This window comes from Apostichopus japonicus, chromosome 12 (genome assembly GCF_037975245.1).
Source record: "Apostichopus japonicus isolate 1M-3 chromosome 12, ASM3797524v1, whole genome shotgun sequence".
Classification (NCBI taxonomy): domain Eukaryota; kingdom Metazoa; phylum Echinodermata; class Holothuroidea; order Aspidochirotida; family Stichopodidae; genus Apostichopus; species Apostichopus japonicus.
Genome location: NC_092572.1, coordinates 21607570 through 21850354, shown reverse-complemented (window position 1 = coordinate 21850354; position 242785 = coordinate 21607570). Strand labels below are relative to the sequence as shown.

Sequence of the window (242785 nt, the reverse complement as noted above, 5' to 3'; positions counted from 1 at the left end):
CTAATATCAGAACGGAAACATTCTTAAACTTTGCACACAACAATACAATCATCTTGTTACGCAGATGTCTACAACATTCACAAATATGGTATCATATCATATCCGTAGATTCTATATGCTGAGGGAAAGCCATTTGCGGAATTTAGGTGTAAATTTAATTTTAGGTATGTGTTATCATTATTTGTTGTACATGTACCGTGTTGGAGCATGTGCATCAATATTATTAATTAAAATATTAGAGGCACTGATATTTGAGCTAATAATGTAACTGATATAGGACCTTCATATAGACGTAATAGATATATTTCTGAATCTTAGTTTCACATAAAACGTTACATCTTACGAGCACTCTACGTTAATTGTTATTTTAACAAACCTCGTTAAAACCAATCAAACACACGGTCATCGCATCCGCAATGGTGCATATATACGTGATGGGCGTTCAACGAAACCTTGTTCTTTTTGAACGCCAATCCAACGATACATGCCTAGAATATTGAAATTGCACACTAATGACTAATGAAACCAGAACAAATGAAATGAAAACTCCGCTAAAACTAACAGAAATAGCAAATCCTGCCCATGCGTTTACTTTACCGTATGCCTACTTTCATATAGGAAGTGGAAGCATAGGGGCAGTTGCCCCTGCCCCTGTCCCTGCCCCTCTCTCCTTCACCATGCAGACTACTGACATACCTCGCATGGGTAAACCTTTTATCACTAATAAAACATGTTGTGAATATTATTACATAACTACTAAACTAGAACTTAACGTATAATTAGTAACATGGTTACAACATCATGACAAGCAGTTTGGCCACCAGGCTTAGCACCATACATGTATCTGTCTCGAAACTTCTATGAAGAATATATAATTATCTCAAAAACACTTTAGACATATCATGAGCGGCATTGCTAACCAAACTGATTGAACAATATAATGTTCATGTAGTGTTAAATTGCTTGTACTAGAAATGCAACATATAACATATGAACAATAACAAACTGGAAAGAAGATTAGCGAATGCTGCTGGCTTGCATAATCTGTTGGCTTAGCAGATAGTCCTCAGCGGTGTATGGGCGCGGTTCCCCATTTTGTTTACGCTATAAATGAAATCAGTTATCCTTATTTCAACCCAGTTGAAAGTTCTATTTTTCATCAGGTTGGGCAGATTATTACAAGTCTACCTCAATTCACAGATATAACAGGTATTATTATTTTTTTTTTTTAAATTATTATTTATTGAATTTTATATAGCGCAAACCCTACAAAGTTTTCGGTTGCGCTTTAAAACCAAATACAAAGAAAGATTAAACCAATCATAAGAAAATAAGATATCAAATGGCGTAGAAAAATATACAAGATGAATGTACAAAAATATACAATTGTTATGAAAATCAAAGAGAAAAATAGAAAATGCAAAATGCAAAAGGTATGCCAATTACTTATTGAAATGTGTGGTTACAATTGTAAATGACGGCAAATGGTTGCAAATGTATAATTTGTACGGGACGTCAATCATGGGGGTGGACAGGGGGACACGTCCCCCACATTCTGAAGGGCGTTCTTCTTGGTTTATTGCCTGACTCATGCAGGCGCTTGGCCTATCTGGCTCGTGATAACTCGTGTATCTCATAAAAGGAGCATAAATATTGTGCTATGTGAGATTTGGTTTAGTCTCAGCTGCCCAACCTGATGAAAAATCGTTTAGCCCATTAGCATATCTCGACAGCAAGCTCCCGATGAACGCTTTGATTCGACTATCTTCCTTTCAAATTGTTTGACGTTTGAAACAGAGCCTATTAGGGCGCTGTATAATGGCATAGACACACATTAATTTATATTTTGTGAAGGCATCTGGCAACAGTAGATTGAATTATGTCATGAAGTCATATGAGATATTAATTGGTTTATATCTTATATGATATCACAGACCTACTTTTAGCCACTTCATGGAAAATGGAGAAATTTAGCCAACCAATATAGGTTTCATTCGACCTATACCACATCTCGATTTGAGGTGGGTTATCACTTACAGTGAGGGAATATATTTCTTTTTACATTGTTTGCCACCGGAATGTCGCTTTAAAGGAAAGTGAATCATGCTATTGAAGGCATATGAGCTGTTAACATGTTTTTCTCTTGTATAATATTTGAATAATTTATCAGCCGAAAAAATTCTAAATAAAAAAAATATTTGCATGAACTGTCTGCAATTAAGCAAGCATTTAAAATGTTTCAAAATGGACAAGAATATTATGGCAGGAAAGTAAATTGTTTGGAAGTAAAAATATTGTTAATTTAACCATTGACCGTTGACCCATGACATCATAAGTCACCTACGACACTTCTCACATACCCAGACACAAATCAACCAATTTTGACGTGCGCAAGGTGTGGTGGGGTGAAGGCCTGCCCGACCTACGGTAGTCAGTCGGGTGAAAACTGGTTCAGTCGGTGATCATTTGCATTCAGCCGGAGCAGAATTAGACCATAACTACGATAAGACACTCCATCCAACCCCCGCCCCCCCCCCCCGCCCACGCCTTATCAGCCTCTTACGTTCACAAAGTATTTATAAACTCAGCTTTGCGTTAAGAGCTGCTTAATGTAGACCTAATTTATTGTATAAATATGCCCAGAATGTAACAGTTTACGTCTGCAGTTTGTTTTGTTTTTCCTACATGAAAGTCGGCGTCGATGACCCCAGGGGAGCACCCCTCTACCTTTATAAAATCATTGACTCGCCTCTGTCCATCCCATGGAGCTTCAGGTCCATGTCTAGATCTTTCACTTAGAGTTATACTTATAGCCAAAATAACCATAATTTTATAGCCTAAATAAACCCCAGAATGCATGGCACCATTTGGCATCAACTTTGTTTTTCAGGTTAAAGTCCATTTACTAGGGGTATGATATTGTTATATTAAAAAGACATACACACAGCTTAAAAATCAGACAACCAGTCTGCGATCTTGCCAAACAACGCGGCAAAAAAAAAGTTTTCTTTATCGCTACTGATGTTACTGATGAAACTGATGTTACGTTCACAGGAACTTGGTAAATAATGCCTTGCAAGGGAAAAGGTCATCTATGGAACGCCAAAACGGACATTATTCAGTAACTTTTCATGCAACTTTTACTCCATCTACAGTACTAAATTGTGTGTCACATAATGAGAAAAGTCATTATGTGATGGACCTTTTACGGAGTATAATAACCAAGGCTTGAATTTTTATTAAACAGTCTGTCAGCTGTCACAGAAAGGTCTCCATTTCGGACATAAATCATATTGTCATTGTTATGCAGATTTTACTGCCATATAATGACTGAATTCACGAAAAATCGTAGTCATTATGCGGCAATATTTACAGTCACATAATGACCAAGAAAGAAGGGAAAACTAATTATGCGGCAATATTATTGATAAATAAGGTCTAACGTAAATCTTACTCATTATTCGGCAATCTTTCAGTACTACAGCAGAATGACTCCCGTTAACTTACTCGTTATTCGGCAACATTTACTGCAGTAGAATGACTAAAGTTCTTGTCAAAACGGACATAATTTTACGCTGCAGCGGCGCATAATAAAGACAGTGTGATTTTTGTCCGAATTGGCGACCTTTCTTTGACAGCTGACAAAAAAATGCACATATAATATTCAAGCCTTGGCCCTTTAATCTCCGTGAAAAGAACCTCACATAATGACTTGTAATTGTTTTTCTCATTATGTGACAAAAGACTTACTACAGTAGAGGGAGTTAAAGCTGCATAAAAAGTTACTGAATAATGACCGTTTTAGCGTTCCATAGTCATCAAAATAAAACAGGAGTATACACCACTGATCTGTACGTGGTATACAACCATAGAGATGAGATGACAAGACGTGCAAGGAGCGAGTAATCCCTTCATACAAAGCTGATGGCTCGGATTAGGTCTTTGGACCATTCTGGCAGTGTCCGAGTCATTGTACCATTGATAGTTTGGTAGTCTAAGTATTTTCCATCACATTCACTGCACACACACAAAAAAAAAGAAGGGAATAAAGTCGATGGATGTATTGTCAGACCACAGGCCAACAATGATTCCTTGGTAATTGCTGGATAGGTTTCTGATTTTTATGGTTACATCTCTATGTTCCGACGTCTCTATGTTCCGACGTCTCTATGTTCCGACGTCTCTATGTTCCGACGTCTCTATGTTCCGACGTCTCTATGTTCCGACAAATTGTTTGGACTCTTAATTTTTTTTGACCAAAATTTTTTTCGGACCCATTTTTTGTGACCCAATTTTTTTTGGACCCTAGTCTTTTTGGACCCAATTTTTTAGGACCCATTTTTTTTCGGGCCCATTTTTTTGTGACCCAATTTTTTTTGGACCCTAGTCTTTTTGGACCCAATTTTTTAGGACCCATTTTTTTCGGGCCCACTTTTTTGGACCCAATTTTTTTTCTGGCCCAATTTTTGTTCACCCAAATTTTTTTGTGGACCCAATTTTGTTTGGACCTAATTTATGTGGACCCAATTTGTGGGGACCCATTTTTCGAACTTAATTTTTTGGGACCCATTTTTTTGGGACCTAATTAGGGGTCAGGGAAAAATTGGTCAGAAATCATGTTGGTGCAAAAGTTGGGTCCCAAAATAATTTGGGTCCGAAAAATTTTGGTCCAAAATAATTGGGGTCCCAAAAAACATTGGTCAGAAAAAAATTTGGTCCGAAAACATGTTGGTAAAAATTTTGCACAAAAAAATATGGGTCCAAAAAAATTGTGTTCCAAATATTGTGGTCCAAAAAAATTGGGTCCAAAAAATGGGGTCCGAAAAAAAATTGGGTCACAAATGGGGTCCGACTAAAATTTGGCAAAAAAAAATAAAGTCCAAACAATTTGTCGGAACATAGAGACGTCGGAACATAGAGACGTCGGAACATAGAGACGTCGGAACATAGGGATGTCACCGATTTTTATAGTAGCCTATACAAAAGTTCTCCGCCAGTAGGGAGGAACGCTTTTGGTCTCATCGGTTATATATGGGTACAGGTTCACTTGCTTTTAGTTGAAACTTGCCTATCCAGTGCCTTGTTTTGGTGAGTCATTCTGTAATATTGTGTGACGTTTTTTTAGTTACTGAATGTTTAATATCAGTAAACAAACCTACTCTCAAAATCTAAACTGGGATGGACTGTACTTAAATGATATTAAATCGAAGCCCTCTTACGCAGAGGACTTGGAGTTGGAAAATAGGTGGTAAAAACATGTCAGTTGGAAATTTTGATCTATGCAAACATCTCTTAAAATAGTTTAAGCTGATCGTACTCTTGAAAGGAAAATTCTGATTTCTGAGTCAATAATCTTAGGCTATTTCTAATATTACTAATTTTAGGCTTACATTATACTACAATAATTGACGAAATTTGAACTTCCAATTGACCGCAATCCTCGCTACCAACTCGGCCATGTACAGCTGATAATAATGTTGAAAATACTACAAGCTAACTTTAAAATTGTCTGAATACGGCCAAATAGGTGTTCGATTTATTGCACCTTAGCGGTATAGCATATTTAAGGTACAAAGAATTGACAACCCATTCGTGTAGTATGCTGCTAAAAATGTTGATATTGGAATTTCAATTAGTGTTTTGGTAAGTGTTCACGGTTTTGCCAACTCGCTTGTTAAGCCTTCCTCTTGGTTTGGGGACAAAATATCATGTTCTGCATTGCTTCTTGCCTTACTACTGTTAGTGCTTAATGTAAATTCTTCGTGTTACTCTTATATGAGATATAATTATGCACATCACATGGTTGTTGTCATTGTATCAGGGGGTAGGAAGCTTTCAAAAAGTGTGGGGGGGGGGGCACAACACCAGAGGGGCAATTTCTCATTCCACAACCACCAATCACCAACACACCGGCCATATCACTTAAAATATATATGATGTGTTGGTAAGCTATCAGTACTATTTATTGAGATTGTTTATTGTTAATTCATGCTACAAAAACATATGGGATGCCATAGCAGGTTCAGACTAAAAATAAATAATTGAAATAAAATATTAAAATTAACAAAGGCTTAACATATCCAAATGACAGTTCTTCATCAAAGGGGCACATTTTATTTGCCAGTGGGGCGCCTTTGCTAGTTTCGAAAAAACGGTCCCACAGTCTCCCCCCCCCCCGGCTCCTACCACCCTGAATTGCATAACATAATTGTGGTCAGTTTGGTCACCAACAGTTCTATTAACCTGCGGTATGGCACCCCTCCTTACAAATCCTTGGCTACTAGGATGATTAGTTCCTTAAAGAGGGTTCCTTATTATAGGCGGTTACAACTGTCGAATCTCACCACACTGGAGCTTAGGAGGTTACGTGGGGACTTGATCCAGGTTTTCAAGATTGTGTATGGTTTCGACAATTTATCCTTTACCGACTTTTTCATGTTTGCAAACAGTAGTTGTACTAGAGGTCATCGTCTTAAACTTCAAAAGTCGCATAGTAGGATTATATATTCGGCATAACTTTTTTGTCTAATAGGGTTGTGAATGAGTGGAATGGTTTGCCTGAGAAAGTTGTACTTGCAGTTAGTGTCAATGGGTTTAAGAATGCTTTGGACAAGCACTTTAAGCATTGTAATCGGGTCTGAGTGTTTGTGTCTTCAGTTTTTTCCCTCTCTTTATAGGGTCCTTGATGGGGACTTGAGTGTCCCTCCTGATCCTTTTTTCTACTAAACTAAACTAAATCCGCCATGATTTGGAAAATTAAGATTCTAGTCGGAATATTATGATTTTACACCCCCAATCACAAGACCGTGGCAACGTCCCTGGTACATTGATGCAACTTACATCGGTATGTACGATATGATTGTGTGTTGCCCAGTCACCTACTGGACTACTAGGGCATTTACATGTAGCACTATGGGTAGCTCACTGTAGAACTTCCATGTACACACTAGGCACATATATACAACACTATGTACGCGAAGGCACTGTGTAGTTCCCGTGAGAAGTCGGCCACGCGTAACGTAAGGTCACTCTTCATCTCGTTTCACAGTGAGCATGCCAAGATCAATGGAGCTGATCCTAAGCAGGATATCAGATCCGGATCTAGAGTAAAAGCACTCTTCCTCTTCCTTCCACCTCCTCTGCCCCTCCCCTGGACTTCCCCCTCCAGTGGCGGAGCGTCCATACAGTCAGGGGGCAGATGCCCCCCCCCCCCCTGACGGACTCAAATGGACTGCTGGCGCCCTTTTCAGCTTTTTACTTATTCGCGACTATTGACTTTTTATTGCGCGCTCATTTACCTATTGACATTTGTCACATTTTGTTGGCGATGACATCTATTTTTTCTTCGTTTATCTACAAATTAGCAATGCCCGAGAAAGGGTCATTTTCGGCGATCTAGGGAGAATCTTTACTCAACAAATTTCTGTACGCTCCGGGCCAACCTGTGGTGGCGCTCCGCTTAGATAGTGTCGAAAGCGCCCCTACAGACCATTCTGGCCCCCCTGACCGATACCCTTAGCTCCGCCACTGCCCCCCCTCCTCTCACCTCCACCTCCCCTGGACTGCTAGGATGTAAACTTGCTTTTAAACGAGGAGTTAGGACGTTTGCAAAACCTTTTTAACAAAAACAAGAATATACGTGTGTAGTGTCTACATGTTCTTCCTCTAACGTGAGGAGGAGTAGCGTCTGTATCTGGGTTTTTGATAGAACATTTCATGCATGAATTGTCCAAAATATCTTGAAATTTAAACGAAAATGCGATATCATCGTAAAACGGGAAAATCGGTAACGTTCGGCGGTATTAATTATCGCTAATTATCCATATTTATCATTGACAGATCATCGAATACACGCTGGCCCGAGGATTAAGCTGACAAACAAACAAACACCCACTAGTGTCGCCTTTTTTACTACAATGGCAACTTTTTTTTCTAATCAGAGAAATTCGACCCGGTAACATATACAGCTCCCTTCGTATATACTAAAAGGATTGGTTCAGTTGTCATACATGTTTATGTTATATGAAAGAGCACAATAAAAGAAACACAATGGTGAAAAAAAATAACCTTTTCGGTTAAAGAGATATTCAAGTGTGAAGTTTTATCAGATTGTGTAGAAACTGCTGAAATCTGACTAGCTGTGGTGTCACATCCTCACATTCCTGAAAAGTCTTTGTTTTTTTCTCTAAATATTTTGTGAGATTTCATGACTTTCAACCAAAAGATATATCAGGAGATCTCATATTTGTCAAAGGAAGTATTTGAGATTAAACATCTGAAGAATTTTTGATGATATTATTTTCAAATGTGTTACAAAATGTAAACAATTTTTAAAGAAATATATTCACAAATGTTAAGGAAGTGAGGATGTGACATCACACCCTCACAGTAAGTCTTTCTACTCCAATTTTGATATCTTCAAAGTGTCATAACTCCTTAACAGAGCATGCTATCATGGTAGTTTCTTCACTGTTCTTTTTGTCTTTTTGTGCTCTTCCATACAAAATAGACATGTCAAACACCTGAACCAATCCTTTAAGTTATGTTCATAGCAATGAGTCGTTAGGTTCCTGGTAGTTGAATACCTTCTTCATAATACCCGTGTAGATTGTGTACTTTTACTGTTGCCTGTTGCTATCAAAATCGAAATTTTGACTGCTTTAATCTATATTTATAAGATTGGAACCTTGACTTACTTTCGTAGAGTTGGTATATTTACAAAGATGAGTTTGAATGTTCAAAAAGTTGTCTGAGTTTCAATGGGATATTACCACCTGACCCAGCAAAACTCGATATTGCAAGCAGTCTCATGCCACTGACACGACTTACAGTATACAACTAATGTATCCTAGGAGGACCTCCTAAGAGGAAATGATTACTTAATTACAACACCGTATTCCTTTGTCAAACTTCGTATATATACGCTATAGCGTTAGTAACTGCAAATGCACATACACTTAGGACACGGTCATGTAATTCACGGAAACGCTCATCATGAAGATGTTGCCGACCTTTGACCCATGGTCTTGTAACTCTACCAGCACTCAGGACATCTATGATGCATTCCATATCCATACAATCTGATAATCGGTATAAAAACTTCCGATTGAATCATTTTCTCCACAGGACTCATATAATGATGGGTGTATTCCGGAAATGTATACTTCTGGCAGTAGGTAGCATACTTTTCATATACCTTTTATACATTGGCCTGAATTCTCGAACAACTCAATTCTTTGGTAGACCAGCCGAACTGACAGTGAGGGACGAGCATTCGAGGTATGTAATGTGAGATCATGTATAACACGTTGACACACTCTAAACAATCAAAAATTCATTGTCAAATCGAAATTAAATGAAAGCCAATGAAGTGTCTATTCTTATCCTTATTCCGGCTGAAAAGGGGTACGTAGCACTCCTCTCCTTTACACACATAAACACCCGCTTTAATTATAAAACTTCAAAAGTACGAGACTCTTCCTAATGCATCAGAGGTGCTCCTGTTAATGCATCAGAGGTGCTCCTTTTTAATACATTAGAGGTGATCCTTTTAATACATTGGAGGTGCTACTCTTAATACATTAAAGGTGCTTCATTTGATACATTAGAGGTGCTCCTTTTAATGCTCTAAAGGTGCTCCTGTTAATGCATTGGAAGTGCTTCTTTTAATGCATTACAGGTGCTCATTTTAATACATTAGAGGTTCTCCTTTTAATGCATTAGAGGTGCTCCTTTTAATACATTAGAGGTTCTCCTGTTAATGTATTCCAGGTGCTCCTGCATGCATTTCAAGTGCTCCTTTTAATACATTAGAGGTGCTCCTTTTAATACATTAGAGGTGCTCCTTTTAATACAGAGGCTCCTTTTAATACAGAGGTGCTCCTTTTAATGCTCTAGAGGTGCTCCTGTTAATGCATTCTAGGTGTTCCTTTTAATGCATTACAGGTGCTCCTCTTAAATACATTAGAGGTTGTCCTTTTAATGCATTAGAGGTGCTCCTTTTAATACATTAGAGATGCTCCTTTTAATGCATTAGAGGTGCTTCTTTTAATACATTAGAGGTTCTCCTTTTAATGCATTAGAGGTGCTCCTTTTAATACATTCTAGGTGCTCCTTTTCATACATTGGAAGTGCTCCATTTAATACATTAGAGGTGCTCCTTTAATGCATTAGAGGTGCTCCTTTTAATACATTGGAGGTGCTCCTTTTAATCCATTAGAGGTGCTCCTTTAATGCATTAGAGGTGCTCCTTTTAATACATTGGAGGTGCTCCTTTTAATGCATTCTAGGTGCTCCTTTTCATACATTGGAAGTGCTCCTTTTGTCCATTTTGTGATGTTTGTGTCATTTAACCCTTTATTTTCCCTTCATTAATAAACACACACACATTTGTTTAATTTTGGTGTTTAAATGTGTGGTTTTATTCAAACAAACAAAAAAACAAGCCTAATGTACTGATAACGTTGCTGTCAAGTAAAGATCTAATTGGCGTGACCAATTATAAACAACAGTTTGTTCGTGCAAGGTTTTAAAAATATGGCGAAATACTGAAAGAAATACAAATACACTCAACGCCATGCGAATGCCAAAAGCCATCATGTCTTGTCAAAGTTCATATTTTGTTTTATCTTTTTAAGCAAGGAACAAAACTAACAATAAGATTGCCCTAACGTGTGTAACGTGAAAAGATTGTGATTTGTTTGATTGCCGCCACATAGTACATGGTAGCAGTGAAAAGGTTTGAAAAAGCACGTATGATGAACTATTGACCTTACTATATACCTCTCCCCTTGAATTTGTTCAGTGGCCATACAAATATTACTGATTTTGAACCTGCACACTGATTGGTATTCTCCATGAGTCTCTATACATAGCATTTCGTCTCTTAAAAACTCATTTATTCCAAAAATTTACAGTGATTTGACTTGCATATTTGTGTACTTGTTTAAGCGCTTTGAGGCCTTTGCATAAAGCGCTCTATAAATATTTGCTTATTATTATTTCTTCCTTAATTGCAGAAGTGATCGAAACTCGAAGTCCAGTAGTGAGTTAGTATATCCATCCATAGCCAGTTTCCATGATGCAACTCAGCAGCTATCCACAAACTCTTGTACGCAGCAACTCAACAGTGTTGCCTTCGTGAAAACATTTAAAACTGGTAGTTCCACACTTGCAAGCATCCTTGCGAGGTATGGGTATGAGAGAAACCTTTCTTTTGCTTTACCCAAGTCGGAAATGTTCTTGAGTACTACAACTTTCAATCCAAAGACGTCGAATTTGCTTTCCATGCCGAAACCACCAGGATTTCACATTCTGAACAACCACGCGATATTCAACAAAACAGGATTTCAGGAAGTAATGAGACCAGAAACGAAGTATATAACAATTCTGAGGGCTCCAATCAAGACGTTTTATTCTTTCATTGCTTACTTCCAAGCACTTAAATCTTTTAATTTCACTGGCGATATATTCTCACCCGATTTCCCAATGCAGAGTTTTCTTAATGTCGTCGGCACAAAGCGTACCTTTAGAAGTGGGTTGCTCCACAATGGGCAGATGTTTTCATTGGGTTTCGACACGTATACACAATCAAATGACGAAGATGCCGTGGCCAAGAAAATAAGTCAGCTGGACCTGGAATTGGATCTTGTTTTGATAAACGAATATTACGATGAATCTCTTATAATTTTGAAAAAGATGATGTGTTGGCAATTCGAAGATATTCTTTATATCTCCAATAAAATCAGTGGAACGAAGTATAACTTTCCAGAAGAACACGTCACCCATCTTAGAAAATGGACGGCCGCAGACAGCGCCCTCTAAACCACTTTAATCACACACTTTGGAAGAAAATTCAAGCTTACGGCTCAATGTTTACTGAGGATTTGGCATATTTCAGATCGCTAAATGGAAAAGTCAACAACATTTGTTCTCGTAATAAAATAACTTTGGATGATGAATACTCTTTTCCGGATCTGACGTTAGAGAAAGGTACTTGGACTCAATTTTGCAGTGATATTAAGAGGGAGTGTTACTCATATACAGAATTGTTGCGAAAAAAGTATTCTTAAACCATGATATTTCGGGGTGATCTGACTAAATTCTTACTTTACCGAACGATGTTAGTCAACATGTCAATGTAGAATATATATAGGGCCTTCTCTAACCGAGGGAGTTATAATCGTACATGATCAAACTTCGAGTTTGTTTATGAAATGAGCAAAATATTAGGTCAAGGTTCATTAAAGGACTGCCTTATTTCTAGTCTCATTCACACATTGTGTAAACGATCATTCAAAGATTTTCGCCTAGCAAAAGCTTACACTGGCAACAAGACCGAATGTCAGTAATATATACTTTATGCCAAAAGAGGGACGGAATTTCACCGTAGGACATTATATCAGGCCTTCAAACCAATGTAGGCCGTGTCTCCAATCATCTATATATTCGAAAGGAATAGAGCAAGTGTCAACGTTCAGTTAGCATTAATTGTGAAAATCTTCTAATGCCAACCATTCACTTAGGACTGTTGCTGACTACGCCTTGCACATACATTGTCCCTTAACGAACCAAAACGTGACAGTTGATCGATATTAAAGGCCAAAATATTTTGATACCTAATCACATGTATGTACCACTTAATTCACCTGATATCAGGATACACTACGTCACCAAATAAAAATTAATTTCATAAATCGCACCTTGACCCCATTGTAAACCAACATCATATATGAGATTCGGTTACATTCCATCGGAGTAGATTATTCGTCGTAATTATCAATTATTTGGTATCTGTGTCTTATAAAGCTAAGTAGCTAAGTAACAATGGAAACGAACTGTACGAAGAAATGCTAGATATTGACCTCATCGGGCTGGAAATGTGTAAACTCTTTGTAAAAATAACTATTCCTTTGAAACTATATAGCAAATCGATTATATAAGAGAGTATCGTCATATAACCCTTCATTAAAATGTTCATGAACCTCGATTTTTATTATCAGTGGTTCAGAAGTTTATTTCTTGCTGTAATGATACCATTAATAGCAATTTGAAACGATTACAAGTGTTTTCAATTGGTTATAAGAAAGAAATCTGTCACTGTTTTGCTATAATTGTAGACTCTTATATATATATATACACATCTAATGGTTAATTTATTTGCTGATAAAACGTCAGTATTTACTGAAAGCGGAGTATCACAACAAACGATACTTTGATTATGACAGCTATCGTCGGAACAGGGAAGGGGAATATCTAGCTGCCTCTCCCTAATAGCAAAGTGGGGTGGGGGTGGGGGCTAGTAAGATATAACTCACTCACAGTGACGGCGCTACTGGGACATAAAAAGAAATCTCATCTAGGTATTCCCCTCTCCCAGTTACCCCTAACCAGCCTCGGAGCTTCTCCAAAAAAAAAAAAAAAAAAATAGAGCTAGGCTAATCGTCTGAATTATTGTCTCAAAGCCGCCGACGATCAGTTTGTCAACTTCGAAAACAATTCTTGCTCGCCATATAATTGCAATATTTTAGGAAGGTAAGATATTTGGACCATTGTCAAAAGATAGCACCACGTTGCGTCTAACTCATTTTAATTGTAAAGGGACACCTTCCCCTCCCCTTAGACCCTTGTTCCATATCAATGTAATATTTATAGCCACTTAAAATAAATTCCTAGTTGCCCCACTAGGTTGCCTGAGCTAAAAACCCAACTGCTCACTCATTTTTCTAACAATTGATCCCCTCCACCTAGTTGGTGGATCACCCAAATGCGCCATTTGAGCTACACAAATACATGCTGAAATCGTTATAAAGAAGATTGCCTCCTTTAATTTCCTTGTACAAACCGTATATTCAAAGCAATGTTAGTTCCGTTCAAACAGGAATTCTATATACCTCCCCATGCATCATCACACTACACTACCGAATTGCCATGGGATTGTGTAATTGACCAGCTTCAGTGCACAGTTTGATCCAGAGAGGAAAAGTTGATGAAAGTTCCGATTTGCTAGGGTCGAGAGTAGACCAGTTAAGCCGTTTCATTTTCGTTACCAGGCTCATATTCCGTGACGTTTTTCTTAAAAAAAGGAACCATTCGGTACGAGGCAAGAATGCATTTAGGAGCGTCAATTGATAAGCCTCACTGCATGTCAATCGAATATAATCAAAGCGGGTGAGGCATATCCAACACAATGTGCAGAATTCCTGACCCTTAATACAAACTATAGTTCTCCTGCAAAACGATTCAACCGTAAAATTCTTCTTAGTACGGAAAATACATTAAGGGAAATACAACAATGCGCTCGTTTTCCTTCTGCAAACCGAGATTTATTCTTCCAAGGAAAGGCCCGTATCGGTGAAATTCATTCATTTTATGTCTTGTCGTCATTCCAGTTACTTTTGGTTCTTACGTAGTATTTCCTTGATAACCTAACATAGTATTTCCTTTATAAGCCTAACGTAGTATTTCTTTGATAAATCTTACGTAGTATTTCCTTGATAAGCCTTTAAAACAACAGTTAAGATATCAATTTCGTCCATTCAAATAACATTTTGTTAATGCTATTATTCAGTATATAGGCTGTACACTTCTCGCTCATTATGATACATTTGAAATTAAACTTGTGTATGCGATGGTGTCTCCTCTTCTTGGAAGTTCCATTACGACGTCATGGCAACATATTATGACACTTAATGTAATGCTGTCAAGTAGGTATGATCGGAGTCCACAGATCGGGATACCCTGACAGAGAAAACAAAAGAGTTAAATGGGTTGTTAAAAAAAACATTTAGCCTATACATGTAGCCTACATGTAGCCTACATGTAGCCTATACATATATCCTACATGTAGCCTATACATGTAGCCTATACATTTAGCCTACATGTAGCATATACATGTAGCCTACATGTAGCCTATACATGTAGCCTACATGTATAGCCTATATATGAAGCCTATACATGTAGCCTGTACATGTTGCCTACATGTAGCCTACAACTGTTAAGTGAGAGCATCATAGCAGAAACGTGAAAATACATTGAGTGTAAAATGCATTACATAGTACTTTTTACGTGAACTCCACTGATTCATATTCAATTACTTCATTATTGGAATTTGTCGTAATTCGAGTAAAATGTTTTGAAAATAGTAACTTCTTGTTTTTGTGTTTATCTGGAGTGCTTTGGTTTCCTCATACCTTATTTTAATTATGAATATACGTTCAAAGGCCTACATCCTGACATATTACTCACATATATGTATACCCAAACAATCGTTCTGTATATTTAGTGCTTGGTATAGAGTTCACCTGAGATTGCTTACACTGCTTCAATAGTTTTGTTCATACTTCCCTATCGACATTTTTTCGATGCATCAAATAATATGTATTATATAATACGATAAAGACGAGTGTATACTCACTGACTGTACCCACTACTGTTAACGGTGGGCTGACAAGAAGCTTGTAAAATAATATTAAAGAAAAAGTCAATGTTGTATCTACAAACAAATATTGTTTACCAAGAACTAGACACTTAATTAATTGTTCAGTACGTAAATCTATCTATAAGTCTACATATATTATTAAGTTTATGAATTTAATTGCTGATTTTGAATTGTAATCCTTTCAAGCTTTAGTTTCATTAAAGTTTACTGTTCATAACAATGGGCATTGTCTATTGCCTTTTGTCTTCCTGTCAATGTAAGCATCACAGATTAAAGTCAGCGGCAACAATTGTCACCCCCGTCAGAACCTTTAACACAATAGTTGCTACTAATTGTGTTAAAATAAAACAATCCGCTCCCCCAACCCTCTCTTCCTTTTCCATAAGAAAGATGGCTGTGGTACTATGTTTTGTTTTCATTCAAAACATTTGAACGTATTTAAAATTAAAATTAAAAAATCAATTCTTCTAAAATGATATTGCCTGACATAAACCGAATCTATTTTTAACTGATTTTTTCTTCAAGGACTAAAATATAATATTGAGCCAATCTCGACCCTTTAAAGCTCATCCTGTAAATGATTGTGTATCCTTCTGATCTACAACTTCAGATCCTACGTCATAGTTCGTTTTATCTGTCGTCACATAATAATAGACACTATTTCATAAAAATGCATAAATCTGTGGAAATGGAAAAAAAATGCCTAAGCGATGAACCCCGACTAACTATCCTTGCTCCGACTACTATGATTAGTAAAACACTTTCAACATACCTGTTTCGGCCATGTATTCCGAACTTTCATCAAAACTGCTGTCGTCAATGTCGTCGTCAATTACAGACCTAGAAGAATATTAAATGAAAATAGCAATACAAATTACAAGTAGTTATGAATTCCATAAATATCAAATGCATTTTAAATATCATAAAATGATACACATATAGTTGTGAGCTTATGAAAAGTAAAGACTTATCAAACATTTTTTTTTTCTGTAGACTACATGAAAGAAACTGAACAAATAAACAGTTGTGTAAATTAACTAAATTAATATGTAACTATCAAAATTAACTTTAGGACGATAACGTTTGAAGAGATTGCACCTGAACAAACCCGTGGACTTTGATTTGATACTGCGTAGCTGCCCTAGGAAGCTGTGTATTTTTCTTGGTTTGTTACTCCCGCCTAACCAGTTTAACGTCATATCTCATATATGTATCAACGTTATGGTTTGACAAGAGACAGTACACAGTGGTCATTGAGAGGAGTGGTTGGTTTTATCTACTTTGAACTAGGACTTGGGACTCAAGTGCTGTGTGACCTGATTTGTCTCCAACCTGAGTTGCTTTGAACACAGCATTGTCACCGACTTTTACTAACTGTGGACGCGGATTCAAACTTAAAAGTCGAATCTTTGAGTTGGACTACATATAAGATAATAATCAAATGATTGAATGTAACCTGCTTATCACTTGGAAGTGTTTAGTGAAAAATGAACTAAACAGAGAAACAGACCTCTCGTATGCAGTATTTGTTAATTGCGGATGAGTAAAGCCTGAAGAGCAATGACCATATAGCAGTTCAGAATTCACCCATTTGGAACGATGTTAGATCATTTTGACATGAACATTTATCTTTAGCAACAATAACTTTCATTGATGTAGTTCTAAGTCTGGAGTTTTATTTTACTTTCACTACCTTGTGTTTTGTTTCTTATTGATTTATGATTTCAATGATTATGCTGAAAGAATAGCAGTCTGTAATAAAAAATGTGATAACTGACAGTACGTTGGCCACACTTGTTTGAATGCCGTTGCAATAGTAATTGTTGTTGAAAGGGGAAGCCATGTCTATATCTTGAGGCTTTAATTGTAAGGGTAACATTGTTTCCTGTAGAGCGTTCGATTGTGTCCTTAGTTATGCAGAATAAATATCTTAATAGAGAAAACGCAATAAAATGCCAACTCGGGTGTTTTATAAATAGCTATGAAAAGACATACATTGGGTCATGCTGTGTTGAACCAGGAAACTGTAATTTGTCTGCGGTTGCTACAGATTGACAGAGAGAGAGAAACAGAGAAGAATGTAACTTCAAGTTCAAGCAAGATTCAAATTTTTAAACACTGTAGACTCGGAGTAGATCACAACGTTGGTGAATATAAGCGTGGGAGCCCAATATGATTTCGGGGGGGGGGGGGGGGGTGGGGGCTGTAACGACTCCCCCGAATAATATATCCACATTTTTTTTGCGTTCAACATGTTAATGTACATATCATACAGGCTTTTACAATAGTAATGGCGATTTAGTCGGGCAAGCTTAGAACTTTATTTTAATTACCAAGGAGAAAATTTTTCGAACTATTCATTTCCTTTAGCTACATCATTACAATTTATTTTCTTTTAGAAGGTGCCCGAAAAATTCTGAGAATATTGCCCGAATTTTCACCCAAAAATATATATTCCCGCCTCTTACGCCTGGTGGTATCACTTGATAACTAATATGTATGCTTTGGAATGGAAACTACGGAACCAAGAGTAAGTTCAAACTTGGTATAGTAGCAGAACACGGTCACCTGTCTGTTCAAAGTTCATATTATAAAATAGTACCATGGTAATCTTGTATAAAGCTTTGCTGTACCCTTATCGCAAATAGCAATATTATATATATGCTGTCCATTGTTAATGGATGTAAAAGTATTTCCAATTTCTGTCATTCCTGTTGCACTTATTTCATAAAATTGGCATTGATTGGACTAAAGTATATCTAAAGCATTATATTAATAACTCTGCCATTTCATGTTTTGTTATTAAATTCTACCCTTTTCTGTGGTTTTAACGAAATAAATACTATAAAAAACAGCTGCGATACTTACTGATATCTTGATACAATGTATCATTTGTATTCTGGAGTTTCATATTCTCTGGCTGACTGCCAACCATGACTGCTTTGAAGGAGGAACTGACTGTAGTGTCATTGTAGTTACGTGTGTTTCTCGTCGATCTATTAAATCCATACCTGACGACGCAATAACGTCAAGGATATAAATGATAATAATGATTAATAACGATAATAAAAGGATTTATAACGCAGAGGGTCCAATGCGCAGAGAAAAACGACCAACATACAGACACACACACGCATACAAGAACAATCAAGAAGTTAACAAATGTCATCAAAAGCATGAGCCATTAACTAAGTTTTCAGTTTTTCTTAAGCGTATTGATACTTGGGACCCAGCCTAACTTCAAAGGGTAATGTGTTCCAAATATGCCGTGAAGCCGCTGCAACCAAAGATCCCCCTCCCCGACCCGATTTGTTTTTGCTTCTTTCTGGCGTGACAAATTCCAGGATCTAAGATTCCAAGTAGGATAATGCTTGAGAAGCAGACCAGCCATGTAAGTACAGGCACAATTGTTTAGAAATATTTAAACAGACAACGTTATGGTTAAAGATGTTTCTGGACGTAACAGGCAGCCAGTGAAGATCTTTTAAAACTTGGGTGATATGATTAGAGTTTCTGTGTATAGTTAAAATACGGGCTGCTGTATTCTGTAATTTCTGGAAGCTGTGTGATGGTCTTCTTTGGTAGATAAATATCTTTTTCATTGTCGAGACGAGAAGTAACTGTTCAGTTGCATTGAACGGACAACATTACACATATTACATCAAGAATTTCCAGGCTTAAGAAGCTTGAGTGATCTCTGAATACGAATCTTACTGAAAGTTATCGTGACTTTAGATAACTGATGTATGTATTGTATGTATTGTATGTATGTATATATTGTATGTATTTTAGATCCTCCTGCAAGCAGGAAATAGCGAAGAAGCCATCATTGGTATATATCAAAGCCGCAAGCTGACCGAAGTCAGTCTCTAATATTCATATTTAACGTCCATGATTATGAATTGTCAATTGTCAACTGGACGACATACATTAATCTTGGAGTGACTCGAACTCGGGACCTTATGATTGAAAGGCACCGGCGTTAACCACTGACCTAACACTCCTAGTGATGTGATTTGTGTTGTGATTTAGCCAAAGTAATTTAGCCAAATGTGATTGAGCCTAAGAGGATAAATATATTTGCTATATATATATATATATATATATATTTGCTATATATATATATATTTGCTATATATACATATATATATATATATACATATATATATATATATATATATACATATATATATATATATACATACATATATATATATATATATACTCTTTGCATATTATTGAATAACACATTAATTACTCGTATACTAGAACTAATCTACTGTATGAATTCTTTAACTAAGGGAAACATGCTAATGTTTGATTAGTCATAACAATAATTTCTGTATCAGAAATGACATAATTCATCTACTATTGAACTATGTAACAGTCACAGTTCAATTACACATGAGCAAAGGGCGTATAATTACCTGTGGTATCTTATCGGATATGGCATGTCTGTAGCGGAATAACGTTTCTCTAAAGAAGAAGGAATCACAGAATAAATCATTGTCATCGTCGTCGTCGTCATCATCATCGTCATAATTATCGTCATCGTCGTCAATGTTATCGTCGTCGTTATAATAATATATATTTATATATAGCGCTTTACATGGAACTGTAGTTAAATCTTAAGACTGAAGTAAAGATCTAGGATTCATACAGAGTAAGAAAATAAATAAAATGGTCAAATCAAAGTCAGAAAATCAATCATATTTTATGCACAAATATGAAACGCCCTATCACCAATTAAATTAGGTTTTCTCAATGGTTGATGAAGGGTCGGGACTTTCTAGCTAAGAATAAGCAAATAAAAACAAGTCGTGCTTATTGTAATACAGTCGCTTCAATGTCGACGTCATCTGCATCACAGATTGATACCATCTTGAAAAAGGTATCAATATAATATTAAATTATAGTTAAAACCTAGACATATATGTAATTTCTACGTGAGAATGGCGATGTAATGGATTGCTCCACTAATCCCCCCCCCCCCCCCTATCTTTGCAGTCAATGATAACATGATATGAGGACAGGTAATGATATTAGTAATGAACTATTTTACTTACTCCAATATTTTAGCCCGCAGAGGATGCACACAATCAGCGTCACCATACACAATATAATAATGGAGAGTTTCCATTTGGAAAGATCTTTGCAGCAATTAAAAAGATAATTAAAAAGATAATTTTTAAGCATGGTAATATATTTCGAGTGCGATCCGACATATGTGATGACATAACATTAACTTTATCAGCAATTCACGTAAGCTACCGTAATAATGCTAAACGTCGATGTGTTATAGGTGACATACGATCATTAGAGTATAGTGTACAGCCATGAGAAAATAGTCTCAGATGCATCTACTAAAATGACTCTTTTTTGGCATGTTTTACTATTCATCATATTTTTATGCTTGGATGTTAAAGGATTGAAGGTTTTTGGTGTTTAGAAATTTTGGGGTAAAACAGGAAGAATTTTCCAGAGAAATAACTGGCAGATGGGTAGAGAAATATTATCATACCTTTTTCAATTCTAAAATCAAAATCTAAACAGTCTTCGTAGGTTTATTTGATTGTGCAAGGTGAGTCCATGGATAGGACATGTCAGTTTAATGCTCATATATATGCCCTAGGGGCCTTGGAATGTGACAACATTAATGTGTAAGTCAATGGAGCAATTCATTGTGACACATGTACGTTTTTGTGATTATATGAAACATAATATTCAGCCGTGAAACACAAAAGAGTCATACTATGAAATATTGAAATACTATTGAAATATTTTCATCCGATATATCATCTAAAGCTAAGAAGTCCGATATATCATGTAAATCTATAGGAAGTCCGATATATCATGTAAAGCTAGGAAGTCCGATATATCATGTAAAGCTAGGAAGTCCGATATATCATGTAAATCTATAGGAAGTCCGATATATCATGTAAAGCTAGGAAGTCCGATATATCATGTAAAGCTAGGAAGTCCGATATATCATGTAAAGCTATAGGAAGTCTGATATATCATGTAAAGCTAGGAAGTCCGATATATCATGTAAAGCTAGGAAGTCCGATATATCATGTAGAGCTATAGGAAGTCTGATATATCATGTAAAGCTAGGAAGTCCGATATATCATGTAAAGCTAGGAAGTCCGATATATCATGTAAAGCTAGGAAGTCCGATATATCATGTAGAGCTAGGAAGTCCGATATATCATGTAAAGCTAGGAAGTCCGATATATCATGTAAAGCTAGGAAGTCTGATATATCATGTAAAGCTAGGAAGTCCGATATATCATGTAAAGCTAGGAAGTCCGATATATCATGTAAAGCTAGGAAGTCCGATATATCATGTAAAGCTAGGAAGTCCGATATATCATGTAAAGCTAGGAAGTCCGATATATCATGTAGAGCTATAGGAAGTCTGATATATCATGTAAAGCTAGGAAGTCCGACATATCATGTAAAGCTAGGAAGTCCGATATATCATGTAAATCTATAGGAAGTCCGATATATCATGTAAAGCTAGGAAGTCCGATATATCATGTAAAGCTATAGGAAGTCCGATATATCATGTAAAGCTATAGGAAGTCTGATATATCATGTAAAGCTAGGAAGTCCGATATATCATGTAAAGCTAGGAAGTCCGATATATCATGTAGAGCTATAGGAAGTCTGATATATCATGTAAAGCTAGGAAGTCCGATATATCATGTAAAGCTAGGAAGTCCGATATATCATGTAAAGCTAGGAAGTCCGATATATCATGTAGAGCTATAGGAAGTCTGATATATCATGTAAAGCTAGGAAGTCCGATATATCATGTAAAGCTATAGGAAGTCTGATATATCATGTAAAGCTAGGAAGTCCGATATATCATGTAAAGCTAGGAAGTCCGATATATCATGTAGAGCTATAGGAAGTCTGATATATCATGTAAAGCTAGGAAGTCCGATTTATCATGTAAAGCTAGGAAGTCCGATATATCATGTAAAGCTATAGGAAGTCTGATATATCATGTAAAGCTAGGAAGTCCGATTTATCATGTAAAGCTAGGAAGTCCGATATATCATGTAAAGCTATAGGAAGTCTGATATATCATGTAAAGCTAGGAAGTCCGATATACCATGTAAAGCTATAGGAAGTCTGATATATCATGTAAAGCTAGGAAGTCCGACATATTATGTAAATCTAGGAAGTCCGACATATCATGTGAAGCTAGGAATATGCGGTTATTGCGACTCGTCTCTGAAAATCGTTTGTGTTGTCTTTCTTGATAAAGTACTAATTAAGGTTGAGAAAGTTCTCTCGTCACTAATACACTTGAAACTGTACTTTCGCTTATATCGTTCCAATGAAATGTTGAAACTTTTGTTACAATTTAATTAAATCTTCATCCTCATCTACCATTGTTTCATACCCATATACTAGTCTAAGAAGAGAAATATATAATAATATGTACACATACCCATATACTAGTCTAAGAAGAGAAATATATAATAATATGTACACATACATATACTAATCTAAGAAGAAGAACATATACTAACATGTACACATACACATACACTAGTCTAAGAAGAGAAACATATAATAATATGTACACATACACATAGTACTAATCTAAGAAGAAGAACATACTAACATGTACACATACACACATACTAGTCTAAGAAGAGAAACATATAATAATATGTACACATACACATAGTACTAATCTAAGAAGAAGAACATACTAACATGTACACATACACATATACTAGTCTAAGAAGAGAAACATATAATAATATGTACATATACATTTACGGTAATCTAAGAAGAAGAACATATACTAATATGTACACATACACAATTACTGATCTAAGAAGGAAAACATATACTATAATATGTACACATACACACATATACTAATCTAAGAAGAGAAACATATAATAATATGTACACATACACATAGTACTAATCTAAGAAGAAGAACCGATTTGATTTCACTCTTAGATTATCTCATTGATATTCAGCTAACAAGTTTATCAACAAATAATAATAATACTCCAATAACCTTTCTTCTTTTGTGTGATTCAACATTAGATGTTGAGTAACATGGCATTACTACATCTCATCTACCATTGTTTTACAGCGCATATACCAATCAATTTTTGCGTAACAAAAACGGTGTCAAATCGCGGTTGTAACTAAATTTGTGAGGTTGAAGAGCAGTTAAGTGCACATTTCTGGATAACAAGAAACTTTAGGAAGATTCGATAAACCATAACGGGACCACTTACGTTCAATTCTGAGAGTACTCGGAGAAGAAAACATTGGAACGCCAAAACCGTTGAATGCGGAACATTTATAAGTTCCCTCATAATCCTTGGTCACGTTAGTGAATTCAAACCTCCACGTCCAATTCGTTTGTGTACGCGCTATGGAAGCACTCGGTACAATCAGAAGAGAGGCCCAATGATCGACGTTAACAATTTTCTGAAGTGTAACTGTTGGTGTTGGATTTGAATCTGTGCAGCATTCAATAAAGAAATCTGTCCCTTCCTTCATATTAACCACCTCTGGTGATGTCATTTGTACAGTGACTGGGTCTAAGTGATGGCGAAATAGAGAAGTTATTCATTTCTTCCTGAAACTTACGTAAGTATGCCAAATAGAAATATTACAACTACAGTCCTAAATATCTCTGTATTTGTTTTCAAATATAAAGAACCTTCCTGTGTAGCATTTCAATGGTGTATGTAAATAATTTGTTTTGTTAACTGTTTTACGTGACTATCACACATATATGCGTTTGACTTATTTTCTTTAAGTTTACGTCAGTATATATGTATATTCGTTTACATTACATAGCTTCACATGAACTGGTTAGAGATCTAATCCTGGCGCTCTTTGAACTACTTTGGACATATACCAGGCAATTATCTTGATATGTTTTACATTCAACTGCAAATATCGGTCATATTTTTTTCCACGATTTGTGTATAAAATTAACCTATATAGTAATCCGATAAAAAGATCGCTATACAGAAAACTGAGAACGAGGAAAAGATTCGGTAAACTTTAATCTATTGCTACTTGGAATTAATTAACGTTATTGGCAGGTTGCTTTTGTTATGAGTGTGATTTATTCATTCAGTTTATTACTTTTACTTGCTTTCACTTGTAACTAGGAATTAATTAACGTTTATTGGCATGTGCAGGAGTTTGTCATGAATTTGATTTATTCCTTCTGTTGCAATTCCTTGTTTTTATCCAGGCAGTTTACTATTGCCCCCCCCCCCCCCCTGCAATTGTTCCTACGGTTTTTGTGTATTTAAGACACGCAAAAAGTTTGAAAACTTGGCATTCGCGTGACAAAATAAGTATCAGAACTATGGCGAATTCCCTTGCAAAATACGTTTCTGCACTGGTATTATGAACTAGATGTGTTTTGGTGTCATTCTTTCGAAATTGCACATGTCATTCAAATGCTTTGTGTCAATTCGTATGTAAATCACAAGGAAGTAACATTTGTACCTGACACTTCTGTGAAACCAGGTATTGGTCACCGAAATATGAAAAACTAGTTTTTCGACGTATATACCGGTAAACTTATATGAATTCGCTACCAATAAACACTACAGAAAAAAAAAACCATTTTATGGTAATTTAAGCCTCATATTAGGCCCTCATAAATGTGCTCAGCCCATTGTAATGAAACCCATATTTTTATGTTAAAGTAAATGTGGACGAAATGTGATACCATAAATAGGCTATCAAGTTACATGGTTTACACTTCAGTATTTACCTGCCAAAGAAATAGTCGAATATGCATCTTTCTAATCATTTCAAGGGGTATTATCTTAGTCAAAATAAACAAAGATATAGCTTGGAACTTGAAGATGTTAAAACTTACACATGACATCAATGTAGACCGAGTCACTGACACCTCTCGGACTAATCTCATTCATAGACGTACACCTGTATCTACCGGCATCATCACGATTAACGTTATTAATACGGAATAAACAAGTTATTTTCCAGCCATTTCTTGAAGCAATCGTAGGTTCGTGGTTGAGTATCTTCCAATCGTTGTTTAAATATCTTTCAATTGAGACATTTGGTTTGGGATTTCCGTCAGCCTCGCATGTTATGGTTAATGCTTCACCTTCTACACATGAATGAGTAGATGTTCCATTAGACCAATTGCTGTCGTATTGGACAGATGCAGAATCTACAGAAAAATAATTGCCATTTGATTCTTTCAAGGCATGAAATTTAGACAATGCTGAAAATACATTGACTTCTTCATATAATTATAAGCCATCCATATTTGAAGAAAGACATTAAATTATAATTCCTAATATCATTGTTTTGTGTGTCTTTCCAGACATAGATGATATGATAAACAATGGGAAGCTCGTTTCTCACCTCATACATATGTAACCTGTGTAGATTTATCGTTACCTTAATGAATAACAAATGAAACAAGAATGATATACAAATAAATGAAATGTATAAACTCACATACAACATTAAGGCTGCTCGACAAAGTTATGTTAAGCTCATTTCGGAGTAGGCAAGCTACACTTTTGTTATTTTGCCAACGCTCTGCATAAAAAGACGTTTCGCTACATAGTGATGTAACGTTCATATTGGTGCTCGTTTTACCGAGGGTCAGCGGTTCTTTGTCGATATACCATTCGAATGCTAATTGGTCGCCATTTGAACTTCCGAATTGTACACAGCATTTGAATTCAGCTGTTGATCCTTCCTCGTACATTCTGAACTCTTGCCGCATCTCTGGATACCCTGCCAAATAATAATTAATATTTATTAATTTATTTATGATGTCGGGTTAATTTTTTTCTCAATAGAGCAGCAATTTAGTTCCGTATGGTAACAACCATCCATATTTATATTTCAGTAATCCAGCAGTTTAGATCGGGAATTACAGTAGATTTAATTTAAGTAATTCGATAGAAAAAGTTAGTTACATCTATTTATTTAGTTTCAGCGGTGTAGTTCAATATGGTAACAACCCTCCATATTTATATTTCAGTAATCCAGCAGTTTAGATCGGGAATTTCAGTAGATTTAACTTAAGTATTTCTACAGTATAGGTTAGTTACATCTATTAATCTAGTTTCAGCGGTGTAGTTCAATATAGTAACAACCCTCCATATTTATATTTCAGTAATCCAGCAGTTAAGATCGGAAATTTCAGTAGAATTAATTTATAATTCTACAGTATAGGTTAGTTACATCTATTAATCTAGTTTCATTGGTTCAGCGGTGTAGTTCAGTATAGTAACAACCATCCATATTTATATTTCAGTAATCCAGCAGTTTAGATCGGGAATTTCAGTAGATTTAATTTAAGTAGTTCAATCCACAGGTTAGTTACACCATTACTCTAGTGTAGTTCAATATGGTAACAACCATCCATCAATTAAGTTTCATTATCTAGCAGTTTAGTTCGTCACCATCCATTTATTAATATAGTTTCATGATTTTGTTTTCATTACGGCAGCATCCCTTTATTCCTGCTAGTTAATTACTTCAGCAGTCAACTAATACGGTGAAACGATAAAATACAACTATTAGTTAGTTTCATTAGGTCAGTAAAGTAGTTCAGACTATATTAAGTAGTTTCAGTACGTCAACACTGTTACGTTCAGTAATTTAGAATCCCATCCATAATTTTTACTATCATTATGAGGAAAGCTTCACATATATGTTACACAAATACCACAATCATTAGGGCGTAAGTGAAAAGAGGATATTTTGTTAATTTGCATTTCACTTTATACTAGTTTATAATTCTCATTTATTGCAGAAAAGCAGTGTCGTAACATATTTCGATCTATTCTGAAGCTGCAACAATTACTCAATATTTTATCTTAATAATGTGTCGTTTTTATTGGATGAGGTGTGATTGGAGAGGAATTTAAAGAGTAGGATGTCACAACATGATTTAACTTTGCCATGGCAAGAGAATATTAGCAGCAAAGTATATCATTAAAAACCAATTTACTAACCTTGAACCTGTAACTGGAAGTTTTTATCCTTAGAAGTACCTCTTGATGAATAACAAGTACACGAATAAGTCCCACTATCTGAGAAGGTCACATTCGATATCGTTAGTTTTACATCAGATCCATCAATGTCGGCATCATATCTGTCCACTTGAGATGAAAACTGATTGCGAACGTCTAGACGCAGGATTACATTCTCATTTTTCATCCATATTACTGAACTAAGCGACTCGCGTGACTGGACGTCACACAAAAGGACCGCCCTCTGTCCTACTAAAGCTGTTCTTCTTATGATCTCATCGCACGAAACTGAGAAACATCAATTCATAAAGAAATATACACATATCAAATATAATTAAGAAGAACAACAACAAACTATTAGTTGTGAAAAGGATGTTTCATTTATTGGGTTGAGATATAATGCATTTAATGTCTGAAATATTTGGCAAGTCAGTAGATATGATACTTAAATTCAATTTAACACTTAAAGCAGTACTGTATGTTTACGAAATAAAGTTTTACCACCGTCAGTACAAATGTATGTATGTAGTTTAGATCCTCATGCAAGCAGGAACTCGCGAAGAAGCCTCATTGGCTTATCAAAGCCGCAAGCTGACCGAAGTCAGTCTCTTACATTCATATCTAACGTCCATGATTATAAATTGTCAATTGTCAACAACTCTGTAACTGGACGACATACATTAATCTTGGAGTGACTCGAACCGGGGACCTTATGATTGGAAGGCACCGGGCTAATGAATATTCATAATTAAAATAAATTATTGTAACAGAAGGTGTTTGGTACATGGCTCCTTTCATTTTCGAAAAAAAAAATGGTAAGGTACCGGTAGATTAGATCTAAATACCATTTAAAGCAGATGTACCTGTATAACTGCAACAATATATAATAAGAAACAGTGTGCAATGTCTTTATCACCAAGAATATAACCCGATTAGCAAGGTGGCTGCAATAAGGCCAGAACGAATGTTTCGTAATGTACGAATGTGATATTTTACTAAATATTACAGGAAAAACACCATGGATCTGATTGAGAGTACACCCACATGGTTACTTTGAAAATCTTTAAGAAGTGCTACCGATCTTTAAATGTGAAAGAAGGATTACTGGAGAACACACAGTAATAGTATAGAGTAACAGTCTGACAAAATATGAGTGAACACAAATACTTCTGTATCTCTGGTAGTGGACCTAGCATGAGGCGGTCATAGTTCAGGTGCATACCGGTTGCGTCTAATTTTAACATTAACGACACACGTAAAGGTTACATTTAAGAACAGTATTGAACATATCACGCATAATCTGCTAAAATGGGTACATAAATACACATTGTTATTAATACATTCATGAAATGCACGCATAAGATTAGATAGACGCATAGAAGATTAGATAGACGCATAAGATAAGACTAGGAGTGTTAGCTCAGTGGTTAACGCCGGTGCCTTTCAATCATTAGGTCCCCGGTTCGAATCACTCCCAGATTAATGTATGTCGTCCAGTTACAGAGTTGTTGACAATTAACAATTCATAATTATGGACGTTAAATATGAAAGTAAGAGACTGACTTTGGTCAGCTTGCGGCTTTGATAAGCCAATGATGGCTTCTTCGTGAGTTCCTGCTTACAGGAGGATCTAAAATACAAAATACATACATACAAGATAACTCTCTCCTTTCAGTTCCTGCAGTAATGTTGATAATACCTATCAACCGGTCAACTGCCCTTAATGTCACTTACCTTTATAAGTAATACAGGTCACTCCAAACACAAGGACAGACACTGTCCTGATAAACTCTGTCCACATGGTTTATTGGTCACTTGTGTGGTAGTGGTGAGTAGCATCCGATGTTCCATATGAAAATCATACAAGGTTCGACATAAAATCACAAGAAGAAATCAACCGGAATCTGCGCACCACGAGAAGTCAGTTTCAACACTCTTAAAACGTTCAGCCGAGCACCTAAGCCATAGAAAAGCAAAGAAAGACAATGTGTGAAATAACCCATAAAGCTCTCCAAACTAATAACTAACCTAATTGAACAATGCCCAACTTAGTTTACTGCTTGGGTATTCATATATGAAAGGGAAAGTTAAATGTAGTGAAACTACATCAGACTTTCAAATTCAGAAAGCACTTGACTGAATTTTAACCTCTGATATTGATGATATTAACTGCATTAACATGAACCCCTTGATATTTGTATTACCTTTACCCCATCGGAACATGGTCGGGTAGTTTTCTTCCGTAATATTCAATGGTAAAAAAATATATATAATTAAACAACTGGAGAATGTAATTCAAAAGAAGGAGAAAAGCAGTACATGTAAACAAATCTGCGCCAAATTGTTATATGAAGATTTAAGATTGGGTGAAAACCTATAAGTTTATATTGTGAGGTAGATATACTCTATAATCTAAAACGTTGTATCTAAACTGATGTACAGTTTAAGTACATTATTATTTAAAAAATACATTTTTAATTTTTAAGAAGAGAGATAAATAGTCTAAAGTCTGACCTTTTATTTCAAACTTTTGACTTAATTCTGACTAACAAGGTAAAAATAAGTCAAAATTATGACTTTAAAAGTGAAACTTTTGAGATAAAAAGACAAACTTGTGACTTTAGATGTCAATATTTGAAGATAAAAAGCCAAATTTTTGAGATTTGAAGACACTTTAATTCTTCCTTATGTCCCTATTAAGCCACCGTACAATTCCACTTTGTTTCAAAGATAAATTCCGATTACATGGACAAATAAAATCAGATTATTGTCATATTTTCTGCATTATAAAGACATAAATGAATGAATTGATCAAACTTAGCCCTAAAAGCATACATGCATCTAGTATTGCCTCGGTATTTCACAACACACATAAATGTGTGACGTCACCATATACATGAATTGTCGGTCTTACAGTCATATCATTCCGTAACTCGCCGTTATTAGTCGTGACGTCAGAGGCAAATCCAACTAAAGAAATTCTGATCAAAGGTATGTATATAAGACTAATCTATTCAAATCTGTTCAAAGAATTTCAGAAGACATAACTTCAATCGTTATGATACGAGATGAATAAAGCGTGCCGGAATATTCAGAATGGTACGGGAATGTTAGTTTGTGTATACTGCTCACAATCGCTTAGTGTAAATACAATATAACCAATATAAAACTAGATCATCTTGGGTTTTGGGGTTTTTTATTATTCTTTTGTCCTTTTTCTCCCTTGGCGGCGGAACTTGGGAATTCGTTCAGTCTGTTGCAAGTGATGCTTTCATCCAAACTGTTATAAAAGGCTTTTTTCTTTGTGTTTCTGTTTTTCAGTGGTCGGATTAATCGCATCAAGGCTAGATCAAGCAGGGTAAGTATACCTTCTTGATTCAGAAAATCACGAATGTCGTTACCAGCTTGTGCGTTAATCAGCTTTCATCAAAGTATGCAGGAATTTAACTGCTATATTGTTAATTAAATAAACAGCTATACTCCCATACAGGAAAGATAAAAGACTGGTATATCTGATCTGTCGATCCACTGTATAGGCCTACACGTGAAGGCCTGTCTGTGTACACTGTACGTGGGCTTTCAGTACATAACCTTCATAAGCAGACTTAACTTCACCACTATTCCTTCAATCGAACTGGGGTTGAGAGTGGAACAAGTTGTTTGTTACACAGGCTCTATTTTGGGTGACCTGTCTTAAATATTAACTTCATTTGCACACTTCGGAATGGATTATCTTCTCCACAGTTTTGGTACTGAATTATCTTTATGTTAGTACCAATAATATTCATGGACAACTGTTCCTTATTGCGGTTTCCAGTAGGACAATATGATATATCGTATCATGGACAGATAATATTACCGGAAAAAAATATCGTGTTTATTCCACACAAAGGCTGTTGGAGAATTTAGTCTGGTATAAGCCAATGCGAACAATTCCAACTCGTAATATGGAGCACATTTTACTAAAAATTCGACATACCGGAGATTTCGGCAATATTATGGATTCATATATACCAAATATGTTGACAACAATATATTCGTAATGAACTTTGTCATTGTAACATAACAATTATTCTCGAACTGAAAAACGAATCTATATATATTTTCGGAACCCACATTATCGTAATTCGGAATTAAATACAGGATTTTCTTGCGTTCTCAAAGGCTAATTGGATTCGTAAAGGAATTAAAACCAGGATTTTCGGATCCGAACTAAAAACAGGTTTAATGGAACTAAATTCAGGAAATTCATAACTATATACAGGATTTTCTGAACCAAATTCAGGAATTTCGGAACTATGTACAGGATTTTCGGAACTAAATACAGGATTTTCGGAACTAATTACAGGATTTTCGGAACTAAATCCAGGATTTTCGGAACTAAAGACAGGATTATTGGAACTAAATTCACGAAATTCAGAACTAAATACAGGATTTTCTGAACTAAATTTAGGATTTTCTGAACTAAATTCAGGAATTTCGGAACTATGTGTACAGGATTTTCGGAAATAAACAAAGGATTTTCGGAACTAAATACAGGGTTTTCGGAACTAAATCCAGGATTTTCGGAACTAAATTCAGGATTTTTTAAAACTTTATACGGGGTTTTCTTGCGTTCTCGGATCGAGTGATTGAATTAATGACTAAACTATCGTAGATCAACCCTTTCTCCAGATAGTGAGGCTCTCTGCCCATTTTGTAAGTAGATTTGTTTACAATTTAGATTAGGCCTAGTCTGTTTCGTATATGTATACAGATATTCAATGATAAATCTAGTTAGTAAGTGATGTAAGCCACAGATATTCATAATAAGTTAACTCCAAAAGTTTTCTAAGCCACACATATTCATAGGTATACATATTATGTAAGTGATGTAATGCACACATATATTCATAATAGATTAGCTATGTCAGTTGTTTCAGCCATAAATTTTCATAGATAGAGTAAACGTGTTTCGTATGTACTTTAAGCCATATATATTTAAGCAAATAATCATAGACTCGTCTATTATTGAAGGGATGTAAGCCACAGATATTCAGAGCTTTTCGTTTGTATTTGCAGGATTTTCGGAACGAAACACAGGATTTTCGTGGGTTCTCGGAGTGATTGGATTCAAAAAGGAACTTGCGTAGATCAATGAACTGCTTAATGGCAACCCTCTGCCCCGGATAAGGAGGTTCTCTGCCTATACGCCGTACCGAACAAAAACAATCAATCGGCGCCATTTTGAATTTCCTTGTCCTGGATATTTTCAAGGGATATCTTTATTTCCAATCTAAGTTGTGTCGGATTCTATTTGTCAATCGTGGTGATCGACTGATCTTTTACTTCGCCGGTCCGTGGTAAGTATCTAGGGACAGTAAGGGGACCGAGGGGGAGGGAGGGAACAGATGAAGAAGAAAAACCGTGAGTACACTTTTACTATACTAAATGTTACGGATCGTCGTAATAACACTGGCAGAAGTCGCACTCAAAACAATTTTATCGACGTACATTGAGACCCAATTTGAGAAATAATGTATTCAACGGATACGAAACAAAGCTTAATGAATTACAAATCCCAACGTAAATTAAAAATAATTATTTGTAATTTAAAACTAACTACGCATAGTCAAGATAAGCCATTTATAATATCGATAAAAGAAGTGTACTTAAAACTCGGACAATTTTTAAATATCTAATTACAAATGGGGAATTAAACAAATTTAATCGATAAAAAACGGGATTAATTACTTAATTCTATATCCATTACAAATCCCCATAACTTATCTCGCGGATAAGTGGATCAACTTTAACCAGCGATTATCAGAAATCTGACATTTCATTCTCCTTTAAGAGAGAACAATATTTAGCCCATGCCTCTACGTTCTCTTCACGTTCTTCAAATTTGAAGACCACGAAAGTATCCATTATCATTGATGCTTTTACTTTCATTGACCTCGTGAAGTTTGACAATGTTAAGTTATGCACGCTCCGTACAGGGGCATGTATTGTGGGATTGCTTCAGCTATAATTTGCACAATTCCATTGATTGATGAAAACAAAAAATCATATCAGTACAAACAGCTTGACTGTATTTGACAAGATTGTGGAAGAGTTTCAATAAATACTTTTAAATCAAAACAACTGATAGCATCGCAACGACCAATGCACATACTGTACCAGTTCAACCATAGCATTTCACTCAATAGGTACAAAGTGCAAGCAATCCTGTACAACGGTTTAATTTCAAAGTTACAAGTCACGGCTGATCTTGATCCATGTCTTACTAACAGTGGTATCATTATACTTCCATGGTATTTCACTACCAACCCCCTCTATTTCCCTTTCTCAACTTTTAAAGGTCTGAAGCTATGTAAACTGTACCTTTAGCAATCGGTAACAAGCGGCACCATTCCTCCAAAGTTAACTGTGAAACTTCCAAGTTAAATAGGTCTTAGTTATATCTACTCAGGTTACACAATAGAAGATACAGTTTAATAAACCTTCTCCAAATTGTTCCATACTACTCATACAATCAAATCATCCAGAGAATGGACTTTGAACCCACTAAACGAGTCCTGAATATGATCTATCAAAGTCCAAGGATAACCTGAGCAATCCTAAGTACAATACACAAAACTAAATGTGCCACCTGTGCTGCCACCAAACTCGAATGGCAAGGTATTTTGGAGGTGGTTATATATATGATAACTAGACTATTAATTTATACAGTTATTAAATTGCTGCTACACTTTGAGCACATTTACGGTGTTCGTTCTTATTAACGTTTTGCCAGCCACAGAGAAGTCAGAAGAATCCCAAACAGTTACTTCACTCCCCTCTTACTTGTTTTTCTACACTAACACACCTTCCTAAACATAATATTGCAAGGGAAGCTTGGACAGATCGCATATTTGGTATGTAATTGTACCACAATGAGCCCAAGTAGCGTAAGGTGGGCGGAGGTCAATGGTCGTTTGAGTTCAGCAGGGGTCAAATTGTGGAAACCATGTTTTACACAAAGTTTCAACAAGGACAGATGTTATATTTAGTATGCTGATGAATCACATTTAGTACAAGAAGCCTGTAGTTGTGGTCAATGGTCATTTCAGCCTGTGTCATTGTTGTTGATTGCATTGCGCAGGAAAACAATCGGTTTAGAGGGCGTCCTAGGGGCCAGTACACACTCGAAGCAGACACAGTGAAAGACCAGTAAGACGTTACCTGAGTATCTCACCATTGAGTGCTTTACAAAATACTGTCGCAATGTTGCTTATACTGAGCAGGACGAATTAATCTTATCCATAAATATACCGTATCAATCGAAAGTTAAATAACAAAACGTGCAACATACCATACTCATTGAAGATTCCAACACCGTAATTCACGAATATTAGATCGGAAAATGGTCGATATACAGCAAATTCATGCGATTTCACTGTCGAATGTAGGGCATAAATTTTACCATTTTCTCTCTGATTATTATCTTTTATTGTTGCCAACTAACGGCAGCGCTAAATTTCCGAACATCATCTTATTTAATCAAAATTAATGTAAAATCTTAAACTCCTTAGCTTTAACCGTGATCACGTCGAATTAAACGGTACTATATACATGGACACGTCAATTTAAAACAGTTATTTTACCCAAAAAATAAACAAAATAAAATAAAATAGTTAACTCAGTGCGGAGGCATTCGCAATGAGCTACGTCTAAAACCGCGGGCCGCTCAGCGATATCGAGAATGCGCAATTAGAAGATGATAAAGTTGTGTGTGAAAGCTTATCAAAGTGAGGGCGCTATAGCTTAAATAAAAAAATGTGAATGTATTGTTTGTCACATCACACTGCTTTTCACTGTATTACTAAGATCAAGTATGTTGTACACCCTCACTATACATAACGTCAGATTCATGAAGAAAACTGCTTATGTTACATCATCGAAACCACAATGCAGTTTTGCATTTTGGTTACATTCTGGTTGCATTCAGGTGCCTAGAAATTGTAGCGTTCTCCAAAATCGCAACGTCTGTCCGGTATGATTCGGAGTAATGATCATTAATACAGAGCAAGTCAAAATTAAGTGAATCAGTAACTTTTGAAAAATTAACTTATTTGATGTTTTAATAAAATAAATCCTCGCGAGTTCCCATAGTGTCAATTTAATCACCGGAAAGCGAATATCTTGCAAAGTGTTCATGATCACGGAATTAGCGTTCTGGTATGATTACCTGGTTGATAATACATCCTTACGCATCATATATAAATAGCGCCATCAGCCCTGAAGCGTATGATACAGCATAATAGATAACGAATGTATTAACCATTCCAGTTAACCTTTCTAAAAGCAGCATATCTTTAAATCTACCCTCATAATAGAAATAATACTCACACTTCATAATCGTACTAGGTTCTGAAATAGGAGAACTGGATACCGTGCTCAAGACAATAAAAGTAAAAATGAATTGGGCAAAGTAGAGAGAGGTGGAGACAGGTGGAGAGAGAGAAGGGTGAAGAGATGGGGGTGGGGGAAGTGGGTGGAGAGAGTGAAAAAGTGGAGAGAGAGAGATGAGCATTCTCTCTGCCCTCTCTTTGTTTGGCTCAGGGTGGTATCCAATTATGCGTGACAGAACTTAGTGTGATTGTGATGTGTGAATATTACTATTGAAATGGGGTAAAATGTCTGGATTTGCTGCTTAAAAGGTCAATCAGAATGGTGGTAAAAGTTCAATATTGTAGGAACGGATGAATGAAAAGAAGAAGAACAAGTACTAAGCTTTTTCGCTGCCATATTTGGTTATCATGCGGGATATTAATAGGGTCCTAAGAAGCAATTTTTTTTTTCAAATACTTTGTCACGGTAATGCAGAATGATATAAAATGAACTGAAAGTTTTATTCATATAATTATTCAGATTCCATCATAAATACCTCCCTTCAACGCACGTGTATATTTATTTATTCAACGCAACAGGAATCGGGCGAATGTTCAATCTCAACATAAGTTCCGAAGTAATAACGAGAATACAAAAATACAATTGAACACAAATTTATCATGTATTAGTTATTTTCTAGGGTTCAAGGAATACCCTTTGTACACATTTTTTGTGTAGCGAGTTTGAAGGCTCTGAGGTTTGTCTCTTATAAAATAATATGGTTCATTTGTTACAATGGTAATTGTATATTATCTTGCAAAGTCTTTCAAAAGTCCTGTACAATCCTGTATATTATCTTGCATAGTCTTTCAAAAGTCCTGTACAATCCTGTAAATTATCTTGCATAGTCTTTCAAAAGTCCTGTACAATCCTGTAAATTATCTTGCATAGTCTTTCAAAAGTCCTGTACAATCCTGTATATTATCCTGCATAGTCCTTTAAAAATCCAGCAAATTTCTTGTAGGATCTCTTCATAAATCCTGCAGGATGTGGCCAAATCCTGGCATAATTCCTGCATAAAATCCCGCAGGATCCTGCAGGATTTTATGCAGGATTTTGTGCAGGACTTTTTTGTATGGGTTTCCTGTAATGGAGAATGGGTTTTGCAAATGCTAACCAAAAATTCTAAAGTATTTGATCTAAACATATTATAAAGCTCTTAAAATGACCTAATGATGAATTATACCTTGAAAAAAAGGAACATAAAAGAAAGTAAAATGTTCAGATCCCAGTGGCACTATGATATCACGGATAAAATGGCAACCCCTAATCACTTTTTTTTTTCATGCTGCGTAATATTATTACATTCGCACTCGTTTCGGCGTTCCTTACTAGTTTCTACTGTTTACATCGAGTATTACTCACTACCTTCTGTGTGGTACGGTATTTACTACTACGTATGAAACATCTTCAATCGACTATCGAGCGTGCTGTGAAACGTGGGATACCGAAGAAAAAAGTGGGGTGATAATGACAATTGTCTGTTACTCCCAACTGCAACCGATAACATTGTCGACAAGTTGGACAGTTTTCAAACGAGCAGATGTGCTTTCGAGTTTGTCAGTCATTATCTGTCTTTTGTGCTGTCAAGATTGTTGAGAATCACAAGAGGTATATCATTCATAAGGAATGCTACATACTTAGCCTGGGGTCCAACTAGCCTAGGCCTATATTAGAGGTAGACAAAGGCTAGGATAGGGACAATGATAGTTCATACTTATAGTGTAAATTGAAGTTAGGCTTCCTTGGTACCAGCGGTACCAATTTTACGAATTGAACATCGCCATAAAAAGAATTGCATTGATGCCTGCAAATATTTCTGTGGTTGACTGGAAATGCAATCTGTTTTGTTAATCTGAAATAGATGTTTTTTATCTTACTGTCATTTGTTAAGGAAAGAATTAAGACAGGCCTAGCCTAATGCAAATGGTAATTTGGTACTGTAGGTGCTCAGTAATCAGTGAATATTAACTCAGTCAGAGTCAGACCCAACTGTGACTAGTGTAGGCCTAGGCATCGCTTGAAGTTAGTATGGATGGCATCCAATTTATCTATAATGCAAAGCGTTTAACAATGAATTGATTGCTGCCCTTAGTTTGGAGTCAATATGGATCCATATACTAAAGGTTGTTCCTCATGAAATCAGTTAAATTCTCATATTTTAGAAGAGGTAAAATTGTCAGCCATAGCAAAGTTACAAGTAGGCCTAAACTGGCTTACCTAACAGTAAAGTGTTAGCACTAATGTTACTTGTTAGGCCTAAGGCTGTGGGAACAGTTGTTCAAAATCGGAGCTGGGTAGTAATTTTGGAACTGGGTAACAACAATTTGCATCAAAGACTGTGTGTACTGGAAGCAGTAACTAGTCATTAGTATATTTATAAAGAAACTACTGAAATCCTTGCAATTGAATTGATAAATGATAGCCTTTTGTCAAAATACAGCATCTGATGATCAGTTCCACATCCTCTCCAAGGAAAAAAGAGGAAACAAATGTTCAGTTTGTAACAAAGTGATTATTCTTTGCTTTCATGACCACTGAACCAAGGTTAGAGCTGGATGAAAATAGTATGGCCATAGTTGAAACACAACCCAGGGAAATTACCCATAGCTTTATGATTTCCTTGCATACATTAAAAGTAAATTTTAATTTACAGAGACATTTTGGCCACAAAAATCCAAACTTGATATTACTACACCATTTGAACCCCCAAGGAAGCATTTCAATCTAATCACTGCAATTGTTTTGGTGTTAAATATTTGAAATCCCTAAATTCAGAGGGAATATCTATAATGATGAAAATGGTCCAAAATTTGTTCCTGGGGTACCCCCTTTGCTAATTTGGGTTGGTCCCCTGGGTATTCGTTCAGTACACATTCCAGCCAAAACCCAAGGACATGAGCCTCCCACAAAATTTGACACAGGGGTTTGTGTACTTACAGTTTGAGCCTCTCAAGAGTACATAAGTCATGTTTTAATGCATTAAAGGGGGCCAGTGCAGTACGCAATGGGAAGTGATATGCTAAGGCTATACAGTACAGTGTGCCCAAGTCAACGAATGTTGTTGATCCAATACTTTCTTGGTCTGGAATAGTAAGAAATTGTACAGTAAGAAATAATTATGCACCAAGATGATAAGTGAATATTGAACCAAGTTTTGAAATTCAATGGAAGAACACACATGCTTTTTTTACCTCCCATTCATTACTTTGTATAAAAATGTAACTGAAAATGGAGAATGATGTTTGACTGCTTTTTACAATTTCCTATCCGGTTAGTATTGGCTTTGGAACCGGGTAGTATTATCCAGTCGGTCCCCTGAGTTACTGTACCATCACTAAACTTGTACCATGACAAAAATCAGAAAACTTGTTGAAACTTCATACAACCACAGGAATATTATCATATTATGGCATTGGGCCGGGCTGTCAAATTTAATTTTGGCTATAGATGTTTACTGACATAAATAGATCTGTGTGTTTAGTGTGGCCTTACAGTACAGTATCTAATGTTAAGCACAAGGTTTGACATTTAAAAGAGGAAAAATCGATACTGTCATGTTGTTGCCATCATACAACAAGTGTAAGGAATTGAAGACAAATACACTTCTTCATATTTATTGCAATCAATGTATCAGTCTAATTATCCAGGCATAGCTTTGTTAAAGGTTATGCTGTAACATCAAGTTATTGTTTACGTTTTTCTACTCACTCCTACCCAGAACCAGGAAGTCATTCGATGAAGTCATGATGATTGTGTGTGTATATCTGTTGATGAGTCATTTGTGTGTGAGGTTGAGACACACATTATAGACATTTGTAGAAATTTATAGACATAAACCTGCTCATGAATACTTCACTTACAGAAGAGCTTGATCTGTGTTCTTCCTCAAAGAAAACCTGCATAACTTGAAGGAAGTGGTTTGGGCAGTTCAAAGTGAACGTTCCATGATATTTTTCCATCAAATGGTAAACGACATATATTGTTGTAAATTATTATAGTGCGTAAAGCTATGAATTTATGATGATATGAGATGGTGATTTAATTGTTTTGCCATTTCACTATCTGAGGTTAATACTGCAGACATATTAATTTTAATGAATGCAAGTACCCTTGAAACAAGGAACTATTGTATGGAATATATATGCTTTTCAGATTTTGCTAATTTTGTGGTAACCATTTTCAAAAATGGAAGTTTGTTACAAGCATTTTTGTATGTTAGTATCTGATCAATAGGAGAACTACAACTAGCAAATGATCAATTATCGATGACTTTGCTACAGTACTGGAGGTATGAAACACGGGCCTGATGATGATGATGTTTAGCGGAAAACTGAACCACTGTTTTAAACACAGTTGTACAAAAGTAGTTCTGAGCATACCCACATTAAAGGTACTACAGCCAGCATGACAACTAGTTTTGCATAAGTGTCATTTAATCGGAATCTTTTCTGTGCTGCAACACTACCTGTAAGTCATTGGTGTCTCACACCTCCAAAAGTTACGGGAAAGGGGATGATTTTATTTGATTATCACTAGGACAGATGAAAACGAAAGTTAATGACACATCAAAGAAGAGATTTATCATATTTTGATCATCATTTCCTTGTACATACAATGTCTAAGACAATGTTGAAAGGAAAATGCCAGTATGCCATTCTACTTTCCACTTTCTGGACCGTTTACTGTGTGACAGTATGCCGCGCAGAAGAGCCACCTTGTTTCAAGTTTCTGTCCTGCAACACTGAACGTCATCAGGATGAATACAGTATGTAATGACATGCGTAGAGTCCATGCCGTTAGGCTAGAATTATACTCCTTCCATATGATGTACAAGAAAGAACAATCTGGAATCCACAAGGGTTACATGGTGCTATCATTTTACCCTGCATCGATCAATCAAATGTTGTTTTTAGGCAACTATCTATCTGTAAGTAATTTTCAGAGTGCAATCTACAGTAACATACAGTAGAAAATTATTTTCAATATATATTGCAAGGACTCGTTCTTCATAAATTGTACAAGAACCCTAGTGTTTTGGGTGCAGGTCAAAGGTCATTTGGGGTCAACAGAGAATGAACATCAAAGAAGCTCATATACGCATGGTATCATCGCCTAATTATGTAGTGTGAAGTTTTCTGCCAAACAATATTTACCCTGTATGCATTTACATAGCAAAAATTTTGGTGCCTGCAAATCATCAAACAGCAGCCGAGTCCAAATTAAATAATCTGGGAACTGTTTTATTTTTGCTTAGTAGCACCCAGCCATGCAACCATTCTCCAACAGCAATACAGTAGAAATAGAACTGCCTGGCCATCATGAGTGGGGTGTAAATCCACATCTGTTACAGTACTTACTGTATGCACGGTCTCTAACATAAAACACATTTGTTTCAATGTGATGTAGATACATGTACACAATAAGATATACCTTGAAGCTATTCCCCCTACCCACAGTCCCATAAGGTGGTCCTGGTCCTTGAAACTTCAATTTCAACCCCAGGAACATGATGTAACTTTTATACAGTTTTGGCTTTCATCCATTGCAGTACCTGTTCGTCTTTGACCTTTACTCAATACTTTTGCACACAAACACATAGAAAAGACCACAATATATCCATACATGTACAGTACCTCCATCTTGTTAACCTTCTCCTCGGCCCATCTTTTGCCGTCACTTGCCTGACCAGGTCTGATATACAGTACTTTTCCTGTCCCTACCCTTAGACAGGTTCCATCTAGTTTAAAGTAGTGTGAAATTGAAAGGGGAAGTAGATAACAATAACTGTGTAAATTAATAGTCTAGTTACAGTATCATATATATAACCACCTCCAAATTACCTTGCCATTCGAGTTTGGTGGCAGCACAGGTGGCAAACCGTATGTTAGTAGTTTGTAAGTATTGTTGTGAAACAGTGATAGATACACCATTCTGTGTTATAGTAGTGGTGTTGAAATCCAGGGAGAGCCCCAGTATTGCGTAATCACACTGGTTTGGATCTTGCACTAGCTACGCGCAGCAGAACGGTCACATTTAGTTTTGTGTATTGTACTTATGTAGGATTGCTCAGGTTATCCTTGGACTTGATAGATCATATACAGGACTCGTTTAGTGGGTTCAAAGTCCATTCTCTGGATGATTTGATTGTATTAGTAGTATGGAACAATTTGGAGAAGGTTTATTAAACTGTATCTTCTAATGTGTAACCTGAGTAGATATAACTAAGACCTATTTAACTTGGAAGTTTCACAGTTAACTTTGGAGGAATGGTGCCGCTTGTTTCGGATTGCTAAAGGTACAGTTTACATAGCTTCAGACCTTTAAAAGTTGAGAAAGGGAAATAGAGGGAGTTGGTAGTGAAATACCATTGAAGTATAATGATACCACTGTTAGTAAGATATGGTGTCAAGATCAGCCGTGACTTGTAACTTTGAAATTAAACCGTTGTACAGGATTGCTTGCACTTTGTACCTATTGAGTGAAATGCAATGTTTGAACTGGTACAGTATGTGCATTGGTCGTTGTGATGCTATCAGTTGTTTTGATTTAAAAGTATTTATTGAAACTCTTCCACAATCTTGTCAATTACAGTAAGCTGTTTGTACTGATATGATTTTTGTTTCCGTCAATCGATGGAATTGTGAAAATTATTGTGGTAGTGAAGTATCTGTAATTGCACCATATCAATATAATTAGTTTAACCTTACAGTTACAGTACTACTGTACAGTATGTATTTGCTGCTGCAGAGATTTAACACTGTACAGTAGTTTAATAATCATAAAAATAATATAAAACAGTACTTATATATCGCGTTCATCAGCAACGCTGCTCGAAGCGCTTTACAGGAATTGAAACATTTAATATACAGTAAAACATTGAAAACCAAATAGTACAAAAATATCGCCTAAAGGGTATATACCATTAAACTTTTAATAGGATAGAAAAATACATTAAAGCTATGGTGATACAAAAATACTGTACAGTTCAAACATCAACTTAGGCAATTCTAAAATAATATGTTTTCAAACTGGCAAGGCTTGCGCAGGTACGTATATTCTTAGTTACTCTGCTTATCACTTTAGGCAGGGCAGTTTTCATGGTCTACAAATACTCCTTCTTTCAATCAATTTTACATTGCAAATGCTTTCTCTAGTACGTCACTTGAACAAGTGGCGAAAAATGAAGTTACTTTAGTTTCTGATCTGGAATATTGCCTATCAGTTGTACAGTGATTTGTGATTAACCTACACCACCTGTGCACCAGCATTAGATGTACTCTTCAAGAGATCCTGCTGGTGTAAAGGAAGTTACCTGGGTCCACATCAGCACCTCTGTGACCCCTTTTCTTGATAAATGTAGTGGCTTGTACAGTATTGGCTTGTTCTACTGGTGTTATGCTGCGAGTATTTATGAGGGCACAACTCTACGTGTACAGTAATCATAGTAATGTATAAATAAATGGCTGTTCCTTGAAAGACTCAGTGTCAGTGACATGGTAGTTTATCCCTAAGCTTAGTTTGTACAAGATATTATATTACAGCTTGCTCTAGGTTGTTTCAATGATCATGGCATTTCAAATGTCTTATTTCAATCTATTTTAAATTGAAAGGTTTTCTTTAATAGTATGTACAGTAATCTGATAATTTTTTTCAAATGGAAAAAAAGAATAAAGAAAGAAAAAAAAAAGGTTTCTGATCTGGAATCGGATTATTAAACAACTGAACAATGACGTTCAAACCCATAGCATCACAAGTACCAGAAAAGGAAATGTATTTCAAAGTTTCTTAGAATAGTAAAAAGAATTTAGATCTGAGGTGTTTTTTTTTCCCTATCTGAGTGACATTCAAGATATCCTGTTGGTGCAAGGTATTGTTAAAATTCTGTAATAAAGTTACTGTACAGTAAGATTGACTCATTGACCACAAGTTGTATCTTTGGTGTTGACAAAATGGGCAAGATTAGTTGTTGAATAAAAAATAAAGACAATTTCATGACCTATTCTATACCCTTTGGTGTCTGGAAATGTACATTGTTACCATGAAATGAAGAAAGATTAACAAGTCTTAAGTATTGAGTCAGTGGTTTTCAACTCAGTGTGATTGGCATTCTCCGCACAGGGGTGGGAGGGGGGAGAGGGGCACAGCGGGGGAGGGAGAAGGGACACAGCAGGTTTCTTTGGCCTAATATTAAAGTTGTGTACAGTACTGTATGTATATAGCCTGTGATCTTGTGAAGCTCTTAAAGTTGCAAATTAACAGCCAGGTTACAGATTGTTGGTTTGTCAGCGTTGCGGCTATTGAGTAAACAGAGTACAAAGGTTGAGTACGATTGGTAACATGTTAACAGTGAAATATTCATCAAAAACAAAACTGATATCAATGTAGGATCAGGATAAACAACTGATAATTCAGTGTATGTATATTATATACATATATTACTGCTATACTACAATAGAATAGAGGTGTGATCAATCAAGAACATTAAAAGCTTTATAGTACTTACATGGTATGTATATATGAGATTATTTTTCTGTAACATGGCACAAATAAATATTAAAACAAACAAACTGATTTTTAGAAGTTTAATGAATTCATAATGGTGGATGACGTTAGTCATTATCTTCATGTATGTATGCATTCATTGTTCTGATTGTGTAAGACTATTATAAGCGTACAAGTTCACAACTGATAGAGGAAAGTCAATGCTATTACTACGTATATACATGTATCCTGTAGTACTAGTCTACTGTACACTATCTCAATGGTATACAACACCCAACAACAGTCCTGTACAACACTGCAAGGGAAATAGGAATTATTATAAAATAACAGAGCCTATATGGATATATATTTCAGAAACTCTGAAGATGTCCAAAGATGGGGGTAGGTACGTAACCCTTGACCTGTCTAAGCCTAAATGGAAAACTTATGATATGTTTCAAAAACTTCCAGTGCTGCATTAACTACAACATGCTGATTTATGGGACACTCCCCACTAGTTCCGATCGATTCTGGACAACATTGATGATGTGTTTGCTCTAGAATAAACATATTTGTAAGTGAGTATAACGGTTGTACGCTCTTGTGACTAATGTTAATACTAAATACAATAACATATAAGTTTCAGTGTTTGGTTTCTTTAGGGCATGGTCATGCATGATTTACCATAGTGTATACAGTATATAGGTAATTCACCAGATGCTACCATTGTATTACTGTACAATGTAAGTACTGTATAAATATGAGTGGTTAGCAGAACTCTTTTATGTATCTTGATGACTATGCTGTAGTAGTCCTTGCACTATTGTTCTGATGTTTCTGACCCTGCAAGTCACTGTGGGTGTGTCAGTTAAATACAATGAAACTCTGTACACAGTAGTGCTGTGCCCATATCACCAATATCGTTTTTGGCCAACATGAGATATATATTCCACTTCGCTATCAGCCTGATAGCGATATTTTTAACAGCCAGAACAAAGTGTCTCGAAGCACTTAATGTCATGCATTAATACATAATACATGTGCATTAATACATGGATACATGCATTAATAACATAAAAGTATCAAAATTATAATCTGCTATCCTAAGTTATGGTTCGCTCACAAACAGTAACCACTTGTACCTGTATAACTCTCATTTGTGGAATCCTGTTAGTAAATTAGTAACAAAAGATAACACTAGCCCTTAACTCTTTTTAAATAAATATTTATATTCGCCAGCAAGTTGATACTGTATGCATGAAACTGTGGGCTTGCATTTTTTTTTTTTGTGGTAGAACACAAGCCTATCCTTCCTGTTACTTCTCTTGTTTGCTTCCTCTGTTTGACCAACTACTTTCAACACTTATGCTGCAAGTCTTGTACAAACTGTCGGCAAATGGAGCCACAAATTTCTTTGCAAAAATGTTATTTTTACAAGACGACATCTTGCACTGGATACAACTGATTTCACGTAGAGAAAAAATTAGCATGTCCTGGCTTAGACCCTTTTCCACCCCGTGTTTACCAGAACCATTTGCAAAAACATTTTATTCAAGTTTTAATTCCATAAAAAATTATATCCTACCATTAGCCGACTATCCAAACAATAAACCTTGTGTTTGCAATATTTCCAAAAGGGCTGTCAAAGCCAGAAGTATCGTTTTGTGACTGGACTGAGTTTGGTGTACTGTACTCTACCCTATGCAATTAATTTGATGTTTCATTAATTTACGAAGACTCTAATACAGTATTTCTATACAAACAAGTCACAAGTTGACTTTAAACCAGCACCAATAAAAAAATAAAAATTCATCATCTGGAGTGTTGCCATAGTGACACAAATTTATTGCAGTGACTTGACAGAATGATAGAAAGCATAAATTTTAGCAACACGAACATCTTTTTGGTTTTTATCGAAAGTAAAGTAAGTTCATTCTTTAAAACTTAAACTGTAACTTCTTTAATAACTATATGTAACAGGAAGCTACTTAGATTTGTGGTATTCTTTTCTTGGAATACTTTCATGAATAAAAAACTTTGATATTAATGTGACAGGACGGAAATGTGACAGGATGGAAATTGTTCACAATTGATTTACAGTATGTAATAACAGTGAACGTCAGTTTGATTAAAAACTGAAATAATTGCATTTAGACTTTGTCAAGCTCATTAATTTGAATGGTAAGATAATAGAACCTTACAAATAACCAGTGTTAGTTCCACATGGGTTATTACCAATATTGTTCCCCATTTACTATCACTGCCCACTTGCAGCGTTCCCCAGGCTAATCCGTGTTCCGTATTCAATGTCACGGATACCATTCAAAGTCTATGTATTTATGCACATGGTTAATGCAAGGGATTAGTAAATGCTGTACTGTATATACACCAACAGTATGACAGTAGAATACGGAAGAAACTAAATGAATGTAAATATCAATATTCAATAACTATAACTGATGTACAGTACCACATGGATGTGGGATTTTTCAGGCACCGTAGTTGTGTCATTACAAGAGGGGCAGGTGGAGTTAACCGGAGGACAAGATTCATGCAGCAGAGAGTCCTGTTGCTGTAATTTTGACAAGGGCGGATGAAAGAGGGGCAGGGCGGGCAAATGTAGGGGCAGGGTGGGACGCCCATGCAAAACAGGGAAGCTAGGCCACTGTCTTCATTTGAGCAAGTAGATCTTTTAAGCACTTGAATTTGTATTCAAGTGACCTCAAATTGTGAAACTCTAGGCCTGATTCAGTGTCTTTAGTTTGAGTACCGACTTTGATGTATTTTGTGAGAGTATACAGTACAGAAGTGTTATTACAACAGAAAGTTGAAAGTACTGTACTTACAGTACTAACACTTTAAGTGTAAAGAAGTCGGAGCATCCACACAATTTGCATGTGTTTAGCAATTTTACATACTTTGCATAATAGTTTCCTGTGCGATACTGGATAAATTATTTTCTGTGTCGTGACAAGATAGATATTATGGTGTACATGAAGCTTTCTAATTCAGGAATCAACTCTTACTGTACTGTAGGTACCGTACTATTTGATTCCATAGCCTGACTGTACGGTAGTAGCCTAGTGCTTGATACATACAGTACAGTATGTATGGGTTAGTGCTCCAAAGAACCACAGGATCGAATAAAAGATATGAAAATCAGAATTGTGGAAGGGTGGAAAATTTAAAAGACAGAAATGTGTCATACTGCACTCTTTGTATGTTTCTCCTAATTTACAATGTGCTCCTTTTAGTCAGAGATTTCAATAGGTTGGATCTCAAAGAGTCACTTGCAAATTTTAATTAATAATGTGAAATGAGGTGCATGTATGCTTGTCTTTGAAATTCATAAATGTATGTCTTACTTTGTCTTTCAGAAAAAATTGAGAAGCAATATGCAGGAAATACTCGCTGGCTTGGTTCCCGATGAAGAGAACTATGAAGAGGTGAAAGCAAAGTTTTAAAGTTTCTACCTATCTATGGCTTCTGCTTGATTGATGTGGCAGGAAGAAGAAGAAAGTGAAGATGTGCAAGTCTGTGTGGCAGTCTGTATGGTAGTCTGTGTGGCAGTCTGTGTGGCAGTCTATATGGCAGTCTGTGTGGCAGTCCGTGTGGCAGTCTGTGTGGCAGTCTGTATGGTAGTCTGTGTGGCAGTCTGTGTGGCAGTCTGTGTGATAGTCTGAGAGGCAGTCTGTACGGCAGTCTGTGTGGCAGTCTAAATGGCAGTCTGTGTGGCAGTCTGTGTGGCAGTCTGTGTGGCAGTCTGTGCACATGGCAGTCTGTGCACATGGCAGTCTGTGCACATGGCAGTCTGTGCACATGGCAGTCTGTGCACATGGCAGTCTTCACAGCAGTCCTACACACTTGATATTAAAGTATCAGCTTACCTGTCTACCCACAACCTTAGCACTCTTGTTAAACCGTGTCTAGAATGAACTGCTAACCTTTCAACCCTGTGCCCCCTCTATGGCCAGACCCCACCGGTCAATACCCTCCCTCTCATTCTACCACCCAAAGTGTCTACACTGTCTGGATTTAATTTCTACTAAATTCGATGGGAACAGTTTCCTAGAATCTTTGTTTGGTAATTGCTGGTAGGAGGAAAACTATTAACTCTTAGTGTAAAGGCCAGTAAGTATAAGATTTTGTCCAGGGAAGGATTTTGGGACTGTTTGTGGGGAGGGGTTCCCATCCTGTTTCTTCAGTTTGTGTGCTTGGGGTACAGATAGCAGTCCCGCGAACTACTAACACTAGTTTTCTGGCCCATTCCTCCATACATTGCATGTTATAGTACTATTGTGTTTATTGCATGTAGTTTTGTGTTCCCATGATTCATTTTCTATTAACCTGGTTCTACCTTAGTGTACTTTTAGCAAGTTGTTTTCTTTGATTCTCTCTTTCTCACTGGCCTTTTGTTGTTTCTTATTGTATTGTGCCAAGTTGTTGCTACTCTTGTATGCCAAGTTCTTCTAGCTTAGCCAAAGCATGTTGTTAAGGTGACTCTTCTTGTATTGTTGCAATTGTTACCTGTGTTGTTTGCAATTGTTATTTGCCTTAATTCTGGGTTCAGAAATGTCTTCCTGTAGTCAACTCAGTTTTGGAAGTTTTTGTTTTGTAGTTTTAAAAGTTTTGAAAAGTTTGGGAAGTTTTAACTGTAAGTATGTAGTTTTTCTAACCACTGGCACTTTTTTTATCAAATAGCTAAAACAGGGTTGCCAGCTTTTCTGAGACATAGCCGGCCAGTTGGCGGCCAATTCTGGGGTGAAAATACTCAAAATAAGAATTTGCTGTTATTTTATGACAATTGAACCTGTACACAGGTATGAGTAGGAATTGTATGGGTTCGTAATTTGTTGCAATTTGGAAGTCTCTTAGCTGAAGGTTATGGAGTGAAATGTGGTAAAAGCATTCCGATATTTTTACCGATGCATACTGTAGGCCTTTTAAAGCAACTGTGAGTTGGACTGAACAACTTGAATTGTTCGATATCAATGTTATTAGGGGACTTGAATAATTTTCAACTTGATAGGTTAAATCGGTAGGTCATTTAAACAAAACTGCTGTTTGGATGGACCTTTCATTTTCCTCTGGCCAATAAAATTTGAAAAATGGCCAAATCAGTATTCTTATGGCATTTAAATTGCTTAACTGGCAACCTTGGGCTAAAAGTGTGAAATTATACCCGGTACAGTAGGCCTGGAAGTTAACAATATTAAACCTATCAGTACAGATGTATGATAAAGATCTTTGTAAATGGTGACCTTTGAATGCACAGCAATCGGTTGTTGACAATGTAATTTGGTTGTAATTTGGTTGTAATTTGATGGCACAGGTCCAAAAACAAGCAGTGTGTTGAGAGTTCTCACTGACATTAAACACTATACTGTTGATTTGGTTGAGCATATTAAATTGTGTGATAAAGGTGTTTGTTCAAATACTGTATAAGAGTGTATTATGTGTTCAAATTTTGTGTGGCAGATTTTTTACTTTTGACAGCTCGCAATTTCATCTTGAATATGAAATACGATGGTTCCTGGGTAAAAAAAATGGACTGCTTACTGTGTTAAATGTGTCATCTAGTTTTGATCCAGTATGGTTTGTACAGTACAGTAATATATACGGGTGTTACACATAACGAATGACAATATGTTGTTCAAATAAAAAAATGCGTTGACTAAAACGAATGACAATAATGACAGCACAGACATTTGCTTCAACTGGATATCACAGTTCAGACTTCGTGGGTATCTTGATCAAGTAAAGTACGGACAAGATAAAAACGCACCTTATAGTAAGCGAAATTGTAAGTAATTTAAAAAGTAAATTTAACGTCATTTTTCCGATATTAATTGTTAGAAACTAACAATACTATAATCTTCAAACGGCTTCAGTTATCTTTCTATATAAATCTACAGAGGTAAAAAGCTCAGCATTCTCACACAAAATCTTTCCCTGTGGTTTTTTATCTGTAAATTACACCAAAATCCTACAACCACGTAACACGCGATTTTCCTCAAATCATTTTTGCGCAGAAAACTAATAACCGCATTTACTCCACTCCGTTAATCATTCTATCTCCACTCAATACTGTCTATCTCCACTCAACACTGTCTATCTCCACTCAACACTGTCCTTCGTTGTCATTCGTTGTCATTCGCTGTCATTCCCTGTCATTTGCTGTCATTCGCTGTCATTCTCAAATGACAATTTACCCTGTACAAAGTCAATTGTCATTCGGTCATTCGCTGTCATTCGTTTTAGTTTGTCCCATATATACTGTAGTAAGGCATGGACTGCTTACTGTGTTAAATGTGTGATCTAGTTGTGATCCAGTATAGCTTGTACAGTACAGTAATTTATACTGTAGTAAGGCATGGACTGCTTACTTGTGTTATATGTGTCATCCAGTTATGATCCAATGTAGTACAGTAGCTTGTACAGTACAGTAATTTATACTGTAGTAAGGCATGGACTGCTAACTGTGTTAAATGTGTGATCTAGTTGTGATCCAGTATAGTTTGTACAGCACAGTAATTTATACTGTAGTAAGTCATGGACTGCTTACTGTGTTAAATGTGTCATTTACTGTAGTTGTGATCCAGTATAGTTTGTACAATACAGTAATTTATACTGTAGTAAGGCATGGACTGCTAACATTGAAGCTGTTTTTTATTCTGGTTCCAATTCAGTTCATTTTATGGAATATATTTTTCTTTCACTTCCTACTATCCTATGCTAGTTCATTAACTAATGTATTCATTTGGGATTATTGGTGTGGAAACTGTCGCAGCGCCCTTACAAAGTACTTGAAAACTAAAACCCCCAAACTACGGTATATATGTTGAGGAAGTAGATGCCCAACCTGTGTTGCATCTGATGTGACAATAATAAGGAAAGAGATAGACTTAAGGATCCAAATGTTTTGTTCAATCTTCAGTTGCTTCTACCATCCGTCACCCAATGTAACAGTATATTGGGCCAGAAAATGCCTACATAACTCAAGAAATTCAAAGTAAAATGCTGGGTGCGGGGGTGGGTGGGGGGGGAAGGAGGTGATTGGCGCGATGTTGGTGTAGCACTTTTGGAAATTAAAGCAGCTTGCCACAGTGGTACTCTCATTCTTCAGACAGGTTCTTGCTGCAGACTAGGCCTACAGTACAACTACATATCTAACCTAATGTCCAGCAAACAGTTTGGTTTCGACCAGGTCATAGCACAGCAAATCTTCTCACCGTAATGTCTCAGACTTGGAACAACTTCCTGGCCATTGGCCAAGACGTATGTGTAGTATGTGTGTGGCACAACAGACTCCTAGCCAAATACAGCTCTAAAGGAGTTTCTGGTAAAATGCATAAATGGTTACAGAGTTATTTAAACTGCATACATGGCTGCAGAGTTATTTAATATCTAACAATTCCACTCAAGTAGTCCTGTCTGGTGAATCTTCAGCAGCATCTGGCATCAATCATGCTTCCGTACTACAAAGCAGCTCAATACTCTGGTCCACTGTTGTTCTATACTGTATCAATGACCTGTTTGATATCTGTGAGAATGACCTGTACTGATATGGCGATGATTATGACACTCCTACTGTATACACCCATTAGTTCTCCCAGCCAAAGGAAGGATGTGACATCTAGTTTAAGTCAGGATCTGGACAGGATGAATATCTGGGAAGATTAATGGGAGGTCACAGTTGAACCATCTATGATCTTAGGCAATGTTAAGGAAGAGGACTCCATTCGTGACAAAAAATTTAGTTGATACCTTTCCTGTTGGCAACAAAAGATGAGACAAAGCACATCCCTAAAATCTCTAGTGGGCTGGAAAGAAGATAGTAATAAAAATAAAAATTAATAAATTAAATTCTGAATGGAGAGCCACTGTCTTCAAGGGACAAGTCTGCAGTGTGATGGCTTGACTTCTTTGTGCTGGATGACTGCCTCCCCATGGATGACTCTTAGGCAACTTGTGTCCAGTGGCGGAGCGTCCATACAGTAAGGGGGCGCATGCCCCCCCCCCCTGACGGACTCAAATAAACTGCTGGCGCCCTTTTCAGCTTTTTGCCACTTTTAACTTAGTCTCGATTATTGACTTTTTTCTTGCGCCCTCATCTACCTGTTGACATTTGTCCCATTATCTGCAAATTACTGTAGCAAGGCTGCCCATCTCTAGCAGTGAACAACGTTAAACAGAATTTTCACTAGTCACAACAGTTACAGCATATATATGCAAGAGCATTGATCATGCAACAAAGTGAACATTGCTTTCAATGCTACAAAAAAATTGTTCAAGGGCAATTGACCATAACACATATAGATAGCACTGACTGACAGGCGTTATTTGGAAGGTCATTTAAACTGGGTTTTGTTGTATGGAAACAATACTGTTTTGTACTACTTAAAATATACAGGAGTAGTACCTTGTAAAGTGTGGAAAAGACATAGAATATAGTGGGTACAGTATGGTTTAATTTGATCTTATTGGAAATTTCATATGTCACAGTGTCCTTTTGTTTACTACACGTCCTGTTTGCATTGAGATTGTTGATTTGCTGTTCAAACCTACTTTTGAAGAAAAAAAATCAAGTTAGTGATTGGAAATTATGGTCAATAATTGTTTACACAGCTGTTCAACTTGTTAGGCATGCAACAGTGTAGTAGCCAGCACTACAGAATGGTCCAATATAGTGCTTGACCTCTATAATATAAACTGAGTAAAGAATTCATTGCTCTTTGGCCTTCTCGCTTATATAATTAGTACAGTGTCGGTTGTTTAAAGGCATTGAAGTCTCGCCCCAAACCTCGTGCTGTGCTCTGAAAAAGTTAACTTTCTTGCTTTCTTGCTCTAACTTGCTTGCAAGTGAAGTTTTTCTCTTGTCGCTACAAAATGCAGACAGTAATGACACGTGATACCTTGTTATCTTTAGCTGGACCTGAGATGTCCATCGCTGTATCGTTTGTACAATGTGCTGTGGGTATTGCCCGCAGCTGTATGTACTGACTGTACACTTGTGTCTAATTACTGACGGTGGCAAGCTGTGTGTATTTTTTGGGATCGATGGTGGTGTCTTACACTTCTGTTACACCTCATTCGAACCGAGTCAGATTACCCATTTCTTTTTGTGGGAGTCTTCACACCTTTTAAAATACACAGTACTCACACAGTAGACCCTTCATCCACCTTTAACCTTATCTTGTGTATGTAGTATTGTACAGTGCAGTGTCCATATTTTCTTTCGTAGGAATTTGTGATACCTCACGTGACATAACCACAGTTTATAATCACACTGGTCTCAGTCTTGATGTAAAGAGGTTGGGTTTGATAGTGGATCGAGTTGTTTGGTTTTTTGTATCTCGTTGTGTGACTTTCCTTAAAATGTACTAGATTTACTGAGTTGCAAGATCTGTAGTACTTATACTTATACTGTACTGTAAGCATGCTTTGGAAGCACATGTGACCATTCACACACAGTATACAGCACTGGACTACACAGTGGTGAATATGGTATTAAAGACTCGCCCCAAACCGCGTGCCGAGCTCTGAAAAAGTTAACTTTCCGTTGCTTGCAAGTGACATTTTGTTCGTGTTGCTACAAAATGTAGACAGTACAGTAATGAAACGAGATACCTTGTTATCTTTAGCTGGACCTGTATCGTATGTACCCTGCCTACTGTGGGTATTGACCGCAGCTTTATGTACTGACTGTACACTAGTGTCTAATTACCGATGGTAGCAAGGTGTGTGTGTGTATTTGCTGGGATCGATGGTGGTGTCTAACACTTCTTTTACACCTGTCATTCAAAACTAGGTCAGATTACCAGCATTCGACGTTTCTTTTTGAGCGAGTCTTCGCACCCTTTAAGGCAAAACTTACAGAGTTGTGGTACCCCAAGTTCATACTGTAGTTGTCGTAAATCTTGTACACATGTGTATCCACCCACCATGAACAGCATCACAAATGTGATAATTTGTAACTGTACATTTAAAATACTGTGCACATACTCATCATAAACACTTACTCATTGAAATTTCCTCTGTTCCTTTGTTTACAGATGTCAGGTCTGGTCAAGAAGCTTGGACTAAAAGCTATAGATGAAAATGAAAGGGACAGTTTATTCTACAAAATCAAAATCCAGTTTTACGGTCCTTTTCTCTTTAATCGAACATTCCTTGAGAAGTACTGGCATGATGCAACCAAGGCTAAACTGATCACCAGGTACAGTACTTACTCATGCTCTTTCTAGATTTATACTATATGTCAGTGCAGAACTTAGTGACCAGAGCCTACAGGCCCAACTGTGGTACAGTATGTGAATCATCATACATGTATGTGCAGCTGGTTGGATTTGAGTACACCAACATAGGTTATCATACACATTAGTAGATCTTGAGAGCGTTGTGGCCAATTGGCTAAGGCGTCGAACTCGTGATCCAAGGATTGCTGGTTCGATTCCTGCCTAGTTCATTACGTTGTGTCCTTGGGCAAGATGCTTTATCTCGCTTGCCTCTCTCCACCCAGGGGTTAAATGGGTACCTGTGAGCTGGAGGGATTGTCTCTGGGACAGGTTATCATAATTTACCCCGGGTAATATAACGTCTGTAAAGAGCTTTGAGACCTATCGCTGGTATAAAGCGCTACTGTATATAAAAAGCAAATATTATTATATTATTATTATCTTGCTTTGGTACGAGTACCCGTGGGAGCACAAGGTTCAAAGGACTTATACTGAGTACTCATAGTAATCTTGCGCTAATTTCGATACGCTACTACGAGATTTCTAAAACAGTGAATTATGAGTACAAATCCATCAGGGCAGATACGAGGGTGGCCAACTATGCTTAGATATGAGTACCAGGACAGAGTCACTTCTGTGCAGGGCTGTCACTTCTAAGAGACTGATACGTACCTGTAATTAAAAATAATAGAATTAATTAATTTATTAATTAATGTTATAGAATATTGTACTGAAGCTTTGTTGGTACTGTACTTTGCTGTACTCAATAGTGATCATGCAAACTGGTAGCCAGGTGTCCAGGAGGCTGACATTAAAAATGTACTGCCCAATGCCTTGTGGTTGTTTACTCGGTCTGGGGATTTGTAACAGAATGATTATGTACGCATTTCAAACACATCGTGTGCCATCTTTGGTTACATTTTATGCAAGGATATGAAAGAGAGAAATGATGCATACATGTCTATTTTTCCATCTGGGGTTAAATTAATTGGGATTTGATGATATTCTGTTCCTTCTTTGTGGCAGTCTTACCAGTTCGATTATTTTGATGCAAATATGTGGCCGCATTAATTCTGGTAAAGACTTGTACATTGTTTCAGTACAGCCAAAGATGACCTTTGTACTTTCAGCAGCGTGAACAAAAGAAAAGCAAATCTTAGTAAACAAAGAAGACCTCTCTTTGTTGGGTTGCAAATTCAAAGTCAAACAGTACATGAAATTTGTAGACGAAAATGTGTTGTTAGATTAAATATTTAACTCAGTTGAAATGAATCATAAATTTATGGTTTTAGCCGCATACTGTACGGTAGATACAGTACTGTATCTTGTGTTGTGTGTTTAAATGTTAAACTCAGTCTTAATAAATAATTTATGGTTTTAGCTGCATACTGTACGGTAGATATCTTTGTTAGACTGAGGTGTCAGGGTATAATTTAGAGAACAGTATTGAAAATTCTCTTTAGCAGTTTCAAGGCTCTGTATTTTTGACTGTGATAAAATATGGTGGTCCCTGTGTGCAAAACTTGCTACATACATCAAAGCACTTGCATAATATATTACAGTGCAATATCAGCTATATGACTTAAATGTCTACTGCCAGCAAAGTGCAAGGGCTTATTTTTCTATTTTCTAGCGGCAAACAGAGAATACCCTGGGCGTAGAGCCGTTTAATAGCCTGGGTTTCAATGCTTGTTATCTTCATCTTTGGCCTGAACTTCAGAGTGGAGTTGAATGTAAAGTTCACTACATGACATGTTGTCAGCCTATTAATGTACAGTATGCAGGGATGTAAGTCTTCCGTATTTTTACGGAAATCTGTTTTTTTTTTTGAATTCCAATAAAGTTCCGTACGAATATCAAAGACCCAACGCAGCAAAATGCCTGGCCCGTTGCAGCAAGCTAACTTCAAATTTTCACTCATCGATCAACCAAAGTACCATTCACACGTCGCATTGCACTGTACAACATTGTGCCATGTGAACATCGTTGCGTACGTGTGAACTTCAAGTAGCCATAGCTCATTTCTGTCATTGAAAAACCTTTCCTCATTCACGTTGATTGAACTGCTAGTTAATATCTTCGTAACTGCTGGTGCTGGATATAAGTTTCGGAATTAACGCTTGTGATATTTGTGAGCGGCGGAAATCTAAGGGATACGCATATGAAAGTCGATATTTGTGATCGCATTCGAATGTGAGACTGTTTTTTATTCCGGAGTTCGCTGCGACGTATTCGTAACTTTGAGCTAGCCTAACATAAAGATAGTGTGTTAGTAGTAAGAACTAGGAGTAGGATGTGTTAGCGCTAATACTTCTGAGCTAGCCTAACATAACGATAGTGTGTAAGTAGTCAGAGCTAGGAGTAGGATGTGTTAGGACGGCATTCACCCGAGGTCTCCGAATAGTTTTCCGGTTTTTTTTTTTGGCTACACTTACATCCCTGAGTATGTATTCTTCCAATATTGTGGTACAGTGATGGGATGAAATCATACATTTTAATTTTAACTGTACTCTTTGTATATATTTTAGAACCAGTTTTATCCACACAGTGTGCTTTCAAACACTTTCTTTTTTCCTTTTCTTCTGCACAGTACTGATCTAAAGCCATCTGTAAGTCGAAAATTTGTGACCCAGTTGGCATTATTAGAGAAAACCTTCAAAAAAGTTTGTGAAGCATTTCAAGAGGTACAGGTAAGTGAATCACATTCAGGCCAACTGGCATTAAAAATCTTCTCTGGTTAGGACAGGACACAGTATACTCTATAGTACTACCATCATTGTATCATATCATTGAACAAACCATACAGTTATCTGTGTATTATGTATATTACAATATAAAACTATAGTATGGGTGGATATCTCATCAAGTTTCTTACTGTATATCAGGTGATAACTATTGGTGGATTTCTCATCAAGTTTCTTACTGTTTATCCGGTGATAACTATTTGTGGATATCTCATCAAGTTTCTTACTGTTAGTCTGGTGATAACTATTGGTGAATATCTCATCAAGTTTCTTACTGTGTATCTAGTGAATGATTATGAGTGCAATAGTGCAAATATTTCCTGAGTTGAAAGATGGAATGTTCCATTCAACGTGGCGCAGCCGAGTTGAATGGAACAACTTTCCACTTTCAACGAATGAAATATTTGCACTATTGCACGAATGGAAACCATTCATTATTTGTTTTGTACAACACCTTCAAATTTGGATATAATTGGATGTAAAATGCACTCATGCAACCGATTGTTTTGAACAGACAGGTTTCTCTGCTCTCTTACCATTGAAAAAAGAGCTATCAAATAAGTATAACCCATGGTTCTATTTCATAGAGTGCAATAGAGTGGATTTTGCATGCAATCGACGAGCAATTGACCAATCAAATGGCCGGAATATAATTAGGTGTTGTATAATGGTGGATATCTCATCAAGTTTCTTACTGTAAGTCTGGTGATAACTATAAGTGGATATCTCATCAAGTTTCTTACTGTAAGTCCGGCAATAACTATTGGTGAATATCTCATCAAGTTTCTTCCTGTAAGTCCGGTGATAACTATTGGTGGATATCTCATTAAGTTTCTTACTGTTTATCCTGTGATAATGCTATAAAGTAGGATTTTGCAGTACTTACATGAGCACTATAACGTACACAACATTTGTTTTTCTGTTTTTCACAGTTTTATGAAAAGTGGACTTCTGATGTTACCGCTCTTCTTCATATTACAAGTGAGGTTTGTCAGGTGAGTCAGTTGACGTCATTGCTACTCTAAGTACTTTGTGCTCTTAAATAACTCCAGTAATTCTTACTTAATTGTCCTCATCATTACTATTGTTACAGTACCACTATCATGTCTTTGTCTTTGCTGTTATCATTACTCTTATTTTTCCACTTATGAAGTACTCGATACAAATCAAAGTATGTTTGCAAGCTCTTAACAGGAAAGGAATAAAGAGAAACAACATAGTGCATACAAGCATTAGAAGTAACAGATGCATACATTCTGTTCTGTGTGTCTTTTGACTGCTCAGTACAAACTTGAAAGGAAGTAATAGTGCAGATAGATTCATGTGAAAGATTCTTGCACATGTCATGTGCACCTTACTGTAAGATTTTTTTAATATGAGGATACTGAATCGATTGTAATGTTAAGTTTAAAACTGGCAGGGGCCTAATACAATCCTTGTTTCCATGTATTGTAAGCTTACCATTGAAATATTAGCTTATAAATAATTGCATTAATTTGTCTTTTTGTCTGTCTGTCTGTCAGTCAATCAGTTAGATCTGTAATTATCTGCATATTTGCTAATAGTTTGAAGGTGTTTTAGATGGTTTAATGTTCTCTTAAGTGTTGTTGTAGCAATCTTATTTACAGTGTATGGTGTGTTTATAGACAGACAAGAGACTACACTGTACTCAGGAAACACCAGTAAGAGTCTTAAATTTGTCTTTCTGTTTTAGTTTACAAGTGTGGACAATGCGGTCCTGGAGGCGAGTAAAATTGGCTTCTTTGAAGAACTGAGGTAAGATTCTCTCGGACAAGATATGGTTGCAATAGTGAATCATTATGCGTTGAAGAATGATTTTAAGTCCCGTAGCGAAGGGTTGTTAGCATTTGCCTCAGATCGGAGCTCTGCATTTTGAGTTGATTTCGTCACAGTCTTCTATCGTTGTATCCTTGTATCGTTGTATCGCACAGTTAAAGGACAGATAAGTTACAGTAGGGTAATCTGATGATATTACTCCCGTAGACAAGAATCCCATGGTCGTATAATATTCCTATAATTTGTATAACATAAAACTGTTTACAGAATGTAACCAGTCTTAGAGAATCGTATTAATTTGCATCAAATCGTAGCAAATCGATGACATTTGTTTCCTAGAAATTTCTAAGGAAGCTAAACCAAGATATCACTGTACCCTAAATATATGGTATGTTAATTCAGTCCATCAAGACTGCAGCTGGAATGATGAAAAAATGAAGGAGAAATTGGAGAGCTTTGCAAACAGAGTAAGGCTATTACAATAACTTGTTGATGCATCATCCACTTTATATTGTTTATATATTGTATTTTAAATGGACATGTTTCTCAGTTATCTCTTCAATAAGTTTACTTTATTACTTCAAATTCTGATGTGTCTTAAGAAATGAGACTCTTATTAAGTGCTCATGAATATTCATAGCTTACTCCTACAGTGCAGCCAGTTGAGACAATTTCTTAATGCTAATACCACTCTAAACTGTACTCCAATATTGTGCTTCAAAGCACTGTTGTTGACAGTACAAACAGTTCCTAACCTTGATCTGATAGAAACATGATATTCATACTGCTCGTACTGACAATACGAGTGCTCTGAGTACAATATTTTGTGATGTTTTGATTTCATTCTAATACCAAAACTTAGGAAAGACAATTTTGTATTTTGTATTTTTTTTTTCCAGAAACTCTTTGGACAATCATGAACACTGTTCTTTTATTCTCCTTTACTGTTTAAAACATTGTAAGTACACTGTACCTCGACAGCTTACAGTTTGTGTGTATACATGTACATTTACATAATATATACATAATACATAATATGATAAAAGGGTCTGATATCTAGTCACTTTCCTTGCACACTTCATTCAATGTAAATTTCTGCCTCTGTTGGACCTTGTTCAGGGTGTATCAAAGTCCAAGGAACACACAATATTGCAAAAAAACAGAATATGAGGCAATTTGTTATGATTCCCGTCAGGCTGCTTGATGTAAATTGAAGGCACTTAAATATATGCAAAGTACACTGTAGAGGTTGCCATCCCCTTGGTTTCTTTATGTAGGCTATATCATACCACTAGAATAATTAGTTTGAAAAAATTGTTGTTCACCACATATTGACTTTAAATATTAAAACACATATTCAGTAAAAATGGTTTAAAAGCATCGTTTAGGCTGCCGATATGCAGAGCAGTATTGATCATGGGCAGTAATACGTTGTGATGATGTTGAAAGTTTCAATCATGTTTGGTGTTCTTTCTTATTTCTTTTTCTTGATATAAACTGTCATTCTGCCAGATGTGATCATGTGAGTGGGTCTTTAAGTCTTCTTGCATTAAAGAACAAAGCTCATTTTTATTGATGAGTTTAACTGTCATATTAAAGTATTGATCATAAATGAGACTACACTTTGGGGCAAACTTTGACCGGCACAAATAATTGCTTTCATTGTGAGCTGGAGTATCCCAGATTTGCATAATAACCCAGTCCTTAAGTGCTAGACATAGCTATCACGGTGAATTGGAATTTCCCAGACCTACCAATCGTTTGAATCCCATCCTGGGCAAACGTTGGTATTTTCAATCGTTGATTTACATTAGAAAATATTACTCTTTCCAGTACAGAATGTACTAAAGCTTATTTGTTTATGTTTGAAATATGTCATTCTTAATTGAGAGTAGACAACAACATACTCAGCACTTACAGTAAGCAGTGTACCTTTTTCTCATATTTTCTGCAGGGAATGCTGCTTTAAACAAACTCAGTAGTAATGGTGTTGATCTCTCTTCTTATTCTTTGTTTACAGTCTTGCATCTCCTTAACCAGGTAGTTATGCAGTCAGACGAACTACTCAAGCCCTTGCAAAAGATTTCTAATGATGCTGAGAAGGTGAGTGACTACACCCTCCACCCTTTCCTTTATCAACCCTCAACTACAAAGTTTCTGCTACTAGTATTTTAAAGCTTCATTTATTGCTTTATTTTGCTAGTCTCATGTCAAATTGCCACTTGGAAGACTTGCCACTTAGAAGTAGAATCCACCTCTGGATGAATATGAGACTAGGAGTACTCTTAGTACTAGGAGTACTTACAAGTACTAGGAGTACTTACAAGTACTAGGAGTACTTACAAGTACTAGGAGTACTTACAAGTACTAGGAGTACTACAAGTATTATATAATTGGAAGAAAAAAGTGAGAGATGGATTAAGCAGCTGTTACTTCAATCCTAGTAGATTACTGTAACATTAACAGAAACAGGTGTGCGTGTAGGCTCCTAGTTTACATTTGAAACACATGTTAGTAAACCTTGCAAGTGTAAAGAGTCTACAGAAAAAAGCTCCACACAAGAAATCTTTCAAGTGAAGCTTATTACAGGGATGTAAGTCTTCCGTATTTTTACGGAAATCCGGTTTTTTTTAACAGGGATGTAAGTCTTCCGTATTTTTACGGAAATCCGTTTTTTTTTTAAATTCCAATAAAGTTCCACAAAATTGTTCGAATATCAAAGACACAACGCGGCAAAAATGCCTGGCCCGTTGCAGCAAGCTAACTTCAATTTTCACTCATCGATCAATCAAAATACCATTTCCTGTTTCGCATCATCGCATTGCACTGTACAACATTGTGCCATGTGAATATCGTTGCGTACGTGCGAACTTCAAATCGCCATAGCTCATTTCTGTCGTTGAAAAACCTTGCCTCATTCACGTTGATTGGACTGCTAATTAATATCTTCGTAACTGCTGGTGCTCGACATAAGTTTCGGAATTAACGCTTGTGATATTTGTGAGCGGCGGAAATCTACGGGATACGCATATGAAAGTCGATATTTGTGATCGCATTCGAATGTGAGACTGTTTTTTATTCCGTAGTTTGCTGCGACGTATTCGTAACTTTGAGCTAGCCTAACATAACGATAGTGTGTAAGTAGTAAGAACTAGGGGTAAGATGTGTTAGCGCTAATACTTCTGAGCTAGCCTAACATAACGATAGTGTGTAAGTAGTCAGAGCTAGGAGTAGGATGTGTTAGGACGGCATTCACCCGGGGTCTCCGAATAGTTTTCCGGGTTTTTTTGTGGCTGCACTTACATCCCTGTTATTAAAGCATTGCGGATCGTCTCTTACAGTTGTCACGTATAGATTTTTGTAATCCAGTTACGATTGGTTAATTTTGGAAACTTTCGGCGATTGAACTTACAATTGAATGTGCATAGGCCAAGGCCTATAGCCTACGCATACAGTAGCACACGTAAGTAGCCTATATTCTGCTTGAAAGTGCAAAGACACCCGGAAGAAAATTGATCCGTACGAAAACAGTTTAAAGGGAAAGCTTGTAAAATACTTTGTGGATTGTTTTGGTGATGGTCCGTTACAGTTGTCACATAGACCCAGGCCTAAATATGTTTGGCATTGTGAACCAACTATGATAATACAGTACCGCTTTTAAGTAAATTGGAAGAGATTAGCGCGATTCAGCGCAAAACGCAGCTTAACTGTACTTAACCGCGCTCCAAATAAAGGAACGCGATTTCCCCGCGTTCCAAACAAAGGAACGCGAATTCCCCTCGCTCGCTATTCACCACCGACACAATGGGAGTGAACCGATCGATACAACGCTATTCATAGCGTGGAGGTAGTGTAAACCTATCATAATTTGCATATTACACCAAAAGTTATAACTTGGCGTCCAGATGGCGGGAAAATGTACAATCATGTACAATTTGTTGTGTCGTTCCCATGGTGCAATGAACTTGGGCAAGTTGCCAAGTTCGAATGTCGATGACCTACTTATGTTCCGTGACCAATGTCAATGGGAATTCTGTGTGTAAAAACTCGGGTTTTCCACGTGCAATATATATAGAAGTTTTACGTAAGCGGAACGAATTCGGGGCGGCTCGTTGATTGTGAGGAAGCACTTATCTAATCATCAATTTTTGTGAAAAATATCGTACGTTTTTCAGAAAATGTACAATCATGTACAATTTGTTGTCGTTCCCATGGTGCAATGAACTTGGGCAAGTTGCCAAGTTCGAATGTCGATGACCTACTTATGTTCCGTGACCAATGTCAATGGGAATTATGTGTGCAAAAACTCGGGTTTTCCACGTGCAATATATACTGTATAGAAGTTTTACGTAAGCGGAGCGAACATTATACTGTACTGTTCTAGCCCCGAGAAATGATCAATTCGGTTTTCTCACTTAATCTGTGGTAGGAAAAATCATGATTCCTGAATAATTTTCAGAAATATTGTTATTTCCGAACGGACGTTGAGAACTGTTTGAATATTAAACGGCAATTTTTATTGTTCGCAGCAATCGCGGGAATTCTGTTTGCTAACGTTTCACTCATCAAACCAACTGTTTTGCTCCCACTTGCACATTTGTATTGTACGTTGAATTTAAACAGTATAAGATACGTGCTTATACACTATCCCTTCCCTTGACTGAGTATAAACCCTCGGTCTTCTTTCTACCGGCGACGATCGATATTCTTTTGTTACCGGATTGGAAGGAATTAAGTAGGATTACAGCCATTGACCGTCTGACGGTAACAATGAACTTCACACTTTTAGCTGGCATGAATAGAATTAGGGAAGCCTTCCGACGGAATCTGCGCTCTGATAAACAGTTCCCCGCAATTAACTGCATTTCAATGCGGGTTTTAACAAAAGATAGAGCGCGGTTTAAACGCACAGAGCGCGATTAAGAGCGCGGTTTTCCAATTTACTTAAAAGCGGTACTGTATATGGCAACACAATATGTCTAACAGTTAGGCCTGTCCTACTATTTACTAATTCTTGCTTATTGGCATACTACTGCCTCAAGACCAGGACATTTTCTTCTTTATCTAATATCATGATAATAAAGGGCATTGTTTAAGACCTTAGCCTTTAAGACATGTCTAACAAGCGCATCGAGATTCTGCACCATTGCTGCTAGATAGTTAACTTGAGCTTTCACTTAAAATTAAGTTGAATCACCCTGTTATAATAGTCAACTTGTTCTTGTGAATTAATTTTTGGTTAAATCAACCATGGACATTAATAAGTAGTAATTTAACTGATAGATTCAGAGTATTTCAGATGTTCCAGGTTGATCTACATAAACCCTGGACTCAGAATCTAGTTGGTTTGATTATTATATATGAAGGCTAATGGAGTCATTAAATGAGGTAAACCTTAACAATATGTATTCAAAACAAATATTAAAAAGGAGCTAGTGATTAAAAGGGCATTGAAGAGTTTGGAAAGTAAGAAGCAGGCTACTCTAAATAGTTAAGTAAACCTTTATCAAGTCGCTCGTAAGGTAACTGCACTCTTCTATATCGTACTTCACAAATAAATATATATATATATATTTTAATAATGAAACTAGGTAATCAAAGGAAATAACAAGACTTCCCTTGTTGACCTATTTTAATTTGATGTTTGCTTAAATACATCCTGTGGTTAATCAGTTTGTTATCAATCTACATTTTACTTTTCCCAAACTTTTCCAAATGTGATCCCTTCATTGGCATATCCCCTGTTTGTTATCTGGCACTTGTTGTTCTTGAACGACTTTTGTTAATATGTTCGAAACGTTTCATTTCGGAATACAACATAGTCTTTGTGTATTAACTAAATATTTCCTAACCATAGCTGATCATTTGTGACGTTCCATTGCCTGCGATGTTGCAATAAATGGAATTCCCCTAAATTGCAAAATTTTACCGGAAAAAAATCAATTTATTATCGATCTACAATTTACTTTTCCCAAACTTTACCAAATGTGATCCCTTCATTGGCATATCACCTTTTGTTATCTGGCGCTTGTTGTTCTTGAACGACTTTTTTTAAATGTTCCAAAAGTTTCATTTCAGAATACAAAGGCTTTGTGTATTAACTAAATATTTCCTAACCATAGCTGATCATTTGTGACGTTCCATTCCTTGCGATGTTGCAATAACTGGAATTCCCCTAAATTGCAAAATTTAACCCAACAAAAGTTTTGGAAGACAAGCCGGTCTGTTGGTTTGTCAGGTAATGGATCCATACAGGTTTGAAAGTGAAAATACATTGGAGGGTAATGGCATACTACTGGTACTTACAGGACACTTGGAGAATACTAGAATATTGGACTACCTAATTACCAGCTTTAAAGCTGCTGGAACTGCTGGTACTCTGACACACTTGACAATCAGCAATTATGTATTAAACTATGTAATGTGCTATTATGTGGCAGTGATATACAGGTAACTACTGTAGCCTGCAGGTTACTGAGAGATTCCTTACGTGGTAGTAAAGTGTGGATTAGAACATGGAGCTACAACAGTAAATGACAACATTAAATGAACATCGTTGCTAGAAAGTTGCATATATCCCACACAAACATATAATTGTGAGATCATAGCAGGTTTCAAAGTCCTCCTGTGATTGGGCAGGAATTGGTCTTTAAATTAGGTTCTGTTTGTTTGGATTGACTTTTAAGAAAACTACAGCTTTAACTTGATAAGTTTGTCCTTTTAAAGCAATTCTGTAAATATTTTTTAATCGCTTTTGTCAGATTGTTCTGTGCATGAAAACGTCTTCTAACAAAAATATCATGAACAACTTCCACCTACCATAACTAACAACATATAAGGTATATATCAGTAGATTCGGCAGAATGGCTGCTCTAGTATTCGTAAATGAAAAGATAAAATCAGTCTTACTAAGATTGGTAACAAGATAACTGAGATACTGTATATGCATGGTGTTACTTTGCCAGCTATGAAGAAATGCAACAAAGGGCTATAAATTATATTTCAATTGAATTCAAGTGCATTGTCTGTTTTCACAGCTGCTGCTTGCGTTCACACGTGAACTGTTTGTGTTGCCTTGATCTACCCATGTATTACACAATAAGGGAAAAACCCTGTATGTTGCAATTGGACTGCGCAAGCAGGAACAAGATAAAAGAAAATTAACTCTGTTTGAGCTATGTATTTTAAACTTGTGGTCTCTTTCAGGATACTTTCAAGTATCCGCAAGTCCTTTGATAGGATGTTCATAGCACTGTGATATGGTCGGACAGATACCATATATGTTTTCAAGTTTTATAGTTTCAATTTACTGTACGCTTTCTCCATTTTGTAGTTCAGATTCATTGAAAAGCTTGTGATTCACACATGTTTTTTTTTCATCATTTGCAGTCTTTGTTTAATTGCTTGGTGGGAAATGTGTGCTTTGATATTATTGTGCATATTTTGTTTCAAGTTGTATTTTATTCGAAGTTTAAGCTATCCTAAATTATATGTTAAATCAGTGCGTGCTTGCCAGGAAGTACCAGAAACTTGTCACCTCTGATCTGAGACTTCACATCTCTTACACATTACTACTCTTCTCTACTCTACTCAACTCTACGCTACTCTACTCTTCTCGACTCTGGGCTACTCTACTCCATTCTACGCTACTCTTTAATATGTACTCTACGCTACTGTAATCTACTCTATGCTACTCTACTTCACTCTGATCTAAGCTACTCTAATCTACTCTACGCTACTATAATCTACTCTACTTAACTCTAGTCTACTCTACCCGACTTCACTCTAATATACTCTACCCTATGCTACTCTAATCTACTCTACACATGCTACTCTAATCTCACGCTGCTCTACTCTACTTCACTCTAAGCTACACTACACTACGCTACTATATTCTACTCTACTTAACTCTAATCTACTCTACCCTACTTCACTCTAATATACTCTACCCTAGATGCTACTCTAATCTACTCTACGCATGCTACTCTAATCTATGCTACTCTACTCTACTTCACTCTAAGCTACACTACTCTACGCTACTATATTCTACTCTACGTCACTCTAATCTACTCTACCCTACTTCACTCTAATATACTCAACCCTATGCTACTCTAATCTACTCTACGCATGCTACTCTAATCTATGCTACTCTACTCTACTTCACTCTAAGCTACACTACTCTACGCTACTATATTCTACTCTACTTAACTCTAATCTACTCTACCCTACTTCACTCTAATATACTCTACCCTAGATGCTACTCTAATCTACTCTACGCATGCTACTCTAATCTATGCTACTCTACTCTACTTCACTCTAAGCTACACTACTCTACGCTACTATATTCTACTCTACTTAACTCTAATCTACTCTTACTCTAATCTACTCTACCCTCTAGGGCTACTCTACTTCACTCTAAACTACTCTACTCCTCTGGGATGGTTATTTTCCCTTGATCTAAGGAGTACAGTAACTAGTAATGACATACATGTGTTACCTGACTCGTCACACTTTCTCGAGGCTGATGGAAACTTTGGAACCTTGTAGAGATTTACCTTTGATTTGTTTTGGTGGTCTGTAGTAATGACTGATGGAAAAGAAATTGTCATTTTATTTAGTGATTCTATTTAAGTCAAGCCTTCCGGTAGTGATAGCTTCTGTTCTATGATGTCAGAGTGGAAGAGATGTGATATTACTGTACTTCCACTAGTCTCTTGATATCTTGATATGTTTGGAATTCAACTGTTTCCAGTTGTATTTTTACAAAAGCTTATATGTTTGTTTTTTCTTTGTTCCAACAGAGAGCAGGTTTTCTTAAAAGGAAAGGGAATCTGATGTTTCAGAGCAACAAGTATCAGAAGGCTACAAAGTACTATTCCTTAGCAATTAAAATAGAGTAAGTATGAATGTGATATTTACTGAACCCTGAATAGGTAGAGGATGGGAGGAGGAGGAGGAGGATTGGAGAGGAGGATGGGAGGAGGAGGATGGGGAGGATGAAGATGGGAACAACCTCCATGACTAAATGAGTCAACTCCGCAAGTAAATGAAATGAGTACATTATGCCAATGACTCCTGTTATCCAGCAGGAGCTTCCACAACTCAAAGTTTCTGTAACCTATTTTTTATCTTTTGCAGTGGTTATAATGCTGTGTTGTATTGTAATAGAGCCCAAGCTGAACTATTTACAGATCAGAATTGGGAAGCCTTACTGGATGCTAAACGAGCCATTGTTCTTGATCCTACATCGCCAAAGGTATTTAAATCACTTGTTTTGTTAGTAGCTCACCAGTAGTGTTCACATTACTTAACAACAGCTCCCTAGAGATTTGCACATCACTTGTTATACTAGTGGCTCACCGAATGTATAGAAATCATTTGATTTAAGTTTAGTTTACAATAACATGTTCCACAAAACAAAACAAAAAGTTGCTGACACAATTTTATGGCTTCATTAATTTACATTTGTAGTAGGGTACATTTAGGTGTTTAATTATACAATTAAGGCACCAGAAATGAACAAACAGAAGACACATTCTAATATTTACCATTATTATTTTTCTTTTGTCTTTTATTTCAGGCATACTATAGGTATTGTGAAGCCCTATATGAGCTTCAGTTCGTAGAGAAGGCCGTGACAGAGAACCAGTTCGGACAGATGCTTTGTCAAAAGAGTGGAAAAGACATCAAGGCATTGCAAACACAGATGAATAGGTTCAAGTCAGAGGTAGATAGAATCGAGTACATGGAAGGGCTATGTGATAACAGGCCAGAATCTCCTACACCATTAAGCTCTGATAATGGAGAAAGCTCTTCAGATGATGAGGTATGTCCGTTACATTATTGCTTTAAAGGCATTGAAGACTCGCCCCAAACCGCGTGCCGCGGTCTGAAAAAAGTTAACTTTCCGTTTGCTTGCAAGTGAAGTTTTTCTCTTGTCGCTACAAAATGCAGACAGTAATGAAACGTGGTACCTTGTTATATTTAGCTGGACCTGAGATGTCCATCGCTGTAGCGTTTGTACACTGTGCTGTGGGTATTGACCGCAGCTGTATGTACTGACTGTACACCAATGTCTAATTACCGACGGTAGCAAGCTGTGTGTGTGTATTTTCTGGGATCGATAGTGGTGTCTAACATTTCTGTCACACCGCATTCGAAACTAGGTCAGATTACCAGCATTAGACGTTTCTTTTTGCGCGAGTCTTCACACCCTTTAAGTGTGTTTTATATTTCCAGTTGTACTTGATTTAGTGTGATTTCTGATGTTAGGTTTGGTTGTCATTTAGTAAGCATTCTTCCAGCTTGTGCAGTTTGCTGTTTACGCTGTGTAATAGTTTTATTGTCATTTCATGTCTATAGATACTTTTCTAGTGTGTTACATATTTTTATGGCTCTTGATAAATGTTATTGTTATTATTATTAATAATTCTCTTATACATGTTATTCCTATAGCCTTTTATGTAGAAATTCCTGTTGCCTAGTAAGTGGCATTCCTGTAATCCAGTATGCAGAATTCCTGTTGCCTAGTATGTGGTGTTCCTGTAATCTAATATGTGGCATTCCTGTTGCCTAGTATGTGGTGTTGCTGTAATCTAATATGTGGTATTCCTGTTGCTTAGTATGCTGTATTCCTGTTGCCTTGTATGTGGCAATTCTTTTGCCTAGTATATGGTATTCCTGTTGCCTTGTATGTGGTATTCCTTTTGCCTAGTATGTGGTATTCCTTTTGCCTAGTATGCAGATCCCTGTTGTCCAGTATGTGGTATTCCTGTTGCCTGGTATGCAGTATTCCTGTTGCCTGGTATGCAGTGTCCATGTTGCATAGTATGCAGTGTTCCTGTTGCCTTGTATTTTGTTTTCCTGTTGCCCTAGTTTGTGGTATTCCTGTCACCCAGTATGCGGTATTCCCATTGCCTAATATGTGGCATTTATTTTGTATATTATGTAATTCACAGCGCATACTCCCTCACCTTATATAACCTTATAATGTATTACTGTACGTATTAACCTGGCATTTATTATGTATTTCATTCCTACTATGCTGTTTGTATTATTCCTGTATGTCATGTAGTTTTTTTATTTCTCCTCACTTAGTTTGTACTTTTGCTAGTTATCTTTGTGTGTATCTTTGCTGTATTCTACTGTGCATTTATTCATGCCAGTGTGTGTGCTATCATGAATGTCTGTTGAATTATAATGTTATCATCCTATATTGACCTGTCTGATCCAGTTATACATGTTTGTTTGATTGTTCCTTGTAATTTATCAGATTCCAGACTACACTCATATGCTAGAAGATCGGTTCTCACATCACTTTGATCAAGGACGTACTGTGAAAGTAGAGAAAATGTCAGAAGTGAAAGGATTGACTGTAGAGAATTTTATAAAAGCGGAAGAAAATAGGGAAAGAGAAAGACTCAAGAGATTAAAAGAAGAAAAGTTGGAAGAGGAGACTCGTAAAAGGAACGAAAGGGCGAAAGCAAAGAGAAAAGAAGAGAAGAAGAAAGAGGACCAGCAGAAAGAATTAGCTAGGAAAGAACAGGTAGAGGAACGCTTTGTATGTATTGGAATGCTTTGTATGTATCGGTATGCTTTGTATGAATCGGAATGCTATGTATGAATTGGGATGCTATGTTTGAATGGGAATGCTATGTATGAATGGGAATGCTTTGTATGAATTGGAATGTTTCTTGTATGAATGGGAATGCTATGTATGAATGGGAATGCTATGTATGAATTGTAATGCTTTGTATAAATTGGAACGCTTTGTATGAATGAGAATACTATCTATGAATCGGAATGCTATGTATGAATCGGGATGCTATGTATGAATGGGAATGCTATGTATGAATTGGAATGGTATGAATGAATTGGAATGCTATGTATCAATTGGAATGCTTTGTATGAATTGGAACGCTATGTATGAATTGGAATGCTTTGTATGAATTGGGATGCTATGATATATCAATGGAATGCTCTTAATGAATTGGGATGATATGTATCAAAGGAATGCTTTGTATGAATTGTAATGCTTTGTATGAATTGGAATGTTTCTTGTATGAATGGGAATGCTATGTATGAATGGGAATCCTATGTATGAATTGTAATGCTTTGTATAAATTGGAACGCTTTGTATGAATGAGAATACTATGTATGAATCAGAATGCTATGTATGAATGGGAATGCTTTCTATGAATGGGAATGCTCTGTATGAATCGGAATGCTCTGTATGAATTGGAATGCTATGAATGAATTGGAATGCTATGTATCAATTGGAATGCTTTGTATGAATTGGAATGCTATGTATCAATTGGAATGCTTTGTATGAATTGGGATGCTATGATATATCAATGGAATGCACTTTATGAATTTGTATGCTATGTATCAATGAATTGGAATGCTTTTTGTATGAATCGGAATGCTGCGTATGAATTGGAATGCTATGTATGAATGGTATACAAATTTCATTGCAATGCTTTGAATATGTTCCTTTTACATCAGTCAAATAAACTTTTACTTGGAAAGTCCTAAAAATGGATATGCTTGTGACAGACAATGTGGCAATTACATGTAAAGACCACACATCTTGTTACTAACTCTGGATACGGTTATTTGAATTTGGCCAGTTAAACCCACCCTCAGTTTAACCAGACAAAAGAAAACATCAGAAAAGGTGGGTGGTCTATGAAATCATGATTGACCCATGTGTTTCGAAAACCGAAGTTTTCCTACACTTATAATGTTTTGTCTATTTGCTTAGTTACCATGGCGATGTCACTCTCACTGTGCAGTGACCATAAATAGAAAGGTCATACTCTGGAGTTATCCATAACTATGATAAAACAGTATTTGCTAGATGTGGGCTTCCATGTCTAATTAGTGCAGAAAGCCTACTGACAAATTTTTAAATTTTGTTTTTTAGCACTGTAAATATGCTATATTTTGGGAGCTCATTATGCCAGTGGTGGATTTTTGAAGGGATTAAAGACTTTCATATTCAAACCCCGATGCCATTATTTGAAGGTTGATCATTTCTTCCCCTTTGTAGGCCGAGATGGACAGCAAGCAAGCAATGGCCAAGGAATCGAACACAGTGTTGGGAAATGCTTCGAAGGCCTACCTGGAGGGTAGGGGCCGTCAGGCCTACGAGGGCTACCAAAGAGCAGTCGAGCTAATGAGTCAAACAAAAAAGAAGGTACGAAGAAGTGACAAGTTTTTATGATTTAAGATTAATGCACAGAATTTGGATTAATTACACAAGGATATATAGCAGAATTCATAATAATAGTTTTCTGTTTAATTAGAAATGACAACTTTTACCATTCTAGATCCTAGAAATGGATTCTCATGTGAATTATGTCTTTGTTTTTATCTCGCAGTTTGGTGGTATAACAGAGGGCGATTATATCATCGTTCTGTATGCTCATGGTATGGCTGCCCTGGAGACCGGGAATCCACATGTAAGACATGAACAAAAAATCATCATTTTACAAGATCAGTTTGTATATCAATATTATGGCAGGTGTTGTCTTTGCAAAGCAGTTTGCTATTTGTTAAACCAGATTCATCATACTTGGACCGGATATGCATGCTTCTCATTGTATAAACTTGAAGCGAAATGCTTTGGAAAGAGTGTGAAAAGAAAATACAAGCGACAGTATTAAGTGAAGGTGAAGTCTTCAGACATGAGCTTTTTCCGTGATTTCTTTTCTACCTTGGGGACAAGAACTATTATCCTAACACACTGTAGCATATGCAAACTGGAGCCTATACCGCAATATTTGCAAAGTTCCGTGATTTTTTTTTTTTTTTACCCCAGGCTCATCACTGAGTCTTAGGCAACTGTAAAGAAGTAAGATTAAGTATTTTATGTTAAGAGAAAACAATATGTGTTTTCATAATGTTGACATTTTGAGGCTCAGGTAGTGAGCAAGGTAGTCTTGCAGTGAGTTCCAGTATATTCAACTAAGCAGGTTTGCTTATTACATTATTACATTGATTCAACCCCCATTGTATGATGACAATTAATCAACCTGTTGTTGATACAAATCAGTGACTTCGCATCTCTTCTGTCCACGCAGGACTGCTGGAATAAAAACAAAAAGAGAAAAAGAAAGAAAGGATAGGTAGTAAACAATTTGATTAAAATAAATGAATTAATATACTTTTTTTCATTTTTCATTTCAGCATTACTTGTCAGCTATGGAGAAATTTGACTTGATCTTGACAAATCACAAAACAACCCGTACTGCTTTACCTTACTATGGAAAAGCTTTAACCAATTATAAAATGAATCAGTGAGTAGCCTACATCATATGCTTTATTGAATCTTGAGATCTCGCTACAACAGGGATCACCCTATGCCCTCCCCCCCCCCCCCCAAAAAAAAAAAAGTGTAAGCCATCTAGTTTGAAATATATTAGGAGGCACAGCCAACTAAGAAAGTCAAGGAGCATTATTAAAAGCAACATTGCAGAGGAACGGGGAACCTCAAATCAAGAGGGAGTCTTGATTTATTAATACTGGTGCGTATTTACAGGTGACTGCCGTATGTAACAAACAGTGGTTAACTTCTACCAATCATCATTAACACCTATGAAGGACTCAAATAAGTTTTGATAGGAACAAAAAAAGTATTTGGTATTGATGTTTTTTTCTAATAAGTAGAAAAAAAATTAATTGACTGTAGCTTCTCCTCGGTCAGTTTAGTTATTAGTTGAGTCAATGAGGTATCGACTAAGTTTGCTTAAATATCAACTTGGTTTAAACTTGAGGTGTCAATTTTTGTTCACTAAAATATCACTTTGGTTAATACCTGAAATATCAATTTGGTTTACTGACACCTATGGTGTTGGTTCGCTAAAGTGTCAGTTTAGTTCACTGAAGTATTTATGTGGTTCATTAAAGTTTCTGTTTGTTTTATCTTTTTCTATCTTCCATTTCCACCCTCCCCCACCCCTCCCCTTCCACTCTCCCTCACCCTTCCTCCCCTTCCACTCTCCCTAGATTTAAGGAAGGCCTTGATAATATAGAGAAAGCCATGCGTATCAATGATAACTTTGAGACATCAATCGAGACCTGGCCTGGTACAGATGTTAACATTAAACAGACTGAATCTGGTTGTATGACTGTAAGTATTAACCGCATTGAACTCTGCTGCTTGCTGCTAAATTATTCAAGGCTGATGTTTAGACTTCAATATGCCAAAAGTCCAACAAATGGGAAACATTTAAATAGTAAGGTTATATTTCTGTTATATGTGTTCTTCTAGATATTTGACCTGAGATTTAGGTAATGTGTGTCTTAATCATGTAATAGAAAGTTTGATAAGGCAACAGAGGTGGTTAAAAGTTTGAAATGTATTGTGATTATGCATTTTATCAAACAAACTTGAAGACTTTGAATATGTCGTAATGGTTTCCCATGATCTATGCTTTGTAGGGAGCTATTTCTGATGGAATGTGCAATATGTATGTCATACGTCTTGAGAGCAGCATGCATGAGTTAGCTTAGTGTAGCTCAGTTGATATAATGTCATAATCGGAGACAGTTTAATAGAATTTTTAAAGCTCAAGTCATCCTTTAAGCCCATCAAATTCATAGTAATGGCTGATTTAAGAAAGAAGAATCATGAAATATTTATGATTTGTTTCTGGTCACATGTTAGATATGTTTCTCTTGTTTTTTTTCTTCATAAACAGCAAACTTTATCAGCCTTGAAAGACAACTGCTTGAACCCACCTCCTCCGGGGGCTTATTGTCGATACGAGGGATGCAATACTCGCCATGAGATATACTTTAATGATATGTACTTTAAAGGTTATGTGGAGGTACTCTGTACTGAACATTGTAAAGTAGATTATCATACCAACTGCTGGAAGAAACTTAAAGATATTAGACAGAGAAACACTTACAGGGTAAGAAAACATGCAATCAATCAATCAGAGGATATTTATATAGGGCCAAAATCAACAGAAATTGTTCAAAGGCGCAGCTACAAAGAGTGTACCATAGCGTGTACAACTTAGCCCTGGTCATTGGTAACTTGTCACACCTACACACCAAAGTGTACACAATTCAATCAATCATGACCATCACCAGTACAGCAAACAGTCTAGCATTCTAAAATATCTCCATGTATACTAGGATTCAGTGTTCAATATTAATTGGTTTTTATCCAAAAATATACTGTATTGTTTTGCAAAACAGAATAGCCTAAAGGGTATTGAGGTTAAGGGGCAAGATAGTCTCGGGGGGCGGGGGGTGGGAGAGGGGCGTGAAAACCATTAATGTTCTTACCCATTGCACCTTTGTAGTGCTGGTACTATCAAAAGTGTTGTGTGTCCATCCGTCTCTCTGTCTGTTGAATCAAAATCACTAATTCAGCTAGACAAGGATCAATTGTAATGAATTCTTGCATCTGTTAATTTGTGAGGGATAAACTTGGACTAAAGCTGTATACTGTTGAACACTGTCTAAATAGAAAAATGTAAATTTAACTCCCTACTAAAGACCAATTGCCAAACTGGATTATCATGAATGCTTTATCATACAGCTCTGGTTCTTTTAAAGCTGTGTATTGCATTGCAGATCTTTGAAAGTCTAGTGGGGGGGGGGGGGGGGGTATTACAGGAAAGATAATATCCTGCCTAAGAAAGATATGTTACCTTAGTCCATCACACACACAACAGACATGAATGTAAACAGTGGGTAAAATTCATAAAATAAATGTTGTAACTACAGAGGTCACTTTAGGTAAATGTCTAAGTATGTGTAAATATTATATAGTTTGGTCAGAATCATGCATAGGTTACACTTGACCCAAGGCAAGTACAGTTTTATCAGAGTGGACATAGCACTGTCAGATTTATGCTCAATATAAATTAGCAAAAAAATCTCAATGTGAACTGAGCCGTTGCCTTAACATAACTGAGAACAACGTAGCAAGCTTATGTCGTGACTGGTCTACAATACTGCATATATTCCTACGACTAAATAGAGTTTGAACTTTTGCGGTTCTATTAACAGGACATGCTGGGTGGGACATGTTTTACCCCGGATTGTTTTGGTGTCATCGATGACATCTCCATCTATGGAGAGGATGGCCTGGTCGTTTCAAAGCACCACAGCAAAGGTCAGCAGGAGAAAAGAAAAGTCAAACCATCTGGGTGAGTCTCTGCTCAGCGTTGAGAAAATAGCACTCTTTAGAAATCGAGGATGTGTCTCTCTACACTTTTATGATTTTGAGAAATGATCCTTTAAACATGTACGGCTCATCAACTAGAGTGGCTGGACAACTTAGTCTATTATTAGAGTAATAGCTGGGTCAGATCCCCAGTAGCCACATAAAACTGAAAGAGATAAACATATGAGTGAAAACCAGACTGGCTGTGGGAACATAACTAGCACTCCCAGTTTTCTTGAGGAGAACCACAAGTTTATTTGTTGTAATCATTAGCCAGCTCTGCATGCAACCGATTCATAATACTCACAGTTAAAGGTATACGGACACCTATGACAACATTGTCCTAAATCACTCTTATTGGCATTATCAATCACGAAAATAGCTGCAACTCCCATAAAATATCCATCAAAGATTGACCATTTTACAAGTCTTTACTTAATTCTAGTTATATTTATGAATAAAGATTAGCTAATTATGCACATTGATGTAAAGGGATTTTTTTATGTAAAGGGAGTGACTGCCTAATTTTCTGGTTATGTCATCACTTTGTTCTTACCACCTTCTTCATTTCAAGGACATTGAACACAGGTTTGTGGCCAATGGCAAGCTTTTGAAATATGTTATTGTCTTCTTTGAAAAGAGGAACATTGAGACAGCACTGTTTGCTAATCACAACGCTCTTAGTGAATTATGAAGATACGAAGGTATCGGAACACGGACCTTACATTGCTTTTGATGAATGGCTGTAAATTGTTTTGGATAACTGATGATTGGTTTCAGAAGTTTGAAACTGGAACTAAGTTTGTGAAATACATAATAAGATGAGACTATGTTGAAAGAGATTGTTTTTTTTTCCTCCATTGTTTGGCAGCAAACAGAATAAGAAAGAGAAGAAGAACAAGAAAGGTAAACACAAAGACAAAGGGCAAGGCGACCAGTCCCAACACGAACAAGATTTCTCAGGTTGGTAATTGGTAAAAAAATACCCAACCATTCCCCCTACATATGACGTCTGCCAATGCTTTCCAGGTTTCTACCCCCTCCACAGCCTCTTTCTACAGCCTCATTGTTACGCACAGTTAGCTCTACACAATAGATCCACCAGTAAATGGGATGGTAAATGTAAACAAAGGAAAACAGTCTGCACAATGGAGAGGAAATGACTATGGCCACAACAAGTGGTAATAGGCCCGCCCGTGTCTGGTACCCGGGAACCCGACTCAGGCATAGTTGGTTACCACCAAAAGAAAACCGCCTTTAGTTGTTACTGGTTTGTTGAGTTAACTCTGATTTTCATGCCAATCCTTTAGATGTAATGAAGTTTGTATATGAATGTTTTGTTAAACTCATTCCCAGTTATGTTGTAGTATTCTTTATATTCCTATTGGCATACCCTAATTGAGGAAAATCAGTTCTTTGAAGCTTTGATTTCCTCCTAACCAAGAACTTTTATGTATGGACTTTTCCATATTTCATATTGTTTCTTTTTTGCCCTTCACATTGTCCTCATTAAACTTCATGTTATTTTCATTGCCATGGTGCTGTCCCAATTTACATCATGTTGACCCCACTTGATTCATTATGGGTTCCTTACTGTCTTCATGTTGTCCCTGTTCTACAGTGGTATGAAAGAATGTTGTTACTGTTATCTTGCCCTTATCATGGTACAAATTGTCATTTTAAAGCAGTAGTCAGGGTTTGACTCAGTTTCAAGAATCCTGCTTCTGCAAAAACTCATACACAGCCATGGCAGCAGTAAACAAGGACAGAAACCCTTTAAACTAACTGAACAGGTGAAGAAAGTATAGTTCATACGTCACTACACAAACTACTTAAACTGGATTCGTTTTACTAATATATAAAAACTCTGAAAGTGAAATAGAATGATCTCAATATAGCTTGCACATTAGATCTTGTGAATATCGATGCCACTACAAATGAAAGGCAATAAGAATAAAAAGAAAAGCATGTTGTCATGTGAAATAAACATATTCTTAATCGTGCTTCAAGAAGAGTACCAACTATATGACTTTGCTGGATGAAACTCCAACAACTTCTTCCATGACACTGAGAAATATCAACCATAGTTGATATTGGTTCACCTTCTCTACCATACTGATATAAATTTCTGATATCTTGTTTCCAGACGTTGGTTCCCATACGAGTGTTCAGTCTCTAGAACATGTGGACATGGTTATTTCTGAACGGTCAGTCAGTGTTCCCGAAACAGTAACGATATCAGTGAGTGATACTCACTCTGAGGATTTCACTGAAGACTCCTCCCCAATGCTGCACCAGGAACCATCCTACATCTTGAAGAAAGAAGAACCAGAACCTGAAGAGGTTCGACCAGATTATTCCCTTATTTTTGACAGAATAGTGTCAGAGTTGTGTACAGTGTTATGCAATGTGTCTTTCATTATGCTAGTGTGTTGTAGAATAACATAGTACAATGGACCAGATTATTTCCTTATTTTTGACAGAATAGTGTCAGAGTTGTGTACAGTGTTATATGCAATGTGTCTTTCATTATGCTAGTGTGTTGTAGAATAACATAGTACAGTGGACCAGATTATTCCCTTATTTTTGACAGAATAGTGTCAGAGTTGTGTACAGTGTTATATGCAATGTGTCTTTCATTATGCTAGTGTGTTGTAGAATAACATAGTACAATGGACCAGATTATTTCCTTATTTTTGACAGAATAGTGTCAGAGTTGTGTACAGTGTTATGCAATGTGTCTTTCATTATGCTAGTGTGTAATGTAGAATAACATAGTACAATGGACCAGATTATTTCCTTATTTTTGACAGAATAGTGTCAGAGTTGTGTACAGTGTTATATGCAATGTGTCTTTTATTATGCTAGTGTGTTGTAGAATAACATAGTACAGTGGACCAGATTATTTCCTTATTTTTGACAGAATAGTGTCAGAGTTGTGTACAGTGTTATGCAATGTGTCTTTCATTATGCTAGTGTGTTGTAGAATAACATAGTACAATGGACCAGATTATTTCCTTATTTTTGACAGAATAGTGTCAGAGTTGTGTACAGTGTTATGCAATGTGTCTTTCATTATGCTAGTGTGTTGTAGAATAACATAGTACAGTGGACCAGATTATTTCCTTATTAATACAGAATAGTTCAAGAGTTGTGTACAGTGTTATATGCAATGTGTCTTTCATTATGCTAGTGTGTAATGTAGAATAACATAGTACAATGGACCAGATTATTTCCTTATTAATACAGAATAGTGTCAGAGTTGTGTACAGTGTTATATGCAATGTGTCTTTCATTATGCTAGTGTGTTGTAGAATAACATAGTACAGTGGACCAGATTATTTCCTTATTTTTACACTACCGAATTGCTCAGAGCTGTGCATTTCAAAATTTGTTTAAAAAAAGCATTGTACAAGTTTGTTCAGTGATTTATTAATTAAAGGTGGTGGCATAAGTAGCACATGTTCTTTTTAGCAGGTAGTGTAACATATTTCAGTCTGTAATAAGTAGCACAACAGAGTGTGATTGATAATTTTTTTTTTCTAAATGTCTAGTTTAGGATTGGGTAGTCTAGGGCACTATAATCATGTTGTTGTATATCAATATTGAGTATGTAACATTGCTTTCTCAGTTTGTTTCATTATTTTTATATTGATCCAAATATATATCAAAATTGATGAATATTAATATTCACTCATGAGCTTTGATTTGGTGGAATATCTGGTTGACTTCCCGGGGTGATAAACCTGCAGTGTTATTTTGAGTGGTTCTCCTTGGTCCTTAACACAGGGGTGGGCAACCTACGGCCGGCGGGCCACATGCAGCCCGCCAGTGATTTTGTTTCGGCGCGTGTCATGTCTCAAGGAAAAGAAAAAAAATCAATCTATTTTACATCATCACAAAAAAACAAGCTAGCTGCTTCGAATTTATCGACACTAATGATGCTGTCAGGTAGGCCTATTATCCCCATTACTTGTCAACTGTACTTGTACTGTATCGACATTGTATTTTGGTGAATACAGATTAATAAGCACACACCTATTGCTTGAAAGTCCTTGTATTCCTAGGTTTGAAATCAACAACAGGTCGTTGGTTAGGTGCGGCCCTGTCAATTTTTCACTCCTTATATCAGGCCCATTCATTCAAAAAGGTTGCCCACCCCTGCCTTAACAACTACCGTCCAAACCGACAGAGCTGCATCACGGAAGCAGTGGATAATGAGAAAAGTAAAATATTCTTGTTGCACAATGTACCTGAGGAGAACTCAGGTGTTATTTTACTGCAATATGAGTATGTAACTCTACTTTATATTATGATATGAATTATTTTCTAAAAAATAGATAACATTAAAGTTAGTTCTTTCTGTGATTTCTTTGCAACCTTCAGAAGAAGGCACCCAAGACTAAAAATAAGAAGAAGAAGAAGGAAGCGGTGAAGGTAGAGATCGGCTTTGCTGACCGAGATGACCGTCAGTTCTATTCAGACACCAACGTCGAGGAGTTCAACCAGGACTACAACGTGATGAGGTTAGTATTCATGGTCTATTCCAGGTGCTATGGTGAGAGCCTGGTGGCCAATTGGTTAAGGCGTCGGACTCGTGATCCAAGGATTGCTGGTTCGACTCCTGCCTAGCTCATTACATTGTGTCCTTGGGCAGGATGCTTTATCTCACTTGCCTCTCTCCACCCAGGGGTTTAATGGGTACCTGTGATGTAACTTGTCATTGGGCGCAGTATATAACTGCTGCCGACTGGAGGGATTGTCTCTGGGACAGGTTATCATTGACCAGGGGGTAATATAACGTCTGTAAAGTGTTTTGAGACCTATCGCTGGTATAAAGCGCTATATAAAAAGCAAATATTATTAATATAATTATTATTATATTAATGGTCACTTTGGATTTATCTTGAAAGCATGTGGGGAAAAAAAAAATTGTTAAATTCTCACCTGCATAATTTGAGCAATAATGTTCTTAGGAGAACAATGCAGAGACTAATTTGCTGGTACCATTCTTCAAAATGCTATACAAATAGCAAAATTTGGTATTTATACAAATAAAATCATACATCTCGCAATTTTTATACAGAGAACCATAGAAGTTCAACCTTTTAAACATTTTTTTTAAAACGCTGATTTAAACATGGTAAGCGATTGAAATCCTCTCAAGTGTTTGGCAAAATGTTTTGGTTTAACCTTGACAATAAATCTGTGAACCTTCTATGTGAATTAATGTTTAAAAGAAGCCTCTTTATCCCCTTTTTTTTGTCCTTATTAGTTCTTTACAAAGAAATGTCCGGCAAGATCCATGGCTTCATCAGGAACAACATCAAAAACCTATTGTTATATTATCAGAGGATGATAAAAATCAAGTGCTTGTGTTGCATCTGTGAGTATTCTCAACTGTTGATATTACATTTATATTTGTACTGGTAATTAGTTATTAGCTATTAATATTGGTTATTATAGAGATGTATGCGTAGTTAATACTATGGATAGTGGCTTACTATAGATACAGATTGATGTTGATTTTGAGTACAGGGTATTAAGCATTTTGTAGTTGGGTGTTTGTAGTTAATCCTGCAGATGTTGATTTTGAGCACAGGGTATTAAGCATTTAGTAGTTGGGTGTTTGTAGTTAATTCTGCAGATGTTGATTTTGAGCACAGGGTATTAAGCATTTTGTAGTTGGGTGTTTGTAGTTAATCCTGCAGATGTTGATTTTGAGCACAGGGTATTAAGCATTTTGTAGTTGGGTGTTTGTAGTTAATCCTGCAGATGTTGATTTTGAGTACAGGGTATTAAGCATTTTGTAGTTGGGTGTTTGTAGTTAATCCTGCAGATGTTGATTTTGAGTTCAGGGTATTAAGCATTTTGTAGTTGGGTGTTTGTAGTTAATCCTGCAGATGTTGATTTTGAGTTCAGGGTATTAAGCAGTTTGTAGTTGGGTGTTTGTAGTTAATCCTGCAGATGTTGATTTTGAGTTCAGGGTATTAAGCATTTTGTAGTCGGGTGTTTGTAGTTAATCCTGCAGATGTTGATTTTGAGTTCAGGGTATTAAGCATTTTGTAGTCGGGTGTTTGTAGTTAATCCTGCAGATGTTGATTTTGAGTTCAGGGTATTAAGCATTTTGTAGTCGGGTGTTTGTAGTTAATCCTGCAGATGTTGATTTTAAGGTCAGGGTATTAAGCATTTTGTAGTTGGGTGTTTGTAGTTAATCCTGCAGATGTTGATTTTGAGCACAGTGTATGAAGCATTTTGTAGTTGGGTGTTTGCAGTTAATCCTGCAGATGTTGATTCTCAGTACAGGGTATTAAGCATTTTGTAGTTGGGTGTTTGTAGTTATTTCTGCAGAGGTTGATTCTCAGTACAGGGTATTAAGCATTTTGTAGTTGGGTGTTTGTAGTTAATCCTGCAGAGGTTGATTTTGAGCACAGGGTATTAAGCATTTTGTAGTTGGGTGTTTGTAGTTAATCCTGCAGATGTTGATTTTGAGCACAGGGTATTAAGCATTTTGTAGTTGGGTGTTTGTAGTTAATCCTGCAGATGTTGATTTTGAGCACAGGGTATTAAGCATTTTGTAGTTGGGTGTTTGTAGTTAATCCTGCAGATGTTGATTCTGAGTACAGGGTATTAAGCATTTTTGTCAGTATGCAATGTATAACAATAGGACAAAAGCGCAAAATGTAAAGTTATTCAAGTTGTAAAAACTTGACTCTAATTGAAAGAAGTATTCATTTGCAGTGGAGTCTGAACTCGAGTTGTCATTTTCTCTCTATTTCTTTTTCCAGTCATTTTGCCGAAATTTTGGAAAACAATGGACCTTTGAAATGTAACAGTTCTATTCTGTTGGATGAAGTCTCGCGACTTTCTTCGGAACATCAGGAGTTAATTAACAAACACGGAGGACTCGATCTATTTCTCGTTACAGCTCCCGACATGTTTGCCGTGTTGGACGATTACGTGTGTTGCCAGCAGGATCGCTCTAAATGTTCCCAAATTATAGAACAGCAAAAAGTGGAGTGGGCTCCACTCCTACCAGCAGCTGGTACCATACAGGGGGGAAGTGTTATAAGACAACCAACATTGGGGAGGGGGGCTTCCTGGCATAATAACCAGGGTCATTCTGAAGGAGATAATAAAAATGTAAAGCAGTCTAACAAGACCTATAAAATGAATTCTTTAGATACATTTATCGAGAGTGATTTGAGTGATGTTAGAACTTATGCATTGAATGGTGATAGTGATCTTCCCGGTGCTAGTGTGAACTTAGACACCACTGAAACACTCGACGGAGAACTGGACAACATGCTGAAGGAGGAATCCCTAAAGGAGTATCATCCAGAGGCAATGCAGAATCTAGTTGATGAGTATGAACGCCAACAGGTGTTAGCTAGTGAGGACATACTCAAACCCAGTAACCAGTTTGTGGCTAATGGTGATGTACAGAAAAGTGTCGTTCATAAAGTAGGTAGAAATTTAACTCTCGCTAGGATTAGTAGTGCTATGTTGGACAGTACAAAAGAAGAATCGGATAAGCAAACGAGGGAAAGGACCTCATTTAATGGCGAGGTGGCCGGACCGTACGAGGATGTACTCGAAGCTGGTTCGAGTAGATCGGTTAACGGTCTTCCAGGGCGGCGAGATAAGACAGGCGCCGGTGATTACAGTATCGGAGGTAGAGCATACAGCGTATCGGAAGAAGAAAATGTGAACAAGGAAAACAAAGAGGATGAACTAGATGACACGGTGAAGAGATGCTCCTCGGGTGAGACCGTATCCTCTGACAGTATCAGTTCGGGCATCTCCGTGGATAAAGATGCCCTGATACCTTGGAAGAAATCTGCCCGTGCATTATTGAGTTTGTTCCCGGAAGTGAAAGCAGAAAGAGTCAATGAAGATGATGAGATTTTATTAAAAGTGTTTAGCGGTCCGGTCTTTAATCTAGTGGAAGGATTGAAAGAAAGGTCAAATATGCCCCAGAAAAAGAGAAGTTTATTGAGGTCAGTCGGAACTTTAACCCATCGGGTTTCATTCGTCTCTAAAGGAGTGAACACCGATGCATTCAAAACCTACCAGGCTGAATTCAGTGAGGCCGTCAGGAGGGTCAAGGTGAGATGATCTCTGATTCCAACTTGGTTTATATCAGTGCACAATGCAAACTGATATGTAAATTATGTTGAGGTAGTTGTAAAAAAGATGAATTTACAAATATATAGAGACTGTCTTCATTTTTGAAGATTCCTGAGGGGATGACTAAATATATAAAGCATTATTGGAAGTAGTTACTGCTTTCATAGTGCAACTGAGTATGAAAAAACTTCTGAATTCCTGAAGTTTAGTTGCACAAGGTGTTTCAGATTTATGTATTAATAAATGGTTAATAAGTAATTGGGATTGATGCATGGGCAGGCAAATTAATCAGCAGATCATTGTTGTCCTTCAAAGAAACCTGTATATATGAATCAACCTTATTCTGTAGACCTCAAAGAAACATGTATGGGATGAAGGTGGAGGAGATGTGGTGCTGGGAGGGGGTGAAGGAAATGGGGGCATAGGAAATGTGGGGGTGAAAGGAGATAGGCGTGAAGAAAGTGGTGGTGGTGTTAAAGGGGACAAGGTTAAAAGAGATCGAATGAATGATTTTTTTTTGGGGGGGGGGAGGGGTTGTATGAAAGATATGGGGGTGAAGAAAGTGGTGGTGGTGGTGAAGGAGTAATAGAGATGGGTGAATGAAGGATGTGTGGGTTGTGAATGAGATAGGGGTGTGGAGATGATGGGGTGGTGATGAAGGAGGTGGGGGATAAAGGCTGTACTCTCTCTTATAGAGACTTTGTATACTTTACCCATCTATGTATAATATATGCCACAATATTCTGTGTTCAATGACAGTCGTAGCAACACCGGAAGAGACATACTAGTGTTTGGGTGGACAAATATGTAGTATGTGATTATGTGAAGTGTACGTAAGGACCGTTACAGAACAGTAGCATACAAAGATCATAGCATACTTAGGAAGTTGGCTCACACACTCTGCATGATCTTGGAGGGTACTTTACCAAATCTTTTGGTAAAGCTGTAGGTAAAGTTGTCTGTAACTTAACATAAAATATGCGCATGTATTTTACAAATTTATTTAACAATTGATGGGATCATGTGGAAAATGCTGATTTTCTTTATAGTAAAGTTGATCTTGAATTATTTACTTAACAGAAAGTAGAAGACCAGCTCCGTGATGCCAACTCAAAGAACAAGGCGTTAGAAAGTGTTATGAGTACACAGCAGAACAATGCCAAAGCTAATCAACTGGAGCAGAAGAGTAAAATAGAAGTAAGTTACCATGCAGGTATATAGAATTATAGTAGGCTAGTCTGGACCAGGACAGTAAAATAGAAGTAAGTCACCATGCAGGTATTTAGAATTATAGTAGGCAGCTAGTCTGGACCAGGAGAGTAAAATTAGAAGTAAGTCACCATGCAGGTATAATAGAATTATAGTAGGCAGCTAGTCTGGACCAGGACAGTAAAATAGAAGTAAGTCACCATGCAGGTATATAGAATTATAGTAAGCTAGTCTGGACCAGGAGAGTAAAATAGAAGTAACCATGCAGGTATATAGAATTATAGTAGACTAGTCTGGACCAGGAGAGTAAAATAGAAGTAAATCACCATGCAGGTATATAGAATTATAGTAAGCTAGTCTGGACCAGGAGAGTAAAATAGAAGTAACCATGCAGGTATATAGAATTATAGTAGACTAGTCTGGACCAGGAGAGTAAAATAGAAGTAAGTCACCATGCAGGTATATAGAATTATATAGTAGGCTAGTCTGGACCAGGACAGTAAAATAGAAGTAAGTCACCATGCAGGTACATAGAATTATGACCAGGAGAGTAAAATAGAAGTAAGTCACCATGCAGGTATATAGAATTATGACCAGGAGAGTAAAATAGAAGTAAGTCACCATGCAGGTATATAGAATTATAGTAAGCTAGTCTGGACCAGGAGAGTAAAATAGAAGTAAGTCACCATGCAGGTATATAGAATTATAGTAGACTAGTCTGGACCAGGACAGTAAAATAGAAGTAAGTCACCATGCAGGTATATAGAATTATATAGTAGGCTAGTCTGGATCAGGACAGTAAAATAGAAGTCACCATGCAGGTACATAGAATTATAGTAGGCTAGTCTGGACCAGGACAGTAAAATAGAAGTAAGTCACCATGCAGGTATATAGAATTATAATAGACTAGTCTAGACCAGGAGAGTAAAATAGAAGTAAGTCACCATGCAGGTATATAGAATTATAGTAAGCTAGTCTGGACCAGGAGAGTAAAATAGAAGTAAGTCACCATGCAGGTATATAGAATTATAGTAGACTAGTCTGGACCAGGAGAGTAAAATAGAAGTAAGTCACCATGCAGGTATATAGAATTATATAGTAGGCAGCTAGTCTGGACCAGGACAGTAAAATAGAAGTAAGTCACCATGCAGGTATATAGAATTATAGTAGACTAGTCTGGACCAGGACAGTAAAATAGAAGTAAGTTACCATGCAGGTACATAGAATTATAGTAGACTAGTCTGGACCAGGAGAGTAAAATAGAAGTAAGTCACCATGCAGGTATATAGAATTATAGTAGACTAGTCTGGACCAGGACAGTGAAATAGAAGTAAGTCACCATGCAGGTACATATAGAATTATGACCAGGAGAGTAAAATAGAAGTAAGTCACCATGCAGGTATATAGAATTATAGTAAGCTAGTCTGGACCAGGAGAGTAAAATAGAAGTAAGTCACCATGCAGGTACATAGAATTATAGTAGGCTAGTCTGGACCAGGACAGTGAAATAGAAGTAAGTCACCATGCAGGTACATAGAATTATAGTAGGCAGCTAGTCTGGACCAGGAGAGTAAAATAGAAGTAAGTCACCATGCAGGTACATATAGAATTATGACCAGGAGAGTAAAATAGAAGTAAGTCACCATGCAGGTATATAGAATTATAGTAAGCTAGTCTGGACCAGGAGAGTAAAATAGAAGTAAGTCACCATGCAGGTACATAGAATTATAGTAGGCTAGTCTGGACCAGGAGAGTAAAATAGAAGTAAGTCACCATGCAGGTACATAGAATTATAGTAGGCTAGTCTGGACCAGGACAGTGAAATAGAAGTAAGTCACCATGCAGGTACATAGAATTATAGTAGGCTAGTCTGGACCAGGACAGTGAAATAGAAGTAAGTCACCATGCAGGTACATAGAATTATAGTAGGCTAGTCTGGACCAGGAGAGTAAAAGAGTAAAAGTTTTTTTCTTTAAACCAGTACATTTCCATTAAAATACCTTGTGGAGAGAGATAGACATTAAAGCTGGCAAAACAAACATATGAACTTGTGTATTATTATGATTATTATTATCTTCATCTTCTTGTAGAGTCTGGAGAGAATGGTTGTACAAAAGGAGGAGAAGTATCAGAGAGATTTTAATTCAGCCAACTTGGAGAAAACTAGGTTGCAGTCCATAGTCAGGCTACAAGAAGCACAAGCGAGGGAGACAAAGTCAAGACTAGATCAGTGAGCAATCATAGATTAATCAGATATCTGATGGAATCCTTTAATACTTAAGGCCAAGGTGTGGTGAAGTGGTTGGTTTGACCCCACAATAAGTAGGGTCCTGTTTCAAATCCTCACCAGGAAACAGATTTTTGTTAGCGCCCTATTTAAACTTGCTGCTTTTCAGTGCCTGATGAGCAGAAGCAGAGTATTCTGTGAATTTGGTATTGATGGATTGCAAATTGGGAACTGGGGTTGTCCTGTCTTGTCGATGGTTTTAAAGCCATTTTGCTTACCATAGCTGCAGTAAAGTCATGATAATAATCATAAAATAGTACTTATATAGCGCGTTCATCAGCAAAGCTGCTCGAAGCGCTTTACAGGAATTGAAACAATTAATATACAGGAAACATTTAAAATACAGGAAACATTCAATAGCAAATAGTACAAAAATATCGCCTAAAAGGTATACACCTTAAAACTTATAAAAGGATAGAAAAATACATTAACGCTATGGTGATACAAAAATACTGTACTGTTCAAACATCAACTTAGGCACTTCTAAAATAATATGTTTTCAGCGATGTTTTAAACTGGCAACGCTTGCGCAGGTACGTATTAAATTCGGCAAGGCATTCCACATAATGATGAATTGGTGCCTTCACCTCCCTCAGTATTAAAACGGGTCAGGTATCGAGGGTACACTCTTTTGTCCTTGGTATTGGGATGTGCAGTAGCAGGAGGGTGGGTGCGACAGCTACAAGCCCGCCAAGTCATTCTCTGAATCGAAAAAGGGAATGCTTGTTGTAAGCCGATGTTCCTCCAAGATCATCACATGGATCGGGTTTCAACCGAGTTTCAGTTGGCTTCCTAACCATTATTTTGGAATACTTTAAACTAAATTAAATTGTGGGGTGAGACAGCTAGGATGTTGCCTTAAGGACATCAGTTGAAATGTTTGGGCCAGTCGTTGGTGTATTTGATAAAAAAAAGTCTTTTAAACACAAATACTTATCAAGGTCAAATACTTTTAGAAAATAGATTATCAACGATTCACAAAAAGGCATCTCTTGACTCTTTCAGCTTGAGTAAATGACATATCCAAATAAATGTTTTCCCTCCTAGAATGGAAGGTTTACTCATTTGAAGGAATACATAGTTTAGTTTAGAGACCCAAGGGTAAGGAAGCCTTACAGTAGCTTATTTGAGACCCCTGATCCATGTTAGATCGGACATGCAGCTCTGTCAGTAGCAACTGTGTTTCTTGCATCATCTAAAAATACTCTGGAACACAAAACAAAAAGAACAAAAAGTATGTCTGCTACTTTGCATCGCAAAGATAAAAATGTGAAATTAATAATAATAATTAATAATAATTAACATTTCTTATATAGCGCAACTTACAATAAAGTCTCGCCGCGCTGTACTTAACCCTGGTCATTGGTAACTTGTCACACCTACACACCAAAGTGCACAATTCAAACAATCTCTCCTGGGGCACCACAATGCACCACAACGACGTGTCCCCGGGGGTCTTCCCATAGGGTGCAGCCACAAACTGGCGCATGCAACTATATTTACAAGTCACCTCGCAAGTCCCCATTTACACACCTGGGTGAAGAATGCCTTCAAAAGAAATGCATATAATGAGCCATGACCGTAGTAGCTAATTTCAGGACATCTGAAGAAGTGTGAGGTCTATCTTTTGAGATCAGGATAAGGATTGAATGGATTGTGCAGTAACTACACCAGATAGCTGTCTAATACTTATAATGTACAGGTATAATCATTATGAAACACTTTTTACTTCCGTTTCAGATTCAGTCAAGTCAAACAAGAAGCAGATAGGCTGACCACCCAGATGTAAGTTGCTAATTATAACATTCAGTTAATGACAAGGAGGAAAAAATTCTACAATTGATGTTTCCCATTGCAACACTTATCACAGTTTAGAGGGAGATTTTTCTGAAAAGATTAGCTACTTGGTAAAAAAACTTAACTGTCACATTAGTCCACAAAAATGCAGCATTGAAAAAGAGGCAATTGTTTTGTTATTGATATTGTTATAGATTTGTTATTGAAATATCATAATAAGACTTTAATAGAATTCCAGTTCTTAATGAATACATAAGTTCATGAACAACAGACAACATGACTGGGTAATCATGGGTTATCTTAACGAACCTTGAAAAGAGCTCAGAAAGTATTTTGTTCTCTGAAACATCTAAGACATACTTCCATTCACTTTCATGTAACGCAGAGATACTTTGTGCAGAGATAGGGATGAGATGCAGAAGAAGATGGACGATATGGACAAGGAATGTCAGATGCAGAGACAAAGAGCAATAAAGTCAGAGGTAAACTTACAGGCATGAGCCTTTTCCGCGAATTCGCGGAATATCCGTGATTTCTTTTCTATTTGGGGACAAAAACTAATATCCTAACACACTGTAGCATATGCAAACTGGAGCCTATACCGCAATTTTTGCAAAATTCTGTGATATTTTTTTTAGCCCAGGCTGATCCCTGAACTTAAGACCATAGGGAGTAAAAAGGAAAGCGTAATGAATGAAACACATTCTTTCAACGATTTGTGCTGAATAGTTTGAGAAAGGGAGGGGGGATGGGGAGGGAAGACTTTAGTAAAGTCTAAAAATGAAACGTTGCACCAGAGACTTTTAAGAGAAAGAATCTTCCTTAAAATACAAAAGGTAGTAACTATTCTGTGTGTTTAGTAGAGCTAGGATCGAGGAGAAGAGTAAAGTATATGTTTAAGGTTCCTAGGAAGTCCAAAATGCAGCCAGCACCATCGTTCTTGTTCTTGAATGTCAAATGCTTTGATAAATGACCCAAGTAGAACAAGGCCGTTCATTTGATGAATTAAAGTACCGTTAAGTGGCTTTGCTTTTCATATTCCTTCTTAATGATAGTCTTTATTCCTTTACTCAGGTCAGTGTTGTACAGATACATAAAGACCAGGCCCTGAGACCACTAGAAGAAGCCATTAGTGAATGTCAATACCATATGAACAATCTCAAGCGCATCCTACAAGGGTAAGGAGTAAAAATGTGAACGTGCTTCAAAAAGAGAAAAATTAAAAAATAAGCATTTGTCATATCTGGATTTTCTAGCATGGTTTCTTATTTTAATAGTAAATATGTGAAAATGCTTAAAAAATAGAGAAAAAATAAAGCATGTGTGATACTTTGATAAGATATGTAAGAGGTGCATACATATAAATGATGACCCTTCCTTGTAGCAACTCTCATCTCTTCTTTAACATTGTTGATATTTGGAAAACAATGTAAAAGTGAGGGCATTTCTCTCCTAACAATTTCATGTTATGCTTTTGTACTTAACACAAAGAGACAACTTTAGAAGGTATGACAAAAATCACCAAGGAAACATGGACAGGGCGAAATTTAGTCGGCTGCATAAATTAGCTGCATAAAATACAATTCTTGTTGGCTAATTTTTCTGTTCTGTTTCTGTTCTGTGCCAAAGTAGGCAGATGGATTATTATTCGGCGTGTTAATCTGTGAAGTATTCCAACTGCACTTTCAAGTGTTAAGAAAACTTTCTCTGTTTAATAAGCTGAGTATGATAGCGTGGATACAATAATGTTTATATTATCAGTGCACTTCCTAACCCTGCACCGTGCCTGTGGAACATGTAAAAATGTGCAATACTGTGAACGGTTTCAAATCAGCTCTCAAAACGTATCTTTTCACCAAAGCATATATGTTATAATTGTTATGATTATGTTAAGCGCTACAAGAATTATTTCGTAGTTGGTTTGGCGCTTTATAAAATTTATGTATTATTATGATTATTATTATCTCACAGAGAAGAGAATGCAAACTTGACTGTTATACTGAAGGACTGGGAGAGATGTCGGGAAGAAAATAAACAGAAGATGGAAACCATCAAGGTAAGTCTGACAGATTTTGAGCATGAGCATGGTGGCCAATTGGCTAAGGCGTCGGACTCGTGATCCAAGGATTGCCGGTTCGATTCCTGCCTAGTTCACTACGTTGTGTCCTTGGGCAAGATGCCTTATCTCACTTGCCACTCTCCACCCAGGGGTTAAATGGGGTACCTGTGAGGTACAGTAACTTGTCATTGGGCGCAGTATATAACTGCAGCCGACTGAAGGGATTGTCTCTGGGACAGGTTATCATTGACCAAGGGTAATATAACGTCTGTAAAGCCCTTTGAGACCTATCGCTGGTAAAGCGCTATATAAAAAGCAAATAAAATATATGTTGGGTAAAACAAAATTTGATCTCCCATCAAAAAAGTCCATGTCATTATTAAGTCACTTCTGTTATCCCTGGCAACCACTTTAAGACAATGATCAGTTACTTACCACAAGTAATTATGACGATGACCCTCACATTAGGATTAAAGGTGTTAGATGTGTGCAGCAGCAAGAGCAATTACCATGCTGTTACTTACCACAAGTAATTATTACCATGACCCTCACATTAGGATGAAAGGTGTTATTATGCCCTCATTTAATACAATGACTATTGTGCAAGCTGTAAGTGTACATATCCTAACACTTGTGAAATATTTACTTTATGGCTTTAATAGCTTAAAGTGAAATTAATGCTTTGTGTGAATCAAGTACTGCAAACAACAGTTCAATCCCAGATTCAGGATGAGCAACCTCCAGATTGAGTATGGGCGACCCCCAGATTCAGGATAGGCAACCCCCAAATTCAGTATTGGCAACCCCCATTTTCAGGATGGGCAACCCCCATTTTCAGGAAGGGCAACCCCAGATCCAGGTTGTGCAATGCCAGATAAAGTATGGGCAACCCCAAGATTGAGTATGGGCAACCCCCATATTCAGGATGTGCACCCCCAGATTCAGGATAGGCAACCCCAAGATTCAGGATGGTCAAGTCAATGGTATCCTCTCTACAGATTTGAAGCAGGGTAGATAAGCCTAGCCATGTTGAGTAACAATTAAGACACTCCATTTTGATACACAGATCGTAGGTTTGTGTAGGAGTTGGAGGTCATTTAGGACCTTATACTTACACAAACATTTCACAGTTGAGCCCTAATTATACTGTGCCAGATTCTGGTAAGAATACTTATGGAACAAGTCTATTAATGCTGTAAGTCCTGAAGGTAAGATGTGCCAGAGAAACAGTGATTGCTGGAGAAACAGTGATTTCTTAGCAATATAATAGTTTGAATATGACAAGGTTTATTCACTCCCTTAAATAAACCTGGTATTTTGACATATTTGTATTGTTCTCTTAACAGAGTCAGTTTGACAGCCAGATTCAAGAGCTCCAGTCAGGTCGTTTAATACTGACTGATTTACCTGTAATTCCGCGTCCAGAACCCTCAAGGTCAAAAACGGTAAGTAGAGGTACATCCTGCTGGACAAGACCCTCTCCGTCACATATGGAGGTCCCACGGCGATTCCGTTTTTGACACTCTTTTTCCACATGACATGTTGAAGTGAATAATATATCCCCCTACCATCTGCAAAGTTCTCTAAGCCTCTGGAGGTTTTGTTTACCATAAGTATCTCTGTAAAAAGAAGATGAATGGCCCCACCCCATCCCCCCTGTGTCTTTAATCCCAGACACACGCCCCATCTTCGTGTCTTTAATCCCAGACACCCCCCACCCTGTGTCTTTAATCCCAGACACCCCCACCTCCCTGTGTCTTTAATCCCAGACACCCCCCATCTTTGTGTCTTTAATCCCAGACACCCCAACCTCCCTGTGTCTTTAATCCCAGACACCCCCACCTCCCTGTGTCTTTAATCCCAGACACCCCTCCCCTCTCTGTATCTTTTATCCCAGACAACACAATGACTCTCTTGTCAGATTCAGTCTTCAATACAGTCAAGGACCGTCATTATCAAACATTAGGTTCTTGCTTAGCTCAACTTTTCATGCCTTGTTTACCGAGTGACCGAACTTGAAACAATTGTCATGATAATGGCTGCCTAAGGCTTCCATACAGGTGTTGGGCCTTGTATCATTTTGAAAGCATCATGTCACAAGGTTTGTAATAAAATTTTAATGATATGTTTATGCCGATCATGAACTGCACTTAACTTTTAAACTGTCGTATTTCCTTTTATAGCTGAAAGCCAAGCATGCGCCTCATAATTGGCCCACATTTGGAACACCCCCACCCCTTCCTGGTTCAACCATCGCTGCACCACCCTCTCACCTGCCGCCTCACGCTGGTGGGTCTCATCAAGCACCCCAGAAGCCTCTGGATAGTCCTCCTACAATACCCCCACCAACCACTCCTCCTCTCAATGCCTTTGGCCTTCCTCCAGCTAAAGGGATAGTCAGTGCTGTACCCCGGGGACCAGGCTCGACGATGCCCTTGGCACCTGGACCTGCCACAGGGCCCCCTCCTGGACTCTGGCACATGCCATCTCCAATTGGTACTCGGAGCAATGGTACTACTACACAGCACACTCCCGGTCAACCGACAACAACAGCAACGACGACAAAGATGGCGACATTTACTAATAAAGTCAACCATGGTTAGTATGAGCTGTGTATGATGTAGATCATCATTGCTGGTATCAAAGCTGTACATACTAATTATTGTTATTAATTATTGTAATTATTGTAGTGCAAATTCACACAACCCATAGTGTTGCAATATGAATCCTGGTTTTTAACTACTACCAGGATTTTCCTCAACATTTCATCTATGGTTCAAAGTACTTAAGTACTTAAATTTTAACATACACTTTCAAAAAGAAAAGCACAAACCTTGGTAAAAAGCATCCCGCACCATCCTTCATTCATCCTCGACGTACAATATTAGATTAATATGTTTGGACATGAATAAAACCTGTAATCCGTACACAAACAGAAATTGGGGATTCCCCACTATTCCATGATATTGCCATGATATGAGCTTGCAAGTCACTTACAGCTGGGTAGCTTACCTACTAGAGCAATGTACATGTGACCCAGTGGCAACTGGTTTGAATCCTGTTCTAGCCAAAACACTTACTCTGTTCTTTTCAGACCAAAGATTTTCATGTGGAATTTGATAACGTGGTAGAAATTGTGGACATATATAAACACCTCTTTTTTACAGCTACAAAGACTGAAGCTTAAACTTTCTCCTTTTTTTCCCATCTTGTATGATAAAGAGAATCACTTAATACTCTGTAATACATACGCATTTAAATAAAAGGAAGTGAAATTTTATCTACAGAATACTATCTAGATATCTGATACCTTTGTCCTTCAACTGTGAAAGTGAAGGCAAAACAATACATTAAAATAAATGCATACTCTCAGTTAATCGTATTGTGACCTGTGTGACCTTACTTGCTGACTGGTTTCCTGATGAGAACTCAACATGGTACAGATTAGGTTTCAGATTGTACCTTTGTTTGGTTTTTTCTATTTCCAGAAAAATTTACAAAGGAAATCCCAACATGTACATGTACAGTGTACTACAGTGTATGAGTTTTGTCAAGTTAGAATCAAGAATTAATATATGGTCTTTTGTAGCAAACTGTGGGGAAGTGGGTGGGGGAGTGGTGAGGAGGGGAGGAGGGGAGGGGGAAGGAGGGGAGGGGAAAGGATGGGAGGGGAATGCAATAACCTTTTTAAATTAGGTCAGATCTCAACAATAGGATATGGGATAAAAGTAGAGATTGATTCAATTGGTAGAATGTTCGATAAACTTATTGAACCTTGACAGAGAAATCTTTCATTGTCCGATCTGGACCTGAAGCTACTTTGACGAATGAGTTGAAGAACATCTGTATTGTCCAGTGACGATAAAACTAATTCTTTGACCAGATGTGGTCTTCCTAGCAAATGGCTAGTTCAGCTGTGAGTTTGGAACCAACTTCCAGACAGCTTTCAACTCAATGGTCTGAGTAGTCATTGTAGTGTGCACAAGGGATATCGTCTTAATATAGTTTGTCTCTTATCATATCTCTCTTTGTTTTTGCAGCTTCTAATCTCCATCCTGAAACCTCACTGATGAATCCTACAACTGCTAGGTTCCAACCACGCACTCAGGGCATGATTGGAGACAGGAGAACCACGGTTAAAAGTAGCTACCAACGGATAATGGAACGACTGGAAGAGAGATATCCTAATTATAACAAGTTAGTACCGGTTACTATGAAATATGTTTGGAAATATATGTTATTATGTTATATGTATTTTATGTTATTAATGTTGTTATATGTATTATTATGTTATATGTATTATATTATTATATATATTATTATATTTTATATGTATTATGTATTATTATGTTATATGTATAATATTTTATTATGTTATTAATGTTCACAAGTACATTAACCTTAAAAGGTTGACGGTTTAAATGTCTGGTTTGCCCGTTGTATGAGTTTTCATACCTGAAGTGCAAATATTTTTGCGCACCAAATCTTAATAACTGAATGGCATCCATTATCTAATGAGCTTTCTTTCAGTCAAAGAAAGCGTAGGAGGGTGCCTTTGTTTCATTAATTTTGTTATCTTATTTTGTGTTTTGTAAAATTGCCATGACCGGATGACTAGATGCTAAATGTTTGCAGATACAGAATATCATGCGAATTATGGTATATTTTGAAGTTAACTTAGGTTTCTAAGTCTTTTGCTCATTGCGATGGAACTTGACTTGTTACGGCAGTAAAGTATCATGGCGTATCGATAGAGAACGTTGCCAAAACCAAATAGCAAGGAAGGGCTGCTGAAAAGTAACAAATGTAATCTGTGACTGTCTCATTTTCCTGCCACTAGAGTACAACTCACCAACTTCTTGCGGGTAGTAAGAGTTAATAACGGCAACTCCCTGTCAGGATTGTCGATGGAGGGGATCATGGACAAAGTATCTGATCAGATCACAGAAGCTGAAGCCAAGGTACCGCAGGTAAGATCTTGTGTATCCAGCTTACAACCCAACGGGACAGATTAACGGTGGTAACTTGATCATTCTTTAAACAGGAGGGGGAGAGAAGGGGTCGTGGGTTGGAGATCAAGCTAAGGGCGTATAGACTTTGTCAAATAAAATATAATAAATACATATGTACACTCATTTATTTATTTTGCAATGTTAAATTTTCATCAATATCTTAAAGCTCTTTGTATTGGGAGACATAAGCATTGCTCTACACTGGGTACAGACCAAAGTGTGTACTTCTTGATTGGCTATACTTTACTCTATTATTTACATACCTTGAGCCATGTTACCTTTTCAGAATGGGTGACTTTGTCATAACCATGAGCCATGAAGTTACTCTATTATTTACATACCTTGATTAAGCCAAGTTATCCTACCAGAATGGGTGACTTTATCATAACCATGAGCCATGAAGTTACTCCATCATTTACATGCCTTATTTGAGCCATGTTACCCTTTCAGAATGTGTGACTTTATCATAACCATGAGTCATGAAGTAACTCTATTATAAACATACCTTATTTGAGCCATGTTACCCTTTCAGAATGGGTAACTGGTATTCGTGACTTTTCACTACATAGATTAACAGATCTCTGTGTGTGTTGTTTATAGCCTGATAGAGGTAACCAGAAGTTCTATGAACACCGGCTAGCTGATGAAATATATAATTGTGTAAAAGTAAGTTGGCCTGACGTTTCGATCCTAGCAGGTTCTTCTTCAGAGGCTTAATGACAAGTAACAGTAATAGAAGGGACAAAAACATGCACAGAATACAGACAGGTTAATGAGCATGGTGAACACAAAGAGATAGATGTAAGGGGATTAGTAGACAAGGGATGGAGAGAAGAATGAAATAAATATATTATTGGAAGAGAAATAGAAGTAACAACATTCTGTCTGTTTCCTTTTTTTTTTTTTTGAAGTCATTTCTAGAGAACAACAGGGAGACCTTTCATGTTCCACAGACCCCAGCAAGAGGCGCGCCTCTGTCTTTTATACCGGCAGCTCCACCCAGCTCGAACCCCTGGTCCACAGTGGATGACACCACCACCTCTTGGAAGAATGAGGTGTATGATGATGAGATAGATCCTTGCGCTATCTGTCATGAAGAGATGGCCCTCAAGGAGGTGCTTGATCTGGAGTGTGGGCATCGTTTCCATGCCGATGTACGTATTATGTGGTGTCATTTCTCATCAACACACAAATCGAGTTTCCATACTTCATTTATGCTCATCATTATTCAAATGGGTTAAAGAGTGGGTGCCACGTACATGAAGGCATGTACTACTACAAGAGGGTTGAGGGATGGGAAAGGGGAAAAAGTGATGGGATGGGGGTGGGGGATGGTGGGGGGTGGTGGGGGTATAGCTCAGTGGCCTGATGGGATGAGGGGATGGTGGGGGTATAGCTAAGTGACCTGTAAATGGCAGGGTGTCAGGTAGTTCTCTCAACTAGTTAAGTTATAGTGTAATAACAGTATGACTTGATAGAGCATGCAGGATTCACATGTAAGTATTCCACCAGGATGAAAGAATGTAATGGATTTATAGTGTGAATAGAATCGATAAACAGTGACAGTATTAAAAGCCATATCCATTCGTCAAAAGTAAACCAGCTTAACGATATGAGCATCCTTGCTGTGAAGCAGAATCGTCATGTGACATATTCCTTTCTGATTATAGTGATATATTTTTGTCATTTTATAATTGAGCTTTGATACTTGGTGGTTGCTTTATGCCTCCAGATAAGAATTTAGTGGGTTGGGGCAAGTGGGGTGAGGTGCAGGCAAGTGGGGGTGGGGTGCAATAGGGGGTATGATGGCTGCTTACCATCACATGCATCTCAATGTTGCGACTGATATCTTTGTTATAAATATTTGTATGTATATGTATTTCTTCTATTATTAATAATTTCTTTTATTATTAATAATTTCTTTCTTCTTTGGCAGTGTATTGTAGAATGGCTAGGCACCAAGAGCACCTGCCCGAACTGTCGCAAGTTCACCAAGTTGAAGCAGGACTTTCCACCACTTGCCATTTGAGTGAATATATTTTGCATCACCAACAAGAAGTAGTAGTAGTGTCCCTGTGTACCTCTGTCTCCCTCAAGTTACATTTAGGAGGCAGTGGTACCTTAGTTGAACATTAATGTATCTGCACTACTCAATTAGTTGTACCTTCTGTTTTTTGTCATTAATTAAAGACTGGATTCAAGGATTCTCGGTAATGACTGCTTTGAGATGGAGTTCAGATGACAAACTTTGGAAGAAGCACTTTCAGCAGTAAACTTATCCTGTTGAGTCTCTGTACTAAGTAACTTTTCCTGGATTATCATTTTTCCTGGATAGAGAAACCTCTAAACATTTGCAGGATCTCTAAAAATCATAAATATGGAAATAAATAGAGAAAATATTGCCAAGACTGAATTCATCTTGATGTCGTTTTGACAAAGCTGTGCACATCAGCCTTGTGCAAATACATCACTTAAGATTTATCAGCATTTAATATCATTTAACTTTCCCGACATTAGTTCGCTTTAGTTAGGATATATTCAGTAAACTTAGGTTGTTTTGTTTTTCTGTTTGTATGTTAATTGACCATTTTGTTTCATAACTGATGAACAGTAATAACTTCCACTAGTCATTACAAGTATTTTCTTTTTTTTAACAAGTAGCAAAACTGCCCATGTACTTGAGAATAATCTACATGAATATCAGTGCAGGTCTATTGGAACATATCAAAACTGCAGAGGTAGCAGAAATATCTGTATAAAGATTTTGCAACAGCAGGGTTTTTTTTGAGACGAAAATTGGCTTTGCCGTCATAAAGTTTGCTTTCATTTTCTGTTTTGTCTGTCTGTTTTCCAAACATCCCTTACCCCCCCCCCCCCAAAATATATATATATATATATATATATTTAAAAAAATATATATATAAATATATATATATATATACATTTATATATATATATATCTATATCTATATTTTATCTATATATATATATATAAATATATATATATATATATATTTATATATATAAATATATATATATATAAATATATAAATATATATATATATACATACATATATAAATATATTTATATATAAATATTTATATATATGTATATATATTTATATATATATATATAAATATTTATATATATTATGTATATATGTATGTATATATATATATATTTATATATGTATGTATATATATATATAAATAGCAAAACCATCTGATAGGCCAGCAAAAAGAGAAGAAAAACAAAAGGCGACCATAGCAGTTGCAAAAATTGAGGGGGAGGGAATTCAAGGAATAAAAACAAAATTCACAACAGTAAAAAAAAATATATATATATATAATGAAGCAGTGGGAAGACTAAACTCGTTGACTTTTGTGCTGAGTATCCCTAGTGTATGCTGACTATTACTGGAGTATTTGTAGACTTAATTCAGCCATTGACTTTAATTTTTAATATGATGGGAAATAATCATCTGTAGTATATTGATACAGTGGGTTGGTTTTCAGTGCTTGAATGACATGCTTATGGAAAGTAAGTATTATTACTTCCTGGTTAAAGGAGGTCATTATGTAGAAGTAATTTATAGCTTTATCAATCTGTATGAAGTATTGTTGTTGTCTCAATTCGATTGATCACAATTTGCAGCTACTCTCCAATAGATTCATAGTCATTTGTCAGACAGGATTCATATTCAAGTACTAAGTTAATATTTGGTAGTATAAAGTGAATTGATTAGTTTTGACAATTTTCAGCTCTTGAGATCTCAAGTGGAGAATGTCATTGTTTCATATGCAATATGTGATTACTAAACTGCTTATATGATATGATATGTTAATTTCAGAGTTAATTATTAAACCAGATCTTGAAGTTGTTACTTGTTGCAGAAAAATATGTCTGTCTTTGACATTTTCATGAATCGGCTTGGAAAATGGGGTGAATCAGCCTTGAGTATTAAAGTAAAATATTCATGGTAGTCATGGAAACATTAGTGATGTCAGAATCATTTGTAGGCATCTAGACAGTGTTAGTGATGTTGATATGCTTGGCATGGGAAGGGGGGGTGGTGGGGAGGGGGTTGGTGGGGAGGTGGTTGTATAGAACTAAAGCATTGGAAACAGGTCTTTGAATTTTGGTGACAGATTTAATAAACCTATCAGGTATTTTTAATACTCAAAAACAAAGACTTAATTGTTATGACAACAGTTGCATTATAATTAAGTTCACCGAAAGTACACTAAAGTTCACCAAAAATGAAGTCAATGAGTTTTTATGTACATGTTATTGTAGGAGAAAGATTACTTCTGTTGTGTAACCATTTATTGAGTAATGGAGCATTGATGGTGATTTATCTGATGTAAAATGTGAAGAAAAGGTTTAGAAGAGAAAAAATATGTCAAACTAAAACCATTTTTTATCCCTTTTTCTTCTCTCTACTCAGAGGAAAATGCTTTATGGTTCATGAGTTTTACTTTCCATGTTAAACATTGAAGGTAGATCATATCTAAGCCTGTCTAGAAACAATTCACTGTTATAGCTGCTGTTGGTATGTGAGTGATCAGTACAGTGTAATTAAAAAACTGCAAATTTTGTGTCTCACATAGTTTATATGTGATGTATTCTGTGTTTTGTTTTGTCTGGCCAACGAGTGAAGTTTTTTATCACAGTTTATAGTATTGTGAGTTTGGTGCAGTAGCTTGGTAACAGGTTACATTGCCATATACTGTATATTACAGATAATGGTGCACCACGGTCCTGGGTTAATATCTAATATGGTACTGTGTGTTGATGTCCTGTATATATGTTCTTAACCTGCAATGTACTGGTGATGAAAACTTGTAAAGTTGTGTGTGTTTGTAGCTTGGTAACAGGATACATTTCCATATACTGTATATTACAGATAATGGTGCACCACGGTCCTGGGTTAATATCTAATATGGTACTGTGTGTTGATGTCCTGTATATATGTTCTTAACCTGCAATGTACTGGTGATGAAAACTTGTAAAGTTGTGTGTGTTTGTAGCTTGGTAACAGGATACATTTCCATATACTGTATATTACAGATAATGGTGCACCATGGTCCTGGGTTAATATCTAATATGGTACTGTGTGTTGATGTCCTGTATATATGTTCTTAACCTGCAATGTACTGGTGATGAAAACTTGTAAAGTTGTGTGTGTTTGTAGCTTGGTAACAGGATACATTTCCATATACTGTATATTACAGATAATGGTGCACCACGGTCCTGGGTTAATATCTAATATGGTACTGTGTGTTGATGTCCTGTATATATGTTCTTAACCTGCAATGTACTGGTGATGAAAACTTGTAAAGTTGTGTGTGTTTGTAGCTTGGTAACAGGATACATTTCCATATACTGTATATTACAGATAATGGTGCACCACGGTCCTGGGTTAATATCTAATATGGTACTGTGTGTTGATGTCCTGTATATATGTTCTTAACCTGCAATGTACTGGTGATGAAAACTTGTAAAGTTGTGTGTGTTTGTAGCTTGGTAACAGGATACATTTCCATATACTGTATATTACAGATAATGGTGCACCATGGTCCTGGGTTAATATCTAATATGGTACTGTGTGTTGATGTCCTGTATATATGTTCTTAACCTGCAATGTACTGGTGATGAAAACTTGTAAAGTTGTGTGTGTTTGTAGCTTGGTAACAGGATACATTTCCATATACTGTATATTACAGATAATGGTGCACCATGGTCCTGGGTTAATATCTAATATGGTACTGTGTGTTGATGTCCTGTATATATGTTCTTAACCTGCAATGTACTGGTGAAGAAAACTTGAAAAGTTGTGTGTGTTTGGTGCATCTACATCAGGGCACCAAAATAGAGGTTATGAGCTACACAGATAGCTTATAACCCAAACCAACGATTGGGGGCCGTTTGGGGGGGGGGTGGGGGATATACCTGCTCCAGTCAACTTGGAATCTTAGATTGTATGGACAAGTAAAAGATCAGATAGTATTACGGGCCTATCACTTGTAACCTGTAGACATCTCTGTCATCTCTTAAGAGTATATGTGCATATTTCAGTATATGTGCATATTTCATGTGCATATTTCATGCACTATATGTATATGTGCATATTTGTAGTGAGTATATGTGCATATTATAGTATATGTGCATATTTCACGTGTCCCTTTCTGTGGAATCCATGCCTTAGTCATGCTGCATCACTAGGACCTGTTGCATCATTCCAACTCACTATTACAGTACTGATGTGTCCACAGTATCTCCTGATGTTCTGTAACATCATATGTACAACCTCACTAACTGGCAGCATAATAAACTCATAGGATCACAAGTCAGTTTCCATCCATCTGATCCTCTGTGGGATCACTTCTGGTCATTGTTGATCCTCATTTTATAGTAAAAACTTTGTAACATACTGAATCTCTAGGATCACTATAGAGTTTGTATTCCTAGGTCTGCTGTGGGATCATTTCTAGGCAAGATCGATCCTGTGGTCGATGTATAGAGGTGCTGATCGACTTAATTGTATTGTTTATCATATGAAGGGTATTATTGTACCACCCGTGATAAGATTTGGCGTAATCGTATTCTTTTCTTGAGATCTTAAAAAACTGAAAGATGTCACTGAGTATCGATCGCCATCAACTTTAACCTGAGGAAAGGATTTGTCATCCCTGAGGTCACCGGATTAAATCTCACTCTTGACCAAAGGTTCTTCATTCATTTATTTATAAACCGTCAGATTTCTGTTGTTGACTTGTGTGTAATTTTATACATTGCTAATAGATGATATGGTTTGAGTTATTGGTAATAAGAAACTGAATACTATTATCATAGCACTAGTACCTTTAATTAAACTATGATATCAACACTCTCTTGAAAGAGAAAGCTATGGACTTAACTACATAGTTTCATTTATGTTTGCCAATTACTATAACTGTGGACTTTATCTGACCTTTGCCCCCAAAAAGCCCACATTTAAGATATTGAAAAAGCAGTTTTCAGATGTTTTTTTCTTTTAAGAGTTTCTAGTTTCTTTTGCACATTCATTAGCGGTCTACCTGTTATCACCTGGTGAATATAAACTCAGGATACTATTTTTCATTGTTATGAACCTTTTCTTTTTAATCTTTTGTTTCTTGTCAAAGATTAATCAATTTATTCATATGTGTAGTTTGTTACACATTTACTCTGTCACAGCAATTTACTGTAGAGTTACATGGTGCTTACAGTCGGGAGACTACTAAGTACATGTGTTATATGAAACTAGAACATAGTACTCTTTAGTGAACATGCATTGGTCTGCTTGTACAAAGACTGTCCCATATATGCTCTACATGTACAAATACTTCCTGATACATGCTCTTCATAAACAAATACTTCCAGGTACATGCCATACACAAATGACCACCTTCAGTAGTGGAGTATGGAGGGGAGGGTGACCACTAAAAGGAATGTCCGTATCTACAAATCCCGGACTATATGCTGCTTGTCAATATTATGCATGAATTGTACATTGTATACAAAGGTGTTAGAACATGTACACACGCGAACACTACCATTAGACTTTGTGTTTGAGAGTCAACTGGTCCTTATATATAGATTATACTGATCAGTGGCGTAACCTACCTTAACCGTGAGATATTATTTGGGGCAGCGGATGGGGGTGGAGGGGTCGGGACTAATATGAGAAGGAATGGTGGAAGGATTTAAGTATATTTTCAGTAACAGATTATACTTTAAAAGCAAAAGTTCTGCAACTTGTTGTTATGTACAGAACGATGAGAGTTGTTTTGCTCCACCAATTTGGTCATTTTACCCGGTATGTGAGAAACTTGTCAGATGCTAGCGTACGCTGTCTTCTGTCGTATTGGGACGTTTTATAGGTGGCGATTCCGGCACTACGAATCGGTACGCACTTGCATCGTTGAACTCTTTGTTTGATACGATCAATACCTAGCTACCCGCAATTTGATAGGTTAAAAAAATTGTCACTTATTGTGTGTGCGATAAATACAGATATGGTTCGATTAGTACACTAGTATAGATGTACACTGTTAAGTAATCTTACACATTAATAACGATTTTGTTGTTATCCAGCTACTGTGCTGTAGTAATATCACGTTTGTGTCATCTTTGAAATCCCAAGTAAGTAGTCCATTGCATTCCAATGCAAACATCGACACAGCATCTATCACATGTCCTTTTAATTAATTTGCGGAGGGGGTGGAAGGGGGTTCAAAGGGGACTGAGATAAGGGGACTGAGAATAATGTTATCATTTCAAATTGTTTAACTATAAGTGTGTGTGTAGTACAAGTGTTCATCTCCCTTCTCTTTTTTTGTAGTGCAATCTAAAAAGTGAGGGCGTGGAACATTCCCCACCACCTCCCCCACCTCCATGGCTACTTCCCTACTCCTTAAAGTTAACTAGAGATTATCAATGATTCTGCATCGTCTCATTTTCTGAGGAAAAGAGAGATAGGAGTACCCCCTCTTTACTTTATCGGCAAGTTATTATTATACGAAACTGAGGAGACGATATGTTTCATCTCATATTTTTCCAGAACCCCTCTATATTTTCTTTAACTGGCCTATGGCCGGGGATGCGCCCCCCCCCCCCTCCCCCCTGATCCACTTCTGATCAGGTATATTATACAGACCTGTATATCATATAACAGTAAAATTGCTACCAGTGTACATGTGTTTTCGACCATTATATATTTGTATAAACACTTGGCAAGTTCTTCCTTGTGAAAACTGGGTTGAACAGGAAGGAATGGAAGGAAGTGATACATAATTCTGCATTACAGTGGTTTCGAGTTAACATGTGATGATTCTTTCCAATGTTTTCGTTTCATTGTTAACAAAGGTTTAAGCTCAATACATCGGACGCGCATGCACTATAAACTAAATAATATCACCGGGGTGTTTTGAGGTACTTTTGGTTTTAAATGTCAGTTCTCAAGTGAGAAACTTAGTTCCTTGTTCTACTTTCATCGTCTAGACTTTACTAGTAAGCTTGTACTACATGTAATCAACTTTTGTTTGGTTTTGATTATCTGTAGATTTATATATTTTCCCCATTTCCTCTGGACTTTACAAGTCTACAAGTTTCCTCATTCATTTGCGTGAGGGGGTGGGGGGGGGACTGCCTGTCAATTTGCTTAAAATTTTTCATAATTTGGTATACGTTCTTGATGCAAAGCTTCTTTTTGTATCGATTATGTATTCCTATGCACGTATTCTTCCCAAAGGATTAAAATATAGTGTTAAAATAAATACTAAAAAACATAGAAAGGCATACAGCTAGTGGTAAAATGATCTACAACCAGGTGTGGTCCTTGGATAGTCTTCTGCATCTAAAAAATAGATGAACACTTGTACTACACAAACTTATAGTTAAACGTTTTGAAATGATAGCATTATTTTCCATGCAGAGAGAAAAAAAACTATACTTATATAGGAGTCTGTATAAATGTATATAGGAGCTACTTGTGGTAGCATATTTCGATATAACAGATGGATAATGCCTGCGCTGGTGGAACTTTCATTGGACCATATGTTTAATAATCCCATTTCACATTTAATACATTTTGTTTACATTAATACATTAATACAAATTGTTTTGATATTTCTTCGAAACGAACAAACAAATAACAGCAACGTTGTTGAGCCTTCCATGGTAAAAGCTCAAATGTCCAACATTCATGTCTAACTTGGCATTGATATAAAGTTAATGGTGCACTATGGGAATGAAACTCATCAAAATATTGCATATTTATATATTGCATATTTTTGTTGCTAAAGAAAACCAGAGCATACATATGGAAGCTTCGTTGTGGAAGAGTCCACTGGCCAGCTTGGTGCCGCCAGAGTCCACTGGCCAGCTTGGTGCCGCCAGAGTCCACTGACCAGCTTGGTCCCGCCAGAGTCCACTGGCCAGCTTGGTGCCACCAGAGTCCACTGGCCACCTTTATGCCGCCAGAGTCCACTGGCCACCTTTATGCCGCCAGAGTCCACTGGCCAGCTTGGTGCCGCCGGATACTACGTCACTACTGCCATTAAATACGCAGACAGGAACTGATTGTGAATGTGTCATGATACTGTCAAGTTACAAAAATGGTCGATAGTATCTTCCGTGTCTTTAATTACTACATAGTTCAATTAAAATCAAACAGCTTTATTGTATTTAGAATGAAATATCATTGACATTCCAACAAAAGGATGGACACAGCAACGCTTAAGAACGCATGAATACACCAATATAAGAACAATGAACTTTGTGTGTAGTCACTTTCGCTACACTAGTACGCCCTATTATGTTATTCCTGCATATTAATCTTGAATATAAGGATTAGCAGAAGTAATTGCATTTCATTGCAACCAGAACATACATTAACAAGTTGAATTATTTCAGTGCAGTGATTAATAATTAAAAGTTTATAGAATGTTTTCTTTTATTGTCTGTCGTTCATATTCTGAAAGCACACCTAGTCTTTATGTATCAACGTTACAGTAATGTTGATGTCATATAGGACCAACTGTTCCTCGAATCGTCATGGACAATCAACGCGTACTAGCCTACTATTTTTATTATTAGCTTTGATAGTATAATAAATTTTCATATTTATTTTTAAATTAATATCATTGTGTTTTCATAATTTAAAAAAAAATATCGACCAAACTTGATAAGCTACAGACTCTGACGTCAGATCAATAGTAATTTATACAATTTCTTGTTAAACTGAATAAGATCTTTTGAAACATATTTTCGAAGGTTAAGTTTCAAGTCATAATAATTGTTTTAAGCACCTTTAACGCGTGTTTTGTACAGTCCCACTTTTTTTTCATTCGGCCGAACTGTTCAAGTGGAATCTTGAATTAGTCAATCACCCAGCGTGCGTCTGTATGTAAGACCATCCGGAGTGGTCCCATGCTTGTGAGCGTTTTCACGCCATCATGGTATACTTTGGAGCGACCCATTGGTTTATTTGGAGGTACAGCAAGATACGGTTCGGAGAGATCAGATTATCATAGTTCGTCTTCTGTGGGTGGCTTATCGTAAAAATAGTCAGACCGAAGTAGAGAAGAATTTGTGAATTGTGGGTCATTCTGCGGTAGACACGATGAAGCCACAACTTGTTGGTCATCCTGCTGCCATGGATACGGTGAAAATGTTAACTGTGCGTTTTCCGGATCATACGAACTGGGGTCTTCGAGCGTGTGGTAATTATGTCTTAGTTTTACAGAGACTGGTGAATTAGAAGATATCAAATCTATATCAGCTGCTGCTAGTGATTTGATTCTATGATATTCAGTATTGTCCACTTCAGCATCTGCCTTAAAATCACTCTCTCGAAACTCATCATTCTGTGATGATTGTCTTGCAAGCTTATATTCAGGGTTGTAAGCGGAGCCTTCTGACATAGGCAGAGAGGACATTTCTACTGATGATTTAAACGATGAACCACTGTTTGTTGTAATCTACGAGAAACAGAATGAAGTAGCCTTATGTGAGGGGATCGAACAAGGATCTAAAAAAAAAAATCTTCTCAAACATGGCCACAGTATGTATGTCAACTTGCAAGATATGACACATAGTTTTTGACGCTGCTAACATTTAGATATCTAATCCGAAATGTGCGGTGGCAATGAAAAGACATGTAAGTTAAAGACTTGGCGTGTGGAAACAACACGGCAAAACGACAAACTTCTAACTTTTATGTCGAGTTATACGCTTACGTTACATGTTGGCGAATATTATCAAATTGTTGAGTTGCTGCGTTGCAGTGTAACTTGAAAACACGTCAAAAATACGACATGTGTCGAGTTAGCCAATTGAGTTACGATAATGTTACATCATCTTGACGAAACTGTCGTGCGTAACTACGTCGCACGTAACTTTTGGACTCGGTAAAGGTCATATTGTTGACGTGTCGTCGTGCGTCACTAACATGCTTAGTCTACAAAATCGCCTGTCCCTTAAGAACAACATTGAAACGTGATAATAGCAACGTGAGAACTTAAATTTGTGTTTACAAGATTGTCAAAATGAACCAGATTGATCAAAGCAATACTATAACTGAATGCGGAAGTATATTATATATATATTTATATATATATATATATATATATATATATATATATATATATATATATATATATATATATATATATATATATTGCTATTGCTATTGCTATTGCTATTGCTTGATATTATAACATCTATTAAAATATTCTTAACTAAACAACTTTCGTAAACATTTGCAAACCCTTACGTCATCTCGAATTCCATAGTTTGTAGGACTTTTATCAAACCTTTTATATCTCAAAGATACACAGACACCGCCCCCCCCCTTTCTCCCACGGACAAAGGGATGCATTCGGAGGCATCTTTAGGTACACCACGCCGCCCCTCCCCGGACAAAGGGATACATTCGGAGGCATCTTTAGGCTATAAATCTGGTCTGCGCGCAATATTGTCTCAGTAACTGCCTTAAACTTGTGTGTGGTTAAATAGTGGGTTTGCACCCTCACACCCCCGGATCCATATTGCCCCCACTATATAACTTTTCCTCCTTATTTATATATCACGAGGTAGTCTCGTAGTGCGAGTAAAACTTCATGAGTAAGAGTATACAAGTAGAATTTCCCTTCAACTAAGATCGAGTACAGAGTGCAAGACTAGTCTTAGCGCGAAGCCGGCTACCTTACTTTATCTGTACTACACAAGATTCCTTAAGTACCAAAGTACGAGTACAAATTCCTGAGGACGAATACGTGTAACAAGCTTGGATAAGTGTACCGTAAGTACCGATTCACTATAAGTATTTTTTTCGCAATAATTCTACTTATATTAGGTTACATCTTTCTATAACAAACAATAACATGTTGATAACATCCCTGCCATAAAGCTTACAACATACCATATCATGGACGAAAGGTTCACTTGCCATGGAATATGTATTGATGCGACTCGCGGGTTCCCGGCAATGTTGAGGAGACGGTTGCAATGGGCGATCGGACATAGTCATCCACCTTTGCGATTCAAGGTTGCTGAAAATGAACGATAAAATTACATACGAAAATTTAATAGCGATATCAGTGCATGTCATTCATAACCGTAATATCTCCAGCTCTGTTAGGAGAGAAACTGTAACAGAAGAATATAAAAATATAACACAAATCATGACTCAAAAATGTTGACTTACCTAGGTGAATCTGTTTCTAGGGTCTGAATAGTCAACTTTCGGTTGTGTTCTGTGGGTCATGATGTGAAACATTGAACAGATATATCAGGAAGCAGATCATTAATCATAAAAAGTCCAAAAGTACATTGCAAACTGTATAGGCCTCTGATGCCGACTACATATTTTGTTTTACATTTTAGTACCAAAATAAACACACTTCCACAAAAACATAATTCGTCCCTGACTCTTTCCTTCCCAATCCTATTCTTGATCATAATTTTATTAAAGTAGATATAAAGAGAAGGAGAGAGAGAAGGAGAAGGAGAAGGCGAAGAACGAGCTACCTATATAGCCGTATCTCAAATAATCCACTTAACTACATCCTGATGTCATATACTGATGAATAGTCCTTACCTTTCCTCCATAAAAGTGTATAAGTGAAAACAAGAAAAGATGCTATCAGAACGCCCACGGAACAAATGGGTATGCCAATGGTGTAGAGACTGGATAGCTGCTTTGCGGGTAAATCGGTGGTTGAGTCATATACATCTGTGGGAAAATGGAACGCTTAATTGTTGATTAGTGAATATATTCAAAGGTTGGATGTACACAAGTTCTTTCGTGACTTTACTTGAGCAAACATTCAACACGTGCAACAATGGGCGGCGATCATGTGGGGTGGGACGGGGGGACATGCCCACCCCCCCCCCAATATTTTAGCTGGGGGATATAGCATCTAATATCCCCCAATATTTGGTGGCATAATTATTTATATATAAAATGGGGATATAAAAAGAAAATAATGAGTGTGATTATTTATCCAAATTATATTTGGCGGTGGCTAAAACTTCATCCAACACATGCTGCATGAGGTAAAAGACACTTCGTGGCGAAGGTAACGACCCCTCCCCCCCCCCCCTTGAGCATATTTTTTTACGATATCGCTAGTAAATTCGAAATAGAAAATGCTTAGATGCAATTTACAAGGCATGGGAAGTGCCATTTCCAGCGATCTGGGAGGCATTTCGGCCAAATTTTCTGTTACGCTTCGCGCCAACTTATGGTGGCGCTACCCTTAGATTGTTTGCCTACATGATTCGCCCCTCCCTTGGCAAACTTCTCGCTACGCGCCTGTCTAACCGTGACGCAACTTGTTGCTAAACATCACACCGAAAGTAGTTTTTTTTCGAATGGAATTAGCTAGACGGACCACATCCGTAATGAAATATATATATATATATATATATATTAAATAAAATTGATATATTATAAAAAAAATTATATATATATATATATATATATTAAATAAAATTAATATATTATATATATATATATATAGCGGGAGGCCCGTGGTTCGAATCCCGGTGGAGGCTGAAAGCTTTTTCACTGTTCTTGATTTTCCAACTCATTACGATTTTCATTTAAAGTATGATAAAGTAGGTCTAATCAATATTAATGTAATCATGTAAGGTTCAATAATTTAACAATTGTTGCAAAGTTAATTTCCGTTTAATAAAAATGTTGTGAACGGTGATCGATGAGTGCAGTACGACAGGCAACCCAATCTGAAGTCGGTAGGTATAGGCCTATAATATATATTAATTATAAGACTATTTACATCAACATGTTTGACAGTTTAGAAGTTACTTACCAGGTGTACTATGGTTAACACTTGGAAGAAATAATTCAGCCTCTGTTGTCGTTTTGCCGATACTATTGATCGCCAAACAGGATAAATTTACAGGATAATGAAAATTTAGTGTTACTGTTTGACTATACACGTTGTGTGAGCCATTAATTAGGATGGTGACATTAGCTGCTGGATTCGATGTACAGTGACATGTAAAGAAGTCGTTAATGATCTCGCCTATGCAGAGTGGTTTGTCTAAATAAATAAACAAACAAATACAAAAACAGTAAGACTTTGGTTAAATTTTTAAATAAGGGCGTTGTTATTTTTTCTTCCAGCTCCTTTATACAAGCAAATATGACAATATTAAGATTTAATATTGTATAGTTTGTGAATGAGAGTAATATTTTGTTTTTGTTTTTTAATTGAAAAGGAAAAGATAATCTTTCAAAAAACTGATTATCTATTGTATAACACACCTAAAGGTAACACTTTAAACTTGGACATTGTAGTGAGGAAGTTAGAGGATACATGAGTAGTGAACGCATTTAGGACGTATATAAATAAAATTTCAAAATAACATAAAAATAAATATATATATATATATATATATTAAATTAAAGATGACGGAAGTTTCAGAGAATATTCACAGGGCAACCGAACATGTAGATTTATGACGCAACACAATTGAGCCATAAACATTTGGTTTACTAATAAAGCAATTGGCTGAAATCTCAGAAATTAAGTGATGTATTCATGAAACCCTTTGTGGGAGAATGTAAATATATATCGTTTTATTCAGTCATATTTATGGAATGAATTTGTCGCATATGCATACATTGTCAAATTAAAGCACCACGTGTGCCTTTGTTCAAACGTAACACGTGCGTAGTATGCCTTCAATGACAGTTATACAAAGCCTGTTATACGAACTCAGGACTTAAGTCTGTGACACAAAGGTCCAGGGTTTGATTTCAACCTTCGCCTGACAATCGAAAAGTAGGGAAACTTTTTATCTAGCTATATATTCTTCGATACGTAAGATTTGGCTATTAACATCAAATCAATCTGAAATTAATGTTTAATATGAATTTATTTACTTAATGTGGCTATGTCTCTTTCTTTGTTTGGTTATAGTAATATCCTCACGCATTAAATATTTATCGCATGTTCTCAAAATGGTCCTACCAAGTCATCATATAATTACGACATGACGTAATAGTATTCTAAACTCGAGAGTAATTGGGTTGTACGAATGACCAGGTGGGTTTAATTATTAACAGACCAATAGTTATACTTACACACAATGTTTAAACTAGTTTGACGCCTGATGTCTGGTATTGCTGTTTGTCCACTTGTTGTGCATGATATCACTGTATCACCCTTTCTCGGTCTATAGTAGAGTGTACTTATGACCGCATTAGATGTTTCGTTTACGGTGGTGCTGCCAATCTCCGGATTGCCATTTATCTCCAACCCAAGAGAAACAAGAGGCCTTCCTCCCTCTGCTACACATTGGATGGTGATATCTTGGTCCAATTTTACATTTATGCTGGCTGTGCCATTATTGATATCGTGACTTCTGTTATCAATTTTTAATGTCACAATTGGAGGAACTGCAATTAAAAGAGAACAAAAAATCACCACCAAACAACATGTGAAACACTGAAAGTTGTGTGGTCCGCTCTCTGTATGACGACGTCATAACATGAAGGGTAGATATATCGGACAATTTATGGGATAGGTCTTCGGAAAATTAGATTTCCTTCGATTGATTGACTTTGAATTAAGCTAGATGCCACGGTATATTACCACATTAAAGATATCGTGGTAATACACACTAGTCACAAAACAAGGAAAAATAAAATCACTTTCTTTCAAACGTATGTTTTCCCCTCAAACGTTCTTTCAATTGCCACAAAACTGACTGGTCACTGGTATTTATGAGCAAAATAACAGCCAGTTCCTTCACAATTTTATAAAGTATGAACTATGTTTGCAAATAGAACTGAATATATTTCAATCAATACGCACTATACCTTCTACACTAAGTAAGACCGTTGATTTTGTCACCCCTCCTTTCACGCAGTTGTAATGTCCTTCCATATCTTGAGATGCGTTCAGGATGAGGAGATTGTAAGAAAATGAACCAGAATCAGAGATGGAAGCAATGCTCAAATCCATGTTCTTATTGTCAAAGATCTGGTCACTCAGGGATAGTGTTTTGGGTGGCCTTTCGTTTCTCTTTACTGTCCATACGGTCTGATCTAGTGTATCAACAACACATGTAAGGGACACTGAATTTCCCAATGCAACCGTCTCGTTTGTAGAAACGACTGCGGCCACAAAGTCTGCGAAAAAATCGAGATAGATAACACATGTTTCATATTATCTTGAATGTGTCGTCATAATTTGAACAAAAAATCAAGTGACTTTTTTGTATCACATTGTAAATCACAGTTGTAATGATAATAACAGGTTCAGTTGCTTTCATACATAACTAACTAGGCTTATGTCTAGAGCACATTGGACTAATAGAGCAGTTAAGGACTAATATAGCAGTAAAGGGCTAATAGAATAGTAAAGGACTAACAGAATAGTTTGATTTGATTAGATTTATTTGATTTTCCACAGATAATAAATATATAGGCCTACATGTGGAGGTGTTTAAAGGACTTATATACCAGTTAAAGGAATCATAGAGCAGTAAAGGACTTATATAGCAGTTAAAATTAAAGACTTATAGAACATTAAATGGCCAATACAATAGATGAAGTGCAAAAGTAAGAGGGTCTGACGTTTCGATCCTAGAAGGATCTGGTCATTCAGCATCTGAAGAAGATCCTGCTAGAATCGAAACGCCAGGCCCTAGCTTTTACTTTTACACATTCTCTTACACAGGGTCTTTATTGGAAAAGCAGTTTGCTAACAGTTTTGTTTTATTTAGAATAGATAAAGGACTAATATCACAGTTAAAGGAACAATAGAGTAGTGAAAACAATTATAGCAAGTTTAAGGACTAATAGAGTATTTAGAAGACTAATAGAGTAGTTAATGACTAATATAGCAGTAAGGGGACTAATATAGCAGTAAAGAACTGATATAATAGTTAAACACTTATGGAATAGTTAAAGACTAATAGAGTAGTAAAGGACTCAAAGAATACTTAAGTACTAATATAGCAGTAAAGGACCAATATAGCAGTTTAATGACTAATAAAGCATTTAAAGGACTAATAGAATAGTAAATGAATAATATAGCAGTTAAAGGACTAATAGAACAGTAAAGGAATACTAGAGCAATTAAAGGACTAATAGATCAGTACAGAACTAATAGAACAGCAAATGACCAATATATAAGTTAAAGACTAATATAGCAGTAGATAAATAATTGAGCAGTAAAGGTATAATATAGCAGTAAGAGACTAACAGAACAGTAAAGGACCAATAGTTAGGACTAATATGTCAGTTAAAGGAATAATGTCGCAGTGAAGGGCTTAAAGAGCAGTTAATGGCTAATATAGCAGTTAAAGGACGAATAGAATAGTAAAGGACCAATAGAATATTTAAAGGACTAAATAAAGCATTCAAAGGACTAATACAGCAGATAAAGACTGTTAAAGCAGTAAATGATTCAAAGAATAGTTAATGACTAATATAATAGTTAAAGGACGAATAGAACAGTAAAGGATCAATATAATAGTAAAAGGACTAAATAAAGCATTCAAAGGACGAATACAGCAGACAAAGACTATTAAAGCAGTAAATGATTCAAAGAATAGTTAATGACTAATATAGCAGTAAAAGGACTAATAGAATAGTAAATGACTAATAGAATAGTAAAAGGACTAAATAAAGCATTCAAAGGACTAATACAGCAGATAAAGACTATTAAAGCAGTAAATGATTCAAAGAATAGTTAAGGACTAATATAGCAGTTAGAGGACTAATATCGCAGCAAAAGACTAATATAGCAATAAAGGATAAATAGAGCAGCACAGGACTATTATAGCAGTAAATTACTAATAGAGCATTACAGGATTAATATAGCAGTTATAACTAAAAGAGTAAAATACTAATATAACAATAAAGGATTAATATAGCAGTAATGTGCCCATAGAGCAGTACAGGACTAATATAGCAATTAAAGACTAATAGAGTAAAAACCTAGTATAGCAATAAAGGACTTAAGAGCAGTCAATGACTAATATAGCAGCAGAAGACAAATAGAACAATAAAGGACTTATATAGTAGTGAAGGACTTATAGGTAGTTAAGTACTACACTATATAGTATTAAATGACTTGAGGCAAAGGTAGCAAATATACTTACCAGCAATGCTGAAAAATAAACAGAACAGAATTGAGCAGTATCCACAAATCTGCGATAATATGTCCATCCTATGAGTGATGTTAGCTTACTTGTGGTTCGTTTGTCATGAACGCTCTGTGTTTATTGCGATTGCTCTCTTATTTTGCAAGCTCTGCGAATTGTGTTTCTTAGTTCATACTATACTGCGGATATCTGTTTGCACTTTTTAAGCCACAATTTTTGAAGCCTAACTGCAATGCCATTGTAATAACCTTAAACTGTTGTAAATATTGGCTCACACGGCTTGAAATATACTCAATAAGTGTTCCAAACGTAGCATCACAAAATCGAAAGTAAAAATATTTACAATTTCATATCCGTAAAAGCTTATATAAAATGTAGCATTACTTTCCGTTCAGCAACGCAACACGCACTACGTATTGTTCATATACACTAAGTATTGGGCATATACACTATGCTACCAGGTCCTTCAGGGATGCTTTGAGTTATACGAAAGTTTATGCACATATAAGGTAAGCGAAGGACTTCCTTGACATAATAATAAAAAAGAAAGAAGGAAAGGAAAAAGCACAATGTGTATCGCCTAGCTACACACTTAATAGGTACCACGTCGCTGCACGACAGATCTGAATCTGTTAATCTTCTCGTAGTGGATTAATCAGTCCCTTTCAATCATTTAAGATTTTGGGTATTTATACTCCAGACTGAATAATTAAAACTTGTGAAATTTCATGTTATTATATCGTATAAAAGTAAAACCTTTGTAGCATGACCATGATATAAACGACACCGTGTGTTTTGCAGTTGTGTTTATTACTTATCAATAGTGGCCAATAATCGATGAGTTATCTGCATCGAAAGAGGTAAGAGAGTTGAAACTGAAAATGGGAGTGGTTGACGCAGGCGTTGAGGGGTGTGTCCCATTCTACTTTCATTGCAGGCGGAGGCTGGTCAGCACAAAGGAACTGCTAAAGAGAGCAAAAATGGGACCACTAAGCATAGAAATTAAGAAAAGAAGATGGCAATTCATTGGGCATATATTGCACCAAAACTCAAAACAACGACAGCAACATCAGCATGATTTATATTTTGGGTATTTATGCTCTAGACTGAACGATTAAAACTGGTGAAATTTTGATGTTATTCTATCGCATAAAAGTAAAGCCTTTGTAGCATGACCATGATATAAATGGCACCGTGTGTTTTGCAGTTGTGTTTATTACTTATCAATAGTGGCCCATATTCGATGAGTTATCTGCATTGAAAGAGGTAAGAGAGTTGAAACTGAAAATGGGAGTGGTTGACGCAGGCGTTGAGGGGTGTGTCACATTCTACTTTCATTGCAGGCGGAGGCTGGTCAGCACAAAGGAACTGCTAAAGAGAGCAAAAATGGGACCACTAAGCATCGAAATTAAGAAAAGAAGATTGAAATTCATTGGGCATATATTGCACCAAAACCCAAACAACGACAGCAACATCAGCATGACTTGGGCACCAGAGGGCAGGAGAAAGAGAGGGCGACCAAAAACAACATGTCGCAGGACAGTGGACAAAGAGAGAGAGAGGGCTGGTTGGCGATCCTGGAATGATGCCAGAAACGTAGCTGCCGACCGAGATGAATGGAGACGCTCTTTGGAGGCCTTAATTTGCCTCTAGGCAAGAAGAAGACAGATGAGATGAGAAGAGGAGGGATGAGAGGGTGGTCTGAAGTAGCCTTCAAACTTTGTGTCGAAATGGATTTACTCTACCAACGCTTCCAGTATTTGAACAAAAGGGCACTTTCCATAAAAAAATGTATTTCTTAACGTTTTCCACAACAAGGCAGTTTTTAATCACAGTTTGATTTATTTTATTTTCAAAAAGAGCACGCTTTTTTGATGAAAAAAATGCACATTTTAAATATAAATAAAAGCTTTTCTAAATTTAAAAAACCGAAAGGGTATTTTTCCTCCAAAACTGATCACATCTTATCCTTTTCAAAGATCACTTTTTAGATATTTAAAACTGGAAGTGGCACTTGCACCGTTGTCCACTCCTGATTCGTTCACCAATGATCCTTCTCCTGCCATAACGAAGGGAAAGGGAAATTTCCTGTTGGGAATGGTATTCATGTTGTTTGTAGCGAAAACTCTAATGACTTATGTGTTAGCTATTAAACAGGCGACGAACTCATACAGTGGGTCCTAAACCTGACAGCGGTAAGTAAAATAATACGAACTTTTCTACTTTTAGCTTAAATTCTGACTGATTCAAGACAGTTTTGTCAGTTGTGGAACTCCCTGCCTAGTACAATGTTCAAATCTTTCTCAAACTCCTTCATAATGCAAAATGTGATGGTTGCAACCAAGACATAGGCATAAGTCTGTGTTGAAAATGTTATAGTTTGATAAGAAATTGTTGCTTAGTGTACACGTTGTCATCGCCGTTAACGAGCACCACCAATTTTGATCGACACTAGTGAAAAGGGGGCGCTCATCACCTAATGGTCAAGACTCTGTCAAGACACTGTCTAACACATGTGAAGTTGCACTGATAGGCACTGTAGTAACTGTGTTCGTCAAATTGTAACCACTTTTTCAATCGCAATATGTAATACACAAACGGCCAAACTTGCCAAAGTGAAACAAGGAAATATCAATTTTGTATTGACGTGGATTATTTAACTGATTTTGTGGATGCTGTGAGAGACGATGATATGAGCAAAGTGAGACATAGGGATCTTTTCTATGTGTTGAATGCTTCATTGTGTGTTAAAACAGCTATGAAGGGGGGAAAACTTGTTTCTAAATACGACCGAAATTGAAAGAAATAAAGAAAACCAGTAACAAATGTTAAATAATAGAATCACGTGATAACTGTTCGGTTGTTAATAATTATCGTTAAATGGTTTACATCTTTCACTTTTCCTTTTAACCTTGCTATTCATTCAATAACGACGTGTGCTGTGTCAACCCAACGGTGAACTATTTCATTGTACAGAAAACAACAATAGAAAAGATGAAAAGGAATCCAATTTCCCTGTTGTACCCTGGCCTGGTAATTGTATATGGAGGCTTACACTGTGATACGTAATTGACTAAACTAATAGGTCAATATATGCATTACACGACATTGTTGTAAATATATTCATCTTTAAACAAAATTGCACAATGATGAAGAAGAAAGACGCCCACAGAAATTTATTCGTTAATTCATCATTAATATTACTTAAGCTTTGAATGTCATCTAAGCGTGATAAAAATAGATAACAAACTGTGCTCTTGGTTCCAGAAAATGAGGGTAAAATTACGGTAGCCACCAAAACGATGTGCAATGTAACTGCACGGAACGTATAGGAATGTATTAAAACAAAAGTATGTAAACTGTTTATAATAATTACAGACTGTTGGCATCCATCGAATGGATAATTTTACTACACTAGCTGTAACAAGAAAATATGAAGATAGAATTTATCAAATATGAAACTTAGGAGTAAATGTGAAACTCATATATTGAGGAAATTAGTAATATGGTAAGCATAGTAGGGTTGCTTCGTTCTATAACTTTCACCTGACTGACGCTGTTAATGTTATATATAGTTATATGAATATATCAGAAACTTTTGAGGTTGTTTATAGCAACAGAATGAAGAAAGGGTATTTGAAGTTTATGTCTACTAGCCTTGAAAAGACGCCAATAAATCATTACAGAAAAATGGCGATTACATCATGCAAGCCTTTTGTAACCACAGAGAACAAGAGTTAGCTGCTTAAATGGGAAATATCCAAATGCCTTGATAACCTTATTACGGAACAAAGCAGTGTCCAAATGTGCGAGAATTGCTTTGGTGAAGAACGGTTAACTAGAAAAGGAAGGTCATTGGTAAAGTACAATTATATTTCATTCGTTGCTGTGATTATTGAAAAAGCTTAAGTTTTCACATAACCAATGAAAGATCAAAGTTGAATTTGTTGTTACAAAGTTTTAAAACTTTATGCTCAACATATATAGTAAAATAATAATAATCATAAAAATCATAAAAATAATCATAATAATAATAGTAATAATAAAAAATAATAATCATCATTATCATAATAATTATAATTAAAAAAATTAATAATTGTAATATTAATAATAACAGTTATAATATTAATTATTATACTAATATTAAAAATAAGAATAATTTTTACAGAAAGCAGAGCAATTGAAACCAATGAGAAAATCCGAATCTACTATCCTGCATAATAACTATCTAATTGCGGAGGTAAACTCTGCTGTAGTCAATATTGACTGCCGATCAGAACATATGCGACACCCTGTTATACTCTACAGCATGGCATATGTGGTCTGCTTATCAGTTCACATTGCAGCATGGTAGATGTGTTCTGCATAGGAAGGTTGAGCGGTATCAGGGGCTCTCATAGGTAGATACGTCGTAGGTATCGGTATCTCATAAAAACTGTCCGCGATTAGTTTTTCAAATATCTGTTAAGGGAAAATGCGGGGACTTTTTTAAGACACTATCAACAAACAAATGCTCAATATATATTTAACGTCTCCTGAACTGTCCTTCTTTACATTAAAGGAACAATCAAATCAAGAGTTAGATATGAACATTTTTGTGAACCTCAACGCAACAGTAAAGAGAGCCCATGTCAAGTGTATTCAACAGTGTATCTTAGAATACATTATGTCGTGGTTACACCGAAGTGAGGATTTATTCATCGTCTGACATACCACATATATTTAAATTAAATATGCAGTAAATGGAAATTATATGAAGCCATATAAGCTGGTAATATGAGACATTTTGTATAACTACAACTATCGATTATCGATTTTTTATGATACACTGCCTAATCTGAAATTACATATTCAGTTACATTGTTATCCTTGCACGTGACTTAGCACATCGTGATGGTCGACATAGGACCTTTATTGTGAATAAAATGCCGCTTTACTTCATGTGGTATATCTGTGGCCATTTTTTTGTGTCAAACCATAACATTTTATGAATTCTATTACGCGTTTTAATATTGTTTTAGTTGTCAGAATGATTTAACTCGGTTGTTATCGATATCAATAACTAAACCTCACTAAATATTGACTTTTCGATTCCATTTCCTACTCATGGATTCCAATTTGACGGAGATGACTAACATGAAGATATTAAGGAACGCTGAATATAGCAGGATAATGATAGAGTTTGTGAACTACTGCTTAAACTTCATTCAACAACTTGGTAAAACTCTTAATCTTAAGTTTCAATTGGGGACAAAAGTTTATTCATTGTGCATGTGTAACAATGATGTTGATACCACCTACGCAACGTTACGGTGACTGATATCTGTTCTAAAGATGAGTAATAGATTACTTACAGCTACGAATGTTCCCCTCAGATGATGAATGGAAGGTCTAAGAGAAGAGTTATGATTCCAGCAATCGAACAAGATTTTATCTCTGCACATGATTAAGAAATCAAATCAAATAGTGAATCAGCAGATGCAGTGTACTATTTTATATGTTTCAATGTAAATATGAAATACAAGAAGTGTTAAACTAATAAACACATTTAATAAGTTTTACTTTCATGATCAATTTCTTGTTAGATTTCCCACTAGAAATAGTGAGGCTATTATTTGGTTAAAATAAAGGACTCTTTCAACAATTTACATATCAATGAGTATTACATAGTTCTAATTAAAGTGACTATGGAAACACTCACTTGGATGAAAGTACCTGAAACAAACAAGTCAGCCTACCATAACACGCTTTCTTCATTTATGGCAACCTAAGTAGACTTAAGTATAAATCAATACTCCACAATTAATCTATCGTATTAACTTTCTTTTAATCCAACTACAAAAAACGCATAGGCTACACTGTGTGATAGTTGTGCAACCTACAATAACTTTTAAATATTTGTCTGTCAAATAGAGAAATACAGAATTAATTACACACCGACTTCAACTAGTATGGAATGCGTTTACTTCGACACTTCGATACTTCGACATAGAATGAAAGGGTACTTTAAAGATCGGCTTCTCTCTTACTTTATCTGCAAGTACTTCTCCGGCCATGGTGCTGATGGTGTGGTCGCTTCTCCGCTAACACTAGTAACTTCCTTGTTGACAGGAAATGGTGGGTTTCCTAAGAGATGTGCGAGTGTAGAAACATCGAAACTAGTATATGTACATCCAACTTGTGTATGGAGGGAACACCAGTTCAGTTCAGTTAGTACATATAAAACAGTGCAGTAATGGTATATACAGGATACTAGAAAAAACATAAAATGTTAAGCAAAATTAACCCTAAAGAAAAAGAAAGAAAAAACAGAACAAAGTAAGAAGAAAAACAAAATGTACCAAACAAAATTGACAATAATATCAATCACGGTACTTGGAAGTAAGATTTATACTGAGATGATTTAGATAAAAAATATACTTAGATTATTCCATATTTACTAACAGTAATTGTTTAGCAGAAACTTTCCATGTTTAGAGCGGTGTTTAGTGACAGAGAATAGTACATTTGTTTTGTGACGTTTGAGATATCTGACCCAAATCTTCGGTCTACAATATTCCGAAAGACACGAGGCAGTGCATTGTTAATGTATTTGTAAGCAAAAGTACACATTTTGAAAATATGAACATCGCTGACTTTGAGCACACCAAGAGTACTGTGCAGGGGATTAGTAGGAAAATGCCAGTGGCCAAGGTAATCATGTCTTCCAGACATTTGTTCAGGTGGGTGTCTGTCATGAATATTATCAAACTCACTTCTTGCCCTCTTGCATTCACTCTACTTATACATGATACTACCAATTGTTATAAATACTGTAATTAATTTCAGACAACAAATGATGCCCATGTCTCTGCTTCTAATAAACTAACCTTACATACCGATAAGAGCAGTAATGTAAATTTCCGTCACCAAAAAAAAAAGAAAATGTGCAATATTATAATTTGGTACTGGATTGCATTCGACGGTATTTCATGTACAATATATCTAGATGTCTCTATAGATAATATGTTAGTTTTCTTTATAGAATATTTACATGTTTCTTCCGCATTCAAGTTACTGTTAATATTTGAGCAAATCCACTTGACTCACTTAAGTGAAACTCAAAAACTTGAGTTATTTGTGAAGTACTTATTTTATTGGAGATAAATATACTCAATAAAATTCAATTTACTAATCAAATGTGAAACATGAAACTTTTTTATTGATAACTGCTGTAGTTTTCTGTTATAATAAGCAACGTATTTTGTTATTGAACACTTTATTATTTGCTACAAGTATTTCCTTATTATTAAATTTCTTTACCAGCTGCCATAATCTCCCATATTACTACTGCTGTAGACCACACGTCACTGGTTTCTGTATAATGATTCAACAGTAACATTTCAGGTGGAAATTGGTTCAAAGTTACCGTAGGAACCTGAAAAGAAAAAGAGTTTACAACAAATGAAAGTTTATTGTATTAATATGTTAGTGTTACATTCAGGTAATACTAATCCAGAATTGTACACTTTTTTCAATAGAATCACCGCTGATTTTTGTTTTCTAAGTCGAATTGATGGTAAGTTACATTGAAAAATTATTCAACTTGGCTATGGGATGTCATTCAATATAGAGAGGTTTTGATTAAGAGTAAACAGTGATTTGGATATGGAGTATTTTTAACTATATTATGAAAACAGTTTATAGCAGTCCATGTATGAGATTTAAGTATATTCAGCTTTCCATTCAAATAATAGTAACAATGTACTTCTCTAATGAAATCCACCAAATATGCAAAAACTTAACGAAAACGAGCAATTCAGTTAAAGTATTTTGTGCTTTTCTTAGCTTGATCTAAATAAAGTTGTACATCTAAGACTCCGCTATCCATTACAAAAGACACTTATTCTGATGATAAAGACCGTGCAAGTAACTAAGTAAATATATATATATATATCATTATTAGACACAAAGAACAAGGTCATACTTCGATTAATGATTGTGTTATTTACCTGTGCTTTCTTAAGAGCAGCTATTTTTGGTGCATCGCCGGCAAGACAGAAGTCAAATAATTTAACCTGTCCTTCCTTGGTTAGTAACACCTTTTTGGTTGTTAAGCCAGGGTGGAGGAACTGACAGAATATGAAACCAATCATTTGAGCAGTTGTTAAATAATTAAAGTGGTCTCGAGTTTGAATGAAAGCTTGTTTTGTTTACAAATAAGTTAGACACAAATAGCAACTTTACAACAAACAGTGCCGAGGTTGATGACTAAATTAAAACAATATTTAGCTGATAACTCAGGCAAGTTTTACATTTCTTACCCCGAATGTCTTAAGCACGTCCATTCCTTCCAATACTCCAGCTACGTGTTTGATGACGTCAGGAACTGACAATGAACTACAACAATAGTAGTCTCCTTTATCTTTAGTATCACGTGACAAGACGCTATGCAGATTTTCACAGTTGAGATGCTCACTTATAAGGAACAGTTTACCTAAAACAAACAAATCTCCATAAATTATAAAATGTCATTGAATATGATTATAATCGGGATGAAAACTGGCTAGCTTAATTATCAATTCGAATTAATATCAATGTTAATAAAATCCCTCCGGGATGATTAACTCCTGTTCGGACAATATATCCTTGACTTGATCAGAAGATCTTGTCGACTCCAGACTGTTCATGAGAACATTATCTTCCTTTACTGTCACTCATCACACCCGATGAGGGATGGGTGGGGCTAAGTCCATAACCCGAGAATGTTAGTTTTAATGAACACGATTCGATACGATTCACATTCCAACTTTTCTCATTATTACTTCTTTAAAGCATGTAAAGGACAAACTCACTGCTTTGGATAGATATTGCTTCAATCTTAGCTAGATGGTTCGATGCTGGCAACTCGAGACATTTTCTGATGAAAGCCTCCCAATGAATATTTTTCTTTCTAATGAGCTTTTCTGAAAATATGACAGAAAAGGGTCAGCATTAAATTAAAGCGTGATAATATGTACCAATCAAAATGTTGCTCACAAGGTCACTTAATATAAGTTATTCATTTAAATGATATAAATATGATTGACGATATCAATCTCTGACTCCGACGTTAACATCAGCCTTTGGATTATAGATATTGAATAATAAATGTTATCACTAACCTGACATTGTTGTTATTACAACACACTTATTGGTCTCCTTAAAAAGATTAACAGATCCTATCCATCTTTGGTAGATGTTTCCCATTTTAATTTTCATGTTGATGGAAATATCTTTCTCACTCAACATCCGGGCATCATTACCTGCAATCGCATCTGCTGTAGAATAGTAATCTGCCAGAAAATGAAAAATGAAAAGATTCGTTAAGGAAATACATATCGTTACCTTCAGTAATTTAGACCGAAGCTTTCTGGTGTATGTCAAATTTAACAAAAGTAGCTGTCTAAAATGATTATACTTAATGCTTTCCTTTGGGAGGACATTTATAAAATATACTAGCCTATACAACTTTTTCATGCGTAATTTCTCAGTTTCTTAAGTGTTATTACTTTATGTTACTGGCTCTCTAATCGTACTATGTTACACGTACTCTGGGCTCTACTTACGGTGTAATAAATGTTGTAGTTTCGTAAATGCCTTCATTGATTCATTTCTTTAAAATAAGATTTATTTGAGTAACCTACTAGGTTCATTCCCTTCAGAATGGTGCGAGTTCTGCGAGTTGTCCTCGTCAACAGGTATCTCTGGTAATTCTTCCCTTCTACAGAAATAAACAACGAAAAGAACTTGGACATTCCATGATAGTTCATACCAAGGGATAATAGCAACATTATACACCTTGTTGTTACTTAAAAGTAAAATATTTCAATGCAACTTATCTGTCAGTTTCGAAATCAAAATACCTTCAGGCTTTAGCATTCAAATATAAACTCAATTCCAAAGCGTCAAGGTTTTGCTAGACTAAATTGATAACTAACGCTTACCTTCCTCCTTTTTGATTGACTGTAAATGAAGTTAATATTTTGTTAAACTTGAAACTAACGATATATAACTCCGTCATAATACAATAGTTAGTAATCATATATTTGTTTTAATGTTTGAATATTGTGAGTATTAAGTTATGCATGTGAATGTCATTTCAGCAATATTCAATAATACCAATGAAAATACAGAACATTTTATGTTGTTATATTCAACATTGGTTCTATATAGTACTAACAAGATTACTGTAGGGCTAAATTTGCTAATGTCTCTTATTAATTTGTCATATATTAAAATTTTATTTATTTTATTTGTTTGCCACAAAAGTACAAAGTGGAGGAAGTCTTCCATAAAGCTTAGAAGCTTAGCAATGTGGAAGACTCCCTGAAGAAAGAAAAGAAAAGAAAGAAAAAACAAAACAAAATATATATATGTGTATGAATACATACATAGATATAAGTACAAATTAAATGTTCAATATATATATATAGTAATTACATACAGGTATAATTTAGTTTTAGTCAGTAACTAGCTATTATTTCCTTACAAAACCACTTCTTAAAGGATGTGACTGACTTTTTACTCTTTAAATCGTTCATTAGAAGATTCCATGTTTATGTTGCACGGTTTTGTAGGCTTAAAGTTCCAATGGTGGTATTGTAGAGATTATAGTGGGCATGATTAGCATGCCTCGTGTTATGATTATGTACATCTCTGTTACTGGTTAAAAAATTGTCAAAGGCAGCTGGTAGTAATCCATTCCAGGTCTTGTAGGCAAATAATGCAAGCTTAACTTTAATGAGATCGTGCAATTTTAGTAAGTTGAGTTTCATAAATAGGGGATTGGTGTGCTCACATGGGGCTGAGTGTGTTATGTGGCGAATGGCTGCCTTTTGGAGTATTATAAGATTGTTAAGGTTGGTGTTGTATGTACCAGACCAAATAATGGAACAATAAGTGAGATGCGGGACAACCAGGGTCTGGTATAGTGTTCTGAGTATGTTTTCCGATAGATAATATTTCAACTTAGATAATATGCCAACATTCCGTGCAATTATACTGCAAATAGTTGAAATATGGTTGCGCCAGCTAAGTTTACAATCAATATTTACACCTAAAAACTTAGTAGTATAAACTTGCTTAATTATTTTCCCATCCATACATATATCTTTATTCCAAATAAGTGTATTACGGGTATTAAAGACAATGTAATTACTTTTTTGTACATTTAATGATAATTTGTTGGCTGAAAACCAATTACAGAATTTATTTAATTCATTTGACACGTTGGAAGATAATGTGATTATGTCGTCGCTCTCGAAGAAAATACTGGTGTCATCAGCAAAGAGAATGATTTTGGCTAGTTTGGAGACATGACAAATATCATTAATATATAGAATAAATAACAAAGGACCTAAGACTGAACCCTGTGGAACGCCGCAACGAATTTTAGCAAGATCGGATCTAGAGTTTTTATACAAGGTATACTGATATCTGTTCGAAATATAGCTTTCAAGCCAGTTGAGAGTAGTTCCTCTAATGCCGTATGAAAATAATTTATTGATAAGGATGGTATGATCGATCGTGTCAAACGCCTTCGAAAGGTCGAGGAATACACCAATGCAATTTTTGCCATTATTAAGACTAGTATGTAAACTGTTAAGTGTGTAAACTGTTAAGTAAAATATTTTTTGCATGACAGTATTATACCAGTTCGTAACATTATGTTCTTCAGTATGGACCCTTTACAAAGTTTACAAGGTATTGTGTGATAACTCTTATTTACAGAACGACTTGAAATCAAAATGACCCTTACTTGATTGATCGATATCTGAGGGTCCTTTATCAAGTACTTTCATTGGATGACTTGAGATGACACTCTGGTTTCTAAACCAAAAGGGAACAAAATTGAAAAAACAAAATCCTCCATCTTTTGTATCATCAATGTACAACTGTATTGGCTGTCTTATCTACAGTAAAGATATTAAATAACCATTATTTTAGTAACAAAAACAGGGACTGGATTTAGAAAAGACTTGGGAAAGAGAAGGGGGATTGTGAGTGGAGCTGGTCACATGTGGCAATCAGTGGAATATGCTGTTCTCGAGACTCACCTTCGTAGGTTTCTTGACACTGTAATCGAAGAAATAAAAAATCAATTTTGTGAGTTAATTCCTTCTTAAGTGAAAATCGATAACGGAAAAGCTCGATAAGATAACAACACAATGACTAAATCTCAAATGATCATTTCCAAAAATTGTTTGGTAAACATAGTAGAAAACCAATCTGGTCTACTATGATGTTAACTTGGCCGATTCTTTTACCTTAACATTTCCAATTGAAGCAATTACCTCCAAATGTAATATATAATGTTTCCTCATATCATTAACTTATCTTTACATTTGTAATTTGATTAAACCTGAAGATGTTTATAAAACAAAACACCTTTATAGTTAAACTGTTTCCATAGTTTCAATAGTATAAGGATCAAATGCGTTTACAATACTTATACCTACATCTAAATTTCCTGACTTTGAAACAAGAGAAGGAGAAGGAGAAGGAAAAAACGAGCTACCTATATACCCGAGTCTCAAATAATCCGCTTGAATAGTCCTTACCTTTCCTCCATAAAAACATATAAGTGAAAACAAGAAAACATGCTAACAGAAAACCCATGGAACAAATAGGTATGCCAATAGTGTAGAGACTTGTAAGTTGCTTTGGTAAGACGGTGGTTGAGTCATAAACATCTGTGGGGAAATGGAACGCATAATTGTTGATTATTGAATATATTCACAGGGTAGATGTACACAGGTTCTTTCGTAAATTTGAGCAAACATGCAACAGTAAATATACTGCATCAAGTCTCCCCGCTATGGCAATGGTAATACAGATAAAGTAGGTCTTATCGATATAAATGTAATCATGTAATGTTCAATCATTTAACAATTGTTGCAAAGTTTCATAAGAAATGTTGTGAACGGTGATCGATGAGTGCAGTACGACAGGCAACCCAAACTGAAGTCGGTAGGTATAGGCCTATAATATATATTAATTATAAGAATATATACATCAACATGTTTGACAGTTTAGAGGTTACTTACCAGGTATACTATGGTTAACATTTGGAAGAAATAATTCAGCCTCTGTTGTCGTTTTGCCGATACTATTGATCGCCAAACAGGATAAATTTACAGGATAATGAAAATTTAGTGTTACTGTTTGACTATACACGTTGTGTGAGCCATTAATTAGGATGATGACATTAGCTGCTGGATTCGATGTACAGTGACATGTGAAGAAGTCGTTAATGATCTGGCTTATGCAGCGTGGTTTGTCTAAATAAATAAACAAACAAATACAAAAACAGTAAGACATCATAATTCGGATTGCCATTTATCTCCAACCCAAGAGAAACAACAGGTCTTCCTCTCTCTGCTACACATTGGATGGCGATGTCTTGGTCCAATCTTACATTAATGCTACCATTATTGATAACGTGACTCCCGTTATCAATTTTTAACGTCAAGATTGGAGGAACTGCAATTATAAACCAAAAAACATAAAACAACACGTGAAAGACTGAAAGTTGTTTGGAACGCTCTCTGTATGACGCCATCATAACATATAGAGTAGAAATAACGGATAATATATGAGATAGATTATCGGAAAATTAGATTTCCTTCGATTGAATGACTTTGACTTTAGCTAGATGTTATGGTACATAACCACATCAAAGTTATCGTGGTAACACAATAGTTACAAATAATGTAAAATATATACAGTTTCAAACGTATTTACCCCGTCAAATGTTCTTTCATTTGCCACAAAATTGACTGGTCACTGGTATATATGAACAAAATAACAACCACTTTTGTTCACAATCTTATAAACTATAAATTATGTTCGCAATTAGAACTGAATATATTTTTATCAATATGTCACTATACCTTCCACACTAAGTAAGACCGTCGATTTCGTCACCCCTCCTTCTATGCAGTTGTAATATCCTTCCATATATATATATAGATATATATAGATATAGCAGTAAGGGGACTAATATAGCAGTAAAGAACTGATATAATAGTTAAACACTTATGGAATAGTTAAAGACTAATAGAGTAGTAAAGGACTCAAAGAATACTTAAGTACTAATATAGCAGTAAAGGACCAATATAGCAGTTTAATGACTAATAAAGCATTTAAAGGACTAATAGAATAGTTAATGAATAATATAGCAGTTAAAGGACTAATAGAACAGTAAAGGAATACTAGAGCAATTGAAGGACTAATAGAGTAGTACAGAAGTAATAGAACAGCAAATGACCAATATAGAAGTTAAAGACTAATATAGCAGTAGATAAATAATTGAGCAGTAAAGGTATTATATAGCAGTTAGAGACTAACATAACAGTAAAGGACCAATAGTTAGGACTAATATGTCAGTTAAAGGAATAATAGAGCAGTGAAGGACTAATAGATTAGTTAATGACTAATAAAGCAGTTAAAGGACTAATAGAATAGATAAGGACCAATAGAATAGTAAAAGGACTAAATAAAGCATTCAAAGGACAAAAAAAAGCAGATAAAGACTATTAAAGCAGTAAATGATTCAAAGAATATATATATATATATATATATATCTATATCTATATATATATAGATATAGATATATATATATATAGATATATATATATATATATATATATATATATATATATATATATATATATAGATAGATATATATATAGGTGCGTCGGAAGCTATTTGGGATTGGTACGGCAGATCAGAGTGTGGCCATCTATCATAATTATTGGTAGGTCAAACTACGCTACGCGCCACCATGGTTGGCGCGTATCGTAACGGAGAAAATTTTAAAAAAATGCCTCCCAGATTGCAGGAAATGGCACTTCCCGAGTATGGAAACAAGACACATGCCATGCCAGAGTAGTTACATTAAGCCTACTTGCGGTCATCATTATTGAAAATTATTGAAAATATACTTCTCAGATTGCATGAAATAGCAGTTCACATGTGTCATATGAAAAAACAAGATTCTCCCTTGTCTGTTTTTGTACCCGATTAATCTTCTGAAACACATTTTTGAAGTATGTGTCATTTTGGTTCTTTATTTTTTGCCATTTTTTTTTCTTAGTCCTACTTTTTTTTTCTTCTTTTTTTTTGCGCCGTGAATATTGGTCTGGCCTTCGCCGAACCTGCCGTAACGGCTCCGACGCCCCTGATATATATATAGGCCTATATATATTTATTAAAATATCACGAAGCGCGAACATTTTGAGATGAAAGTTCCTACGCGCCTGCAACCAAGCAAATGTCCCCCCACCCCCAATTTGAAACAAATCGCCGCCCCTGCGTGCAACAGTATAGATACTGCATCAAGTCGTCCTGCTATGGCAATGGTAATTTATATAAAGTAGGTCAAATCAATATTTATGTTATCATGTAAGGTTCAATAATTTAACAATTGTTGCAAAGTTAATTTCCGTTTAATAAAAATGTTGCGAATGGTGATCGATGTGTGCAGTAAGACAGGCAACCCAAACTGAAGTCGGTAGGTATAGGCCTATAATATATATTAATTATAAGAATATTGACATCAACATGTTTGACAGTATAGAGGTTACTTACCAGGTATACTATGGTTAACATTTGGAAGAAATAATTCAGCCTCTGTTGTCGTTTTGCCGATACTATTGATCGCCAAACAGGATAAATTTACAGGATACTGAAAATTTAGTGTTACTGTTTGACTATACACGTTGTGTGAGCCATTAATTAGGATGGTGACATTAGCTGCTGGATTCGATGTACAGTGACATGTGAAGAAGTCGTTAATGAACTGGCTTATGCAGCGTGGTTTGTCTAAATAAATAAACAAACAAATACAAAAACAGTAAGACTTTGGTTAAATTTATAAATTAGGGCGTTGTTATTTTTCTTCCAGCTCCTATAAACAAGCAAATATGACAATATTAAGATTTCACATTGTATAGTTTGTGAATTAGAGTAATATTTTGTATTTGTTTTTTAATTGCAAGGAAAAGATAATCTTTCAAAAAACTGATTATCTACTGTATAACACACCTGGAGGTAACTCTTTAACACTTGGACATTGCAGTGAGGAAGTTAGATGATACATGAGTAGTAAAAGCATTTTAGGACGTATATAAATAAATAAATAAATAAATAAAATTTAAAATTTAAAAATAACATAAAACTATATATATATATATATATTATAAATTAAAGATTACGGAAGTTTAAGAGAATATTCACAGAGCAACCGAACATGTAGATTTATGATGCAACACAATTGAGCCATAAACATTTGGTTTACTAATAAAGTTATTGGCTGAATTCTCAGAAATTAAGTGATTTATTCATGAATCCCTTTATGGGAGAATGTAAATATATATCGTTTTATTCAGTCATATTTATGGAATGAATGTGTCGCATATGCATACATTGTCAAATTCAAAGCACCATGGGTGCACTCTGTTCAAACGTAATACGTGCGTAGTATGCCCTCAATGACAGTTATACAAAGCCTGTTATACGAACTCGGGACTTAAGTCTGTGACAGAAAGGTCCGGGGTTTGATTTCAACCTTCTCCTGACAATCGAAAAGAAGGGAAACTTTTTATCTAGCTATATATTCTTCGATACGTTAGATTTGGCTATTAACATCAAATCAATCTGAAATTAATGTTTAATATGAATTTATTTACTTCATGTGACTATGTCTCTTTCTTTGTTTGGTTATAGTCATATCATCACGCATTAAATATTTATCTCATGTTATCAAAATGGTCCTACCAAGTCATCATATAATTACGGCATGACGTCATAATATTCTAAACTCGAGAGTAATTGGGTTGTACGAATGACCAGGTGGGTTTAATTATTACCAGGCCAATAGTATTACTTACACACAATGTTTAAACTAGTTTGACGCCTGATGTCTGGTATTGCTATTTGTCCACTTGTTGTGCATGATATCACTGTATCACCCTCTTTCGGTCTATAGTGGAGTGTACTAATGACCGCATGAAATGTTTCGTTTACGGCGATGCCGTGAATTTCTGGATTCCCATTTATCTCCCACCCAAGAGAAACAAGAGGCTTCCCTCCCTCTGCTACACATTGGATGGTGATATCTTGGTCCAATTTTACATTAATGCTGGCTGTGCCATTATTGATATCGTGACTCCGGTTATCAACTTTTAATGTCACAATTGGAGGAACTGCAGTTAAAACAGAAGATAAAACACCACCAAACGTTGTTATTGCGGTAATACAATAGTCACAAATAATGTAAAATATAATCAGTTTCTTTCAAACATATTTTTTTGCCCTCTAACTTTCTTTAATATGCCACAAAATTGGCTGGTCACTGGTATTTGTGAGCAAAATAACAGCCAGTCCCTTAACAATCTTATAAACTATGAATTATGTTCGCATTTAGAACTGAATATATTTGTATCAATATGTCACTATACCTTCCACGCTAAGAAAGACCGTCGATTTGGTCACCCCTCCTTCCACGCAGTTGTAATATCCTTCCATATCTTGAGATGCGTTCAGGATGAGGAGATTGTAAGAAAATGAACCAGAATCAGAGATGGAAGCAATGGTCAGTTCCATATTCTTATTATCAAAGATCTGGTCACTCAGTGATAGTGCTTTGGGTGGACTTTCGTTTCTCTTTACTGCCCATACGGTATGATCTAGTGCACCAACAGCACATGCAAGGGACACTAAATTGCCCACTGCAACCGTCTCGTTTGTAGAAACGACTGCGGCCACAAAGTCTGCGAAAAAAATCGAGATAGATAACACATGTCTCATATTATCTTGAATGTGTCGTCATAATTTGAGCAAAAAATCAAGTAACTTTTTGTATCATATTGTAAATCATATTTGTAACGATAAGAACAGGTTCAGTTGCTTTCACACATAACTGCTAAGTAGGCTTATGTCTAGAGCACATTGGACTTATAGAGCAGTTAAGGACAAATATAGCAGTAAAGGACTAACAGAATAGTTTAAAGAACTAATATAGCAGTTAAAGACTAATAGAACATTAAATGGCCAATAAAATAGATAAAGTGTAAAGGTAAGAGGGTCTGACTTTTCGATCCTAGCAGGATCTTCTGGTCATTCAGCATCTGAAGAAGATCCTGCTTGGATCAAAACGTCAGGCCCTAGCTTTTACTTTTACACATTCTCTTACACGAGGTCTTTATTGGATAAGCAGTTTGCTAACAGGTTTGTTTTATTTAGAATAGATAAAGGACTAATATCACAGTTAAAGGAACAATAGAGTAGTGAAAGACAATTATAGCAAGTTTAAGGACTAATAGAGTATTTAGAAGACTAATAGAGTAGTTAATGACATAACTGCTAAGTAGGCTTATGTCTAGAGCACATTGGACTTATAGAGCAGTTAAGGACAAATATAGCAGTAAAGGACTAACAGAATAGTTTAAAGAACTAATATAGCAGTTAAAGACTAATAGAACATTAAATGGCCAATAAAATAGATAAAGTGTAAAAGTAAGAGGGTCTGACGTTTCGATCCTAGCAGGATCTTCTGGTCATTCAGCATCTGAAGAAGATCCTGCTTGGATCAAAACGTCAGGCCCTAGCTCTAACTTTTACACGTTCTCTTACACAGGGTCTTCATTGGATAAGCAGTTTGCTAACAGTTTTGTTTTATTTAGAATAGATAAAGGACTAATATCACAGTTAAAGGAATAATAGAGCAGTAAAGGACTAATAGAGCATGTAAAGGACTAATAAAGTAGTTAATGACCAATATAGCAGTAAGGGGACTAATACAGCAGTAAAGAACTGATATAATAGTTAAACACTTATGGAATAGTTAAAGACTAATTGAGTAGTAAAGGACTCAAAGAATACTTAAGTACTAATATAGCAGTAAAGGACCAATATAGCAGTTTAATGACTAATAAAGCATTTAAAGGACTAATAGAATAGTTAATGAATAATATAGCAGTTAAAGTACTAATAAAACAGTAAAGCAATACTAGAGCAATTGAAGGACTAATAGAGCAGTACAGAAGGATGAACAGCAAATGACCAATATAGAAGTTAAAGACTAATATAGCAGTAGATAAATAATTGAGCAGTAAAGGTATAATATAGCAGTTAGAGACTAACAGAACATTAAAGGACCAATAGTTAGGACTAATCTGATAGTTAAAGGAAAAATAGAGCAGTGCAGAACTAATAGATTAGTTAATGATTAATAAAGCAGTTAAAGGACTAATAGAATAGATAAGGACCAATAGAATAGTAAAAGGACTAAATAAAGCATTCAAAGGACAAATACAGCAGATAAAGACTATTAAAGCAGTAAGTGATTCAAAGAATAGTTAATGACTAATATAGCAGTTAAAGGACTAATAGAATAGTAAATGACTAATAGAATAGTAAAATGACTAAATAAATCATTCAAAGGACTAATACAGCAGATAAAGACTATTAAAGCAGTAAATGATTCAAAGCATAGTTAATAACTAATATAGCAGTTAAAGGACTAATAGAATAGTAAATGACTAATAGAATAGTAAAAGGACTAAATAAAGCATTCAAAGGACAAATACAGCAGATAAAGATTATTAAAGCAGTAAATGATTCAAAGAATACTTAAGGACTAATATAGCAGTTAAAGGACTAATAGAATAGTAAATGACTAATAGAATAGGAATAGGACTAAATAAAGCATTCAAAGGACTAATACAGCAGATAAAGACTATTAAAGCAGTAAATGATTCAAAGAATAGTTAAGGACTAATATAGCAGTTAAACGACTAATAGAATAGTAAATGACTAATTTAGCAATAAAGGATAAATAGAGCAGCACAGGACTAACATAGCAGTAAATTACTAATAGAGCAGTACAGGATTAATATAGCAGTTATAACTAAAAGAGTTAAATACTAATATAACAATAAAGGATTAATATAGCAGTACAGGACTAATATAGCAATTAAAGACTAATAGAGTAAAAACCTAGTATAGCAATAAAGGACTAAAGAGCAGTAAAGGACTAATATAGCAGCAAAAGACTAATAGAACAATAAAGGACTAATATAGTAGTGACGGACTTATAGGTAGTCAATGACTACACTATATAGTATTAAATGACGTGAGGCGAAGGTAGCAAATATACTTACCAGCAAAGCTGAAAAACAAACAGAACAGAATTGAGCAGTATCCACAAATCTGCGATAATATGTCCATCCTATGAGTGATGTTAGCTTACTTCTGGTTCGTTTGTCATAAACGCTCTGTGTTTATTGCGATTGCTCTCTTATTTTGCAAGCTCTGCGAATTGTGTTTCTTAGTTCATACTATACTGCGGATATCTGTTTGCACTTTTTAAGCCACAATTTTTGAAGCCTAGCTGCAATGCCATTGTAATAACCTTAAACTGTTGTAAATATTGGCTCACACGGCTTGAAATATACTCGATAAGTGTTCCAAACGTAGCATCACAAAATCGAAAGTAAAAATATTTACAATTTCCTATCCGTAAAAGCTTATATAAAATGTAGCATTACTTTCCGTTCAGCAACGCAACACGCACTACACATTGTTCATATGCACAACGTAATGGACATATACACTATGATACCAGGTCCTTCAGGGATGCTTTGAGTTATACGAAAGTTTATTCACATATAAGGTAAGCGAAGGACTTCCTTGACATAATAATAAAAAAGGAAGAAGGAAAGGAAAAATTACAATGTGTATAGCCTAGCTACACACTTAATAGATACCACGTATCTGCACGACAGATCTGAATCTGTTAATCTTCTCGTAGTGGATTAATCTGTCCCTCTCAATCATTTAAGATTTTGGGTATTTATACTCCAGACTGAACAATTAAAACTTGTGAAATTTCATGTTATTATATCGTATAAAAGTAAAACCTTTGTAGCATGACCATGGTATAAATGGCACTGTGAGTTTTGCAGTTGTGTTTATTATTTATCAAAAGTGGCCTATAATCGATGAGTTATCGGCATCGAAAGAGGTAAGAGAGTTGAAACTGAAAACGAGAGAAATTGGCACAGGCATTGAGGGGTGTGCCACATTCTACTTTCATTGCGGGCGGAGGTTGGTCAGCACAAAGGAACTGCTAAAGAGAGCAAAAATGGGACCACTAAGCATCGAAATTAAGAAAAGAAGATGGAAATTCATTGGGCATATATTGCACCAAAACCCAAACAACGACAGCAACATCAGCATGACATGGGCACCAGAGGACAGGAGAAAGAGAGGGCATCCAAAAACAACATGGCGCAGGACAGTGGACAAAGAGAGAGAGGGCTGGTTGGCGATCCTGGAATGATGCCAGAAACGTAGCTGCCAACCGAGATGAATGGAGATGCTCTGTGGAGGCCTTAATTTGCCTCTAGGCAAGAAGAAGACAGATGAGATGAGAGGAGGTGGGATGAGAGGGGGGTCTGAAGTAGCCTTCAAACTTTGTGTGGATGGATTTACTCTACCGACACTTCCAGTATTTGAACAAAAGGGCACCTTTCATAAAAAAAAAAAAATTCTTAACGTTTTCCACAACAAGGCAGTTTTTAATAACAGTATGATTTATTTTATTTGAAATAAGAACACGTTTTTGTAAAAAAACAATGCACATTTTAAATATAAATAAAAGCTTTTCTAAATTTAAAAAACCGAAAGGGTATTTTTCCTCCAAAACGGATCACATCTTATTCTTTACAAAGGTCACTTTCCAGATATTTAAAACTGGAAGTGGCACTTGCTCAATAATCCACTCCTGATTCGTTCACCAATGATCCTTCTCCTGCAACAACGAAGGGAAAGGGATATATATGGGATATTTCCTGTTGGGAATGGTATTCATGTTGTTGAATGTTTGTAGCGAAAACTCTTATGACTTCTGTGTAAGGTATTAAACAGGCGACGAACTCATACAATGGGTCCCAAACCTGACAGCGGTAAGTGAAATAATACGAACTTTTCTACTTTTAGCTTCAATACTGATTCCAGACAGTTATGTCAGTTGTAGAACTCCCTGCCTAGTACAATGTTCAAGCCTTTCTCAAACTTTTTCATAATGCAAAATGTGATGGTTGAAACCAAGACATAAGTCTGTGTTGAAAATGTTTTAGTTTTATAAGATATTGTTGCTTAGTGTACATATTATCATCGCCGTTAACGAGCATCACCAATTTTGATCATCACTGTGAACAGGGGGCGCTCATCACCTAATGGTCAAGACTTTCACTGTCTCACACATGTGAAGTTGCACTGACAGGCACTGTACTAACTGTGTTCGTCAAATGGTAACCACTTTTTCAATCGCAATATGTAATCCACAAACGGCCAAACTTGCCAAAGTGAAACAAGGAAATATCAATTTTGTATTTACGTGGATTATTTAACTGATTTTGTGGATGCTGTGAGAGACAATGAGATGAGTAAAGTGAGACATAGGGATCTTATTTATGTGTTGAATGCTTCATTGTGTGTTAAAACAGCTATGAAGGAAAACAAACTCGTTTCTAAATACGACCGAAATTGAAAGAAAGAAAACCAATAACCAATGTTAAATAATAGATTGCTGTTTACCGTGATTACTGTTCGGTTGTTAACAATTATTGTTAAATTGTTTATATCTTTCACTTTTCCTTTTATCCTTGTTATACCTCCAATAACAACGTGTGCAATGTCAACCCAACGGTGAACTATTTCATTGTAGAATACATCATATGTGTACAGAAAACAACAATAGAAAAGATGAAACGGAATCCAATTTCCCCGTTGTACCCTTGCTTGGTAATTGTATTATTTCACTGATGGAGGCTTACACTGTGATACGTAATTGACTAAACTAATAGGTCAATATATGCATTACACGACATTGTTGTAAATATTTTCATCTTTAAACAAAATTGCACAATGGTGTAGAAAAAAAAGACGCACACAGAAATTTATTCGTTAATTCATCATTAATATTACTTTAGCTTGAATGTCATCTAAGCTTGATAAATGAAAACCGAAACCGAAACGATATGCAACGAACACGGCAGAGGACGTATGGACTAGTTAGTATGTAAACTGTTTATAATAATTATTAAATGTTATAATTACTGTTGGCATCCATCGAATGGATAATTTTACTACACTAGCTGCAACAAGAAAATATCAAGAGAGAATTTATCAAATATGAAACTTAGGAGTAAATGTGTAACTCATATATTGAGGAAATTAGTAATATGGTAAGCAAAGCAGGGTTGCTTCGTTTCATAACTTTCAACTGACTGACTCTGTTAATGTTATATATAGTTATATGAATATATCAGAAACTTTTGAGGTTGTTTATATCAAGAGAATGAAGAAAGGGTATTTGAAGTTTATGTCTAATTGCCTTGTCAAGACGCCAATAAATCATTACAGAAATGGCGATGACATCATTCATGCCTATTGTAACCACAGAGAACAAGAGTTGGCTGCTTAAATGGGAAATATCCAAATGCCTTGATAACCTTATTACGAAACAAAGCAGTGTCCAAATGTGCGAGAATTGCTTTGGTGAAGAACGGTTAACTAGAAAAGGAAGGTCATTGGTAAAGGCCAATTATATTTTATTGATTGCTGTGATTATTGAAAAAGCTAAAGTTTTCACATAAGCAATAATAGATCAAACTTGAGTTTGTTGTTACAAAGTGTTAACACTTTATGCTCAACATAAAAAGTAAAGTAATAATAGTAATCATCATCATTAAAATAATCATAATAATAATAATAATAACAATAATAATAATAATAATAATAATAATAATAATAATAATAAAAATAATCATAATAATAATCATAATCATAAAAATAATCATAAAAAAAATCATTATCATAATAATCATCATAATAATACTACAAAATTATAATTATTGTAATATTAATAATAACAGTTATAATATTAATTATAATACTAATATTAAAAATAAGAAGAATTTTTATAGAAAGCAGAGTAATTGATACCAATGAAAAAATCCGAGTCTACTATCCTGCATGATAACTATCTAATTGCGGAGGTAAACTCTGCTGTAGTCAATAATAACTGCCGATCAGAACATATTTGACGCCCAGTTCTACTCTGCAGGTGCTGGTCAATAATGACTGACGATAAGAACATATGCGACAACCTGTTATACTCTTCACAACATGGCATATGTGGTCTGATTAGGTAGGTCCTGTGACTTCATGGAAATCTTGAAGTTTCGTAGCGATTACCAATCGCTAGTATTAGAATCTAGGCACACTCAGTTCACATTCCAGCATGGTAGATGTGTTCTGCATAGGAAGGTTGAGCGGTATCAGGGGCTCTCATAGGTAGATGCGTCGTAGGTATCGGTATCTCATGAGAACTGTCAGCGATTAATTTTTCAAATATCTGTTAAGGGAAAATGCGGGGACTTTTGCAAGACACTCTCAACAAAGAAATGCTCAATATATATTTAACGTTGCCTGGACTGACCTTCTTCACATTAAAGGTACAATCAAATCAAGATAAATCATAAATAAGTTAGATATGAATATTTCTATGAATCTCAACACAACAGGAAAGAGAGCCCATACCAAGCGTATTCAATAGTGTATCTTAGAATACATTATGTCGTTGTTACACCAAAGTGAGGATTTATACATCGTCTGACATACCACAGATGTTTAAATAAATATTCAGTGAAGGGAAATCATTTGAAGCCACTTTAAGCTGGTAATATGAGACAGCTGTATAACTACAACTATCGATTATCGATTTTTATTATACACTGCCTAAGGTTAAGCTACATATTCAGTTACATCGTTATCCTTGCACGTGACAAAGCACATCGTGATGATCGACATAGGACCTGTACTGTGTACAAAACGCCGCTTTACTTCATGTGGTATATCTGTGGCAGTCTTCTTTGTCAAACCATAAAATTTTATGAATTTAACTATGCGTTTCAATATTGGGTTAGTTGTCAGAATGATTTAACTCGGTTTATATCGATACCAATAAACTAAACCTCACTAAATATTGACTTTACGATTCCATTTCCTACCCGTGGATTCCAATTTGACGGTGGGGATGACTAACATGATGACATTAAGGGATGCTGAATATAGCACGATTAGGATAGAGTTTATGAACTACTGCTTAAACTTCTTGATAAAACTCTTAATCTTAAGTTTCAAATAAAATTGGGGACAAAAGTTTATTCATTGTGCATGTGTAACAATGATGTTGATACCACCTACGGCAACGTAATGGTAACTGATATCTGTTCTAAAGATGAGTAATATATTACTTACAGCTACGAATGTTCCCCTCAGATGATGAATGGAAGGTCGAAGAGAAGAGTTATGATTCCAGCAATCGAATAAGATTTTATCTCTGCACATGATTAAGAAATCAAATCAAATAGTGAATCAGTAGATGCAGTGTACTATTTTATATGTTTCAATGTAAATATGAAATACAAGAAGTGTTATACTAATAAACACATTTAATAAGTTTTACTTTCATGATCAATTTCTTGTAAGACTTCCCACTAGAAATAATGAGGCTATTATTTGGTTAAAATAAAGGACTCTTTCAACGTTTTACATATCAATGAGTATTACATAGCTCTAATTAAAGTGACTATGGAAACACTCATTTGGATGAAAGTACCTGAAACAAACAAGTGAGACCACCATAACACGCTAAATTCATTTATGGTAACCTAAGTAGACTTAAGTATCAATAAATACTCCACAATTACTCTATCATATTAACTTTTTTAATCCAACTACAAAAATCGCATACACTGTGTGATAGTTGTAAAACCTACAATAATTTTTAAATATTTGTCTCTCAAATAGAAAAATTCAGAATTAATTACACGCCGACTTCAACTAGAATGGAATGCGGTTACTTCGACACTTATAGAATGAAAGGGTACTTTAAAGATTGACTTCTCTCTTACTTTATCTGCAAGTACTTCTCCGGCCACGGTGCTGATGGTGTGGTCGCTTCTCCGTCAACACTAGTAACTTCCTTGTTGACAGGAAATGGTGGGTTTCCTAAGAGATGTGCGAGTGTAGAAACATCGAAAATAGTATATATATATCCAACTTGTGTATGGAGGGAACACCAGTTCAGTTCAGTTCAGTTAATACATTTCGCATATACGTAGACATACAAAACAGTGCAGTAATGGTATATACAGGATACTAGAAAAAACATAAAATGTTTATCAAAGCTAGTAACTCTAAAGAAAAAGAAAGAAAAAACAGAACAAAGTAAGAAGAAAAACCAAATGTACCAAACAAAATTGACAATAATATCAACCACGGTACTTGGAAGTAAGATTACTCTTTAGTTTATACTTAGATGAAGCAAATGATTTCGAATGTCTAATACCAGTTGAGAGATTATTCCATATTTAATAACAGTAATTGTTTAGCAGAAACTTTCCATGTTTAGAGCGGTGTCTAGTGACAGAGAATAGTACATTTGTTCTCGTGACGTTTGTGATATCTGACCCAAATCTTCGGTCTACAACATTTCGAAAGACACGAGGCAGTGCATTGTTAACGTATTTGTAAGCAAAAGTACACATTTTGAAAATATGAACATCGCTGACTTTGAGCACACCAAGAGTACTGTGCAGAGGATTACTAGGAAAATGCCAGTGGCCATGGTTATCATGTCTTCCAGACATTTGTTCAGCTGGGTGTCTGTCATGAATATTATCAGACTCACTTCTTGCCCTCTTGCATTCACTCTACTTATACATAATACTACCAATTGTTGTAAATGCTGTAATTAATTTCAGACAACAAATGATGCCCATGTCTCTGCTTCTAATAAACTAACCTTAAATACCGATAAGAGCAGTAATGTAACTTTCCGTCACCAAAAAAGGAAAAATGTGCAATATCATAATTTGGTACTGGATTGCGTTTGACGGTATTTCATGTACAATATATCTAGTGTCAATATATAAAGTGTCTCTATAGATAATTATAATAAGTTGATTTTCTTAAAAGATTATTTACATGTTTCTTCTGCATTCAAATTACTGTAAATATTTGAGCAAATCCACTGACTCAGAATTAATTGAAAATCAAAAACTTGAGTTATCTGTGATGTACTTATTTTATTGGAGATAAATATATTCGATAAAATCCAATTTACTAATCATATGTGAAACATGAAACTTTTTTATTGATAACTGCTGTAGTTTTCTGTTATAATAAGCAACGTATTTTGCAATTGAACAATTTTATTATTTGCTACAAGGTCTTCGTTAAAATTAAATTTCATTACCAGCTGCCATAATCTCCCATATTACTACTGCTGTAGACCACACGTCACTGGTTTCTGTATAATGATTCAACAGTAACATTTCAGGTGGAAATTGGTTCAAAGTTACCGTAGGAACCTGAAAAGAAAAAGAGTTTACAACAAATGAAAGTTTATTGTATTAATATGTTAGTGTTACATTCAGGTAATACTAATCCAGAATTGTACACTTTTGTCAATAGAATCACCGCTGATTTTTGTTTTTTAAGTCGAATTGATGGTAAGTTACATTGGAAAATTATTCAACTTGGCTATGGGATGTCATTCAATATAGAGAGGTTTTGATTAAGAGTAAACAGTGATTTGGATATGGAGTATTTTTAACTATATTATGAAAACAGTTTATAGCAGTCCATGTATGAGATTTAAGTATATTCAGCTTTCCATTCAAATAATAGTAACAATGTACTTCTCTAATGAAATCCACCAAATATGCAAAAACTTAACGAAAACGAGCAATTCAGTTAAAGTATTTTGTGTTTTTTTTTAGCTTGATCTAAATAAAGTTGTACATCTAAGACTCCGCTATCCATTACAAAAGACACCTATTCTGATGATAAAGACCGTGAAAGTAACTAAGTAAATATATATATATCATTATTAGACACAGAGAACAAGGTCATACTTCGATTAATGATTGTGTTATTTACCTGTGCTTTCTTAAGAGCAGCTATTTTTGGTGCATCGCCGGCCAGACAGAAGTCAAATAATTTAACCTGTCCTTCCTTGGTTAGTAACACCTTTTTGGTTGTTAAGCCAGGGTGAAGGAACTGACAGAATATGAAAACCAATCATTTGAGCAGTTGTTAAATAATTAAAGTGGTCTCGAGTGTGAATGAAAGCTTGTTTTGTTTACAAATAAGTTAGACACAAATAGCAACTTTACAACAAACAGTGCCGAGGTTGATGAAAAAATACTATCTGACTAAATTAAAACAATATTTAGCTGAAAACTCAGGCAAGTTTTGCATTTCTTACCCCGAATGTCTTAAGGACGTCCATTCCTTCCAATACTCCCGCTACGTGTTTGATGACGTCAGGAACTGACAATGAACTACAACAATAGTAGTCTCCTTTATCTTTAGTATCACGTGACAAGACGCTATGCAGATTTTCACAGTTGAGATGCTCACTTATAAGGAACAGTTTACCTAAAACAAACAAATCTCCATAAATTATATAATGTCATTGAATATGATTATAATCGGGATGAAAACTGGCTAGCTTAATAATCAATTCGAATTAATATCAATGAAAATATGACAGAAAAGGGTCAGCATTAAATTAAAGCGTGATAATATGTACCAATCAAAATGTTGCTCACAAGGTCACTTAATATAAGTTATTCATTTAAATGATATAAATATGATTGACGATATCAATCTCTGACTCCGACGTTAACATCAGCCTTTGGATTATAGATATTGAATATTAGATGTTATCACTAACCTGACATTGTTGTTATTACAACACACTTATTGGTCTCCTTAAAAAGATTAACAGATCCTATCCATCTTTGGTAGATGTTTCCCATTTTAATATTCATGATGATGGAAATATCTTTCTCACTCAACATCCGGGCATCATTTCTTGCAATCGCATCTGCTGTAGAATAGTAATCTGCCAGAAAATGAACAATGAAAAGATTCGTAAAGGAAATACATATCGTTACCTTCAGTAATTTAGACCGAAGCTTTCTGGTGTATGTCAAATTTAACAAAAGTAGCTGTCTAAAATGATTATACTTAATGCTTTCCTTTGGGAGGACATTTATAAAATATACTAGCCTATACAACTTTCATACGTAATATCTCAGTTTTTTAAGTGTTATTACTTTATGTTACTGGCTCTCTAATCGTACTATGTTACACGTACTCTGGGCTCTACTTACGGTGTGTAATAAATGTTGTAGTTTCGTAAATGCCTTCATTGATTCATTTCTTTAAAATTAGATTTATTTGAGTAACCTACTAGGTTCATTTCCTTCAGAATGGTGCGAGTTCTGCGAGTTGTCCTCGTCAACAGGTATCTCTGGTAATTCTTCCCTTCTACAGAAATAAACAACGAAAAGAACTTGGACATTCCATGATAGTTCATACCAAGGGATAATAGCAACATTATAAACCTTGTTGTTACTTAAAAGTAAAATATTTCAATGCAACTTATCTGTCAGTTTCGAAATCAAAATACCTTCAGGCTTTAGCATTCAAATATAAACTCAATTCCAAAGCGTCAAGGTTTTGCTAGACTAAATTGATAACTAAAGCTTACCTTCCTCCTTTTTGATTGACTGTAAACAGAAGTTAATATTTTGTTAAACTTGAAACTAATATATAACTCCGTCATAATACAATAGTTAGTAATCATATATTTGTTTTAATGTTTGAATATAGTGAGTATTAAGTTATGCATGTGAATGTCATTACAGCAATATTCAGTAATACCAATGAAAATACAGAACATATTATGTTGTTATATTCAACATTGATTCTATATAGTACTAACAAGATTACTGTAGGGCTAAATTTGCTAATGTCTCTTATTAATTTGTCATATATTAAAATATTTTTAGCATGACAGTAATATACCAGTTCGTAACATTATGTTCTTCAGTATGGACCCTTTACAAAGTTTACAAGGTATTGTGTGATAACTCTTATTTAAAGAACGACTTGAAATCAAAATGACCCTTACTTGATTGATCGATACCTGAGGGTCCTTTATCAAGTACTTTCATTGGATTACTTGAGATGACACTCTGGTTTCTAAACCAAAATGGAACAAAATTGAAAAAACAAAATCCTCCATCTTTTGTATCATCAATGTACAACTCTATTGGCTGTCTTATCTACAGTAAAGATATTAAATAACCATTATTTTAGTAACAAAAACAGGGACTGGATTTAGAAAAGACTTGGGAAAGAGAAGGGGGATTGTGAGTGGAGCTGGTCACATGTGGCAATCAGTGGAATATGCTGTTCTCGAGACTCACCTTCGTAGGTTTCTTGACACTGTAATCGAAGAAATAAAAAATCAATTTTGTGAGTTAATTCCTTCTAAAGTGAAAATCGATAACGGAAAAGCTCGATAAGATAACAACACAATGACTAAATCTCAAATGATCATTTCCAAAAATTGTTTGGTAAACATAGTAGAAAACCAATCTGGTCTACTATGATGTTAACTTGGCCGATTCTTTTACCTTAACATTTCCAATTGAAGCAATTACCTCCAAATGTAATATATAATGTTTCCTAATATCATTAACTTATCTTTACATTTGTAATTTGATTAAACCTGAAGATTTTTATAAAACAAAACACCTTTATAGTTAAACTGTTTCCATAGTTTCAATAGTATAAGGATCAAATGCGTTTACAATACTTATACCTACATCTAAATTTCCTGACTTTGAAACAAGAGAAGGAGAAGGAGAAGGAGAAAACGAGCTACCTATATACCCGAGTCTCAAATAATCCGCTTGAATAGTCCTTACCTTTCCTCCATAAAAACATATAAGTGAAAACAAGAAAACATGCTAACAGAAAACCCATGGAACAAATAGGTATGCCAATAGTGTAGAGACTTGTAAGTTGCTTTGGTAAGACGGTGGTTGGGTCATAAACATCTGTGGGGAAATGGAACGCATAATTGTTGATTATTGAATATATTCACAGGGTAGATGTACACAGGTTCTTTCGTAAATTTGAGCAAACATGCAACAGTAAATATACTGCATCAAGTCTCCCCGCTATGGCAATGGTAATACAGATAAAGTAGGTCTTATCGATATAAATGTAATCATGTAATGTTCAATCATTTAACAATTGTTGCAAAGTTTCATAAAAAATGTTGTGAACGGTGATCGATGAGTGCAGTACGACAGGCAACCCAAACTGAAGTCGGTAGGTATAGGCCTATAATATATATTAATTATAAGAATATATACATCAACATGTTTGACAGTTTAGAGGTTACTTACCAGGTATACTATGGTTAACATTTGGAAGAAATAATTCAGCCTCTGTTGTCGTTTTGCCGATACTATTGATCGCCAAACAGGATAAATTTACAGGATAATGAAAATTTAGTGTTACTGTTTGACTATACACGTTGTGTGAGCCATTAATTAGGATGGTGACATTAGCTGCTGGATTCGATGTACAGTGACATGTGAAGAAGTCGTTAATGATCTGGCTTATGCAGCGTGGTTTGTCTAAATAAATAAACAAACAAATACAAAAACAGTAAGACATCATAATTCGGATTGCCATTTATCTCCAACCCAAGAGAAACAACAGGTCTTCCTCCCTCTGCTACACATTGGATGGCGATGTCTTGGTCCAATCTTACATTAATGCTACCATTATTGATAACGTGACTCCCGTTATCAATTTTTAACGTCAAGATTGGAGGAACTGCAATTATAAACCAAAAAACATAAAACAACACGTGAAAGACTGAAAGTTGTTTGGAACGCTCTCTGTATGACGCCATCATAACATATAGAGTAGAAATAACGGATAATATATGGGATAGATTATCGGAAAATTAGATTTCCTTCGATTGAATGACTTTGACTTTAGCTAGATGTTATGGTACATAACCACATCAAAGTTATCGTGGTAACACAATAGTCACAAATAATGTAAAATATATACAGTTTCAAACGTATTTACCCCGTCAAATGTTCTTTCATTTGCCACAAAATTGACTGGTCACTGGTATATATGAACAAAATAACAACCACTTTTGTTCACAATCTTATAAACTATAAATTATGTTCGCAATTAGAACTGAATATATTTTTATCAATATGTCACTATACCTTCCACACTAAGTAAGACCGTCGATTTCGTCACCCCTCCTTCTATGCAGTTGTAATATCCTTCCATATATATATATAGATATATATAGATATAGCAGTAAGGGGACTAATATAGCAGTAAAGAACTGATATAATAGTTAAACACTTATGGAATAGTTAAAGACTAATAGAGTAGTAAAGGACTCAAAGAATACTTAAGTACTAATATACCAGTAAAGGACCAATATAGCAGTTTAATGACTAATAAAGCATTTAAAGGACTAATAGAATAGTTAATGAATAATATAGCAGTTAAAGGACTAATAGAACAGTAAAGGAATACTAGAGCAATTGAAGGACTAATAGAGTAGTACAGAAGTAATAGAACAGCAAATGACCAATATAGAAGTTAAAGACTAATATAGCAGTAGATAAATAATTGAGCAGTAAAGGTATTATATAGCAGTTAGAGACTAACATAACAGTAAAGGACCAATAGTTAGGACTAATATGACAGTTAAAGGGATAATAGAGCAGTGAAGGACTAATAGATTAGTTAATGACTAATAAAGCAGTTAAAGGACTAATAGAATAGATAAGGACCAATAGAATAGTAAAAGGACTAAATAAAGCATTCAAAGGACTAATACAGCATATAAAGACTATTAAAGCAGTAAATGATTCAAAGAAAAGTTAATGACTAATATATATATATATATCTATATCTATATATATATATATATATATATATATATTTATATATAGATATATATATATATAGGGGCGTCGGAAGCTATTTGGGATTGGTACGGCAGATCAGAGTGTGGCCATCTATCATAATTATTGGTAGGTCAAACTACGCTACGCGCCACCATGGTTGGCGCGTAGCGTAACGGAGAAAATTTTGAAAAAATGCCTCCCAGATTGCAGGAAATGGCACTTCCCGAGCTTGAAAACAAGACACATGCCATGCCAGAGTAGTTACATTTAGCCTACTTGCGGTCATCATGATTGAAAATTATTGAAAATATACTTCCCAGATTGCATGAAATAGCAGTTCACATGTGTCATATGAAAAAACAAGATTCTCCCTTGTCTGTTTTTGTACCCGATTAATCTTCTGAAACACATTTTTGAAGTATGTGTCATTTTGGTTCTTTATTTTTTGCCATTTTTTTTCTTAGTCCTACTTTTTTTTCTTTTTTTTTTGCGCCGTGAATATTGGTCCGGCCTTCGCCGAACCTGCCGTAACGGCTCCGACGCCCCTGATATATATATAGGCCTATATATATTTATTAAAATATCACGAAGCGCGAATATTTTGAGATGAAAGTTCCTACGCGCCTGCAACCAAGCAAATGTCCCCCCCCCCCCCAGTTTGAAACAAATCGCCGCCCCTGCGGTGCAACAGTATAGATACTGCATCAAGTCGTCCTGCTATGGCAATGGTAATATATATAAAATAGGTCAAATCAATATTTATGTTATCATGTAAGGTTCAATAATTTAACAATTGTTGCAAAGTTAATTTCCGTATAATAAAAATGTTGCGAATGGTGATCGATGAGTGCAGTAAGACAGGCAACCCAAACTGAAGTCGGTAGGTATAGGCCTATAATATATATTAATTATAAGAACATATACATCAACATGTTTTGACAGTTTAGAGGTTACTTACCAGGTATACTATGGTTAACACTTGGAAGAAATAATTCAGCCTCTGTTGTCGTTTTGCCGAAACTATTGATCGCCAAACAGGATAAATTTACAGGATAATAAAAAATTTAGTGTTACTGTTTGACTATACACGTTGTGTGAGCCATTAATTAGGATGGTGACATTAGCTGCTGGATTCGATGTACAGTGACATGTGAAGAAGTCGTTACTGAAGTGGCTTATGCAGCGTGGTTTGTCTAAATAAATAAACAAACAAATACAAAAACAGTAAGACTTTGGTTAAATTTATAAATTAGGGCGTTGCTATTTTTCTTCCAGCTCCTATTAACAAGCAAATATGACAATATTAAGATTTCACATTGTATAGTTTGTGAATTAGAGTAATATTTTGTATTTGTTTTTTAATTGCAAGGAAAAGATAATCTTTCAAAAAACTGATTATCTACTGTTTAACACACCTGGAGGTAACTCTTTAACACTTGGACATTGCAGTGAGGAAGTTAGATGATACATGAGTAGTAAAAGCATTTTAGAACGTATATAAATAAATAAATAAATAAAATTTAAAATTTAAAAATAACATAAAACTATATATATATATATATATATATTATAAATTAAAGATTACGGAAGTTTAAGAGAATATTCACAGAGCAACCGAACATGTAGATTTATGATGCAACACAATTGAGCCATAAACATTTGGTTTACTAATAAAGTAATTGGCTGAATTCTCAGAAATTAAGTGATTTATTCATGAATCCCTTTATGGGAGAATGTAAATATATATCGTTTTATTCAGTCATATTTATGGAATGAATGTGTCGCATATGCATACATTGTCAAATTCAAAGCGCCATGGGTGCACTCTGTTCAAACGTAATACGTGCGTAGTATGCCCTCAATGACAGTTATACAAAGCCTGTTATACGAACTCGGGACTTAAGTCTGTGACAGAAAGGTCCGGGGTTTGATTTCAACCTTCTCCTGACAATCGAAAAGAAGGGAAACTTTTTATCTAGCTATATATTCTTCGATACGTTAGATTTGGCTATTAACATCAAATCAATCTGAAATTAATGTTTAATATGAATTTATTTACTTAATGTGACTATGTCTCTTTCTTTGTTTGGTTATAGTCATATCCTCACACATTAAATATTTATCTCATGTTATCAAAATGGTCCTACCAAGTCATCATATAATTACGGCATGACGTCATAATATTCTAAACTCGAGAGTAATTGGGTTGTACGAATGACCAGGTGGGTTTAATTATTACCAGGCCAATAGTAATACTTACACACAATGTTTAAACTAGTTTGACGCCTGATGTCTGGTATTGCTGTTTGTCCACTTGTTGTGCATGATATCACTGTATCACCCTGTTTCGGTCTATAGTGGAGTGTACTAATGACCGCATGAAATGTTTCGTTTACGGCGATGCCGTGAATCTCTGGATTCCCGTTTATCTCCCACCCAAGAGAAACAAGAGGCTTTCCTCCCTCTGCTACACATTGGATGGTGATATCTTGGTCCAATTTTACATTAATGCTGGCTGTGCCATTATTGATATCGTGACTCCCGTTATCAACTTTTAATGTCACAATTGGAGGAACTGCAGTAAAACAGAAGAAAAAACACCACCAAACATTGTTGTTATTGTGGTGATACAATAGTCACAAATAATGTAAAATATAATCAGTTTCTTTCAAACATATTTTTTTGCCCTCTAACTTTCTTTAATATGCCACAAAATTGGCTGGTCACTGGTATTTGTGAGCAAAATAACAGCCAGTCCCTTAACAATCTTATAAACTATGAATTATGTTCGCATTTAGAACTGAATATATTTGTATCAATATGTCACTATACCTTCCACGCTAAGAAAGACCGTCGATTTGGTCACCCCTCCTTCCACGCAGTTGTAATATCCTTCCATATCTTGAGATGCGTTCAGGATGAGGAGATTGTAAGAAAATGAACCAGAATCAGAGATGGAAGCAATGGTCAGTTCCATATTCTTATTATCAAAGATCTGGTCACTCAGTGATAGTGCTTTGGGTGGACTTTCGTTTCTCTTTACTGCCCATACGGTATGATCTAGTGCACCAACAGCACATACAAGGGACACTAAATTGCCCACTGCAACCGTCTCGTTTGTAGAAAAGACTGCGGCCACAAAGTCTGCGAAAAAAATCGAGATAGATAACACATGTCTCATATTATCTTGAATGTGTCGTCATAATTTGAGCAAAAAATCAAGTAACTTTTTGTATCATATTGTAAATCATATTTGTAACGATAAGAACAGGTTCAGTTGCTTTCATACATAACTACTAAGTAGGCTTATGTCTAGAGCAAATAAGGACAAATAGAGCAGTTAAGGACAAATATAACAGTAAAGGACTAACAGAATAGTTTAAAGGACTAATATAGCAGTTAAAGACTAATAGAACATTAAATGGCCAATAAAATAGATAAAGTGTAAAAGTACGAGGGTATGACTTTTCGATCCTAGCAGGATCTTCTGGTCATTCAGCATCTGAAGAAGATCCTGCTTGGATCAAAACGTCAGGCCCTAGTTCTTACTTTTACACATTCTCTTACACAGGGTCTTTATTGGATAAGCAGTTTGCTAACAGGTTTGTTTTATTTAGAATAGATAAAGGACTAATATCACAGTTAAAGGAACAATAGAGTAGTGAAAGACAATTATAGCAAGTTTAAGGACTAATAGAGTATTTAGAAGACTAATAGAGTAGTTAATGACTAATATAGCAGTAAGGGGACTAATATAGCAGTAAAGAACTGATATAATAGTTAAACACTTATGGAATAGTTAAAGACTAATAGAGTAGTAAAGGACTCAAAGAATACTTAAGTACTAATATACCAGTAAAGGACCAATATAGCAGTTTAATGACTAATAAAGCATTTAAAGGACTAATAGAATAGTTAATGAATAATATAGCAGTTAAAGTACTAATAAAACAGTAAAGGAATACTAGAGCAATTGAAGGACTAATAGAGCAGTACAGAAGTAATGAACAGCAAATGACCAATATAGAAGTTAAAGACTAATATAGCAGTAGATAAATAATTGAGCAGTAAAGGTATTATATAGCAGTTAGAGTCTAACATAACAGTAAAGGACCAATAGTTAGGACTAATATGACAGTTAAAGGAAAAATAGAGCAGTGAAGAACTAATAGATTAGTTAATGACTAATAAAGCAGTTAAAGGACTAATAGAATAGATAAGGACCAATAAAATAGTAAAAGGACTAAATAAAGCATTCAAAGGACAAATACAGCAGATAAAGACTATTAAAGCAGTAAGTGATTCAAAGAATAGTTAATGACTAATATAGCAGTTAAAGGACTAATAGAATAGTAAATGACTAATAGAATAGTAAAATGACTAAATAAAGCATTCAAAGGACTAATACAGCAGATAAAGACTATTAAAGCAGTAAATGATTCAAAGCATAGTTAATAACTAATATAGCAGTTAAAGGACTAATAGAATAGTAAATGACTAATAGAATAGTAAAAGGACTAAATAAAGCATTCAAAGGACTAATACAGCAGATAAAGATTATTAAAGCAGTAAATGATTCAAAGAATACTTAAGGACTAATATAGCAGTTAAAGGACTAATAGAATAGTAAATGACTAATAGAATAGTAAAATGACTAAATAAAGCATTCAAAGGACTAATACAGCAGATAAAGACTATTAAAGCAGTAAATGATTCAAAGAATAGTTAAGGACTAATATAGCAGTTAAACGACTAATAGAATAGTAAATGACTAATTTAGCAATAAAGGATAAATAGAGCAGCACAGGACTAACATAGCAGTAAATTACTAATAGAGCAGTACAGGATTAATATAGCAGTTATAACTAAAAGAGTAAAATACTAATATAACAATAAAGGATTAATATAGCAGTACAGGACTAATATAGCAATTAAAGACTAATAGAGTAAAAACCTAGTATAGCAATAAAGGACTAAAGAGCAGTAAAGGACTAATATAGCAGCAAAAGACTAATAGAACAATAAAGGACTAATATAGTAGTGACGGACTTATAGGTAGTCAATGACTACACTATATAGTATTAAATGACGTGAGGCGAAGGTAGCAAATATACTTACCAGCAAAGCTGAAAAACAAACAGAACAGAATTGAGCAGTATCCACAAATCTGCGATAATATGTCCATCCTATGAGTGATGTTAGCTTACTTGTGGTTCGTTTGTCATAAACGCTCTGTGTTTATTGCGATTGCTCTCTTATTTTGCAAGCTCTGCGAATTGTGTTTCTTAGTTCATACTATACTGCGGATATCTGTTTGCACTTTTTAAGCCACAATTTTTGAAGCCTAGCTGCAATGCCATTGTAATAACCTTAAACTGTTGTAAATATTGGCTCACACGGCGTGAAATATACTCGATAAGTGTTCCAAACGTAGCATCACAAAATCGAAAGTAAAAATATTTACAATTTCATATCCGTAAAAGCTTATATAAAATGTAGCATTACTTTCCGTTCAGCAACGCAACACGCACTACACATTGTTCATATACACAACGTAATGGACATATACACTATGATACCAGGTCCTTCAGGGATGCTTTGAGTTATACGAAAGTTTATTCACATATAAGGTAAGCGAAGGACTTCCTTGACGTAATAATAAAAAAGGAAGAAGGAAAGGAAAAATTACAATGTGTATAGCCTAGCTACACACTTAATAGATACCACGTATCTGCACGACAGATCTGAATCTGTTAATCTTCTCGTAGTGGATTAATCTGTCCATCTCAATCATTTAAGATTTTGGGTATTTATACTCCAGACTGAACAATTAAAACTTGTGAAATTTCATGTTATTATATCGTATAAAAGTAAAACCTTTGTAGCATGACCATGGTATAAATGGCACTGTGAGTTTTGCAGTTGTGTTTATTATTTATCAAAAGTGGCCTATAATCGATGAGTTATCGGCATCGAAAGAGGTAAGAGAGTTGAAACTGAAAATGAGAGAAATTGGCACAGGCATTGAGGGGTGTGCCACATTCTACTTTCATTGCGGGCGGAGGTTGGTCAGCACAAAGGAACTGCTAAAGAGAAAAAATGGGACCACTAAGCATCGAAATTAAGAAAAGAAGATGGAAATTCATTGGGCATATATTGCACCAAAACCCAAACAACGACAGCAACATCAGCATGACATGGGCACCAGAAGACAGGAGAAAGAGAGGGCATCCAAAAACAACATGGCGCAGGACAGTGGACAAAGAGAGAGAGGGCTGGTTGGCGATCCTGGAATGATGCCAGAAACGTAGCTGCCGACCGAGATGAATGGAGATGCTCTGTGGAGGCCTTAATTTGCCTCTAGGCAAGAAGAAGACAGATGAGATGAGAGGAGGTGGGATGAGAGGGGGGTCTGAAGTAGCCTTCAAACTTTGTGTGGATGGATTTACTCTACCGACACTTCCAGTATTTGAACAAAAGGGCACCTTTCATAAAAAAAAAAAAAAATTCTTAACGTTTTCCACAACAAGGCAGTTTTTAATAACAGTATGATTTATTTTATTTGAAATAAGAACACGTTTTTGTAAAGAAACAATGCACATTTTAAATATAAATAAAAGCTTTTCTAAATTTAAAAAACCGAAAGGGTATTTTTCCTCCAAAACGGATCACATCTTATTCTTTACAAAGGTCACTTTCCAGATATTTAAAACTGGAAGTGGCACTTGCTCAATAATCCACTCCTGATTCGTTCACCAATGATCCTTCTCCTGCAACAACGAAGGGAAAGGGATATATATGGGATATTTCCTGTTGGGAATGGTATTCATGTTGTTGAATGTTTGTAGCGAAAACTCTTATGACTTCTGTGTTAGCTATTAAACAGGCGACGAACTCATACAATGGGTCCCAAACCTGACAGCGGTAAGTGAAATAATACGAACTTTTCTACTTTTAGCTTCAATACTGATTCCAGACAGTTATGTCAGTTGTAGAACTCCCTGCCTAGTACAATGTTCAAGCCTTTCTCAAACTTTTTCATAATGCAAAATGTGATGGTTGAAACCAAGACATAAGTCTGTGTTGAAAATGTTTTAGTTTTATAAGATATTGTTGCTTAGTGTACATATTATCATCGCCGTTAACGAGCATCACCAATTTTAATCATCACTGTGAACAGGGGGCGCTCATCACCTAATGGTCAAGACTTTCACTGTCTCACACATGTGTAGTTGCACTGACAGGCACTGTACTAACTGTGTTCGTCAAATGGTAACCACTTTTTCAATCGCAATATGTAATCCACAAACGGCCAAACTTGCCAAAGTGAAACAAGGAAATATCAATTTTGTATTTACGTGGATTATTTAACTGATTTTGTGGATGCTGTGAGAGACAATGAGATGAGTAAAGTGAGACATAGGGATCTTATTTATGTGTTAAATGCTTCATTGTGTGTTAAAACAGCTATGAAGGAAAACAAACTCGTTTCTAAATACGACCGAAATTGAAAGAAAGAAAACCAATAACCAATGTTAAATAATAGATTGCTGTTTACCGTGATTACTGTTCGGTTGTTAACAATTATTGTTAAATTGTTTATATCTTTCACTTTTCCTTTTATCCTTGTTATACCTCCAATAACAACGTGTGCAATGTCAACCCAACGGTGAACTATTTCATTGTAGAATACATCATATGTGTACAGAAAACAACAATAGAAAAGATGAAACGGAATCCAATTTCCCCGTTGTACCCTTGCTTGGTAATTGTATTATTTCACTGATGGAGGCTTACACTGTGATACGTAATTGACTAAACTAATAGGTCAATATATGCATTACACGACATTGTTGTAAATATTTTCATCTTTAAACAAAATTGCACAATGGTGTAGAAAAAAAAGACGCACACAGAAATTTATTCGTTAATTCATCATTAATATTACTTTAGCTTGAATGTCATCTAAGCTTGATAAATGAAAACCGAAACCGAAACGATATGCAACGAACACGGCAGAGGACGTATGGACTAGTTAGTATGTAAACTGTTTATAATAATTATTAAATGTTATAATTACTGTTGGCATCCATCGAATGGATAATTTTACTACACTAGCTGCAACAAGAAAATATCAAGAGAGAATTTATCAAATATGAAACTTAGGAGTAAATGTGTAACTCATATATTGAGGAAATTAGTAATATGGTAAGCAAAGCAGGGTTGCTTCGTTTCATAACTTTCAACTGACTGACTCTGTTAATGTTATATATAGTTATATGAATATATCAGAAACTTTTGAGGTTGTTTATATCAAGAGAATGAAGAAAGGGTATTTGAAGTTTATGTCTAATTGCCTTGTCAAGACGCCAATAAATCATTACAGAAATGGCGATGACATCATTCATGCCTATTGTAACCACAGAGAACAAGAGTTGGCTGCTTAAATGGGAAATATCCAAATGCCTTGATAACCTTATTACGAAACAAAGCAGTGTCCAAATGTGCGAGAATTGCTTTGGTGAAGAACGGTTAACTAGAAAAGGAAGGTCATTGGTAAAGGCCAATTATATTTCATTGATTGCTGTGATTATTGAAAAAGCTAAAGTTTTCACATAAGCAATAATAGATCAAACTTGAGTTTGTTGTTACAAAGTGTTAACACTTTATGCTCAACATAAAAAGTAAAGTAATAATAGTAATCATCATCATTAAAATAATCATAATAATAATAATAAAAATAATAATAATAATAATAAAAATAATCATGATAATAATCATAATCATAAAAATAATCATAAAAAAAATCATTATCATAATAATCATCATAATAATACTACAAAATTATAATTATTGTAATATTAATAATAACAGTTATAATATTAATTATAATACTAATATTAAAAATAAGAATAATTTTTATAGAAAGCAGAGTAATTGATACCAATGAGAAAATCCGAGTCTACTATCCTGCATGATAACTATCTAATTGCGGAGGTAAACTCTGCTGTAGTCAATAATAACTGCCGATCAGAACATATTTGACGCCCAGTTCTACTCTGCAGGTGCTGGTCAATAATGACTGACGATAAGAACATATGCGACAACCTGTTATACTCTTCACAACATGGCATATGTGGTCTGATTAGGTAGGTCCTGTGACTTCATGGAAATCTTGAAGTTTCGTAGCGATTACCATTCGCTAGTATTAGAATCTAGGCACACTCAGTTCACATTCCAGCATGGTAGATGTGTTCTGCATAGGAAGGTTGAGCGGTATCAGGGGCTCTCATAGGTAGATGCGTCGTAGGTATCGGTATCTCATGAGAACTGTCAGCGATTAATTTTTCAAATATCTGTTAAGGGAAAATGCGGGGACTTTTGCAAGACACTCTCAACAAAGAAATGCTCAATATATATTTAACGTTGCCTGGACTGACCTTCTTTACATTAAAGGTACAATCAAATCAAGATAAATCATAAATAAGTTAGATATGAATATTTCTATGAATCTCAACACAACAGGAAAGAGAGCCCATACCAAGCGTATTCAATAGTGTATCTTAGAATACATTATGTCGTTGTTACACCAAAGTGAGGATTTATACATCGTCTGACATACCACAGATGTTTAAATAAATATTCAGTGAAGGGAAATCATTTGAAGCCACTTTAAGCTGGTAATATGAGACAGCTGTATAACTACAACTATCGATTATCGATTTTTATTATACACTGCCTAAGGTTAAGCTACATATTCAGTTACATCGTTATCCTTGCACGTGACAAAGCACATCGTGATGATCGACATAGGACCTGTACTGTGTACAAAACGCCGCTTTACTTCATGTGGTATATCTGTGGCAGTCTTCTTTGTCAAACCATAAAATTTTATAAATTTAACTATGCGTTTCAATATTGGGTTAGTTGTCAGAATGATTTAACTCGGTTTTTATCGATACCAATAAACTAAACCTCACTAAATATTGACTTTACGATTCCATTTCCTACCCGTGGATTCCAATTTGACGGTGGGGATGACTAACATGATGACATTAAGGGATGCTGAATATAGCACGATTAGGATAGAGTTTATGAACTACTGCTTAAACTTCTTGGTAAAACTCTTAATCTTAAGTTTCAAATAAAATTGGGGACAAAAGTTTATTCATTGTGCATGTGTAACAATGATGTTGATACCACCTACGGCAACGTAATGGTAACTGATATCTGTTCTAAAGATGAGTAATATATTACTTACAGCTACGAATGTTCCCCTCAGATGATGAATGGAAGGTCGAAGAGAAGAGTTATGATTCCAGCAATCGAATAAGATTTTATCTCTGCACATGATTAAGAAATCAAATCAAATAGTGAATCAGTAGATGCAGTGTACTATTTTATATGTTTCAATGTAAATATGAAATACAAGAAGTGTTATACTAATAAACACATTTAATAAGTTTTACTTTCATGATCAATTTCTTGTAAGACTTCCCACTAGAAATAATGAGGCTATTATTTGGTTAAAATAAAGGACTCTTTCAACGTTTTACATATCAATGAGTATTACATAGCTCTAATTAAAGTGACTATGGAAACACTCATTTGGATGAAAGTACCTGAAACAAACAAGTCAGACCACCATAACACGCTAAATTCATTTATGGTAACCTTAGTAGACTTAAGTATCAATAAATACTCCACAATTACTCTATCATATTAACTTTTTTAATCCAACTACAAAAATCGCATACACTGTGTGATAGTTGTAAAACCTACAATAATTTTTAAATATTTGTCTCTCAAATAGAAAAATTCAGAATTAATTACACGCCGACTTCAACTAGTATGGAATGCGGTTACTTCGACACTTATAGAATGAAAGGGTACTTTAAAGATTGACTTCTCTCTTACTTTATCTGCAAGTACTTCTCCGGCCACGGTGCTGATGGTGTGGTCGCTTCTCCGTCAACACTAGTAACTTCCTTGTTGACAGGAAATGGTGGGTTTCCTAAGAGATGTGCGAGTGTAGAAACATCGAAAATAGTATATATATATCCAACTTGTGTATGGAGGGAACACCAGTTCAGTTCAGTTCAGTTAATACATTTCGCATATACGTAGACATACAAAACAGTGCAGTAATGGTATATACAGGATACTAGAAAAAACATAAAATGTTTATCAAAGCTAGTAACTCTAAAGAAAAAGAAAGAAAAAACAGAACAAAGTAAGAAGAAAAACAAAATGTACCAAACAAAATTGACAATAATATCAACCACGGTACTTGGAAGTAAGATTACTCTTTAGTTTATACTTAGATGAAGCAAATGATTTCGAATGTCTAATACCAGTTGAGAGATTATTCCATATTTAATAACAGTAATTGCTTAGCAGAAACTTTCCATGTTTAGAGCGGTGTCTAGTGACAGAGAATAGTACATTTGTTCTCGTGACGTTTGTGATATCTGACCCAAATCTTCGGTCTACAACATTTCGAAAGACACGAGGCAGTGCATTGTTAACGTATTTGTAAGCAAAAGTACACATTTTGAAAATATGAACATCGCTGACTTTGAGCACACCAAGAGTACTGTGCAGAGGATTACTAGGAAAATGCCAGTGGCCATGGTTATCATGTCTTCCAGACATTTGTTCAGCTGGGTGTCTGTCATGAATATTATCAGACTCACTTCTTGCCCTCTTGCATTCACTCTACTTATACATGATACTACCAATTGTTGTAAATGCTGTAATTAATTTCAGACAACAAATGATGCCCATGTCTCTGCTTCTAATAAACTAACCTTAAATACCGATAAGAGCAGTAATGTAACTTTCCGTCACCAAAAAAGGAAAAATGTGCAATATCATAATTTGGTACTGGATTGCGTTTGACGGTATTTCATGTACAATATATCTAGTGTCAATATATAAAGTGTCTCTATAGATAATTATAATAAGTTGATTTTCTTAAAAGATTATTTACATGTTTCTTCTGCATTCAAATTACTGTAAATATTTGAGCAAATCCACTGACTCAGAATTAATTGAAACTCAAAAACTTGAGTTATCTGTGATGTACTTATTTTATTGGAGATAAATATATTCGATAAAATCCAATTTACTAATCATATGTGAAACATGAAATTTTTTTATTGATAACTGCTGTAGTTTTCTGTTATAATAAGCAACGTATTTTGCAATTGAACAATTTTATTATTTGCTACAAGGTCTTCGTTAAAATTAAATTTCTTTACCAGCTGCCATAATCTCCCATATTACTACTGCTGTAGACCACACGTCACTTGATTCTGTATACTGATTCAACAGTAACATTTCAGGTGGAAATTGGTTCAAAGTTACCGCAGGAACCTGAAAAATAAAACGGAATTTATAACGAATGAAAGTAATTGAAAGAAATTAATATATTAATGTTTTATTCAGGTTATACTTAGCCAGAATTGTACACTTAGGTCAATAGACTCACAACTAATTTTTGCTTTCTTATGTCGAAATGATGATAAATTTAAATTGGAAAATAATTCAATTGAGCATAGATTTCGATCAACAGTAAACAGTGATTTGGATATCTAGAATTTTTAATTGCATTAGTGAAAAAAAGTTTAGAACAGTCCATGTATGATATTGAAATTTAATGAGCTTTCCATTAAAATAATCATAATAATCTACTTCTCTAATGAAGTCCACAAAATATGCCAAACCTCCAACGAGAACAAGCAATTCCGCTAGAGTATTGTGTTTTATTAAGCATGATCTAAATAAAGTTGTTCATCTTAGACTCCGCTATTCTTTACAAACAACACTTATTCTGACCATAAAGACCATACAAGTAGTTAAGTTAATAGATAAAAATATAAAAATATAATTATTAGACAGACAAAGAACAGGGTCATATCTCCATTAATGAATAAGTAATTTACCTGTGCTTTCTTAAGAGCAGCTATTTTTGGTGCATCGCCGGCCAGACAAAAGTCAAATAATTTGATCTGCCCTTCCTTGGTTAGTAAAACCTTCTTGGTTGTTAAGCCAGGGTGAAGGAACTGACAGAATATGGAAACCAATACGTAAAGCAGTTATTATATAATTAAGAGACATAGCTGTCTCAATTATGCCTTCGTGTTTGACCGAAAGCTTGTTTTGTTTAAAGAAAAGTTAGATACGAATAGCAACTTTACAACAAGGAGAAGAGGTTGATTAAAAAATCAGTGTCTGACTAAATAAGCAACAATATTTAGCTGATTACTCAGGCAAGTTTTACATTGCTTACCCCGTATGTCTTAAGGATGGCCATTCCTTCCAAAACTCCCGCTACGTGTTTGATGACGTCAGGAACTGACAATGAACTACAGCAATAGTAGTTCCCTTTATCTTTATCACGTGACAAAACGCTTTGCAGATTTTCACAATTGAGATGTTCACTAATAAGGAACAGTTTACCTAAAACAATGAAGGAATCAAAGATGGGGTTCAATAAAGAAATCTCCATAAATATTGACATTTTATTGGATATGTCTATCTTAATTATCAATTAGAATTATTATCTATATTAACTAAATCCCTCCGAGGATGATTCACTCCTGTTCGGCAATATATAATGACTCTTGACTTAATCAGAAGATCTTGTCGACTCCAGACAGTCCTTGAAATCCTTATCTTTTTTAAACTGTCACTCATCAGGCCCGATGAGGGATGAATGGAGCTAAATCATAACCGGAGAATGTTAGCTTTAATGAAATTGATTAGATTCACTTTCCATCTTTCTTATAAGTACTTTTTCAAAGCATGTAAACTCACTGCCTTGGACAGACATTGCTTCAATCTTCGCTAGATGACTCGATGTTGGCAACTCGAGACATTTTCTTATGAAAGACTCCCAATGAATTTCTTTCTTTCTAATTAGCTTTTCTGAAAATATAACAGAGAAAGGCCAGCAATAAATTAAAGCGTGTTGACGTATATATATCAAAATTTTGCACAAGGACGCTTAATATAAGTGTAATATTTAAATGATTTAAATATGATTGACTATATCAATTTGTGACTCCGACGTTGACATCAGCCTTGGATTATAGATATTGAATATTGAATGTTATCACTAACCTATCATTGTTGTTATTACAACACACTTATTGGTCTCCCCAGTAAGGTTAACAGATCCTATCCATCTGAGGTAGATTTTTCCCATTTTAATATTCATGTTGATGGAAATATCTTTCTCACTCAACATCCGGGCATCGTTTCCTGCAATCGCATTTGCTGTAGAAAAGTAATCTGCCAAAAATTATAAACAAATCTTAAAGGATATATACATCACAAATATACCGTTACCGTTGTAAATGTAACAAAAATAGCTGTTTAATATGATTATACTTAATGATTTTCTTTGGGAGGACATTTATATACAACTTATTAAACATTCATACGTACTATTTCAGTAAATAATAATTATAACTTTATTTTACCGGCTCTCTATACGTACTCTGTTATACGTACTCTGGGCTCTACTTACGGTGTGTAATAAATGTTGTAGTTTCGTAAATGCCTTCATTGATTCATTCCTTTAAAATTAGGTTTATTTTGAGTCAACTTACTAGGTTCATTTCCTTCAGAATGGTGCAGGTTCTGCGAGTTGTCCTCGTCAACAGGTATCTCTGGTAATTCTTTCCTTCTACAGAAATAAACGACGAAAAGAGCCCTGACCGTCCATGATAAATTCATACCAAGGGTGTATTAGCAACATTATACACCTTGGTGCTACTTAAAAATAAAATATTTCAATGCAAGTTATCTGTCAATGTCGAAATATAAAATACTTTAAGCATTCAAAGATACTCTCAATTTCAAAGCGTCAAGGTTTTGCTAGACTAAATTGATAACTAAAGCTTACCTTCCTCCTTTTCGATTGACTGTAAATGAAGTAAATTTATTTCTTAAATTCATTGTCTATAATTGTTTTCGTTTGCATTAAAGTATTGCAAGGTTATAAATACTTTAATATATAATATTTTGAAGCTAAAGATATATAACTTCGTAAAAATACAATAGTTAGTAAACATATTTTTATTTTAATGTTTGAATATAGTGAGTATTAAGTTATGCATTTGAATGTCATTACAGCAACATTAAATAATACCAATGAAATACAGAACATTTTATGTTGTTATATTTAACATTGATTCTAGAACTAACAAGATTACTGTAAGGCTAAATTTATTAATGTCTCTTATTAATTTATCATATATTAAAATGTTTTCTAACATGACAGTAATATACCAGTTCGTAACATGTTATCCAATATGGAACCTTTACAAGGTATTATGTGATAACTCTTATTTAAAGTATGACTTGAAATCAAAATACCCCTTACTTGATTGATCGATATCTGAGGGTCCTTTATCAAGTACTTTCATTGGATGACTTGAGATGACACTCTGGTTTCTAAACCAAATTGGAAACAAAATTGAAGGGACAAAAATCATTTATCGTTTGTATAAGCAATGTTAACACTCCATTGGCTCTCTTATATACAGTAAAGATATTAAATAACCATAATTGTAGTAACGAATGCAGGGACCGGGTTCAGGAAAGACGGGGGATGGGAAGGTGGGTGTGTGAGTGGAGCTGGTCACATGTAGCAATCAGTAGAATATCCTATTCTCAAGACTCACCTTCGTTGGTTCCTTGACACTGTAAGCAAAGAAAGAAATTATACAGTTTGGTGTTTAAATCTTTCTAAAGTGGCCATCGATGATAGAGAAGCTCTATAAGATAACAACACAATGACTAAAACTCAAATGATCATTTCCCTCAAACATGTTTGGTAAACAAAGTAGAACACCAATCTGGTCTAAAACGATGTCTCCTCGGCTGATACTCTACTTTAATATTTCACATTGAAGCATATAACTCCAAGCGTAAATATATATAATGATTAAAAGCACCTCCCCCACCCAACCCAACCTTTCCTCCTTTACCCTCTTAATCTCATATATAACATTTATTATATGATCAAATATGATAAAAGGTTATTATGCATTATTATTCGTAAGCCTCTACTTCTCATCACATGATCAGACTTAATAATTCAGCAACCCAGATGTCAAGCTTATGTATTGTTACCAATGCTTCATTGTAACAATCGTAAAGTGTCGCGGTTATTGAAGATACTTACTGTATGACCGTTTTCATTTTATTAATGTGACATGGTAACACTTTCGTTCTGTCTAATGTCAGTGCATGAATTTTCATTTTCATTATACTACTGTACGGTGTTATTTATGCAAAATACCGTATGTTATCCAAACTCTCTTTCTATGTCTACCTCTTGATAATGTTTCCTAATGTTATTCAATGATCTTTACTTTCTTAAATGGATAGAACCTGAGGATTTTTGTAAAACAAAACACCTTTATAGTTTGAACTGTTTTCATAGTTTCAATAATATTAAGTTCAAATGCGTGTACAATTCTTATACCTACATCTAAATTTCCTGATTGTGAAACAAGCACAAACTAACAGGCCATTGGCAATCGACCAAACTGCACCAGCCACAATCACCCAACTGTCAATAAGGGCGTATTACACAGGTGTTATGATTTTACAGAGTACTCCCTTGGTGCCTTTATTCAAGTTAAATAAAGCACGTATATGCGCATTCACAAACCAGTAGAATCACAGTGTTCGAGTGGTACGAACTTCTGTCTGCGACACAAGATCCGGGGTTCGATTCCTGCCTTCGCCGCCTGATGAGTCCCAAAAGGAGGAACCGGTCGTGAAGTGAAATTTGTCTGGTGTGTTGATAATTATTTATATATTATTCATATATATGCAACTAACAGTTTCACGTACATATTGAGTTTTTTTCACTGCGGCGATCATCAGGCAACTTCTTGAAAGTACGACTGTTTCCTTCAAGGCGGTCAGTGGGTTTATTTGAACGGTTGCCATGACGACATTTGGACACAAATTCGGTACGCTTTTTGATTTTGTTGTAGCATTTTTCGGCTCTGCTTCTTAATTTGAAGAATTTTTCTTCCATACAGAGATTACACTGGCCGGAGCTGCCCTAACGTGTCTTAGAGTGCTTTAGGATTTCCCAAGAAATGAAGTGATCGATTTTCTTTCTTTTTCAAGTCCCAGATATGTTTTGAGAGCTCAGTTAAGTGTTGGTAACGTTCGTTGCGGAAAGATTTGGTGTGATTGTTGTACCTTGCCTAAAAGCTTCCACTAGCCAGACCGATAAACACGGCTGTCTATGGATCAGTAGTGACCTCTGCTTTGTATATTATATCGCTGGCGAAATATTCCCCTGGACAGGGGCAGTCGCTCTTTTCTCTGCAATTACAGGTTATTTGCCTGGTGTCTGTGTTTGTTTTCGATATGACTTGTATATAAATATTTATATATACTTGTAAATATATATATATATTCGTGTTCTTAAATTCACGAATAACTAAGACAACATGAAAATAAGGGGGGGGGGGAGATTCAAAATGATTAAATTGGAGGCCTGAACCTGTATGGGAGGATTAGAGGCAAATAAAAGATTTATAAAGGAGGTGTGAAGCCCTCGGATTATTAAACCGTCTCCCATATAGGTATGTAAAGTGTCTGTAGGTCATCTACAGAAAGAATGTAGGGGTCAAATGGTGCAATATGAGGAGTATTTAGAACATAATTTACGCCTTTCTAAGTACTTATCTAGGCAATTAGGTTGTGCTAAAAGTGATAGAAGGATAGAAAGTAGATATAAAGGAAAGGAGAAGGAGAAAGAAAAAGAGAAAGAGAAGAAGGAGAAGGATAAAGCGAGATACCTATATAACCGTATCTCAAAAAATCCGCTTAACTACATCCTGATGTCATATACTGATGAATAGTCCTTACCTTTCCTCCATAAAAATATACAAGTGAACACAAGTAAACATGCTAACAGAACGCCCACGGAACAAATGGGTATGCCAATAGTGTAGAGACTGGATAGTTGCTTTGGTAAGACGGTGGTTGCGTCATACATATCTGTGGGAAAATAAAAACGCTTAATTGTTAATTAGTGAATATATTCACAGGGTGGATTTACACAAGTTCTTTCGTGAATTAACTTGAGCAAACATGCATCACATGCAACAGAACAGATACAACATCAGGTAAGATACCCTTGAGCTTTCCCGTCACGTGATGTAGAAAGCCAAACATAGTTTGAATCATGGTATGTTAGAAACCCAAAACATCAAGATGTTAAGATCTCTCTCTGAAGTTTGGCTACAATTGAAATGATTACTTTCTGATTCAAGAGTAATTAGTAATTTGATTGCAAAATGATCACTTGACGAGCTTTATTATTATATAACCTGTATCTAATCAAGGAATAGGGGGTGAGACGGGCGTGGTGGTGGCTGTCCGGTCGCCTTCAAAAGTAGAGGGGTGGAATATTTTTCTAACTAGGAGTACTCTCCAAGGTGTGTATAGCTGGATCATCCAGTCGGATCCAGGATCAAGTCTTTCCTGCTATTATTAATTAATATTAATCACGTAATCTTCAAAATATAAAAATTGTTGCAAAGTTAATTACCGTTTAATAAAATGAACGGTGACAGATATGTGTCGTATCACAAAACTGAAGTCGGTAGGTATAGACCTATAAGATATATTAATTATAACAATATTTACATCACAATGTTTGGCAGTTTCCAGGTTACTTACCATGTATGCTATGGTTAACGTTAATGAATCGTTAATGAACTGGTATATACAGCGTGGTTTGTCAAAATTAATAAATAATTCAACAGACAAAAACTAACAAAACAGTAAGAACTTGTTTTGTTTTTTGGTGATTTGTGAATTAGGGCATTGTTAGTTTTCGTCCAGTGAAAAAGATAGAAAGGAAGTGTTAAAAATCTGCGTGGCTCTTATAAAAAAGCAAATATGAAAGTATTAGGATTTAATATTGTCTAGTTTGTGAATTGGAGTAATAATTTGAATTTTTTCAGTGAAAGGAAAATATAACATTCCAAGAAACTATATCTACTGCATAATACACCCGAAGGTAAATTATTAAACTTCGACACCGCAGTGAGAAGTTAAATGATACATGAGTGAAGGGGTTCCTGATGATATCAGCAATTCAATTGCTGATATCAGCAATACATTTGCTGATATCACCAATTCAATTGCTGATATCACCAATTATTTGATGATATCATCAAATCAATTGATGATATCAGAAATTCTACATATCTTTAATTAATTGATGATATCAGCGATTGATTTGGTGATATCAGCAAATGATTCGATGACATCAACAAATGCTTTGATGATATCAGCAAACGATTTGATGATATCACCAATTGACATAGAGATATGTCTTATTTGATGATATCAGCAATTCATTTGCAGATATCACATATTCAATTGCTGATATCAGTAATTCAACGGTGAAAACTTTACTTTTAGGATCAGCGCCCCACTTTAGTTTGTTGGCGGCAAAAGGGAAACTTTAACTGGCCTAGTCTGTATGCATAATGCATACATACGTACATAAGCCTACATTGTATGTACATAGCTAAGTTGTTTTGATCAATGTAGTTGTATTAGTACAACGTAAAACAGTCCTTTTCCAAAGCAGTGGACATACACTAAACAAACTCTGTACGCGTACCGGTACGGTCAGATTGGTCGTGGCTACAACAAGGCACAGAGGAACTGAATTGCTGATATCATCAAATAATTAGTAATATCATCTAATACAGAATAAAAACCAAAACGGCTTGCCATACATAATAAAAACTAAAACGGCTTATCATTTGTACGAAATGAACAGGTGTGTTCAATCTTGAATTATAAACAGGCCAATAGCACTACTTACACACAATGTTTAAACTAGTTTGACGCCTGATGTCTGGTATTGCTATTTGTCCACTTGTTGTGCATGATATCACTGTATCACCCTCTTTCGGTCTATAGTAGAGTGTACTAATGACCGCATTTCGTGTTTCGTTTACTGCGATGCCGTGAACCTCCGGATTGCCATTTATCTCCAACCCAAGAGAAACAAGAGGCCTTCCTCCCTCTGCTACACATTGGATGACAATTTCTTGGTTCAATCTAACATTAATGCTACCATTATTGATAACGTGACTCCCGTTATCAATTTTTAACGTCACAATTGGAGGAACTGCAATTAAAATAGAAGAAAAACATAAAACAACACGTGAAAGACTGAAAGTGGTTTGGAACGCTCTCTGGATGACGCCATTATAACATAAAGGGTAGAAATATCGGACAATTTATGGGATAGGTTATCGGAAAATTAGATTTCCTTGAATGACTTTGAATTAAGCTAGATGCCATGGTATATTACCACATTAAAGTTATCGTGGTAATGCACACTAGTCACAAACAAGGTAAAATAAAATCACTTTCTTTCATACGTATGTTTTCCCCTCAAACGTTCTTTAATTTGCCACAAAACTGACTGGTCACTGGTATTTATGAGCAAAATAACAACCAGTTCTTTCACAATTTTATAACTATGAATTATGTTTGCAATTAGAACTGCATATATTTCAATCAATATGGCACTATACCTTCCACACTAAGTAAGACGGACGACTTTGTCATTCCTCCTTCCACGCAGTCGTAGTATCCTTCCATATCTAGAGTTGCATTCAGGATGAGGAGATTGTAAGAAAATGAACCAGAATCAGAGATGGAAGTAATGTTCAGTTCCATAGTCTTATTATCAAAGATCAAGTGACTCAAGGATAGTATTTTGGGTGGAACATCGTTTCTCTTTACTGCCCATACGGTCTGATCTATTGTACTAACAGCACATGCAAGGGACACTGAATTTCCCAATGCAACGTTTTCGTTTTTAGAACGACTGCGGCCACAAAATCTGCGAAAATAATCGAGATAGATAACACATGTTTCATATTATCTTGAATGTGTCGTCATAATTTCATGAATCAGTAAAAGCAAAAGATCGGGGTGATGTTTTTTGTATCATATTATAAACCACAGTTGTAATGATAATAACAGGTTCAGTTGCTTACACAGATAACTACTAGGTGGGCTTAAGTCTAGAGCACATTGAACTAATAGAGCAGTTAAGGACTAATATAGCAGTTAAGGACTTATAAAGCAGTACAGGACTAATAGAATAGTTAAAGACGTATTAAACAGTAAAAAAAAACTAATAGAGCAGTAAATGACTCAAATAATAGTGAAGTACTTATATAGCAGTTAAACTATCAATATAGCAGTAAAGGGCTAATATATCATTAAATAACTAATAGTTAAGGAATAGAATAATAAAAAGGAATAGAAAGAATAGTTAAGGACTAATATTATTGTGGTAATACACGCTAGTCACAAACAAGGTAATATCAAATCACTTTATTTCAAACGTATGCCAGTAAAGAACTAATATAGCATTTAAATTATTAATATCGCAGTAGAGGACTTATATCGCAGCAAACGACTAATATATTAATAAATGACTAATAGAGCAGTACAGGACTAATATAGCAGTTAAAGACTAATAGCGTAAAGACTAATATAGCAACAAATAACTAAAGAGCAATACAGGACTAATATAGTAGTGAAGAAATTGAAAGAGGTGATGGTAGCAAATATACTTACCAGCAAAGATGAAAAATAAACAGAAAAGAATTGGACAGTATCCACAAATCCGCGATGGTATGTCCATCCTATGAGAGATGTTAGCTTACTTGTGGCTTAATTTTTCATAAACGCTCTGTGTTTGTTGCTATTGCTCTATTATTTGCAGGCTCTGCGATTTGTGTTTCTAGCTTCATACTATACTGCGGATATCTGTTTGCGTAAGTTCATATACGTTTAAGACATTAATTTTTTAAGCCTAACTGCAAAGCCATTAAAAGAACATTGAACTACTATAAGTACTGGCTGATATGGCTTTAAATATACTTGATAATTGTTCCAAGTGCAGGATCACATAATCGAAAGTATAACTTTAGAGTTTCATTTCCGTAGAAGTTAAAGGTGCAGTAGCTGAAGGTAGTATTACTTTCCGTTCAGCAACGCAACTCGCACTATGCGTTGTTCATATACACTACGTATTGGGCATATACACTCTGTTACCAGGTCCTTCAGGGATGCGTGGGGTTATACGAAAGTTAATGATTGACAACCGGTTTAAAAATAAATTCAGTGTTCATGGGCGAAACATGATGAAGACTTGAATATGATGAAAACTTCAATGGTAAAAAAACGAAGACGTACAAGAGAAGTCGAATTAAGGATACAAATGGTACGTAAGTCGTAACCACAATATCGATTGACATATTGCAAGAGACTCTCTGGACTGATCTAGAATAAACACTGATTAGTTGAGAACCAGTAGCTTTTGCAATGCTGGTGAGGTGAGGGGGCATTCTTCATCTCCATCGAAGCGTTCAATAGGGAGAAACAAACCATTGATAAAATGACATGAAGGGTAAAACTAAGCCATTGAACAAATTCAGCGAGATCGACATCAACGCTCTTTTTTGGGGGGAGGGGGGGCTTCAGTTATTTTCAGTCTTTTTATTAAGCATATATACATGTAAACGTAACAGAAACAGTTTTAAAAATGTAAATAGAAAATGATAAACGAATATACTTAACGATAGATTGTTATCATTCAGACCTTTTGCAATATCTTTATATTAATTGTACATATGGAAACTGTGTTCTAAGTGCAATGTGTTTCTCAATACTAAGGATAAAATCCACAGTGCTTTCAAAATGAGCGCGGCTGGGATTTATTTCCTGCATTTTACATTTGTTAATGAAATATTTAGCATGAAGTAAGAAAAAAATTATACTGTTTCATAGGTTTGTCCAATAAATCCAAAAGAGATAATTTTCAAAGTTATTCGGTGTTGAGGAAAACAACAAGAAATAGCATTCCGGAACTTCATAACCCTATCACAGTGCCAAAAGAAGAAGGGATATCTTCATCTTCTAACTTACAGAATGTACATAAAGGAACTTGTCTCCTTTTTTTCTTAAAAAGCAGCTGATTTGTACCAAGAATAAAATGTAAGTATCTAATCTGGTATTAACATATTTTCGTAACCCGAAAACTATAAAAACAATATTAGCAACAGCCAAATATTACCATTATCATTAACTAGATATCCTTCATATTTGATACCAGCAGAGTGAAACACTCCATTAACGACAGTAGCGTTATCAATATGAATCGAGCTGTTGTTTCAAATGATTTTGAAAATAAGCAGAAGGCACTGAAGCTGAAAGCTTACTCCAGAGGGGGAAAAGAGATCAAATCAGTACCCTTCAAGTTAGAACGAAAAAGATAAGTACCTTCGTAACGTTTCAATGACATATTGAAAAGACTGTTCATGCACTATCGATATCACTTAAATATATTTTTACCCAAGCGAATTTCATTGCATATAAGGACAGGCGAACATTAATAATGTTAAATTTCCCCTCTTTGTACGGATAGCGGAGAACCGTCCGCATAATTTATCTGGTTTCCCATCCCATATAAAACTTAATAGATTGTTATTTAAGTCATTCATAAAATACTCTGATGGTTTTGGTAGAAAAGAGAAGAGAAAAACTAATTGAAAGATTGCAAAACTTTTAATCATAATAATTCTGCCAATAGGAGTGCGGTCACGAGTGCACCACTGCTTGAGAGTATCTTTGAGACGAGAAAGTTTTGGTAGATAATTGAGAGTGTTAAGATCAGCTTTTCGATTTGTGGAATTTATACCTCATGATTTAACAGGGCCATAGGTGATGACTATACCACAATTCTTGAACAAAGCAGGAGTATTGTCATAGGTAGGACTTAAAGGGAGGGGAGATGATTTGTTGTAATTTATCAACGCTCTCTTTTGAAATAACATTTAATGCTCTCACTATCGCATATTTCCCTTATATCATCATACGAATGTTCAAAACGATTATTTCTAAACATTTCTGATACTATCTCGATTTCTTGATTTGAAATGAATTTTCAACTGAAAGGCACTTAATACATAGGAAGAGAAGCTTTATTCGAATGTTGACGTAATGGTTTGCTCTTGTTGACTTTCTCGATGTTGGACTATATTATTCTGGCATGGACCACGCTGTATGGTGCACTCGTATGAAAGCTTCGATGAAACTGTTAGGGTACTGTGGTTAGCGCTCACCCTCATAGCTGTTACAGTAACTACGTAGTTCATTTCATGTAACACATGTTACGGTGTTACGAACACAAAGTAGTAATAATGATGCACGACTGTGGGACATGAACAGTAGTTGATGTACCAACCATTAAGTGCCAGTTCATTAACACGCGATTCTACCATGACGTCCCTGAACATGATGTACTCGGAAATGGTCTTTCTTCGTTCTCAGCATGACGAATTGGCGTAATTTAAAAAGAGGTGTGCACTGGAGTCAAACGGTACCGTACCTTAATACTTTATCTTGTAGGCTTGGGTCATCTTCATAGACCCCTTGTCCACTCGCCCAATTCTTTTTCGTCTTAGTTTGGAACTAATAAAATGCTTTGCACTTGTTATAGTGTGATGAACACAAAGTAGTAATTACTGATGCACGGTTGTTGGATATGAGCATTAGTTGCTGTGTGCCATGCAGGGTGTTATCAGGAATCAACTGGATTGGTTATAAATCCGTTAGATTAAAATATGTTCTTGGTTATGTTCAATACTTGACACGACTATTTGATGTACAATTACCAACAAGTAGCAAACTGTTAAATTCATTCGTCCGTCCGTTGCTGTGGTAGTAAGGGGCGGACATTCGGGTGGGGTGGGGTTGAGGGTAGAGGAGTGGGTGACACACACTCCCGTGAAAATCAAAAGTCGTACCAATGTCGATGTCAAATTGGCCACACACCTGGGCAAATTTAGCATGATATTTATACCCATGAACGTAAGAGCAAACAGATAAACGACTTTAGAGTACATCCTGCTTCTATAATGCTTACGAGGACATTCCCCCACCTGCTGTGCTCCCATAATTACACATTGACAAATTCGACACAATATTTTATCTACTCCCTATAAGAACGACGAAATTGTTGAACATATATTTAATAACGAAACTATAAAGAATGAAATTTATACATAAAGTAACTCTTATCTTATACAACGTCATTTAAACAATTAAAAGTACATTTACTTTGGAAGAAAACAAAGAAAGTCAACCTAATTTATAAACCTTTTGTAACTTTATGTCTTTCACATAGTACTTAAACTTTACAGAAACGTGTCTTATCACACTTAAAAACTCATTCATTTTCATGAGTGATCTATAAAACTCGATGCCTGTATCTTTAATAATTAATTGCTAACTTTCATCGCATGATTGGCAGAATCAATATAAAATACTCGAGTACACAGAACAGACAGTGTTAACGTGAAAAAGAAACAACAGCAAAAATGGCGATGAGAAGGTTTGTCCTAATAAGCTTGTGTTGTGCTCTAGCGAACACAGGGTTAGGTAAGTGTTTCTATTCAATTCTGTTAGGGCTTTTTATTTTAAAACAATAGAAATACGACAAGTTCTAATTAAATTAACGAAACATTTTTGTTAATGTGTTAACTTGTCTTCTGGGAGCGTTGTGGTCAAGTGGACTTGGACTTGTGATGTAAGGTTTGCCGGTTCGAGTCCTGGCCAGCTCGTTACGTTGTGTGCTTGGGCAAGGCACTTTATAAATTTGTGATGCGCCTTATCGGTAGATATGTCTGCGCTTTATAAATTATCAACATTATTGTTTTTATCCTTCGTTGTAGTAGGCCATATCATTGACATTAAGAGATAAAGGGAAGTAGACAAGTATTTCACAAAATAACATTGCATCTATATGTTGCAGTATTACAAAGATTTACAACTTGTTAATGTTATTTAATCTTCAAACTTGAATTTATCACGTATTTGTGTACAATCAACACAAAACAAAACAGAACAACAACAACAAGAAACAAACTGCAATTCACTTTTTTAAATATAATATTCTGAGCACCATATAATGCCCTGATATCGTCATAAAGGAAAAACACACTCACCTATATTACCTCGGTACGTGGGATGAACAAAGTGAAAGAAAATAAAGGTGATTGTTTAGATTTATGACAAACCTTGGCCTAGATGTTGTATTAGGGCCCGTGTATACAAATAACATTTCCGTATTGACCCTTAAACTTAGGAAGGGTTCTAGGGGTAGAAGATACCTCTTTTCCTTTGAGAAATGTTCATATGATTTATTGTCCTAGTTACAAAATGGTTTCATACTCTTCCACTTTTGAAATAGGCCTATGTGCTATTTTGTACTATTTGCGACCCTAAAAGTTGGGATTTCAGCTTTGAAGACGAGGGTTTTAGGGGAATGACACTCTGTCTCTGTGTAATGTCATCAACAATTGGACAACAATTGGAAAGTTTACATTTTCGTTTACCTCCATATGTTTAATATGTAAAACAATGCTAGTTAAGTCATATTATTATTACGTCACGGATGAAAAACTCGAAAATATATTAACTGTCAAAGATGAAAGTGAACAAAATAATAGACAAATAATGCATTTGAAATACCAGTAAGTTACTTTAATGATTCATGGTTCTATAATGTTACATTAAAAAGTTCATTTTGAGGGCAACGCAAAGTGTTTAATAGTTAAGGAAGTTTATTATAAGCATAGCTCTAGCATAGATTAACAATGATGCTTGGATTTTCCCTGTCATATAAGTATACTTGCAATGATTCAACATCATCATTGTATTAATTCAACTTTCTCTGGTGATACAATAGTTCATTAAACAATTAATTTAATGATAATTGTCGTTATTTTGAAAGTGTTATGCATTCGATATGTCTTAAATAGAAATTTGTAACATAATATAGGATTGTACACGTTTAATAACTAAGTGGAATGACTGCATTAGAAATCTCCAGCTGCTTATTTACCTCAAAATATAATCATCTAAAGATTATATGTAAGAATAAAAGAAAGTCCCAGATAATGAGTTTTCAAATAAAAGTTCTTAGTAGAGTTGTTATATACACTTGGCTATTCTTAAGAGATCTTGTACGGGATACATTTCTAATCCATTGAAACTGGATCTTAAGATATAGTTATGAAACATACTCTTTGATTTAATTACGATGGTAGTTTAATTTATCATCATACAGGATTATCGGTGCATACTGTGTTAATTAATGGTGACATTGAAATCGAATGGCCTATGAGTACTACACGCCAGGTTAGCTTTACCCTCTTGGAAAAAGATGACGGACAACTTCTAAGGATCGATGAAACAAATCATTTTAAGGCAACTAATGGAAAATTTTATGCAGAATTGAATGAGAAATCGGCACTTATATTGAAGATATCAAATGCATCACTAGAGAATAATGGCATGTACTCCTACACTACGTATTATGATACCGGAAATGCCGAAGTAGGGATGATCCGGCTTCAAGTGCAAGGTAAGATTCAAAAACATAAATTAATAATTGAACAGCTAACTACCCTAATCCGAATCATAACTTCCCGTATTTAATTTTACGAATATGCAAATTAAATGCAGTAACATATCATTAGAGCAATACTGACCATTTTAGGTAAGACATTATTTTTTACAAACGTTTTAACAAACTGGATTATATATTTTATTATATTTTACTTACAGGGCAGCCTGATTTGTTCAATGTGAGCAGTGACACAGTCGAAGGAAACGTCATACACGCATTGTGTTGTGTGGAATCTACCATGGAACCTCTGATGAAGTGGAAGGTTGATACAAGCATTTTGAATGATATTATGCAAAATGCTTCTGTCCAAAAAATCTCGGATTATAAGTATTGTGGCATGGTAGATCTGACTAGTCATCGGGCTTACAACGACAAATCACTCATTTGTGAAGTTCAAAATGGATTGAATCTCTCGGTTTCATCTTCTTTGAATGTTTTCTGTAAGTTACAAACTACGTTGTGTGGATGCTTATCGATCAATGCCAAATGTGTCCGTTGAAAGGTTGAAAGAATCGTAAGCATCTCACAAAATATTTTCATCATTCGGACAGAATTTAATCAAGAAAGTTTGAAATGTATTCCAAAATTACCATCGTTTTTTTGTATCAGAAGACATGTTGCAAATATGCAGAAAATATTTCAGCTGAAATAAAGATTCACCCATCATTGGCAAAAGGGAAGCGTGCAATATAAGTATGATTTTCATAATTAGGGTAAAACGTTGCTAATTTATAAATGACATATTTCCTCTTTGTAGATGTTTTGGCTTCTATGTTGTGGCATCCTACGTAGAACAATAATATGTCAATATTACTCGTTATGTGTGCAATGGACCTGTTACTAAAGATGAATGGTTTCATATGTCAGCAGATAGAATGTTTCTACTGACGATATGACATGTACAGCTATTTTATCTGTCTATTTTTCATTCCTTGACAGATGAACCGACGGTCACTGCTTCTGTCGATAGTGCTGTCATGTGTTCAAAGGTCAACTGTATGTTACGGGAATTCACAGACGCATTGGTTATATGTACAGGAGAAGGTAATCCCAGACCAAACGTTGTATTAGAGAGTCCATTGAGAGGGAAAGACTTACCTGAATGGAATAGTTCCTGTATAGGAAACGTGTCAGAGTTTACAGTAAAGTGTCATTTCTGGTTTGCTAACATCACAAGGAATCATTATGGCTTGTACAAATGCAGAGCGAGCAATGGTGTTGGAAATGTTGTCTATGATGCGGTACTGTTGAACATCAAATGTGAGTTTAATAAGTCACTTAATAGTCTCTGTTCAAAATCTCCACTTGTAGCCCAATGAAGATTAGAGTATTGAAGTAAAGTGTAGTGCACAAGAGACCGTTCAATCTTGCAAAGGGTATCTACGATATTGAACTACATATAATGCAGATCAATAAGTTCATTCGATAAAGTTACCCTTTTTCGTAAACTTAAGATAGTAACGTTATGTAATCACCAGCTGAAGCACATGTTAACAATATTTCTAGTAGTATTCTTTGCCATGATCATTTTTTTTTTAAAGTTAACCTTATTATCTAATCGATAACTGGCCAGTGCAACTAATTTGATGGATGCTGTTCATTCACTTCAGTGTGAAGTGTCAAGGTGGTCTGAAGCGCGCCACATCATGAGGCGACATTGCAGAGGGTTGTACGAAAATTTGATTTATTATTACTATGTAAGATTTATTAGTGTAAGTTTGAGCAAAATGACAACTTTGCTATATTTTACAAACCTGGAAAAGGTATTGAAGAATTTCCAACTGTATATGTCTTAGGATTTGTTTTAATAATCAGTTGTTGTGATTGGGGGAATCTGAGCCCAAAATTGCTCCTGGGGTTGTTGGGGTGAATTCTCCAAGATGTTTAAGTGGTTGCATCCCTTTGCAAAGCAACCGACATTGTAACTTCTCACAAATCAGCTTTGTTACAAGCAATCAACATAACAAATAACAGTTTATGTAAAGAGCTGATGTTTTCCTGCCAACAAACCTTCTCAACAACATTGTTCTTATAATTTAGTAAGAAATATCACCACAATCAAAACCTAAGTTGCCCTTTACAATAAAGAAACAAGACGAGCATAAAATCCATTTCCAATATCACCCCTGGATATGAAAAGCAAAACAAAACTTCAAGTATTGTGAGCGTCAACAATTATATTGGTTTATGAAAAACTTTTTTAATTACATTTAAATGTAACCACACTGATTTGGATGAAAATCTACAGATTAAGTTAAATCTTAATATATTTTATGATATATAAAATGTTATTGCCTTCGTACAGTTGACACGACAGTGAAAATGCTCACCCCTCCTTCCAATATCTTTACACCAAATGGCAGTTTCATCGTTGAGTGTGAAAGTTATTCCAATCCATTAGCGGAAATGTCTCTACAGAAGGAAATTTATGGTGAATGGGCTACTTTACGCAGTTCCACTGTTCCTGAAAGCAAGACAAGATTCACTGCAATTTGGAAGTTCACATTTGACGAGATCAAGGATGGCCACAAGGGCCGATACAGATGTAAAGCGCATAATGGAATAGGTCAACCAGCAACCTCTAACCCAACCATCTTGTCGCCGGTACAACGTAAGTATAATACTTATATCTTCTGAAATCTGATAATACAGGCGCAGATCAAAAAAAGGGCGTTTGGAGGGGGGGGGGCTTAGACATTCCTACATGGAGAGTCAGCCACAACCCTCCTGCATATATTCTTGGGTCCGCCCCTGCGTTTCTTTCCACTGTATGCACAGACAAATCGCCCTCAAGAGAGCATAAAACAATTCATTGCTGACAGTTAACATTGACATCACAATATCATAATCACGTACACTTGTACGGTATTCATCTCAACTCTCCAGAACACATTCGTGATATTGAGATGCTATCTATGAAAGATATCACCCTGCAGCTTCCTCTCCCGTACCAACTCCCTGACTACTCCATTTGGGAAGTAGGAACCACCATTTTAGGTATATTGAAAAAAAATCTACAAGATGCTTATGTTGTTCAACGGTGGTTGCAAAATATATCATAATTATGTCACACACAACAGTAGCATAATGTACATCATTATATGTGATAAAAAATGGTTATGTTGCAATACCAGAGGCGACTGACCGTCTAACTTGATAAACATGCGGGTGAAAAATTGCGAGTGCGACGGTAGGCGGTAGAGGCCAACGTCAGTTGGGGAATGTTGGGGTTAATTATTAACCTACACGTCACTATAGGCAAAAGCCATGACTTATTGATGGTGGCTAAGAAGTGGAACCCCACCGTTGACGTGATGTGTTCTTCATCTTCGATACGGTGACACATCCGCAAAAAGGGACAATATCTCACCACACACACGTCAAGAGAGTAATTAGTTAAATCTGACACGAGTACTGATATGAGTGACAGGATTCACAGAACCACTGGAACTACTAATGAGGTCTGAAGGCAGACTATTCCAATCCCTAATTGTATTTGGAAGAAAACTATACTTATAGCAATTGGTACTGGCATACAATTGGCAGAAATGCATATCGTGCATGTTCCGACTCCTACGCAGAGGCTTCCTTAAGCAGTCAATAGGAATCTGAGCCTGACCATGGATGCCCTTAGCAAATAAGATGATTCTACTTTGCCTGCGCCTCTCTGCCAAGGGCACCAGGTTTGGGTCCCGTAAAAGAGATGAGACAGAGCCAGGCTCTCTTGAATAATCTGAAGCGATGAAACGGGCTGCACGCCTCTGAATGTTTTCGAGGTTGTGCTGCAAGAAAGCTTGGTGGGGATCCCAGACAGAACTGGCATATTCCAATACTGGCAGGAGGAGACCTTCATAGCGAGTCATCCTGTTATCGACATGGTTGTGGTATGACCCAAGTTACTGTGTTGACAGAACCTTGTCGTTAACAACACATTAAGGTTCATGGTTAAGGCATAGGCCAATAAGTTGGCTAGTATACTCTTTAATGTGCGAATCTTCGTTTCGATTATTATCTTTTCAATCTATTACTTTAGGCAGAATGTGAGTCTTACTATCTTATAGTAGAAGACGACATGAAAATGTGAAGTGCTAGGAGCGTTTCTATAACTATTGCGATTCCTCAAGACAGTAATTTCTAATATATGCTAAATCTCTTTCATGCTCTATTGAAGCTAAAGTAATAATGATATCAAATCCCGACAACACCTCTAAAAGTTAATGTTAAACCATTATAAATTGAACAAATAAACTGACAGATATTCATAGCACTTGATATAAACAAATAAGACGATACTCAACGTAATTTAGCCTTGGCAAAGTGGTATTACATGTTGCTTGCAGCTTTACAATGCTTTTGTATTTCTATTGACATTTTGTGTTGCATCTGAGGAACTAATGTATTGTGTCATTTTAAGTAGATCAGCTACATTAATTGGTGAACTCCCGTTATGTAAAAGGTCTGTTTTACACCCAAAAAATGGTGTTAGAAGAAATACGGTCTGGACTGAATGTAGTGTTGTTGAAATGTCTACAGCTTATCAGAATTATCTTCTAAAAGCTAACAGCATATGAGGTATAGGTTATGAAGCCATCGACTAATTCAAATTTGTGAACTTATTCATGTTAAGGTAAAGCCTGCTTTCTGTTAGCTTTATCAGAAGTTACCTATGGCACACATGCAATGACACTGTCTTTTATTAACATTTAAAATAACGTTTTCTTTAAGAGCAAGAATCGAGACCGTTTACGTGGAAACTGCAATTGATGACACTTGTGATCCTTGCAGTGTTTGGCCTAGTTACAGTAATGGTCATGCGTTATCGTAAGTTTGTTTCAATTTATCATACCAGGTACGGAACCATTCAGGCACGGATCCAGGGGATGTGGGGTGGGGTTGTACCCCATTTCCAGCCTTACATTAGCATTTAAAAACTAAACAGTTTTGATATAAACACAATCTTGTGCTTTGACCTAAAAATAAGAAGACCACATTTAAAGCCTAAAAATTTCTCAGAATTTTAGCATTTTTAATTTTCTGAAGTGGAATCCCATGCATCCCGATCACAGAGTAACACAAATCACACAAAAGAAATAATCACAAGCCATTGTTAACTATGACATGAGACATCTGTTACAATATCAGTATGAGATCTTCTAGTTAATCAGCTTGCAAGAAATTACATTATGTAGGTACCTGCAGTAGTCTACCAAAAGTATTAAACTGTCGCTGCATTAATCTTGAGAATATATTATGTTGCTTGATACATATATGCAAACAGCCCTATGTCGTAACACATGTAATTGGTTAGTTTTCCACAAAAATAATGATTTCTGTTATGGCATTATAATAATTTCATTTTCTTTCCTTTCAGGAAGCAAAAAATCTCTGGATTTTAAGAACCGTTATAGAAGGTTAGGGAACAACAAAAACATTATTTCATTCCTCAGACAAAACTTGGTAAAGTTGGGAGGGACCGGCTCAGTTTATCGTTTGAAACGGTACACATTTTTGACAAGGAGTGCATAAAATGTCAGCTGGAATTTAATCTAGAAGTTCGTATTATGTAATCTCCTACTGCATTGAATGTATCATCGGCTAGAGTCAGTCTTATCAATAATGTAATGATCTAACATCATGCATAGGGCATCTTTGTGTAGAGAGGCGCACTTGTGCCACCATATGTAGTGCATATACTAAGCAATCATTGGCAACTTACAGGGGCAGTGACTGCCCGATTTGAAAACATATGTATTCACATCTTATTGCAGAAAACGAATATCGCAGTTGCATATATGTATTGATGGCTGTATCGGTAAACGCTCAACCAACCACCAAGAGACTAATATCAATATGTTATTTGTGAAGAATGTTTAAAACGCTCTTTGATTGATATGTAGGCCCCCTCCCCGGCCCCAATGGATTTGGAAGGAACATGCCACCCTAACATGTGTAACGACTTAACCTCTCGTGTGTAAGCGAGCGTATATATTTCTGCATTATAGATAGAGATAGATAGAAAATCGTCAAAGACTCTGAAGAGTCCGTGGGCGCTGTCTCAAAGCGATGCGAGATGACCGGCGAAGTGGAGCTGGATGGTGACCACGTATCCGCAGATTAATCCGGGAAAGAGCCTGCTGTTTTGCTTCCTCCATGGTTAGACCGGTTGAGGCTCTGATGTTATCATACCAGGTCATCCGAGGCCGCCCACGACTACACACTGTGCCCAGAACGGCACCTGACAAGAGGTCCCACTGGAGACCCTGTTGACGGGCGATGTGGCTGAACCAGTCCATTTTTCTCTGCACAATATTGTCATAGGTGAATAGCCATCTACCATCTATCATACGCATAAGTGACTCGTTGGTAACGTGGTCGCTCCAATTGACACCTAGCAGCCATCTCCAGACGGTACGACCAAAAGCATCCAGTTTGGCTGCATCCGAATTCTTAATCGACCATGTAGTAGAGCCATAGGTCAACCTAGACATTACTAGGGGTCTGATGACCAGAAGCTTAGTCGCAACGGAGAGGTGTGGGCTTCGGAGGTACTTGCACTCGCGGAGTGTAGTCTTGGCTATGGCGATCCGCTTGCTGATTTCTGGAGTGTCATCAGTGTTGTAGGTGATGGTGGAGCCGAGGTACATGAAAGAGTTAACGTTGGGGATAATGGAGGTCCCCAGGTGGATGGTATCGGTAGAGTTCGGGTCCGTCTTGATGACAAGGTGAGCCGTTTTTCCCGGGTGTATCACAAGCTGATAGGGTTTGGAAACGTCCGCTAAGATGTTGAGAGCCGTTTCTGCTTCCGCAGCGGATAGCGCAAACAGGACAAGATCATCGGCGTATCTCAGTTCCTTCACTGTGCAGTCTCCTATGGTAGCACCAGGCAAACCAGCGGTCCTTGCATGCCATTCCCTCATAAGGCATTCAGTGTAGAGAGAGAAGAGGATTGGAGAAAGTGGGCAGCCCTGTCTACAACCGACAGGCGTATTGAAAGCATCTGTAGTCTCATTTTTCCATTGTAAGACGCCGCCAGCATCGTGATAAAGTCTCTCTGTGAGTCTAATGACATCTCTGTCCACGCCCATCTGTTCCAGCTTCTCCATTAGGAGGGCATGATTCACACTGTCAAAAGCTTTCTTGTAATCCACGAAAATGAGATGGAGTGGGGTGTGGGCTCTGTAGTAGGCAGATGTGATAGTCTTAAGAGCGAAGATAGCATCTGTGGTTGACTTTCCGGAGCGGAAGCCAAACTGCACCTCACTTACATCGTCGAGATTAGTCTGAAGACGTGACTGCATGATGTTGAGCACCACTTTGCTGGCATGACTTATGAGAGCCAATGTGCGATAGTTTTCACAAACCCCTCTGTCGTTCTTCTTATGGAGGGCAATGTAAGTGGAAGATGTCATCGTTGAAGGCCAGATGCCTGTAGACCAGATACACTGCGCAGCCTTGTGGATGGTGCTGAGAATGGTGGTATCAGTTGCAGCAGTCTTGATGCAATCAGCCAGAACGTCGTCTGGGCCAGCAGCTTTGTTGTTCTTGAGGACCTTGATGGCTTTCTCAACCTCTGCCCGTGTTGGGAGAGCATCATCTGAAACACATGAGGTTGCATATTGTAGACCACCACGCTGCAGGTCTGACTGGAAAAGGATGGTTGCGTATTCGTGCCAGCGACTGACCTCTTCGGTAACACTCTCCAGGGGGGTGCCGTTTGCATCCTTAATGTTAATGCATTATACTGCCATATATATATATTCCCTTGTTATACAGCGTAAGCATGTTATATTTTTGCAACTGTAAATGCACGGTTATACTCACTACATAACAATAATTTATATTCATAGTTTTTGAAATTATATTATATTTTGATACTTTACGTATTCCCCTAAGCATGGTTTCCATGAGGAGATACAAGTCCAATGATAACTCGAGAATCTTTCCGGATGTAGTCAGAGCACATAATGCTTCGGCTGTGGCTTCGACAATGTCACTTCGACAACTCCCTGATGAACCTAATAAGACCGGTACGTTGACACGATACACACAGAGAACACAGTATCTATAGTAGATCTTATTATTTTGCACCGCAGTAAAAACTGGATCTGGCTATAAATGTATTTGCTGATATTACACATATCCTCAGTTTTTACTGTAATCCTTATAGAACATTTTACCGATTTGTCAAATTTATCAGTACGGTCCCGCTTTTACTATGGTACACTTGGTAATTACTGTAATCTCTGTGTGGATCGGTTAGTTAGTAATTAACACGAACGTTTAAACTTGACTGCTCAACTTTACGTTTAAGATATTGACTGCCAGCTTACCCTGTAAATAATCCTTACGCTTAAAACGTCCCAAACTGTTCTACGGGATGCTTCATGGCGTATATGTTCATCATCATAACACACACGTCGTCATAATATGCATTCGAAGAGCGAAATTTGAGACGCGGTATCGACGATATTATACACATAGACTATTAGTAATGAATGTTGGTGGTCAACCGTTTGAGTTATGTTGTGTCTGCTATGTGTATACGTTATGTTTATATGTCATGTACATATGTTATGTGTATATGTTATCGTAGTAAATGTAATCCGTGGTGACATCACGCTGGGTGACGTCATTGGGGTCTAATGATAGGCTTTTTTATGAAAGCTATGAAAGTAGAACTGCCTGCGAAGAAGTACCATATTTGGGGATATATCAACAATAATTTCAATGATTGTGTACTATCTCGCAAAGAAAACAACAAACACGTTTCTAACGGATCCTCATTACTGGAACATTTCACCAACATTAATCTATCAGGGTAACATGTGATACTTCTATGGAAACCTATGCCATCCCCTGTAAAGGTAATTACGTCCATTAACATCCCTGTATATCCATGCATGCATTGGTATGTACTTAAACTAGAGCCGATGATCATTGTGTATCACTAAAACATCTTGACGGCTGAACCTGCAGTCTTTGCATTCAACGAGATACGGATTAGTATCGAATTGTTTTATTTGTGGACATTCTACTACTATATAAGCACTTTTCGTCTGGAAGGAGTTTTAGTAGTATTTAGTTTCTAACAGGTATCAATATTACCAATCGTATCATATGGCGTCGATGGTGCTTGAGAAGAGATCAAAGTTGTACCTTACTGTTTATCGGCTCTCTCTCACATGAATGTCTTCATCTTACGATAGGTAACATCCGTACAAGTTTTCAACTGGATTCCGATTCTGATTATGAAAAATGGTGAGTACAATACAAGACTGTGCCTTGACATTTCAGTATAAACGTTGGGTTTCTCATCCTCCTCTTCTAATCATCCACATGAAGTAATATAATAGTTATAAATTTGTTTAAAAAGTAGGATATTTTTGTTATATTATCGGTTTACAACATTTGAGATAGTTTGTTAGTTTTTCCCCAAAAATCGTATAGTTAAATATTAAATAGGTCTTTCTTTAATAGTCATATTGTGATCTGATTAAACACTTTGGGTTTGCAATGAAAGCTACAAGAGATCTACTTTTGACTTCGCGTACTATATGTTCTATATTTGAAATTGTTCCCACTTTTCTTTATTTGTAGCCTCGATGAAGACAGCGATCGACAACTATCGTATGCCTGCGACGATACAACTTGTAAGCAATATGTACTAGCTTAATAGGAACGGGTCAAACGAGCGTACATGATTAACACAATGGGTCACTTGTATCACCCAGCTAAGTGTCAAACAGCATTCAAAATACATATCTGGATATGTTACTAATCAAGGCTAGTAATTAGACCATCTGTTCATATAATGGAGCTGGTATTTGTTCAAATGCATACCATCTGATCGTGGTATTGCTTTCCTTTTAACAAAAAAAAAACAGTATTTTGTTAAGATTAGGAAGCCAAGGAATCTAACGAAGTTAAATTGTTCAGTGACACATCCAACGTACCATTCCATTGTACGAATGTACCTTTATTGCGGAAAGGTGTTTTGGACAAAGCAAGTACAACTAAGATAATATATTATTTGTTTAATACTTCTAAACAGTGATCTGATTAAAACACCTCGATAGAGAAGTAGAAAATATATATTAATATTAACACCAATAATTTCTGTTTCATAATGTAACCAGCTGCAGATGGATATTCAGGTGAACTAGACATTGCGCAATATGCGAAGTAAGTATTTTTCTTTTGTTTCATTTTGTTTCAACGTTGTTAAGAAACAATTAACAAAAGATGATTTCTAAATTCATTAGATATATTGGATAGCTGTTGTGATACATGAAAATACCCATGAATGAAGTATTCTAGTTAAAAGAGCTAATATGCACCGTTTCTCTCGAAAGGATAGTTGGAGATGAAAATGTTTGCTGTTAAACGATATGTATTTCATCCAGCAGTGAAACATTACTGTATTTGAGACATTTACGTATATGCTTAGTGCACTCGTTATGACGAGAATTTGATATTTACGAGACGGACACATTATGCGTGTCAAAATAAAAGTTCAGATGAATTATGTCATATAAGAAGCCATACATTTCTCTGTTTAATACTTCGTTGTTTTCACCTTTTTGATCAAATAGGCTACTGTTCATTCTTAATTGTGTGAAGATGTACCTTCCATGTATCTAATTTCAACTTCGCGTGTCAATATTTTGATCAAGAGAACGATTTTCGTTTGCTCGCAGGAAATCTAACGCGACTGTAATTAGCTGATGTACAAGCTAAAAAGTTAGCGCTTTTTAAAAGACATTCTCAACATTGTGATTGTATGACAGTGAGTAATTATACACGTTCGACTAAAATATTGGCCGAAACTTCAATCACACGCAACGATTTGTATTTAAAGTGTCGTGGAAATCCATCTTGCAAAGATTGTACGTAAAATAAACATATGTGTAATCGGTTATTTATATGTTTGCGATGCATCTTGTTACTATTCTATGTTGAACGAAATGATATGTATTACGTTGATGTATATATAATGTATATGTATTAATGCTATTAGAATAATAAACATTATCATAATGAGTTGATTATTTGTAACAATTTTGTTGTTCTGTCTATAGAGTAGACAAGGGAAATTTTCGTGTGGACGACTTTGCTTACGAGGCAATCGGTAAACTAAACACTACAATTGAGGAAGGTACCACGCAAGATGATATTCCAAAGGAGCAGGTGTTACTTATTGGTCAACATGAGCTGTTTCCTGAGTGACACGCTTGAGAGAAAAGCATTAAATGAAGACAAATATTATATATTATTATGGATATAGTTCAGTCAGTCCGAAATAAGCAGCATTAGTGCTTTAGTCCTAATTCAGCTATCAGCTAGGAAGCTAGGTTTAAATGATCCACATTGCGATTTAGTTCGGTTGTTAGTGTATTGATATCGGTTAAAGGCGTGTCGACACCCTATAAAAATAAGAATTGTAAAACGATGCAATAGGCACGCTTTTTTCACATGGGTAATTTAATGGGAAGGGGATCATGTATATCATTTTTTTTTTAATAAATACTTTACATATGGTATTTCAATTTTGCACATGCTACTGTTCCGTATCATTTAGTATCAGTCGCTTAAGTAGAAAGCCTTTGTGATGGAAGGGGCAAAACCAACATTTTCCCCAGTTTATCATTTAACTCTGAAAATTAAGGTTTAACTAATGCCTGTATTGATGGCTTTACTTATAACCTTATAGGCTCTAGCCTAGGGGCTACCTCCTTTTATGAAGTGGTGCTGATTAGATGTAATAACGCCTAGTGGAGGTGTCTAAAGGTAGGGGACATCACTCCCCTTGAAGTTATTTTGTCAATATTGATTTTGCTTAGATGTAAAATTGTCTTAACGTGTTGTTAAAAAATCATACATACACACAAGTCACAACCCCTTGTGGTAAGTAACTAGTTCGTCCACCATGTACGTACAGTAGACTCCATCGGAACAAGATATTGCAAAAGTACCATTTGCTTTTCAACGAAACAACAATAAAGTCTTTTGTTATACAATCGATACCATTCAAATTAATCGTTCATTTAATAAACAGGAATGCATTGTAATAATTGAAGTCAAGACTGGCCTGGAGGCTCTCTTTAGTACTAACCGTTTATCGAAATTAGAATTTCGTTTAAACTTAAAAAAAATATGTGCGATATTGACGAGCATGCTAAGAGTCGGTATAACTATATCTATCTATATATATATATATATATATATATAACTATATATATATATACATATATACATAACTATATATATATATATTTATATATATAGATATATATATATATATATATTGGCTGTTGCTGGCATGTAACTAAAACGTAAAGTTGTGATTGGGTTAAATAGTCATGTCTTATACCTGGTGCCTGACGAGTGCTAAATTACGTTTGCTATGTGGGATGACGATTATTTAATATATAGTGCAACTTTGAAACTAAAGGAAATATTGACATTGAAGAGAACTGTTGTACAACAACTCAGTCACAACTACCAGAAAACAAAACATATGTATTATTGAGAGTGTGTTTTAACGTCATTTTTAACAATAAGTAACGTATTGATCAAGTAATCGAGGGCTTGATTGAAAGAGATATTCTTTCTAGGTCAATTGTCACCACTTGTTTAGTATTAATTACTATTGTAGTAAAGAAATAAATAACTTACCGTCATCAGCCACCATGCTATTACTTTCGTTTTCATTGTCAAACTCTCTAAATAAACAATGAGCTTCATAAAGTAATTACTTCAATAAATAAAGCACAATCACTCTGTGGTTAATGCTTGCGTTATAACTGTTCATTAACTATAATCCTCAAACGTTCGTTTACATGAACACTAAGCAGACACGATTATGATATTCATGTGAAGATATAACCGACGGAAATCAGAATGTTCGAGCTCCTAGTCTTGTGTTACATACTAACGACTAGTCTAGTGACCGAAATGTTAATGTTTACTTTGCATTTCTTTTATAGGGACAATCTCAACATTTTTTCATCATGATAGATGTTGTTATTCTATTAAATTCGAGCCTGATATTAGTATTCGCAGCAGAGCTACAGTAGGGTCCATTAGTTGGTCTCTGAGTAAACGGACTTCGAGCCAATTCCCAGTTCAATGTAGCCTAAATAAGCTTGTTTCCCATAATAGCTACAAATAAATTATACACATTCCCATGTAAGCTGTACAGTATCAACTAATAGTATCCTACCCAACAGTCCAACATAATACGGTGAACGAAACTATGTGAGCATATAATCCTAACTTAGTGTTAGCTCACATTGCAACTGGGTAAGAGAATTCGACAAAAGCATTTGTGTTATTCAACTGTAATGAGCTAGCTACTAAAGTGATCAAATAATAGCTAGAGAAGTCTATGTGTAAAATATTTCACAACCAAACTGTTAGCAATCAACGTGTTGCAATTACGGTCACTGTGTAACCATTTTCGGGTATTCTCACCAAACCTCACAATGTTAGGTTTTAGGCATCGTGATGTGTACCATCATGATACAAATATACCATGTATTAATACACTGACAGAAATAAATATTTGACATGAGCAATTTTAACAATGGTAACATTTACTAAAAATAATAACTAGTTGTTAGCATATTTTGAATAAACAATGACTTATATTACGTTTATAATAATAACTGAAGTATTATTCTTACACCGTTGATTATGTTTACAGGGATATCCACGTATACATCGACCATTGGCGGCAGTGGCGTAGGAAGGTACTTTTGAGTGGGGGGGGGGGCTGAAGACTGATGGCCGGCCTGGGGGAGGGGTCTAAGGGGAGGGGGTGTCCCCCTCCCCTTTGGAATATTTTTGCATTTCCAGGTGGCCTCAGATGCAATTTGGTGCAATATAGCACACTTCAACTCCCACTCCATTTTGTAAAGAATTTTGCATTTTCACCTGGCCTTAAATGCAATTTGGTGCTCCAAATGAGATTTTTTTCTCATTTGGAAATGAAAAAGGGGTTTTCTGACTTGCGGAGCGGGGGGGCGGAATGATACTTCCGCCCCCCATATTTTTCACTGGGGGCTGGCGCCCCCCAGCCCCCCCGGTTCCTACGCCCTTGACTAAAGTAATATTCTTAAATCGTTGATGATGTTTACAGGGGTATCCACGAATACTCCCACCCATTGGCGGTGATGTTGCAATATCATGGTATCTGGATGACACCCGTCCATTTGCGTATGCATTATTGATTAAAGATCAGGAACAAGTGGTGATCGTCGATCAAGCAAATCCAACTAAAATAACTGGACAATGTTATGCAGAACTGCTAAGAAATTCACAGGTTACGTTGAGAATATCACATGTGGCACTTAAAATGGTGCACGTTACACACACGAAACGTACTATAGTACTGGAAAGAACGAAGAGCTACAAGTTCAAGTTAATTAAAGTTGAATTTTTTTTTTTGTCAATTAATTTCTCAATAGTTCTATTGAGCTACTTTAACAAAGAACCAAAGTTATTCAGCAAATAACTAAGACCCTCCAGCTGCAATAATTTTTTACGTGATATCAGGCACTTCATCTTTATATCATTACATATTTTAAGTTCCCAGATAGTCCTAAATATGACCGAAATATCACGTGTACCTTGTTAATTCAACTGGAAGTGAGAGGGACTGCTCAGCACAACACTACCAGGATCACCTGTTGTAAATTAAAATAATGTCACACTTTCTCTTGCAAGTGTTCTATTAATCTTTGATTTCATATTTTGTCAAAAACTGGATTATTAGATTAGTTTTTTTTTATACTTCAAGAATTGCTTAATAAGTAATCAATTGAAAACCACTGTATCAGCCATAAGTGCATGCTTAGTTATTCCAAGAATATATTATTATTGCTTAAAACTATTTTACAGTCGATTTTACTTTCATACACCATAAATGTATAAATACCTATACAATAGGTGAAGCAAAGGCGTAAGGTACATTTCTTTCAACATTATGTGTGAGGTACGTATTAACCGGATGTCATCGTTGCCGATGTGTGCTATTTGCTTAGCGTGACCAAATGGAAATTTCCGCTTGGTCGAGGTCGGGCAGAGGTCAATACTGCCCATTTACTAGTTGCCTTTCATATCCACCTCGATTTGCATACTTATGTAATCGATGCACAATTACGTAATCGATGTATACTTGCGTATTTTGTAGTGCACATGCTTCATTCCTCTCCTGGCTCAGAAAGGCGTCGCATGTGTTCCTGTAGCACTGTTCCTTAGTATAAAGCCGCCGTTAACCCCAGAAAGCCGCCGTTAACCCCAGAAAGCCGCCGTTAATCCCTGTAAACCCCTGTACACCGCAGTTTGTCGTGCTGTTGGTTTTGCCCGGTAACGATTTTTTCACCGTGGTCTTGTTCAAACCACGCGTGTGAATAAATGGGCTAAAACATACAACCACCTTGTTCAGCTTCATTGAGCGTCGTCTCGGTGACACCGGAGGAAGCCATAAAGTAATTTGCTTACTAACATAAGAAAGAAGAAGATAGGGACACGGTAATGGCATAGCGCTCCTAGAGAACGAACAATACCTAAAACTGCTGCATCTTTCATTTGCTTTACCCTTAGATCTAGTTTGAGATCTGCCCCCACCCCCCCCCCCCCTTACGGCTCATGTACCTCTCAGCTGATATGAGAATACCCTAATCAAAATAGCGACTTACGATGGTGCAATTATCGATAGATTTACTTTTCTTGGTTTTGTATATTATTTCGGTGATTTTATATGCGAATATATTTTTGAAACAACAGGTTGTTAAAAGGTATGTTGAAATTGAAAAAATATATAAAAATTTGCCTAAAGTGAACTTTCTTACCATGTAAACCTGCAGTTTCCAATGTGAGCACAGGCGTTATAGAAAGTGAATCCTATGACTGCAGTGTGCTGCGTGGAATCAATCTGAAAACCCCTGACTTGGATGTCTGAGACAGGAATAATACTTAATGACAGTCATGATCTTACTGTGGAAGAAATATCCAATTACACTTATTGTGAACGAATACTGCTGAAGAGTCATCGCTCTTACAATGAGAAAGAAATCGGTTGCAGTATTGAAAGTAGTTCGAATCTATGCGGAACATCACCCATTTTACGAGTTTTCTGTAAGACTTCAGACACCCTTCAGCTTTTTCATTCTGCTTTGCTTCTTGAAGTAAATTAGGCTCTTAATTATTAGGATGAACCAAAGTATGAAACTGTTAACGTTATACAACCATAATATCGCCGGATAAAACACGGGTGGGGGAGGGGGTATTTATTCACACTCTCGCTTTTGAAGATGATGTTACGATATCTACTTATATGTCAAATTTCAATGTTTAACACAAAAGTGCGACTTCAATTTGTTCTACAAAATGAGGAGAGGGATATTTGTTCCCTCACATCAAAAAGACATGTCCTACTAATATATAATCTAAATATACCTCAAAATTCAATATCTGTAGTAAAAACTGTTAATGTTTTTGTGGGCAAGGACCCCCTTACATCAGAGTCGGCTTCAAAGTATCCAGGACCACACTTCCTTTCTTATAAAATTTAAAAAAAAAAACATCCTTCATACCTTCAACATCGAGTCTGATCATTTTACAAAGGTTAAAGTCTTACCTTATTCAGTCGGATAGGTCAATCATCTTTTATATCTTGCGCATGACACTGCCCCAAATACGCCGGGTTAAACTTAGACGTAAATATTTAAACAGCTATGGTCAAAAGAAAGAAAAGAGTAACAACGACTGAAATCACGTTTCATTTCTTCACATTTGAACATTATCATCCTTTGTTATATCTCATTGGAGGGTTGCAAGTTGATACTTATCATGAATTAATTATTAAGGTAACAATAAGATAATTAACACTTTCGTTTCTTTTGCCAGTCGGCTTCCTTCGAATTATTAATTACCAAAATAATAACATAACGTCAAGACTGTTGTCGGTAAGACATCTAGCTTTCACTAAACATATTTTCGAGTTCAACACACACACAAAACCTGATAGGAAAGCAGATTAATCACGCAAACGTGATGGCTCTCAGAATTTTTGCTCTCAATCTGTTGTACTTTGCTTTAACGAACGCCACAAAAGGTAAGTTTTGTCTGTCAGAAAAATACTATATAGTTCGAAACTTGGCCAGTAAAGTATTGAAGCGAATGGTAGTTGATTGTTTCTTTTCGGGAAGAGATTTAAATATGTGACAAAGGTCGTATTTTACTGTTAAAGTAGACTGGTGTATTATGTAATGTGTCAGTCTATAATAGTTAAATGAGGAGAGTTGTAATCATATATGTATATGAAAATAGTGTTAACTGAAAATATACATTTTAGAATAGTGTGTATGAAGATAGCATATGACATTTGAGGTGAACACATGTATACCTTCTATATCCAACTATATAGTTAACTTGTGAAACAATTGTTAAAACCACGATCGGATTGACCCTAGATGACCTCTTTACGTCATAATCTTAAATCTCAGAACCGGAGGGAAGTTCTGCTCAGGACCCCTATATCATTCAGTTAATTTCCACATTTGTATACATCAAGGATTATAGAATTATCAGCTAACTGCAGGAAGAATGAGTCACATGAAATAGTTGGTGTGAAGATAGACACATATTCTTTTCGATAATCACAGGATCCTGAACTCTTAGCTCATTAATGTACATTATAGACGAATCATTTAACAATAGTTTATTGTTCTGTTATATAAAGGAATATTAAACTCTTACTATTAATTGCATCGCTAAATTTTCCCCAAATCTCCAGTGAGATTCTCCCAGTCATTCTATGAAATTTCTAAGAGCTTTTCTACTGTATCCATGTTACTCCATGTAAAAAATGGAACGGCCTTTTACCATCAAATCACTTTCAGCGAATTGTAGACTTGTCAATAAGCCTATTAACTGTAGATTAAAGCAGGTGCAAGTTTACCCAAACTACAGAGTATTAAACGTGATCAAACAAATTAAATTCATTCAATCTAATTTCATAATGTTCTTAGTATTTCTTCCCTATATCAGTGTTAATCACTTGAAGAAAGCTAATAGGAAATCTGAAGAAGAATATAATGGACTATTTTTCCTTTTCTTGAACTTGATACACCAGTCATTGAACTTTTATTGGACTTTGGTACATATTAGCAAGGAAGTTATTCCGAGGAAGGGGTAGCTGAAGTTGACAATGAATGTTAATAAAAAAAATTGTTGAAAATACCAACGGAAAATAGGGTAATATTAGCAAATAATATGTAATGTTGTTTTACTAATAACGGAGAATAATGTTTAATCTACATATTTATGTTATACAGGGATATCGACACACACCGTTCTAATTAATAGTGATATTGAAATCGAATGGTATGTGAGAAAACATCAGGTCCGGTCTACGGTTTTGGAAAAAGATGGTGCCCAACTTCTCATCCTCGATCCCAGGAAACAAAGTGACGTAACTAAGGGACAATTTTATGCAGAATTGACAGAAAATTTACGTGTTATGTTGAGAATTTCAAATGTGACCCCAGGGAATGGTGGATTATACTCACACATCACGTACTATGATACTGGAAATGCTGATAAGGGGACTTTCCTTTTGCAAGTTCAAGGTATGTAACATAAGTTTTTTTTCTCGTTTTATTGCCTACCAGTATTATGGTAATAATGTATTGTATCTTGTTGGCTTACAAAATAACTACGTCAAAAGGCTATGTTGATACACGAATGTTTATATAGGTGGAAACATAGTTAAAGTAAACGTAATTCTTGGGTTTGATCTAAACAATTTTTATTTCATGATCTTGATTTTAATAACATAAAACTAACACTGTTTTTTGGAATACTCAGATGTTTTGATACGTTCTAAACTCAAATAATTCTCAGAGATCCAAATAATAATTTTATGTTGGTAGTTGCATTATCGGATACTCTCAAATAAAACACAACACTACTGACGAAATGACAGCAGAACATGTTTTAAAGGTCTAGTAAAAACAAGATGGAAATTTGGGACAAGGTTGAAGCAAACCTCATAAAGGGACACTTTGATTATGAGCACCTTATAACCCAAGCCTTCGTACTTCATGTAATTTACAGTCTTTTGTTGACATTGGCAAGAATGAAACTTGAAATGTGTTAATGTAAATGACTTTTGTTTTGAAGATGATACCTGTTATAACCGTTGAAATTGCACCCAAAAAAAATGATCAATTAGCCAATTAGTATTCGTAAAGAAATCGATCTAAAGGTATCGATAAAGTTAGGATTGTCTTGATAATTGTAAGACTCACATATCCATTTATTCATGACCGATAGAACTAAGTACTTTCTCCGCTTGGCTCTCATGAAAAGGTTAGTTTTATCAGTTAGCTATGTTTTTAATTGATTTTTATTTTTATTGTATTTCAACTCTAGTTTGAGAGGGTAACTTAGTTAGCTAAGGTTAATCTTCCCCAAGAGCCTCTTGAATATTATTGTTATACAAAGAACATAGGTGTTAATTTTGAATGTAAGAACCAACATGTAACCAGATAACAAAAAATGAAAAGATAACTAAACGTAAGCAAGTAAAATGTAGCCCATTAAAAAATAAAATGAGCCCATTGTCTATCTTCGCACGTAGCACCAACTCTTAAAATAGGATTAATAGAGAGAGAAAAACATAGGTAGGTAAATGAATGAGTAAGACGTTACCATCCTGAAGGATATTCTTCAAAGGGGAAACTTTGAAGAATACCTTATTTTGCAAAATGGATAATCAAATTGTCTATAATCTTGAACTAGGTTCACCTGGCTTGTTCAATGTCACCACTGACGTAACTGAAGGCGAGGCCATAACGGCACAGTGCTGTGTAAAAAGTTCCATGGAACCTCGGTTGACGTGGATGGTTGATACAGGAATAGTTCATGATAATACGCACAGTCTTGAAATAGCAACAGTATCTGGATATAGATATTGTGGGCAAATAAAGTTGACGAGCCAGAGAATTCACAATGGCAAGGAAATGATTTGTGAGGTACAGAATGGTTTGAACCTGTCTGCGTCATCTCATCTAAATGTCTTCTGTGAGTAAGTTATAATACTTTCTACAATGCTCATTGAAAACTATACATGCTGTAAAATAAAGATATTATTTAAGTGTGTGATCAAAAAAAACTGTTGGTTTCTTTGTTGATAGAACCACATGTGTTTGTATTTCTTTATTTCTTACATTCCATAGTTGTTAACATGATGTATATTTCTTTTGTGTTTTATAAATGACTGACAGACCAACCAACCATCAATATTTCTGTAAAAGGAACTGACACGTGTACTAAAAGGAGTTGCACCTTCGAGGAGTTTGCTAACATAACATTGCTGTGTTCAACGGATGGTAACCCTAAGCCAAACGTTACATTAACGCGAATCGTTAAGCCGGGAGAGTTTGACAAACGGAAAACGTATTTCACAGAAAAATGGTCAACATTAAAGAGTTTTTTTCTTTTCGATAACTTTACAAGGATGCTATATGGCAGGTATAGATGTGAAGTAAACAATGGCATCGGTGATATCGTCTTTGATGCAGTGCTATTAAACGTCACGTGTGAGTATTTGTGATGACATAAAAGCCAGATAGACTTTTTTTCTGCTCCTAACACAGACAAAGTTTGAAAAATATTTGACTTTACTCCTTAAGTTGACAGTTCAAAATGATCAGACTGACACAAAGACAAAATGTTATTGTTTCAATCATCGAGAGTGTAAATTGTGATCTAGTACAGCTTTTTATGACTATAGGAACAACTCATATATGTAACTTCCTCTTCCGCGTGAAACCTAATGTTTATTGATTACTCATTTTAAATAGGTCCTTCAAAAGAGTATTAAGCTGTTACTATGGCATATGAATTATTAGTAAAGATGTGTTACATCGTTGATATTCTGAAACAAGTAACGAGTGTTGAATTATCATTCTTCTTCGGTTATGACTAGTTATCGTGATGTAAGTCTCGCTAAGAAGGTTAGCATGGTTTTTATATAAAAAAAAAGATATGTGTATATTAAAAACAATATGGTTACATATAGAAATTACATATTAATATTAGGTATAAAATGAACCATTAGATGCGATAATACGTCACATGTTACAAGCTTAAAATTTGATTGACAGTTTGAAGCAGATGGCTGACAAAAGAACATGCATGAACGAATTGCCACATAATATTTCACCGAAAGCAGTAAAGTACTTTTCTTTGTTACTAGGAAGGTGTAATCCCTCAGTGGTGACTACATTGAGACTAAATTCCATTTCATTACTGGCCATACTGTACATAAGATGTTTCGTTTCTCCACAGTTGCAGCAACAGTCAATATCGTTGTCTCGCCTACTCCGGATACCGTCACACCGCATGGTAACTTTACTGTGGAGTGCGAGGCGTATTCAAATCCATTCCCGACAATTTCACTGCAAAAGAAAATTCATGAAGAATGGATTACTTTACGTAACTCAGTATCTCCACAAACCAAGCGAAGATTGAGATACCAAGCAGTTTGGACATTATCTTATGACGAGGTCTACAATGACTACATGGGCATGTATAGATGCATGGCGGATAATGGGATAGGTCGACCCGCACAATCAAATACAACCGTCTTGTATGCGGGGCAAGGTAAGTTTAGTAAAGCATCGTGTGAACTCCACTGATCACAAACACGCACTAGTAATGCGGTTACCACTGCAGTTCCAAAAACGCATATGCGCTTTCAATGTACACAAAGCATATCATTAACTATTACCATGCATCCTGCGACTAAATAGTGAAGGAGTGAAGGAATCCCCTGTTATAGGTATCAACAATACGTCAATATTGCCATGCTTATTAGTTTATATCCCCCTCAATTTATATAACATTTTTCACAGAACTAAATGTAAATCGTTAATAGCTTTCAAAACGTTAATGGCCATTTTTCATATTAACCAATCTTTGTCAATATATGGTGGTGTCCCTAAGTCAAATGCTTTCAAACATTTGTTTTGTCTGAACATCTCGGTGGATTTGTATCCTTGCGATCCTTGAGCTGTACTTCTAAAGGTTAATATCATGTATAAGAAATTTATCGAAATGCGTTACCTTAGCTTCTTCATATTTGGTTTCAAATTTGTTTAGAATGAGACGATTTATGCTACCTTAGCATTCTATATATTACTTATTATAAGTCACTTATTGATGGTGTAGAGTGTGATCAATGCCGTGTAAATTCCGTACTTTATAAACAATAACAGGATTTGAATCTAAGAGAAGCTCGGAATTAACGGGTACCAGTACAGATTTAAAAGTTATCTAATTTTATGTGAGTGTTAGGTGTAGGCAGTCGGTAAGTTACCAGCAACATTTCGAGATACCATTTGCATATATACCGACGATGCCATATATATATATATATATATATATATATATATATATATATACGCCCATATAAATATATATATGTATGTATATGTGTGTGACATTTATATATATGTAACATATAGAAATAAGATATAGGATCATTATTTCACATATAAGGAGGAACGTATAAGAAAATGTATCGGACTTTTATGTCCCATTGGTACCTTCGTCGATAAATCTTCGCAGTGGAAAGAAAAGTACAACATATGACACACAATGGTTTTGCTTCATTCAATGAAGATCAGTTTTTAGGAGAATCGTTTAAGGTACTCCTTATTTTGTCTTTCGTCAACCCCTTAGACTTTACTTCTCTCTCACAGATGTGGACGAATCGAGCCCAGTTTCACGGAAACCAGTTTTGATTTGTGTTATTCTCTTCGTCGTGTTGGGTATTTCATTCCTGACTTTCTTTTACAATCGTAAGTTATATTTATAATAATGTACTTCTTGGTGTATAATGTAAGAATAAATCATCTGTTTATCTATTGTAATTGATGGTAAAAAATTACCAAATTAAAAATTAAAAACTTTAAAACGCCGAGTTTTGTATTAATGGACGATAGAATTGAACTAAAAATGCATTTTTCTTAAATTGTTTAATTAATGATTATAACATGAACTATGTGATTTTTAATCAAATTCATTTTCTTTCATTCTACTATGATGTGCAGGAAGGCAAATTACAAAGTTATCGAGACGGTAAGACACAAACAATTAAAGAAGATACGAATCAAAACATACCTTTACCTCATCAAAACGGTTATGTTGTATAATCCCAGTCCTTGCCTCCATTGCTCTAAATATTGTGTGATTTAAACATGTTTGTAGGTGTTACAACATTTGATTTTATGTTTGTTCATGTGTAGTTTGTTCTCACTTCAATCAACAGTCTATAGTTGCTAATAAATTTGCCAATTTTAGAAAACAACAATGCAGTATTTATATAGCAAGCTCTCTTTTTAAGAAACACAACAAAAAAGGACATAAAGCAGACATTAAAGACTTAAATATGAATGGCTGAATCATGCTATTGTCAGGCTTGTTCTTCAGTCTTTTTGAAATGTGAATAAACAATAACACCTTTTTCTCCTATCTCTTACATGTATTGGTGTATAAAATTGAAATTCGATAGGTTTTGTTGACTCTTAACAGAGGGAATGAAATTATTCTAATTATGCATTCAAAGTTGAATCAATTCACATTTGACAAATTAATTTATCTACAATAATCATTCACTTTTTTAGATTTTGGGAAATAAAAGCCATTTAAATACCATACTTCTATCAACACAACCTTCATATATCGAGTACATATCTTTAATTGTATTATTGTTTACTTTGAGATACTCGAGAAGATTGCATCCCAGGTTTGATACAGTGGACTTTCCAGATGTAGTGAGAGCAAATCATGCTCTAGATGTGAAAAACATAATGTTACATAGGGACCTTCCTGCTAACCCGTGTAAAGAAGGTATGTTAATTCGATGATGCATATGCAGAGTTAGTCACATAGTGATGTGTTGCGTACAATGAAAGATATATCCAAAAAGTTGTGAAAAAACGTTTGATTTGATTACGAATGAATGTAACGTCCACTTTAAAAACAGGTTAAGTGTGAAGTTGTTCAGCATTGGCTCAGAATCGACGAAATGTTAAGGAGCTGGTATTTATAATTGAATAGTTCTATGTTAACAGTTTTTTATTCTGCTTTGTAGGTAACGTCGATTCGGAAAGACCCGTAGTTTATGACCACTGCTACGAACAATGGTAACTACACACATGAATATGTCGTTTATTTTGCGATCAAGCCATCGAAACATTTAACTTAGAATTTGATGTCAAATTGTTACCATAATTTGAAATACTGCTAATTGAGTTGAAGAAAGAGATCTTTCAGTCTGTTTGATCCTTCAAATAGGGCAAATTTCTACGAAGGAATGTAACATAATTGAATATGTTTACACCATATAGCGTTTCGCCAGAAGATGTTCGTTTACTATAGTCTATATGAGTATATCATAATGCATTGTTGCGATTTGTTTTCAAAAATGGCTCAAGTTAGGTCATTATACCTGTATTATTGTAAACGTTCAGTTTTGTTGCAGATCGATATCGCCACTTAAATATGTTTCACCCATTCACCTTTATTTGAAAAAAGTCTTAGAGTCTAAGAACAATAGTCTCTAGCATTCAAATTGATATATTCTTCACCTTTCATCATTTATATGTGCAAAAGACTATATAGTTGAGAATATCATTTTATAACCTTTGAATACTATTTTCATATTATTATGATATGAATTTGAATTTGAAGTTTGGGAGGGAACTCCGGTCGGAAGCTGTCCGTTTCTTACCAAGATCCACAGGGTAAGAGGTTTATCATATATTCTCTTTCATTATATATCTCATGAACAGGAAGAAATATAGAGGTAAATTGAGGTTGCTTAAACTGCCAAAAAAAAGCGTTTTATTTTATTTTTTCGGAAGTGACAAGTTACCATTGTTCTTAAATTATTATTTTTCTCTTAGAATTAAGCAACCAAACTTAAAATTTCTTTTCGATGACATTCTGGGTACTTATCGGAGATTTAAGGAGAAGCTAATGACAACAAAAAATCATGTGACTTCAAAACTTGATTTGATTAACAGCTTCGTGAATATTTAATTTGCAATATCAAGTATTAACATGAATAATTTACATTACTTTCATTAGATGATTTTGCAGATGGCCCAGAGCTAGATATAAATGGATATGCAAGGTAAGTAATATGGTAATTACAAAGTTATGTAATAATCAGCTGTGCGTAGTTTCAATGATCGTAAAGTCAGATCCTCCTGGAAACGACATCCGGAAACAAATGTTTTACCTCTGCCTCGAATGTAACACTACCAATAAAAACATATATTATATTGTATATTCATTTCAGATTAAGTCCGGAAACAGCCTCTATTTGTGAACGTGACGATGCAAACCACCAGGTCGCCAATATTTACATTGACGATCGAGCTCCAGAATGTGCTTATAGTGATTAAATTCGCATTATTTCGTGAGTAACGAAAAACTTCAATAAAAGACTTTTAAAAAACCTGTCCCGGGGATTTTAATCATAGATGAATTCTTCAGCACGTTTATGCTCTAAAATATAAACATGGAAGTAGGAATGGACTTCCTGTTTTCATAAAAAGAAATCACAAATTTTGCAGTTACGTAATTATCAGGCAATCGTCATAATTATATTTTACTAAATATATTTTCTGAGCACTATATAGTCATGGTAGTTGTGTGTCAACAAAAAGCAAAAAGTTATCACAAAACGTTGACCTGAGAATTAATTTCCTTTATTTTCATCCTCTTACCAAGATAAAGAGAGAGAGAGTAGGAGGAGGAGGAGAAGGAGGAGGAGGAGGAAAAGAAAGAGAGATGAAAGATAATGGAGACATGAACACCACTCAATGTTGAAGAAACGTAGATAACAAAGCTTGGTACTAAACAAGCTAAAGCAAACATAACGCAATAAATATTTCAGTGCCGCCTTTTTTCTTGATTCTTAAAAAGTATATCATCAAAACAGTTTGTACTTTGCCTCTTTGTTTATTACTTTCACCACCTTCTACTTGTTGAATACGTTGAAATTGTAAAGCTAGACCTATACGGAGTTCTGATTTGTTAATTCTTGTAATAAGTATTAATGAATATTATTAAATATTAGCATTATTTTAGTAGGATTTTATAGTAGCAAACCCTGTAAAGTAGTGCAATTTCACTATCCGAAGTTAGAAAGAAACTAACTCCCTCCTTTTGGGGTAATGGCACTGCTACTGACATAAAGAATAATTATAGCAGAAAATGAAGGTAGATTACTTGGTTTAATCATCTTTGAACGGGAATTAAAATAATAATAATAAATTAATAATAATAAAAAGGTAGATTTATTGACTAACTTGATCATCACATACTTTGTATTTAAAAAGTAAACATACTGCGGTCTCTCACATAGGTTTATGTCAACAGGTAATTTCCTTTGTATAAGGCAGTATTTTTTTGTGATGTGACATGTTACATACTAACACACACACTCGTTTGAGTAATTGTTGTTATGTGGGTTCCATGGATTCATTGATTATATGATGTAATTACACGAAATGCATATTACAATAAATATATGCGTTGTTAGAATATATATTTACAATTAATAGGAATACAATCAAAAGATGTGCATATAACCTTAGTCCCGAACAATTAAAAGCGGAGGCTATGAATAATAGAGGGCGCAAATGCAAACACGATAAGGTTTGCTTATGTAGTTGGATTTAAGCACATTCTTCTGTTTTACTGTACATATCCTCTGAACCAAAGCCTGTCTCTATCGTTTATGTATAGCATAATATTTCATTGTGTAACAATTTCAGTCAGTATAAAAGCTACAGCTTAGTTCTAATATGTAAATAGCCCAGTGCTAAGATGGCTATAGCCTAGTGTTAAGATGGCTCTCAGCTCCTTGTATATTGTCACACAGTGAACGATTACTAGCATCTCCCTTTGTGTAAGTATTCTACGCTTGTGTATACTCTACGGTTTCTGGTATAAATTGTATAAAGTTGGTTCTTTGGAGAGTGGGAGGGGTGGAGCCGCCCTTTACGTGTTACTGTTAATTAAACTTCATTTAAGTCATCAACTTTCTGATGCATTGTACAGCAATGACCATATGTTATATCACAAAATGTCACATCTTTTAATCCACCATTGTGAACAGTGTAAACAACTGCGATTCATGTTTCTCTGTTTTTACCAACTTAAACGGCATGGATGTGATGCTCTGTGCAGAGTATAGGAACAATCACATTTCTACCATACAGCTGCATATGTATGACATTCTATACTGTACAGTACCCTACCGCAAAAACTAAGATAGTTGAGATTATACCGGACAAAATACTCGGAGGAGGTGGGGTGGGGGTGGAATACTTCATCCATCTGTCACACAGGAATAACAATCACAAAAGTCACGGTAATCATCTCAAGATGTTGTTCGTTTCCTTTTTATCTTTATAAAGGAAAGACGGTGATTTTTGGTCACATGCATGTTCCTTGTTTCTAAACTCTTTAAAAGGAGTGAAAAGGTGGTTGACGATGATTGCTTAGCATAGCAGCTGATGTGATAGTGCAACACTGTTTTACAGAACATGAGTGCAGTTGGTGCAACGATAAATATAATTAAACGTGCACGCACTGGTCGTCGAAAGTGCTCGTTGATGGTATACGTTGTAGGAGATTTCATAGCTTTGGTGTAAGGAACAGCCTCGGCTCCTTTACACTCGTATCCAATGGCATATGGATCATCGTGCTTTAAGCAAATGTCATTCAGGGATGACATCCACAGTTAAGGATATCTACTGACAGTCGATATAAATTACAACTTCCAAGACAGTCCCCGTTGCCATTTTTTATGATACCGTCGTTGCATGTAATTTTAATAAACAAAGCACTCTTTAACGTGTTGTTTATTATTTAGAAAAAATTTAGCAAAGCATGCACACATACATTAAGGTCGAAAAATTGTTCTATATATTAATGCACATTACAATACACATACACATACATATAACGTTACAATGAATATGTTAATTCTATGTGTAAAGTCCATTTATGATCCCGGAAGCAAGGATTGTGTGTTTTTAAAATTTTGAAAGCAATTTTCTTGCACACCGAGGTTACAATATATCTTTTACTTTCGAGACATGTCTTTTATGAACGTCCCAAAGAGAGACAGAGTTAATATGTTAGTGAAATTCTTATATTATCTATGAAGTTGGGTGTTATTAAGAGTTGTTAAGTTTTCTCCGTGATTGTAAATGCAGTTAAAAAAGCACTATATTGTAAGTTTAGAAAGAGTAATGACCCCAGTCCATCACAAAAGCAATCATTCTCAAAAAAAGCTGACTAGAGACTCAAGAGGCAGTAGCAGGTCTATGTATAGACAAGGTTATACATTAAAGGATGTCGCAATGTTCGATATCTTGTCTGTAAGGTTTTACTTCACGAAACTTTAGGTAAATTTATATTTTCTTCATATATATATTAATAGACTAACAGGAACCACGGCCTTCCATATGTTTATTTAGTTTCCATTGGCTGCTTGAAGTATACAATCTGAAATATTTATGTCATGACTGATATCATGAACAAGAAGAAAACACGATGCGTGCTTGTATTTTAAATGTTTAAATATGATTGCACACGGAATATACAGCGCCAATCAGTGACGACTTTGAATTAGAATGGCAAAGGAATGCTGTACACTGGATTGAGTCAACATGATACCTGAGAAAGATGGAGAACCGCTGATACTCTTAGACTAGATCCAGCAAAGTCAACTGAAATGACCTAAGGACAGTATCATACCAAACTAAGAAGTACTTTACACGTGTTAACAATCTCAAATGTAACACTAGAAATGGTGGAACATATTCATACATCACTTACTATAGTACAGGGAATGCTAATCTACGGAACTTTTTGCTTCAAGTTCAAGGTAACATGAAATGAAGAATTGCAGAGACTCATTGGTGATGTTCTTTCCAGCATATTTAATGTTTCTCTACTTGTCGACTGAAATTTAATTGCTACGTTGAACCCTGATATACTCTTATCGATAGTCTGGTATTTTTTTTACAAACTGATGCCTTATCACCTAGGTGATGAAAGACATGTAAGAGACACATTCGAACTCTTTACCGAGAATGCGACTACAGAAAGAAATCCATGGAGAATGGACTACTATGGATAATGTCCATGTTTCTACAACTAATCTGTTTTTGGAAGGCATTTTCATTTTACTTCCAAGCATTACTTAATTTGAATAATATTGGTGTTTTCGGGCACTTCTACAGTTATAACCTTTCTCCTCGGGTAATAATTCACTACACTTTAAATTCCAAAGATTGAGAATTCTACGATGATCTCTCTTTAGAGAAGTAAAAGTAATGTTACATACAGGTACAAACTGATGAAAATTACGTTCACATCTTGAGTTCTTCAGGTAATGGGTGTTTTTTCAGCCTTTTACCATATTTCTAAATTAGTGTTTAGTAGCCTTTTAAAATATACTTCCAAAAAGAGGCGAACCTCTTGTTAAGGTAACACATTCAAGATAACGAGGTACAAGGAGTTACCAACACAAACTCAGAAACCTTGCACTATACTCTTTGTAACAGATATTTTATGTCCCCTATTCCCTAGAGTTTAACATTCAAAATGAAAATGCTGTTCTTACCCTGTTTCCAAACCGTGCCTGTATACTCATCAAATATAAAGACAATTAGCTCAATACACTCTTCTCTGTCTGAACAGGAAATAAGAGCAGGATTCGTCTTTTGGTATCGTCAAAAAGAGTTAATATTTTCTCGATATATGTATTTCGAATCATTATAGTTGTTTCATGTTTGCTATTCTGAAGGATTAAGCTTTACTAATTACTGGGTATATTTTTTAACATAATGGAAGGAAATTGAGTTAAATCACTTTCGTCTCAAATTTTAAAGAAACGACAAGAACTGGCGATGAATGGAAATGCTTTTTTTGACTCATAACTGATCTTTCCGAAGATGAAACAATTGTGAAAACATTTGGAGTCATTGAAATTTCTTTTGGTGAAAACTGGTGTCGACTATTTATATAATTCAAATCGTAATGAGATGGAAAGTCAAGAACAGTGAAAAAACTTTCTGCCTCCACCGGGGTTCGAACCTGGGCCTCCGGCTTTATATACGGACACCCTAAACACTAGCTTATGGACGCTGATTGTATGTCCAGAGGTTTGAAACCGATAAGGAGGACGTAATACCACTGTAGGCGTTTGTCACCTGTATCGAACAATACTAGTTCTGTTTTTGGTCACATATTTGCCTTACTCTAGAGATGCTACATGATTCTAACTAACTCGAAATCATTTGTGATTCCTAAAGCCGGATCTCGAAAGAGATACTTTGAACAGACTTTAAATAAATAAAGAACAATACACCAGAAACATTCCACGTACCTCACGACCGGTTTCGTCCTTTTGGGAGTCAACAGGCAAAGGTATATAGGAATCGAACCCCGGATCTTGTGCCACAGACCGAAGTCCGTACCACTCGACCACAGTGATTCTACTGGTGTGTGGATGTGTATAATTTGGCTTTGTATAACTGTCATTATTACCCAAGTGTTATGATTGTACAGAGTGCACCCCTGGTGCTTTGAATCTGACAATTTACACAGAATAATCACTCTTTATAGGCAAGCCAAGCCGTAAAAAGAAATGAATGTGTAGCAAGTGGTATGACTGATATATAGTAAATAAATAAAGAACAACACACCAGAAAAATTCCACTTCACGACCGGTTTCGTCCTTTTGGGACTCATCATGCGAAGGTATATAGGAATCGAACACCGGATCTTGTGCCACAGACCAAAGTCCGTACCAGTCGACCGCAGTGATTCTACTGGTTTGTGAATGCGTTTAAACTTGCTATGTATAACTGTCAATGAGGGCGTATTACCTAAGTGTTATGATTGTACAGAGTGCACTCCTGGTGCCTTTGAATCTGACAACTTACACAAGATAACCACTCTTATAGGCAAGCCCAGCAGTAAATAAGAAATGAATGTGTGTGTGTATGGGGTATAAGGTGGGGGGTAATTGGCACCAGATACTATACTGTTTGGGCTCTGACTTGATTCCTAGAACACGTTAACTGTATTATTTTACAGGTATGAAGCTATGTCACTCTGCTGGAAATTGGATAAATAATCTTTCTTAAGCCTCAACGAACTTAGTAAGCTCTTACAAGAAACTAACGATATGAAACTGAAGTGGCAACAACCAATCAACTGCCGTGTGTTGGAAGAAATATGTACGAGTCTTAGAGTTAGAAATACTCCCATGATACGGCAGATCATGCTAGAACGAAGTATTAAACAAATATTGTTTTCTTGTTGTAGTATAAACTTTCATACAAGGAACCTATGAGAGAATCAGTAAGGAATCAGTTTATGAGAGACGATTGAAAATGGTATTAGGTTCTATGAACATTCAATACCTACATAACCTGTAAACTAATTATCAGCGAAGATATCAACGGCAATTATTCGGAAGGGAAACTATCCCGCCACTTCCCATGATAATTGTGTTTAATTTGTTTTCAAAGCATGTACATGGGGAACCTATACAGCGGGTCAAAAACGTCCTACTACGTTACAATCTAATATGCTGATTAACATTTACTGTGGTCAGATAGAGATATGATATACTTGGCGATGATTACTATTGGATGTGGGAAATAGTTTGACTTCAGAAGCCCTTGCTCCTACCTCCTCATTAATTTGCTAAGACTAAAAGAAGGAAAAGATGGCCGCTGTTGTCATGTATGACGAGAGGGTTCAGGGAATACAGTGGTCTGGCCCTCGCAAAGATTACGGGGTCCCGAGGAAATAAAGAACAACATAAGAAAGATGACAAGGAATCCTATGACGTAATTGTAACCTGGTCTGGTAATTATATATGGAGGCTTACACTGTGATACGTGTTTGACTTAACTACGAGGTCAATATATGCATTACACGATTGTGTTGTAATATATTCATCTTTAAACAAAATTGCACAATGATGTACAAGAAAAGGCGCACACAGAAATTTATTCGTTAATTCAACCTTTATATTACTTTAGCTTTGAATATCATCTAAGCTTGATGAATGGAAGAAAAATAGTGCTCCTGTTAACAGAAAATGAGGGTAAAGTTACGGTAGCCACCAAAATGTTATACAATGTACACGAAAGAGAACGTATAGAGGTGTGTAATAAAAAAGTATCTTACTGTTTATAATAATTAAAGACTGAGTTTAACTGACATTTTGGCATCCATGGAATGGATAAATTACAACACTAGCTGTAACAAGAAAATATGAAGTAAACATTTATCGAATAAGAAACCTATGAGTTAATGTGTAACTTATATATAGAGGAATTTAGTAGTGTGGTTAGCACAGTAGGGTTGTTTCGTTCCATAACTTTCAATTGACTGACTCTGTTAATGTTGTCTATAGTTATATGAATATTTCAGAAACTTTTGAAGTTTTTTATACCAAGAGAATGAAGAAAGGGTATTTTCATATAACCATTGAAAGATCAAAGTTGCATGTGTTGTTATACAGTCTTTCAACTTTACGCTCAACATATAAAGTATACTAATAATGATATATTACAGAGAAAACACCAATTGGTACCAATGAGAAAATCCGGGTCTACTATCCTGCATGATAACTATCTAATTGCGGAGGTAAACCCTGCTGTAGTCAATAATGACTGCCGATCAGAACATATGCGACACCCAGTTCTACTCTACAGGTGCTGGTCAATAATGGATGACGATCAGAACATATGCGACACCCTGTTATACTCTACAGCATGGCACATGTGGTCTGCTTAGGTAGGTCCTGTGACTTCAGGGAAATCTTGAAGTTTCTTAGCGGTTACCAATCGCCAGTATTAGAATCTAGGCACACTCAGTTCACATTCCAGCATGGTAGATTCGTTCTGCATTGGTAGGTTAAGCGGTATCAGGGGCTCTCATAGGTAAATAAGTCGTAGGTATCGGTATCTCATAAGAACTGTCCGCGATTAATTTTTCAAATATCTGTTTAGGGAAAATGCGTGGACTTATGCAAGACACTTTCAACAAATAAATGCTAAATATATATTTAACGTTGCCTGAACTGACCTTCTTTACATTAAAGGTACAATCAAATCAAGATCAATCATAAATAAGTTAGATATGAATATTTCTGTGAATCTCAACACAACAGGAAAGAGAGCCCATACCAAGCGTATTCAACAGTGTGTCTTAGAATACATTATGTCGTTGTTACACCGTCTGACATACCAAAGATATTTAAAATAGATATCAAGTAAAAGGAAATCATATGAAGCCACTTTAAGCTGGTAATATGAGACAGCTGTATAACTACAACTATCGATTTTATTATACACTGTCCAAGGTTAAGCTACATATTCAGTTACATCGTTATCCCTGCATGTGACTTAGCACATCGTAATGGTCGACATAGGACCTTTATTGTGAATAAAATGCCGCTTTACTTCATGTGGTATAACTGTGGCAGTTTTCTTTGTCAAACCATAACATTTTATGAATTCTATTACGCGTTTCTATATTGGGTTAGTTGTCCGAATGCTTTAACTCGGTTGTTATCGATACCAATAAACTAAACCTCACTAAATATTGTCTTTTCGATTCCATTTCCTACCCATGGATTCTAATTTGACAGTGGAGATGACTAACATGATGCAATTAAGGATCGCTGAATATAGGCGGATTAGGATAGAGTTTATGAACTACTGCTTAAACTACCTTTAACAGCTTGGTAAGACTTCTTATCTTAAGTTTCAAATCGGGATAGAATTTTATTCATTGTGCATGTGTATCAACGATGTTGATACCACCTACGGCAACTTAATGATGATTGATATCTGTTCTAAAGATGAGTAATATATTACTTACAGCTACGAATGTTCCCCTCAGATGATGAATGGAAGGTCGAAGAGATGAGTTATGCTTCCAGCAATCAAACAAGATTTTATCTCTGCAGATGATTAAGAAATCAAATCAAATAGTGAATCAGTACATGCAATGTACTATTTTATATGTTTCAATATACATATGAAGTACAAGAAGTTTTATACTAATAAACACATTTAATAAGTTTTACTTTCATGATTACTGTCTTGTAAGGTTTCCCACTAGAAATCGTGAGGCTATTATTTGGTTAAAATAAAGGACTCTTTCAACGATTTACATATCAATAAGTATTACATTGCTCTAATTAAAGTGAATATGGAAACACCAATTTGCATGAAATTACCTGAAACAAATAATTCAGCCCTCCATGAAACACTAAATTCATTTATGGTAACCTAAGTAGACTTAAGTATACATAAATACTCCACAATTACTCTATCATATTACAAAATTTTAAATCCAACTACAAAAATCGCATACACTGTGAGATAGTTGCACAACCTACAACAATTGTTGAAAAATACAGAATTAATTACACACCGACTTCAACTAATATTGATGCGGTTACTTCGACACTCATAGAATGAAAAGGTAATTTAAAGATTGACTTCTTACTTTATCTGCCAGTACTTCTCCGGCCAGGGTACTGATGGCGTGATCGCCTCTTCGTCAAACCTAACTTCCTTGTCCACAGGAAACGGTGGGTTTCCTAAGAGATGTGCGAGTGTAGAAATATCGAAACTAGTATATGTATATGAATATCCAACTTGTGTATGGAGGGAGCACCAAGGCTATCACGTCTTTCAAACACTTGTACACCTGTGTGTTTGTCATAACTATTGTCAAATTCAATCCTTGCCTTCTTGCATTCACTCTACTTATACTCGATACTACCAATTGTTATAAATGCAGTAACTAATTTCAGACAACATATTCTTACATTATGCTCATGTCTCTGCTTCTAATAAAATAACCTTAAATAAAGATAAGAGCAGTAATGTAACTTTCCGTCACCAAAAAAGGAAAATGTGCAATATTATAATTTGGTACTGGATTGCGTTCGACGGTATTTCATGTACAATATATCTAGGTGTCTATAGATAATTATAATAAGTTGATTTTCTTTATAGAATATTTACATGTTTCTTCCGCGTTAAAATTACTGTTAATATTTGACCAAATCCACTTGACTCAGAATTAAGTGAAACTCAAAAACTTGAGTAATCTGTGATGTACTTATTTTATTGGGGATAAATATAGTCAATCAAATTCAGTTTACTAATCAAATGTGAAACATGAAACTATTTTATTGATAACTGCTGTAGTTTTCTGTTATAATAAGCAACGCAAATTTTTATTGAACACTTTATTATTTGCTACAAGGATTTCGTTATTATTAAATTTCTTTACCAGCTGCCATAATCTCCCATATTACTACTGCTGTAGACCACACGTCACTGGTTTCTGTATAATGATTCAACAGTAACATTTCAGGTGGAAATTGGTTCAAAGTTACCGTAGCAATCTGAAAAAGAAAAAGGAGATTACAACAAATAAAAGTTATTTATTGTATTAATATGTTAATGTTACATTCAGGTTATACTAATCCAGAATTGTACACTTGGGTAAATAAAATCACAACTGTTTTTTTGTTTTCTAAGTCGAAATGATGGTAAGTTACGTTGAAAAATTATGCAACTGGGCTATGGGATGTCATTAAATATAGAGAGGTTTTGATTAAGATTAAACAGTTATTTGGATATGGAGTATTCTTAACTATATTATTTAAAACTGTTTAGAGCAGTCCAGTTTAAATATATTGATCTTTCCAAATCCACCAAATATGCCAAACTTAACAAAAACGAGCGATTCAGGTAGCTTGATCTCAATAAAGTTGTTCATCTTAGACTCCGCTATCCATTACAAAAGACACTAATTCTGATAATAAAGACCGTACAAGTAATTACGTAAATAAATATATATAATTACTAGACACAAAGAACAAGGTTAAACCTCGATAAATGATTGAGTTATTTACCTGTGCTCTCTTGAGAGCAGCTATTTTTGGTGCATCACCGGCCAGACAGAAGTCAAATAATTTGACATGTCCTTCCTTGGTTAGTAACACCTTTTTGGTTGTTAAACCAGGGTGAAGGAACTGACAGAATATGAAAACCAATAAGTTGAGCAGTTGTTAAATAATTAAAGTGGTCTCGAGTTTGAATGAAAGCTTGTTTTGTTTAAAAAATAAGTTAGATACAAATAGCAACTTTACAACAAACAGTGACGAGGTTGATGACAAAATACTGTCTGACTAAGTAAACAACAATATTTAGCTGATAACTCATTTACATTTCTTACCCCGAATGTTTTAAGGATGTCCATTCCTTCCAATACTCCCGCTACGTATTTGATGACGTCAGGAACTGACAATGAACTACAACAATAATAGTCTCCTTTATCTTTAGTATCACGTGACAAGACGCTATGCAGATTTTCACAGTTGAGATGCTCACTTATAAGGAACAGTTTACCTACAACAAAAGAAGAAATCAAAGATGGAGTTCAATAATTAATCTCCATAAATTATAAAAGTTCATTGAATATGATTCTAATCGAGATGAAAACTGGCTAGCTTAATTATCAATTCGAATTAATATCAATGTTAATAAAATCCCTCCGGGCATGATTAACTCCTGTTCGGACAATATATAATTACTCTTGACTTGATCAGAAGATCTTGTCGACTCCACACTGTCCATGAAAACCTTATCTTCCTTTACTGTCACTCATCACACCCGATGAGGGACGGGTGGGGCTAAATCATAAACCGAGAATGTTAGTTGTAATGAAAACGAATCGATTTGATTCACATTCCATCTCTTATTATTACTTTTTTAAAGCATGCAAAGGACAAACTCACTGCTTTGGATAGATATTGCTTCAATCTTTGCTAGATGGTTCGATGCTGGCAACTCGAGACATTTTCTGATAAAAGACTCCCAATGAATATTTTTCTTTCTAATGAGCTCTTCTGAAAATATGACAGAAATGGGTCAGCAATAAATTAAAGCGTGTTTACATGTATGTATCAAAATGTTGCTCACAAGGTCACTTAACATAACTTATATATTTAAATGATATAAATATGATTGACGATATCAATCTCTGACTCCGACGTTCACATCAGCCTTGGATTATAGATATTGAATATTGAATGTTATCACTAACCTATCATTGTTGTTATTACAACACACTTATTGGTCTCTGTAAAAAGATTAACAGATCCTATCCATCTTTGGTAGATGTTTCCCATTTTAATATTCATGATGATAGAAATATCTTTCTCACTCAACATCCGGGTATCGTTTCCTGCAATTGCATCTGCTATAGAATAGAAATCTGCCAAAAAATGAAAAGATTCGTAAAGGAAATAAAAATCACGAATACATATCGTTACCTTTAGTAATTTAGACCGAATCTTTCTGGTGTATGTCAACTTTAAGAAACGTAGCTGTCTAATATGATTATACTTAATGCTTTCCTTTGGGAGGACATTTATAAAATATACTAACCTATAAAACGTTCATACGTAATTTCTCATTTTCTTAATTATTATAACTTTATGTTACCGGCTCTCTAATCGTACTCTGTTACACGTACTCTGGGCTTTACTTACGGTGTGTAATAAATGTTTTAGTTTCGTAAATGCCTTCATTGATTCATTCCTTAAAACTTAGATTTATTTTGAGTAAACTTACTAGGTTCACTTCCTTCCGAATGGTGTGAGTTCTGTGAGTTGTCCTCGTCAACAGGTATCTCTGGCAATTCTTTCCTTCTACAGAAATAAACGACGAAAAGAGCTCGGACATTCCATGATTATTCATACCAAGGGATATTAGTAACATTATACACCTTGTTGATACTTAAAAGTAAAATATTTCAATGCAAGTTATTTGTCAGTTTCGAAATCAAAATAATTTAAGCATTCAAATGTAAACTCAATTCCAAAGCGTCAAGGTTTTGCTAGACTAAATTGATAAAGCTTACCTTCGTCCTTTTCGATTGACTGTAAATGAAGTAAATATTTTGTTAAATTCATTTTCTATAATTGTGTTCGTTTTCATTAAAGTATTGCAAGGTAATAAATACTTTAATATATATAACATTTTTAAGCTAAATATATATATAACTCCGTCAAAATACAATAGTTAGTAAACATATCTTTGTTTTAATGATTGAATATAGTGAGTATTAAGTTATGCATGTGAATGTCATTACAGCAACATTAAATAATAACAATAAAAACAGAACATATTATGTTGTTATATTCAACATTGATTGTAGTACTAACAAGAAGACTGTAAGGCTAAATTTATTAATGTCTCTTATAAATTTGTCATATATTAAACTGGTTTTAGCATGACAGTAATATACCAGTTCGTAATATTATTATGTTATTCAATATGGAACCTATACAAGGTATTATGTGATAATCCTTATTTAAAGTATGACTTGAAATCAAATACCCGTTACTTGACTGATCGATATCTGAGGGTCCTTTATCAAGTACTTTCATTAAATGAATTAAGATGATAACAACACACTGACTAAATCTCAAATGATTATTTCCCTCAAAAATGTTTGGTAAACATAGTACAAAACCAATCTGGTCTAAAACGATGTTCACTTGGCTGATTCTTAACCTTAATATTTCCCATTGAAGCAAATACCTCTAAGTGTAAAATATAATGTTTCCAAATATCAGTAAATTATCTTTACTTTTGTAACTTGATCAAACCTGAAGATTTTTATAAAACAAAACACCTTTATAGTTTAAACTGTTTCCATAGTTTTATAGTATTAAGTTCAAATGCGTTTGCAACACTTATACCTACATTTAAACTTCCTGACTGTGAAACAAGCACAAACTAACAGGCAACTGGCAATGGACCCGACAACACCAGCCACAATCACCCAAATGTTCTCTAAATCTCTTTTTGGTATCGTTTGTACAGTATCTGTAAGAAACAAGCAAAGAGTGTGTTCGTCTTTGAGATGTGAGAGATCAGACTTCCATCCATGACTACAAAATATGAACGTGTTGGCTTGTTGATTAACAACTAAATGTTACTCATTAACACACATACGGCTTCTTTACTTAAAACCTGAATTTGGAAGGGTGCACAGCAACGAATTGATACGTAACATCTACTTTTCTATCACAAATCGATACACCGTCATATCGAGTTTTAAAATTGGTTCCCAGAGAGAAGCCATTGTCAAGGGAAAGCTCAAAGTCTACAGTCAATATCGCTCAATACATTATGCCTAATATACAATCCACAATATACAATAAGTACACAATGCCCAATGGCCAACAATCAATGCAAAATACACCCATTTGAATTGTCGATATTGTCGATCCTTAGTGACATAGCTACTTTCATTACTTTCATTAAGAAAACCCTGTCATTAGATCCAAATGACGTCACCCAGCGCAATGCCACCACGGATTACATTTACAGCGATAACATATATACATAACATATGTACATGACATACACATAACACATATTCATAACGTTTACACATAACATACACAACCTACCTCAAACGGATGAAGACCAAAAAGTTTGGCAGGTATCAAGCGTAAGTATTATTTACAGCGTAAGCTAGCAGTCAAATATCTTAAACGTAAAGTAGAGCAGTCAAGTTTCAATGTTTGTGTTAATTACTAACTTACCAATCGATCCACACAGAGATTACAGTCATTACAAAGCGTTGTGCCACAGTAAAAGCGGGGCCGTGTGATAAATTTATTAAATCGGTAGAGTGTGCTGTAAGGAATACAGTAAGAACTGAGGATATGTGTAATCCCAGCAAATCCTTTTATAGCCCGATTCTTTTTTTACTGCGTTACAAAATAATAAGATCTACTATAGATATTGTGTTCTCCGTGTGTATCGTGTCAACGTACCGGTCTTATTAGGTTCAACAGGCAGGTGTCGAAGTGACATTGTCGAAGCCACAGCTGAAGGATTGTGTGCTCTGACTACATCCGGAAAGATTCTCGAGTTATCATTTTCATAGTTTTCATGGAAACAATACTTACGAGCATAATTAAAGTATTAAAATACACCATTTTTGAAAATTAACTCTCTAAATATAAATGGTTTGTAAATAATGAGTATGATCGTGCATTTACAACTACAATAATCCAACATGCTACCGCTTTGTAACAAGTTTACGAGTATATGGTTGAATAAGGCAGAAATACCAAGGCTCGTTTACACAATGGAGGTCACGTCGTCAGCCATTTTGGGTGGCTTGTTCTTTTTCACATCGATGGAGCGGGAGGGGGGTGGGAAGTTCTTATTTATCAAATAGCGTTTATCGGCATTCTTCACAAATGCCAAATATTGATATTAGTCTCTTGGTGGTTGGGGTTGATTATACAGCCAGCAATACATATATGCAACTGCGATATTCGTTGTTTGCAATAAGTTGAGCATACTTATGGTTTTCATATCGGGCAGTGATTACCCTTGCAAGTTGCCAATGATTGCCTAGAGTATGCACTACATATGGTGGCACAAGTGGGTTACTGTACACAATGATACCGTGTGCTTAATGTTAGATCATTACATTATTGATAAAACTGACTCTAGCCGATGATACATTCCATGCAGTAGGATATTTACATAATACAAACTCCTTGATTAAATTCAGCTGACATCTTATTCACTCTTTGTCTAAGTTGTGCATCGCTTAGAGCGATAAACTCTACTTCATCAACTTTTGTCTGAGGAATGAAATCATGTTTATGTTGTTCCCTAACCTTCAATAACGGTTCTTAACATCCAGAGATTCGTTTGCTTCTTGGAATATGATGAAATGAAATTATTATAATGTCATGACTAAAATCATATTATGATCTACTGGCAAGTTTATGTATACCATCAGATACATGTGCTGCGAAATAGGCCTGGTTGTATAAATGTATCAAGCAACATATTTACTCTCAATTTTATTGTAGCGCCTTTTTAATGTTTTTGGGAGACTACTGCAAATACTTGTTTAATATATTTATTATATCTTGAAAGAAGATGAACTAGAAGATCTCAGACTGATCTGTAACAGAATTTTATCAATTATTGATGCCATAGTTCTCAATCGCTTGTGAATAATTTTGGTATCCTCCTCAATATGGGATATATTTGTAAGCAGGTGACGATTATTTCATATCGTCATAGGAAAGCTCTGTCATTAGACTCCCTCTCACGTTGTTAGATTTGCTTCGACAATGGTAACACATACATATACGTCCATATTATCACAGAAAAACCTAACAACGCATATCAAATTTCCCAAGGTAGCTCACAAATTGTAAATACCTTATGCGCTCATGATTTAAAAGTTACCCTCCCCAATCTAACGAGAAACCGGTGGCCTGCGACGAATCAAAGGTATTAAAAGGAAGGGTGTAATCCTGATATCGTTACAGCCGACGTCAGTGTTGAAGTGCGTGGTGTCTGGGATTCGTCCTCATGAAAATTTAAAAAAATACAAGTAAATAAGGTCTTTAAGTAATAAGTAAAATCGCAAGATTGTGTTTATATCATAATTGAATAGTTTTAAGTGCTTCAGGACGGTTGTAAAGGGGGCACAACCACTTCCTCTGAATACCCGTCTGAATGGTTCCGTACCTAAATTGTAACAAAACTTACGGACCATTACTGTTACTAGGTCAAACACTGCAAGGATCACAGTGTCATCAAGAGCAGTTTCCGGGAAGACGACATCGATTCTTGCTCTTGAAGAAAACGTTATTTAAATTTTAATACAAGAGGCGTCATTTCAATTGTTGTAGATATAACCTATCATAAGTCAACTCCAAATAAAGCTAACAAAAAGTAGGCTATACCTTAACATGAACAAGCTCCAAAATTTGAATTATTCCGTGGATTCATAACCGATACCTCAAACGCTGTAGCTTCTTGAAGGATAATCATGGTATGCTGTAGACAGTTCAACAACACCACATTCAGTTCAAACCGTCTTTCCTTTAACACATTTACATTTTTGAAAAAGACCTTTTACATAACGGAAGCTAATCAATTAATGTAGCTAAACTACTTAAATTGGCACAATACATTAGTTCCCCAGATGCAACACAAAATGTCAATAGAAATACAAAAGCATTGTAAAGCTGCAAGCATCATGTACTACCACTTTGCCAAGGCTAAATGACGTTGAGTATCGTCTAAGTTGTTTATATTACGAATATGTTTCAGTTTACTTATGATAATTTTTGATGGGTTAACGTTATTTTTAAAGGGTGTACTTAGGATTTGATATTATCATTACTTTGGCTTCAAAAGAGCATGAAATAGATCTATCATATATTAGAATGACGGTCTTGAGATCTCACAAAAGTTATACAAACAATTCTAGCATTCCACATTTTCATTTCGTCTTCCTCTATGAGATATTAAGACTCAAATTCTGCTTAAAGTAATAGATTAAAAAGAAAATTATCGAAACGAAGAATCACTAATTACAGATTATACTAGCCAACTTCTTGGCCTTTGTCAAAACCATAAACCATCGTGTGCTGTTAACGACCCTTTTTGGATCCTTACACTAACTTGGGTCGTACCACAACCATGTCGATGACAGGATGACTCGCTATGAAGGTAACACATCACGTCGACGGTGGTGTTATACTTCTTGGCCACCATCAATAAGTCATGGTGTGTGCCTACATGTAGGTAAATAATTAAAACCCACCATTCGCCATCTGACATTGGCCTCTACCGTCGCACTCGCAGTACTCGCTATTTTTTCCCGCATGCTTATCAAATTAGACGGTCAGTCGCCTCTGGTATTGCAACATAACCATTTTATATCACATCATAATGATGTACATTATGCTACTGTTGTGTGTGACAGAATTATGAGATATTTTGCAACCACCGTTGAACTACATAATCATCATGTAGATTTTGTTTCGATATACCTATAAAAAATCAACCCCGATCCATCATCTTTTGCGAGTTTCCTTACCCAAATTTGCCTGGACCGTCATAAAGCTATAAAATATGTTACCAAACATTGTGACACTTTACATTCAAGGACATTACCGTGCAAATATCACTTTGGATAACACTTTCATTTTCACGTTTATTAGCTAGTTTGGTGAATAAAACCAAGTTAAAAACTCTTAAAAGATTTTTGGAGCATGTAAACATGATCACGCGCACTAGTTTCTTATTCCCCGATGGAGTAGTCAGGTAGGTGGTACGGGAGAGGAAGCTACAGGGTGATTTCTCTCAAAGACAGCATCTCAATATCACGGATGTATTCTGGAGAGTTCAGATGAACCTCGTACAAGTGTACGTGATTATGATATTGTCAGCAATTAAGTGTTTTATGCTCACTTGAGGGCGTTTTGTCTGTGCATACAGTGGAAAGAAATACAGGGGCGGACTCTCCGTGAAGGGATGTCTAATCCCCTCCCCCAAACGCCCTTTTCTGGACCTGCGCCTATATTATCAGATTTCATAAGATATATGTATGATACGTACGCTGTGCCGGCGTTTAACAATTAGTGTTGTGTAAAATGTTATATAAATGGAGGGGATATAAACTTATATAATAGACTTCGGGGTTGGTATTTCCTACTTGAACGTAACCCTATACAGTCCTGATAAAGATCCACCGGGATGTTCAGAGAATGAAATGTTGAAAGCATTTGACTTAAAGACACCACCATATGTTGACAAAGATTTGTTTATATGAAAAATGGCCATTGACGTTTTGAAAGTTATTTGCGTTTTACATTTAGTGCTGTGAAAAGTGTTAAATAAATTGAGGGGGATATAAACTAATAAGCATGGCAATATTGACGCATTGTTGATACCTATAACAGTGGATTACATCTCCTTCACTATTTAGTCGAGGGATGCATGGTAATAGTTAATGATATACTTTGTGTACATTTAAAGCGCATTTGCGTTTTTGGAACTGGTGGTAGCCGCATGACTAGTGCGTGTTTGTGATCAGTGGACTTCACACGATGCTTTACTAGACTTACCTTGAACAGAAGACAAGTAGGTTGTATTTGATTGTGCGGGTCGACCTATCCCATTATCCGCCATGCATCTATATAGGCCCATGTAGTCATCGTCATAAGATAATGTCCAAACTGCTTGGTATCTCAATCTTCGCTTGGTTTGTGGAAATAATGAGATGCGTAAAGTAACCCATTCTCCATGAATTTTCTTTTGCAGTGAAATTGTCGGGAATGGATTTGAATACGCCTGGCACTCCACAGTAAAGTTACCATGCGGTGTGACGGTATCCGGAGTAGGCGAGACAACGATATTGACTGTTGCTGCAACTGTGTAGAAACGAAACATCTTATGTACAGTATGGACAGTAATGAAATGAAATGTAGTCTCGATGTAGTCATCACTGAGGGGTTACACCTTCCTAGTTACAAAGAGAAGTACTATACTGCTTTCGGTGAAATATTATGTGGTAATTCGTGCATGTTCTTTTGTCAGCCATCTGCTTCAAACTGTCAATCAAATTTTAAGCTCGAAACATGTGACGTATTATCGCATCTACTGGTTTCATTTAATACTTAATATTAATATTTAATTTCTATTGGTAATATGTATCCATATCTTTTTAATATTCACATATATTTTTTTTAATGAAAACCATGCTAAACTTCTTAGCGAGACTTGCATCACGATAACTAGTCATAACCGAAGAAGAATGATAATTCAACACTCGTTACTTGTATCAGAATATCAACGATATAACACATCTTTAATATCATACTAATAATTCATATGCCATAGTAACAGCTAAATACTCTTTTGAAGGACTTATCTAAAATGAGTAATCAATAAACATTAGGTTCACGCGGAAGAGGAAGTAACATATATGAGTTGTTCCTGCCATAAAAGCTGTACAGGATCACAATTTACACTCCCGATGGTTGACGTAATAACATTTTGTCTTTGTTTCGGTCTGATCATTTTGAACCTTAACCTAAAAAATAAAGTCAAATAGTTTTCATACTTTGTCTTTATTCGGAGCAGGAAAAAAATCTATCTGGATTTATATCGTCACAAATACTCACACGTGACGTTTAATAGCACTGCATCAAAGACGATATCACCGATGCCATTGTTTGCTTCACATCTATACTCTCCATACAGCCTCCTTGTAAAGTTACTAAAAGGAAAAGACCTGTTCATTGTTGACCCTTTTCCGTTTTCTGTAAAATACGTTTTCAGTTTGTAAAACTCTCTCGTCTTAACGATTCGCTTTAATGTAACGTTTGGCTTAGGGTTTCCATCCGTTGAACACAGCAATGTTACTTTAGCAAACTCTTCGAAGATGCAACTCCTTGTAGTACACGTGTCAGTTCCTTTTACAAAAATATTGATGGTTGGTTGGTCTGTCAGTCAGTTATTAAACACAAAATAAATATACATCATGTTAGCAACTATGGAATGTAAGAAATACAAAAAAAATTAAGAACTCTGCTTTTTTAACGCAAACACATGTGGTTCTATCAACAAAGAAACCAACATTCTTCTACATACGGAAACAGGCGTTTGGATTACTTATCTGCGACATTATGGAACAGTTTATCGGAGGAAGCTAAGTGTGCCAAAAATATAGATGAATTTAAAAACTACTCAAAACCTTTCTATTTAGATCTGCATCCCATTCACCGTGCTTTCTTTACTATTTATATTGTTACATTATTACAACGCATTTCCATTTTGCATTTATAGCGCTTTTAAAATTTTAATTTTACACACACACATATATATATATATATATATATTAAATTTTAAGAATTTGTTTGTATAATTTTCGATATCCCATTTGCAGTTTTTATACAATTTATTGTCAGATGGTATATGACAAATTTTCTACCCTTTAACGATTTATATATTTGTTTATCATGTTTGTTTGTATTTTACTGTAAAGCGCCTTAGGCCAATTTCTGATTGGATAAGGCGCTATAAAAAAATGTAAAATAAAATATAAATAAATGAATAACTAAACATGTTTTTGTTTATCACACACTAGAATAGTATCTATGTTTTACAGCATGTATAGTTTTCAATGAGCATTGTTAAAAGTGTTATAAATTACTCACAGAAGACATTTAGATGAGATGACGCAGACAGATTGAAACCATTCTGTACCTCACAAATAATTTCCTTGCCATTGTGAATTCTCTGGCTCGTCAACTGTATTTGTCCACAATACATATATCCAAACACTGTTGCTATTTCAAGACTGTGCGTATTATCATGAACTATTCCTGTATCAACCATCCACGTCAACCAAGGTTCCATGGAACTTTGTACACAGCACTGCGCTGTTATGGCCTCGCCTTCAGTTACGTCAGTGGTGACATTTATCAAGCCAGGTGGACCTAGTTCAAGATTATAGACAATTTTATTTATCCCTTTTGCAAAATAAGATCTTCTTCAAATTTTGCCTTTGAAATACAATAAAATAAATTTTAAATGCAACTACCAACATACAATTTTTTGTTGGATCACTGAAACTTATTTGAGTTTAGAACAGATCAAAGCATCTGAGTCTTCCAAAAAACTGTGTTAGTTTTATATTATTAAAATCAAGATTATGAAATAAAAATTGTTTAGATCAAACCCAAGAATTACGTTTACTCTAACTATATTTCCAACTATATAAACATTCGTGTATCAACATAGCCTTTTGACGTATTTTGTAAGCCAACAAGATACAAAACAGTAATACCATAAATTTACTTAAGTAGGCAATAAAACGAGAAAGCAACTGTATGTTACTTACCTTGAACTTGCAAAAGGAAAGTCCCCTTATCAGCATTTCCAGTATCATAGTACGTGATGTGTGAGTATATTCCACCATTCCTTGGGGTCACATTTGAAATTCTCAACATAACACGTACATTTTCTGTCAATTCTGCATAAAATTGTCCCTTAGTTACGTCACTTTGTTTCCGTGGATCGAGAATGAGAAGTTGGGCACCATCTTTTTCCAATACCGTAGACCGGACCTGATGTTTTCTCACATACCATTCGATTTCAATATCACTATTAATTAGAACGGTGTGTGTCGATATCCCTGTATAACATACATATGTAAATTAAACATTATTCTCCGTGATTATTAAAACAACATTACATATTATTGGCTTATATTACCCTATTTTCCGTTGGTATTTTCAACAAAATATTTCATTGAAATTCATTGCCAACTTCAGTTACCCCTGTCTAGGAATAACTATCATGCTAATATGTATCTACGTCCAATAAAAGTTCCATGAGTAGTGTATCATGTTCAAAAGAGGAAAAATAGTCCATTACATTCTTGTTTAGATTTCCTATTTGTTTTTTTTCAATTGATTAACACTGTCATAGGGAAGAAATACTAAGAATATAATGAAATTAGATTGAATGAATTGAATTAGTTTCATCACGTTTAATACTCCGTAGTTTAGGTAAACTTGCACCTGCAGTTTACCAGGCTTGTTGAAAAGTCTAAAATTCGCTGAAAGTGATTTGATGGTATAAGGCCGTTCCATTTTTCACATGGATACAGTAGGAAAGTTCTTGAACATTTCATAGAATGAATGGGAGACTCTCACTGGAGATTTGGGGGAAATTTAGCCATGCAATAAATAATGTCGGTTTAATATTCCTTTATCTAATAGAACAATGAACTATTGTGAAATGATTCGTCTATAATGTACATTATGAGCTTAGAGTGAAGGATCTTGTGATTATCGAAAAGAATATGTGTATCTTTTCACAACAACTATTGGATGTGACTCATTCTACGTGCAATAAGCTGATAATTCTATCCTCCTTGATATTTACAAATATGGATATTATCTGAATGATAAAGTTGTCCTGAGCTGAACTTCCATCCGGTTTTGAGATTTAAGATATGACGTAAAGAGGTCATCTAAGGTCAATCAGATCGTGGTTTTAACAATTGTTTTACAAATTAACTAGTTGGATATAGAAAGGTATACATGTGTTCACCTAAAATGTTATATGCTATCTTCAAACACTATTCTAAAATGTATATTTTCAGTTTACACTATTTTCATATAGATATATGATTACAACTCTCCTCATTTAACTATTATAGACTGACACATTACATAATACACCAGTCAACTTTAACAGTAAAATACGACCTTTGTCACATATTTAAATCTCTTCCCAAAACGATACAACCAACTGCCATTCGCTTCATTACTTTACTGGCCAAGTTTCGAACTATATAGCTTTTCTGACAGACAAAACTTACCTTTTGTTGCGTTCGTTAAAGCAAAGTACAACACATTGAGTGCAAAGATTCTGAGAGCCATCACGTTTGCGTGATTGATCTGCTTTCCTCTCTGGTTGTGTGTGTGTGTGTTGAACACGAACATGTTTCGTGAAAGATAGATGTCATACCGACAACAGTCTTGGCGTTATGTTATTATTTTGGTAATTAATAATTAGAAGGAAGCCGAATGACAAAAGAAACGAAAGTGTAAAGTATCTTATTGTTACCTTAATAATTAATTCATGATTACTATCAACGTGCAACCCTCTAATAATATATAACAAAGGATGATAACGTTCAAATGTGAAGAAATGAAACGGGATTTCAGTCGTCGTTACTCATTTCTCTGTTTTAACCAAATTGATAAAATATTTAACTCTAAGTTCGACCCGGCGTCTTTGGGGGCAGTAGCATGCACAAGATATCAAAGATGAGTGATCTTCTCGACTGAATTAGGTAAGACTTTAACCTTTGTAATATGATCAGAATCGATCTCAAAGTGTATACCAAACGTTATCACGAAGAGCTGTCACGGGTATTCTTAAAAGTAAGAGCAATTCCGATGAGGCGCTTTTCCTAAAGTATCAATATGCATATTGTCTACTCAAAAAAAAAGCCTTTGAATGTTGTATTTCGCCAATTACAGCTTTTCGGAGTTGCTAAACTTCAACAATGGGTATAATGATGCAATTGGAAAAGATACGGACTATGGGTATTTCGCTCTTCCCCAACATGCTTGTCTACACTATTGTTATGGGTGTTACACAGTTCCTACTACCTTAACGTACTTACATAACTGTTATATAATATTTCTAAGCAGGTCGCGTCTGTGAGCGACATTGTATAGAATCAAGGCATTTATTTTTATTTTTTATCAAAAACAATATATATAATATTTATAAATATTTATTATATATATTATATTTCCACTGTATATCTTTATACCTTGGACATATGTACTATATATCTATTACTTATCAATCATATATCTGTTATATAATCTATATATTACTTAGAGCTATTACATATCTTTTATATCTATTATATTATATATCTTTGATATATCTATTATATAACTATAATATGTGTAGTATCATTCAGTAAGTATCCAACGTCAAGATAAATTTCTAAGAGATGGTGAAACTCTATGTAGCGTTGAGTATATAGTACAGAATACTGATATTGTCCTGTGTGTTTATTCAATATTAGCCCGGAAGGTCTGCAAATATCATACCTCTCATTTCGAGGGAGACCACTACTTGGAGAGTTGTTTAAATAGTAGCTCGCCAATGTTATGCGTCGGGTGAAAGCGACAATTGTCTGGAATAATTTGCGGTAGGTTAGGAAAATCATGACGTTATGGAGGAACACTTAATGTCAGAAACTTCTAAATCTCATCAGGAATTTGATTCACTCATTCTGTCTGGTAGAATTGTGGCCACCATGTACATGTACAATGGTGTGCGATAACGAAAATAATTACATTTTTACCATCCAGCATGAGCTGTTTCCTGAGTAATACGCTTGAGAGAAAAGCATTAATGGAATACAAATATCTTATACTAAGAAATAAAAGAAAAAGGTTATACATTTTTACAGTTACACAATTGAAAAATTGCATTGTTGTTACCGTCATGCCGAATAACTTAAAGACATGCCTAAAACAAGTGATGTATATCAATTTGGTAATGATTAGAGTTAATATGAATTAATCAAGAGAAACAAGCTGGTTGTTTAAAAAAAGAACATGAAATCAGGTTTTGGTTGCATCTTTAATTTCAACGCTTGTGAATTTCATATGAATATGATCTGCTAGTAGTTCATATCGTAATCTAACTTGGTATTCAACTTTTGAAAGCTTTTCTTTACTCCGTTTTAATTGTTTAGGCTGGAAATTAGTAATGGTACAATTCCTCCTGTTATCCTCCTAAATTTGTTAACAATACGTAAACAATCGTGCACCTGGCCTTTGTTCGAAGACATGAGTTTTCCGTGACCGCAGCTCAGAGGCGGTGTTCTTTGAAGAAGTAAAATCTCACTCGCGTAAACCCAGGCCAATGTTCAGGCTAGTATTAAAGGAGCTGATGCTAACGTGTAGTGTAAGACCCTTTGACAAAATCTCATACAAGACGAGATACAAGAATACGTACGGTACGATATCTCATTATTTCGATCAACCGAATTGGTATGTTTCTAATACCACGACATCAACTGTTCGTAGATACTGTAAGTGCTCGGAATATTATTTAATACATTTGTGGGTCGTATGAATTGTTAGCAAACTGCACCATTGCACTGAGTGAGATAACGCCCAGTTATTTAGGATTGGCCTTATTAACCGATTGTTCATTCATACTTAGTAAAGATTCCTAAATCCTATTGGTCCATTCAGGTCAGGTTACCGTGGTTAATCCTGTACGTAACGCACGGTAAAATTACGGGGCGTCACTTTAATAAATCCTTGGTTATATGTAACCAAAAATGTTTTGATTTATGATTTTTCCCCCACACAAATGGTAGTGTATGAATGAACGGGGTTAATCAACGGTCTAGCGTGCGTTACTCACATGATTAATGCACTCCGGGTGTTAATGCTATCGCTGGATGCACTCGGGCTCCGCCCTCGTGCATCGCTTGCATTATCCCCCGATCGTGCATTAATCCTGTGAGTAACGCACGCTAGACCGTTGATTAACCCCTTATTAACATTCACGTTATTAACATTAAATTGTTGCGTTCTGAACTGCGCGACATTGTATGTACGTTTGTTAGAATCCGTGCTCTGTGGTGAATGGATATATTTCAGTGAGTCCGTAATAAACAGCATAGTGCTTTAGTCCTAATTCAGCTATCAGCTAGGAAGCTAGGTTAAATGATCCACATTGTGATTTAGTTCGGTTGTTAGTGTATTGACATCGGTTAAAGGCGTGTCGACACCGTATAAAAATTTCTTCCTTAGCCTCGATCTGTTTTCATATTTGTATGCTGTGTTGGGTGGTGCGTTGTGCGCTGCGTTTAACTCTGCGTTGTACGCTGGGTGTAGCGCCGCATTGTAAGCTGCGTTTAGACGCCACGTTGGGGTATTGCGTCATTGTGTTAACAGTTAACGTTGTACGTAATGCAAGTATAACGATAAGAGCCGTATATTGTAAGCACAATATTTTATGACCCTTGTATGCGATATGAGATTTGAAGAAACGGTACCGATGTGCCAAGGGTACTTTCATATCTTCTCCATTGTCATCTCTTAGTCGAGAATCTCTTTGGCCAATCCCAGCTTTAAAGATTGCCACCAGAAAGGGAAGTGACGTTACAATATTTCTTTTTGTTATAAAAAAAAACAGGAACACCATAATTAGTTCGCTTAGAAAATTTCTGAATTGTAAAACGATGCAATAGGCACGCTATTTCACATATTGGGTAATTTAATGAGAGGGAGATCCTGTATATCATTTTTTTGATATAAATGCTTTACATATGGTATTTCGATTTTGCACATTCTACTGTTCCGTATCATTTAGTATCAGTCGCTAAATTATTTTGTGATGGAAGGGGCAAAACCAACATTTTCCCCAGTTTATCATTTAACTCTGAAAATTAAGTTGTTTAACTAATGCCTGTATTGATGGCTTTTCTTGTAACGTTATAGGCTCTAGCCCAGGGGCTACCTCCTTTAATAAAGTGGGGCTGGTAAGATGTAATATCGCCTAGTGGAGGTGTCTAAAGGTAGGGGACATCACTCCCTTGAAGTTATTTTGTCAATATGGATTTTGCTTAGATGTAAAATGGTCCTAACATGTTGTTACAATCATACATGCAAGTTCCAACCCTCTGTGATAAGTAACTAGGTTGTCCCACATGTACGTAGAGTAGAGTCCATCCAAGTCAAGGCTGGCCTGGTGGCGCTCTAGCTACTAACCGTTTATCGAATTTAGAATTTCGTTTACAATTTAACAAAAATATGTGCGATATTGACGAACATGCTAAGAGTCGGTATATATATATATATATATATATATATATATATATATATATATATATATATATATATATATATATATATATATATATATATATATATATATATATATATATGTTTATATATATATACATGTATATATATGTATATATATGTAAATATATATATTCATCATATTAATTATAATGAACCCTGCAGGAGAATAAATTGCAAGAAATCAGTTAAAATATCTCTGTTGGACTACTAATTTGTGTGATTCGTATCGTTCCTGTCACGTTATCATCGATATAAGCCTTACCGGGACCGGGACCGGGCCCGGGAACGATGTTTACGAACAATTTTTTACGTTAGTGTGTTCTTAGTCACGCAATACTAAAGAAAGCGAGAGAAGGATTTGTTCTTTAAATAAGCAAAGTGATTTCAGTTCCAAAAGTTATTAACAATGTAATGATGCTTTTGAGCAAAACATATTGGAATTTTAACATGTAACTAGCATATCTCACGATATATGTCATTGGTTGCAATGTATTAGTGTATTGCATGTAATGGTGTCGGTAATCAATAAACCTAACATTGGTATATTGGACGAATTACGCTTGCTATGTGGGATGACGATTATTTAATATATATATATAGGAAATTAAAAGGAAATAATGACTTTGAAGCAAACTGTTGTACAACAACTCAGTCACAACTACCAGAAAACAAAACATATGTATTATTGAGAGTGTGTTTTAACGTCATTTTTAACAATAAGTAACGTATTGATCAAGTAATCGAGGGCTTGATTGAAGGAGATATTCTTTCTAGGTCAATTGTCACCACTTGTTTAGTATTAATTACTATTGTAGTAAAGAAATAAATAACTAACCGTCATCAGCCACCATGCTATTACTTTCGTTTTCATTGTCAAACTCTCTAAATAAACAATGAGCTTCATCAAGTTATTACTTAAATAAATAAAGCACAATCACTCTGTGGTTAATGCATGCGTTATAACTGTTCATTAACTACAATCCTCAAACGTTCGTATACATGAACACTAAGCAGACATGATTATGAGATTCTTGTGAAGATATAACCGACGGAAATCAGACTGTTCGAGCTCCTGGTCTTGTGTTACATACGAACGAATAGTCTATTGACCGATATCTTAATGTTTACTTTCCATTTCTTTTATAGGGACAATCTCAATTTTCGATAGGAAATTGCTTGACTTTGTCTAACATATAAATAAAATGTAAGAACAAGTAAGAAAATGTATTGGAACAAAAATAATATTTTTAATATCAGCCTACAAGAGATACGCCATGAAGTTTTCCTTTATATTAAAGAAATTGTAACTGAACAAGATATATGTAACATTCAGTAGATATGTGTACCTCCCATGCGTTCATCTTTCAATAGCTTGAAAATAGGATATATATGTTTCTGTTCCGAATCCTTTTAAAGAAACACTTATGGGTATGGTTTACCATTATTAATGTTGTTATTCTATCAATTCGAGCCTGACAGTAGTATTTGCAGCTGGAACTACAGTGGGATCCATTAGTTGGTCTCTGAGTAAACGGACTGAGCGTATAATCCTAACTTAGTTTTAGCGCACATTGCAACTGGGTAAGATAATTCGACAAAAGGATTTGTGTTGTTCAAATGCAATGATCTAGCTATAATAGCTAGAAAAGTCTGAGTGTAAAAAAGTTCACAGCCAAACTGTTAGCAATCAACGTGTTGCAGTTGCGGTCCACTATGTATCCAGTTTCGGGTATTCTCACCAAACCTCACAATGTTAGGTTTTAGGCATCATGCATACAAATCATGATACAAATATACCATGTAATAATACACTGACAGAAATAAATATTTGTCATGAGCAATTTTTAACATTGCTAACATTTACTAAAAATAATAACTGGGTGTTAGCATATTTTGAATAAACAATGACTTATATTATGTTTATAATAATAACTGAAGTAATATTCTTAAACCGTTGATGATGTTTACAGGGTTATCCACGTATATATCGACCATTGGCAGTGATGTTGCAATATCATGGTATCTGGATGACACACGTCCATTTGCGTATGCATTATTGATTAAAGATCAGGAGCAAGTGGTGATCGTCGATCAAGCAAATCCAACTAAAATAATCGGACAATGTTATGCAGAACTGCTAAGAAATTCACAGGTGACGTTGAGAATATCACATGTAGCACTAAAAATGGTGGACGTTACACACACGAAACGTACTATAGTACTGGAAAGAACGAAGAGCTACAAGTTCAAGTTAATTAAGTTGAATTGTTTGTTTTTGTTTTTGTTTTGTTTTTTGTCAATTAATTTTTCAATACTTCTATTGAGCTACTTTAACAAAAGAACCAAAGTCATTCAGCAAATAACTTAGACCGTCCAGCTGCAATATTATTTTACGTGATATCAAGCACTTCATCTTTGTATCATTACATGTAGGCCTTTATTTTAAGTTCCCATATATTAAGTCCTAAATATGACCGAAATATCACGTGTACCTTGCTAATTCAACTGGAAGTGAGAGAGACTGCTCAGCACAATACTACCAGGATCACCTTTTGTAATTAAAATAATGTCACACTTTCTTTTGCAAGTGTTCTATTAATCTTTGATTTCATGTTTTGTCAAAGACTGGATTATTAGAATAGTTTTTTTTTAACTTCAAGAATTGCTTAATAAGTAATCAATTGAAAACCACTGTATCAGCCATAGGTGCATGCTTAGTTATTCCAAGAATATATTATTATTGCTTAAAACTATTTTACAGTCGATTTTACTTTCATACTTCATAAATGTATAAATACCTATATAATAGCTGAAGCAAAAGCGTAAGGTACATTTCTTTCAACATTATGTGTGAGGTACGTATTAACAGGATAAAGCCAAAGTAATTTGTGAGAGAAGATAGGAACACGGCTAAGACATAGCGCTCCGAGAGAACGAACAATACCTAAAAATGCTGCATCTTTTCATGTGCTTTACCATTAGATCTAGTTTGAGATCTTCCCCTCCCAGCCCCCCCCCCCCCCCCTTATGGCTCATTTACCTCTCAGCTGATATGGGAATACTCTAATTAGCGACTTACGTTGGTGGAATTATTGATAGCTTTACTTTACTTAGTTTTGTCTATTATTCCGGTAATTTTATATGCAAATATAAATTTTTAAAACAACAAGTTTGCCTAAAAATAACTTTCTGTCGTTTCCAATGTGATCACAGGCGTTATAGAAAAATGATTCTATGACTGTAGTGTGCTGCGTGGAATCAATCTGAAAACCCCTAATGACTTCGATCTGAGACAGGAATAATACTTCATGACAGTCGTGATCTTACTGTGGAAGAAATATCCAATTACACTTATTGTGGACGAATACTGCTGAAGAGTCATCGCTCTTACAATGAGAAAGAAATCGGTTGTAGTATTGAAAGTAGTTCGAATCTATGCGGAACATCACCCATTTTACGAGTTTTCTGTAAGACTTAAGACACCCTTCAGCTTTTTCATTCTGCTTTGTTTCTTGAAGTAAATTAGGCTCTTAATTTTGAGGATGAACCATTTTGAAATTACTATGTTGAAAGTATGTAACTGTTAACGTTATACAACCATAATATCGCCGGATAAAACACGGGTGGGGGGGATTATTCACACTCTCTCGGTAGCGCCCTTCCACAGAGCATCTCACTTTTGAAGATGATGTTACGATGGCTACTTATATGTCAACATTTCAACGTGTTACACACAATTGCGACTTCAATTTGCTCTACAAAATGAGGAGAGGGATATTTGTTCCCTCACATCAAAAAGACATGTCCTACTAATATATAATCTAAATATACCTCAAAATCCGATATCTGTAGTAAAAACTGTTAATGTTTTTGTGGGCAAGGACCCCCTTACATCAGAGTCGGCTTCAAAGTATCCAGGACCACACTTCCTTTCTTATAAAAATTTAAAAAAAACATCCTTCATACCTTCAACATCGAGTCTGATCATTTTAAAAAGGTTAAAGTCTTACCTTATTCAGTAGGATAGGTCAATCATCTTTGATATCTTGCGCATGACACTGCCCAAAATACGCCGGGTTAAACTTAGACGTAAATATTTAAACAGTTATGGTCAAAAGAAAGAAAAGAGTAACGACGACTGAAATCACGTTTCATTTCTTCACATTTGAACATTATCATCCTTTGTTATATCTCATTGGAGGGTTGCAAGTTGATACTTATCATGAATTAATTATTAAGGTAACAATAAGATAATTTACACTTTCGTTTCTTTTGCCAGTCGGCTTCCTTCGAATTATTAATTACCAAAATAATAACATAACGTCAAGACTGTTGTCGGTAAGACATCTAGCTTTCACTAAACATATTTTCGAGTTCAACACACACACAAAACCTGATAGGAAAGCAGATTAATCACGCAAACGTGATGGCTCTCAGAATTTTTGCTCTCAATCTGTTGTACTTTGCTTTAACGAACGCCACAAAAGGTAAGTTTTGTCTGTCAGAAAAAAACTATATAGTTCGAAACTTGGCCAGTAAAGTATTGAAGCGAATGGTAGTTGATTGTTTCTTTTCGGGAAGAGATTTAAATATGTGACAAAGGTAGTATTTTACTGTTAAAGTTGACTGGTGTATTATGTAATGTGTCAGTCTATAATAGTCAAATGAGGAGAGTTGTGATCATATATGTATATGAAAATAGTGTTAACTGAAAATATACATTTTAGAATAGTGTGTATGAAGATAGCATATGACATTTGAGGTAAACACACGTATACCTTTCTATATCCAACTAGTTAACTTGTGAAACAATTGTTAAAACCACGATCGGATTGACCCTAGATGACCTCTTTACGTCATTATCTTAAATCTCAGAACCGGATGGAAGTTCTGCTCAGGACCCCTTTATCATTCAGTTAATTTCCACATTTGTAAACATCAACGATGATAGAATTATCAGCTAACTGCACGTAGAATGAGTCACATGAAATAGTTGGTGTGAAGATACACACATATTCTTTTCGATAATCACAGGATAGTTTATTGTTCTGTTAGATAAAGGAATATTAAACTCTTATTATTAATTGCATCGCTAAATTTTCCCCAAATCTCCAGTGAGATTCTCCCAGTCATTTTATGAAATTTTTAAGAGCTTTTCTACTGTATCCATGTTACTCCATGTGAAAAATGGAACGGCCTTACACCATCAAATCATTTTCAGCGAATTGTAGACTTGTCAATAAGCCTATTAACTGTAGATAAAAGCAGGTGCAAGTTTACCCAAACTACAGAGTATTAAACGTGATCAAACAAATTCAATTCATTCAATCTAATTTCATAATGTTCTTAGTATTTCTTCCCTATATCAGTGTTAATCACTCGAAGAAAGCAAATAGGAAATCTGAAGAAGAATATAATGGACTATTTTTCCTTTTCTTGAACTTGATACACTAGTCATTGAACTTTTATTGGACTTAGGGACATATTAGCATGGAAGTTATTCCGAGGAAGGGGTAGCTGAAGTTGACAATGAATGTTAATGAAATATTTTGTTGAAAATACCAACTGAAAATAGGGTAATATACGCCAATAATATGTAATGTTGTTTTACTAATCACGGAGAATAATGTTTAATTTACATATTTATGTTATACAGGGATATCGACACACACCGTTCTAATTAATAGTGATATTGAAATCGAATGGTTTGTAAGAAAATATCAGGTCCGGTCTACGGTTTTGGAAAAAGATGGTGCCCAACTTCTCATCCTCGATCCAAGGAAACAAAGTGACGTAACTAAGGGACAATTTTATGCAGAATTGACAGAAAATGTACGTGTTATGTTGAGAATTTCAAATGTGACCCCAAGGAATGGTGGAATATACTCACACATCACGTACTATGATACTGGAAATGCTGATAAGGGGACTTTCCTTTTGCAAGTTCAAGGTAAGTAACATAAGTCTTTTTTTCTCGTTTTATTGCCTACCAGTATTATGGTAATAATGTATTGTATCTTGTTGGCTTACAAAATAACTACGTCAAAAGGCTATGTTGATACACGAATGTTTATATAGGTGGAAACATAGTTAAGGTAAACGTAATTCTTGGGTTTGATCTAAACAATTTTTATTTCATGATCTTGATTTTAATAACATAAAACTAACACTGTTTTTTGGAATACTCAGATGTTTTGATACGTTCTAAACTCAAATAATTCTCAGATATCCAAATAATAATTTTATGTTGGTAGTTGCATTATTGGATACTCTCAAATAAAACACAACACTACTGACGAAATGTCAGCAGAACATGTTTTAAAGGTCTAGTAAAAACAAGATGGAAATTTGGGACAAGGTTGAAGCAAACCTCATAAAGGGACACTTTGATTATGAGCACCTTATAACCCAAGCCTTCGTACTTCATGTAATTTACAGTCTTTTGTTGACATTGGCAAGAATGAAACTTGAAATGTGTTAATGTAAATGACTTTTGTTTTGAAGATGATACCTGTTATAACCATTGAAATTGCACCCAAAAAAATGATCAATTAGCCAAATAGTATTCGTAAAGAAATCGATCTAAAGGTATCGATAAAGTTAGGATTGTCTTGATAATTGTAAGACTCACATATCCATTTATTCATGACCAATAGAACTAAGTACTTTCTCCGCTTGGCTCTCATGAAAAGGTTAGTTTTATCAGTTAGCCATGTTTTTATTTGATTTTGATTTTTATTGTATTTCAACTCTAGTTTGAGAGGGTAACTTAGTTAGCTAAGGTTAATCTTCCCCAAGAGCCTCTTGAATATTATTGTTATACAAAGAACATAGGTGTTAATTTTGAATGTAAGAACCAACATGTAACCAGATAACGAAAAATGAAAAGATAACTAAACGTAAGCAAGTAAAATGTAGCCCATTAAAAAATAAAATGAGCCCATTGTCTATCTTCGCACGTAGGCACCAACTCTTAAAATAGGATTAATAGAGAGAGAAAAACATAGGCAGGTAAATGAATGAGTAAGACGTTACCATCCTGAAGGATATTCTTCAAAGGGGAAACTTTGAAGAATACCTTATTTTGCAAAATGGATAATCAAATTGTCTATAATCTTGAACTAGGTTCACCTGGCTTGTTCAATGTCACCACTGACGTAACTGAAGGCGAGGCAATAACGGCGCAGTGCTGTGTAAAAAGTTCCATGGAACCTCGGTTGACGTGGATGGTTGATACAGGAATAGTTCATGATAATACGCACAGTCTTGAAATAGCAACAGTATCTGGATATAGATATTGTGGGCAAATAATGTTGACGAGCCAGAGAATTCACAATGGCAAGGAAATGATTTGTGAGGTACAGAATGGTTTGAACCTGTCTGCGTCATCTCATCTAAATGTCTTCTGTGAGTAATTTATAATACTTTCTACAATGCTCATTGAAAACTATACATGCTGTAAAATAAAGATATTATTTTAGTGTGTGATCAAAAAAAACTGTTGGTTTCTTTGTTGATAGAACCACATGTGTTTGTATTTCTTTATTTCTTACATTCCATAGTTGTTAACATGATGTATATTTCTTTTGTGTTTTATAACTGACTGACAGACCAACCAACCATCAATATTTCTGTAAAAGGAACTAACACGTGTGCTACAAGGAGTTGCATATTCAAGGAGTTTGCTAACGTAACATTGCTGTGTTCAACGGATGGTAACCCTAAGCCAAACGTTACATTAACGCGAATCGTTAAGCCGGGAGAGTTTGACAAACGGAAAACGTATTTCACAGAAAAATGGTCAACAATGAAGAGTTTTTTTCTTTTCGATAACTTTACAAGGATGCTATATGGCAGGTATAGATGTGAAGCAAACAATGGCATCGGTGATATCGTCTTTGATGCAGTGCTATTAAACGTCACGTGTGAGTATTTGTGATGACATAAAAGCCAGATAGACTTTTTTTCTGCTCCTAACAAAGACAAAGTTTGAAAAATATTTGACTTTACTCCTTAAGTTGACAGTTCAAAATGATCACACTGACACAAAGACAAAATGTTATTGTTTCAATCATCGAGAGTGTAAATTGTGATCTAGTACAGCTTTTTATGACTATAGGAACAACTCATATATGTAACTTCCTCTTCCGCGTGAAACCTAATGTTTATTGATTACTCATTTTAAATAGGTCCTTCAAAAGAGTATTAAGCTGTTACTATGGCATATGAATTATTAGTAAAGATGTGTTACATCGTTGATATTCTGAAACAAGTAACGAGTGTTGAATTATCATTCTTCTTCGGTTATGACTAGTTATCGTGATGTAAGTCTCGCTAAGAAGGTTAGCATGGTTTTTATAAAAAAAAGATATGTGTATATTAAAAACAATATGGTTACATATAGAAATTACATATTAATATTAGGTATAAAATGAAACCATTAGATGCGATAATACGTCACATGTTACAAGCTTAAAATTTGATTGACAGTTTGAAGCAGATGGCTGACAAAAGAACATGCACGAACGAATTGCCACATAATATTTCACCGAAAGCAGTAAAGTACTTTTCTTTGTTACTAGGAAGGTGTAACCCCTCAGTGGTGACTACATTGAGACTAAATTCCATTTCATTACTGGCCATACTGTACATAAGATGTTTCGTTTCTCCACAGTTGCAGCAACAGTCAATATCGTTGTCTCGCCTACTCCGGATACCGTCACACCGCATGGTAACTTTACTGTGGAGTGCGAGGCGTATTCAAATCCATTCCCGACAATTTCACTGCAAAAGAAAATTCATGAAGAATGGATTACTTTACGTAACTCAGTATCTCCACAAACCAAGCGAAGATTGAGATACCAAGCAGTTTGGACATTATCTTATGACGAGGTCTACAATGACTACATAAGCATATATAGATGCATGGCGGATAATGGGATAGGTCGACCCGCACAATCAAATACAACCGTCTTGTATGCGGTGCAAGGTAAGTTTAGTAAAGCATCGTGTGAACTCCACTGATCACAAACACGCACTAATAATGCGGTTACCACTGCAGTTCCAAAAACGCATATGCGCTTTCAATGTACACAAAGCATATCATTAACTATTACCATGCATCCTGCGACTAAATAGTGAAGGAGTGAAGGAATCCCCTGTTATAGGTATCAACAATACGTCAATATTGCCATGCTTATTAGTTTATATCCCCCTCAATTTATATAACATTTTTCACAGAACTAAATGTAAATCGTTAATAGCTTTCAAAACGTTAAAGGCCATTTTTCATATTAACCAATCTTTGTCAATATATGGTGGTGTCCCTAAGTCAAATGCTTTCAAACATTTGTTTTGTCTGAACATCTCGATGGATTTGTATCCTTGCGATCCTTGAGCTGTACTTCTAAAGGTTAATATCATGTATAAGAAATTTATCGAAATGCGTTACCTTAGCTTCTTCGTATTTGGTTTCAAATTTGTTTAGAATGAGACGATTTATGCTACCTTAGCATTCTATATATTACTTATTATAAGTCACTTATTGATGGTGTAGAGTGTGATCAATGCCGTGTAAATTCCGTACTTTATAAACAATAACAGGATTTGAATCTAAGAGAAGCTCGGAATTAACGGGTACCAGTACAGATTTAAAAGTTATCTAATTTATGTGAGTGTTAGGTGTAGGCAGTCGGTAAGTTACCAGCAACATTTCGAGATACCATTTGCATATATACCGACGATGCCATATATATATATATATATATATATATATATATATATATATATATATATATATATATATATATATATATATATATATATATATATATATATATATATATATATATATATATATATATATATATATATATATATATATATATATATATAAATATATATATATATATATATACGCCCATATAAATATGTATATGTGTGTGACATTTATATATATGTAACATATAGAAATAAGATATAGGATCATTATTTTACATAAAAGGAGGAACGTATGAGAAAATGTATCGGACTTTTATGTCCCATTAGTACCTTCGTCGATAAATCTTCGCAGTGGAAAGAAAAGTACAACATATGACACACAATGGTTTTGCTTCATTCAGTGAAGATCAGTTTTTAGGCGAATCGTTAAAGGTACTCCTTATATTGTCTTTTCGTCAACCCCTTAGACTTTACTTCTCTCTCACAGATGTGGACGAATCGAGCCCAGTTTCACGGAAACCACTCTTGATTTGTGTTATTCTCTTCGTCGTGTTTGGTATTTCATCCCTGACTTTCTTTTACAATCGTAAGTTATATTTATAAAAATGTACTTCTTGGTGTATAATGTAAGAATAAATCACCTGTTTATCTATTGTAATTGATGGTAAAAATTTCAAAAAGGAAAAACTAAAAACTTTAAAAGCAGAGTTTTGTATTAATGGAAGATAGAATTGAACCAATATGCAACTTTCGTTACATTGTTAAATTATTTAGTATAACATTAACTATGTGACTTTTAATCACATTAATTTTCTTTCATTCTACTATGATTTGCAGGAAGGCAAATTGCAAAGTTATCGAGACGGTAAGAAACAAACAAGTAAAACCTACCCTTACCTCATCAAAACGGTTTGGTTGTATCATCCCAGTCCTTGCCTCCAATGCTCTAAATAATGTGTGATTTAAATATGTGTGTAGGTGTTTCAACATTTGATTTTATGTTTGTTCATGTGTCGTTTGTTCTCACTTCAATCAACAGTCTATAGTTGCTAATAAAATTGCCAAGTTTAGAAAACAACAATGCAATATTTATATAGCAAGCTCTCTTTTGAAGAAACAAAACAAAAAAAGGACATAAAGCATTAAAGACTTAAATATGAATGGCTGAATCATGCTATTGTCAGGCTTGTTCTTCAGTCTTTTTGAAATGTGAATAAACAATAACACCTTTTCTCCTCTCTCTTACATGTATTGGTGTATAAAATTGAAATTCGATAGGTTTTGTTGACTCTTAACAGAGGGAATGACATTATTCTAATTATGCATTCAAAGTTGAATCAATTCACATTTGACAAATTAATTTATCTACATTAATCTTCTATTTTTTAGATTTTGGAAAATGAGAGCCATTTAACTACCATACTTCTATCAACACAACCTTTATATATCAAGTACCTATATTTCATTTTATTATTTTTTACTTTGAGATACTCGAGAAGACAACATCCCAGGTTTGATACAGTGGACTTTCCAGATGTAGTGAGAGCGCATCATGCTCTAGATGTGGAAAACAGAATGTTACATAGGGACCTTCCTGCTAACCCGTGTAAAGAAGGTATGTTAATTCGATAATGCATATACGTATATTAGATCCTCCTGCAAGCAGGAACTCACGAAAAAGCCTAATTGGCTTATCAAAGCCGCAAGCAGACCGAAGTCAGTCTCTCACATTAATATTTAACGTCCATGATTATGAATTGTTAATTGTCTTGGGCGTTAATTTGTTTTGGGAGTGACTCGAACCGGGGACATTATGATTGAAAGGCACCGGTGTTAACCACTGAGATAACACTCCAGATATGCAGAGTTAGTCACATAGTGATGTGTTGAGTACAATGATAGATATATCCAAAGAGTTGTGAAAATACGTTTGATTTGATTACGAATGAATGTAACGTCCACTTAAAACCAGGTTAAGTGTGAAGTTATTCAGCATTGGCTCAGAATCGACGAAATGTTAAGGAACTGGAATTTATTATTGAATAGTTCTATGTTAACATTTTTTTCTGCTTTGTAGGTAACGTCGATTCGGAAAGACCCGTAGTTTATGACCACTGCTACGAACAATGGTAACTACACACATGAATATGTCGTTTATTTTGCGATCAAGCCATCGAAACATTTAACTTAGAGTTTTATGTCAAATTGTTACCATAATTTCAAAAGACTGGCAATTGAGTTGAAGAAAGATATCTTTCAGTCTGTTTGATCCTTCAAATAAGGCAAACTTCTACGAAGGAATGTAACATAATTGAATATGTTTACACCATATAGCGTTTGGCCGGAAGATGTTCGTTTTCTATAGTCTATATGAGTATATCATAATACATTGTTGCGATTTGTTAACAAAAATGGCTCAAGTTAGGTCATGAAACCTGTATTATTGTAAACGTTTAGTTTTGTTGCAGATCGATATCGCCACTAAAATATGTTTCACCCATTCGCCTTTATTTGAAGAAAAAAGTCCTAGAGTCTAAGAACAATAGTCTCTAGAATTCAAATTGATATATTCTTCTTCTTTCATTATTTATATGTGAACAAGACTATATAGTTGAGTATATCATTTTATAACCTTTGAATAATATTTTCATATTATTATGATATAAATTTGAAGTTTGGGAGGGAACTCCGGTCGGAAGCTGTCCGTTTCTTACCAAGATCCAGAGGGTAAGAGGTTTATCATATATCCTCTTTCATTATATATCTCATGAACAGGAAGAAATATAGAGGTAAATTAAGGTTGCTTAAACTGCCAAAAAAAAGTGTTTTATTTTATTTTTTCGGAAGTGGCAAGTTACCATTGTTCTTAATTTTTTTTCTCTTAGCATTAAGCAATCAAGCTTAAAATTTCTTTTCGATGACACTCTGGGTACTTATCGGAGTCTTAAGAGACCGCTAATGACAAAAAAAATCAAGTGAATTCAAAACTTCATTTTTTTTTGTGAATATTTAATTTTTAATATCAAGTATTAACATGAATAATATACATTACTTTCATTAGATGATTTTGCAGATGGCCCGGAGCTAGATATAAATGGATATGCAAGGTAAGTAATATGGTTATTAAAAAGTTATGTAATAATCAGCTGTGTGTAGTTTCAATGATCGTAAACTCAGATCCTCCTGGAAACGACATCCGGAAACAAATGTTTTACCTCCGTCTTGACCGTAAAAATACAAATAAAAACATATATAATATTTTATATTCATTTCAGATTAAGTCCGGAAACAGCCTCTATTTATGAACGAGATGATGAAAACCACCACGTCGCCAATTTTGACTTTGATGATCGAGCTCCAGAATGTACTAACAGTGAATAAATACGCCATTATTTCGTGAGTAACGAGAAACTAAAATAAAAAGATGTTAACAAACCCTATCCCGGGGATTTTAATCATAGATGAATTCCTCAGCACATTATTTATCGTCTCGTTAATTTGTGCTCTAAACTACAAACATGGCAGTGGGAATGGACTTCCTGTTTTCATAAAAAGAAACCACAAATTTTGCAGTTACGTAATTATCAGGCAATCGTCATAACGATATTTTCCTAAATATATTTCCTGAGCACTAGATAGTAATTGTAGTTGTGAGTCAACGAAAAGCAAAAACTTCTCACAAAACGTTACACTGAGAGTAAATTTCCTTTGTTTTTCATCCTCTTACCAAGATAAAGAGAGAGAAAGAGATTGAGAAGGAGGAGGAAGAGGAGGAGGAAGAGGAGGAGGAGGAGGAGGAGGAGGAGGAGGAGGAGGAGGAGGAGGAGGAGGAGGAGGAGGAGGAGGAGGAGGAGGAGGAGGAGGAGGAGGAGGAGGAGGAGGAGGAGGAGGAGGAGGAAGAGGAAGAGGAAGAGGAAGAGGAAGAGGAAGAGGAAGAGGAAGAGGAAGAGGAAGAGGAAGAGGAAGAGGAAGAGGAAGAAGAGAAAGAGAAAGAGAAAGAGAGATGAAAGATAATGGAGACATGAACACCACTTAATGTTGAAGAAACGTAAATAACAAAGCTTGGTACTAAACAAGCTAAAGCAAACATAACGCAATAAAGATTCCAGTGCCGCCGTTTTCCTTGATTCTTAAAAAGTATA

The 242785-nt window shown here is 35.5% G+C and overlaps 11 protein-coding genes across 20 annotated transcripts; 5 read left to right on the top strand and 6 right to left on the bottom strand.

Moving 5' to 3' along the window:
- The first annotated feature begins 7861 nt into the window (after positions 1–7861).
- Positions 7862–12922, top strand: LOC139976712 (galactose-3-O-sulfotransferase 3-like). The gene is made up of 3 exons (XM_071985378.1): positions 7862–7954; positions 9127–9279; positions 11019–12922. Exons 1-3 carry the CDS (start codon positions 7917–7919, stop codon positions 11821–11823), a joined length of 996 nt encoding a protein of 331 aa, XP_071841479.1. The 5' UTR covers positions 7862–7916; the 3' UTR covers positions 11824–12922.
- A 357-nt stretch (positions 12923–13279) lies between these two features.
- On the bottom strand, positions 13280–34098 carry LOC139976711 (neural cell adhesion molecule 1-B-like). Its single transcript, XM_071985377.1, has 13 exons — positions 33841–34098; positions 29209–29431; positions 27457–27762; positions 25943–26227; positions 25332–25649; positions 23716–24024; positions 20506–20589; positions 19867–19915; positions 18308–18450; positions 17435–17483; positions 16212–16279; positions 15416–15455; positions 13280–14739 (listed from the first exon to the last, which is right to left on the bottom strand). The coding sequence occupies exons 2-13, from the start codon at positions 29273–29275 to the stop codon at positions 14688–14690; spliced, it is 1770 nt and encodes a 589-aa protein (XP_071841478.1). The 5' UTR covers positions 29276–29431; positions 33841–34098; the 3' UTR covers positions 13280–14687.
- Positions 34099–37286: 3188 nt separating this feature from the next.
- Positions 37287–99737, top strand: LOC139976710 (uncharacterized). 2 transcript variants are annotated; one of them, XM_071985374.1, is made up of 35 exons: positions 37287–37500; positions 47751–47819; positions 54429–54592; positions 57202–57301; positions 58288–58350; positions 59070–59131; positions 60052–60110; positions 61173–61255; positions 67954–68048; positions 68291–68408; positions 68733–68978; positions 70425–70697; positions 72204–72350; positions 72535–72615; positions 73343–73452; positions 74162–74285; positions 74857–75072; positions 76184–76323; positions 77212–77303; positions 78487–78683; positions 80727–80866; positions 81616–81726; positions 83129–84449; positions 85551–85667; positions 87770–87909; positions 89707–89751; positions 90149–90245; positions 90838–90941; positions 91735–91819; positions 93169–93267; positions 94006–94420; positions 95863–96019; positions 96663–96792; positions 97746–97988; positions 98771–99737. In XM_071985374.1, exons 2-35 carry the CDS (start codon positions 47769–47771, stop codon positions 98861–98863), a joined length of 5718 nt encoding a protein of 1905 aa, XP_071841475.1. In that variant the 5' UTR covers positions 37287–37500; positions 47751–47768; the 3' UTR covers positions 98864–99737. The 2 variants fall into 2 exon arrangements, with proteins under 2 accessions (XP_071841475.1, XP_071841477.1); XM_071985376.1 differs by lacking the exon at positions 37287–37500 and adding an exon at positions 41940–42187.
- A 1786-nt stretch (positions 99738–101523) lies between these two features.
- Positions 101524–116779, bottom strand: LOC139977865 (uncharacterized). Its single transcript, XM_071987566.1, has 8 exons — positions 116006–116779; positions 113715–114026; positions 112977–113291; positions 111697–111930; positions 110460–110594; positions 110067–110115; positions 109782–109911; positions 101524–108339 (listed from the first exon to the last, which is right to left on the bottom strand). The coding sequence occupies exons 1-8, from the start codon at positions 116070–116072 to the stop codon at positions 107887–107889; spliced, it is 1695 nt and encodes a 564-aa protein (XP_071843667.1). The 5' UTR covers positions 116073–116779; the 3' UTR covers positions 101524–107886.
- A 2323-nt stretch (positions 116780–119102) lies between these two features.
- On the bottom strand, positions 119103–154554 carry LOC139977855 (uncharacterized). Of its 6 annotated transcripts, none has more exons than XM_071987545.1 (18): positions 154045–154554; positions 133492–133803; positions 132922–133236; positions 131621–131854; positions 129076–129309; positions 128590–128721; positions 128086–128104; positions 127788–127858; positions 125974–125992; positions 125674–125750; positions 125152–125322; positions 124843–124953; positions 124312–124484; positions 124000–124119; positions 123311–123425; positions 122038–122134; positions 121363–121444; positions 119103–120469 (listed from the first exon to the last, which is right to left on the bottom strand). In XM_071987545.1, exons 1-18 carry the CDS (start codon positions 154109–154111, stop codon positions 120344–120346), a joined length of 2475 nt encoding a protein of 824 aa, XP_071843646.1. In that variant the 5' UTR covers positions 154112–154554; the 3' UTR covers positions 119103–120343. The 6 variants fall into 6 exon arrangements, with proteins under 6 accessions (XP_071843646.1, XP_071843647.1, XP_071843645.1 ...); XM_071987546.1 differs by lacking the exon at positions 154045–154554 and adding an exon at positions 136195–136740 and having other exon boundaries at positions 125293–125322; XM_071987544.1 differs by lacking the exon at positions 154045–154554 and adding an exon at positions 136195–136738.
- Positions 140126–144544, bottom strand: LOC139977868 (fibroblast growth factor receptor 1-like). Its single transcript, XM_071987569.1, has 6 exons — positions 144378–144544; positions 144050–144169; positions 143364–143478; positions 142018–142114; positions 141362–141443; positions 140126–140456 (listed from the first exon to the last, which is right to left on the bottom strand). Exons 1-6 carry the CDS (start codon positions 144399–144401, stop codon positions 140331–140333), a joined length of 564 nt encoding a protein of 187 aa, XP_071843670.1. The 5' UTR covers positions 144402–144544; the 3' UTR covers positions 140126–140330.
- A 3218-nt stretch (positions 154555–157772) lies between the features above and the next one.
- Positions 157773–225011, bottom strand: LOC139977853 (fibroblast growth factor receptor-like). Its single transcript, XM_071987541.1, has 16 exons — positions 224888–225011; positions 223400–223693; positions 222714–222995; positions 221679–221999; positions 220620–220925; positions 215419–215541; positions 214571–214589; positions 214282–214358; positions 213752–213922; positions 213444–213554; positions 212882–213054; positions 212559–212678; positions 211931–212045; positions 159844–159940; positions 159188–159269; positions 157773–158282 (listed from the first exon to the last, which is right to left on the bottom strand). Exons 1-16 carry the CDS (start codon positions 225009–225011, stop codon positions 158157–158159), a joined length of 2541 nt encoding a protein of 846 aa, XP_071843642.1. The 3' UTR covers positions 157773–158156.
- On the bottom strand, positions 163646–170848 carry LOC139977866 (uncharacterized). The gene is made up of 8 exons (XM_071987567.1): positions 170593–170848; positions 169536–169846; positions 168815–169123; positions 166837–166968; positions 164622–164640; positions 164321–164391; positions 163841–163859; positions 163646–163707 (listed from the first exon to the last, which is right to left on the bottom strand). Exons 2-8 carry the CDS (start codon positions 169678–169680, stop codon positions 163668–163670), a joined length of 735 nt encoding a protein of 244 aa, XP_071843668.1. The 5' UTR covers positions 169681–169846; positions 170593–170848; the 3' UTR covers positions 163646–163667.
- Positions 174302–188687, top strand: LOC139977859 (uncharacterized). The gene is made up of 12 exons (XM_071987552.1): positions 174302–174459; positions 176150–176446; positions 176650–176931; positions 177431–177751; positions 178797–179102; positions 181217–181312; positions 181863–181902; positions 184385–184518; positions 185698–185749; positions 186089–186141; positions 186628–186673; positions 187570–188687. The coding sequence occupies exons 1-12, from the start codon at positions 174399–174401 to the stop codon at positions 187715–187717; spliced, it is 1836 nt and encodes a 611-aa protein (XP_071843653.1). The 5' UTR covers positions 174302–174398; the 3' UTR covers positions 187718–188687.
- LOC139977863 (MAM domain-containing glycosylphosphatidylinositol anchor protein 2-like) lies at positions 193464–203210 on the top strand. Of its 2 annotated transcripts, none has more exons than XM_071987564.1 (13): positions 193464–193610; positions 194833–195126; positions 196301–196582; positions 196786–197100; positions 197852–198166; positions 199267–199365; positions 199618–199645; positions 200301–200416; positions 200661–200712; positions 201260–201312; positions 201659–201704; positions 201873–201992; positions 202307–203210. In XM_071987564.1, the coding sequence occupies exons 1-12, from the start codon at positions 193550–193552 to the stop codon at positions 201976–201978; spliced, it is 1767 nt and encodes a 588-aa protein (XP_071843665.1). In that variant the 5' UTR covers positions 193464–193549; the 3' UTR covers positions 201979–201992; positions 202307–203210. The 2 variants fall into 2 exon arrangements, with proteins under 2 accessions (XP_071843665.1, XP_071843664.1); XM_071987563.1 differs by having other exon boundaries at positions 200289–200416.
- A 219-nt stretch (positions 225012–225230) lies between the features above and the next one.
- LOC139977862 (hemicentin-2-like) lies at positions 225231–242427 on the top strand. Of its 3 annotated transcripts, none has more exons than XM_071987562.1 (13): positions 225231–225364; positions 234580–234873; positions 236049–236330; positions 236534–236848; positions 237598–237912; positions 239131–239229; positions 239481–239508; positions 240131–240258; positions 240721–240772; positions 241318–241370; positions 241705–241750; positions 241919–242039; positions 242375–242427. In XM_071987562.1, exons 2-12 carry the CDS (start codon positions 234765–234767, stop codon positions 242022–242024), a joined length of 1533 nt encoding a protein of 510 aa, XP_071843663.1. In that variant the 5' UTR covers positions 225231–225364; positions 234580–234764; the 3' UTR covers positions 242025–242039; positions 242375–242427. The 3 variants fall into 3 exon arrangements, with proteins under 3 accessions (XP_071843663.1, XP_071843662.1, XP_071843661.1); XM_071987561.1 differs by lacking the exon at positions 225231–225364 and adding an exon at positions 233276–233410 and having other exon boundaries at positions 240143–240258; XM_071987560.1 differs by lacking the exon at positions 225231–225364 and adding an exon at positions 233276–233410.
- The last annotated feature ends 358 nt before the right edge of the window (positions 242428–242785 follow it).

Coding starts and splice junctions, on each gene's coding strand:
- LOC139976712 (XM_071985378.1), top strand. CDS start 7,917: ATGGCAACTTTTTTTTCTAATCAGAGAAATTCGACCCG. Junction 7,955..9,126: donor AATCAGAGAAATTCGACCCG/GTAACATATACA, acceptor TTTTCTCCACAG/GACTCATATAATGATGGGTG. Junction 9,280..11,018: donor GTGAGGGACGAGCATTCGAG/GTATGTAATGTG, acceptor CCTTAATTGCAG/AAGTGATCGAAACTCGAAGT.
- LOC139976711 (XM_071985377.1), bottom strand. CDS start 29,275: ATGTGGACAGAGTTTATCAGGACAGTGTCTGTCCTTGTGTTTGGAGTG. Junction 24,025..25,331: donor GGTCTACATTGATGTCATGT/GTAAGTTTTAAC, acceptor GCCATCACTTAG/ACCCAGTCACTGTACAAATG. Junction 14,740..15,415: donor AACAGTAGTGGGTACAGTCA/GTGAGTATACAC, acceptor TTTCTCTGTCAG/GGTATCCCGATCTGTGGACT.
- LOC139976710 (XM_071985374.1), top strand. CDS start 47,769: ATGCAGGAAATACTCGCTGGCTTGGTTCCCGATGAAGAGAACTATGAA. Junction 68,979..70,424: donor AAAGCTCTTCAGATGATGAG/GTATGTCCGTTA, acceptor GTAATTTATCAG/ATTCCAGACTACACTCATAT. Junction 84,450..85,550: donor AGGCCGTCAGGAGGGTCAAG/GTGAGATGATCT, acceptor TTTACTTAACAG/AAAGTAGAAGACCAGCTCCG.
- LOC139977865 (XM_071987566.1), bottom strand. CDS start 116,072: ATGGACATATTATCGCAGATTTGTGGATACTGCTCAATTCTGTTCTGT. Junction 111,931..112,976: donor AACTAGTTTAAACATTGTGT/GTAAGTATAACT, acceptor TTATTTATTTAG/ACAAACCACTCTGCATAGGC. Junction 109,912..110,066: donor CTAGAAACAGATTCACCTAG/GTAAGTCAACAT, acceptor GTTCATTTTCAG/CAACCTTGAATCGCAAAGGT.
- LOC139977868 (XM_071987569.1), bottom strand. CDS start 144,401: ATGGACGTCCTTAAGACATTCGGG. Junction 141,444..142,017: donor GAGAAGTACTTGCAGATAAA/GTAAGAGAGAAG, acceptor AATCATGTGCAG/AGATAAAATCTTATTCGATT. Junction 140,457..141,361: donor TGAGGGGAACATTCGTAGCT/GTAAGTAATATA, acceptor TTCCCTTAACAG/ATATTTGAAAAATTAATCGC.
- LOC139977855 (XM_071987545.1), bottom strand. CDS start 154,111: ATGGACATATTATCGCAGATTTGTGGATACTGCTCAATTCTGTTCTGT. Junction 125,323..125,673: donor TTCTGAAGGGAATGAACCTA/GTAGGTTACTCA, acceptor ATTTTCTGGCAG/ATTACTATTCTACAGCAGAT. Junction 124,485..124,842: donor AGCAATATCTATCCAAAGCA/GTGAGTTTGTCC, acceptor TGTTTGTTTTAG/GTAAACTGTTCCTTATAAGT.
- LOC139977866 (XM_071987567.1), bottom strand. CDS start 169,680: ATGGAACTGAACATTACTTCCATCTCTGATTCTGGTTCATTTTCTTAC. Junction 169,124..169,535: donor CGTCTTACTTAGTGTGGAAG/GTATAGTGCCAT, acceptor TTTTAATTGCAG/TTCCTCCAATTGTGACGTTA. Junction 166,969..168,814: donor AACTAGTTTAAACATTGTGT/GTAAGTAGTGCT, acceptor ATTTTCCCACAG/ATATGTATGACGCAACCACC.
- LOC139977859 (XM_071987552.1), top strand. CDS start 174,399: ATGGCGATGAGAAGGTTTGTCCTAATAAGCTTGTGTTGTGCTCTAGCG. Junction 176,447..176,649: donor GATCCGGCTTCAAGTGCAAG/GTAAGATTCAAA, acceptor TTTTACTTACAG/GGCAGCCTGATTTGTTCAAT. Junction 181,903..184,384: donor TTTAAGAACCGTTATAGAAG/GTTAGGGAACAA, acceptor TATTCCCCTAAG/CATGGTTTCCATGAGGAGAT.
- LOC139977863 (XM_071987563.1), top strand. CDS start 193,550: ATGGCTCTCAGAATTTTTGCTCTCAATCTGTTGTACTTTGCTTTAACG. Junction 197,101..197,851: donor AGTGCTATTAAACGTCACGT/GTGAGTATTTGT, acceptor GTTTCTCCACAG/TTGCAGCAACAGTCAATATC. Junction 200,713..201,259: donor GACCACTGCTACGAACAATG/GTAACTACACAC, acceptor TTGAATTTGAAG/TTTGGGAGGGAACTCCGGTC.
- LOC139977853 (XM_071987541.1), bottom strand. CDS start 225,011: ATGTTCGTGTTCAACACACACACACACAACCAGAGAGGAAAGCAGATC. Junction 222,000..222,713: donor ATCTCATCTAAATGTCTTCT/GTGAGTAATTTA, acceptor ACTGACTGACAG/ACCAACCAACCATCAATATT. Junction 159,270..159,843: donor GAGAAGTACTTGCAGATAAA/GTAAGAGAGAAG, acceptor AATCATGTGCAG/AGATAAAATCTTATTCGATT.
- LOC139977862 (XM_071987560.1), top strand. CDS start 233,350: ATGGCTCTCAGAATTTTTGCTCTCAATCTGTTGTACTTTGCTTTAACG. Junction 236,849..237,597: donor AGTGCTATTAAACGTCACGT/GTGAGTATTTGT, acceptor GTTTCTCCACAG/TTGCAGCAACAGTCAATATC. Junction 239,509..240,130: donor ATTGCAAAGTTATCGAGACG/GTAAGAAACAAA, acceptor TTTTACTTTGAG/ATACTCGAGAAGACAACATC.